Below are 281,026 nucleotides of genomic sequence, written 5' to 3' on the forward strand. Positions count from 1 at the left end.
CACCCTACCTTCGCTGATACTATTCTGCATCATCATAGTGTAGAATGGGAAAGGTTTAACCTAAGAGGTTAAACCCTGAACCACAATCACCTAGATACTTAGTGATAGAGCTGACACTCAAACTCTGTTTATCTGTTGCCCTTTATTTATTGCACATAATTCTGTACTGAAATCATTTCAAGGTGAGTGTATTTCAACCCAATGTTCTGCTAGTCATGCCTTAAAACAGTGTGATTATTTCCTTTCCTCATAGTCTTGTTGAAACAGGTTTCTATGTTAAAGTAAAAATGCAATAAATATTAATTAAAGTGATTTACATTAATTTTCATTTATCGATATAATAACATATATTACTAATAAAATACAACTTACTTTTATATAATTTTATAATTAAATTTTATATGTCATTCCATTTACTGATCAAAATAACCTATTGAGTTTCTTTTACATAGAACAAATTAAGCATTAAAACATTTTCATCATTTTTCCAACGATACAAAACATGTGAAAATAGTAATTTCTTTTTGATGAACATCTAATGGTCTCTCATTGTCAAAATTTTGTTTGATTTGCCTCGTATTATATTATTAATAAAAGTGAAACATCTATAAAAATACTTAATCATAGTTGGCAATCACAAATATCAAGAGATTTATATCTTTATTTTGCTAATCATCTAAGTTCACTTTTTAACTTACATTTGCCTTAATTCTCAATTGATGATTCTCTATCATGTGCTCATTTTAGGAAATAAGGAATATCTGTAAGATTTAACTTTTAATATTAAAAGCTAAGGAAGAATTTAAGAATTCATCACAACCACGTTTGAAAATAAACACAGATTTTTTTAAATTTTTAACTTTTATGGATATGTAATAGTTTTGCATACGTATGGAGTACATATATTTTGATACAAGAATGTGTAATTATGAATCAGGGTAATTGGGATATCTATCACCTCAAGCAATGATCATTTCCTTGTTTGGGAACATTCCAATTTCACTCTTAGTTATTTTGAAATATGCAACCAATTATTGTTAACTATAGTCACTGTATTGTATTATCAAACATTAGACCTTATTCCTGCTTTCTCATTTTATTTTTGCCCCCATTAACTAATCCTTCTTCCTTTCTTTATCCCTCCCTCCCCACTACTCTTTCCAACCCTCTGGTAGCCATCATTCTAAAGTTTTTTAGCTCCCACATGTAAGTAAAAGCACATGCGGTATTTCTCTTTTTGTGCCTGGCTTGTTTCACTTAGCATGGGTAAACTGTTTTCCAGTTTACCCATGTTGCATCCTAATTATTTCTTTATATTATTAGGGTTTTTAATCTGTCAGTTACTCTCAGGATTAAACAAAAGAAGAATATTGGAGAAAAGTATATTTCATTGCTTGCTTATTACAATTTTACTGTATAACTTTTATCAGTTGAAAGGCGGAAAAATAATGTCTTCTTGTGAATGCTAAATGGTAAGTATATGGGTAGAAAATTCATAAAATTGTATAGTTTTGAACACAAGAATAATTATTATCTAATTCAATAGCAAAGGGAACTGTTTATGTGGCAGTTATGACTTCCTTGAGTGAAATCTCCATGAGGGCAGCTGTTGGTGTCAATTGTGTTCTTTTGATGTATCTCAAGTGCCAGGAACAATGCCTAGCACATGAGAGAAATTCAATAAATATTTGTTAAATTAATGAAAATATATAGTTTTAAATTGTTTTATTAACTATAATATATGAAGAATATGTTATGTTATGAACTTGGGGCACTTACATATATATAAGCTTGCTGCGTGAGTCACCTGCATGTGTAAACTTTCTTTTCCACTTTGGGGAAATGAAACAACATATTGTTGATTCATTCAATAAAAAAGGTACAAGCTAGGAAATTAAATAGTAAAACAGATTAGAATAAGAGAATACTGACATGGGACAATCTCTTTTTAAACTAATTTAAAGTGTTATAAAGTAATTACCTAATGTGAGTGTAATGTGTCTTAAATTGTTGTCTTTCTTTAGTTAGTGATATTGATATTAGCATCTAATTGACAAATCACATTTCTGTAACATGCAGGTCAATTTCTCTCATCAAGCATGTTTTATTAGAACATACTCCAAAAATAATAAAAAATATAGGCAGGAACAATATTTTACATATCTCATTATTTTCCTAGTTTATTACCAAAGTTATTAATATATAGCATGACAGTCTATCCTTTGATTGAACTGGAGTTTCTTATTTGATATACTGAGTCTCATACACACCACTTGAGATTACCAATTAATTCAGGGATTAAAAATAAAGAATGTAGACAGAGTGACAATGTGATGTACTCTGTGGACCCTCTCTCCAGAGAAACTGGTGTACATTTTAAAAATATTTTTAAGCCTATAGAATTTGTCCTAAGGACAAACGGTAAATGAAGAAATATCTAGTAAGAAAATCTATGAAAATTCCTTAGGAAAGTTAAATGTCATTGGTATTTGAACCAAGACCACTCCTCACCCTCTCCTGCTCAATTCTGCAAGGCAGAGACTCTTGCTCAATTTGGCAAGGCAGAGACTCCACTCCAGAAGACTTCTCTGTACCCGGGCCCCATTTGGAGTTTTCCTTCTGGAAACAGAAGGACATCAGTGCTTCTATCTTGTCCCGACTACTAGTTGCTGAGACTGTCTCAGGGGAGTTCAGTTTAAGGGTAGAGGTGCCCTTTCTCCCTCCAGCCATCAATGACTTCAGAAACGATCCCTTCCAAGGAGCCAGAATTTGATTGGATGAGTTTATCGATCAGTTTATACCCAGGGGCATTGTTGAAAAGGATAGAGAAATCAGCTGGCAATTAGTGGAGTTTCACAGCTGCACATGGGGAGGAAAAGGGAGGAAGAGAGACCTACCAAACCACTGTTATCCCTGGGTGACTGTGGGCATATTCAACCCTGTGCCTTCCAGAGGAACAACCAGAGGCCCAGTACTTTGTGTGGGTGTGAGTATGTGTGTGTGGCAGGTTGGGTGGAGAGGTGGGGAATGTACTTCACTAAAATAATTTGGTCTGTCACTGAACAAATAAGCAAGCAAATAACAATAAAAATATCTGGAATATATGGGGAACCAGCAGCCGGAGTTACTACATTGTATTATCTTAAGTGTCCATTTCCCAACAAACAACTACAACAAGAAGATACAAATCAAGCAAAGAAACAGAAAAGCAAAATTCACACACTGAATAAAAGGCAGGCAATAGACATTGTCTGTGAGTGTTCAAATGTCAAATTTAGCAGAAAAATACTTGCCATTATAATCATATTTACAGAACTATAGGAAATAAGCAATACCAATAAAACTAATAGCTGATTTCTAAGTAAAAACAGTGAAAGTCAGAAAACAGTGGGATAGCATATTTAAAGTACTTAACAAAAAAACCTTGTCAAACAAGAATACTGTATCTAGTACAACTATGTTTCAAAAAAGGAAGACAAATTAATGACCTATCAAGATAAAAAAAAAAACGAAAGAATGTGTTACTAGAAGTCTCACCTTAAAGAAGTATTAAAGGAAATTTTTTTTAGGCTAAGAGCAAGTGACCACAGATGATAATTCAAATACACACTGGTAAAGATCATTACGCAATTATCTAAGTCAGTAAGAATAAATATTGTTCTCCTTTCTTTTTTAAACTGATTTAAAAAGCTTTGTATAAAATTATAACTAGAATACACAGATATTCATTATATATACAATGCTAATATATAGTATGCATTAGGTTTGATATATAATTCTTTTAAACAAAATAAATAATATATAATTTACGTATAATTTATTGTTAGGCTCATAACATATAGAAATGCAAGACATATGCAATATATTTATCAATAACAACACAATAGGGGCACATGGGAGCAGAGCTGCCTTGGGTTAGGAAAATGACTAGAGATAGTAAAGTAATAATTGTAACAATACTAATACCAGACAATGTAGACTTTAAGAAATGCAACTATTGATAAAGAGGGATGGTTTCTAATGATAAAAGGGGAAATATGTCAAGAAACTGTAACAATTAAAGACATATATAACACTAAAAAACAGAGCCCCAAAAAACATGAAGCAAAGGCTGACAGAAAGAGAAAAATAGATAATTCAACATTAATACCTGAAGACTTGAATACTCTGCTTTCAATAATGGTTAGAACAACTAGACACATGTCAACAAGGAGGTGGAAAACTTAAAAATGCTATAAAGCAATCATACCTAACAGACAGCTATAGAGCATTCCACCAGATAACAACTGAATATATGTCCTTCTTAACGGTACATGGAATTATTCTTTAGGACAGACAATTTACAAGGCTACAAAACAAACCTCAATAAATGTAAAAGGATTAAAATAATACAAAGTACTTTTTGACAGTAATGGAATGATATTAGAAATCGGTAACAGGAGAAAATTTGGGAAAATTACAAATATGTGTAAGTAAAACCAGACACTCCTAAATAACCAACGAATCAAAGAAGAAATGAGAAGTAATCAGAAAACCACTTAAGGTGAATGGAAATAGGGACACAGCATACCAAAACTTAGGGATGCAGTAGAAGCAGTGCTTAGCAGGAATTTTATAATTGTAAATGCCTGTACTAAGAAATTTAAAAACATTTCAACTCATTAACCCAGTTAAAAATGGGCAAATGATCTGATAGATACTTCTCCAGAGAAGATATGCAAATGTCCAATAAGCACATAAAAAATGTTCAACATCATTATCATGAAGGAAATGCAAATCAAAACCATAATTATATACCACTTCATAACCACTAGGGTGGCTATAATTTTAAAAGACAGATATTAGCAGTGTTGACAAGGATGTAGAGACATTAGAACCCTCATACTTGGCTATGGGAATGTAGAACAGTACAGCTGTTTTGGAAAACAGGAATATCCAGGCAGATAAAAGTTTGATTATTTTGAGAATAATAGTTATAATTCTCTAAATGAGTATAGATCTTAAGCTTTTATTCATGAAATATTATTGTATTTCTAGGGTAATATTTTCAATTAAGTATATACAACAATGAAAGTCTGTTAAGGGTGCTCATCATGCCTTTTCATTTTACATTTTGTCCAAATCTTTCCTTTTTTTTTTTTTTTTAATAGAGACAGTCTTGCTCTGTTGCCCAGGCCGGAGTGGAGTGGCACAGTCATAATTCCCTGTACCCTTGAAATCCTGAGCTCAAGCCATCTCCATACCTTAGCCTCCCAAGTGGCTACTACAGGTGAGTGCCATCATGCCTGGCTGAATTTTAAAAAACAATCTTTTTGTAGAGACAGGGTATCACTGTGTTACCCAGGCTAGTCTCGAACTCCTGGCCTCAAGCAATCCTTCCACCTCAGCTTTCCAAAGTGCTGTGATTACAGGTGTGAGCCAGTATGCCCGGCCCTCTACTTCATAGATTATAATAGTACTAGTGAAACTAATAACTATTTTATATGACAAAAATCCAGAATTTTCTTATTAATTCTTCATAGAAAAATTATCAGTGGAAGTGTTAATTGTTTGGAAAGGTTATAATGCTTCATATACTTTCAACCATTTTTAGTATATATCTGCTAAAATGTATATTTAAAAATAATGAATAAAACATTGAAAATATGTAGGAAAAGATGAAATTGCGATAATTTAAAAAATTACATTCACTTCAATATGTAGGCATTTTTATATAATTTTAATTCATACTAGTGAAATATACACGTGACACATTTAAGCCAGAATGCATGGACATCTGAGTGTTGGGATGGACCACAGGACTAGACTAGACTTGACACTTACCTATTATTCCTGTCTCCAGTTAGACCAAGAAATAGGTCAGTTGAACATTTACCCAGGACATCAATACATAAAAGACTACAAAATATCACTGTGGTACTAGAGTATAAGTAAATAAAGGATAAGGAAAAAAAGTTTCTATATGATTTTCCTATATTCTGTGTGGATCTCCAGAAAGGAAGAAGAATTAAAAATAGAGGAGAAGAAATAACCAAGAGCTACAAAAGACAATTCCTAAAACAGAAAAAATTACAAATTTTTCAAATGAAAAGACTTAATATGGGTTGAATTAATTTTAAAAAGGCCCTGACCTGGCCAATTATGTTGAACACGTAGAAGTTTAGGGTGAAGAAAAAAAAAAACAAACATTTCCAGGACTTTAACAAGAAAAATACACTGATATCTGCAAATAAAGTTTAATTTAATTGCCTAACTCTCATAATTAATAAAGTAGGCTAGAAATCAGTAGATTAATATTTTAGGAAGATTTTATAGTTGTAAATGCCTATATTAAGAAATAAGAATTAAGAAATAAGAAATGTAATAAAAATAAAGAATGTAATTTTTGTTTTAATATTAAATTTTAATTTAGAACGTATTAAATTAGAATTTAATATTAAAATATTATTCAAATTTAAGGTATTTTTTAAATGTATTATGCGGTGATATACAACATTTATTACTTATAATTAATATTTGAAAGAATCCTTCTAGCACAATAGCTAAATAAAAGTAGTCAACCAACTAAATATAGAAAAAGAATGCAAAGGGTATAGGTAAAATAAAGACTGGCATGCAAAAACTATTAAAATACACATTTATGTGAATAACATTTTATCTACAATGAAAATTAAACAGAAACGGGAACTAAAATAAACGAAAAGAAAAAAACAGGAAAAACAAGGAGTGATTGTATGCTAAAGTTAATGTCTTTTATTTGGTAAACTGTAAATGCTGGTTGACAAACTATTATAAATATGTGTATTTATAATACAAGTGTATCTTAGGAATATGAATATACCTATTATATTTCTGGTAGTAAAATAGCAATTAGGAAAATAAAATTTAATTAATTTAATAATAATAATAATTAAAAGGCAATTACAAATAATAATAGCATACCAGTAGGCTAAGAGTCCTGACTTGTAAAAGCATTGGAAGTCCTCACCCCTGTCCTTATAAGAATACCTGAACAACATAAAAATCACAAGCCAGAGATAAAGCATGGCGTATATTTGAGCTCCTGGAGAAAAGAAAGGGATAATAAACAAGAGGGACAGGATTGCCGCCCACCTTAAAGTGAGATGTAGCAACATCTCACAAGGAGTGTAAGCCAACACCTGGCATGCTGATTTTATATATAAAATTGAAGTTCGGAGTTGAAATTGTTGCATTTGAAGTTCAGAGTTGAAATTGTTGACTGTGGGTACATGGTTTTGGAAATGTTCATTTTGGCTATCAATCATATTCTCTAGTTAATATGTAGATTAAAATGAGACTATTCCCATAACCCCTAATAAAATGCCTGGTACAGAGTAGGTTTTCAGTAAATTTTAGTGCCCCTGTTTGAGTGAGTTTGAGTTTTTTTGTGCTGTGAAGGGTAAATAAATTGACCAGAAATTTTTCAAAAATATATTGAAATCTCTTGTAACTCTGGACTGTAATTTATCACTGTAATGTCACTGTTCTGTGATTCTGTGGCATGCTTGTTCATACTGTTGATTTTCTGATTTACTGATTTTTCTGAACTGGTTTTGGAGGGGTCTTGTGGAATAGGAAGATATGGGGGGTGGATTTTGAAGACAGTCAGCTCTTCAAGAGGAATTATGGTGAGTGAGGTTTAGGAAATGTCACTGGGGATGGAGAATTAGTCTGCTACTGGCTAAAATGGGTTTTTAGAGGTGGAATGGAACCTTAGAGGTGGTTTAATCTAACCCCTCATTTTACAGCTATGGAGATAAGTTTAGAGAAGTGAGTTGTGCACTTTTCTTGGATCCTTGAGTAAACTGTGGTTGTATAGCAAACTACACCCCTAATATCTGGAGAGATGGGTGCACTCTGAAAGATACAGTATTGGAGATTTGCTTATCTAGAGCAAAATCCACTAAACACCACAAACTGGTATGAATCTTTCAATGGTAATTTTGACAAATTGCTGGAGTCTAAGTGCTGAGAAACTCCTGGGGGTTATAGTCATGTGGAAACCCCAATATTTTCATAGCTTTCTCTCTTGGAACAAAAACAGTTCTTCTGGTGAGGATCTGGGAAAAATATCTGTCTAGTCCTGAAAGGAGGAGGTGTACAGTAGCCACCATGAAAATCTCAGCCTCTTCTCCCAAACAAAGGTTCAGTTTCTAGGAGTAATGAATTCTCAGAGGGCAATTCTGAACCTTCATTGCAACTAGAAAAATGATTTCTGCCCAACTCCAGGCAGTTTCAATCTTCATGTCTTCTGTAAGTCAGCGAATGGTGGGGGCCATATCATAGCAACCGAGGGACAGAAATTCAAGAAATTAAATGAGGAGAGCTGCACCTGAGAAGGAACTAGAGAATATGGCTGTGGGAGCTACATCCTTGAAGAAGAGACAGAAACTTGTGGAGACAAACACCTGAGACACAGGCCCTGTTAAAGACTTAGGCATGATCCAAAGATTATAGACTGCTCCCCTCCCACATATTCTATCCCTACTCCGTAAGTGTCCAGTATAACAACAAGAGATTACATTGAAAGAACTGCAATACACAGACTCTCTTGAGTGGCAATAAAAAGGGAATTCTAAGTGCCGAGAAGTGAGGCAAAAACAGGAACTGTAGACAAATTTGAAGCCTCTGGTATCTGCAGGTACGACAAAAGTTTAACATAGCGCAAACTCAGATTATCATAAATCCTCATACTAAAAGCCAGTTACTTTAATATCTATTAGCTCATGCAACATAACATGACCTGCTTTCAACAACAGCAACAACAACAAACAAAATTACCTCATACCACAAGCAAAAAAAACCCCAAAAAACAAAAACAAAAAACTGAAGAGACAAGGAAAACAGACAGAACAGAATGCAAAATGCAGTTATGCCATATATGTTGGAATTACTGGCACAGGCATTTAAAATAAGAATAAGACTTATTAACGTGTTATAGGATCTAATGTAGGAAGTAGAAAACATGCAAGAACTGATGAGCAATGAAAGTCATCAGAGATATGAAAATCCTATGAAAGAATCAAAATGAAATGCTAGAAATCAATAACACAGTAACAGAAATGAAGAATGACTTCCTGAGCCCATCAAGTAAGGCAAGAATTAAGGAATTTGAAGAAAAGTCAATAGAAAATTCACCAGCAGAAATACAAAATGAAATAGGAATAAAAATATCAAAAGGGGTAATATGCTTTTAATTGAAATAACAGAAGAAGAACAAGAGTAGAACAAAACAACATTTAAAGTAGTAATGGCTAGAAGACCCACATTACCTGACTCCAAATCATACTATAAAGCTACTGTAATCAATATAGTATTATTTTGGCTAAATAGTAGACACAGCGATCAATATTATAGAAAGTCCAGAATAGATGGATATAAATATAGTCAACTTATTTTTTACAAGAGCAATTCAATTGAGAAAAGGTAGTCATTTGTAAATTGTTCTGAAACAATTTGATGTCCATATGCAAAAGAAGAAAAAAGAACTTAGACTATACAACTCACACAAAAGTTAACTAAAAGGATCAAAGATACAAGATAAAATGTAAAACTAAAACTTCCAGTATAAAATATTGAGAAAATCTGTTTAAATATATGTTTGGGGATACATTTTTATATACAGTGACAACCCAGACTTGAAAGAAAATTTGGATACATTTTATTTTATTATTTTCTTTGTTTTTGTCTTTTTCTTCTCTTTCTTTTTCTTTCTTTCTTTCTTTTTCTTTCTTTTATCTTTCTCTCTTTCCTTCCTTCCTTCCCTTCCTTCCTTCCTCCTTCCTTTTTCCTTTCTTCCTTCCTTTCTTTTTCCTTCCTTCCTTTTTTCCTTCCTTTTTTTCTTCCTTCCTTCTTTTTTCCTTCCTTCTTTTTTCCTTCCTTCCTTCCTTCCTTCCTTCTTACCCTTCTTTCTTTTTTTTCTCTTTAAGAGAAACTTTTAAGACAATAGAGAGCATATCATAAACTGGGAGAAATGCTTGTAAAATGCACATCTAATAAAGAATTTGTATCAAGAATATACAAAAACCTTTGAAATATCACCAATAAGCAACAAAAGCCCAAATTAAAAATGGGGCAAAATATCTAAACAGACAACTCATCAGTGAAGTTATGCAGATAGCAAGGAAGCATTTGAAAAGATGTTCAACTGTATTTGTCACTAGGGAAGCAAAGATTTAATAATTAGATATCACCATACATCTGTTAGAATGGCTAAAATAATTTTTAAATAATTCAAAATACTAATTTTAAGAGGAGGGGTATAAGACACTGTAATGTATTGCTTGTGGAAGTGAAAAAAAGCACAGTCACATTGACAGACAACTTGGCAGTTTGTCACAAAGCTAAGTATAATCTTACCACATAGCACATCAATTGCATACCTGGGAATTTAACCAACTCATATGAAAACCCTCATGTATAAGTTCATAGCCATTTTATTATTATGATTTTTTGATACAGGATCTTACTTTGTTACCCAGGCTGGAGTGCAGTGACACAATCATAACTCATTGCAATATTGAGCCCCTGGGCTCAAGTGATCCTCCCACCTCAGCCTCTAGCGAAAACTACAGATGCACATGACCATATCTGTCTAATATACTTTATTTTTTAAAAATATATAGTGATGAGGTCTATGTTGTCCAGTCTGGTCTCAAACTTCTTAGCTCAAGTAATCCTGATGCTTTGGCCTTACAAATTGCTGGGATTACAGGATTGGGCCACCATGCCCAGCCCAGTTTTATTCTTCATTGTCAAAAATCAAACTAGCCAGGATGCCTTTCAATAGTGAATGGATATACAAATGATGGCATTTCTCTACAATGGAATTACCATTTAGAGATAAAAATTAATGAACTATCATTCTACAGATCAACATAGATAAATCTTAATTGCATATGGCTAAGCGAAACAAGCCAGCTGCTAAGTGAAACAAGCCAGTCTGAAACAGATGCATAACTCTATGAGCCTACTTACCTGACATTCTGGGAAAAACAAACAAACAAACAAAACCCTATAGATATAGAAAGCAGACCAGCTATTGGTATGTGCTTAGTGAGGGAAGGATGTTAAATAGATGAAGCATATGGGAAATTTTTAGTGTGGGGAAATTATTTCATACAATATCGTAGTGGTAGATACATGACACTATCCTGTTAAAACTCATAGAAACTTATGGTACAAATAATAAACCTTAATGTATATGAACAAAATCAACTAGGGTATTGAATAACCTCAGGATGAAATTAAGGAGCTAAAGACAAATTTAAATGTATTACAAATGTATGACATAATCTAACTTACTAGAGTTTGTGGAAAATGTTTTTTACCTAAGTAATTTTGAAAATAAATGGAAACTTGTATTAATTCGTTCTCACTCTGCTAATAAAGACATACCCGAGACCCAGTAATTTATAAAGGACAGAGGTTTAATTCACTTATAGTTCACCATGGCTGAGGAGGCCCCAGTAAACTTACAATCATGGCAGAAGGGGAAGCAAACACATCCTTCTTCACATGGCAGCAGCAAGGAAAAGTGCCAAGCAAAAGAGAGAGAAGTCCTTGTAAATCCATTGGGTCTCGTGAGAACTCACTATCATGAGTTAACTGCCCCCATAATTAAATTGACTCCCACTGGGTCCCTTCCACTACACTTGGTGATTATTAAAATTCAAGATGAAATTTGAGTGCGGACACAGCCAAACCATATCAAAACTCTAAGGACAAAAGGAACTATATGTAGCACCGAACTCTAGATGGTAAAATTGTTTCCCATCGAGGTGTGTGTTAACATGATACATGTATGCTGAGGCTGAGCAAATAGGTAAATGGATGGAGAATGGTAGGAGCCAGCTTTCAGACTCATGACATGAGAGGGCATAGGTAAACCATGTTGGAAAGTTAAATGAACCATGTGGCACCAATTTGGGTTGGATACTTCAGTATGAGTTCATTGTAATTTAATATTAATTCAGATATACGTATCACATATAGGAAGAGAGAAACAGTAAGCACATATAGTGTCCAGATGATGGTTTCTAATGAGTATGGAATGGAGGAAAAGGGTCACTTGATACTGGAGTAACCAGACAAACACTACCTAGGCCAGGTGATCAAGGTTAACGTCATCAGAACCCACACCTCAGTCTAATCATGAGGTAAACATCAGACAGACTTGTAATGAAGGATGGTCTAAACATACCTGACCGGTACTCCTCAAAATGATCAAAGTCATCAAAACAAGGAAAGTCTTCAAAACTGTGACTGCCAAGAGGAGCCTAAGGAGACCTAATGACGACATGTAATGTGGTATCCTGTATGGATCCCAGAACAGAAAAAATGATATTAAGTAAAAATTAGAAAATCTGAATAAACTATGGAGTTTGGTTAATAATTTTGTATTAATATCAGTTTACTAGAGTGGTACATGCAGTATACTAACAATGTAAGTTATTAACAATAGGCAAAACAGGATATGGTTAGAAGAGAATTCTCCATATTATATCTTTGTAAATTTTTTGTAAATGTAAAAGTTATTCTATAATTAGATGTTTATTTTTGAAAGTAAAGATAGAAGGATTTTAAAGAATGAATTAAGTAAAGAGTTTAAAACTTTACCATGTAACTATTAAGACAAATTGGAATTTCTCCTAAAAATCCATGGCAAATAACAGACATAAACTTAGTAAGAAAACACTCAAGCCATGTTAGCAGTAAGAGTAATAGTAAACTTTTGAAATAACGTCTTAACATGAACACTTTGCAGATTGACTTTAAAAAAATCAATTTATTTAGGATAAATTCTAAGTAATTTTGTACATTCCTTATCACAATCGTATGCCAAAATGTGTCATTCCCATTTAAAATTGAGTATATAATGGTTTAAAAATTTAAGCAATGTGTATGAGGTTGTACAGGTCACAGGATAAAAAGTAATTGGCTTGAAGATTTCAAGGACTACATTGTTCTATTTTACTATACTTCATTATATTTTAAAAAATTCATTATATTATATATACTATACTTCATTATATTTTTTAAAAATTCATTAGGTTTGTTATCACCATAAAATTACCATCAACATAAACTAATATGTAATGGACAATTATTTTTGAATTTAGACTGTAGAATGCATTAATGCTGTTGATATTGCTAATGGGATTGAATTAGATTTTTAGACATTTAATTAGTTATAATATGTTTTGCTTCTTTATGATCAAGTATAAAGAAGCTGAGAAAGCGTTGTTGGGCTGCTAAGGGTGGTGTCATAAACTCTAGTACTCCATGGTACTGCCAATAATAAGCTAAAGTAAAATTATAATGCATATTAGGCAGCAAATTGAAAACTTGGATAGCTGCTCTGGCACCTTTTAGAGTTATTTGCACATATTTTGTGAAAAAATGTTTTTCAGATTAGGTCAGACAGCCAGGTAATGTTTTCTGTTGTCATTCATTAATTAGGATAGCCATATGAGACAACATGACTTCCTCCAGAGGTCCTTTTCATGAGAAAAAAAAAGAAAAGTAACAAACATATATAATGAAAGCATACATATATAATGAAAGCATACATATATAATGAAAGCATACATATATAATGAAAGCATACATATATAATGAAAGCAAACATATATAATGAAAACATATATAATGAAACATATATAAAAGAAGTAACAAACATATATAATGACATATTCTTCTCAGGAATGGGGGCACACTGGGTGATAAGTTTTAATCTCAGCTGTTGGCAGGCTTGGCACTCAGTAGTGGCTGTAACCAGATAATGTGTGGTAAATAGAAGTCCATGGTATTGAGCCCATTCATAACCTTCATGCCTGCTCCAGTGACCACATTATTCATGAGCTATCAGGCAAGGTGGATGGCTTAGTGAGAGGCTGACTCACATTCAACAAGCCATTTATCTTGTCCACTTGATTATTAAGGTTCTCTTCTGCTTCTGCTGTTTGTTTTGAAACATTGGCAGGAGATGCAGACACTTTTATTAGGAATGTCTGTCTACATACCTCTTACCTGTCATTTTTGTCAAGAGCTTTCTAATTATGTTTTCTCCAAGCTCCTAATGCTCAGTCCAAACTGTTAGCCTCTGCCTGAAGGTCAATGTAGATCTGAAATTCTGGTCATTTCTCCTTCCAGGTTAAATTAACAAGGTTGTCTGGGTGATATGAGGATTTTCCCTAAAAACTTTGATTAAGAGATATCCTTGAGTGGGGTGCTAATACTGCAGATGCCTACTACTGGTTGGCACTAGAATATTATGTGGAATTATTATAAACCAGGACAAATTTCTGTCCCCTAGAAAAGGGGGAAAAACCTGTAAGAAACTCTCTACAGACCATAAATATCTATTGCGAAAAGGACGGCAATATACTGGTATTAGAAGTCTTGGAGACATGAGCAATTTATCATGCAACTTACTTGTTCTTTCAGTAATTGCTTGAGTCTTATTTGTTTACACTACCTCAATTTGAATATCTGGTGCTGCTATGCACACCCAACTTTATGGTTTCATACGTCAGACAATACCCGGTTGATGATGAACAACTCAAATTTCATGATAAATTGGTGAAAAAATCACCAATTTGATCAAATGTTTAACATTTTCCAGGGCCCAAAAGCAAGCACAGAGTTGTTTCTGAACATGTGAATAATAATCTGCAGAGTATGGCATAGCTTTGCCTCTAAATTATAAAGGTATATATTGTTATTCACCCATGAGACCTACCAAACATTTCAAGCATCATTCCTAACTTTGTTAACTTTAAATCTGGGTAACATGGACAAGTGGCACAGCAGCCTACATGGCAGCCTATACTTGGTAAATCACCTGTTTTCTACAGCCCACTCATAACTGGCATTGGAATTACATGCCCAAATGAAATGTAGTTGACTCTTGAACAATGCAAGAATTAGGAGTGCCAATCCCCACGCAGCTGAAAATTTGTGTATAAAATTTACTCCCCTAAAATATAACTATTAAGAGCCTGCTGTTGACCGGAAGCCTTACTGATAACATAAACAGTTAATTAACACCATTTTTTAATGTTATAGTTATTATATGCTGTATTTTTAATTAAAAATTATGTTTATTGATAGATAATAATTGTACATATTTATGGATTACATGGTATATTGTGACACATGCTCACAATATGTAATCACTAAATCAGGGTAGTTAGCCATCACCTCAAAAATTTATCATTTCTTTGAATTGGGAGCATTTCATATCTTCTAGCTATTTTGAAATATCAAATATATTATTAACTATAGTCACTGTACCATGCTAATGAACATTAGAACTTATTTCTTCTATCTATCTGTATATTTGTACTGATTAATTAACTTCTTTATTCCCTTCCTCCAGCATCCTTCCCAGCTTCTGGTAGCTATCATTCTACTCTCTATTGTCTTTTTTTTTTTTTCTGAGACAGAGTCTCACTCTGTCACCCAGGCTGGAGTGCACTGGAGTGATCTCGGCTCACTGCAACCTCCATCTCCCGGGTTCAAGGGATTCTCCTGCCTCAGCCTCCCGAGTAACTGGGAATACAGGTGCCCGCCACCACACCCGACTAATTTTTGTTTTTAGTAGAGATGGGGTTTCACCGTGTTGGTCAGGCTGGTCTCAAACTCCTGACCTTAGGTGATGGGCCTTCCTTGGCTTCCCAAGGTGCTAGGATTACAGGGGTGAGCCACCGCATCTGGCCATACTCTCTATTTTCATAAACTCAACTTTTCTAGCTTACGTATATTATATGTGTGTTTCTATATATATTTATATATAAATAATTATACATAAATTATAAATATAAAATTTAATTATAAATTGTATATATTTATATTTATATACACACATACTGTATTATAATAAAGTAAGCTAGAGAAAATAAAATGTTATTAAGAAAATCATAAGAGAAAATATATTTACTATTGATTAATTGAAAGTGGAATATCATAAAGGTTTCAACTTTATTCTCTTCACTTTGAATAGCCTGAGGAGAAGAAGGGAAGGAGAGGTTGGTTTTACTGTCTCAGGAATAGCAGAGGCAGAAAAAAAATCACTATATAAATGCAGTTTAAACATGTGTTGTTCAAGGGTCAACTGTATATATTATTTCCAAATTTCAAAGAGGCTCTCTAGGAGTTATTTCTCTCTTAAAGGTAGGAAATATTATTGGTCAGACCTACAAATTCAATGATACATTTTTCTTTTATTTTTTGCATTTTGCAGGGACTACTGCTGTCAAAAATTCATAACACAATCTGCTTTTTTCTCTAGCCTCTAATAACAATTTCTTCTTTTCCCTTTCATCCTTTATTAATATCCTCCTCAAGACCCTTCCAGCTCATACCTGAAAGCTGGTTCCAAAGCTGATGCCACATGTTTTAGCTTTTTGTCACAACAGCAACCTACTTCTGGTACCAATATCTGTTTAGGCTGTCTATACCGTATGACAAATTCATTCTAAAACTTACTGGATTAAATAACAATCATTTTATTATTTCTCATGATTCTGTTTGTTGATTGGGGCTCAACTGGATGGTTGTTTTGCTCCATGTCATTGTCGTCTTGTGCTACGGCTATCTGTAGTCTCTACTGGGCTGGAATGTTCAAGACATTTCACCCATTTGATTCGAATTAATGCTGGCTGTTGGCTTGGAGTCCTTCCATGGATGTTGGTGATAACAACACAGTTTTTCTTAATGTAGCCTTTTTATGTGACTTAGATGTCTAACGGTGTGATGACTGGTTTTTAAGAAGAAGTGTTTTAAAAGATGAAAGTAGAAACTTTAGTTCTTCTAAGGACTATTTTTTGGAAATTAAAGAGTCACTTCAGCTGCACTTTATTGATCAAAGAATCATAGGGCAAGCTCAGATTAAATGTCATGGGAGATGACACTAGGCATGAATAGTAAAAGGTCTCATTCATTAGAGGTGCTATCTGTGGACCAGCAATAACAGTAAGACTTCATAATATTTGTGTCAAATATACACAGTATTAGGAACTCATACTCCCTTATCTTGAATATTATAATATGCACTGCTTATTCATTTTTCTTTATTTTTTTACTCTCATATCCTATTACTCACTGCTCCCAAATTGTTCTATATAAACACAAATAAACGCATCTTTCCACTGCTCAATACTATTTAAAGACTTAATTGGATTTCATAATAGAACTTATGCTCCATAGTTTATATTTATATGTTTAGCTCTTAGCACAAGGGGTTAGCCTGTGGTTAGTGCTTAATACAAGTTTATAAATGAATGAATGAATGATGAATGAAGTACTGTGTAGTGTGAACTTCTCTAATGACAATTCCACTTTTCTAAACCACAGAGACATATTTAATTCATCTATTCTGTTTAGACTAAGGTACAGTGAGCATCCTCAAAAAGTTCAGAGTTTAGTAAGAAAGATGAATATATAAAGTAATAAGAAAAGAAGTACAGAAAATAATTAAAAAACAGTTTAAAAGAATTTTAAGAGAGAGAAGAAGAGTAGTTTAAAAATATAAAAAGTACACGTATGCATGAACACTTTAAAAAAACTCAAAATTATAACTCTTCCTTTAAGAATATGTTTTTTTAAAAAAACAAAATAAGAACAGATGCACAGGCAAGAATGATTTATTTTTATATTATACATTAACACACATGGTCATATGTAATATAGAAATTGATTATTTATTTTGTTTTGTTAAATGTGTAAATAATAGAGTAAGCCATATACATGTGTTGGATTCTGTTGGTAAAATAAGAATACTAAATCTTTTGTCCTCTCTAATGTACATGTTTTGTTCTCCAAATTATTTCTACATGAATTCAAAAAATAAATTGTCAATTTACCTGATTTTAAGTATTATGAATATATAATAACAGCATATTCCTAAAACTCCTGATTTCAACAAACTCATTCCTTGTATAAATGATTATTTTTAGGAAGCACATTTAAAATAATTTTTATTTGCTTTTATTATGCACGTTTGGAATTATTTGTTACTGCCTTTACTTATCGCTTGAAAATGATGTAACTTCTTGGATTAGGCATGCCCATATAAATATTATTTTGGACAGTAAATTAGAATTAATTTCCTCTGCATCCTTCTAGATTGATTATAAAAAGCTTCACTCCAAGACAAACTTCAGATATTTTATATACATTAAATGCTAAGATTAGAGAGTTAAGACCATGTTTTTCATCTAGATTTTGCAAATGTTGTCATAAGATGTAGTTGTGGGTTTGTGTGTGTGTACATTCTTACAAACATGATTGCAACATGGTTAACTTCTATATAACCAAATGAAATGGACTTAATGTAGCAATTTTACTGTACCATACATTAGATTTGAGTTATTTTAAGTTATAGTTTACTTAATTTCTACACATACATTTATTATGATCATGTGCATGCTTAATTTTGGTATTTTTTTCTAGTCATTTTCCCCACAAACACTTTCCCATATAACCTCCAAATCCCACATTAGCCCCATTGTCTATACAGGGATCCTTATTGACAATTGAATATTCAGTTTCTCATAGTTTTTTCTTCATCATAGACTCAGGAAAGGAAGACAGACAATAAAGGGCATTTTATCAAGCAAATTAACATAGTAAGTAACTGAAGATTAACACCTTTGCGGAATTGAAGTGTCACTGTGGAACATACGCCCGCAAAAAGGGACAAAAGAAATTGGGTACTTAGTTACCTGCTCTCATCAATCATTGGTTGAGCACTGCTACTGAAGATATGCATTACTGGGCAATACTTCCAGCCTGCTTCTTGCAGGCAGGGTGGATTCATATTGTCAAAGAAAGCTCTGAGGCAATGATATGGATGCTGATGAGGGAAGTCAGGGTGAAATGTACAGCACTGGTAAGCTCCATGAGGCTGTGGACATGGTAATGTCATTAACTGCCAACAGGGAAACCTTGAAAGGTACTTGTTGAAGATGGTAGAGCCTTCATCAGCCTGTATTTCTACATGACTCTGTGAAACTCCCACCCAACACTGCAGATTGGATTTTAATAGACCAAGGAAAAAAAATCATATTTTAAACAATGAAAATTAGGGGATTTATGTGTTAAAACAACAAATGTAAATGAATGTCTCACATTTTCTGATTTTAAAGGACTCTAAAAAGGAAGAATTACATTTTAAAAATACCCAAAATCTTTCACTGGAATTTGGGATCCTAACACCTCTGTTTCAAATACCTTATTTAAAATTTGTCAAAAGACATATTGAATATTCTTTGTGATTCTCATTCTACATTGCTATAGAGCAATGCATATGACATTATCATATAATTTGTTTTCAATATGAAAATATCTTGTCTACTAGTGTGTAATCAAAATTACCACAAATTTTGTATCTGACTATACCCTCATTAATCACTAAGATATCTATATGTGTCATCAGCAATCAGTTACACAAAAACTATTTTTAATGCCTCTGTCCTTTTAAAATCAATTTAAGAATTTTTGAGCACCATCTTTTAGACTTTGTGATAAGAACAAACATGAACATAGAGATCTTTTTTTTAAGAGAAAAACTTTTATTTTTGTTTCAGGAGTACATATGCACGTTTGTTATATATGTAAACCTGTGTCATGGGGGTTTGTTGTCAAGGTTATTTCATCACCCAGGTACTAGGTCTAGTACTCAGTAGTTGTTTTTCCTGATCCTCTCCTCCCCCAGCCCACCCTCAAGTAGGCAGGCCTCAGTGTCTGTTGTTCCCCCTTTGTGTCCATATGTTCTCATAATTTAGCTTTCACATATAGTAAGTGAGAACATGTAGTATTTGGTTTTCTGTTCCTGCATTAGTTTGCTAAAAATAATGACCTCCAGATCTATCCATGTTCCTGCAGAGGACATGATCTTGTCCTTTTTTAGGGCTGCATAGTATTCCATGGTGTATATGTACCAAAGTATCTTAAAATATTAAGACAACTCCTTAGTGACTTTTTCTCATCTGGATATATAGTGATAATACATTCTCTGATTGGTTGACTTCCCAGCTTGTCTTATGGTTTACCATGGCTAGGTCATTCTCCCAAGACGATTTTTTGCTCTTGGGCTCTCTGATTTTTCTATAAATAAATTCAAATCCAATATATTTTATTTTTCTATTATTGACTGCCTTTAGTTTTCTATTATTAACTATCTTATCTCATATAATCTTTGTAAGAATTGACCGGCTGTTAAACATAGAAATCTCAGACTAACAGTTAACGTGTATTGTATACTTTATTAATCATTAACACCCCATAGATACTAATATTTTTATTAATAGATGAAAATACAAGACCTGGAGATACCTGGTGTCAAAGATTTCAGAGCTAGTAAGTGGCAAGGCTACATTTAACTCAAATCTGACTAAGCCAATATATCCCTGCCATCTGCCCCCTTCTTCGTTGGATTGATTATGCAATGCATATGATGCCCAATGTTCTAGTTACAGAAAAAAATAGATTAAGAATCCATAATGTAAATCATAATTTGAGATATTTATCATTTACTTCAAAGATTAAGAACATTTTCTCATATCCAAATATTCATTTGTGGAAATCCTCATTCACTTGTAATGCTTATCTTAGGTTACTTGACAACAATAACAAACTGGGCACACACACAAACACACAAAATATTATCATGTACATTGTTCCTAAGTTATAAAAAGATAAATCAGTTGCTATTACTAATTTATTCTAGGTATATGACTCTTGTTCAGACAAACCACATATATATTGATAGATTCCTCTATTTGTTGTTATCTGAAGAAATCTATTAATTTTAAATGTGTGGATATTTGAGTAAAGTAAGAACAAAAATTAATATGGTACAGCAACATTGTGTGGGATTTACTCATGTTACTGCCAAGATTTGAGCAGAATGTAGGAAATTAGCATCAATGATCAATGTCTCACAATTTCTTTCATCAAGCTAAATCACAGTCACATCTGGAGTCTTTAATTGTGCCTCACAATTAGTTTAGCATACTGTAAGTGCCAATTTAAAAAGTTGGAAAAGGCAACCTGAAGGTAAGCAATTTCATGAAATAATATATTTTTCTTAAGCTACTACTAGCATACACAATTAGTTTTAGAATTACACTTTCATTTCCATTTCCTTGTAGTTAGAAACTTCAACGTAATGAAGTACTCTACTAAATAGGCATGTTCTTGTTCTTCCATTTCTCACTGCTACTGGGTTATTTGCTATCAAACTCTTATTCCTGAAGTTTATAATCTTTATGGACACTGCACATTTTACATTATTTTTTATCCTAATTCAGAATGAAGTAGCCGTTTGTTTTCTAGGAGGTATCTATACAGTTTTTGAGAAAAAGTTTAGCTTCTCTTAGGAGTCGCCACAAATAAGCTCTCCAGGAAAGAATCCTTTGTGCAGTAGAACATAGCAGAGTAGTTTCCAAATTTAGTATGTATGTGTCACCTGGGGTGTTTTTAAACATTGCAGAGTTTAGGACTCCACCATAAATATTTGAAGTCCATATTTGGGGAGGGGAATCAAGAATTTGAATTTTAATAGGTAACTTGGTGAATCTGATCCCAGTAGTTTGATACTGGTAAATCATTTGTGTAGATTCTAAGAATAAGAAATCTGAAATCAAAATGATTGAGGAGGCCCTTGTTTGTCAATTTATATTGATTCCTGTTGGGGAGACATCTAATGCTTAAGCCCACATGTTTCCTTCAGTTCCAATGGCTCTGTTAGTGCATGCAACTCTGGCTAGGAAATCTTTCCTATTGCTGGTACCTCAGAACAGATAGCATATGTATTCATCCATCGCTTATCAGTAATTGCAGTCATCTTCTAACTGGTCTCCCAGCCTATCTCATCTGCTCTTATATCCAGTGCTGATATCTGGAATGTCCAAAGGATATGGGGCTGGCCTGCTTGCCTAAAGTACGACAACTCAACTGTCTAGCACCTCCTCAGAGTGGCAGTGAGCACACTCATTTTAAAGGTTCAAGTATGTTGGAAGCAGAGGTGAAAATTAGTTTCTCTGCTTACCACCAAATAATATATATAGTATTATTCTGGTTGTGTTTTTAACTATAATCATGATTGAAATTGTAGCCTTGAATTTAGTTATGTTACAAACTTCTTGTCTATTACCTGGCATACTTTTATTTCCTTGAAGTGGAATTTTGTTTTTAAGAGAAAGAAATGAATACTTTTCTTAAGCAGTCACTATCAGAATTTATTCAGTATACCTTAGATATGGGCTTTGCATATGTTGAGAGAGCTTTACCTCTTCACTTGATTGTCTACATTTTATACTTCCTTTACTTAGTCATGATTCACTCACTGATCAGAAGAATCATCTAGTGAGCACACTGTGAACTCTCATTAAGTTTCCTGTTAGATCGATAGACCACAGTTGCTTCAAAATTTCTTCTGTGCATCCTTAATGTAAAACCATGTGTTTTGCAAATATGAGAAAACATTATGAATACTGACTCTGAGATTTTAGAAGTTATAATTTGAAAAGTATTTTATCTAAAATGTTGCACAAAAAGTGACATTTAGACAAGGTCTTGGGACAAATAAGGCTTAAATAAAACAGTATAAATAGTTAAATTGTTAGATGTACCACTTTGTATTCAATTGATCTGATTTAAGATTAGCATGTTCTTTTCAGTCTACTTTATTATTTATAGCATACACTAGGCAACAGTTAGGAAGAAAAACTACTTTTTAAAAGTGTTTGCTATTCTCCTCAAAAATTAAAATTTATCTACTCCAAAAGAGGTGATGGGTATTTGTCTCCTCAGCATCAGTAGTGAGCAGAAAAATCCCACTCTGTGTTTCTGATTTTCAGCCTAAATCTTTTTCATGTTCATATTCTATATAACTTCAAATTCATAGGGGAGTTTCAAGAAAAGTGCAAAGATCACTCATATAAGCTGCATCCAGATTTAGACAAGTTAACATTTTACTTCCTTATCCCCAAATGCTTTAGCATAAATATTTTAATACTAAGGATGTTTGTTTATATAGAAGTCAGATGATCAAATTAGGGACACTTAAAAATGGCACACTATTATTATTTAGTACAAAGTCCATAATCAAATTTTGTTTATTGTCTTAAGAATGGATGGTCCTGATAGAATCTATCACCATTCTTGATTCAATCTACCATCACAAAATTCATTTTGTTTTCTTGTCTCTTTAGTTTCCTTTAACTTGAACCAATTCTTCTCTCTTTCTTTTTCTTTTATGATACTGATATATTTTTTATTATGGTTTTTTACAGTGTGGAAGATACTGATATATATTGAAGAGTACAGTCCAGTTGTTTGTAAAATGAATCTCACTTTGAATTGTCTAATGTTAATGCATGATTATATTCAGCTTACATATTTTTGACAGAATAAATATCTGAGATTTTATTTTCTTAGTTCACTATTGTGGGTGAAATTTGATCATCTGATTATATTGGTATCCACCAGATTTTTCCTTGGTAAAATAAGCATTCCTCCTTTTTTAAGTAATGTGTGAGGCAATTTTTGATACTTATTTACGTTCTATTTTTCATTTATCCAGTGATCATTGTCTCCATTGATAAATATTACCTGAATCATTTATTACTCTGATGTTTGAAAAATGATTTTCTAAATCTATTATTTCTTCTCTATTCATTATACTGCATTCCATTGTTAAAAATAAACTTTTTGCCTTCTCTTTTACCAATCCATCTATTTATTTCGATTTATCATCTACCTATCACATATGTATAAGTATAGTTTGATAGATTAGTAATTTATTCAATGGCTTATATAGTATTGCTACCATTATTCATGATTTGAAGTTCAAATCATGCCTGATTGGACAGTAGTAGCCCCTTCCCTTTGACTCCCATATTCCTTTCACATGATCCTAAATTCTTTTTTTAGTGTTTCCTTACTTTCTGGCTCAAGAATTTTGAGGGTCATATTGTATATATATATATATATATATATGTATATATGTAGTCCTAGCCCTGGGGTCACAAATTTATCTGAGGCCAAGGAAACTCAGGTTTACTTTACTGATGAATGATATTTATAAACCAATATCTCTGTCCCAGCTGTGGTTATTGCTACTTAAATAGCATGGTTCCTAGGTCCCTTCAGCAAGCAGAGAACAGAAAAATTAAATCATTGGCTCAGCCCAATATATGGGAAAATTTCTAATTCAGCGCAACAGTTTCTTTTCTTTTCTATTTTTTTTTTTTTTTGGTATTTCCCAATTCTGTGTTGTACCTTCTTTCTCCAATAGGGAGGGCCCTGACTGCCAACATCTCAATATTTACTTAATTAGCTTAATTCTACAAAACAAATAAAATAGCTTCAGAATGGCAACACTCATCTATCAAAAAAAAAGTTCCAAACTAGTTAGAGTTTTAGATTAGTTTGCATTTATTTTTACTTGTGAATGACAATATATAATGAAATTAAGGTTTTCAAGAGTTCCTGTAACACTTTTTTTTCCTTGAATGTGGTTGTAATTAATCATTTGAAGTAAAGCTAAATCCAATATTAGTTTTTCCCACATATTTGTTGATTTAATCTTATTTTTTGAATATATAAAACATTAATATCTTGCCAAAACTCAATAGCATGCAAAATTATGCTAATCATGTAATATTATCTTATCTTTTATACTCTAGTTTTATGTAGACCCTGTAGCTAACCAAATTCATTAATTTCTTCCTTATCCTTCTTGAGTCTCTTTGCAAAGTAAATGCTATCTTTCTTACTTTTTAAATCTTCACAAAAAAACATTATATATATTATTGTATATTAATATCATATATACTTTGCTGGGCTTTTTCAGTGTAAAAATAAATCCTGGTAATCTGTCCATTTCACTTCATGCAGATCTTTCTCATTTTTTCTACAAAGCCATAGTACTTAATTGTACGTCAAACCAAAGTTTTTCAAACAGTTCCTTATGAATGGGCATTTAGATCACTTTCAATATTTTTCCATTAAAAATATCAATTGCCATGGATAACTTATGTATATGTACTTTTGTATAGTTGAAAGCATAGCTTAGGGGTAAATACCTAGAATGGGAATTCCTCAATTAACAAAGAAATACCTATGTGATTTTATAGTTTGTCATATATCAAATTCTCTTACATGGGTTGAATTTGAACTTCTCCTATTATTAGTAAAGATGAGTAACTTTTCACCAGGTCATTTTTACAGATATTTTTAAATGAATGCACTGTTTATGTCTTTTGCCCATGTTCATTTTCCGCAAAATTTTTACTTTATATTGTTTCTTTATTTTAAAGGTTTGTTATATGTTAGGCATATGGCCCTTTCTATAGTATGTCTTATAAATATTTTCTCTCAGATATACCTAAAGATATTTTCACCAGGCAAATATTTTAATCATTATTTTTAATCAAGCTAAGAGTATCAATCTTTTGTTGCATATGGTTTCAAGTTGTATGTATAAAGCCTATTTTCATACTCAATTTATAGAGTAATTAGTCCTAGATTTTTTCCAAATATTTGTATGACTTTATGCTTAACATTTAGATTTCTTATCTTTTTGTAAATGTTCTTGTGTACAATCCAATCTTATCCATTTTTCCCATATGGCTTTCCATTTTCTGAACCTATATTTTTAAAAGTTTGCCTTTGCCTATTGATGCAAAATGCCACATTTATCATATATGAAACTTCCTTATGGACTAGATTAATTCTATATGTTCAATTAGGTTCTACTGATATTTCTATGTATGCATGTGCCAATATATCACTGTTTTAATTATAGTAGTTCTTTACTATGACTTAATATTAATAGGACTAAACTTCCCTTTGGAAATCTATGTTTTTTATTTTACTATTTTCTAAAGTTTTTTTATAATGGCAATTTAAGTTTCAATTAATCTGGCTTTAGTAAAATACATTGCTGATACTGTTTTTAGGATAATGTTAGATTTAGAAATCAAATTAGAAAAACTTGTGCTCTTTTTTGTAAGTTTGGAATTGGCCAAAAATAAGAGATGCATTACTGTTTTTCTTTTCTCAAGTGTAATGTTGCATCTGTTAGGATTATTTTAAAATTTTCCTCATTTGGGTTTTGCAAAATTCTTAAATTTATAGCTAAGAATTGTATCTTTTTTGCTGTTTTTAATAAATGTTCCTCTCGTAATTTTAGCTTTATAATGTGAATCTTCTGCTGTATTATTCACAAAAATTCATAACTGCTTTATAGTCTTTGAGAATCGTCTTTAAAATTGTTATATTTAATGCTTTTTAACATATATTTTATTTTATCTAATTTTAGAATTTGAATCTTTTTACTTATTATTTCCACCGGTTGGTATATCTTAATCCCTCTCCCCCACTCCCCCTGCCCCCGTTTTGACTCAGGTCAGCCAATTGCACTTTATTTAAAGCATAGAATAAGGTCTCCTTTTTATGAGTCAATAGGAATTTTGCTCTTTTTGTTGTTATGCAAGGGAAGCCTATTCACATTTTTAAATAAACCATATGTTTGGGTCTCAAATAAGTTTTATTTTTGTTTCAGTTCTCTAAGGATTTACATATATATAAATATGTACAGTTTAAGATTAATGAACAGTCATGCAAACACCAATACTAGGTCAAGAAATTAAATAACAAAAACACTCATAAGTTCCCTGTGTGCCCTTCCTTGATGACAATTTTATTATCTCTTCCCAAATGAACCACAGCCCTGAATTTTGTGATACTCATTTTTCATAGTTTCCTTACTCCTAAATGCATTCTGAACCAATAGTTTAGATTTTTTATTTTAATGTTTGTAAACTTTACTTTCCCAATAATATACTTTGAAAGTTTTAGAAATACAGAGTAGTTTTATGAATAGCAGTGAGTATCTCTGTATATTTCACCTAAACTAGTTGTTGAGAGTTGGCATCATTGTGTTATCAGATCCCCTTCTTTCTCTTTCTTTCTCATTCTCTATTTATTTTTGTTAAATTTTGTCCCTGGCTTCTTTGGCTTAAAGTTATAAACTACAACTTCTGAAACCACCTTTGCAAAATTATCACAGTAAGAGAACTCTGACATAGTTGGCCCATCTTGCTTCTAACTTCCAAGCTGTCGTTTGTCATCCTTGGCACAAGCCAAACTAACTTGGGGAGAAATTTAGTTAATGCTTTAACCTTAAAGACAGGTTTATATTAGCCCTTCCCAAAACTAAACTGCCTTTGTAAAACTCATGAAAGTCCACAAAGTTAGGATTATGAAAGGGGCCTAAATTCTACTAAGATGTAGGCATAGTTACATGAGAAGATAATCAGCCATTTTTCTGGAGATCACCAGATTTGAAACTTCCCCAACTACTCCCGTAGATAATATCACTACTATAGAACCTAAGATTGCCTTTTTGAGATGTCTTTTTAGACTTTTTATTTGTGACAATTGACTAACTCCACCTGGACTTGTGATTTGTAACTCAACCAGTCTTGTGGCACCCCATCACACACCTGTGATGGCATCCCCAATGGATCAGCAGCACTAATTCCCTACCCACTTGTCTACCAAACTCTAATTGAAAACCCTTAACCTCTGAGCCTTCAGGGAGACTGATGTGAGAAATAAGTTCAGTTCTTTCTCATGGGCCAGACTCACATCAATTAAACTCGTTCTTTATTGCAATGCCATGATCATAGTGAATTGGTTTTGTCTGTTCAGGCAGGAAGAACCCATCTGGTGATTATACTTCTTCAGTAATTAAGAGATTACTTCTGTAGTTGGTCTCTCAAATAAGTATAGTACATATGGCATTTTTTCCTTCTACAGTGTAGTCTACACTTGTAAAACCATATGCTGTGAAACCAAAAATTATCACATTGGAATTGATTTCATTATATTAATACATTTGTTTTATTCAGGATATGTATTTTTTTCCTTTGATAACTGTTGACATTATGCATGACCTACAGCATTTACACGGATAGATTTTGTGATCTAGACCATAATATTTCTCTTTGTTAATCATATGTCCATATTGTTCCTAATATTGGCTTATGGATGTGAAAGGAAGATGTCTGAAAGAGAAATTTTAGTAAAACATGAATTAACTTGTTTCTGTCATATTTCTGAAAGGATTCTAGAGTAGCAAAGTAGAGAAAAACCTTCATCAAAATATCATTCCAAATTGAGATGGAACAATACACCCATATCAAGGAATCTTATTAATTTGCTCTAAAGTTCTAGGAGTATTCAAAATTTATTGTCATTTCACTAGAATTCAGGTATCCAACATATGGTCTGAAACTAATCAGCAGCCTAGTTGAAAATTCTACTGTATAACATGTGTGAAACTGTAAACAAATATAAAACTTACCTAGTTAGTTAGCACAGGGTCCCCAAAGCTACCTGCTACCAACTGCTCAGAAATTTTGGGCTAAATTTATCTGAATTAGATTAACTATTAATTAAGTTTAAATGTGCGTGTAACTCATTATGTAATGAAAAGGTTTACACATTTTCTTTCAGTAACACATTAGCACAAAAAGGCTTTTAAGGATTAGTGACAAAAATACATTTGAATATATTGGTCATGCATTCTTTCAGTACCTTAACCGGTACTCTCAAAAGATCAAACTCAATTATTTTACCACTATTACCAATTAAAAATTTCACGAAGTCCATTCATTATGGTTATTAATTATACAATACTTCTTAGAAAAAAGAAAACTAAGATATATCAAAAGCATATACTTATGTAATTCACTCAAGGAGGATAATGTCTATCAAGACCTCTTCTTTGCACATTCAATCACATGCTAACTATGCTGAAGACTTAAAATGTGAGAAAAGAGAATCAGAAAAATATACAATGGATGAGGGCCAGGACATGCTATCCCCAAATGTGGCATCTGTTTGAGAAAACAGCAGATGCAAGGAAGTCACTCTTACCTTCCCCTGTTCTCCCCTGATACAGGTTAAAAAAAATCTAAGGAAGGTCACTCTCAGGCCTCCTGTCCTTTTCCCCTAAACCAAATCATAAGATTGTCATTCAAGAGGTTCACTCTATATGCCCAGTAGAAAGGGGCCAAAGACACAGAGACTCAAGGACATTCTGAATAAACAGGCTTTGCTGTTTCCCCTGGTTTATTACTAGTATTACTAGTATATTGTACTCTTTTGTTCTCCAATAATATTTCTTCATGCCTGCCCACTTTTCATCAAACCTATACATAAAAATACACAAATTTCTCTGTTTCTTTGAGTCTTCATTTCCTGTTGAAGGCTCCTTTGCCACATAAAGCTTATATTAAATACATTTGTATGTTTTCATATTATTATTCATCTGTCTTATGTTACAGGGGCCTTAGACCTGCCCCTAGTGATAGGTAAAGAAAGAAATTTCTTTTTGACCTATACAATGTTATGGAAATTAGAATAAAATATCTTACTAAGACAGCTATTTCAATTTGTGAATATAAATCTATCATAAAGTCTAAAGAAATATTAAGGCCATTGTCTATATTAAATAGCAGTAAAAAAAATGGCTTAATCTTGGTAACCCAAATAAATAACCTCATGGATTTTAAATACTTGTTAACTGAAATTGAACAACTCAGCAAGTCTTAAGTTCTCAGTCTTCAAATCCAGGTGAAGGGAATTTAATATAAAGTGCTTACAATGTATTAGGCACTTTTCTTGATAGTTTATAAAGTTTTACAAATTTTAATAATCACAAAATATCTGTTATAATTTTATGGCTTATGGATATAAGTACAAAATTCTACCACTGGCAGCGTTGCAAAATGAGTAATCCAAAAATCCCATGCAAAATATCTAGAAATGCTGAATTAAATTGATGATTTTTTAAATTCTGTAGCTGAATTACCAAGGAATAAAGATCACAAAAGCTGGACACAAAGAGGAAATCTGAAGCAGGAACAGTAAAAAGAGTTAAGTCCTGGCGGATTTGAGGTGAGGTTGCCTATTACAATGTCGCAGGGGCAACTATTTCCCATTATCTTGTAATTACAGGAGAGGAAGTCTTGAGTGGAAGGTAGTTAGAAAATAGAAAATGAGTTTTCCACTTAGGACAGGGGCTTTGTTTCTGAATAAAGGGTACACATATTTATTAAAAACAGGCTACCACAGACAAATAGATGTCTCTCAGTGGCAAAAAAATGTGGACAAAGCAGACTGATCTGATTTTTACTAGGAATTCAAAAGCCTCCTTTGAGAATTTCTAACCATAGATTTTCCTTAGGTGTTTTTGGAGCTTAAATTGATAGCCCAATATAATGAATTAACGTGGAATATTTCCCTGAACTACGATATCCACCCAGGTGATAGGAAGATGGAAACACAAACTTGTTGAGAAAGGACAGACCCTTAAATCTTAAGGAAACATCTGATTTCCATATTAAAATGAATTCAAACTCTAAAATGACAAATTTCAAATAAAAATAACCTACCGTGAGTAGAATTAGCAGAAATAAATGTATCAGAATTTGGCTTCTAAATATAATCTACATCTAATAAAATTTTTATACAGAGATAATAGGGAGCAAATAATTAATGAAGATAATTTATAATTATAAAACATTCATTTCTTCATGAAGACACAATAATTCTAGATACATAAATACTTACTAGTGTTGTTTTCAAAATATATTAGGGAATAATGACTACCAGAAAAAATAACAAATCCATAGACATAGTTGGATATCATAACCAAGACTTGGCTAAAACAGTGATACGACAAGAAAAAAGATAAAGAGAAGGTACGTCCGTGAATAATTGCAGCAATAATATCAGATATCAAAAAGAAAATGCAGTTATCCAAAAATTAAAGAGGATGTTATTGAAAACTTTAAGCCTCTACATTCAAAACTTTATATGAGAAGGAATAATTCTTAAAAACATAAGCCATAAAAACTGATTAAAAGAGAAATAGAAAACCAAATTATTCCTGCAACCATTGAAAATACAGAACAATTTAATAAAAATAGCTTTCTACGAAGAAAACTCTAGGACTTGAAGCAGGCCTGCAAGGCTTTATTTGAAATTGTTGTACCATAACGAAAGAAGACATGTTATTACTCATATACAAACTATTCCAGAAAATTAAAAATGAGAAATTTTTTTATCTCATTGTGTAATACAAGAGCATCCTTGATATCAAAACTCAACATAAGAATTATAGATACAATATTTCTAAAAACCAAAATAAAAGTTTACAAACTGTATCTTGATACTAATAAAAATGACAAAAAGCAATAGAGTTGATTTAAGTGATACTAAAAATTTTTCCTATGAAAGTGTATATTGCTTCATAATGTGCTATTGGTAAACTACAGAAAAATGGCATAGAGATTATTTTGAAATAAGGTCTGGTTGAAAGACAATATAGGAGATTTCAATAATTGCAAAGTATGAAGAAAGGCTTAGTAAAATTGTAACTGAATTTGTAAGTGGAAAAAATAGTTTAATTTTTGTTCTAGCTATAACTAAAGGACAATGTGCCTTTAAATAAATGTTAAATTTGTGTAAATATTAATGCTTTTTAAATATAATTTTGATATTTCACTTTCCAAGTGTGTGTTGTGTGTTTATGTCAAGGTTTAATTTCTGTCCTTTTTAGAGTTTACATCTTATAAAGCAAGGAGGGTTCAGATTTGCAGTCATATTGTGGTGAACTTGAGGAAAAAAATGACTAAAAAATAATTTTAAGCTTTCTTCCTATTTCTTGTGTGAATTATTGCCCATCAGAAGAAATAGAAAAAAATAACTCACAATACTGCTAATATAAAATAGAAACATTCTGCACTTTATACTATTATTGTAAATGTAATTTTGTGTTGAATTATTTTTATTTTTACTACAAAATTATAAAATCTCAACTGGATACTATAACTACAGTTTAATTTTAATTTTTGGTTGCTGAATTTTCACGAGAATAAGACAATGTGATTGTAATGTTTTATATACTCTGCAAATTGTAGCAGGTTATTATGCTGATATTTTCAATTATATCTAAATTTGATTGTTCAGCAAATTTGCACCTTTCATTTGCAATGCTAATATCCTAAAAATTTGCAATCAGAAAATCCTGAAAATAACATGACAATGTGTATATTCTTTCTCAATCTACCTGGCTGTCAGTAACTATTTATGTTTAAACATAGCTAACATACATAAAAAAGAAAACAAAACACAGACCTCTGAAAGCTTGCTTGGTTTTGAAAAAATATATGGAAGTTATTAAATTACACTATATTGGGGACATAAAATCTATTCTTCTAGTGCTGGGTTCAGTCACAATGACTTTGAATACAAACATACCAGGTGACAGTATGTGTGTGTTTGTGTCTCTGTTTGAGTGTGTACTTTATTATACAATAATCAATAGCATCAATCATATCTAGTCATTGTTAAAACATATGTCTATTTTTATAATTTTAAATCAATTAATGAACTCTCAGCATATAAACAGAAGACATTTAAAGTTGGTATTTTAAAAATCTAAAGTATAATATACACTTGGTAATATATCCAAATAGCACAAAAGCATATAATAAATGTTATTCAGCCCATCTAAAGACTAAGAGTTCAGAGAATTTTTTCCTTACATTTTTTCAGAATTGTTGTATTCATGTGAAATAAATCTTTTAGAATTTCTTTGTAATTCTTTTGTAGTCTCAATATTTTATTTCTTATATTTCATGACAATATTGGTATTGAATTAAAATATAGAAACATAAAAAGTGCACAGTTTCAATTCAATTTTCACAGTGTGTGAACATACTTGGGTAACCCTACTTTGTTAAAGACACAGAATACTGCTATCATTTAGAAGATTGCTGTCCTAAAGCTCTGAGACAACAACCCATTTCTTTTATTTCACATTGAATATGTAATTTTTTCATTTTTCTTTAAATTATTAGTTCTTGACATTAGTCAATCTGTATGTTTTCAGCATTGTGTATTTTAGTATTTAATGTTATGTTTACATTTACCTGTGGTATTCAATAGTACCAATAGAAATAATAATGAAAGATTATTAAAATTTTTATATAAATTGGCTACTGAATGGTAACCATTTCTTCTGGCAATTATTGTAAGACTTTCGTATGTGTGCGGTTTTTTTTCCCATAAGTTATTGGGGTAAAGGTGGTATTTGGTTACTTGAGTACATTTTTTAGTGGTGACTTGTGAGATTGTGGTGCACTCATCACTCAAGCAGTATACACTGCACCATATTTGCAGTCTTTTATTCCTTGCCCCCCTCCCACTCTTCTCCCCAAGTCCCCAAAGTCCACTGTATCATTCTTATGCCTTTGTGTCCGCAAAGTTTAGCTCCCACGTATCAGTGAGAACATACGATGTTTGGTTTCCCATTCCTGAGTTACTTCACTTGGAATAATAGTCTCCAATCTCATCCAGGTCACTGCAAATGCTGTTAATTCATTCCTTTTTATGGCTGCGTAGTATTCCATTGTATATATACGTATATATAACACAGTTTCTTTAATCACTTGTTGATTGATGGGCATTTGAGTTGGTTCCAGGATTTTGCAATTGTAAATTGTCCTGCTATAAACATGTGTATGCAAGTATCTTTTTTTGAATAATGACTTCTTTCTCTCTGGGTAAATCCCAGTAGTGGGATTGCTGGATTAAATGGTAGTTCTACTTTTAGTTCTTTAAGGAATCTCCACACTGTTTTCCTTAGCAGCTGTACGAGATTACATTCCCACCAGCAGTGTAGAGGTGTTTCCTGTTCACCACATCCTTGCCAACATCTACTGTTTTTTCATTTTTCGATTATGGTCATTCTTGCAGGAGAGAGGTAGTATCGCATTGTGGTTTTGATTTGTGTTTCCCTGATCATTAGTGGTGCTGAGCATTTTTTCATATGTTCGTTGGCCATTTGTGTATCTTCGTTTGAGAATTGTTTATTCATGTCCTTCGCCCACTTTTTGATAATATCACCATCATTTTTCACAGAATTAGAAAAAAAACAATTCTAAAATTCATATGGAACCAAAAAAGAGCCCACATAGTCAAAGCAAGACTAAACAAAAAGAACAAATCTGGAGACATCACACTACCTGATTTCAAACTATACTATATGCCCATAGTCACTAGAACAACATGTTACTGGTACAAAAATAGGCACATAGACCAGTCGAACAGAATAGAGAACCCAGAAATAAACCCAAATACTTCCAGCCAACTGATCTTCAACAAAGCAAAAACAAAAAAACAAAAAACAAAAACAAAAAACAAACAAACAAAAAAAACATAAAGTGGGGAAAGGACACCCTTTTCAACAAATGGTGCCGGGATAATTGGCTAGCCACATGTAGGAGAATGAAACTGGATCCTCAACTCTCACCTTATACAAAAATCAACTCGAGATGGATTAAGGACTTAAATCTAAGACCTGAAACTATAAAAATTCTAGAAGTTAACATTGGAAAAACCCTTCTAGTCATTGGTTTAGGCAAGGACTTCATGACCAAGAACCCAAAAGCAAATGCAATAAAAATACAGATAAATAGTTGGGACCTAATTAAACTAAAGAGCTTTTGCATAGCAAAAGGAACAGTCAGCAGAGTAAACAGACAACCCACAGAGTGGGAGAAAATCTTCACAATCTGTACATCTGACAAAAGACTAATATCCAGAATCTACAATGAACTCAAACAAATCAGTAAGAAGAAAACAAACAATCCTGTGTGTGTGATTTTAAGAAAAATGTATTACCTAATTTGTAAACAGACTATAACCATGCAACTATATAAGAGTTTATTTTTAGGTGAATATCAGAAAAGAAATGAGTACTTGGAAAACATTAACTTTGCTTTATTTTATCTTTCTTGTATAATACATATGATGTTTAATCAAGACTCTTTACCAACTTGTGAATACAAGTTTTGATACTCATCATAAATATATCTTTTCTCAGCATTTCAACACCTGGGGTGAATTATGATAATTAAGTACTATATTGTTATGTTTTTACTTTTCCTTTCCAGCCCCTACTGTGAAAATTCAATTTCCAGATGCTTTTTATGTTTATAGTTTAAAGGTGTAAAAGAGATCTGCTTTTTCTAAGCTTTCAGGTTTGTCATATTAGAAATTCCTTTTACAGCACTCTTTCATTACTTTCTTATTTATCTAGCCAAATTAGGATGCGTATTTTTCAGGGAAAAGAAGAGGTTCTGCATTTATAGGTTGGGTTTAAATAAATACATTTTAATACTTTAATTCATTATCATTAATATTTTTATGAGAAGATAAGCAAATAAAGTGTAATTTAAATAATATTAAATGTTGTCTGAAGACATAAAATTCAAATCTGTCATATGTACCCATAAAAATTAAAGATAAAAAAATCGGATCAAATTTTTATTTGATCAAATGAAGATAATTCCTTTCTAACATAAATATGGTACACATTAAATGAGATAAACAATGTAATGTGTTCTAAAAACTATATAGCTCTATATCAATATTATGTTTATATTGCTATTGCTGCAACGTTATTTTCTCTAGATACATATTCTTAGACTTGATTTTAAAATTTTTTTTTTTTGAATTTTAATAGCTTTCAGTGTAAAACTGGTTTTTGGTTACTTGGATGAATTTTACAGCAGTGAAGTCTGGGTTTTTGGTGCACCTGTCACTCAAGTAATACATGTTGTACTCAGTAGGTAGTTTTTCCCTCACTCCCCCTTCCATCTTTCCCCTTCTGAGTCTCCACAGTCCTTTATATCTGTCTGTATGACTTTGTGTGCCCATAGCTTAGATCCCACTTATAAGTGAGAACATACGGTATTTGATTTTTTATTCCTGAGTTATTTCACTTAGAATAATGGCCTCCAGTTCCATCAAAGTTGCTACAAAATACATTATTTCATTCCTTTTTAAGTCTGAGTAGTTTTCCATGGTGTATATATATCACATTTATTTTATCCACTCATTGTTCAATGGACACTTAGTTTGGTTCCATATCTTGGCAATTGTGAATTGTGCTGTAATTAAACGTATGCATGCAGGTATTTTTCTGATATAATGACTTATTTTCCTCTGAGTAGATACCCAGTAGTGAAATTGCTGGATTGAATGGTAGATCTACCTTCACTTCAAGAAATCTCCGGCCGGGCGAGGTGGCTCATGCCTGTAATCCCAGCAGTTGGGAGGCTGAGGCTGGTGGATCCGAGGTCAGGAGGTTGAGATCAGCTTGACCAGCATGGTGAAACCCCATCTCTACTAAAAATACCAAAATTAGCTGGACATGGTGGTGCACACCTGTAATCCCAGCTACTCAGGAGGCTGAGGCAGGAGAATGGCTTGAACCCAGGAGGCAGAGGTTGCAGTAAGCCGAGATCGCGCCATTGCACTCTAGCTTGGGCGACAGAGAGAGACTCCATCTCAAAGAAAAAAAAAAAAGAAAAGAAAAAAAAAGTCTCCACACTGTTTTCCATAGAGGTTGCACTAATTTACATTCCTACAAGCGGTGTATAAGCATTGCCTCTTCACCACATCCACGCCAACATTTGTTATTTTTTTTTTTTTACTTTATTAAGACATTCTTTCAGAAGTAAGGTGGTATCTCATTGTGGTTTTGATTTGCATCTCCCTGATGATTAGTGATGTTGAACATTTTTTCATATGTTTCTTGGCCATTTGTATATCTTCTTTTGAGAAATGTGTACTCACGTTATTTGTCCACTTTTTGATGGAGTTTATTTGTTTTTTTTTTCTTGTTTTGTTTAAGCTTCTTGTATATTCTGGATATTTCTTTTGTTGGATGCATAATTTGCAAACATTTTTTCCTATTCTGAGGGTTGTCTGTTTACTCTGATGGTTATGTATTTTGCTCTACAGAAGCTTTTTAGTTTAATTAGTTTACATTTGTTAATTTTTGTTTTTATTGCATTTGCTTTTGGGGTCCTAGTTATGAATTATTTGCCTAGGTTAATGTCCAGAAGAGTTTTTCCTAGGTTATCTTCTAGAGTTTTTGTGATGTCAGGTCTTAGATTTAAGTCTTTGGTCCATCTCGGGTTGATTTCTGTATAAGGTGAGAGATAAGGATCAAGTTTCATACTTCCACATGTGGCTATCCAGTTTTCCCAGCACCATTTGTTAAATAGGGAGTCCTTTCCGCAATTTATATTTTCGTATGCTTGGTTGAAGTTCAGGAGGTTGTAAGTAACTGGTTTTATTTCTGAGTTCTCTATTCTGCTTCATCCGTTTGTGTGTCTGTTTTTATACCAGTACCATCCTGTTTTGGTGTCTATAGCATTGTAGTATAATTTGAAGTCAGGTAATGTGATGCCTCCAGATTTGTTCTTTTTGCTTAGTCTTGCTTTAGCTATTTGGATTTGTTTTTAGTTTCATATAAATGTTAGGATGTTTTTTAATTCTATGAAAAAATGATGTTGGCATTATGATAGGAATTGCATTGTATCTGTGGGTTGCTTTGGGCAAAATGGTCATTTTCATGCTACTGATTCTTCCAATCTGTAACCACAGGATGTGTTTCCATTTGATTGTGTTATCTATTATTTCTTTCAGCAGTGTTTTGTAGTCTTCCTTATCAAGATCTTTCACCCCCTTGGATAAGTATATTCCTAGGTATTTTTATATATATTTTTTTTAGTTGGCATTTAAAAAAAATACTGATTCAATCTCACTGCTCCTTATTGGTTTGTTCAGTGTTTCTATTTCTTCCTGATATAATCTGAGAGGACTGTATGTTTCCAAGCACTTACTCATTTCCTCTAGATTTTCTAGTTTGTGTGCATAGATGAGTTCATAGCAGTCTCGAATAATCTTGTATTTCTGTGGTGTCAGTTGTAATGTCTTCAGTTTCATTTCTAATTAAGCTTATTTGAATATTCTCTCTCCTTTTCTAGGTTAATTTAGTTAATGGTCTGTCAATTTTGTTTATCTTTTCAAAAAGCAGCTTTTTGTTTTATTGATCTTTTGTATCTCCTTTGTTTCAATTTCATTTAGTTCTGCTGTGATATTTGTTAATTCTTTTCTTCTGCTAGTTTGGGGTTTGATTTGTTCTTGTTTCTCTAGTTCCTTGAGGTGTGACATTAGGTTGTAAATTTGTGATCTTTCAGACTTTTTGTTGTAGGCATTTAGTGCCACAAACTTTCCTCTTACCGCTACTTTTGTTGTTTCCCAGAGGTTTTGATAACTTGTGTCACTATTATCATTCATTTCAAAGAATTTTTTAATTTCCATTTTGATGTCATTGTTAAACCAAATATCAATCAAGAGCAGATTGTTTAATTTACGTGTATGTTTATAGTTTTGATGGTTTATTAGTTGATTTCTAGTTTTAGTCCCCTGCGGTCTGAGAATACACTTGATATGATTTCTTTATTTTATTTTTTGAGATGGAGTCACTCTGTCACCCAGGGTGGAGTGCAGTGGTGTGCTCTCAGCTCACTGCAAACTCGGCCTCCAGGATTCAAGTGATTCTCCTGCCTCAGCCTCCTGAGTGGCTGGGACTACAGGCCCCCACGACCATGCCCGGCTAATTTTTTGTTTTTTTTGTATTTTTAGTAGAGACGGGGTTTCACCTTGTTAGCCAGGTTGGTTTCAATCTCCTGACCACCCGCCTCGGCCTCCCAAAGTGTTGGTATTACAGGCATGAGCTGCTACATCATTTAAAAAAAAAATTATTGAAACTTGTTTTGTGGCCTATTATATGGTCTGTCTTGGAGAATGTTCCATGTGCTGATGAGAAGGATGTGTATTCTGCAGTTCTTGGGTAGAAAGTTCTGTAAATATCTGTTATGTCAATTTGTTGTAGAATGTAGTTTAAGTTCATTGTTTCTTTGTTGGCAATTCTTCCTGGATTGATGATCTGTTAGGTCCTGTCAATGGAGTGTTTAAGTCCCCCACTATTATTGTGTTGCTGTATTTCTCATTTTTAACCTAGTAGTAAATTTTTTATAAATGTGGGAGCTCCAATGTTAGGTATATAATACATTTAGGTATGGAATATCTTCCTGTTGGGTTGATCCTTTTATTATTACATAATGACCTTACTGTTGTTGCAGTAACGTCTGTTTTATCTGATATGAGAATAGCTACTCTGGCTCTTTTTTGGTTTCCATTTATGTAGAAAATTTTTTTCCACCCTTTTACCTTGAGTTCGTATGAATTATTACTTGTTAGGTGAATCTCTTGAAGGCAGTGGATATTTGGTTTGTGATTTTTTATTTATTCTTCCAATCTGTATCTTTTAAGTGGGGGCATTTAGGTCACTTACATCCAATGTTAATATTGAATTTTGACACACTATTCCAGCCATTATATTAATTGTTACCTAGATATTTAGTTTTCTTCATTGTATTATTGTTTTATAGGTCCTATGAGTTATATGATTTCAAGAGGTTCTATTCCGGTGCATAACAACCTTTTGTTTCAGGATTTGGAACTGTTTTTAGTATTTCTCATAGAGCATCTGGTAGTGACAAATTCCCTCAGCATTTGTTTTTGTGAAAATGATTTTATTTCTCCTTCATTTATTAAAGTTAGTTTTTCAGGTCTTTCCCCCCCAGTAGTTCACTAGCAACAGCTAGCTAAATTCCAGGCAGTGAACACTCAGAACTCAAAACTGCCCCAGGCCATAAGCCTTTGCTGCAGAGACAGGAACCGTGGCTTTCAGGCCATGTCCCTCTCAGTCAACCTGCAAACCCTGGGCAACCAGCTCCTGCATCCCTGGCTGCAGCACACTTCCTACACACCCCGTAGTTTTGGCCAAGGGTGTTCATCCCCACTGGAGATTATATTACAAATTTCAGTTCGGACCTTCTCTCCACCTGTGACTGCTGCCTAAGTTAGTTGGCAGACTTCTGCTAGGTCTCCTGTGATGTAGAATCAGGAATGGCTTCCTTCTGTCTGGCACTACAGACTGGGAATGTGCACTGTTGCTTCTACTTTATATTCCCCACCACTCTCTATATCACTTCCAGTGCTGGGAAAGCTTAAGGCCTTTCCCTGTAGGCTGGATTGCCAGGTTCCTGGTGGGGGTGTATATCCTGGAGGCAGTCTCTCACACTCTGGGGACTTCAAGTTTTTTTCCTGGTGTACAGTGTAGGCTGCAGCCTGCTGCTTCTTTCAAAGGGTCTGTCATTTCTTTCTATTTTCCAGTTAAGTTCCTGCATTACTTCTTCAAAAAAAGTTCATGGTGTGAACCTTTATATACTATTTTGTCTTTCCAAGTGGGAGAAGCATGCTAACACTCCCTCCAGTCTGCCATCATGAAGAAAAAAAAAAAACAAAAAACCTAGACTTGATTCTTTTGATTCTTAATGTATAAAAAAAACTATGTAGTATGTTTAATTGTTGTAAAATAGATGAAGGTAATTACGTGTAGATTATTATGGAGAAACCAAGTGTAAACCATTCTAAGATTTTTAATTAGCTTAAAAGAGTTACCTAATTTTTAAAAATCTGTTCTTTAATAGACAGGCCAAATTTAGATGGCAAATATTTAATATTACTTTGACTTAATAGTCTATAAATTATTTGGACATTTTAAAATGACCATTTGAGTATAAGTGCATAATAAATGCTTGAATCATTGTGTGTGTACATGTGTATACACATAAATGTAGATATAATTGGTATTTTCTTATCTGTGTAAGAATTAATACATATGAGGATTGAAAATATCTCAACTCAGTATTGGCAAGTACCATTTCAAAAAAACAGAAAAAAGATAATGAGAAATTAAAAAATGAGAGTTGTAAAAAGTTAGTGATTTGATGCAAGTATTAGATATATTCAGAAATGTCTTAAAATATTGAAAATGAGATTCACTGACAGGAAACAGGACATTAGAATATTCCATTATTAATTTGCTGTTTTTAAGCTTGTTTAAGCAGCTATCAGGCAGTACATCATGTTGTGTTTTACAATTTCAGCTATTAAACATAATCAAAAACAAAAAAGGATACCAAGTAACAGATTCTCTGTCCTTAAAAATGCCATTTTGTCGATTATGTATAATTTGCCTCCAAGCTGAAGTGTGTGTGAGATAGCTGTCAAATTTTTCTTTTCTTAAATGTTGAAACATAATTTGGCAATTTTATTACAAAAGAGAGAGCAGTGTTGAGACATAGAAGAGAATTATAGTTATTCTTTAGTGTGGGAATTTAGAAAAATTTCTAAAGGAAGAGAGGACTAGAGCAAACGTTAATGTCACTATTCCACACAAATATTTAAATGAGAAAAGTAGCAGAGTGTGGTGGATAAAACTGTGGAGCCAGACTGGTGTTAAAATTTTAGCTTTACAAGTTTCTGATTGGGGAATGGGCAAGTAACCTCTCTGTGTATTAGTTTCTGGTCAGAAAATGGGGATTAATTTAGATTAATTGAAATAAACCTTGTACAAATAAATTATGTTTTCAGTCTTTCAGACTTTAACTCATTGTGATTCTAAAATAAATAGAAATAATTTTAGGTACCTATCAAACTATCATAATCTATATCCTAAATGGATTGGTTATAAAAATGTTATCTAGGCCCTATGCCTGTAGACTTCCAATAAACATTGGGACCTAAACCATAATGCCACAAATGTCAATCATGTCATGTTTTGAGCAAGGTGTATGAGATGACTTATATCGGTAGAGCTTGAGGAAGTTGCAACCTTACAACCTTATCCCTTCATTTTAAAGTTTGTTGTTGTTGTTGTTTTTTAATGATGACAACATAAGCAGTGACTAGCATTTGGCACATCATGATCACAAAATCCTCCATTTCTTTGTCAGCCAAGGGTTTCATTGTCTATTGATGATCATTGACTTTAACAGTTAAATAGTTTGTAAAACAGCACTGTCATCAAATCAATAGAAGAAAATATCATTGAATGTGAAGATATATCAGCTTTAAACTGCATGTTTCTAATAACACAGTCAGAAAACATACATCGTGATAAATGCAAGGAGAAAATGAAAATATGAAACTTGTTTGGAGATTTTTACATACTTTCTCTGCAACTCATAGAGCTGGAAACAAACAAAAAACAGCTTTGTAAGATCTGGAGAGCAAAAATCCGAGCTTGACCATGGACATTAATGAAACATTTGAATGAATAACTTAAGAACACTTATTCTTTTCCAGCACATGTGGAATATTTACATGTATTGACCATAGTTTTGGTTATCAAAATGCTCTTAAGAAATTCAAAGAATTGACATCATATGGTCACATTCTTTGACCAAAGTGCAATTGTTCAATATTAATAACAGAAGTGTAAATTATGTGAATCACATACATTTAAAACTTTAAAAAATGTACTTCTCTAAACTCATTGGCCTGGCAAAAAAAAATATGGTTAAACAACAAAAAAAGTTAGTTTTAACTATAATTCAGAAAACTTCACTTCTCTTCCTCTGCTTCTTATGGTGGGTAGAGTTTTTTTCACTTGTATTCTTTCCACTCAGCCTTAGGACTTGCTTTGGCCAGTGGGAGGTTTCATGCATGGAAGTGGGAAATGGAAAAGCATTGTGCAGTTGGGGTTGCCTCTTAAACTTCATGCCATCGTCATGAGAAGAGATTCCCCTCGCCAGTACCCCTGTCTTATTCAAGGCCCCAGGATAAATATATGTGGAGTAGACCTGAGTTCAAACCACAATGAAGATCCATGCCATGCTTGGCCCATGGATTTTAACACAGCCACCCAGCTCAGCTGAATCTAGGTTACCTGAACCAGCTCAGCTGCAATTACCAAGCTTCCTCAGAGGTCCCAGAGATACACGACAATTTAATATTTATTGTTTTATGCCACTGACATGTTTTGCTTTTTTGATATTCAGTATTATTTTAGCAATAGATAAGCAATATATAACTAATACACATTTGAAAAAAAGTAATTCATCTGAGAATCTGGAAGAGCAATATTAAGTAGCGATTTTAGTAATAAATAATTGAACTAGAAAGGAAAAAAATGTTTTAAATAGTTAACAATCCAACATAAAAATAATTAGAAAAACAGAATAAAACCAAAGAAAGTAGGGCATGATTAGAAAATGTAGTACAGAAATTAAAAAATCAGAAAACAAATAGAATTGTGATGGTTAATTTTATGTGTCACCTTGACTGGTTTATGATATACCCAGACATTTCGTCAAACATTGTTCTGGATATGTCTGTGAGGTGTTTCTGGATGAAATTAACATTTGAATTGGTAGACTGTGTAAAGTAGATTGTCCTCTCTAATTTGAGTGAGTATAATCAGTTGAAGGTCTGAATAGAGCAAAAAGCTGTTCCTCCTGTGAGTAGAAGGGAATTCCACCTGTTGACTGTCTTTGAGCTGAGACATTGTTTTTCTTTTTTTGTTTGTGTTGCTGGCCTTTGGACTGGAACTATACTATCTGCTTTTTTTGTGTCTCCCATTTGCCAACTGCAAATCTTAGGACTTAGAAGACTTTATAATTGCATGAGCCAATTCCTTACAATAAATCTATATTTATGTCTATATATTTACATATATGTATGTACATCCTATTGATTCTGTTTCTCTGGAGAACTCTAATAAAAGAATATAACCAAAAAATTTCCTGTATAAAAATGTATAAAATAACAATAAAAAAATACATCTGGCTGAAGTAATAAATAAAAAAGCTACACATAAATAATTATAAAAATAATACATATAGGTTATATCAATATATTAATATATTAGATTACATCAGTGTATCCAGAGACACTAAAAATATAAAATAAGAATTTTAGAATAATCTTTTGTAAATCATTTTAATACAATTGGCTAATAATTTGCAATTTCCTAGAAAAGTGTAAATGACAAAATTGTATAACAGAAAACTAAATGGTACTATTATTATAATTTACATGAGTAATTAAGTGTCTTCCAACAACAACAACAAAACAGCAGCCCACATAGATAGGGAGATTAATTTTACTAGATACCCTAGAAATAGATTATTTCCATTTTATAGTATTTCGTTAAGATATGAGACAAAGAATACTTACCACTCAAATTATTTTATGAGTTTGGTATAAATTAAATATCAAAACCAGATAAGGACAAAATTAAAAACAAAAATGTGTTTCAAATTTTAACTCAGATGACAAAATGCTAATGAAATATTTATCACCTCATTCCACGAGTGAAGTTGATAAACCATTACCACATTTAGTTTATTTCAGGAATTTGAGATCATTTCAACGTTAGTTATCCTATTAACTGATATATCATATTAACTGATTGAAAGATAAATACAAATTATTATTTCATTGGGTACAAAAAATATTTTAGGAAATTCAAAAACTTTTCACGGAATAAAAACACAATTAAGGATTGAATAAAACTTGCTTACTTTGAAAAAATATTAGCAAGCACAAAACCTAGAGGGTTCAATGAAAAAAAACATTAAAAGCATACTCATAATCAGTAATAAAATAAGGTTACTCAAAATTACTCTTTAAAATTTTTGAAGCCTCTGTCTACTGAAATAAAATAGAAAAGTACACAACTTTTTAAGTGTAGAGAGATACAACAATTGGACAGGGAAATGTGTTTTGATAGAAACAGCCTTACACACACATATCAATACACACCAAAAACAAAGAAACAACACAAAATATCTATTACTTGACTTACTATTAGAATTATCAAAAGAGATAGGCAAGGTGTTAGAATTTAAAAATCAGTATATAAAAGTTGGTTAATTTTTAACAAACAGTAGAAAATGTAACTTAAAGGAAATAAACTTAAATAACAAGGGAAGAAAATTAAGGTTTCTAAAAATATATCATAGAAAATATACAAGAGATATATGTCTGGAGAAAACTATGAAAATCAATTGACAAGTATAAAGGAAGACAAATAAGGAATATCACATTTTATGATAGAAAAAAACCCAATGTTTTAAAAAACATTGAACTGTAAATTCCACACATTTTTGTTAAAATTCCTACCCTTTCTTTTGTTTTTCATGGAATTTGACAAAAACTTTCCAAGAGATATTTCAAATAGCAAAAAGCAAGAAATATCTAAGTCATTAGTTTCAGGGAGTATCCTCTTCCATTTGAGAGACAGATTTATTATAAATATAGTTTAAGAGAAAACAGCTAATGTTTTAATACATTTCTCCAGAGTTTAAAACGATTAATAAAAATATTTCTCTTTTTAATATGATTTTATACCAAAGTAAAATATTAATTAGTTAATATTTTAAAACTCAATTTTTAAGATTTTGTTTACATTATTTGGAGTTTTAAACAAATTGTCTCATAATTCAAATTACATTAAGTTTCACAGGCATAACATAATGATGAAAGGTATTGGCACAAACACTCATGGTGAAAACAACCTAAGTGACTGAAACTTAAAAAATTACAAGTCTGAAATATCAAAAATTGTTACTTTGAAGTCAGTAAGTAACATATAAAAGTTTGAAAATTTGCATTACACATATTTGAATATTTACATTGTTCTGTGTAAACCTAAAATCTTTTTTATATATTTCAGAGTCTAAGACTAAAAGGAATGTTAATGTCCTTAAGAAATTACTAGTAAGCTGACCACAGTTTATGGAATTCAGCAGTGTTATAGGATTACTATATTTAGATCAAAATGAACTAGTATTTTTTATTGTTTCCTCCTCTAATTACATTTAGTTTGTATGAAAATTGAATTAAAATTGTTTACTTTGAAAGCATGTGTTCTCAAGTTTACTGTAAGTAGAAGATAGCAGAATGAAACCTTATTTTTTATTTTGAAAAGTAAATCGCACCAAGAAATAAAATTACTGGCACTAATTTAGAAGTTAGAGATCAAGGGAGGTCTTCTCAATAGGATGTGACACACTACCTACTTAACTTAAAATCAAATCCCTGCTATTAATCGTGTGATATACAATTATGAAAGCACCATAGAAATTACCCAGTGTCTTTGAGACACCTTTACTTCATGCATAAAATGGGGTAAAAATAATATTACCATTATTGAACCTCACTAATTACTTTTTGGATTAATCTTCTATGAAAATTAATCTGAGCATTGAACATAAATGCCCATTTCTGATGCTAAGGAGCTCTACAGAGTAATCACTATTCACATGTGTTTATGCAACTTTCTTTCATCACGATAGTTTTTTATCACATCACAACTAAGATGTTTAACTCTTTTAAAGTCAATTAAGCCCATTGTTTGTGAGTGAACTGAGACCTTAAAATTGAAGTTTTTTTTCAATGCCAACACTCTAAGCATTAGACTTTGCATCGATAATATATATAAAATATATTTAATAAATTTGAATTTCTATAAACTCATACCTAAGCTCATTGTGTGTGGGTCTGTGTGCATCATATTTTATTCCTCAATCAGTGTCACTTATTAGAAGTCATTGTAAATGCACAGCATTACAATAAAATGGGCTCATCATCAAAGACAATTTTGTCTTCAGCTGTGTGTACAAATAAGTTTTGGTCAGAGCAATTATATAAATTTATGTAGTGAATTTGTTATATTAAGTGATTTAGTCATCGAAACACTCATTTTTATTATCACAATATAAATATAATATTAATTACAAATCAAGATAAAGCTATTTGCAATTGAAATGTAATTGAGAGATGAGAAAATTAATGTTGAAATACTTGAGACTAAAACACTTTAAGTTGTGATTGCATTATTTTAAATTTCATTTTGATTTAAGAAATTTAAAGAAGCAAAAAGATGATCCATAAGATATGTGATTTTGATATTTTGTGATATTTCTACAATTTTAAATAAACTTTGTCTCTAATCAACTTCCTTTTAAGACACATATCAATGTCTCAATTGGCAAAAAAAAAAAAAAAAGGATTTATGAGATTTGTTGCTACAGCATTCCTTCTTTCATATTGCCTTCATAGAAACCTTGAAAAAAATGTAAGCACTTTCTTGATCACAACTCAACAATTCTTACTATAGGATAAAACCAAAGTAATATGGCCTATAAGAAACTTCATAAATTAACATTTTCTTACCTGTTTTACTTGATTAATTTCCCCTCCCCAGGTTCCATTAATTTATGTGCTCATTTATTCATTCATTCATTATATATTTATTAATGATCTACTCTTTGCTTGAAACTGCTTTGGTGCTATAGATACTTGAAGAAATGTATTTATTGTTATTTTGAAGCACACATCTTATCACCACTATACTCCCTCAATATATCATGCTGTTTCTTACCTTAATGCATTTGTTCAATTTTCCTACTCTTTAGTAGCATACTCTTTACCGCCATGTTCTCTTGGCAAACATACTATAAATTATTCAGAACTCCAGCCAGGCATAATTACTGTGAATCTTTCTCTAACAAAAGTCATCTTTCACAGGCATGCTCTGTTTCTTTAATTTTACATATACATCCAATATGAATGGCTCCATTTGTCATATAAAATGTACTTAAAAGAGAAAAATAAACCTATTATAAGGCTGAGTTTCTACTGCTTATGAACATTTACAGTCCAAACAATGCCTCAAATTTTTAGGACAAAGAAAGAAAATTTCTATTGTTTATCATCCTACTGCCTTTGCTGCAGCTATTGCTTCTTACTGGCACACAGTATTGCTATTATATGTGGTCCTCAAACATTTGGCCAACAAATCAGAGCCATACTAGACCTAAATCTTGCAGATCCAACTGCCAGCACAGATCAATTTTGTGATTTAAAAGATAGAAACACCATTAAAGATTCTTCTTTCTCAGTATTGCACTCAACATAGTGTGCTCAGACGTGAGTTTTCAGTTCATAGCTCTTAAGGCTCATAATATTGTACATCAAGGCTGCAACACCACGGTACAGTCTCTAAAGTAATTCAAATGTCTACATGAATTAGAACAACCAAAACCTTTTCCTGGTTCTAGGCCCTGGATTGCACCACGATTTGGGGCAGTTTCCTTTCCAGCCTTCCTTGTAGCTTATTCTACTCCATCCCTCTATCCCTTAACACACAATCTACAAATTGGGGAAACTTCTATAAATTTATATTATATACAGATTTATAAGAGGTCTGACCTTTTATAGGTAACTAAGTTGACAGCTTTGCCAGAGCAGAGGGCAATAGAAGGCAAACTTCATGGACATTTAATCTATGATACTCCATTATGCTAAATATATTTTTAATTTTACCTAATATTTTTAATAATGTATTTATGCACCTGACTACCCATCTCCTGCATGAAGCTTTCCAAACTGGGACCAATATCATCATCCTATCTCAATTTTCTGATTTGTGTTATTAGGACTTAACTTTTTTTTCTATTAATATTTTATTTAATTTATGGTTAGTCTATTTTTGTAGTTGCCTTGGGCATATTGTCCTATAACTCATGATAGAGGTTTAGGTTTGAAATATACATTTCAGAATCATAGTAATACACATATTAGTTGAATCTACGACTGTATGACATAATACATGGGGATGCGTAGTACAAAAAAGAGATGAAATATAGACCCTTGAAAATTTTCAAAATCAGTATAGTAAGCAAAGGAAGAAGATACTATGAAGCAACATAGGCAGAAAGAGATTAGGAACCAGGAGAAAATGCTGACAGAGTAATCTGGGGAAAATCAAGTTTTAAAATATTTCAGTAGTGGAAAATATTGTAAGTTTTTAAGTTAAATGGACAAAGATGCAAAATTTGGTACTTAAGATGGTATTTTAAATATTCAGATGTATATGAGAAGAAGCTTGGAAAACATAGGAAGAAGTTAAAGAATTATGAAAAATAGCAAAATGGAATAAGCAAAGAGGAGCACCAAAAATTTTAAAAAATGAAAATAAAATAAAAATACATGTATCTCAAGAAGTGGGCAGAACAATAAAACAGTATTCTGAGAATTCCTGTGAAGCCGAGTTCCACATTTATTGGAACCAAAATTCTTACCAATATAGAGCAATGTTTTACACATTTCATTAACCATTCCCAGGCTATGCCTGATTTTATCACAGGTAGGAATCTGACACAAGGAATCCAGTTATTTTAGTTCTGCAAAAAGTGTGTGCTTGGCCAGATTCACAAAACAGTTCAAACAAGTACAATCATACTTCTAGATTAAGTATTTCTCCCGAACTTTTGTAGTAAAATTTAAAAGGATATAGAATTCTTGGTTTTGGCATCTTTTTGTTGTTTGTTCTTTGGTTTTTTTCAACATTTAAAATATTTCACTCCACTCCCTTCTAGCATAGTTTCAGACAAAAAGTTGCTATAATTCTTATACTTGTTCTTCTATAAGTAAAGTTTTCTTTTTTATTTCTTTGACTTTTTATTCATATTTTCGCTTTGGTTTTCTGAAGTTTATATATTATATGCATAAGTGTAGTGTATGGTTTTTTTTTGGTTTTGTTTCTATTTATACTACTTAAAGTTCTCTGAGTTTCTGGGATATGTAGTTTGTCAGTTCTGAACTTTGGATTTTTGCCATTATGATATCAAATAACTCGTGTTTAATTCTTCTATTTCCTATTTTCCAATTAATTTTGTTATACAATCAGAAATTGTTCCAGAGCTCTTAGATGTTTTGCTCCTTTTCTTTGCCTTTTATTTTCTGTGCATTTTAACTTGGGAAGTTTCTACTGAGATATCATCAAGTCCTCTGCCCCATCCCTTGGCTGTGTTTAGTCTACTCGTGACCCTATCAAAGACTTTGTTTCTATTACATTGTTTTAGAGCCATCATTTTCTTATGATAATTTCTAATGTTTTTATATATCTGGTTACATTATTAATTCTCTTTCGGCATGTTATCTACTTTTTTTCTATTACAGCGTTTAACATGCTAAACATAATTGTTTTATATTCTGTAATAATTCTCACATGAGCTATATCTGAGTCTGGTCTTGATGTTTGTGTTACCTCTTCAGCCTGTGTTCATGTGTTTTTGTTTTTTTCCTCCTCAACTTTGGCATGTATACACCTCCCAACACACACACACACACACACACACACACACACACACACACACACACACGTATATGCCAGATATCCTGTAGTGGGTAATAGCAAATTGGTTAGATAGGTATTTAGTTTGAGATTAAATGTTAATCTGGCTAGGTATTATACTGTGTTCAATGTTTGTTGTAGTCATTAGTGCTAGACACTTCACATTTCATTAGTGTTTTTGCTTTTTGTCATTCTTATTTTGAGCTTCTCTAACTACTCTTCATAAGGAGTCCATTGTGGAGCACTTTCAGCTATAATCTATTGTTCTTATATTAAAGCACAGGTGTTAGGATAAGGTTTTAGAGAGGAGAAACTTTCTGAAATATTGTGATTAAAACTCCTTTTTGTTATTCCAGCATCTCTTCGGTGTGATTTTCTTTCTATTTTTTTTTTGAAGTAGACTCTTGGATGTGACTTTTGAAAGTGTTTTTCCTGTAGCATTGTTTTTATTTCCCCTTGTAAGACTAAGAAGGCTAGCAAGAGCTGTAGTGGAAAGAATACCCTTCTCTCAGAGGGGATGAGGTTCTGATAATGCCTTTTGTCCTAAAGAGTAGACCTTTTTTAGGCAACATACTTGGATTATTTTAAAATGATTACTCTTCCCTCCCTTGCCAGAGTTTCAAAAGTATTTTTCTCAGATCTTCCTTGTGAGAAATGGTGAGGGTCCTACTGGTTAAAACTCATGAAATGTGGAAACTCCTTTCCCAAGACTGAGGTCCCCAGCAGTTTCTCACTGTCATGGTCATCCATACTCAGGCTCCTGTTTTCTTTTTCAACATAAACGATCCATGAATTATATTTCTGATTTTAATATTATGATTTTCTGAATTTAATCCAGTTGTATATATCTTTTTGTTAACTTAAATATTTCAACTGTAAACATTGATATTTGCAGGTACTAACTCATTCCAATATTTACAGTAAAAATGAAATTAACTTGCTCAATTTCCAAAAGTACCAAAGACACCTGTTTTATATCCTATTGAAATTTCTTGCTTCCTGTGTTCAACTAATTAAAATCCCATACTTTCTGATGAGCTTTATAAATGTAAAATATAGCAACTTCTATCTTAAATAATCACCTTAGTATTCTTGACAATTTCACTGAATCAAAATAACTGCATTTAGATCTCACTTTTTTTTCTACTACTTTGTTATTGACGCTATTTTCTGGTTAGTCCATATCTATTTCTATTGTGGTCTTCCTGCTTCTTAGTTCAGCTAAGTCTGAGTTCTTGTCCCATCACCAGGAAAAATGAGGCATGTGGACACTGGAGAGTGAGTAGGGCAGAGTATAATTTATTAAGCAAAATGAAAGCTTTCAGCAAAGAGGGGGTCCTGAAAGCAGGTTGCCATTTCACAGTTGAATACAAGGGCTTTTACAGAAAAGCTGATGGGGCAGGGTTCCTTATTTGCATAAGGTGAAAATTCCTGCAGGCTTCTCCCCATCCTTTCAGTGCGCATGCGTGCTCTTAGCCTGTGTTACTCCATATTGATTTATTTCCCTTACTGTGAATGTGTCAAAAGATGGAATTTTCCACTGCAGGCATGTTTAGGGAAGCCCCATGTGCAAGTCCCCTCATCTGCACAAAACATCTGGTGAAAGCATTTGTGGTATGTGTGGATTAGGCAATGACCTGGGTGGGTTGGAGCTTCTCCAGGGACTCTTCCCTTATTGTCTGCTTAAAGCCATATGGCTAACTCCTCTAATTTCCATATGTTGCCGGGGGTCCTTGCTCCCAGAGCTCCCAAGATGGTGGTGGGCTACTTCCAAAATGGCGTGGGTCACTTCCAAGATGGTGGCAAGCCTCGTGTTCTCTGACCTGGGGTTCTTGGCCTCACGGATTCCAAGGAATGGAATCTTGGGCCATGTGGTGAGTGTTATAGCTCTATTAGAAGTCATGGGTCACAGAAGAGAACCGTGGAACCCAGTGACTAGTGTTCAGCTCGATTAGGACAAACCCAGGCACTTAGCCGTGCAGGAACAATGGCAAGCCTTTAGCCAGATTGAGAGTGGCAATGGGCACCTCGCTGGATCAGGAGAACAGAGGACACCCTGCTGGATCCGGAGGGATGGGAGTCAGCGGCGGGTCTGTAATGGCGCCAAACAGCAGTGGTGGATGGGGAGCAAAAGCTCAGCTCCAGCGGTAACAAACATGGACCAGAAGAGTGCAGTTGCAAGATTTAATAGAGTGAAATACAGTGAAAACAGAGCTCCCATACAAAGGGAGGGGACCCAAAGGGGGTTGCAGTTGCCGGCTCCAATGCCTGGGTTTATATGCCGATCCTTGTCCCTCCCGCTGTGCTCTCAGGCAATAGATGATTGGCTATTTCTTTACCTCCTGTTTTTGCCTAATTAGTATTTTAGTGAGCTCTCTGATTGGTTGGGTGTGAGCTAAGTTGCAAGTCCCGTGTTTAAAGGTGGATGCGTTCACCTTCCCAGCTAGGCTTAGGGATTCTTAGTCGGCCTAGGAAATCCAGCTAGTCCTGTCTCTCACGTATACTACTGCTAATGAAAACAGCCAAAGTCTGTAAACTATTTGTAGAAGTTTATGCTGAGCCAAATGTGAGGAACATGACTCCTGACACAGCCTTAGGAGGTCCTGATAACATATGCCAAAGGTGGTTGGGTTACTGCTTGATTTTATACATTTTAGGGAGACAGAAGTTACAAGTAGAAACTAAAGCAATACATGTAAGATTTATGTTGTTTCAGTGCAGAAACATGGCCCATCTCAAATCAGAGGCTTTCAGGTCACAGGCAGATTCAAAGATTTCCTGATTGGTAACTGGTTAAAAGAGTTAAGGTATTATCTACATAACTAGAATCAATAGCAAAGCTGTCTGGGTTAACATAAGGGGTTGCAGAGACAAAAGTTCTTATGGTGTATGTGATGCCTCAGATGGCTGCACTTAGAGACAATAGATGGTAAATGTGTCCTATTCAGATCTTTAAAAGGTGCTAGGCTCTCAGCTAATCTCTTCAGGATTAGAAACATACCTGGAAAAAGAAGGTGATTCTCTAGAGAATGTAAATTTTCCCTATAAGAGACACATTTGCAGAGACATTTCAAAATATGTCAAATAAATATTTTTTGGAGTAAATTGCTTTGATTTCTTTCAGGCCTGCTATCTTATCATTTGTTGCTATACTAGAGTCAGATTGGAATTTGGCATCTTACTGCTACAAACAGTCTGTTTTGTAAGTCTTAAGATCTCTGTTTTAATGTTATTGCTGGTCAATTGTGCTTGAATTCCAAAGAGTGGAGGGTATAATGAATCCTGTCCACTCCCTCTTCTCATAATGGCAACTATTTTTCAGGTTTGTTTGGAATGCCGTTGGCTGAAAGGAGGGGTTCATTTAGTCCGTTGGCGGGCTTAGAATTTTATTTTTGGTTTACATTGCTGTAATATTGCAGAGAGTTGGACCAACAGCTAAGTTAGGAGGCAAAAATTCCCAAGTCTGACATTCCTTTTAACACTAATTGCAATACTAATGGGGAAGGGAAGGCCCCCAAACAGGTCTAATTTAAAATCGTTTACTAGAAAGACTTATAGACTCCCTGAAAGCTGTTACACTTATGGTTACAGTTTATTATAGAAAGTATACAGGTTAAGATCAGGCAACCCCAAAGCATACAACCATTATGTGTGTGTGTGTTTGTATACACAACTATATGTGTATATGTGTGTGTGTATATATATCATATATATTTATATACATATCATATGTTATATATATCATATATTACGTATCACATATTATATATACACATATGTATGTGTATATATACACATGTTTATATATATATGTGTATATATACACACATATATTTTAAATCAGGCAAAGGAAAAGACACATAGGACAGAGTTCAGAAAACTACCAAACACAGAGCTACTTCTTTCTTCTTTCAATGGATTTGGTATGTGTGGATTTCTCTGCATTGATATGTGACAACTGTGAAAATAAGCAATTCATAATCTATGCTGTTAAAGGAATATGATTATGGAATGTGATTAGGAGTCACATAACAAGCAGCTGTAACCTTGGCAGCTGTAACCTTTGTTTTTCTGATTATAGATTAGTTTACTTTTTACTTGCATTGTTTTATAAAATGCTGTAAATTACTGAAGGGAAACAGGGAAGACCCCTTCCATCTTCACCATTGATTTTCATTATAGATTAACTTTCCTCTTACCCTTCTCACACAAAGACTTCATGGCTCTCACATTGTCTTAAGATCAAATGCTAAATATATTCTTTTAAGTTGAAAAGAAAATGAACAAGCCATGCAGAAGAGAAAACAAACTGTAACTAATTGTTGTAACTCATAACCCAGTTTTGTATAAAAAAAGTTTTAATCTTGTTAAATTTCTTTCTTTTCTGCCTATATAAACTGGAACTTAACTTTTAATTTCAAAATACTGATCTCATTTTCTGAAGTTGGTGTCTTCCAAATGGTTATTTCCAGCTTTTTACTTCAATAAACTCTTTAAAACTAGATCGATCCTTTCCATTATTTCAGGTTGACACAACATGCAGAACATGCAGAATTTAGCCAACCAGAAAAGTATGCTGAAGTCTTAGTGTTCAGAGATTTCTTTGGGGCTCCAATCAATTATATAAGCATAATTGATTGACTGATGTTTCGTGTAATAAATCTCAACTTCTAGACTACTTGATGTATGACTCAAAACCCCATCTCTAAGTCACATTTTTGGTCTTTCTGTAGTGAGCAGGCTAAGCATCACTTAGTGCATGCTGTAGTGAGTCACTCTGTAGTGAGCATGCTTCACTAAGAATATATGGGTGTGGCCTGCACTTTCCTAAATCACTTTGTTAAGACTACATATTATGGCCCATGGCTCCCAGTCAAACAAAGATATATCTATCAGGCATGACATTCCAAGGACCCAGAGATTATTTCTCAGATGCCAAGGAAAATGCTAGAACTTTCTTCAGGCAAGGCCAAATATTTTACTGCACAGACAGCACAGACATTTGCAGAATGCCTACTATCATTTTTCTGCCACAAGTAACTATAATATGACAGATAATAAATTCCCCCCAAACTAGTAAACATAGAGTAACATAAAATATTAAGAAATCTTTTCTATTTTCTTTCCATAAAAAAAATGGATAAACTCTAATCCCATTAGTCTATTTCAAATTCATGGACAAAGAACCTTTCAAATAAGTTTAATGTAATCCCATATAATTCTTTAGAATTGTTTTTTCCTGTTTTTACAGAAGTTTAATGTAATCCCATGTAATTCTTTAGAATTGTTTTTTCCTGTTTTTACAGAATAGGTAAATATGGCCATAGTTGATAAATGCTTTGTTTTTTACATTATAGAACCTTTTCTCTTCCACAAATGAAAAAAAAAATTCAAGTAATGTAAATATAATATTTGGAGATACAGCAACAACTACCAGAAGTGACATCTAAAATAATTAAATATGAGGAGTTAGCTGTGGGGAGTAAGGCTAGAGAGTGGGGAAGAATGAGGGAAGAGTTAGATAGGGACTATTGTTCTTTTTTATGTCTTGTTAAAAGAAAATCTTTAAACAAATTAAATTGGACAGGGTGTAATTGAAACAAGGATGATTCACAAATCAAGCAGCCCTCAGAACCAGAAAGGTTCAGAGAGCTCCCTTCCACCACACGGGCAGGCAGCATTTATAGACAGAAAATGAAAAGTAAGATGCAGAAACTACTTGTTAGGTTACAGATTGAAGTTTGCCTTATTTGAACATGCTCAGATTATTTGACAGCCTGTAAATGGTGGAAGCTCAGCTGCTGTGATTGGCTGAGACTCAGCTGGTTGTTAAACACGTTTGCTCCTAAGTTAGGCTTTTGGTTTCTTTACGTATTCAGTTAGGTTGCAGTTTTTTTTTTTTTTTTGGTGGGGACTTAAGGTACAGAGGCATCCTCAGTCAAAATTGAGTTTAATAGTCATTTGATATAATATATTTTTTTGCCATTAGCATTATTTTGATTTAACAGTCTGACGTCCTAAGTTGCAAATATTACCTTTGTAGTTCATAAAGCAGGTTTTGTATATAACGGTAAGAGAGTCCCATATGTATAAAGGTTCAAAACAGTTAAAAAATCAGTGGGCTTTTAAAAAAATGTTTTCTCAAATACTTTATGCACACCTACTTACTTATTATACAAATCTATTAGAACAAGTGTATTCAGCTCAAATAATGTCTAAACTTTTATATATAGTAGTTAAAGAAGATAACTATTTTCAGTTATAGTTTAGTATAGCTAATTATAGTAATTAGGTTATACTACTTTATTTGGATAATGAATTCAAATATATTATAAATGATACATAAATACTGAATTAAAATGCTCTGTCAAAATTTATTAAAACTCAACTCGATGGTACCATGGTATTTGAAAGCTTCTGCCAAAGAGTCTATGATGACAGCCAAGTTAAATGAAAATCACGTTTGACCTTTTGTTGCAAACATAAAAGCATTTTCTCTTTGAAAATGTAATAGCATTTAAATACGTTAGTATTGACATACGTTTGGTTTATTTTCCATTTATTTTCTAGGACTGACTGATAGTATTTTCCTTTGGAAGATCCTTTTATATTCTGTCTCTATGAAAGAAGTGTTTTCAATGAAATAAGGTAATATATAAATTTTTTACATTTTTTCGTACAGTAACTATAGATTTCTTTAGATTCTTACATTATATATTTTTCCCAGATTGTATTCATTTAATGCTCGTAAAAATCACATAGAATCAAATGGTTATTTGTGAATATAATAATTGTTCTAAATTGTAGTTAGTAATTGAGCTTCTATTGGTTATAAGTCATTATGTAAGATACCACAAAAACTCAACTACAAAGTATATGGCATCTCCAGTGTCACAGAGGAGATTTCAGTTGAGTAAGGATGATGAAAGTAATAGTAATGACTACAAGAGAATATATCATAGGAGAAATACTAACAGTGATATCGGAATGAAAACAGCATTGCAAAATTCTAACTGTGTCAGTGAAAGAGATATGATGTAACCAACTCCATCTTGCTTCTAACCTCCAAGCTGTCCTCGTTCATTCCTGGGTGTAAGCTAAAATAACTTTAGGAGTGACTTCTTTTATAGTTTAAAACAAAGATAACAACAGCCCTCTCCCAAAACAAACCTAGCCATTTGCCTGGAGACTAGACTGCCTTTGTAGGACTAACAAATTATCCACAAGATTAGAAATTAGGGTTTAGGAATCATGCAGCTGGAGGCTCCAAGATTCCGACCCTCCCTAAACTGCTCCAAAGATCACTGCTTGAGATACTTTGTAGACCCCGCACTTGGTGGATCAGCTGGCACCAGCCAGAAAGATTAACTGGCTCATCTTATCTTATGGCTTCCACTCAGGAACTGACTCCGCACAGGAGGACAACTTCAATTTCCTATGATTTCATCTCCTACCTAACAAATCAGGACTCCTGGCTCATTGGCTTCCCCCCACGCACCAAGTTGTCCTTGAAAACGCTGATCCCGAATCCTTGGGGAGACTGATTTGAGTAATAATAAAACTCTGGTCTCCTGCACAGCCAGATTTATGTGAATTACTCTTTCTCTATTGCAATTTCTTTATCTTGATAAATTGACTCTGTCTAGACAGCAGGCAAAATGAATCCATTGGGCGATTACAGGAAGACAGAAGGAAATTGTATTATCTATAGCAAGAGAATTAAGACATGTCTTTTCAAAGCTGACTGCAACATTTTGGTTTCTTAAAAACTGAGAATTGTGGTAGAAAATTTTATTTCTGCCAAATTTAAAGTTTAGTGGTGGGTTGTTAAGTACTGGGGTAGGTAGAGATGTTATCTTACAGTATTAAAGTCTCAGCAGAATAAGAATTGTGTCCACACAGGGGTTTTGTTTACAGAGAGATTGCAAGGCCAGTGAAATTTCTGAGAAGAGTGGTGGCCTTTCTAGAGGCTGGAGGAGGAGAAAATGTCTTCTCCCTGGTCGTTCAGCCTAGTGTTGGATACGGGAGTCAGACTGGGGTGAGAAGAGCATTTATGTAGTGGAGGAGGGTCAAAGTGAAGCTAAGAAATTTGTTACGTATGAAAAATTGGCTAAATGAGTAAATAAGTTGATGTGAACTAAATGTCTCATTATCAGAGCCTGTATTTACAACTACAGAAACTGGAAGAATAAAATGTACCCTTTGGGATTGAATTAGAATTGGGAATATTAGTATGAACTTGTGGTTTTCAAGTTATGGTCCAATGAACAGATAGATAGAGAAATAGGTATAGACCTAAAGATGTGCACTTCTATTTATTCATACAGTACATAAAAATTTTCTAGCTTTGTGCACTAAAACAGTCTAGGAGCAGTAACATCCCAAGAGTAGTAAGCACACTACCACATATAGCACATGTATCTTCTCTTCTAAATATATTTTTCCATAAACAAACCAGGGCATCTTGGACAAAATGTCTGGTTGGAGGACTGAAGCAGTAAAAATACAAGATGAGTCTGAGGCATCTTGTTTCTCCAGGACAGAAGAAAGTTCCCAGGAAAGTTTTCCATGTCAGAAAGACATAGAAACCAGCTGTCATTATCCAAATCTTGGACAATTTAACCTGAAAATGAGGAAATTTTATAAAATATAAAATCATAAATTAATTAAAAATTGATATATTTAAAAATAATAAAGGATGCAATATTATATAATTTCACAGTGTTTTTCCATAAAGTAAGAAATTACAAATGAGAAATAAGAATAACTCTCTAAAGAAAAAGCATGTCAGAATCCATCTTAATGAAGTAATCATAATGAACTTCATCAGTACTGGGACAGTTTGAAACTTAACATCTGTTAGGATGCAATAGGAAGGCAGCATAACTGCTGTGATATTCCTGCCAAATAAACACACTGTGAATCAAATTAGAAAAAGCATCAAACACGTTTAAATGGATTAGCACTCTACAAAATAAACGGCCTGTAATCTTAAAAAGGTCATGAAAGTCAAGAAAAGAATGGGGAATGTTCCAGGTTGACGGGAACTAAAAGACATGATAACTAAATGCAATATGGAATTATGAATTTAATTATTTTAGACTTCTGAAAATTTGTGATATTTGTAAGAGGTCTGTGGATTACATATAATAATGTCTCATTCCTACCTTAATTTTAAATGACTGTGATAAGGGTAAGAATGTGAATGTCTTATATAGAGAAAATAAAAAGTAATATATTCGGAAGGTGACAGAACATCAGGGCAGCAACGAAATTGAAAATGTTTTATTCTCATGACCACAGTATAAATTTGAGCTTGCTTCAACATTTAATAAATAAATAGAAATTTAATACATAAAACATAATGTCCCAAGTCTTGGAGGTGAGAAAAATATGTATCTTAGCAATTTTATTAAAATTCCTAATACAATATACTAGAAATGTAAAATCAATCTCACGTTGAAGAGTAAAAAAACATAGCCAACCATGCTCAATATTTATTCTGGTCTTGTTGCTGAAACAGGTCTGAACTGGTTCTCAAGTATAGTCAATTCTATCTATCCAGAATACCTTACTTCCACTTCTCAATTTCCAATATCATCACTCTTATTCAGGATCTTATTAGTGCACTTTATATAGTAGTATTATAGCTAACGATATTTTAAATATCTCTCTTTATTTAATCTTTTTGTTATAAAATTTATAATTTTATGAAATAAATCTAGCAATAGCTTGGCTCTTTTCATACTACCAGAAAAAAATATAAAATTTTCCACAATTGCTTTATATCATCATAGTCTGGAACCTCACTATCTAGACTAGTTTTTACTTCCTACTTACAAGAAAATTATTTCTACTTGAATTATTTGCTGATTACCAAATGTGGATCTATTTTATTTCATTACATATTTTTTTCTGTCAAAATCTACTTAATTTTCATAACTAGTTCATCTTTAATATTCTTCACTAAAATATTTTTCAAGTCAGGTGAATATGGTTTCTTATTTCTCCAAACTCATCAACCAAATCACTTCTCTGATACTTAAATAAATAAGCCTTGCATATTAGATGTATGTATACAGGTATTTTCTTCTTGTTATATCTATATTCCTCATGAAGAAGGATTCTAGTTTATCCTCTTCAGTATTTAGCAAAAACAACAACATCAAAACGTGCTCATAATCTGAGCCCACCACTCCTGGCATCCAACCCACTCCAGCAGCTGAGCCCCTACCTGCACTGATGAAACACCCCAGAGACTGAGGATCATTCCACTTGCATTTTTTTCTTCAACAAATCCATGCCACAGCTTTCACAAGCAACCACAGCATAGGCCGCTGAAGTACTTGCAGATAGTACTGACATTGACAATAGCTAAAGAAATCATATGTAGAGTACACTCTGGTACCCACCCGCAACCAAAGCCAAAGTAACCTACCCAACTGACACTATTGGACATATCTACAGAAAAATGTATTTCCCTATGAAAGCTAAGTTATTCTATAAAATTAAAAGAAGCACCTGTTCCATCAGGTGTACAGCTATCAATTTAGAAACAAAAGAAACATAAAAAGGCATGGAAATGTGATGCCTCCAAAGGAATACAATAATTATCTAGTAACAGACCCGAAGATAAGAAAATCTATAAAATACCTGAAAAGGAATCCAAAATAATGTTTTAAGTAAGCTCAGTGAGATACAAGAGAACACAGATAAAAAAACAATATCTGTAAAACAGTATATGATGTGAATGAAAAATCCAACACAGGTTGATATTATAAAAAAGAACCAAACAAAAATCTGGGAATTAATATTCCCCTTCTTATAACTCCACTAGGCAGTGCCCCACTGGGGACTCTATATGGGGGCTCCAAGCTTTTATGCTCTGCTTCCTGTTTAAATATAAATTCCAACTTTACATTATTTCTTTGCTTCCATATCGGAGTGTAGGTTGTTAGAAGCAACCAGAACACATGTTGATGTGTTTGATGCTTAGAAATTTTTTCTGCCAGACACTCTGTATTATCACTCTGAGATTCAAACTTCCACAGATCCCTAGGTCATGAACATAATGCAGCCAAGTTCTTTGCTAAGGCATAACCCATGTGGCCTTTGTTCCAGTTCCATATAAGTTCCTCATTTCCATCTGAGACCTTTTCAGACTGGACTTCACTGTCTGTATCACTATTGCCATTTTGGTCCCATCAATTTAACCATTCTTTAAGATCTAAACTTTCCCTTATCTTCCTGTCTTCTTCGGAGCCCTCCAAATTCTTTCAAAATCTGCCTATTATCCACTTCCAAAGCTGCTTCCACATTTTCAGGTGTCCTTATGGTAAGACCCTGTTCCTGTTAATAATTTTCTATATTAGGCTGTTCTAATATCGCATCAAAGTAATACCTGAGGCCGGATAATGTATAAAAAAAGAGGTTTAATTGGCTCACAGTTCTGCAGGCAGTATAAGCCTGGCACCAGCATCAGCTCAGCTTCTGGGAAGGCCTCAGGGTGCTTTTACTCATGGCAGAAGATGTAAAAGGAGCAGACATGTCACATGGTAAAAGCAGGAACAAGAGCTAGTGTGGCATGGTGCCACACACTTAAACAACCAGATCTTATAAGACTCACTCACTATTGTGAGGAAAGCACCAAGCTCCATGAGGATTCTGTCCCCATGACTCAAACACCTCCCATTAAGACACCCCACCTCCAACATTGGGGACTACATTTCAACATGAGATTTGGATGATGCCAGATATCCAAACTATATCAATAATGTTTTTCTCTTCATTACAAATTGAACTAAATTTTAATGAGTCAATAATTAGATCTAATCCAGACATTTTTTGTGGAAGTAATTGACATCTATTGAAAACTGTCCTTAAAATTAAAGTTTTATACCTGCCTTAAAAACGTGGCTTGAACATGGGTTATACTTCTCATTTTATGATTAGCTGTGACATTTATCAACTTAATATGATATTAAAAATTGTGATACAATACAAATGAGAACATATTTTAACTCTTGAAAACATCAATTATTTTTACAATAAAAACTGATGCTATTATTAACTTTTACACAGAATTTAAAATTAATTGCTGAACACTACAAATTAGCTTCAAAACACTATTTATTTTTGTAAAAGATGCTTCAAAATAGTATTGAATTAATAAATGTACAATATAAGGAATGTGAAAAATTATTGTAGCATATATAACAGTACCATCCAACAGTAATACAATGCAAACCAGATTTGTAATTTCAAGTTTTATAGTAGCCACAGTTTAATAAAATTAAAGTGAAATTAATTTTAATATTATATTTTATTTAAATAACTATACCCCAAATATTTTCATTTTCACATTTAATCAATATAGAATCATTGTTGTGATGTTATTCTCATAAAGCCTTTAAAAACATGTGTACACTTTACAATTGTAGCACATCTCAATTTGGACTAGTTCTATTTTGAGTATTCAATAATGACATGTGGCCAATACCACTGCATTGAATAATTCAGATATAAAATGCAGATCCCTAAAGTCTCAGCTACAAAGCTTGGAAATTCTAAGTAGTAAAATTTAGATCCAATGCTGGATTAGTTTATTTTCTCACTGTTATAAAGATACTACCTAAGAATGGGTAATTCATAAAGAAAAGGGGTTTAATTGACTCACAGTTCCACTTGGCTGGGGAGGCCTCAGGAAAGTTACAGTCATGGAGGAAGCTGAAGGAGATGCAAATACCTTCTTAACAAGGTGGCAGGAGTGAGAGAAACAGAGGAAACTGCCACTTCTAAAACCATCAGATCTTGTGAGAAGTCAATCACTGTCACAAAAACAGCATGGGGGAAACCACCCCCAAGATCCAATCACCTTCCCCCAGGTCTCTCTTTGGACACATGGGGATTGCAATTTGGATTACAAATTGAGATTTGGATGGGGACACAGAGACAAACCATATCATTCTTCCCCTGGTTCTTCCCAACTCTCATGTCCTTTTCACATTTAATAGCCAATCATGTCTCCCAACAGCCCCCTAAAGTATTAACTCATTCTTGCATCAACCCAAAAGTCCAATTCAAAAGTCTCATCTGAGACAAGTCAAGTCTCTTCCACTTATGAGCCTGTAAAATCAAAAGCAAGTTAATTACTTTCAATATACAATGAGGGTACAAGCATTGGATAAATGCTCCCATTTCAAATGTGAAATTGGCCAAAACAAAGGGGCCACAGGCCTTATGCCAGTCCAAAACCCAACAGGGCAGTCATTAAATCTTAAAATTCCAAATTCTCCTTTGAATCCATGTCTCACATTCAGGACACACTGAAGCAAGGGGGCACCCCCACAGCCCTGGGCAGCCCTGCCCCTGTGACTCTGCAGGGTACAGCCCCTGTGGTTGCTTTCATGGGCTCGTGTTGAGTGCTTATGGCTTTCTCAAGTGCATGGTGCAAGCTGTCAGTGGATCTACATTACTGGGCTCTGGAAGATGGTGGTCTTCTTCTTACAGCTCCACTAAGCAGTGCCCCAGTGGGGACTCTGTGTAGAGGCTCCAACCCCACATTTCCTTTACACACTACCCTAGCAGAGGTTTTCCATAAGGGCTCCACCACTGCAGCAGACTTCTGCCTGAACATCAAGACATTTTCATACATCCTCCAAAATCTAGGGAGAGGTTCCCAAACTTCAACTCTTAACTCCTGTGCACCTGCAGGCACAAAGCCATGTGGAAGCTGCCAAGGCTTGGGGCTTGAACCCTCTGAAACAAGCCACAGCTTTAGCTGGAGTGGCTGAAATGCAGGGTGCTATGCCCTCGGGCTGCACAGAGCAGCGGAGCCTTGGGCTCAGCCTATGACATCATTTTTTTTTCCTAGGCCTCTGCACTTGTGATAGGAGGGACTGTCTTAAAGAACTTTGACATGCCCTGGAGCCATTTTCCCCATTTTCTTGGCTAGTAAGATTTGGCTTCATATATATATATATATATATATAAAGCTTATATATGAAGCCATCTATATCTATGAAGAAAGCTTTTATTGGGGAAAATATTTTATTTTCCTGTGATGTTGATAAATTTACATACAAATCTGAAAATCCTCTGAACTAAGAAAGCATCACTGACTTTGACACTGCTGGACAAAACTTATTTGACATTATATACATGGTATAGATTGTCTTCTTACTACTAAAAATATTCAGTCATTTTACATATTTTTATATTTAATTTATTAAAAATTTTTCCCAAAACTCCATATGAAATGGCTTTTAAGTCTCCCCAAGTGACTTCTGTTGAAATAGAAGAAAACTACTTTTTTTAAATTCTTTCGATTATGGAAAGAACTCATTCAATTTCTCAGCCTCTCAACCTTGTTAATGCACATATGGTAAGTGGAATTAGAGAATTATGTGGTTTTGCAGTTTATTTATATATGAAGAATATATATGAAGGGTTTATATATATAAAGAATAAATATACACACACATTTATGTACACACACGTGTGGATGTGTATAACAACACTAATAAGATTTTTAGATGCATATTATTTCTGAGACTATTGAATTAAATACTTTATAAACACATATTATTGCATTTAAGCCTTATACCTTCCTATGATGGAGATGATATCACTATTCATATTTCACAGAGGAAACACCTTGCTACAAAAATTATCATGCAGAGAGGAAAAGATAGAAGTTTAGTTTGAATCCCTTCATTATTATACCAAACACTTTACTTTTATCACTAACAGTGAATCTTTCAGCAGAAATCTTATAAGCCAGAAGAGATTGGGGGACTAAATCCAGTATAAATAAAGGAAAGAAATTTCAATCAAGAATTTTATATTCAGCCAAACTAAACTTCATAAGCCCAGGAGAAATAAGATCCTTTTCAGACAAACAAATGCTAAGGTAATTTATTATCAACAGACTTGCATTATGAGAAGCCCTTAAGAGACTAAACAAGAAAACAATAAGCCTATTACCAGCCACCACAAAAACACACTTAAGTACACAGACCATTGACACTATAAAACAACTACACAACCAAGTCTGCATAACAATCAGCTAGCAACATGATACCAGAATCAAATCCACACATATCAATATTAACCTTGAATGTAAATGGACTAAACACTACAAATAAAAGTCACAGAGTGGCAAGGTGGATACAGAAACAACACCCAACTATATGCTGTCTTGAAGAGACCAATCTAATGTGTAATGACACCCATAGACTCAAAATAAAGGAATGGAGAATAACCTGTCAACCACACAGAAAACAAACTATAGCAGGTGTTGCTGTTCTAATTTAAGATGAAACAGACTTTAAATCAACAACAGTCAAAGAAGACAAAGATGGGCATTACATAAGGGTTCAATGCAAGAAGACTTAACTATCCTAAATATATATGCACTGAACATTGGAGCATCCAGATTCATAAAACAAATTCTTCAAGACCTAAGAAGAGACTTAGATAACCACGCAATAACAGTGAGACACTTCAGCACCCCACTGACATTATTGGACAGATAATCGAGGAAGAAAACAATGACATTTAGGACTTGGGAACATTCAGGAATTTGACACTTGAACAAATGGACCTAACGGACATCTAGAGAACACTCCACCCTACTGCAACACAATATACATTCTTCTTATCTGCATATGGCAAATACTCTAAAATTGACCAGATGATCAGGAATAAAGCTATTCCCAACAAATTCAAAAAAATGAAATTATACAAACCACTCTCTTAGACTACATACAATGAAAGTAGAAATCAATACTAAGAAGGTCTCTCAAAACCATATGATTACATGATGATTAAAAAAACTGCTTCTGAAGGACTTTTGGGTAAGCAATAAAATCAAGGCAGAAATCAAGAAATTATTTGAAGTGAATTAAAGCAAAGATATAACATAACCAGAATCTTTGGGACACAGTGAAATCATTGTTGAAAGTTTATAGTGCTAAACACCCACATCAAAAAGAAAGATCTGAAATTAACAAGGTAGCATCACACCTAGAGGTACTAGAAAAAAAAGAGCAAACTGACTGAAAAGCTAGTAGAAGAAAAGATATAACCAATATAAGAGTTGAACTGCTTGAAATGGAGACATGAAAAATCATACAAAATATCAATGAAACCCAAAGCTGTTTCTTGAAAAGAATATATAAGATTGATAGAGCACTACCTAGATTAACAGAAAAGAGAAGGAATCCAAATAATAATAATCAGAAATGACAAAGGGAACATTACCACTGATCCCACAGGAAAAAAAAAACCCTCAGAGACTACTGTAAACATTTCTATTCACACAAATGAAAAAAATTTTCAAGAAATAGACAAATTCCTGAAAATGTTCAACTTGCCAAGACTGAACCATGAAGAAATTGAATTCATGAATAGATCAATAATGAGATTCAAAATTGAATTAGTTAAAAGAAACCTACTTATAAAAAATAGCCCTGGAGCAGATGGATTCACAGCTGAATTCTACCAGGTGTACAAAGAAGAGTTAGTACTAATCTTCCTGAAATTATTCCCAAAAATTGAGGAAGAGGGACTCCTCCCTAACTCATTCTAGGAAGCCAGCATTACTCTGATATCAAGCCTGGAAGAGACATAACAAAAATAAAAAATAAAATTTCAGGTGGATAAAGAAACAAGACCCAACTTATACTGTCTTCAAGAGACCAGTCTAACAATATTGATGATAAACATAGGTGCAAAAATTCTCACAAAATACAAGCAAATCAAATTTATCAGCAGATCAGAAACTAATCCACTATAATCACATAAGGTTTATTCCTGAGATGCAAGGTTGGCTCAACATATGATAATCAATAAATGTGATTTATCACATAAACAGGACTAAAAAAAATCACATGAACATCTCAATAGCTGATAAAATGTGACATCCCTTGATGTTAAAAAACTATCAACAAGTTAACATCAAACCAACATAAGTTAAATCAATAAGAGCCATCTATCTCACACCTAAAACCAACATTGTATAGAACAGGCAAAAGCTTGAAGCATTCCCCTTGAGAATTAGAATAAGACAAGGATGCTGACTCTCACAACTCCTATTCAAGTACTGGAAGGGTAGAACTTGAAGTCCCAGGCATAGCAATAAGGCAAGAGAAAGAAATTAAAGTCATCCAAATAAGAAGAGAATAAGTCAAACTACTTGTCTTCACAGACACTATGATTTCATACCTAGGAAACCCCATAGTCTATACCCAAAATCTCCTAGGTCTAATAAATAACTTCAGCAAAGTTTTAGAATACAAAATCAATGTGCAAAAATTGGTAGCATTTCTATATACCAACAAAGTTCAAGATGAGAGCAAAATCAAGAATATTATCCTATTCACAATACACACACACCCACACACACATACACAAAAACACACACAAATACCTAGGAACACAGCTAACCAAGGAAGTGAAAGATGTCTGCAATGATAATTACAAAACAGAAAACAGTGCAGAAATAAATCAGAGATGACACAAACAAATGGAAAAACATTTCCTGCTCATGGATGGAAATGATCTACATTATTACAATGTCCATACTGCACAAAACAATTTAAAGATTAAATGTTATTTCTATCAAACTACCAAGGACATTTTTTATAGAGTTAGAAAAAACTATTCTAAAATGTCTTTGGAAGCTAAAAAGTATCTAAATAGCCAAAACAATTTGAAGCAAAAATAACAAAGCTGAAGGCATCACATTACTGACTATAAACTATACTACAAGGCTACAGTAACCAACACAGGACAGTCTGGTATAAAAACAGACACAGACCAATGAAACAGAATAGAGAACCCAGAAGTACAGCCACATACCTACAACCATCTGATCTGCAACAAGGTCGACAAAAACAAGCAACAGGGAAAGGACTCCCTATCCAATAAATGGTGGCAAGATAACTGGATAGCCATATGCAAAAGATTGAAACTGGACTCCTTCCTTTCACCATAGAAAAAGTCAAGCCAAGATGGATTAAAGACTTAAATGTAAAATGTAAAACTATAAAAACCCTACAAGTAAACTAATATGGTTTGGATTTATGTCCCTGCCCAAATCTCATGTTGAATTGTAATCCCCAGTGTTGGAGGAGGGACCTGGTGGGAGGTCTTTGGATCATAGGGGTGGATTTTACCTTTGTGCTTATGATAGTGAGTGAGTTGTCATGAGATCTGGTTGCTTGAAAGTGTTTAACACCTGTTATTTCACTCTTTCTCCTTCTCTGGCCGTGTAAGACATGCCTGCTTCCCCTTTGCCTTCTGCCATGATTTTAAGTTTTCTGAGGCCTCCCTAGCCATGCTTCCTGTGCAGTCTGTGAAACTGTGAGTCAATTAAACCTCACTTTTATTTAAATAAATTACCCTGTCATGGTTAGTTCTTTATAGCAATGTTGAGAATGGACTAATACAAAAACCTGGGAAATACAATTCTGGAGATTGGCCCTGGCAAAGATTTCATGATATAAGTGCCAAATGTAACTGCAGCACAAGCAAAAATTGACAAATGGAACCTAATTAAGCTAAAAGGATGGCTGGACACAGTGGCTCACGCCTGTCATCCCAGCACTTTGGGAGGCTGAGGCAGGTGGATCACAAAGTCAGGAGATCAAGACCATCCTGGCTAACACAGTGAAACCCCATGTCTACTAAAAATACAAAAAATTAGCCAGGCGTGGTGGCGGGCACCTGTAGTCCTAGCTACTCGGGAGGCTGAGGCAGGAGAATGGCAAGAACCCAGGAGGCAGAGCTTGCAGTGAGCTGAGATCACACCACTGCACTCCAGCCTGGGCGACAGAGCGACACTCGGTCTCAAAAAACAACAACAACAACACAAAGAAAAAAGTCTTCTGCACAGCAAATAAGGCTATCACTTGAGTAAACAGAAAACCTACAGAATGAGAAAACATATTTTCAAACTATGTATCCAACAAAAATCTAATATCCAGAATCTATGAAGAACTTAATCAAATCAGCAATTGAAAAAACATACATTCCTATTAAAAAATGAGCAAACGATATGAACAGACCCTTGTGCAAAGAGTAAATGCACATGGCAAAGAAACATACAAAAAAATGCTTAACATCACTGATCATTAGAGAAATGGAAATAAAAAACCATAGTGAGATACTATTTCACACCAGTCTAAATGGCTAATATTAAGAAGTCAAAAAATAATAGATGCAGGCGAGGTTGTGGGGAAAAAGAATGCTTATGCATTGCTGGTGGGAATGGAAATTAGTTAAGGCACTTTGGGAAGCAGTTTGGAGTTTCTCAAAGAACTTAAAACAGAACTACCATTTGACCAAGCAATCCCATTACCTGGTTTTCACTCAATAAATAGAAATATTTTTGCCATAAATACACGTGTATGCATATGTTCATTTCAGCACTATTCACAATAGCAAAGACATGGAATCAACCTAAATGCCCATGAATGGTGGGCTGGTTAAAGAAAATTTTGTACACATACACCATGGAATACAACGTAGCCATAAAAAATGAATGGGATCATGTCCCCTGGAGCAAAGTTGATACAGTTGTAGTACATTATCATAAGCAAATTAACAAAGAAATCAAAAACCAAATACCGCATGCTCTCACATAAGGGGAGCTAAACATTCAGTACACATGAGCACAATGAAGGGTACAATAGACACTGGAGCCTACTTGAGGGTGGAGGATGGGAGGAGAGTGAGGATTGAAAAACTACCTATCAGGTACTATGCTTATTACCTTGGTGATGAAATAATCTGTAAACCGAACCCCCATGACCTGCTATTTATTCATATCACAAACCGGTACATGTATCCCCAAACCTAAAATGAAAGTTTAAAAATAAAAAATAGAAAATTAAAATAATAAAAAATAAAAACATCAAAATAGTTGCTTATATCTGGCAAGACTGAGACAAATGAAATCGCTAATGTTTGTCATTTTTAAGCAATACTAATGCCAATTTTTGTTAATTACTGAATATTATATGCAAATGATCCACTTCAACTTTGGATAGTGTTCATTGCTAGAAAAAGAAAAGTTAAAGGAGAAAAGTTCGCTGGGCATGGTGGATCACTTGAGCCCAGGAGTTTGAGACCTGCCTGGCCAACATAGTGACATCCTGTCTCTAGGAAAAATACAAAAATTAGCCAGGCATGGTGGCGCATGCCTGTAGTCCCAGCTACTCAGGAGGCTGAAGTTAATGGATTGCTTGAGCCCGGGAGGCAGGGGTTGCTGTGAGTCTAGATTGCACCACTGCATTCCAGTCAAGGTGACAGAGTGAGAGCCTATCTCAATAAAAAAAGAAAAAGAAAGTTTAGGGCTTTGGCTGTTGAGCTGTATTTTTAAAGATTTATTTACTTAAAAGAAAGAGATGAGGGAAAATATTCTAGTAACAGCAAATAACTTACCTAGAAATATATAGTTGGAAATACAAGTAACTATGTGAAAAAAACTAATACTTTCTAAGGGAACTAACACAAGACCTCACTAAATGAAGAGATAAACATATTGTAAGATTAAAATTTTGAAGTGCTATAAAGAGGTTAAAATTAGTTTTTATTTTGTAATAAAGGTATAACTGTTAACATTTTAATGAGAGTATTTTTATTTGAAAATTGAAAATATTTTATGTTTACTCAAAAAAGTTAATATAATAACAAATTTCATAACTTAAGGATGCTATGTTCATACTTCGTGTATTAGCCAGGGTTCTACAGTGAAACAAAACCAATGGGTGTGTATATATATCTATATGAAGCCATTTATTATAAGGAATTAACTCACACAATTACGAGGCTGGCAAGTCTCAATATCTGTGGGATGAGCTGGCAAGCTAGAGACCCAGAAGAGTTGATGATGTGGCTACTGTCTGGGTCCAAAGGCCTGCGCACTAGGAAAGGCAATGGCATACTTCGAGTCTGAAGGCTGGTTGGCTTGACAGCCAGGAATGTTCACGGCTTCAGTTTCAGTCCAAAGGCAAGAAAAAAGTTAATGTTGCAGCTTGAAGGCAGTGAGGCAGGAGGAATTCTTTCTCATTTGGGGGAAGATCAGCCTTTTAGCCTATTCAGACCTTCAGCTGATTTGATGAGGCCCACTCGCATTAGGAAGGGCAACCTGCTTTATTCAGTCTATTGATTTAAATGTTAATCCAATCTAAAAATACCCCTGATGACACAGCAAGGATAATGTTTGACTAAAGGTCTAGGCACTACACATCCTATACAAGTTGACACACAAAATTAACTATTGCACTGCAAAAATAAGTTTATAATATAAATTGTATATTACACAATATATTAAAACAGTAAAATAATTAATAGTGTTGTATTTATCTCAAAGTTGAATGATAATTGAAAGACTAAATAAATCACAAAAATACATATTGCATACATGTCTGTGTGTATGTTCACATATAGATGTGTTTCTTTCTGTATTTACAGTCATGTACCATATAACAATATTTCAAACCACATATACAACAATTGTCCCATAAGATTATAACATCATAGTTTTACTGCATCTTTTTTATGTTTATATACACAACTGCTTACTATTGTGTTACAATTGCCTACAGAATTCCATGAAATAACATACTGTATGGGTTTGTAGCTCAGAAGCAATAGGCTATACCTTATAGCCTAAGTATGTAGCAAGCATACCATTTAGGTTTATGTAAGCACACTATTATGTTTGCACAACAAAGTCACCTAATGATTCCTTACTCAGAACATATCTCCATCATTATGTGATGCGTGACTGTATATAAAATGTTTGATAATTAAATATACATACCAATACATGCAAATAAAATTTTGGGAGCAGCGTACTTTAATTAAAAAAAGAAAAGTTTGAACTGGGTTGGTGTTTTTTGTTCTACCATTGATCCCTTGAAAATGGTTTGCTTATCCACTGGAAAAAGGGTCATAAAACTAGTGAAACTATTTAAGAGAGCTATTACACACTCTGAGCCCAATAAGAGCATACTCAGGGCACAAAACTGACAAAATAACAAATATTGATATATAACATCTGGCTTCAAATACTCCCCTTGCTTAACATGCAGAATATTGGAAAGCTGAGGAATTTTAGAAAGAACACCTATTATATCCATTTGTGTTCTTTTGAGAGTTATTGGGCATAGGAAGTTGGTGGATGGTTTAATAAGCAGCAAAGGCAGGCAAATGCAAGCCAAGATGAGAGAGCAAGAACATCTGGGTTATCAGTATCTCCCAGATGCATTTTATGCAGAAATGTAAAGCAAAGAATTAGTGCCCCCTATTGTTTTAACTTCTACTGACAATCTTTATTAATAAATTATTATAGAACCTGGGAATTTTTAATCTATGCATCCGAAGAGAACCATTTATAAATTTTTAAACATAAAAAGAATAATAGTAAATAAGTCATTTATTAATATAAAATATTTTGTTGCTATTGAAGTTTTTAAGTGGAAGTTAAGATATCTAAAAGTATAATATTTAATACATGAGAAAATAAATTCTAAGACAATCTTACTGTATAATTTACCTAGTAAGTAATTACTAGATACTTAGGTTGTCATCAATTTTCTCTATAATAAATGTAATAAATAAGTGGTGGAGTATATAGACATGCACACACACATATACTTACATGTGTATAAATATAAAATTATTTGTATCTGTGAATTTCCTAAGTTAACTACCTGAACGTGGAACTAATGAGTAAAATTATATCACCAATTAATACATTTAAAAATTTTTCTTCATAAAAATAACACAAATTACAATGGGTTGTTAGCTGAAATGAAATTTATTTTGATTAGTTGCTATTGCCTATTACTTCTTCTGTGCTAATTATTTATTTGAGTTTTTTTCTTAATTTGGTTTTCTTATGCTTTACAAATACTCATGCCTATAAATGATTCTGAGCCTTTTTCCCCTAACTCATGTTTAATCACAGGCAATTGAATGTACTTTAATCCCACTCAGTATTATATCTAAGAAGAAATTTTAGTATTCCTAATAAAATAAATTTATTCAAAGTTTCTTATAAAGTTTTAAATATTATAATTATTATCTTAAAAATTTGTAATTATTATTATCTTAATTAAAAAACAGAACCAACAAAGACTTGCTCCATGCAATGTCAACAAATGTTATCTCATTAAAAATAACCCTTGGGCATCCCAATCCTTTTTGTCATACATTCTGTAAAAACACCTGTTTCACTCAGCATTTAAAAGAGAAGGCATGAATAACAAATTGAATTAATCTCAAATGCTTTAAAATGTAATTTTAAAGATACAGCTTAACATTTTTCATGTTATAAGTGACATTCTTTCACATTCCATGAAATAGGAAAACTAACCCCAAACACTCACAATGTTAAAATGGCTTTTAAGATTATTAATATTTGACACTTAGTGAGAATTTTTGGTTCATATACATATATAGTTTAAATTATATTGTGTTAATAAGTATAACAAAATAATTATAAATTTTACTATGTTTTATGTTTTATAGTAAATGTTATGATGGCACACTATTTCAAGTCTGAATAGAAAGCAAAATAAGAGTATCATTAATATAGCTTAGCTGTGTCCCCACCCAAATCTCATCTTGAATTCCCACATATTGTGGGAGGGACCCAATAAGAGGTCATTGAATCATAGGGGTGGATCTCCTCTGTGCTATTCTCATTATAGTAAATAAGTCTCATGAGATCTGATGGTTTTAAAAATAAGTAGCTTTCCAGCACAAGTTCTCTTCTCTTGTCTTCTGCCATGTGAGTGAGATGTGCCTTTCACCTTCTGCCATCATTGTGAGGCCTCCGTAGCCATGTGGAACTGTAAGTCCAATAAACCTCTTACTTTTGTAAATAGCCTAGTATTGGGTATTTCTTTATGAAGCAGCATGAAAATGGACTAATACATTTAATTGGTACCAGTGGAGTGGGGCATTAGGGAAAAGATGAAAAGATATCTGAAAATGTGAAAATAACTTTGAAACTGGGTAACAAGGAGTGGTTGGAACAGTTTGGAGGGCTCAGAAGACAACAGGAAAGTGTGGGAATGGTTGGAACTCCCTAGAGACTTGTGGAATGGCTTTGACCAAAATGCTGATAATCATATGGACAATGAAATTCAGGTTGAGTTGGTCTCAGATGGAGATAAAAGACTTGTTGGGAACTGGAGCAAAGGTGACTCTTGTTATGTTTTAGCAAAGAGACTGGCAGCATTTTGCCTCTGCCCTAGGCATTTGTGGAACTTTGAACTTGAGAGAGGTGATTTGGGGTATCTGGCAGAAGAAATTTCTAAGTAGCAAAGCATTCAAGAGGTGACTTGGTGCTATTAAAAACATTCCATTCGATAAGTGAAGCAGAGGATAAAAGTTCAGAAAATTTGCAGCCTGACAATGCAATAAAAAAGAAAAACCCATTTTCTGAGAAGAAATTCAAGCTGGGTGCAGATATTTGAACAAGTAATGAGAAGCTGAATGTTAATCACAAAGACGACTGGGAAAATGTCTCTAGGATATGCCAGAGACCTTTGTGGCAAACCCTCCGATTACAGACCCAGAGGTGTAGGAGGAGAAAATGGTTTCATGGGCCTGCCCTAGGGTCCCCATGCTGTGTGCAGCCTAGGGACTTGGAGCCCTGCATCCCAGTTGCTCCAGCCATGGCTGAAATGGACGAAAATAGAGCTTGGGTAGTGGCTTCAGAGGGTGCAAGCCCCAAGTCTTGGCAGCTTCCACATGATGTTGAGCCTGCAAGTGCACAGAAGACATGAGCTGTGGTTTGGAAACCTCCGCCTAGATTTCAGAAGATGTATGGAAATGCCTGGATACCCAGGCAGAAGTTTGCTGCAGGGTTGGGGCCCTCATAGAGAATCTTTGCTAGGGAAGTGCATAAGGGAGATATGGGGTCAGAGCCCCCCACACAGAATCCTTACTGGGGCACTGCCTAGTGGAGCTGTGAGAAGAGGACCACCGTCCTGCAGACCCCAGAATGGTAGATCCATCCACAGCTTGGACTGTGTGCCTGGAAAAGGTACAGACATTCAATGCCAGCCCACAAAGGCAGTTAGGAGGGAGGCTGTGCCCTTCAAAGCCACAAGGGCAGAGCTGTCCAAGACCATGGGAACCCACCTCTTGCATCAGCGTGACCTGCATGTGAGACCTGGAGTCAAAGGCGATCATTTTGGAAATTTAAGATTTGACCACCCTGCTGGATTTCAGACTTGCATGGGACCTCTAGTCCCTTTGTTTTGGCCGATTTCTCCCATTTGGAACAGCTGTATTTACCCAATGCCTCCACCCTCATTGTATCTAGGAGGTAACTAATTTGCTTTTGATTTTACAGTCTCATAGGTGGAAGGGAATTTCCCTGTCTCAGATGAGACTTTGGACTGTGGACTTTTGAGTTAATGTTGAAATGAGTTAAGACTTTGGGGGGCTATTGGGAGGGCATAATTGGCTTTGAAATATGAGGATATGAGATTTGAGGGGCCCCAGGGGCAGAATGATATGGTATGGCTTTTTCCCACCCAAATCTCATCTTCAATTCCCATATGTTGTGGGAAGGGTCCATGGGAGGTAATTGAATTATAGGGGCGGGTCTTTCCTGTGCTGTTCTTGTGATAGTGAATAAGTCTCATGAGATCTTATGGTTTTAAAAAGGGGAGTTTTCCTGCATCAGCTCTCTTCTCTTGTCTGCCACCATGTGAGATGTGCCTTTCACCTTCCACCATCATTGTGAGGCCTCCCAGCCACGTGGAACTGTAAGTCCAATAAATCTCTTCTTTTTGTAAATTGCCCAGTCTCAAGTACGGCTTTATCAGCAGCATGAAAATGGACTAACACAATCACAATAAAAATTGAACCATAAATTTGGTAAATTTTAACATCCCTAGAAGTATAATTATTTAAAAACTGAGCAAGCTTCAATAGTCAAAATTTTAATATTTGATATAACTTCAGTCAAAATTAATATTTATTGTGATTGTATTATAGCCTGTAAAATCACAGTCTTTTTAAACATATATTCTTGCAAGGACTTTGAGATAAACATCATCTTAGCTTTTCCATTTGTTTCACTACAATATTTTAATTAAATATAACTTTTTTGTGTTTAAAATTCTAAATAATTTCTGTTCTTTTACATTTGCTGAGGAGAGCTTTACTTCCAACTATGTGGTGAATTTTGGAATAGGTGTGGTGTGGTGCTGAAAAAAATGTATATTCTGTTGATTTGGGGTGGAGAGTTCTGTAGATGTCTATTAGGTCCGCTTGGTGCAGAGCTGAGTTCAATTCCTGGGTATCCTTGTTGACTTTCTGTCTCGTTGATCTGTCTAATGTTGACAGTGGGGTGTTAAAGTCTCCCATTATTAATGTGTGGGAGTCTAAGTCTCTTTGTAGGTCACTCAGTACTTGCTTTATGAATCTGGGTGCTCCTGTATTGGGTGCATATATATTTAGGATAGTTAGCTCTTCTTGTTGAATTGATCCCTTTACCATTATGTAATGGCCTTCTTTGTCTCTTTTGATCTTTGTTGGTTTAAAGTCTGTTTTATCAGAGACTAGGATTGCAACCCCTGCCTTTTTTTGTTTTCCATTGGCTTGGTAGATCTTCCTCCATCCTTTTATTTTGAGCCTATGTGTGTCTCTGCACGTGAGATGGGTTTCCTGAATACAGCACACTGATGGGTCTTGACTCTTTATCCAATTTGCCAGTCTGTGTCTTTTAATTGGAGCATTTAGTCCATTTACATTTAAAGTTAATATTGTTATGTGTGAATTTGATCCTGTCATGATGATGTTAGCTGGTTATTTTGCTCGTTAGTTGATGCAGTTTCTTCCTAGTCTCGATGGTCTTTACATTTTGGCATGATTTTGCAGTGGCTGGTACCGGTTGTTCCTTTCCATGTTTAGTGCTTCCTTCAGGAGCTCTTGTAAGGCAGGCCTGGTGGTGACAAAATCTCTCAGCATTTGCTTGTCTGTAAAGGATTTTATTTCTCCTTCACTTATGAAGCTTAGTGTGGCTGGATATGAAATTCTGGGTTGAAAATTCTTTTCTTTAAGAATGTTGAATATTGGCCCCCACTCTCTTCTGGCTTGTAGGGTTTCTGCCGAGAGATCTGCTGTTAGTCTGATGGGCTTCCCTTTGAGGGTAACCCGACCTTTCTCTCTGGCTGCCCTTAACATTTTTTCCTTCATTTCAACTTTGGTGAATCTGACAATTATGTGTCTTGGAGTTGCTCTTCTCGAGGAGTATCTTTGTGGCGTTCTCTGTATTTCCTGAATCTGAACGTTGGCCTGCCTTGCTAGATTGGGGAAGTTCTCCTGGATAATATCCTGCAGAGTGTTTTCCAACTTGGTTCCATTCTCCCCGTCACTTTCAGGTACACCAATCAGACGTAGATTTGGTCTTTTCACATAGTCCCATATTTCTTGGAGGCTTTGCTCATTTCTTTTTATTCTTTTTTCTCTAAACTTCCCTTCTCGCTTCATTTCATTCATTTCATCTTCCATTGCTGATACCCTTTCTTCCAGTTGATCGCATCGGCTCCTGAGGCTTCTGCATTCTTCACGTAGTTCTCGAGCCTTGGTTTTCAGCTCCATCAGCTCCTTTAAGCACTTCTCTGTATTGGTTATTCTAGTTATACATTCTTCTAAATTTTTTTCAACATTTTCAACTTCTTCGCCTTTGGTTTGAATGTCCTCCCATAGCTCAGAGTAATTTGATCGTCTGAAGCCTTCTTCTCTCAGCTCGTCAAAGTCACTCTCCATCCAGCTTTGTTCCGTTGCTGGTGAGGAACTGCGTTCCTTTGGAGGAGGAGAGGTGCTCTGCTTTTTAGCAGAGCTCTTGGGCTAGCCCACACTTAGTCTACAGCAATTGTTCAATATTTACATCTAAGTATTTTTTTCCAGTTTATGACTTTAGCAGCTTCTGCTCTATGCAAATTTCAGTCGTGGCTATCAGATACAATTGTTTCTTCAAATCCATACATTAATCCAGTATTTATTGTTTGTTAAAAATACTATAACAACTTTGGATTTTCAGTTTTATTTACTTTCAATATTGTTATTCCTGAAATTATACCATATAACATTTAATGACATATAGAATATGTACATTTAATATTATAACTTTCACTTCTATAAGTGGTTGACAATAGTAAACATTTCCAAAGTTTTTGACAACATTATCTGGTACTTCAGTTTGTAGATAAAATTACTAACTTTTTTTTTATTGAAGACTTAATTCTGACTTAGTTTCTGCTCCTATATGTAAAGAACCTGGTAACTGTCACTACCATACTTACACAAGAAAAACCTGGGCAATTTGAAAATCAATGACATTTTTTAGACCCATCAAAAAATTTAGGTTGCAGAATGAACCCCTACTGCAAAATCTGAAGAAACAATTGTATCTGATAGCCACGGCTGAAATTTGCATAGAGCAGAAGCTGCTAAAGTCATAAACTGGAAAAAAATACTTAGATGTAAATATTGAACAATTGCTGTAGACTAAGTGTGGGCTAGCCCAAGAGTGAGAATCAGTTAGATTCTACAGGTTTAGTAGACCACTATACTTTCATCAATTTTCCCTCCAGCAGTCTTACCGGGTTTTCTTGGTGAAGATGGAGAAAGATAGCCCCTGGTCTCTGGCAAGTTGAGGAAGGAGTAACCATTGTGAAATACATCTAGAGCCTTAGATTTAATAAAGACTCTTTCTCCAAGTGAAAAGACTTTGATAGGTCCTATCCCACATGGGGCAGAGTATTCCCACACCATCTTACTTTAACCTTCCTGATCATCGAAGACAGGAAAAAACAGGAAAAAAAGGAGCTTCAAGAAACTATACTGGGGAAGCTGATGCAGGAAGACAGTAGAGGGGTTTAGAGACAAAGAGCTGTTGCCCTGGTAAAACACATGTGAAGGCTCATCATTGTGATTCACTGGCCACTAAAATTTTGGGTAAGATTTAATTAGATAATTATAGAATGTTCCCTTTCTTTCACAACTTACCACCATATCAACAGTGCCTCAGTGTAATGATGGTGTATTATAGATAAAAGTGTGGAAAGGTCCAGAATCTACATGAGTAGTACTGTTGAGTAAAGCTTATATTCAGCAGGTGAGACAAAAACAAGGACATTAGAGTAACTTGAAGTCTCTAATGTCTGTAGCTACAGCAACATGAAAGAGCTGAAATATCACTCAGGTTAACATAAAAATTCTCTTAAAAAAACACATTTCCTTCAGTTCCTTCTATCCGAATGCAACATGTCTGGCATCCAACAGAAAATTACAAGGTAAGTCATAATTCAAAAAAAAAGTAGAGTATGAAGACACAATGCTTATATCAGAACTAGATTAACATATGAAAAATGTCAGACAGAATTTAAAACAACAATAACTAATATGGTAAGGGCTCTATCTGTGTTGCTATGAAGGAATATCTGAGGTTGGGTAATTTATAAAGAGGGTTATTTGATTTAGAGTTCTGAAGGATGTACAGGAAGCATGGTGCAAGCATCTGCCTCTGGTGTGAGCTTCAGGCTGCTTTCACTCATGGTGTCAGAGGCATTTGAACCAGAGCAACTCCATGCTGAATAGGGGCTGGGTAAAATAAGACTGAGACCTACTGGGCTGCATTCCCAGATGGTTAGGCATTCCAAGTCACAGGATGAGTTAGGAGGTGAGCACAAGATATGGGTTATAAAGACATTACTGACACAACAGATTGCGGTAAAGAAGCTGGCCAAATCCCTCCAAAACCAAGATGGTGACAAAAGTGACCTTTGGTCACCCTCACTGCTACACTCCCACCAGCACTATGACCATTTAGAAATGTCATGGCAACATCAGGAAGTTACCCTGCATGATCTAAAAATGGGAGGCATGAATAATCCACCCCTTGTTTAGCATATCATCAAGAAATAACCATAAAAATGGGCAACCAGCAGCCCTCAGGGCTGCTCTGCCTATGGAGTAGCCATTTTCTTGTTTCTTTACTTTTTAAATAAACTCACTTTCACTTTATGGGCTTGCTTCAAATTCTTTCTTGTGCAATATCCAAAAACCCTTGCTTGGGGTCTGAATTGGGACCCTTTTCTAGTAACAGTGTCAGGAGGGGCAGGGAAACCAGTGAGACAGGGGAACTCACTTGACCCCTTCACGAGACTAGTGACAAGGGTGTGGATCCCTTACTAGGCTACCACCACACTCAAACCCCTTGCAGGAGGGGGAGCATGCAGGATAGTAGGTGCGGGCACCAGGACAAGCACTTTTGGGCTTTGGCCCCATGGAAACATCTAGGGGTGTGTTACAGTTAATGCTTTTTTAGCAGTTGCCATCCATGGACAGCTAAGTGTTCACCAGCTCAGTGGAGAGTCAGGGTGACAGTCTTTAACACCTTGGCCTCTTGGTACCTGGGTTTTTGCACAGTGTCCAGGAAGAATTAGGTCACGTGGACTTGAAGGACGGTGAATGCAGAGATTTTGTTGGGTGATGGTGATGGTTGTCAGTGGTATGGGGAGCTAAAAAGGGGATGGAACAGGAAGAATAATCTTCCCCTGGAGGGGGAAGATAATCATAAGCCTTTCAATTATGCCTGGCAGAACTTCTTTGCAACTGTCCCTCGCCAGACTCCTCTCAATGTTCAGATGCTTCTTCTCTTCTCTCCTTCTCTGGCATGCTACTCCACTTCTCTGTCAGTGGAGTTTGGGGTTGTAATGGGTATAGGATGTAGGGGCATGGTGGGCCTGGGTAGTTTTGGAAAAAGCAACATTTAGGAAAACAGGGATAACTGTTTTTATTTAAGGTCATGGTTTCCAGGCTTGAGGATGGGACCTTTGCTGGGAAACCACCCTGTTCGAGCCAGTATTTCCCTGCCTTCAGTCCATATGGTTTGCCCACTCTGGAAAGGTACAGCTAACTGCCATTAGAATAGGGACAATGACCAATCTCAGCTATTTCTAGCTGAAAGGAGGCATTGTTTTGGGGAAAACAGAAGTCAGATTCTTCTCAGATGTTTACCTAAGGGTCCATGGCAAAGGGTCATTACCTTAATCATACCTAAGGGTCCATTATCCCAGGCTCTGGTTGCCTGACTGTTTGGAGTTTGATGGCTTCTAGGCAACAGAAAAAACAAAAACAAACAAACAAAAAAAAACACAAGTTTTATAAAGTTAAGTATGCATGGGTTAAATACATGTATTATGCAAGGAAAGAATCTAGTGGCAAAGATTACAAAAATAAGAAGTGAAATATAGTAACAACATTTTACCCCAAGCTGTTTCATCCCGGTGAAAGAAATTAAACCTTGTCTGAGAGTGGTTAAACTTTATGACAGAGATAACTGTTCTTGCCACATCTGTGTCAGTTAACAGATGCATCTTGGGAATTCTGGAGTTTGTGGGTTTGCACAGTGGCCATTAAACCTTCTGCTTCTTTCTTGTGTCTCCCTATTTCTATTGTAAAAGGCCGAGGTGGCCACTTTCAGGAGGTTCTCTAAAGTACTATATAGCCCCAGTGTCCATTTCTGCAACTTCCTCCTGATATCAGGGGCTGCCTGAATAATAAATTTATCCTTTAGGATTAGTTATCCCTTGATAGAATTAGGAGATAGAGAGGTGTGCTTTACCAAGGCCTCTCTTAGCCTTTCCAGGAAGGCAGCGGGATTCTCATCAAATTCCTGGTATATCATGGATTGCTTGGTGTAATTGAGAAGCTTGGTTCTAGTTTTACCTAAGCCTTCCATTATGCACACCTGAAAGTGTCTCCTCTTCCATTCTCCGATCTCAAATTTGGGATCCAATTTAGGGTCATTCACTGCTACTGCTTCTCTTCCAGTTGGATGCAGTTTAGCCTCTTCCCTGATGCTATATGTTATACAAAGCTCATCCCCAAATCTCTCTGCTGCTTGCAGAGTGGCCTGCTTCACAGTGTTAATCAGTGTCTGCTTCGAAAGTAACATAACATCTTTCCAGGAGAGTTAAGATACTTGAGTTAAATTTCTAGAAAGCCTCTATATATCTGTCAGGGTCATCTGAAAACATGCCAGGATCCCCCTTAATTTGCCTTAAGTCCTACAGAGAGAAGGGGACCTGGACCTTACTAGGGCCAAATTCACCAAGCATCTATTTACATTAAATCCCAGACAGACCTTGCCAAGTTTGCAGTAATCAGCCAGCAGGGGCCACTCCTCTGTTGCTTCCCTATTATAAGCAGAGTGCTGAGATACAAAAAGAACCTTCTCACTTAAAACAAAACAAAAAAAATAGCTTAAAATACATAATGGGGGGAACTGGGGGAAGAGCCTCTTGCTCTGTCGAAATGGGTTTCTTTAATTACTGTATCCCCCAGTTCAGACCTAGGAGGACCCTTTGGCATTGGGAGGAAAAGCTTCATTGGTGAGGGTGCATGACAGGAGGGGATGGCAAAAGGGAGGTGCCTGCCAGCCAGAGATGGAGCCCTTAGCCCCCAAGACAGCCCTGGCACCTGGGCAGTGTGCGCAGCACATTCTTGCCGTGCTTGGCCCTTGGGCATGGCACACGCCTCTGCCAGAGAATCACCCTTTTCTACCCAGTATTTCTCTACCTCCTCTTTGTATCACTAGCATGTGCAAGGCAAGAGAGAAGGCAAGGCCAGGGTTTGTGTGGACAGTTGCGGGGTAAGTATCAGGCTCTTTTAACAGCCAGTTCTCATGGAAACTAAGAGTGAGAACTGCCAGGCGCGGTGGGTCACACCTATAATCTCAGTACTTTGGGAGGCCAAGGCGGGTGGATCACGAGATCAAGAGATGGAGACCATTTTGGCAAACATTGTGAAACGTTATCTCTACTAAAAATACAAAAATTAGCTGGGCGTGGTGGCACGCACCTGTAGTCGCAGCTACTCGGGAGGCTGAGGCGGGAGAATGCTTGAACCTGGGAGGCAGAGGTTGCAGTGAACCAAGATCCCGCCACTACACTCCAGCCTGGTGACAGAGTGAGACTCATTTCAAAAGAAAAAAGAAAAAAAAGAGTGAGAACTTACTCACTGCTGAGAGAATAGCATCCAGCCATTCACAGGGGATCTGCTCCCATGATATGAACATATCCCACCAAGCCCCACCTCTAACACTGGGGATCAAATTTCCACATGAGACTCAGTGGAGTCAAACCACATCCAAACCACAGAAGGCTCCAATGGAAAAAGACAATATGCAAGCACAAATGCACAATGTGAACAGAGAGGTAGAAACACTAAAAAAAAATTTAACGTTAGAAATTTTAAAAAATGCAAAACTGTAAAAGAAGTGAAGAAAATATTTGATGGGTCCATCAGTAGAATAGTCATGGCTGGGGAAAAAAAATGAGTGAGCTTGAAGATAAATCAATCAAAACTTCCAAAATAAAATGCAAATAGAAAATGAATTTAAAAAGAAAAATAACATAACATACAAAGACTGTGGGATAATTTCAAAAAGGTATAAGATAAGCCAGGCTTATTTCACTTAAAACAATGATCTCCAATTCCATCCATGTTGCTGCAAATGAAAGGATGTCATTTCTTTGTGTCCAAATAGTATTCCACTGTGTAAATGTACCACATTTTCTTTATCCAGTCGTGTGTTGATGGACACTTAGCTTGCTTCCAAATCTTGGCTATTGTGAAAAGTGCTGCAACAAACATGAGAGAACAGGTATCTTTTTGATATACTGATTTCCTTTCTTTTGGGTATCTACCCAGGAGTGGGATTGCCACGTCATATGGTAGCTCCATTTTTAGTTTTTTCAGGAATGTCCAAACTGTTGTTTATTATAGTTGTACTATTTTACATTCTCTCCAATACTGTGTGAAGGTTCTTTTTTCTTTGATTTACATTTCTCTGATGATCAATGATGTTGAGCACCTTTTTATATGCCTGTTTGCCATTTGTATGTCTTCTTTTGAGAAATATCTATTCAAATCTTTTGCCCATTTTTTTGATGAGATCATTATATTATTATTTTCTGTGCAGTTGTTTGAGCTCCTTATATACTCTGGTTATTAATCCTTTGTCAGATGGGCAGTTTGCAAATATTTTCTCCCACTCTGTTTGTTGTCCCTTCACTTTGTTGACTGTTTTGTCTCTTAACTTTGTTAATTGTTTCCTTTGCTTGCAGAAACTTTTTAATTTGGTGTAATCCCATTTGTCCATTTTTGCTTTGACTGCCTGTGCTGTGTGTGCTCAAGAAATCTTTGCTGAGAGCAATGTCATGGAAATTTTCCCCAAAAATTCCTTGTAGCATTTTTATGGTTTGAGGTCTTAGATTTAATTTTTTCATCCATTTTGATTTGATTTTTTATATGGCCAGAGATAATGGTCTAGATTTATTCTTCTTCATATGAATATCCAGTTTTCCCAGTACCATTTATTGAACAGACTGTCTTTTCCCCAGTGTATGTACTTGGCAGCTTTGTTGAAAATGAGTTTACTGTAGGTGTCTGGACTTGTTTCTCGTTATTGATCTTTAGTTTATTCCCTTGTGTTCACAGAAAATGCTTCATATGATTTCAATTTTTTGAATGTTTTAAGACTTGTTTTGTGATGTAACATATTGTCTGTCCTTGAGAATGATCCATATGCTGAGAAAAAGAATGTGTATTGTGCAACAATTAGGTGCAATGTTCTTCAAATATCTATTAGATCCATTAGATCTATAAGCACAGACTAAGTCTGAGGTTTCTTTGTAGATTTTCTGTCTTGATATGTTTAATGCTGAAAGTGGGGTGTTGACGTCTCCAACTGTTATTATATTGGGGCCTATCTCTTGCTTTAGCTCTAATATTATTGCCTTTATATACCTGAGTAGTCCAGGGTTGTGTGCATATATATTTAGAATTGTTGTGTCCTCTTCCTGATTGATGTCTTTATTATTACATAGTAGCCTTCTTTGCCTCTTCTTATAGTTTTTGTCTTGAAATAAAATATTTTTTGTCTGATATAAATATAGCTATTCCTGCTGGGTTTTTTTCCATTGGCATGGAACATCTTTTTCCATCCCTTTATTTTTAGTCTATATGTGTATTTATAGGTGAATTGTGTTTCTTGTAGTCAACAGATCAATGAATCTTGTTTTTTAATCCATTTAGCTATTCTACGTCTTTTGATCAGAGAGTTTTGTTCATTTACATTCAATGTCATTATTGATAATTAAGGACTTACTCCTGCCATTTTTTTATTTGTTTTCTGGTTGTTTTGTGGTCTTCCCTTTCCTATTTTGTTTCTTCCCATCTTCCATTAGTAAAGGTGATTTTCTCTGGTGATACGATTTAGTCTCTTGCTTTTTACTTTTCCTCTATCTGTTGCATGATATTTAGTTTGAGGATTATCATGGTGCTTGCAACTACTATCATATAATTCATTATTTTAACATGATAACCACTTAACACTGGTTTTAACAAGCAAACAAGCAAAAATAAAACTAATGAAAAGCCTGTATTTTAACTTTCTCTCCCTGCTTTGTAACTTTTTTTCTATTTATATCTGATTTTACTGTCTCTTTCTTGAAAAGTTGTTGTAGTTCTTATTTTTGATAAGTTCATCATTTAGTCTTTCTACTTAGTAGAAAAGTAGTTTACACACCACAGTTACAGTGTTAAAGTATTATGGATTTTTTTGTGGTGTACATACTATTACCAGTGAGTTGTGTACCTTCAGGTGATTACTTATTAGTCATTAATGCCCCTTTCTTTTCTATTGAATTACTCCCTTTAGTATTTCTTGTAGGACAGGTCTGATGCTGATGAAACTCCTCAGTTTTTGTTTGTCTTGGAAAGTCTTTATTTCTCCTTCATGTTTGAAGAATATTTTCAGTAGATATACTATTCTAGGTTAAAAAAGTTTTTTTTTTTTCTTTCGGCACTTTAAATATGTCATGCCACAGTCTCCTGGCCTGAAAGGTGTCTTCTGAAAAGTCTGCTGTCTGATGTATTGAAGCTCCATTGTATTTTATGTTTCCTTTTTCTCTTGCTGCTTTTAGGGTTCTTTTTTTTTTTTTTTTTTTTTAATTATACTCTAAGTTTTAGGGTACATGTGCACATTGTGCAGGTTAGTTACATATGTATACATGTGCCATGCTGGTGCGCTGCACCCACTAATGTGTCATCTAGCATTAGGTATATCTCCCAATGCTATCCCTCCCCCTTCCCCCGACCCCACCACAGTCCCCAGAGTGTGATATTCCCCTTCCTGTGTCCATGTGATCTCATTGTTCAATTCCCACCTATGAGTGAGAATATGCGGTGTTTGGTTTTTTGTTCTTGCGATAGTTTACTGAGAATGATGGTTTCCAATTTCATCCATGTCCCTACAAAGGATATGAACTCATCATTTTTTATGGCTGCATAGTATTCCATGGTGTATATGTGCCACATTTTCTTAATCCAGTCTATCATTGTTGGACATTTGGGTTGGTTCCAAGTCTTTGCTATTGTGAATAGTGCCGCAATAAACATACGTGTGCATGTGTCTTTATAGCAGCATGATTTATACTCATTTGGGTATATACCCAGTAATGGGATGGCTGGGTCAAATGGTATTTCTAGTTCTAGATCCCTGAGGAATCGCCACACTGACTTCCACAATGGTTGAACTAGTTTACAGTCCCACCAACAGTGTAAAAGTGTTCCTATTTCTCCACATCCTCTCCAGCACCTGTTGTTTCCTGACTTTTTAATGATTGCCATTCTAACTGGTGTGAGATGATATCTCATAGTGGTTTTGATTTGCATTTCTCTGATGGCCAGTGATGATGAGCATTTCTTCATGAGTTTTTTGGCTGCATAAATGTCTTCTTTTGAGAAGTGTCTGTTCATGTCCTTCGCCCACTTTTTGATGGGGTTGTTTGTTTTTTTCTTGTAAATTTGTTTGAGTTCATTGTAGATTCTGGATATTAGCCCTTTGTCAGATGAGTAGGTTGCAAAAATTTTCTCCCATGTTGTAGGGTGCCTGTTCACTCTGATGGTAGTTTCTTTTGCTGTGCAGAAGCTCTTTAGTTTAATTAGATCCCATTTGTCAATTTTGTCTTTTGTTGCCATTGCTTTTGGTGTTTTGGACATGAAGTCCTTGCCCACGCCTATGTCCTGAATGGTAATGCCTAGGTTTTCTTCTAGGGTTTTTATGGTTTTAGGTTTAACGTTTAAATCTTTAATCCATCTTGAACTGATTTTTGTATAAGGTGTAAGGAAGGGATCCAGTTTCAGCTTTCTACATATGGCTAGCCAGTTTTCCCAGCACCATTTATTAAATAGGGAATCCTTTCCCCATTGCTTGTTTTCTTATACACCAATAACAGACAAACAGAGAGCCAAATCATGAGTGAACTCCCATTCACAATTGCTTCAAAGAGAATAAAATACCTAGGAATCCAACTTACAAGGGATGTGAAGGACCTCTTCAAGGAGAACTACAAACCACTGCTCAAGGAAATAAAAGAGGACACAAACAAATGGAAGAACATTCCATGCTCATGGGTAGGAAGAATCAATATCGTGAAAATGGCCATACTGCCCAAGGTAATTTACAGATTCAATGCCATCCCCATCAAGCTACCAATGACTTTCTTCACAGAATTGGAAAAAACTACTTTAAAGTTCATATGGAACCAAAAAAGAGCCCGCATTGCCAAGTCAATCCTAAGCCAAAAGAACAAAGCTGGAGGCATCACACTACCTGACTTCAAACTATACTACAAGGCTACAGTAACCAAAACAGCATGGTACTGGTACCAAAACAGAGATATAGATCAATGGAACAGAACAGAGCCCTCAGAAATAATGCCACATATCTACAACTATCTGAGCTTTTAGAGTTCTTAAAAAAAAATGTGAACTTTAAGAGTTTATTAAACTCCTTGAGGTAGTCTTATTTGTCTTAAATCTGCTTGCTGCTTCATAACCTTCTGGTACTTGGATGTTGATATTTTTCCTAGGTTTGAGAAGTTCTATGTATTTAAATAAACTTTAAATAAATAAGCCTTATCCATTTCTCTACTCTCACTTTAATGCCAATAACTTTTAGATTTGCCTTTTTAAGGCTATTTTCTGAATCTTGCAGGCATGCTTTTTTTTTGTTTGTGTGTGTGTGTTTTTTTGTTTTGTTTTTTTTTTTTTTTTGAGACGGAGTCTCACTCTGTCACCCAGGCTGGAGTGCACTGGCACGATCCTGGCTCACTGCAAGCTCCGCCTCCTGGGTTCATGCCATTCTCCTGGTAGGCATGCTTTTTAAAAAATTCTTTTTTCTTTTGTCTCCTGCATGTATTTTCAAATAGTTTAATAGTATTTTAATAGTATTTTTAATTATTCAAGCTCAATAATTCTTCTGCTTAACCAATTCTGCTATTAAAGGACACTGATGCATTCTTCAGTGTGCCAATTGCATTTTTTCAGCTATAGAATTTCTACTTGATTATTTTTAATTATTTCAATCTGTTTGTTAAATATATCTGTTAGAATTCTGAACCTTTTCTGTTTTCCTGAATTTCTTTTAATTTCCTCAAAACAGCTATTTCGAATTCTGTGTCTGAAAGATCACATATCTCTGTTTCTCCAGGATTGGTACCAGATGTCTTATTTAGATTATTTGGTGAGGTCATGTTTTCCTGGATGGTGTTGATGCTAGTAGATGTTCTTCAGTGTCTAGGCATTGAAAAGTTAAATATTTATTGTAGTCTTCACTGTCTGCTCTTATTTGTACCCATCCTTCTTGGGAAAGCTTACCAGATATTTCAAAAAACTTGAGTGTTGTGATCTAAATTGTATCTGCTTTAGGAGGCACCCCAAGAGCACTGTGGTTCTTTCAATCTCATACAGTTACCACCTAGATGGCCTTGAATAAGATCTCAAATAATACTCTAGATTATCAGGCAGACTCTTATTCTCTTCCCTTATTTTGTCCTAAAGAAATAGAGTCTCTCTCTGTTCTGAGCCACTTGGAATTGAGGGTGGAGTGATACAAGCACCCCTATTGTTACCAACACTATGACTGCACTGGGTCAGACCTGAAGCCAGAACAGCAATGGGTCTTGGCCAAGTCCTGCTGTAGCCACTCCCTGGATACTGCCTACATTCTCTCAAGATCCTGGGGCTTTACACTCAGCAGGTTGCAAAGCCAGCCAGGCATGTGTTCTTTTTAGGGTGGCAAGTTTCCCAGTCCCCAGGTGAGTCCAGAGGTGCCTAGGAGCCTGGGACTAGAGTCAAAAAATCTTAGAAGTCTATCTGGTATTCTACTGTACTCCAGCAAATCTGATACTCAAACCACAAGACACATCTTTCTCACTTTTTCCTCCCCTTTCCAAAGGCAAAGGAGCCTCAGCCCATGGCCATAAAGGAGCCTTAACCCATGGCCACCACCACCGTAGGCCCATGAAGAATACTGCCAGGCTCATTGGTATTCCTTAAAGACCACGGGCACTTTACTCGACCTATGGTACGTGCTTTCTGGCCTGAGATTCATCCTTTAGGCCAATTGACTCCACTCTTGCCCAGGGCAGGTCCAGATATGCTTTCTAAGAGTCACATTCTGGAATCAGGGACAATAAGATCCCACTCGGTTTTCTACTCCCCTGTAGCTAAGTTGTTAGTCAAGGTACAAGACAATATCCTGTATTATATATCATTACATATATGTATGTATACATATGTGCATGTATATATGTATGTGTGTGTGTGTATATATATATACATATATATATATATAAAATACTGACCATATGTCAAGAATTATGCCAAATCTAGAAATGAAATTAATTTATAATCTAATGGAGGCTACAAAAAAAAAAGGATTGTGGCAATAAAGATGGATACAAGTTCACTAGGCTATAAATCAATTTCTTTTTTTTTTTTTTTTTTTGAGACAGAGTCTTGCGCTGTTGCCCGGGCTGGAGTGTGGTGGTGCAATCTCGGCTTACTGCAACCTCTGCATCCTGGGTTCACACCATCCTCCTGCCTCAGCCTCCCGAGTATCTGGGACTACAGTTGCCTACCACCAAGCCCAGCTAATTTTTTGTATTTTTAGTAGAGACAGGGTTTCACTATGTTGGCCAAGCTGGTCTCAAACTCCTGACCTCGTGATCCGCCAGCCTCGGCCTCCCAAAGTGCTGGGATTACAGGCATGAGCCCCCGCACCTGGCCTAAATCAATTTCTTAATAGTGAATGGCAATGGACATTTATATTTTAACTTACCTCTCACAGTTCAAATGAAATTCAAATTTATCCTTAGTGCATGTTAAGAGCTGTAGAGTGGCAGAAGTACATTAATCTCCTCAAGATTATGTGTACAAAATTACTTAATATCCACATTGAGTACATTGAAAAAAAATCACAGAATTTGAATTTCTGTTATAACTAATCTGAAGATACTTTTTGGCCTCACAAAATATTACAAGCATTTGACACAACAGAAATTTCACAGTGTAAACATAGATACTTCTCCTAGTCTATTAATTTACTGGGATGTGCAAATTGTTCTGCTATCTGGGTGAGGCTGTAGAAAACAAGTGCTATAAAATTGATTGTTTCTTATTCCTAGAATTGTGCTTTTCCTGATTCATGTTGTCAATTATTTAACTCTTCATGGCTACAGGAGCCCTTTCAACAAGATGGACTTTCATAAAGGAAAAATACTATATGAAGCATCACTATCATAAAGATGCTTTTCCACTTTCTCCAAATGTAATTTATATATCATAATGCTTTATCAGCAATATTTTCAAGAAAATTTATTTTTTGTTTTTCTGTACTACAAATAATATCTATAGCTTCAAAATATGTTATGATTACCATCGTGAATCTGAATTTAGCATTATTTTTATAGATGCTTGCTTTTTAATTTATATATTTCAAGTCATGCCCCAAAATGATCAACAAATTAATAAATTTATATAATGCTTTTATTCTTAAATTAATAATTTGAAACACATACCTAAAAACTTGATTAGAGTTTTGACTCCTGTGTCAAAGGATTTTACATGCTTTCATATGAGTATGTAGATGCAACATTTTGAACCCAGAGGGAAAATGTTGTTTATGTATTTTCTTATTCCAAAGTTATTTATTAATTTTAGTAAATTTTTTGCTTGTTTGTTTTGTTTCTGGCACTGATAATATGTAATGTGAGAGTGGGGGCCCTCACATAGTCACACAATTGGTTTTATATAGAATGTTACCATCACCTGAATCTAAATAATGTCAGTTTGATTTACTGTATAAAGTTAAGATAATTTTATGGTTTTTTTCTAGGATAGAATTTAGGCCAAAGAAAATTTACAGCTTTAAAAATATCTTCATTAATTTTTTTCCTTGAGTTGGTTAGTCTTGTGAATAACTTTTTTCCAAAAATTTTAAAATTAAAAAAATGATAAACTGTTTTATCTACTTGTAATCGGCTAGCAGTGAGATACAGTCACTCAAAATACTTCAATCCAGATTAAGGGTTACCAGGATATAAAAGATTGGAGGATAATTTAATTATTTAAAGTGATAAAACATGGAACATCTCCAGGTTAAACATATTGAAGAGGAAGATCTTCATTTCTAAAATAATAATAATATTAATCAGATGAAAGTTTAAAAATCACCAGAGCATCTAGTTAGAAAAGGAGCCAACTACTTAGTCTTAGATGATGCAAAATGGAGAAAAAAGTTTGAGTTGATTCGGTGACCAGAGCTTAGTATTGAAGAATCACATGGTCCAAGTGAAGCAGGTTGTTCATGACAGATCAGCTAGCATAATGAACTAGATAAAAGCTGCTGCAAAGTCATTTAACTCTGAGAAGGGAAATCGTCCTTCTCTCTTACATGCCAAGAGGAGCTCTCCAGAGGAATTTGCTTATATGCCACAATACAAGCCATGGTGGATTAGCTTTATGATGATTAAGATGTTTATCAACTTATTATATTTCCTACTCAGGTCATTGTAAATGTTGTGATTAAGTGGGCATGTGTTGCACGGGTGTCTCATGTAAACTTATTGTTATAAAATCAAACAACAGTCCAACAGCCGTATCAGCTCCTTTGTTTCAGCATTCTCTTATGGGTTTTTCAGATGTTAAGAAAATTAGAGTGATTAGCACAAGAAAGGGCAAAGACTGCAGCTAGAAATACTTAAATGATAATTAAGGAAAGAATGAAAATGAAGTGGATGTTGATGAATTTCAAGCAAAGTCTTAAGTCAGAGGTTAGATGGACTGGTAGGAGACCTTTGTGATCCCCCAACATTTAATGGTTGAAACAAATCTATTCTGTTCAAACAGGTTGGGATATTTTTAAAGCCAGAAGGCAAAGATGGCAGTGAGAAATCTGAACTGGAATCAACAGGGGCAAATTAATCAGGTTGAAGATTAACAGAGTCTTGGTTTCCTTAGCCTGAGCCCTTGCTGGGTACTAAAATTCATATGTACATGTGTGGTTAAAATGGCCAGGAATGGAGAAGAAATCTCTCTGATGCTTCTTCACATGGAGCCCAATGCACTGTGATTTCAAACCTCTTGATGAAGCCCTAATATAGGACTATAATTAGATGGGCAATATACTCTCTCTCTCTCTCTCTGTGTATATATATGTATATATATAAAATACATATATATTACATATGTAATATGTATATCATATATATATAAAACAATTGATGGAATTAAGGTGAAAATTTGCATGAAAATTGCATTTATGGACTATTGGTACATGTCTAGACATCATGGGAAAAGCTGAACTTACTTTTATTAAGGAGTGATACTTAGTGGAAAATAATTTGTTTTCCAGAATAAGCGGATTTGAAGAAATTCTTATTCAAGAGGAAGTCAAGGGATATAAGTCAGCATGGAAAGATGAAGATTAATGAAGTGAGCCAGATAGACTTGATAAATAATGCTGGATAATGTTAGGACCCAATGTCATGGAATAACTTGTACTCTGACCCAATAGAGCCTCTTGACTATTTTAGTACAGGTGGAGGCTGGAAGTAGCCATTGGGCTGTAGCTCTGTCTTCCAGGCGATGAAACTCAAGGGGCACATTAAAAGGAATCTCATAGGCCTCTAAACTTACAAAAGTCTCGAAAGCATTTGCAATATACATTGATAAACTATGACTGTCCTTACCTTAAGACTATATAAGACACAAAATGTTTCAGTCTCAGATTTTTAAAGACATCAAGTACCACTATAAATGTTTTTAAGTATAAAGGGCTGGTTGTGGTGGTTTATGATTGCAATCCCAGCACTTTTGGAGGACAACGCTGGAAGATTGCTTGAGGCCAGGAGTTTAAGACCTGTCTTGATAACATAGTGAGACCCCTTCTCTACAAAAATGTGAAAATTAGCTGGCTGTGATGGCACATGCTCACAACCTTAGCTACTCAGGAGGCTGAGGCAGGAGGATCACTTGAACTCAGGATTTAAGACCCCAATGACCCATGATTGCATGACTGTACTCCAGCTTGGATGACAGAGTGAGTCACTGTCTCAAATTATAAGGCTCATAATGAGAAGGATTGCTACATTTTTTGAGAAAGCGTTGATATGGTTTGGCCATATCTCCATCCAAATCTCATATTCAATTGTAGTTCCCATAATACCCATGTGTTGTGAAAGAGAACCAGTGGGAGGTAATTGCATCATGGGGGTGGTTACTTCTATGCAGTTCTTGAAACAGTAAGCGAGCTCTTATGAGATCTTATGGTTTTATAAGGGGATTCCCCCACCACTTTGCTCTGCACTTCTCCTTGCTATTGCCAGGTGATGAAGGACATGTTTGCTTCCCCTTCCACCATAATAGTAAGTTTCCTGAGGCCTCCACAGCCCTGCTGAACTGTGAGTAAATTAAATCTCTCTTTTTAAATAAATTACCCAGTCTAGGGTATGTCTTTATTAGCAGTGTTAAAACAGACTAATACAGTAAATTGGTACTGGTAGTGGGGCACTACTGTAAATAAACCCAAAAATGTGAAAGCAACTTTGGAATTGGGTAACAGACAGAGATTGAAACAGATTGGAGTGGTCAGAGGAAGACAGGAAAATGTGCGAAAGTTTGGAACTTCCTAGAGACTTGGATGGCTCAGAAGACAGGACAATGTAATCAAGTTTGGAACTTCCTAGAGACTTGTTGAATGGCTTGGATCAACATGCTGATAGTAAAATGGACAACAAAGACCAGGCTGAAGTGATCTCAGATGGAGATAAGGAACTTATTGGGAACTGGAGTAAATGTCACTCTTGTTAAGTAAAGAGACTAGCAGCATTTAGCCCCTGCCCTACAGATCTGTGAAACTTTGAACTTGAGAGAGATGATTTAGTGCATCTGGCAGAAGAAATTTCTAAGCAGTAAAGCATTCAAGAGGAAGCAGAGCATAAAAGTTTGGAAAATTTGCAGCCTGATGATGCAATAGAATAGAAAAACCCATCTTCTGGGGAGAAATTCAAGCCAGCTCCAGAAATTTGCACAAGTAATAAGGAGTCAAATGTTAATCACCAAGACAGTGGGGAAAATGTCTCCAGGGTATGTCAGAGACAATCACAGTAGCCCCTCCCATCATAGGCCCAGAGGCCTAGGAGGAAAAAATGGTTTTGTGGGCCAGGCACAGACCCCACCGTTCTCCGTACAGCTTAGGGACTCGGTGCCCTGCATTCCAGCTGCTCTAGCCTTGGCTAAAAGGGGCCAAGGTACGGCTCAGGCCATGGCTTCAGAGAGCACAAGCCACAAGCCTTGGCAACTTCCACGTGGTGTTGAGCCTGTGGGTGTATAGAAATCAAGAATTGAGGTTTGGGAACCTCTACCTAGATTTCAAAGGATGTATAGAAACACCTGGGTGTCCAGGCAGAAGTTTGTGGCAGGGTGGGGCCCTCACGAAGAACCTCTGCTAGGGCAGTGCAGAAGGAAAATGTGGTGTCGTAGCCTCCATACAGAGTCCCTACTGGGGCACTGACTAGTGGAGCTGTGAAGAGGACCACCGTCCTCCAGACCCCAGAATGGTAGATCCACTGACAGCATGCACTGTGCACCTGGAAAAGCCACAGACACTCAATGTTGGCCTGTGAAAGCAGCCAGTAGGGGTCTTTAACCTGCAAAGCCACAGGGACAAAGTTGTCCAAGAGCATGGGAGACTACCTCTTGCATCAGTGTGACCAGGATGTGAGACACGGAGACAAAGGAGATTATTTTGGAACTTTAAGGTTTAATGGCTGCCCTACTGGACTTCAGACTTGCATGGGGCATGTACCCCAATTTCTCCCATTTGAAATGGGTGTATTTCCCCAATGCCTATATGCCCATTTATCTAAGACATAACAAAATTGGTTTTGATTTTACAGGTCCATAGGCAGAATGGACTTGCCTTGTCTCAGATGAGACTTTGCTGATAGAGAAAATCTATAGTATAATGCAAAACATTGGAACAGTGTCATCAGTTGTCAGTCTTTCTTGTCTAATAATGACATGTCAAATGACTACTGATTATCTGATCTGAATGTTAAAAACAAAAATCTGTATTCTTAGATATTAAAGTAACTGTTTATTCCACTCATTTTTTCCCACTGCCTCATTAGTTTTCATCTATTCAACCTATATTACATAAAATTTGTCATCAAATTAACATTAATTACATCCCCCCAATACTCCCCTTTATTATTCCTCTACTCAATTTCCTGTTACTTGTTCAAAACTATAGTTGAATTGACATTTCTAGAGTACCAAGTATTTAAGGAACACTTAATTTTAGTGGCCAGAAGACATGTCAGAAAGAGCTGCTTACAAGAGTAAATAATTATAATAAATGTCAAGACTTTGAAACCTTCATTCTAAATCAAGTGAGTAAACCTTGAATCTTTATTACAGTGAGATTAAAACACTAATTTTACTTTGTAGAAGTATTACCTATGAAGTTCCCAGGTTTAGGAATAGTTGGCATTAACATATTAATCATAGTAATTAATTACAAAATAATTGGTGCGGTGAAAATGGAATGAATTTTAGAACCAGACATATAATGGGTTCCTTTATATATCTACTGTTCACTTTTTGGTGATTTGGCAAAATTAGTATAATCTTTCTGAGTTTTCTTTTCCGTACAATGGAATTAACAAATAATACCAAAAGTTCTAGAGGATTCTTGAAATAATAGATATAACCACCCAGGTACAACTTAGATAATCAAAACAAGTTTATTTCTGCCAGTTTCATTATCAGCCTTCTATTAATTTTTATATGCAAAATTCTGGATACTGGACTTAAATTGCCTTTAGCATTTTGCAATTTCTCTTTGTTCAATTGTAACATAAACTAACTTGAGAGAAGTAATACAGTATGTTATTTTAACTCAGTTCATTCCCTTTAAAAGCTCCTATAGTACATCATTCTCCATGATAAAATTAACACAGTCAGATAATTGCCCATCAGGCCTACTTTATTAGACATTTTTCATACTGCTATAAAGTCTATACCTGAGACTTGGTAATTTATTTTAAAAAGAGATTTAATTGACTCACTGTTTTGCATGGCTTGGGAGACCTCAGGAAATTTACAATCATGGCAGAAGAAGAAAGGGAAGCAAAAACCATCTTCACATAGCAGCAGGAGAGAGAAGGGAAAGTGAAAGGGAAAGAGCCCCTCATAAAACTATCAGATCTCGTGAGAACTCACTCACTATTATGAGATCACCATGGGGAAAACTTCACCCATGACCCAATCGCTTCCCATCTCCCACCCTTGATACGTGGAGTTTACAATTTGAAATGAGATTTGGGTGCAGACACAGAGCCAAACCCTATCACCTGCAGTTTCAGAAAATATATTATTTCAGATCAAACAATGGGTATATGAAGTCCTGCAAACTTGATCCATACAAAACATATCAGTGTATTCTTTCATAAAAGTCAAAATGCTGTTGAGAAAACTGATTTTCAGGATTGGCAAATCAATATATATCTTTCTAAGAGTTAGACTTATAGTTAAACCACATAATAATAAAAAATGTCCGTGTGTCAAAAGCCAGAATAAGTGTTGATATATGATTCATGTTTTTTATGTATCTGCCACATGGATGGAAGAACTTCAATCTGTGGAGAGTTTTTAAATGGATATTTACAACTACTTTCATTTTGCCATTATGTTGATGTGATTTTCTTAAATGATTTTTCTCTAAGCAAGGTAGAATTTGATGAAGTTTCTGCTTTGCAAATTAAAGTCATGTCTATTTTTATCTTGTTGCCATTATACTGATGATTACGTGAGTATAATATTTCAAAATTTTCCAAAATGTTTAGTGATATCCTTTTCCACAATTTCTTGATTTATTTTTAAGCAACTAAATTTATATGAGGATTCTATTTTTTAAACTAATTCTTAGAATGACATCTTACTATTATAATTTTTAATCACAAATTACACTAGTGGATTGGTAAGAGATGAAGAAATATTTCAAAAGCTGGTTGGTAAAAGATATTTCCAATAAAAATGGTTTTCCTTAGATTTATCGTAAGAATGTTTCGATTAGAAAGTATTATACAGTATTGCTTTAAAATGACTTTAATGCAATATAGTCATTCTTCTATCTGATTTTATGCTACACTATTTGGAAATAATTATAATGTTAATTAAATTTAACTGGATTTTCTTGAATTCGTGGCTATACTAGTCTAATATTTTATGCTCATAGAAAGTATTTCTGTTCATTTATCATTGATATTTATTATTACCTTTAAATTTATTATTTATTATTACAGCTACCCTAAATTACAGGGTTATTTAAAAGCAAATTAAAATTATAAAACACTATTTAAAATAGCAAAATGACTTTGGCAAATATGTACTGTTCTACACATTTTAATTGTAGAATTGTAATGTTAAAAAATCAATGAATTTTCCAAAATAGAACTACATTATGTTAAAAAATGAAGTTTTAATCTAAAAAACCTACTCACTGGTTCTTCAGAAGATTAAACAATATTGATAGAATGCTAGCTAGATTAATAAAGGAAAAGAAAGAGAGAAGATACAAACACAGCCAAAATAGAACTACAATGTGTTAAAAATGAAGTTTTAATCTAAAAACCCTACTTACTGGTTCTTCAAAAGATTAAACAATATTGATAGACTGCTATCAAGGTGAAGTCCCACAATAGGCCATCTGCAAGCTGAGGAGTAAGGAAGCCAGTCCAAGTCCCAAAACCTCAAAAATATAAAAGCCAACAGTGCAGTCCTCAGTCCGTGGCCAAAGGCCTGAGAGCCCTTGGCAAATCATTGATATAAGTCCAAGAGTCCAAAAACTGAAGAACTTGGAGTTTGATGATGGAAGGCAGGAAGCATCCCGCATGGGAGAAAGATGAAGGCTGGAGGACTCAGCAAGTCTGCTCATTCCACTTTCTTCAGCCTGCTTTGTTCTAGCCAAGCTGGCAGCTGATTAGATGGTGCCCACCCAGATTAGGGGTGGGTCTGCCACTCCCAGTCCACTGACTCAAACGTTAATCTCCTTTGGCAACACCCTCACAGACACACCCGAGAACAATACTCTGCATCCTTCAATTCAATAAAGTTAACACTCAATGTTAACCATTACACCACAGAAGCTCTTTGGCTTTACGAGTTAATACAATAAGCCCGAGAATGTTGAAAACTGTTATACTACATAGTAAAGAACAGCTTATGAGGATTTAATTAGAGAGGAAGGGAACAAAGTTAGGTGAGAAACAGTGAGGGTTTAAACTAGTGACATTGGTAAAGAAGGAAGATGGACAGATTCAGTGACATTTAAATATACCTGAGACAGAAAATTTTCGTTGATTCATTTTGAAATATGAAAGATTTAAGGATGACCCAGGGTTACTTAGCATGAAGAAATTGATGGACAATGATCCAATTTACTGAAGGGTGAGAAAAAGTAGGTTTCTTTTTTGTGGAAGTGGGGAAATGTGGGCTTGTGTTGTGAGGAATTATGAGTTTAGATTCAAATATACTAATTTTTTTTTGTTGGTTCCTATTTTTCAATGCCTTTTCATGAACTATCATTCACATGTATTTCTCAAAATTTAAAACTACTTTTAATAGGAGTCTTTGTACTAATCCCTTATTCTTAAACCCAATTTATCTCTTGTTCCTCAAAACTTGCACCCTCTTAGACATTCAACTTACCTAATTATCCTCCTCTTCCCATATGTTAATTGTTGGCTGTTTTCACGGCTTTGAGTTAACTTTGTGCTTGACATCAAAGCACACAACGTAGCTGCCTATTCAAGAGAAGATTTGCTGGCCGGCTGTGAAGAAATGAGGTCGGCAGACAGCCTTCAGCTCTCAGCTCCCTTAGTGTATGCCTCAGCTGCAGAGAGCTACCTGCCTAGAGGACATGCTCTTCTCAGGAGCAGCCTACTTCTGATGACTGAGGAAGACAAGGGTATAAATGTCCAGTGCTTTCAGTTCAATATAAGACAATGCAGGTGAGCAACTCCTGACAGATTGACTGTGGTTTGCTTGGACTGCATTATGTTTTAACTTGTCCCTCTGCTCTAACCTATTTCCTCCGCCTTCTTTTGCAGATATTTATTCCAAATCAATCCTGCACCAGAAGCTCCATTTCTGCATTCGCTTCCAGAAAACACAGCAGCCGTATGTGAATTTGGGAGTGGTCCCACGAACCGGTTATGAGACGAGGTTTTGGAGCTGGATCACACCTGACACAACTGGCATTGAAAACCTTATTACCAAGAGCCTCTGGCACAAGGTAGAAGTCCAGTTGTAAAAACATTCATTGCTGATGAATTGGGACAGTAGAAGTTGATGGAAAAACAGAATTAAGAAGTGTGGTATATCTGGCACTTCAAACTTTTTGGGAAAAAAAGATAACTGCAAATGCAAAGACAATGGAATTGGATGCTTTTTGCTAAACTGCGCTAATACTCAACAAAAAATAATGAAAAACTGAGGAAAATTTAAAAGTAATTAAAAACCAACAGTGAATGCCAGAGGGTTTCTTTGTAAGGCAAATAAAGACCTTACTGCCTTCTTCAGAAAGGCAAAAAATCTGAGGCCCATGGTGAAGACACAATAATGGCTAAGTGGTTGAACTTTACCAAAGGGCACTGGTAGGGAACACTAGTAACTGTGACACATGAGATGAAGTTATATGGGTAAATGTTTCCAAAGATTTTGATTCCTCAGGCACTGAAACTACAACTTCTGAGCCTGCAGAAATAATCTACCTTTCCCTTCAAGAACTAGAATTATCCATTTGTTGAGGAAACAAAATGCAAAGGGTTTTTCACAAAAGTTGAGTGGCCTCCTTGGGCCACCTTCCCCCCTGTCCATTACGCCTATAATAAGGGTTAATTCACAGTATGACATAAATAGGATGCAAAAAGTCTGATGAGAGAGGAAAAGGCTCTATTTCAAAGGAGCTAGAAAACCTAGGTAGGGGGAATATGTGTATGAGTAGATTCTAAGCGTGCTTGTTCAGTGACACCAGCATATAAAATTGAAAAGGGGGGAGTTGATTGATTTCAAACACTCTCCCAAGATTACAGAATTTAATTCCCTAGGAAGGATCCAAGGAAATGGTATGAATTCACTGCTAGGATGGCTCCTAAAAGAATGAAAAATGTAACAACTAGTTTTGATTAAAGTTGAAATACCAAAGTTGTAATATGAAATGGTGAAGGGAGGAAATAAAAGGCTCAAGGAATTGGACGTGCTGGAATGAATACACTATCTACAGCTGAAAGATGCGGTAAAATATTATGTTCCATCAGAATGCTCAGAGGACAAATTATTCCTAAAAGCGTACGGTTTTCATGGAGAGATGCACCCATAACACTAAAAAGATCAGAGATGTTCTCCTTTGTAGGAAAGGGCTGATTCCATTGGAAAGTTACCACAGAACTTGACTTGAAGATAGCAGAAGATATGATAAAACCCCAAAACAGTAGGGGTCAGCTGACAGTGCTTAACCAACAGAAGGCAAAAGTATGCAATAATCATAATGAGAGTGAAGGTTAAGTGGTTGATAAGGAGGCCTTGCCACATGGGCATGCTTCATGGAGCACAGTCACATTAGGAAGAAAATAAATGGATCTCCAAAAAGAATTTTAAATTTATGTCAAAATCTGTAAGCATCTTGAGTCCCAGTATAAAGACAGGGGCTTAATTCTATAATGTAATTATCCAAAATATTTGTTGGTTGTCTGATTGAGAGTTGCATGGCAAATTTCATATGTTTGGGATATTAGGTAGAGAAGAGTTGTCAATATTTGGAAATTACCTTGTTCAGGAAGCATACAGTAATGAAGATACAAGGAAAAATGAGCTTAAATCAGGACTGGCAAAGGAAATGCAAAGAAGTAAAAATACACAAAAATTTTACCAAAAAATTCTTGGTTATTTTACATTTTGAAAGTAGAAATGAATGAAAAATAATGAAGAGTAATGAAAAATCAAATATAAAGCTAGTTATTTCAAATTACACTAAACACAATAAAACGCTTTGAGTGGAAATTAGGTTTTTCAAAAAATATTTATTGTATGACTTTTCTGCACCTGTCACTGTACTAAAATGTCAACACTGAAATTGCACTCTCTACTGATGATGACAGAAGTAAAATAAGAAAGAAATGTTAAGGGAAAGTAGCAGGAAAAGAATGTTTGCACCTGTCTTTGAGCAGTTAGAAAATTACTCTTTTTAGGAAAAAAAAATAACATTTTTAAATAATGCAGGTACGATGAATGTCACTGAATAATACTATAGCATTGCAAATTAGACATATTAAGAACTTGAAAGATAACAAAAAGCAAACGTAAATTCCTGCCCATATCTTACTTAGTTCATACACTATGTATGTTTAAATATTGTCCTGATTTTAGGTAATGCTACCTACTTCACTGATTTATTAAATAATGCCCTGAATTATCTTTCATATGTTTTATATGAATTTATTTCTTTATTCCACATGAGATATGTTTTTCATAAAGGGTTGGCCTGTATTTTATGATTTATATTCAACTTATCTTCTATAGATCTAGGTCTACTTGAAGCATACATTTTACACATATCTTAATAAATGATCTGGTTACAAACTATAATAAGAGGATTCCTGTTGTAAAAGTCAATGTATGAAAATAAATTGTATTAAATACTTAAAATGTAACCAATGTGATGTCACATTGTGGCTTTTTAAAGTTAGATATATAGTTTTCATATTTATGGATATATATATATGGTGATTTACAATATTACATATAGTAGTTATACAGTGAGTGGCACTATATTATAGAAAGCTTAGTGAAATATCAATTGTGTTACAGAACAAAGAAGCAATTCTGAGTGCCCTCTATGTCTAATAAAATAAATTTTAACTACATGAATAGTAGGGATAGTGTATATGATGTGGGTTTGTAAACCACTTGGATAGTAAATAAAATCAAACAGCAATGATATAGACTGAGTCGTTCTGATTATAAGGAAGTAGAGAAGGAACACATGATTACATTTTCACAACTCCAAAGTAAACTATGTATGTACTCCCTCCAGCAATATTTTCTGCAGATGATAAAATCAAAAGACTGAGAATACTGGGTACTGGCCTTTGAAAGGGCAATTCAAATACCAGGTAGCTTTTGGGGTCAGTGACTGTATTAAACATGACTTGTACATCATTATTTTAATAATTCCAGCAAAGTATATTAAGCATAATTTTAACTTTGAAATTATTTTATAAATCTGGAAATTGTTGGTAGAAATATTTTTTATTTGTAACTCATGGTAATGTGTTTTTCTGTTTTTGCCTCATTATAGAGAAATACTTGAGGCTGGGTAATTTATAAAGAAAAGAGGTTTAATTGGCTGACATTTCTGTAGGCTATACAGGAAATGTGGTCCTGGCATCTGCTTCTGGTAGCCCTCAGGAAACTTACAATCATGGCAGAAGGCAAAGTGGGAGCAGGCACATTACATGGCAAGACAAAGAGAAAGACAGAGAGAGAAGGGGGAGGTCCTAGACTCTTTCAAACAACCAGATCTCATGTGAACTAACTGTACAAGAACTCACTTATCAAGAGGTTGGTGCTAAACCATTCATGGGAGCTTTGCCTCCATAATCCAATCACCTTCTACCAGGCCCTACTTCCAACACTGGAAATTACAATTCAACCTGATATTTGGAGGGGAAAATATCCATAGGACACCAGGTACTCATCAAAGATATTGTGGTGACTTCAAAATACTATATTATAAAGATAAAATAAAATTTAAAAAGAATAGCTTTGTTTTACCTTGAATTATATAGCTTCAATTAAATTTAATTAGACATTTTAAATTTTAATACTACTTCATTTTCTGTTAAATTTTAAAATGTTGTTACTTCATAAGAAAAACAGATTTCATTGCCTGACATATAATTCTATTTCATTTAACATGATTTTTTAGAAAGGTCATACAATCCTAGAATTCAGAATTGAAGAGATTTTCCACTTTATCTATATTTGCTATTTCATTATGTAGTTAAAAAAAATAGAATCTTAGATAAAGTTGATTGTGTAAGCTTGCAAAATTAACATCAGACCACATCTGCTGATGGAAATAAGAACATGATACCCCACAATTACGGTGTCCTGATGTTTGAGAAAACAGCAGATGCAGGAAGAGCTGTCTTACCTTCTCTTCATCCCTTCTCCTTTAAAGCAGGCCATAAAACCTAGCTGACCTACTTCTAAAGTTGGTCATAAGACCTTCATTTCAGAGGTGCCCATCCCATGCAAGAACAAGAGGAATGTTCTTATTTTTGAAGACACAGGAATACGAAGAAGAATCTAGATGAGAAGGCCCTGTTAAGTTTCCACCAGTTTATTACTATTAAGCCACTTTCTTTCGTCCTTGAATAATATTTCTCCACAACTATTCACTTCATCAGACTTAGCACACAAATACACAGATTTCCACATTTCTTTGGGTTTTCATTTATTAAGTGTCCCATGTTACATAAAACTTATGTTACATAAACGTTTATGTTTTTTCTTGTTAATCTATCTTTTGAGTGAGAAAAAAATCTCTTCTCCTCTCCCCACTTCCAAATATTTAGCCCAATCACTGTGTTTCGTATACTTAAAATGTTCTCAAATATCATTGAAAACATTGCATATACATATTTTTCTAATACTTTTAACACCATAAAAGTTAATATAATTCTCATTTGACAGGCCTAGATAATGAAGCCCAGAGCATTATGTAACTTGATCACATGAAAAACTTCATAAGTAGCAGAGATGCCTTTTTAAAAAGTCCATGTATTACATTTTTAATAATTTATATTTAAATTAAACCAAACATTTATTTATTATTTTAGCAATTATTATTCAAGAATTTACTATGGGGAAAGCATTTCACTAAATTTGACAGTTACAAAATACCATAAGGAAGGATGCAAGCACTCAAAGTCTCTGAGCTCTAATTCCATTTTAACTTGGTCCCTGGGTCATTTGTATCTGAATTAACTTGTGTGTGTGTGATAAATGGAGAATCTAGCTCCAAAAAAGAGGATCTCACATGTAAGATTTACACTGTTTTCTTAAACTTCAGGTAAGTTGAATGTACATGAAGTTTTGACTTTTGGGCTTTTGAAAACATTAGTATTGACTGAAATTCATAAGAATTTAGTCATGAAGAACTCTTGTTTAGAAAGCTGACACAGGGCATGAGCTAGCATTTTTTCATATAGGCCTGTTCGTTTTGAATATTGTTACAAAGGCTGCTAATTATTTTAAAATATCTCTTTCCTTTTCTTCTGTGAACCAACTAGACCACATTTTCTCACGACTCTTGTAACTGATGTTGTCCTGAAATTGAGTTCTAATTAATGAAATAGAAGAGACAGGATGTTTCATATTTCCAGGCAGAACTCTCGAAACAGCCCCCATGCTCCTTCATTCATTTTTCCTCTTCTAGCTGAACAGTATAAAACCCCCCAGAACTAACTTCTAAGGCATGTTTTGAAGATCGCTTACGTTACTGCCACCAAACATTCTTCTGTTCTGTAAACATAAAAACAAATCTTTTGGATTTGAGCCTTTACAAATTTAGGGAGCTTTTAATGCATCCTGACCTGAAGTAATACACATTAGGAAACTAAGTTAAGTTAGTATTTAGTGATGACATCTAAATTTAACCACCGGTATTTGTGGCAAGGAAATTAGTAAGAAATAATTAAATTATATTTACAAATATTAAGAAAGCTCTCTGATTTTACTATCCTGAGTCACTTGGTCTATTTATGCAGAAATGATCAATATATTAAACAGAACCTCTTATGGATTCAAATTCTCTTTTGCTGAATTGTTTGGACAATTTCAAGATGGGAAATTATAACATTTTGTGAAATCAGTCTTCCTGATTTTAACTCCTTTACTAAATCATACAGCACAGGCCTGATGTGAATATTTGCTAAAGCTGAATTGCTGTATTGAGCTCTCAGATGTCTGAACATACTTTTCAAATGTCCCTTGAGTCCCTTGACTTAAGAATATTTTTATCTCTGTGCATCAACTTTTAAAAACAGATTCATCTCTTCCCTTGACACCTGTGGTTGTTAATAATTCATCCTGGTCCCCATCTGAAGGAATAATGGGCTAGATGGCTTTCTTTAGTATTTCTGAAATAACCTTTCTATAGAATCACGTTGCACTTATTGTGACTATGCTTATCTATTGAACAGATAAAACACTATTTTAAAGAGCAAAATAAGCTTTAGCTTTTCAAAAAATGAGGTTCAACATAAGTTAAAAATAAAGTCCTTAAGATGGTTACCTTAACTAGCCATCTTTCTTTACCTCATTAATATCAAGAAACATATACTTTCCTTATGTAAGTAAGCTTATTTAGTCACATGCAAACACCATGGAAGAAATATTGCAGCAAATAAGAAATCACCAGAGTACTGGAAAAAAGATCATGTATTATTGGGGAAGAAGACATTTTAAGATTATTTTTTAAAAATATGTATTGGGTTAAAAAATTATGGTAGGCCAGGCGCAGTGGCTCACCTGTAATCCTGGCACTTTGGGAGGCCAAGGCGGGCAGATCACTTGAGGTTAGGAGTTTGAAACCAGCCTGGCCCACATGGTGAAACCCCGTCTCTACTAAAAATACAAAAAAAAAAATGAGCCAAACGTGTTGGCAGGTGCCTCTAATCCCAGCTATTTGGGAGGCTGAGGCAGGAGAATTGCTGGAACCCAGGAGACAGAGGTTGCAGTAAGCGGAGATTGCGCCGCTGCACTCCAGCCTGGGCAACAAGAGCGAGATTCCATCTCCAAACAAACAAACAAACAAACAAACAAAAATTATGGTATATTTGTATGTCTAAAATAACATGCAGATATTAATAACCGTGTTTCAGAGGAACATTTACTGTCATTATAAGGAGCTCAGAGTCTAGTGGTGGGAAAAATAGGATTTAAAACAAAGTTAACTTACATAAAAAAAAGGAAAATAACATGCAGAAAAAATGATAGAAACAAAATAAATATTTATTATCTGCTATTTGAGGGGTTATGGGCATATTTATTTCTCCTATCTAATCTTTTTAATGTTTAAATGTTATTAGTTTGTTGTTTTTATAATCAATATAGTGTTTGAAACATAGGCATTTACTTTTGATAACTTAAAAACACTTGCTCAAAATAAAGTGTTTTCTTGTTAACTTATATATTTTTTCTATTAATTGTCATTTTAGAAAAATGGCATAATATTTATTGAAAACCTGAATTGACATTGTTCTCACTGACAAGAAAAAACTTTGTAAAATTTTGTAAGGCAGGTTAATTTTAATTAACCAAATGATTTAAATTACCTGATTTTTAAAAATAATTTAAAGTTACATAATTCTAATGTAGAATTAGAGGCAAGTCATGGTTACTGGTAGGAAAATTATCAACATTGTTTTCTCCTCCAAATGCCATTGGATTGAATTAATTTATGATCTTTTAATAATAATTTAATGTATAATTTGATAATTTACTTGAAAAATAAATTTTCATTGCTCCTTAATGATCAGAATGAATGCCACTGGTTTGGAATTTTCATTTGCTGCATAGTATATGGGTTATGTTTCATACATTAGCCATTTTTCAGAAAATCTGTAGGAGTTTTACCTCTGATTCTCACAGGCTAGAGACTGTAAAATAGTGGGGCATATGTACCATGGGACTGTGCTTCAATGTGGCACTGCATTGAGGTAGTTCCACAGCTGTGAGGAGTAATGTTTTGCTACAGCTTGCCTGGTATGCCAAAGCTTACTCTGCTTTGTCAAATTGCCCAGTGTAAAAGCAGATGGAGTCCATGAAGTAACCCAAGGAAATGAAGATACTTAATTAAAATAAAGGTGATAATGGGGCCGTGTATCCCAGATGCATCTTTAGAACAGACAATTATGAGGATGCCTTTAGGAAAAGAGAAAGTACAATAACCATTTCCTGGGAAACACAGTTGTATATTCAAGGTATTACTGAGACATCTATGCTCAAGCCATGGAAACATGGGGGCAGGATGAGGCGATTGTGTATGGAGCATTAAATGGATATCACCAAGTTGGTGGAAAAATATGCCTCAGGGCAACTTCAAAAAAAATTATGAGCCCACATCAGAAATCAAAAATACACTATGTTAATAACTGTAGAATAAGATGTGTTCTTAGGACAATGATTGATTGATTAAAAAAAATAAAACAGAGTAGCACTCTTAAGGGAACACCGAGAGCTGATCATATTTCTACAGCATAGCACTAGAAAATGTGTTGTTTACTGTTCTTTCCTTATAGTTGGCCCATGGAGCTAGTTATCCTAATGATGCAATCAGAGTAGATAGAACAGACAGAAGACATGTACCTTGTCATTTCAGAGGTATGCAAGGATACTTGGAAACTTGAAAAACAATATTGATGAAATATTATCTTTGTAACTGCAATATTGCTGTTTCTCCAGACTCATTGTAATACAATATTAAATCATCAATGGCTTTTCATATCTATTTCTACTTATGTAAATATATGGTAAATGTGATAAGACCCCTTTTCCTGAGACAAAAGATGTTTGGTAAACTGTTTATTTAATGTTTGATTAATTACACTTAATTAATTTAATGTAATATCCTTAGACGTTTTGTGTAGTGAACATTTCTGTAATATGTTATCTAGTGCTATCTGTGTGATAAAGAAGTTTTTCTCAGTTTCATGGAAGTTAAGGAGCTCAATATGTTTGTTGAAAGCATACATTAGGTAAAAATATTGGGGAAAATTAGGGGACCTAATTGGGGTATATTATTTCTATTCTGGATGTTATAAACCATTTTAGACATTACTATAATTTTAGCATTGACATATTGTAAATTTCTCCATCATAAGAGATTCGACACAGGGAGAGAAATTCAATACAACTCCTTGGTTGGGGATGAGTCCACCAGATCTACTGATCCACCCCCTAATTCAGGATTAATGCCATTATAATGGCATTAATTAATCCAGAATTAATGCCATTATAATGGCATTAATTAATCCAGAATTAATGCCACTAATCACTGTTACATTTTTCCATTTCCTTAAAAAGAGAAGGCCATGATGACTTGTTTAATGCTCAGATAATGTAAATATTTTACTTTCAAATACATGTGATAATCATGCATCTGTCAACTCAACTTCATCTAAGAGAGATATCCTTTATTTTTACTAATATTAAACTAATCAAATTGTACTCTGATTTTTAAAAAACAAAACAGTAGTAATTAATTTCTAAGCAAGAAATATGTGTCTGAAAAGTATGTGTACACTACTGATGTTACAGCTTAGTGATAGTGAGATCTCCTGTGTGCCAGTTCTGCTTTGATAGGCAGGAGCCCAACAGAGAGTAATATAAGGAGTCTGAGGCCCAGTTAGAAGTTACGGCTGCTGTGGTGCATGTATAAATGTAGATGATAAGTGGAGAACGAGCTAAATCTAGCTCTTTTATCTATTTTAAACAGAATCAGTAAACAATAAGGAGCTGTGGAAGGATGTCATTCATTGAGTTTTTTTTTTTTTTTTTTTTTTGAGATAGAGGATACGCAGTTGTTAGGGTATGGCCAAGCAGTGACGTTTTGCAACTTCTGTCAAATAGGTTGAGTTAACATATGATCTAATGCCTACCACATTCCTGTCAACAAAATGTGTCCTAAGAATACAATGTTTGCAAAATCAACCCTTGTGGACCTTACAGAATAGAACACGATAAATAATGAAAAAGACCACACAAGTGATAGCAAAATTTAAACTAAAATAATTGCTACAGATAAAGGTTTTCAGTCGTATAAAAATGTATAAGAGAGGGCTCAAACCAATCAGGGGGTTCAGTGTTTATTTCTAAGGACATGGTTTTTGAAGTGAGTTTGGAAGGATGTGTGGGCACTGACTACAGGAAGAAAGTCAATGTGGGGAGAGCTCAAGGAGAGAGCACAGCTTCTACAAATCCCCCAAAGAAGGATTGTATAGTTGAAATGTAGAGACTCCAAATCAATGATGATAGTGGCAGAGGATGAAGCCAGAGAAGTAAGCCTGGACAAGACAAGGAGATTTATAAAAAAAAAAATTAAGTTTTTTTCTTCAATTTTTATTTTAAGTTCAGGGGTACATGTGTAGGATGTGCAGGTCTGTTACATAGGTAAATGAGTGCCATGCTGGTTTGCTGCACAGATCATCCCATCACCTAAGTATTAAGCCCAGCATCTATGAGCTATTCTTCTTGATGCTTTCCCTCACCCAACCCCTGCCTGACAGGCCCCAGTGTGTGCTGTGTTCCCCCATGTGTTCATGTATTCTCGCCATTCAGCTCCCACTTATAAGTGAGAATATGTGGTATTTGGTTTCTGTTCCTGTGTTAGTTTGCTGAGGATAATGGCTTACAACTCCAACCATGTCTCTGCAAAGGACATTATTTCGTTTCTTTTTATGACTGCATAGTATTTCATGGTGTATATGTACCATGTTTTCTTTATCCAGTCTATCATTGAAGGGCATTTACGGTGACTCCATGTCTTTGCTATTGTGCATAGTGTTGCAATGAACATACATGTGCATATATCTTTAGAATGATTTATATTTTTATGGGTATATATGCAATAATGGAATTGCTGAGTCAAATAGTATTTCTGCCTCTAGGTCTTTGAGGAATCACCACCCTGTCTTCCACAATGGTTGAACTAGTTTACACTTCCACCAACAGTGTAAAAGTATTCCTTTTTCTCTGCAACCTCGCCAAGATCTGTGGTTTTTTGACTTTTTAATAATAGTTATTCTGATTGGTATGAGATGGTACCTCCTTGTGGTTTTGATTTAAATTTCTCTAATGATCAGTGATGTTGAGTTTTTTTAATATGTTTTTTGGCCACATGTATGTCTTCTTTTGATAAGTTTCTGTTAATATCCTTTTCCTACTTTTTAATGGGGTTATTTGTTTTGTTCTTATAAATTTAAGTTTCTTATAGAATCTGGATATTAGACATTTGTCAGATGGATAGATTGCAAAACTTGCAATGGATAGATTGCAATCCTATTCTGTAGGTTGTCTCTTCACTCTGATGATAGCTTCCTCTGCGGTGCAGAAGCTGTTTAGCTTAATTAGATCACATTGATCAATTTTCGCTTCTGTTGCGATTGCTTTTGGCACTTTCATCATGAAGTCTTTGCCTTTGCCTATGTCCTGAATGGTATTGCCTAGATTTTCTTCCAGGGTTTTTATAGTTTTGGGTTTTACATTTTAATTATTTAATCTATCTTGAGTTAATTTTTGTATGAGGTGTAAGAAAGGGGTCCAGTTTCAATTTGCTGCATATGGCTAGCCAGTTATCCCAGCACCATTTATTAAATAGAGAATCCTTTCCCCATTGCTTATTTTTGTTGGGTTTGTTGAAGATCAAATGGTTCTAGGTGTGTGGTATTATTCTGAGTTTTCTATTCTGTTCCATTGGTCTGTGTGTCTGTTCTTGTACCAGTGCCATGCTGTTTTGGTTACTGTAGCCTTGTAGTACAATTCGAAGTCAGGTAGTGTGATGTTACAGCTTTGCTCTTTTTGATTAAGATTGTCTTGGCCATTCAGGCTCTTTTTTGTTTCCATATAAATTTTAAAATAGTTTATTCTAATTATGTGAAGAATGTCAATGGTAGTTTAATAGGAATGACACTGAATTTATAAATTACTTTGGGCAGTATGGCCATTTTCATGATATTGATTCTTTCTATTCATGAGCATGGAATTTTATTTTTCTTTTTTCATTTGTTTACTCTCTGATTTCCTTGAGCAGTGGTTTGTAGTTCTCCTTGAACAGATTGTTCACTTCGCTTGTTTGGTGTATTCCTAGGTATTTTATTCTTTTTGTAGCAATTCAGAATGGGAGTTCATTAATGGTTTGGTTCTCTGCTTGCCTGTGGTTGGTGAATAGAAATTCCAGTGATTTTTGCACACTGATTTTGTATCCTGAGACTTTGCTGAAGTTGCTTATCAGCTTAAGAAGCTTTTGGGCTGAGACAATGGGGTTTTCTAGATATAGGATAATGTCATCTGCAAACAAAGATAATTTGACTTTCTCTCTTCCTCTTTAAATACCCATTGTTTCTTTCTCTTACTTGATTGCCCTGACCAGAACTTTCAATATTATGTTGAATAAGAGTGGTAAGAGAGTGCATTCTTGCCTTGTGCTGGTTTTCAAGGGGAGTGCTTATAGCTTTTGTGCATTCAGTATTATATTGGCTGTGGTTCTGTCATATGTGACTCTTATTATTTCAAAGTATGTTCCTTCAATACTTAGTTTATTGAAAGTTTTTAACATGAATGGATGTTGAATTTTATCAAAAGCCTTTTCTGCATCTATTGAGATAATCCTGTGGTTTTTGTCTTTAGTTATGTTTATGTGATGAACCATATTTATTGATTCGCATATGTTGAACCAACCTTGCATCCCAGGGATGAAGCCAACTTGATTGTGTTGAATAAAATTTTGTATGTGCTGCTGGATTCAGTTTGCCAGTATTGTATTGAGGATTTTTGCATCATTGTTCATCAAGGTTATTGGCCTGAAGCTTTCTTTTTTGTTGTGTCTCTGCCAGGTTTTGGTATCAGGATAATGCTGGTCTCATAGAATGAGTTAGGGAGAAGTCTCTCCTTTTCAAATGTTTGAAATAGTTTCAGTGGAAATGATACCAGCTCTTCTTTCTACCTCTGGTAAAATTTGGCTGTGAATCCAACTGGTCTTGGGCTTTTTTGATTGGTAGGCTATTTATTACCGCCTCAATTTCCAAACTTGTTGTTGGTCTATTTAGGGATTCAATTTCTTCCTGGTTCAGTCTTGGGGGACATTCTGTCTTTTTAAAAAACCTTTGTTAGCTTAATGTTTGTTTTGTTAGAAACTGGGATTGTGATCCCTCCTTTTTTCTGTTTTCCATTTGCTTGGTAGATTTTCCTCCATGCGTTTATTTTGAGCCTTTGTGTGTCTTTGCATGTGAGATTGGTCTCTTGAAGACAGCATACCAGTAGGTCTTGGCTCTTTATCTAGCTTGCCATTGTGTGTCTTTTTAATGGGCATTTAGCTCATTTGCATTTCAGGTTAATATTGTTACGTACAAATTTGATTCTGTCATCTCGATGCTAGCTGGTTATTTTGCAGACTTGTTTATGTGGTTGCTTCATGGTGTCACCAGTCTGTGTACTTCAGTGAGTGTTTTGTAGTGGCTGGTAAAGGTTTTTCCTTTCCATATTTAGTGCTTTCTTCAGGAGCTCTTGGAAGGCAGGCCTGGTGGTGATGAATACCCTCAGCATTTGCTTCTCTTAAAAGAATCTTATTTCTCCTTCACTTATGAAGCCTTGTTTAGCCAGCTATGAAATTCTGCATTGGAAATTATTTCCTTTAAGAATGTTGAATATTGGTCCCCAGTCCCTTCTGGTTTGTAAGGTTTCCACTGAGAGGTGTGCTGTTAGTCTGATGGGCTTCCCTTTGTAGGTGACCTGGCCTTTCTCCAAGGCTGCGCTTAACATGTTTCATTTCATTTCAGTCTTGGAGAATCTGAGGATTATTTGTCTTGGGGTTGATCTTTTCATGGAATATCTTACTGGGATTCTCTGCATCCCCTGAATTTGGAAGTTGGCCTGTCTTTTGGAGTTGGGGAATTTCTCCTGGATGATATCCTGAAGTATGTTTTCCAACTTGTTTCCATTCTCCCTGTCTCTGTCAGTTACCTTAATCAGTGGTAGGTTTGGTTTCTTTATAAATTCTGTATTTCTCAAAGGTTTTCTTCATTTCTCTTCATTCTTTATTCTCTATTCTTGTCTGCCTGTTTTATTTCAAAAAGAGTCTTCAAGCTGTGAGATTCTCTCCTCCACTTGATCATACTATTATTGATACCTGTGATTGCATTGTGAAATTCTCCTATTGTGTTTTTCAGCTCCATCAGGTCAGTTATGTTTCCTCTTTAAACTGGGTATTCTGGCTATCAGCTCCTGTACTGTTTTATTTCAAAAAGAGTCTTCAAGCTGTGAGATTCTTTCCTCCACTTGGTCTTTCTGCTATTGATACCTATGACTGCATTGTGAAGTTCTCATACTGTATTTTCCAGCTCCATCAGGTCAGTTATGTTTCCTCTCTAAATTGGCTATTCTGGCTATCAGTTCCTGTATTGTTTTATCATGATTCTTAGGATCTTTCCATTGAGTTACAACATGCTCCTTTAGCTCAGCAAATCCCTTATTACCCACTGTCTGAAGCCTACTTCTGTCAATTCAACCACCTCAGTCTTAGCCCAGTTCTGTGCCCTTGCTGAAGAGGTATTGTGGTCATTTGGAGGAGAAGACCCTCTCTGGCTTTTTGAGTTTTCAGCGTTTTTATGTTGATTCTTTCTCATCCTTGTGGGCTTATCTACCTTCAGTCTTTGAGGTTGCTGACCTTTGAATGGGATTTTCATTGATTTCTGTTTGTTTGTTTTTCTTTAAGAACTCAGCCCACATTTCCTGGGCTGCTGTCATTTGCTAGAGGTCTTCTCCAGACCATAGTTGCCTCTTTCTCTTTCCCCCATACCTGGAGCTGTCACCAGTGAAATCTGAAAAACAGCAAAAATGTCAGCCTGCTCCTTCCCCTGGAAGATCCATTCCAGGGGTATACTGACCTGTTGCCAGCCAGAACTTGCCTGTAGGAGGTGGCTGGAGACCCAACTGCTTCTTTAAGCAGGTCCCTGCTTACAAGTGAGAAGGTTAAGTCATCTGCCAAAGATTGCCAAGATTTGCTCAGCACAAAAGTTTCAGAGCAAATAATTCAAATCTAGATAGAATAAGCTCAAGCCCATGGTTTTGTCATTAAGTAGTATCCATCACATTTAGTGTCTGGATATTTTCATATATTACCTGGAGAGAGGCCAAAAAATATAGCTTCTACATTTCCTGTAAATGATCTGAGTTTTCTTATATGCATCTATCAACTGATTGATGACAGGAGGATAGTTGAGCTGAAAGAGGTGTTGGAAGGTAGTACCTTATCAAATGCAGCTTCTAGCTACTTAATTTCACTTTCAACATTTTGCCAGGAATTTTGTTACCTAGTGCCTGATCAAGATGGCATTAACAGTCTCTCAACCTGACTAACCTTTAGACAGTTGTCTTCCTTACTATCAACCACTGATTTCTTTCCCTAGGATTTACTTGGTATTTTCTCTTTTTTTAGGATTTACTTTACAAGATTTGTTATTGTAAATTCTTCCTTTTTCTCTTTGAAATGTATGTAACTCTCCCAGCCTGTTGCGAATTTTGCAACCTAAAAAATGTCTTTCTCAATGACCTGAAAACCATCTCTTTGAAGTGAAAACATCAAAGTAGATAGCATCCCCTATCTCCCAATCTCTGTGGGAGGGAAGGAGCCTAACTTTGATAGGCACAATCAGCAAACACAGATAGCATAATCAAAGAGAAAAACATTGCATACTCAGAAACAAGTCTATTTTCTGTACACATTCATTCGTCAACCTCCCTGCAACTTCTGAACATCCTCCAGTACTTTTCCAGGAGCTCACCCTAGAGGATAAAAACCCTCCCTCTTTTTGATTTAGTAGAGTTGAGTTCAATCTGTCTCTCCCATTATAATGATGTCGAAGAAGATCCTTCTTGCCTGTTTAACTTTGGTGCAATTTTTGCTTTGACATACTGAATGTTTCTTAGATACTTTTTTGTCCTTTTAGTCATTGCAGATGACATTTTACCCAATTTTTTTTCATCACAACATAATATGTGTTATAATTTTCCCAACTTTTCTAACAGTTTTCTTACTGCCCACTGCCTGTTTCCACAACAAATGCTACATATTTCAGATTTCTTTCTTTCTTTGACAATATCCCATTTCTGGTACCAATTTCTATATCAATCAGCTATATTCATATAATGCTGTGTATCAACTACCTCCAATTCAGTGACATATTCTTACATTGTTTTATTTTTCCTATTACAGGTTTGCAAGTCAGTTGGAGAGGCTCATTTTTTGGCTGTGGGTCTGAAGTTCAGCTTGTGTGACTTTGTTTCAGGATGCAGTTCGGTTAGGCTTGGCTCCAACTTCTAAATCTGTTCCATGTGTGTCATTGGTCTATTGCCTCTGTGGTTTAGCCCAAATGATAGCAATGACCCAGTATATGTTTTTCTCATGGAAACGCTAGGAGCTCAAAAAGAAAGACCAAATCACCTTCCAAGTTTCTGCCTACATTGCATCTATTAATATTATAGCAACCAAAGCAAGTCACAGAGCCATGTCTAAAATTGAAGTGTGGGGAAGCACACTCTGCCTACCATAAAAGCATGAGCAGTGTGGGAGTATTTAAGGCTCTTCCAAGGGCCACATTCTATTTCCTACAAAATTGTATTAATATTCACACTGCCACATCCCACTGTCCAAAGCTATAGAAACACGGCTTCAGTAAACGAAGTTATGTTTATTTAATTTTTAATTTGTTGCAGTGAGGTGGAGCTGAATGACTGTTGGCATCTCAGAAAGAAAGAGTAGAGAGGTGTTCATTACAGGATTTGGATATGTTCTGGTTAATTCCAAAGAGAATAAGGGAAATCAGAGACAGATTTAGAGTGAATTCTATAGCAAAAAGGAACAATTAAGAGATAACTTTCACTCGCGTCCTTGTGAAGAGACCAACAAACAGGCTTTGTGTGAGCAACGAGGCTATTTATTACACCTGGGTGCAGGTGGGCTGAGTACAAAAAGAGAGTCAGGGAAGGGAGACAGGAGTGGGGCCGTTTTATAGGATTTGGGTAGGTAAAGGAAAATTAGTCAAAGGGGGTTGTTCTTTGGTGGGCAGGGGCAGGGGTCACAAGGTGCTCAGTGGGGGAGCTTTTGAGCCAGGATGAACCAGGAGAAGGAATTTCACAAGGTAATGTCATCAGTTAAGGCAGGAACAGGCCATTTTCACTTCTTTCATGATTCTTCAGTTACTTCAGGCCATCTGGATGTATACTTGCTGGTCACAGGGGATATGATGGCTTAGCTTGGGCTCAGAGGCCTGACAATAACATAGATTGGTAACCTACTAAGTTAGTACAACAGGATCAGCATTTTCATTAATAAATGTAGTCACTTACGTTATCTGAAAGTGAAAGACATTTAGTTATTTTTGTAGTTACATTGGATTTTATGCCCTAGCCTCAGAGGAAAGAAGGCTTTTACTTCTTTTGATAGGATTGAAAAGGTTCTGGAATTAGTTAGGGTTTTGTGTCTATACCCCAGCAAGGGGGCTGCGCTTTAGCAAGGGGGCTGCACATTTATGTCTTCTGCCCGTCCTTTCTTTGAGTACCAGGTAAAGACTTACAAATAATTCATAAATGAGGACGTCAGTTATATCTGAGACTCCCAGTGATTCCAAACTGTTACTCAAGATCAAATTAGTTGTTTAAAAGTTTATTACAATTTTACTTGCTTTTTCATACCCATTTTTCTTGCAATCACCTCTTTCTCTGATGCTTTTCTAAAGGTGAAAGAGTGTCTCTTAAGAAAGGCGTTTTTACACCTTTAGAATTTGGTTCAACTAGTTGCCTTGAAACCTCAACTCTCTCATGAGCTCAAAAAAAACTTATCATTTTGGAGATTAGATAGCTTTTTTCTCATTGTGGGAGTTCATTCTCTTTGACTTTCTACATCCTAAGCCTCTAATCTACAAAGTATTATTTTCAGAATATAAAAAGTGTTTTAACATTCAGTATGTTTATTATCTCTATCACAATCCAATGAATTAGTTCTAATTTTCTCTTTTAAAAATGAGAAGTTTGAGTCTCAGGAATGTTAAGCAATTTGCATTAGGTCAAGCCATTAATATTTGTTATAGCTGGAATGCAAATCTTGTTGAAATGTTAATGTAAATTGCACCATACAGTGCTGGCCCTAAATGATCTTTCCAAGCCCTGCTTCCTCCTTTCTTAAGTACCAGGCTAATCTTTTGCCCACATAAATTTCATTCTCTCAGGTCTTTTACATATTGTTCTTTCTGCCATAGAATGGTCTCTAAATTAAAAAGTTTAATATGTACTAAACATGTGTTATATTGTAATTGTGCATTCTTTTACTTAAACAATTTGCCCCAAACTTGATAAGCAGTAGTCTTCACAAAACCTTTATCCATCTTTACCAGGAGGTGTTAATTGAAAATTTAATCTGTTAAATTGGTAATACTCATGTAGTTCCTGTTATATAACCATAGCAGGATTATATTCAATAGCATAAGTATACATGAAATAAGGAGCTAGTTAAGAGGAGCAATGATAACAGATATTTTTGGTATTCATTTTAGAAGAAAATATATTTTTATTTTAACGTGTACTGTAATTTACACTCACAGAATGGAATCACTGAAGGACAAAATCACTTTGACATCAAAATATGTCTTGAATATTGTTTTAACTATGTTAGGATTATGTTTTAAATGATGGATGTTTTAATACTTTTAGTCTAATTTACTCAATGGAGCAGTCACAGCCTAGTTTAAAAAATATCAAGTGTGGCACTATAGATGTTATGAGAATATTTTGTAAAAGAGGAATTGAAGTAAAGTGATCCATCTTGGATCTCTCTTTCAGCTAGGTGATGCTATTATAGTCCTGTCTCTTTATAATAGTGATGCTTTCTATAAATGAGAAATAGCATCACAGAGAAGTAAGAGGTTCTTCAGGATCCCTACCAATGACTGCCTCATTGTATGTGTTTAATGATGCCTGCAGGAAAGCTTACTTACTCTGACAGGATATTTCCATCAGCATCCTTGAGTTGAGAAGAATAAAAGCAAAATGAAGATTATGCTGGCTTTACATTTGGGTGAAGACCATCTCCTTAGGTACTTGCTTTTTATGTGATATTTTAAAATATAAGTTTTCATGTTATAATTTTCAGTAGGTAGTATATACACATACAAAGGTGGTAAAAAAAATTCCTTTGAAACCACAAATTAAATATAACCTCTCAGTAAACAATTGTTTTATTTTAAATCCACATTTTTATGATACTTATAGGTTGTCATATCAATAGCATTAAGTCATCAGATACTGAAAATACCTAAAATGTCCTCCAAGAATAGTAAAAACTTTGTTCTATTTCTCTTTGTGAATTTATTGACTTAAAGTTTTTGGACAAAAATGTTTTTATTTTATTTCATTTTATTTATTTTATTTTATTTTTTTGAGATGGAATCTCGCTGTGTCCCCCATGCTGGAGTGCAGTGGCATGATCTTGGCTCACTGCAAGCTCCGCCTCCCGGGTTCACGCCATTCTCCTGCCTCAGCCTCCTGAATAGCTGGGATTACAGGTGCCCGCTACCACGCCCAGCTAATTTTTTGTATTTTTAGTACAGACGGGTTTCATCGTGTTAGCCAGGATGGTCTCCATCTCCTGACCTTGTGATCCGCCCATCTCAGCCTCCCAAAGTGCTAGGATTACAGGCATGAGCCACCACGCCCGGCCCAAAAAATGTTCTTAAATAGGGAACTTAGCTATAAATACAGCATCAACATCATTTTTATTATCAAGAATATCAGCTGAGTTCTGAACATATTATCTTTACTCTTATAATGATAATAACAATCTATACATGATGATTCAGAACAGAATTAGACACTCTCAAAAATGTATTGTTTATTAACAAATTCAACCTTATAAAAATATCAGTTATTTTTATAATCTTAGAAATTCTCAATATGTGCCTTATATGGCACAAGGCATACAGCAAAGCTGTATTGTAATTCTACGCAGACATTTGGAAAAGTACATTATTGAGTTTGACATGGAAGCCACTAACAGTAGCTTCATTTTTGTAATGTTGGGAATTAAACGTGGTACAAAGATGAAGATTTTTGCCATATCCTATGTACTTACTTCATTGTTACATGTAAGTCTGGAGCACAGTGATTTCCACTATATCCTTCAAGCAGATTCTCTACTTTTTAACGTTGTAGAATATTTGCTCTTTATCTCTCTCTTTCTCTCTTTATTTTTTTTGTCCTCTTCTTTTACCTTTTTTGAACTTTTTGAGAAAAAGGCGCAGACATAATGCTTCACTATTTCTAATGTTTCAGCATGTATATCATAAGATTAAGGAAACTATCCTGCAGAACAACCATCTCTGTTATGAAATTAGTATTGACTCTTTCCACAAGTACAAAACTACTTAGATCAGGTCACGTGATTAAAAGACTTTCTCTAATCTAAAGTTACTAAATTGACCTTTTAAATAATAAATACTATAAATATTAAGATACACTTTTCTCAGTAATTTCCATTCACTCATACTAGCATCAGTTGATCATTTTTGCTAGAATGAGTTTTGGCTGAATTAATTATTTCTGTTTTAATTGACAATTGGTGAATATTTAATTGTAGCATTTCTTCTACATTTTTTAGTTTGCAGTCTATTTTAGGAAATGACTTTTCTTTCTTCCTCGTTCATATTGCTGTTGTCTCTTGGATTGCTATTTTATTCATTGGTGTCTTAATTTGTTGCTAACATGATTTATTTGAGAACATTTGGTAAAGAATATCTTCTTAATGGTTGTTGCAAATTTGAGCAATAGGAAGCCTATTTATCTGCTTACCTTTTCCTCTTAGCATGCTCCTATCCTTTGAGCACTTTATTACTTTCTGTCAAAACATGTTGTTCAGTCTCCCTTGTGCTTCCCTTCTCTGAGACCTGGAATGAGTCATTTCTCTATAAAATCCTGGTTTGTTTACGTGGGGAATAACATTTACACATGAATTCTGGATCCTAGATGTGCTAATTCAAAATGAGATGTCACTACATAGCACAATTTAGAGGATGGAACCAGAAAAAATATTTTTTGACAAAACATTGTAAGTTCATACTCACATGGCATATTAAGTCCAGCACCATATTATTTTCCTTACTTTTACTTACATTTCACATCTGCATCATCCTTCTCCTACAACGAAAACTCTATGTCCATAACACAATAGAGTTACTCATTTGTCCTTTGCTACAAAGCACACAAGAGGACTTTTAATTACTACACAAATGCCTTTTTAATAACACATCTATAAAGAACAGTTTAAAAATTCATCAATGTTCCCACTGAGAATGACTATAGTAGTTTTTATAATATTTAAATTGGTTGATGTTTAAAAATTCATAAAGTTGTACAATTAAGATTTGTATAGTTTACTATATACAAATTGCTTTGATAAAATATTTTAATAATTTTATTTTAATATTTTTTGAGAGATATTATGTTGACAACTTAATATTCAATTAAATCCATGTTTGTGTTTGTTCTTTCAAATTTTTGATCATACAAAATATCAACATATTTTCCTAGTCAAAATTATATAAAGGCTATATTTAAAGAAGTCACATTTCTGTCTTTATTCCATTTATGAATCATTTAACTGTTGTTGGGAAGCAATATAATTACTTTTTAATTATCATTCTGATTTATTTAAAATAAGCTTCCATGTATATGTGCATATTATTATTCTTTTCTCTCTTATTCACACATATGTAATATCAATATGCATCCTTCCTTTTTTCTTTCTTGTATGTATACGTGTGTACATGTTTATAGCTAAAAATATAAATATAATATGTATATAGCTTAGATACATTTATTTTGTAGTAATAAACCCTGTTTTATATGTTGCAAATATTTATCCATTTTATTGAATTTTGCCAATGTTATAATCTTCCTCTTCTTCTTCATCATAAGTTTAATGTAATTGAATTTTTTATTGTATTTTTACCTCAGAAGACTTTTCTTCATAGTTATAAATAAATTCTTCAGTATTTCCTTCTAGTTCTTGAATCAATCAGTCCTTCTTCCTCCTTTATTTGCTTCCTTCCTTTATATTTAGATTACATCTGCATTTTGAGTTTGGTTATATAGCTGCATGTGTGGAACAAATTCTCCAAAATTTACCTAGATCCTCCAACACCATTTAATAATATGTCTATTATTTGCACAATGACTTGATATGCCAATTTTACCAAACCCAAACATCCTCATACATTGATATCTGTTTCTGCACTTTTGATTCAGTTTCTTTAGTTTATGTATGCATGCACCATAAACAGTGTTTTAATTATAGAGAATTTGAAGTACGTTTTGATATCAGACAGAAATAACTCCTATTATTTCGTTTTTTCCACCAATTCCTGCAATGTTCATGTTTTGATAGAAATATAGAAATATATTTGTTTCCCTCAAGAATAAAACTTGTTACTGTTATTGTGAAATATATTCAATTCACTTAGGAAAAATTGACATCTTTACAGTGTTAATGCATTCCATCCAAGAACAAAGAATGACTTTTGATTTTTGTGTTTTATGAATGTTTTAACATTTTCTTTATTATAGATTTAAATATTTATAAACCTGATTGCAAAGTGTTTTGTCTTTGTTATTTTAAATGTTTTTTTGCTTATAATATTTAATGTTATATTTGTATGATGAACATGGAAATGGGTGAAAAGAAATCCAAAGCTGTATTGTTGAGTGAGTCACTGTCTGATATCAAGAGCAACTTGAGATTGATATTGTGATATTTTCTTCCAAGCAGTCTACAACAATTGTATTTCATGGTGGAGAAGGGAAAACACTTATCTACTATCTTCTGTTTTCTTGGTCAAAATTTCACCCCTCTATGAAAACCCATCTGGCTGCATTTAAATGTGATGAGTATCATTGTGTTAGTTGAGGTCAACATAGAAGTTCTGGGACTGTAGGCTAAAGGTAAGATACTATCTGGTTGTGCCTAGGTGAAGTTACTTAGAATCCATGTAGAACTGGTAACAGGAACGGGAGGTTACCAAAGCTGGAAAATACTGTCAAGGCCCTTGTGAAAAGTGAAGGGAAGATGACATGAAGAAAGAAATTTCTGATAGAGTTCACTTCCTTTATCACACAAACTCATTTTCAATTATATCTAGTTCCCATATTACAACAGAGTGCCTGTATATTAATGGAAACAAGATGCCTACTTCCTGTACAAGAGAAAGGTAAAAGTACAAGTAATTATTTTAAAAATGCTAGTTGGCCTCAACTTATTGAAAAACAAAACAAACAAAACAAAAACTAGAAACAGATTCGGTAGTTATAGTTTATGCCGTGGCAGCTGGTCCCAAGATTATACCTAACATTTGTCACCTTTCTCTTCCATTGTTCTTTCTAGTTTTACTCATCTTTGGTCAGCAGTTTGACTATTCTTGACTGCTTGTGTAGTAGTAGAACATGACAATTTGCAATTGCCTGTTTACCGTTATCATGGTGCATAGAAATACCAAGAGTCCTACCCATTAATCCCTAGGTTCAAGAAGAGTCCTTCCTGTCTGTTGGTCTACTAATACCTTTGTTAGGTGAGATAAAAAGCTCAATGGATCTAGTACACAGCCTCATCTTCAAGTTTAGTCAAATATTTATTAAGTGTTGGAAAGAATGTTTTACTTTGTAGAAATCATAAACACAAGCTGCTAGAATGTAAGGTTGTGGGCTTAAGAATTTCAAATCCAAGAAATGTGTCAGTGGGAATAATGATGGGCAGTCAGTACTATCTTTCCGTCCTGATTCCCGTACCTACATATTCTAGCACCATATGTAGAACCATTTGCAAGTGTTCAGCAAATATCCAACATCTTGTAATGTGAAAGCCCAACAATTCAGGTTGTTGTGCCTGAATTGGCATCTTATCTGGGCCTTTATTAGGCCATTCCATCATAATCAAGTGCATTTGAATTCAAGGTTCATGGTAATATGACATGATATCATGTCAATAACCTATTGTCCCAACTGTTCTTTGGTGTGAGTTAATATTGCATGGAATTGCACAGTGATAGAGGAATCATGTTGTAAGTAAAGAGGTGATGTTACAGGAGGCCTCTGTGTAAGGAAGGTAAACCCATATCCAGAGGAGATATCTGTTAATGATTAATCATTGTCCCTCAAAGGGCTGCAGTATAATCTCCATGCCACTAAATGGCTGACTAGCCTCCTCAAACAAGTAGCCACATGAAAGGCTCAGCATGCACTCTTCCACCAGCAGGTTGGGCACTTACAGCAGCAGTAGCTAAATAGTTTATTGATGATAAGTAGTCCATATTTTTAGTTCCACATATAGTCTCATCATTAGTTCATTTTGCCAGCACTGGAAAGCTGAAGAGAGTGGCCTCCTTACATCCAAAGGATGCAAGATGTCTCCCTCATTTTTAAGAACTTGTACTCATTTTTTGCAGTGTCTGTGATAAATTACCACAAACTTGGTGGTTTAAAACAAAAATTTATTTTCTCACTTTTTTGAAGGACAATTTAGGGAAGGATTCTTCCCTGACTCCTATAGCTTCTGATGGCTGTTGGCATTCCTTGGCTTCCTTGGTTTCTTGTCACATTGTTAGAATCTCTGTCTTAATCTTCAGGTTGCCTTTCTCTTCGATGTCTCTTCTCTGTGTTTCCTTCAAAAGTGAATCTGGGCCAATATAGATAATCTAGAATTATTTCATCTCAACATCCTTAATTTATTTTTCATCTACAAATACCTTTTTCCAAAATAAGGTAGCACTCACAGCCTTCATGAATTTGTCATGTACTTATCATTTTTGAGGCCACCATTCAACCCACTGTATCTGACAAGGGCAAAACATTTCTGGATGAAAACATTGATTTTACCCACATGTCATTCATCTTTTAACAAATCTGAATTAATTGCTTACCAATAATGTCTACTTAATTAATTGCTTACTAATAATGTACTAAAATGTTATTTCAGTTTTTTAAATCAATAACATCAAAGAAACATGTACCATATCATAGTCTCAATTATACATCTTCATTACTATATATTCTAAAATGATTATTATAAGATTTGCCATATTTTATTTATGGTATAAATGCAATGTGTTTTAAAGCTCTTATCAATGCTAAGCTGAAAACTATTGTATTTTATAGTTACAGAGACTTTCTTTTCCTTATTTAGAAATAGCATTATTTTACAAACAGAAATTAGTAAAACCAAACTTCAGTATAATTTACTATCCAATGATAGAAATCACTACAAGATTTACAGGGAAATAATTTTAGTGACAATATCACAAATATCTCATATCCTTAATATACATGTCCAAATAGAATTTACTTATAAAAAGTCTTTAAATTTCCATCATGTAGAGCTATGTCCTGGTTTTCAATCGTCATTATTATTAAATGTAATTACCTGCTTACATTACATTATAATTTGTTAACCTGCCTCAGACTAGAACACATTTTGTTCATCCATGAACAGATACTCATGTTTCCAACGTATTGAAAAAATTTGCATTTTAAAATGACTGCTTTTGAAATAGACCTGGAGGTGATATGGTTTGGCTGTGTCCTCACCCAAAATTTCATTTTGAATTGTAATCTCCGTAATCCCCACCTGTCCAGAGTGTCACCAGGTGGTGGTAATTGGATCATGGGGGTGGTTTCCCCCATGCTGTTCAGAACTTTCCCCCCATGCTTTTTTTATTATTATTATTTCTATACTAGGAGGATTTAATTATTGATTAAGAAATTTTAGTTGAAGTCATATGTGTTGTATTGTTATTTACCCCCTGTATTATTTCTTTCTCAGGCTGCTATGAAGAAATACCCAAGACTGGGTACTTTCTCAACTTTCAAATTGAGCTGTTCAGAATGTGTGAAACAATTTTAAGGTAAGGATAAGTTGTCTCATTTTACAGCCTTTGCTTTTGCTCCTAATTGTCACAGGTAAAAAAAGCAAAGAACATTATAATGGGAAGCAGAAAGAGGACAAATTTTGAGTTTCATAAGTTGTTTGCGTTTTTGTTTTTACGAGGTAGTACAGTAACTCACAAGAAGTATAAAGCAAAAGAAAATGCAAGGCAGACCTGAGTAAAGGCTGTGTGTTTCTGAAATAGAGAATGTTACATCCACTGAAAATACTTAGATTGCTTTTTAATTTTTCAGTGTTTATAAAAAAAGGCTCCATGGATGGAAATGTTGAGGAAGTTCATAATGTTTAAGTCTTATCCACTTACATAATAAGTGCACTGTTGTTATTAGGTGCATAGACTCTGGTTCAATAATCCTAGGTTCAAACTGTTCACTCCACAAAAGACTACAAGTTCTGTGACTGTGGGCAATTAATTAATTCTATAAAGACTCAGTTTTCTAATTTGTAAAAGTGAAATTTCTGTAAACATTAACTAAAGATATACCTGTAACTTGCATACATACCACAATACATAGTATATAGAAACTATTCAATAAATTGCTAATGCAGCTAAAGATAATCTTTCCAGGTCTTTGCTCAATTGCCACCTCTCAGTGAGAACATCCTGATCTCCTTATTTGTATTTATAAGAGCTGTCCCTTTCTAACTATTTTTCTGTTCCCTTTTACCTGACATCATTTATCTTCATCAGAGATACTATATTTTATTGCTCAATTGATTAATTAACTAATTTTCTATCTCCCTCTACTAAAATTTAATTTCCTTGAGAAAAGAGTTTTGTCCGTGTTGCTAATTACACCTTTCCCAATAACTAGATTCTAGACCTTTAAAACAATGCCTAGTTAGGAATGAATTAATCAGTATTATTAAACTGTTGTGAACTTTAGACTATAAGAAGAGTTTTAAAGCTCAAGAGAACACTTTTGTCACATATAAAACTTAAATCTTAGGGCTCATCTGAGTAAGTGGCTTATGCAATATCCAAACTCAGTTTAGTACTAGAACATAGCCTATTCCTGCAATTACCTGCAATATTTTGTTTACTTAATAATCATAATTTTTTATAGTTATTGCTTTTTGAGGATCTATTACATGACCATTACTGTCCTTAATGTCTTATATAGTGGGGATAATTTTAATTTCTTATAGTTATGTTAAAAGACAGGTATTACGTTCCTCATTTAAATAATTTTAGAGGTCCACTGTCTATGGAGTGCCTTTCTCCTTGCCTCCAACTTTTTTCCTACTACTATGTTGGGACAGTTCTTCAATTTTCTTGGCTATCGGCCTTGAATGTTTTAAAGAGCTATTGTGATTTATTTACAGAACCTGCTAGTATGTCTTCCTTCAAGTTCTCACAGCTTACAATAAACTAAAAATTGCCAAATGAGACATAGCTTTCTGATTTGCTAAAACATATTTTATCATTGAAACATTCTCCAAAATATACTCTAGTAAATGCAGAATTTGACTATTACTCTGTAGATGGTCATACATAAACATAAACATAAACATAAACATAAACATAATGACCACTTCGTTACCACAGTCCTTTGAGGACTTTGGAAATCTTTTCCCTTATTAAATAAGACTCTGCTTAATGTTAGACTGAGCATTTCTAAGTTGACCAGTGAAATTGTTCAAATTATGCCAAACATTCCCTTTTGGTTTTAACTACTCTTTAATGTTTTCTTCAACTTAATTTCCACTGATAAGCTATCTGAAGAAATGCTTTATTTAAAAAAGGAAATCCTCATTTTCTTAAAAAAAACCTATTATTTATTATGTACCAAAACTCTGATATTGCTTTACATAAACATTTTCTGAAAGGTAGTATCCTTCCATTTCTTCATGAGAGAACAAGATATTGCTCAGGATGTCAAAGTAATTTGGAAAATTCAAATGACTGACCATTCAGATCTTCTTACATGAAAAGTCAATGCTTTTTCATATCTGCTACAGTATTGCTTCACCACTGCAGACAATAGTAGAAATAAACATATACGGAGCGTTACTGCTATTACTTCACCTTACCTCCCATCCACCCCCCTTTACTGGATAGTTAAAAAAAAAGTTTGATGGATTATTTGTTCTATCTTTTGTGTCTACTGGCATTATAAGACTAGGAAATACTGTGTCTCTAGCACAACTCAAATCAATAAACTTTTACAAAGATTTATGGAAGTTACAAGGTATTAAACAGCATTCTTCTTTGTTAATATCTCTCCAATGATCATAAAAACCCACATACAATGTGATTGCTATGGAAGCATTGTCACAGAAAGCGTAGAGGGCCTCAAGGATGATTTAGAGACAGTTTTTCCTGACATTTATCCTACAATCCTAATTCTTCCTTGTGTATATTTGGTAGTTTATATTAAATTGTATTCAATACATTATATACAGAAAACTATAATGCATTATCTCAAATTAATACAGATAAACTCAGCATAAGACATGTTCCTCACAGACTAAATAAAAATACAATATGTAGTTATTCCCAATTTTTTTCTCACTTATATTGCTTATATCAAAGTATACCCATGTCAAGCATCCATAAATATGTCAAATGCCAAAACTAAGTAAATCTTAGACATTGGAAACAGAGAAAGTTTCAGCTTACCTCTACTTTTACTAGCATTGTAATATGTGAGTAAAGACAGATGATCAGCTGCATAATAATAATCCTGGTACATGGAAACCTGGGATATTACAGATTTAAAGGAATTCTGTAATATTTACTCAGTATAATTTATGCTGTATTTACTCAGAAATACAAGGATACAGGGCAATGAGGACTAAATGAAAATATCTGCTTAATTGGGGTGAACATATTTTAGTGAAATTGTATTTATATGGAGAGAGAGAGTGAGAGAGAGATTTTTGCAAGAGATTTACCTCTTTGTTTAGAGGGCATGAATAGGCAAATCTGAAATTCTTAGGCTGAAACCTCTCAGGTAGGAGTTGACACTGTAATAAACACATGAAATTTCTTTTTTTCTGGGAAACTTCAGTTTTGCTCATAAGGCTTTTCAACTGATTGCATCTAATCCAACCAAATTAATCTTCATTACATAAAGTCAACTGATAGCGGATGTTACTCTTATGAATAAAATGCTTTCACAGAAACATCTAGAATCATTCTTGATGGAATAACTGGATACTGTAATCTAGCTGAGCTGACACATAAAACAGATCACCATAGTTTTTCCTTGCCAAATTGGCACCCATGCATACCTAACCTCCAAAGAAAGATGATAGCAAAGTCATACTTCCACTGAACATGACCCCACTGTCCCACACATAACCAAACCATGCTCAACTTTTCCCTAAATATTAAAATTCCTTACGTGATATTCACTTTAATATTCTGCAACTTAAATAACATAATATATACTATTATTAATATATCTGTGTTAGATAATAAACAGGTAAGAAAAGAAAGAAACAAAAATATTACACACACATACACACAGTTAAGTCCTTATTTCTGCAACTTGTCGGGTTTCTATATTTGATATGCATAACTATTTTTTTCCATTATGCATTCCGTATTCCCTTTACCCTTGGGAAGTGCTTTAGCTGGTGTGGTTTTTTGCCGGTGGGGTGACATAAACCTTCATTTCTAAAAGGTCTCCATCATTAGCACATTAGCAGTCTTGCCTGAACTGAGTTATAATTTTCCATTGACATTAATCACAGGATATAGTAGTACTAAGAAACACCTTAGGGATCTTCTGTGTTTCAGACATATACTTATGTATTTTCAGTGTGTAGTAGCAGTCTAATTTCTTCTTGGTAAACGGAATTAAACACCACATTCAGTAAATTAACTCCCCCTTTTGCCTTTTTATTTAGAGGCATGAGAAGTCCCAAGTGACAGGGGGCAGTCATGACTTCCAGCTTAATAGAAACAATGTTGTGTCTCCAGATGGAAACTTTTCTCCTTTTGGAATTAAGACATTTACACCAGCACAACCTAAGGTTATCGGGGAAAGGAAACCAAGACTGTGCTCATAGATTACTAGAGGTAATAGTTAGTGGTACTATTTTGCCTCTTGATACCTTGACTAGTGAATCTTAACTATGAGAGGAACGGCACCACATATTAGACATTGATTTAGAGCACATATAGCCTCCTAGAGGCTACTGTGCTAGCCCTGCTACGTACTGAGATATAACTGGGTTTATAAATGAGTTTTCAAAAGGCCATTTTAAAGCCAGGCACGGTGGCTCATGCCTGTACTCACAGCACTTTGGGAGGCCGAGGCGGGCTGATTATCTGAGGTCGGGAGTTCAAGATCAGCCTGGCCAACATTATGAAACCACGTTTCTACTAAAAATACAAAAATTAGCCGGGCATGGTGGTGGGTGCCTGTAATCCCAGTTACTCAGGAGGCTGAGGCAGGAGAATCACTTGAACCCAGGAGATGAAGGTTGCAGTGAGCCAAGATGGCGCCACTGCACTTCAGCCTGGGCAACAGAGCAAGACTCTGTCTCAAAAATAAAATAAAATAAAATAACATAAAATAAAATAAAATACCATTTTATCATCCTATCAAGCCACCTGCTTAAATGTAATGGAGAATCTGATGAGATCAGTGAATTTCATGAGCATCAGTCCATTGCCGTATTTCCTTTCTATGTAATGAGTTCCTTGATCAGAAACAGTAGGTTGTAGAATACAGTGACTGTGGATAAGGCTTTCTGTAAGTCCACAGATTGTAGTTTGACAAAGCATTGTGTTCAGGGAAAGCAAATTCATATCTAGAGCAATAATTCTAGTAAGAGCAAAGCACAACCCCTTCTACAATGGAAGTGGTCCAATGTTATCAACCTGCCATCAGGTTGATTACTCTGGGAATGGTGCCGTATTGAGAATCCAGTGTTGGTTTCCATTTTTGAGCACTCAGCAGTGGCTATAACCATGTTCATTTTGGTGAGTAAAAGTCCATATTGCTGAGCCCATGCTTCATCTCTATCCTCACTACCATGGCCACTATCTTCACAAGCCCATTGTACATGATACATGAAAGAGACTGACTGGTGTCCACAGAATGTGTCATCCTACCTACTTCATTATTAAAATACTCCTTTGGTGAGGATTTGTACAAGACATAAATATTTTCATGTCCATTTCCAATTCAAAGAGGTTTAACTGTGTACCTCTTCCTCAGAATTCTTTGTCATTGGTTTACCAATTATGTTTCTTCCAATTTCTTGAGAATCCATTCAAATAATTGGCTGCAGCTCATAAATTGAAATATGCTCATACCTCTGGTTATTCCTCCTTCCAAGCAAAATGAACAATCAGGTACAAAACTCAAAGTTCTGACAACTTGGAGGACTTCCCATCACAAATATCCTAGAGAGGTGTCATAGTGTTACCACTGTCCGCTTTTGGCTGACGCCAGTAGATCATGCAGAGCCATTTAGAAACCAGGTCTAAGATTTTTCTCCCACAGTTTACTGGTTATAGGGAGCCATCCATGAGGTTATAGTTGTTGCTTGGAGAAAGAAGTAGGGTAGTAGGAGTAGGGACCATGGGCAATGTGTACTGATGACCTATTCAGCTTAAAGAGTACTGCTTCTGGTGATTTCTACTAACAGGTATCAAGAAAAAAAATCATTTACCAGATTAATAGATGCATGCCACATATGAAGGGATGTATTAATTTGCAAGAGCAATGAAGTAACATCGAGCACAGCATCTGCAAATGAAATCACCCACCTGATAAAATTTATGATTATCCACTCTCATTCTCCATGATCCATTTGTTTGTTGCATTTGTCAAATAGGAGAGCTGAATACAGATTTGGTGGGACTCACAACATCGGAATCTTTCAAATCCTTGCAATCCCTCTGGAATCCATTATTACTTCTTTTAGTTAACCACATATATATAGTACAACAAAACAGCCCTAACTCCACAGGTCAGGGGAACAATGTACCTATTCTTTTAGTTGCTGAGTATTTCTACTCCAGCTAAACATTCCAGAACTTAGGAAATAACTACAGGGTGGGTTTAGAGACCCACTGTGAGATGTACCTGAGCTAAAACTCCATTGATAACTTGATCTACATAATGTAACACAGTAGCCTCTTGGACCTAAATTTTTTTCCCCTGAAATTTGAATAATCTCTGAAAAGTCATATTAGTTTGCTTTCTCAAATGAAGTCACTCTGGTAAATGGCAATAGATATGTTTGGAGAAGGATGGGAGAAAAATGAGCAGTATAAATTTTGGAATGCATAGCATGATTTCCTCAAAATTATCTGGATTTCCTTTAATTCAAGAAATTCTGAGTCTGTAAAGTGCCTCATGTCTGAAAACTTATTCGGAGTTCATGACATTGTTTTGGTGATTCAAGTTAGACTTCTGTTCATTCAACCTGGAAATTTTCTGCTTAAAAAGATCAAAAAATAGTTTAGTAGACTGGTTATCTATTTCCTTTCAAGGGACACCATACTTAACTTGTCAATTCCATGGTTTTCTCTGAGTCAGACTATTTTAATCACTGCTTTGACTCTGCTGTCCATTACTGCTTTGACACTACTGTCCACATTGATGCCACTTTGTCTTTGGTGATCAATTGACAATATTTTCTTCCTGCCATTCCAGGTTCAATGATCTCCATTGCATTTATAGAGTCCAGTGTGGTGGCTAGAGTTCCCATTGTAATTTGGCACCTAAAAAAAAGAGTAACCACAAAGCTCTTTAAGGATGCTTGTCAGCTCAGGTGGTCATTATAATATACCATAGCCCAGGTGGCTAAAACAACAGAAATGTATTCTCTCACAGTTCTGCAGGCTAGAAGTCTATGATTATGATGCCAGCATGGCAGCATGGTCATGTTATAGTGAGTATTCTCCTCCTGGTTAGTAAATGGGCTGGCCACAATCTCACTGTGTGTTCAAATAACTTCTTTGTGCCTGCTTGGAGAAAGAGAGAGAGAGTGAGCCAGCTCATTGGTGCCTCTTCTTATAAGGGCACTCATTCCACTATGACAGCCCCACGATCATGACCTTGTCTAAACATCATTATCTTCCAAAGGCCCCATTTCCAAATACCGTCATATTGGGCGTTAAGATTTCAACATATAAATTTTGGAGGGGGAGCATAATCCAGCCCATAACACTGAGGCTCTATCACAAATTTGTTTCCTGAAGTCATGGTGAAAGGAGGTATTTCCTCTGGACTTTCCTGGATGGGTGAGCAGGTCTTACATGATAAGTCCACTCTAACATGCCAGTCTCCCTAATCTTTTGAATACTTCCCTGAAACAGTATACTGAGGCAATGTTGGGTTTTTAATTCATTGAATATAGGTCACCTTTAGATTCATGTTTCAGTCAATCAAATTACCAAACCGTTAAAGCTCTTTCAAATCCCTTTAGCTAAAACAATGAATCTAGAATTTCTGATTAGTCGACCTATATCAATAAATTCAACCTGAGCCATCTTGATTTATTTTTCTATCAATATTTCAAAGCTTTAATATTCATTCCTGTACACATTCCTCAGAGTTCTTTCTGTATAACTTGGTAAAAAATAATGCAGTTCTTTTGACATGTAGTATAACTCGTCATGGGTTATCCTTTGTATCTCACCATTTGAGGCATTCTCAGACTTGAATATAGTTATAGATCTAGAAACAAAGAGAGGTGGTGAGAGTAAATCCTATGGACAGTCAGCAATATCTTGCAAAGCAATTACCACAGGGAAGGCCATTATAGGTTCTATAGTAAAAACAGAATAAACGTCTCCAAACATTGGTGAACAGTCTGCTTCTACTGGCCAAGAAAACTCAGCAGAACTGGCTTCAATATCCCCAGTGTCAATGGCATTTTTTCCGATTTTCCTATTCTACTTTTCAGATCTCATTCCCTTCATTCCTTTCACCTTGTGAAGTTGGGGGATTGCTGTGGTTTCGATGTGTCCACTAAAGTTAATGGATTGACAACGTAAATATATATATATTATATTAATATATAACATTATATAGCCTATATTATTATATAATATATAATGCATTATATAATTATATATAATAAAATGTTATATAATTATATATTATAAATATATAAATATTTATATATATATCACTTGTATATATAGGGTACGAGTGCAATTTTGTTACATGCATAGATTGCATATATATACATATATATATATATATATGTATATATATGCACACCACAATTTCTTTTTCCACTCATTGATTTATGAGCATTTGGGTTGATATTTTTGAAATTGCAAATTGTGATGCTATAAAAATGCCTGTGCAAGCACCTTTTTTGTGTAATGACTTATCTTCCTCTGGGTAGATACCCAGTTGTGAGATTGCTGGATCAAATGGTAGTTCTACTTTTAGTTATTTAAGGAAACTTCACACTGTTTTCCATAGCTGTTGTAATAGTTTATTACCTTCCCACCAGCAGTGTAAAAGTGTTCTCTTTCCAGCACATCCCTGCCACATCTATTATTTTTTGATTAATGGTCATTCTTGCAGGAGTAAGGTGGTATTGCATAGTGGTTTTGATTTGCATTTCTCCAATCATTGGTAGTCTCGAGCATTTTTTTCATATGTTTGTTGACCATTTGTCTATCTTCTTTTGAGAATTGTCTATTCATGTCCTTAGCCCATTTTTTGATGGGATCTTTTTTTTTCTTGTTAATTTGTTTGAGTTCCCAGTAGATTCTGGACAATAGTCCTTTGCCGGATGTATAGATTGTGAAGATTTTCTCCCACTCTGTGGGTTGTCTGTTTACTCTGCTGATTTTTGTTTTGTTTTGTTTTGCTGGGCAGAAACTTTTTAGTTTAATTAAACTCTACCTACTTATTATTGTTTTTGTTGCATTTGCTTTTGGGTTCTTTGTCATGAAGTATTTGCCTAAGCCAATGTCTAGAAGGGTTTTTCAGTGCCATTATCTAGAATTTTTATAGTTTCAAGTTTTAGATTAAATCCTTGATCCTTCTTGAGTTGATATTTTATTAAGTGAGAGATGAGGGTCCAGTTTCATTCTTTTACATGTGGCTTGTTAATTACCCCAGTACTATTTGTTAAATAGGGTGTCCTTTCTCCATTTTATGTTTTTTTTCTCTTTGTCAAAGATCAGTTGGCTGTAAGTATTTGGCTTTATTTCTGGGTTCTCTATTCTGTTCTATGGTCTATGTGCCTATTTTTATACCAGGATCATGCTGTTTTGGTGACTATGGCCTTATATTATAGTTTGAGGTCATGTAATCTGATGCCTCCAGATTTGTTCTTTTTGCTTAATCTTGCTTTGACTGTGTGGGCTCTTTTATGGATAATATGAAAAGATAAAGAAAATCCGTATTAATTTTAGGATTGTCTTTTCTAGTTCTGTGAAGAATGATGGTGGTAGTTTGCATTGAATTGGTAGATTTTCACAATATTGATTCTACCCATTGATGAGTATGGGATGTGTTTCCATTTTTTTGGCATCTCTAATTTCTTTCAGCAGTTTTGTAGTTTTCCTTGTAGAGGTCTTTCACCTCCTTGGTTAGGTATATTCCTAAGTATTTTTTTTTCAGCTATTGTAAATGGGGTTAAGTCCAGAATGAAAAACCAAACATTATATGTTTTCACTCATGAGTGGGAGCTAAGCTATGAGGATATAAAGGCATAAGAATGGTACAATGGACCTTGGGGACTTGGGGGAAAGGGTGGAAGTGGGGTGAGGGATAAAAGACCACAAATTGGATATAGCATATATTGCTTGGGTGATAAATGCACCATAATCTCACAAATCACCACTAAAGAACTTACTCATGTAAGCAAACACTACCTTTTCCACAAAAACCTACGGAATTAAAAAATAAAACAAAAACAAATAACTAACTCTTTAAATGGCATTGAATGCTATTCTCAATATCTATGTCACCTGCATGTCTGCTTTTATTGACTACTTATTCTCATTCACTTTTTTATAGTACTTCTCATCTTTCATAATCTTTTTGTAATATATGAGGTGTTGTCTGTAAAATAACAATAATGCATGAAGTAAATTTTTTTGTTTTATTTCATTTTTTTCTATAGAGTGAAAAGCTAAAAAGCTTGCTTCTGTAAGGCAGCAACATTTTAGAGTTGTATTTTCCTACTAGTGGAACTCAACTTGTGCTAACCCTGTTTTAATTAGATTGACTTCTCCTTTGCTTTAAATGTATTTAATCTGTTTGTTAAAGTTAATATAGTTAAATTTAAAATATGTGCCACCTGAGAAAATGTCCAACTTTTCATTAAACCTCTTAATAACAAAGCTTATTAATATTCTCTTGACTTAAGCTGGTATTGTTTTGGTTCACAATTTATATTACTTATGTTTTGTGTTTCTTTTCAACTATAGAAGGGTTGCCTAATAAAAGTACTGGTAAATCACATGAAATTGTGGGAACTCTCTATGTTTGCCAGTTGTGCCTCTTCAGGCAATTTTTCTTGAAATTTCCCAGAGTTAGTGGGGTGGAAACGTTTCACATTCTTTTGCATTTATTGGTCTTTCAGATTTCAATCCACCATGTGGGCTTACAGTATCATTAGTGGCTCACCTACTTTCTTCTCATCCTTGCAAAGTCTCTCCATCTTTGATAGACACTGCTTCTTTGCCCACTTGCCCACTTGTATCCAGACCAGGCACTTGTCACCTGATAAAAAAGAAACTTTTGCTCTTTGCTCTCCTTTATAGGAGGGCTATAGTATGTGTGTGTGTGTATATATATATATAGTATAGGGCTATTTTTCTCTGTAGAATTTAGTTCAAATAAGGTTTCTTTGCATTCAACACTCTTCAATATCTTGAAGTAGGAGTACATTTTTAATTTTATCTAATTATTGTATTGTTATGAATTGCATAATGTTTTATATTTTGCTTTCTAGCTAGAAGTAAAACTACTCTTACATGTAATTGTTTGTCATTCAACTTAGTGGAAAATACTGTGGGCTAGGCATTAATATGTACACTATAAAATTGAACACATTATTTTATACTGCTGAAACTTTATCTTCTCTTCTCTAAGAAGGTCTATTAATCTGATCAGACTGCCATAACAAAATACTAGACCGAGTGGCTTAAACAAATGTTATTTATTTTCTAATAGTTTTGAAGGCCAGATCCTTGATTAATGTGCCCATACATTCAGTTTCTAGTACTGGCTCTCTTCCTTGCTTGCAGAAAGCTGCCTTCTCAATGTGGCTTCATTTGACCTTTATTTTGTGAATGCATAGTAAGAAGGAGAGCTCTGGTCTCTCTTCATATTCTTCAAAGGACATCAGTCTTATAGGACTAGGACCTCATTTATGGCCCTGTTTAATTTCAGTTACTTCCCTCAAGGCCCTATCTCCAAGCACTATCATGTTGGGAGATAGGAAGTTAATATATGAATTTTGGGAGGACACAATGCAGTCCACAACAGAAGAAGAACAAATTTTTATTTTCCTCAGGGTCTAATAATTACAGGCTGTGCTTATGCCTGTAATTATGCCTGTAATCCCAGTGCTTTGGAAGGCCATGGTGGGAGGGTCACTGAAGCCCAGAAATTTGAGACCAGTTTTAGCAACATAGGAAGACCCCTTCTCTACAAAAAATAAAAAATGTAAATAAAACATACATGAAAGAAACTAATTGGTGTCAATGTGATTTGGGGATTGTACAGTATTACAGAAATTGATGTTAATACTGACTTATGAGGAAAAACACCTTATCACCTTTAGAAAAACATAGGACTTGTCTGACACTTTCCACAGTTTTCCTATCTTTCCATTTATACTTGCTTCTGATTCATTAGATATTTAATTTATCCTTTTATCTAGCCAGTGTCATGTGTTTAACTTTTCTATAGGATTCTGCACCTTCCTCTGAAGAGAATCAAATTTCTATTATTCTTTACTATAACCTCGCAATTTATAGGGTAACTTCCTTCAGGTAATGGAAGTAATTACTTAAGAGGACTATTATTAAGGGAACAAATGTTTTTCCTGGTGAAAGCAGATGAGTCTCAAATGAAAGTTTTCCTTTATTTTTTTCTTATGCTAAAAATAATCACTTTGGATGAATTTGTATTCTCATGCTCAGAAGCAAATGTTAGATTAGAATCTTATTCAATAATTAAAGAGCAAGGAGAACATTGTGGCATAGTAGAAAATGAATACAACTTAGTTTAAACCCATCTTTAAAGTCTAAATCTGCCTGTAACTGGATGTATAATATTAATTAAAATCTATGAGTCCCAATTAGCTTACATTTGAAGAATCTAAAACAAGCCTGACAAGATTTTGTGATATGGTAAGTATTACCTGTAAATAATATAGAATGATATGCCTGTATATTAGTACACATAAAATAACATAGGGGGATAGTGGCAGCATCTGCCTCATTAGATTCCTGTGAAGTTTTAAAAATTTGAATAGACATATATATGTGTTGAGTATCCTGAATCTAGTTTGATACAGTAAAGATTTATGCTGACTCAAAATATAAAATGACACTAATTTACCCATGGTTTTCCAGAGTGTGAATTAGTAAACTAGCATAGAGCAATTTTTAAATAACCATTAGCTTGCTTTCTCTTAGGATGACCTTAAGCATATCAAATATCCAGAAGTTTTTTAAGGGTAAAGAAGAAAACTTTACAAGATGAAAAAAAATTTAGACTCATAACACACATGCATAAAAAACTTTTAAAACAAAATTATTTTTCTCGATGTAATACAGATTTTATCACAATGCTAAAATAGAAATATTAGGTGAAGAGCTAAGAAATGATGATTTATACATCACTGAATACAATGAAATTCCATCAGTCTGTCACTAATATTATCTTTTTCCATTTACTGATACATTTTCCTGAGGTACCATATTAGAAACTTTAGAATTAAAATGGGAAGCATTTTATCCTCCTGAATTAAATCCTAATATATTAGTTGTCCTTAGCAATTTTTTAAGCTATTGGGAAATAACTTTTAGAAAAACTAATACATCAAATGGATACACAAATCCTTTAAAGTAGTACCATGAAAAACCTATTTTATTACACCCAGAGACTTAACAAAACTACAATCTATTTTTTAATCTAATTTTGAAAAGTTGGAAATTTTAATTACAAAAATTATTTCACCTTTTTAAATCAAATAACCTTATGCCCATTGACAGAATATCAAAATAGTTAATTTCATCCCTGTGTTAGTCTGTTCTCACACTGCTAATAAAGACATACCCGAGACTGAGTAATTTTTAAAGGAAAGAGGTTTAATTGACTCACAGTTCAGCATGGCTGCGTAGGCCTCAGGAAATTTACAATCATGGTGGAAGGGGAAGAAAACATTCTTTTTCACATGGCAGCAGGAAGAGAAGTGAGTACTGAGCAAAGGGGGAAACAACTTATAAAACCATCAGCTCTCATAAAACTCACTATCATCAGAACAGCATGGCAGAAACTGCCCCCATGATTCAATTATCTCCACTTGGTCCCTCTTACAACACATGGGAATTATGGGAACTACAGTTCAAGATGAGATCTGGGTGAGGACACAGACAAACCATATAAATCCTTTGATTTCACTTGCATCAGATCAGGATTAAAGGGTGACAAGTGATTAAATTCAACTGAAATGTTGAGAATTTAACCTGACTTCCAAGTTCTGCAGTGAAAGTTGAAACAACCAATCCACTCTATTATATTCCTTATTACAGTGAAACTCTTCTATAAAAGCAGCTACTTTATTGTGTATATCCTTGGTTTCTCTAGGGTTTTTTTTTTTGAGACGGATTCTCGTTCTGTCGCCCAGGCTGGAGTGCTGTGGTGAGATCTCAGTTCACTGCAACTTTTGCCTCCCTTGCTTCAAGTGATTCTCCTGTCTCAGCCTCTTGAGTAGCTGGGGACTATAGGCACGCGCCACCGTGCCCTGTTATTTTTGTATTTTTAGTAGAGACGGGGTTTCACCATTTTGGTCAGGTTGGTCTTGAACTCCTGACCTCATGATTCACCCGCCTTGGCCTCCCAAAGTGCTGGGATTACAGGCATGAGCCACCACGCCTGGCCTAGGCTTTTTATTATCATTATTAATTTAAGTCACTCTTTTGTCATTTTATGCTATATATTATCAGTGTTCTCCTTACCCCAGGTAACCTGTCATTTATAGGGTACTTTAAACAATAATATATGTTATTGATATTCATAGACAAATTCTAAGCAAGGGTTGGGAACTCCTGGTGAAGAGGAGTAAATGTCTAAATAAGCATGTACGTGGTTTTACAAGATCAATAATTTCATATTCTGATGGCAATCTGATTATTTTGATAAAATCTAATCAGATCTGAGAACCAATTTTAGATTCCCATTTTTCATGTCTGCCTCAAGATTGAACCTTGACTGATGCTTGAATTGTTAAGTGACTGAGATCCAGTAGAACATTTTTGGGATCCAGAGCCAAGAATCTGCTATAAGATTTTGAGTCACTGTCAGTAGTGCAACAGTTGAGAAAATTAGAAACAAAGTGGAGACTAAAGTCAGTCTTCAATTTACCCAATAACTCTGCATCTACTTGACCCCTTTTCTAACCTCCGAGATTCTGAAAGTAATGACCACTGTTTTATTTCCAAATCTTATGTAGGTTCCTTCTTTGGTCAGCTCTAACTAGAAACAATTCCAAGAATAACCAAGTTAACAATGGAATAATCTAGCATACAATAAATTAAAGAGTAACCTATTAACAATCATATAGTACTTTAAAACATTATCTTAAAGTGTGACTATAAGCATGATGGAAGTGAATGTAAGAGTGTTGAGGCTAGTAATTAAAGCGAACACGTGGTGTATGCATATGTGATGGATCTGCATGTTTTTATGGTAAAGAAAATGATATCTCTATTAATATTTACTACCTATATCTATGAGGAAAAGAGAGAAACTTTTACTTTCAATATTTTTTTCTTTATAAACTTCTTTAAAATGTGAAAATCAGGGAGAAATGGGTGTCAACTTTAGTATTAAAAGTAAAAATATAAAAATATAAAGTTTAGTTTAACATGACATATACAATAAAATAAACTTTAGGGAGCATGTGTTTAAGGTTTTATTAGTAGGAAAATAATTCGTTATTTTAATAACAACTTTATTAAGTCCAAATTCACATAAGATAAACTGAATACATTCACCATCTACAATTCAAATGTTTCCACCTTGTACTCTATCTTAAACAGTACTGAGTCTTTTCCTTAGAGTATGTTAGCTGTGGGTTTTCCATGTATGCCCTTTATCAAGTTGGGAAAGCTCCACTTTATTTCTAGTTTGATAAAAGTTTTTTTAAGTGAATAGTGTCTAAATTTTGTCAACTTCCTTTCTGTACCTCAAAATGACACTATTTTTTAATGACCATTTAGATAATATTCAAAATGTTAGTGATTTTCAAATGATAAGCTATTGTTGTATTCCTGTGGTGTCTTACTTGTATAAAACATATTACCGTTTTTTTATAATACTGGACTCTAGACACCAGTATTTTGTGAATAATTCACATCCATGCTCATGAGGTATATATTTTTATCTTTGTTTAGATTTGATATCAATGTAATATTACCCTCATAAAATGAATTATAAGTATTCTATCTGCCCCTATTTTCTGAGATAATTTGTGTAAAATTGCTAGTATTTCTTTTTTGAATTTTTAAAATTTTAGATTCAATGAGTATATGTGCAGGTTGTTACATGGGTATACTGCATGATACTGAAGTTTGGGATACAGATGGTCCCATCACCCAGGTGGCATAGTATGCAATGGGTAGGTGGGAATTGGTGAAAATGCAACAGTGTAGAAGTATTGCCTTTTCTCCACAGATTCACCAGAATTTATTGTTTGTTTGGCTTTTTATTAATAGCCATTCTGACTGGTATGAGATCATATATCACTGTGCTTTTGATTTGCAATTCTCTGATGATTAATGATGATGAGCATTTTCTTATGTTTGTTGGCCACTTGTATGCCTTCTTTTGAGATGTGTCTGTTCATGTCCTTTGCCCATTTTTTGAATTGGATTGATTTTTGCTTGTTCATTTGTTTATGTTCCTTACAGATTTTGGACATTAGACCTTTGTCAGATGCATAGCTTGTAAATATTTTCTCCTATTCTGTAGGCTGTCTGTTTACTCTGTTGGTAATTTCTTTTGGTGTGAAGAAGCTCTTTAGTTTAATTAGCTTCTTCACACCAAAAGAAATTACCAACAGAGTAAACAGACAGCCTACAGAATGGGAGAAATAGGTGAACAAGCTATTTTTCATTTTTCATTGCAAATGCTTTAGGGGACTTACCAAAAATTTTTTGCCAAAGCCAAGGTTGAAACAGCTATTTCCTAGGTGCTTCTTGGATATTTATAGTTTGAGGTTTTACATTTAAAACTTTAATTCACCTTGAGTAAATTTTTGTATATTGTAAGAGGCAGGGGTCCAGTTTCATTCTTCGGCATGTGGCTAGCCAGTGATCCCAGCACCATTTACTGAATAGAGAGTCCTTTACCTTTGCTTATTTTTGTCAGTATATGTCAAAGATCAGATGGTTGTAGGTGTGTGTTTTTTTCTGGGTGCTCTATTCTGTTCTATTGGTCTATGTGTCTGTTTTTTGTACTAGTAACATCCTGTTTCAGTTACTGAGGACTTATAGTATAGTTTGAAGTATAGGTAGTATGATGCCTCTGGCTTTGTTCTTTTTGCATAAAATTGCTTTGACTATTCAAGCTCTCCTTTGTTTCCAAATGAATTTTAAGAGCGATTTTTCTAATTCAGTAAAAAATGACATTGGCATTTTGATAAAGGTAGTATTGATTCTATAAATTGCTTTGTGCAGTATGGCCATTTTAGCAATATTGATTCTTCCAATTGATGCAGGATATTTCCTTGAACCCCTCATGGGACTCATGACAGGGATGCCCAGTTTACTCATCCCACCCCACTTAACCCCTCAGGGAGGGAGCATGCAAGTGAACAAGCATGAGGACTGGAGCGAAAGAGCGTGGGAACTGGCCGGCCACTTTGGCATCAGCAGGAGCAAACTCTGCTCCCTCGGGTCCCATGCTCTCCATCTCTCATGGACAGGAGTATGCAGGTGAGCGAGTGCAGGAACTGACGTCACCCTTAGCACCATTAGGAGCAAACTCCATGCTGTTCCCACTGCAGTGTCCAGGTGGGGGTTTCTATGACCCTAAGGCCCCAGAGGGCATGTCGCAATGCTCTCTTAGATCTGCTATCTACAGACAGTAGTGCATTATCAGCTCAGTGGCCCTTTGCTTCATTGCGTAGCGTGACTGCCCTCTGCCAGTGAGGGCAAAGGGTCAGTGTGACATCCTTTTTGGGTACCTGCACTTGGTGCATCCTGAATTCTTGTCCAGTGCCCAAGAGGAATGAGGTCACATGGACAAACTAAAGGATGGTGAATGTGAAGAATTTTATTGAATGTTGAAAGCAGCTCTCAGTAGAGAGGGGAGCTGGAAAAGGAGCAGGAAGGGCAGGTCACTCTCCCATGAAGTTAAGTCACCTCTTTGCCTCCCTCTTCCGATGTCAAGTTGCCTCTCTCCAATGTACAGCCACTTCTTCTCTTTGCCGGCTGAGTCCAGGGTCTTCATAGGCACAGGATGGGGGTGGGGCGAGCCACAGGTAGTTTTGGAAAAGGCAACATTTGATTGGTAAAATAACATTATTCAGAAAAAAACAACTGGGAGAGAGCAGGCACGTAGGGATGGAAGTTCTCATTTTGGGCCATGGGTTTCAGGCTTTTCGGCTTGAAGATGGAGTTTTGCCAGGGACTCTCCCCTGTCTGCCTAGAATTTCTCTCCCTCCTGCCTCTATCATTCTATGGCATCAATGGGCATGGAATATTTTCTCATATATTTGTGTCATATCTGATTTCCTTCAGCAATGCTTTGTAGTTCTCCTTGCAGAAATCTTTAACCTACTTGGTTAGATATATTCCTAGGTATTTCATTTTTATTGTGTCTATTGAAAATGGGATTGTATTATTGATTTGGCTCTAAGCTAAAGTGTTATTGGTGTATAGAAAAATTACTGATTTTGTTCATTGATTTTGCATTCTAAAATTTTACTGAAGTCATTTATCAGTTCCAGGATCTTTTAGGTGGAGTCCTCAGGGGATTCTACGTATAGAATTAGGCCATTAGGCAAGAGAGATAGTTTGTCTTCTTTTCCTATTTGAGTGCCTTTTCTTTCTTTCTCTTGCCTGGTTGCTCTGGCTAGCAATTCCATTTAGTTGACTAGAAGTGGTGAGTGAACTGGATAAATAAATATTTTTGTAATTTTCCTGACTACAAATACAGGTAGTTCCCAATTTATAATAGTATTGTGTTTATAATATTGTCATCACATTGCATAAGAAATATTTTTATTGTCCTGTTAACAAATTTTACTTACCCTCCTAAAATTGTGTTTAGTCTTCAACAACTCCTGGTTCTTTAAAAAATCTCTTCTGTTGATTTTTATGATGCAACAATGTCCTGTGGTTTTTTTTTTGTTTTTTTTTTCTCCCTCTTGATCCTCCATATTAGCCTCGTTCTCTCTCTGCAATGTCTAAATCTTGGAGTGCTCTATTTTGGGACCTCTTCTGATTCTGCACTTTAAGCACAGAATCATATATCCAAATGTCTATTTATCATGAATGCTTGTGAGATTAACCTATACATATTTTATACATATTTTTTTCAAGTTAATTCACTTCTCTTTCTCTCCACTACCACCATTCTGATTCAATCCACTGTTATCTCTGAAACTTATTGCTTCAGTTTCTAGTCTCCCACATTCACTGATGCCTTCTGCTAATGCATTATAAAACTAAACTGTAATATCAGGATTAGTAACCTAAATATGAAGCACCAAAGCATAGGATCATAAGAATGAAAGTAGAATAGGAGGCAGGAAGCAAAATAGAGTTTCCCATACTATTCTGGTATTAGAGCCACTCCTAAGTGTACTTTTGGTTAAGCTTACATTTATCATTTAGAATTTAATCATTAGATTATATGGCAAGAGACAGAACATAATTTAAGTTAGAATCACAATAACATGTATAGTTATATTAAGGATAGAGGCTTAAAAATCTCTAAGACAGGGATGCATTTGCATTTCACAAAGGAATTAGTAAACTATGCTTGTGTGTGTGTGTGTATGTCTGGCTATGTCATTTATGCCCTCCTTGAAGATTACATTGCTTTTTTTGTTAGTCATAATGAGAGCTGGATAAGCTTCATAATATAATCCATGAAAACATGTTTCCACAACTCTTCATACATCTCCTTAGTCTTACCACTGGGAAATTTGATTTACGTCTGCTCTACAGAAATTTGTCTCAGTTAATTTTTAAAGAAAAATGAATATGATAAATAATAAGATCTAAATAGAGTGAAATATTTCAGGTCATAGAAGTTGATATAAATAGACTGAATTACAATTAAATGTGTGTTTTTTATTACAAAGTAGAGGTTGTAATAATTTAGTTTAAGTGCAGCAAGTTTTTAATTCACTCCAAGCTTCTAAAAAATGAGTTTAATTTTTTTAGACTGTATCATTTGAAGTATAGACTCCAAAACAATACTATGTTATTATCCCTACCCTATTCAGTTTAATATAATATTGTTTTGGAGGATAATATCAATTTCTATTTCATATACTATAAGAGGAAATTACAAACTATTGAATATCTAGGAGCATTTGATGAATTTTATGATGAAAAGATTTAAAAATATATGATAAAATGCAGATATTTTTGCTCTGGGTTTCTGTTTTGTTTTTGTTTCTTTTTATCTTTTTCTGTAGGGCTCAGGGTGTCTGCAGCATAGACTTTTTTACATATTTAAGTGTGCTAAGAAAAAATAACTTGAATTATTGTCTCTTGATTGAGCAGTAGATCATTAGAGCCATAAAAATTTGTTTAAGAAACAATGGTAAAATGTGAATCATAACTACATTATTAATGTTTCCACATGGGTAGAAATACAGATACCACATAAGACCTTAAAAATTTGTTAGTCGTAAATGTCAATAAATAAACTGAAATCACTGAGAACTACAAATACCTCACTGAGCTTACTAGGAAAAGAATCAGAATACCCATTTATTTAACACTCATTAGAACCATTTTTATTTCTTCTGGTACTGTTTAGTGCAAACCTAATTGTTCCTACTGCCTTGACATTTTTACTACTTTGTATGCCTCATCAGTTTAAAACATTTACTTCTGTGACTGGTGAACCATTGAGCAAATTGGTTCGTGAGATCAATATTCTTGTTCTAAAGAGGAAGAAGTCATGGCTTACATACACAGGTGTCTGGTAATGTTTATTCACTGAAAGAAGTTCATTTTCTACTGTTGATAGTTGGCAAAGTGACACTCCACTTTAGGTCTTTAATCATTTATACCATTTCCTAAGAAAGCTACAACTTAAAAAAAGAAAGAAAGCTCAATATACTATCAAATAAAAATGTCCAATCAGTCAACACAGACACTCACTTCACAGCAATCAGCAACAGCTGTATCCCAATTAAGGCTATGATTTTGCAGGTGCTCACAGAAGACTATTTCAAAATAAATCCACTTATTTAAAGTGTTTGGAAGCTTTATAAAGTCTTTATAGATAAGTTCAGCCAAAAAAAATTGGTTGAGGTTTTCAAACAACTTATTTATAAATGTCAAGATTCTTAGGTAAAAGAAAAGTAGGAGATCAAAACAAGAAGTCTTTCAAAAATATTCTCTTATTATCTATAAAGATAGACAAGGAAGGAGAGTTTGAACAGTATCACATATATTTGGTGGAAACAGATGCTATCCTATTCAATATATTTCTCAACTGCTTACGGGAAAGTATTCATTTGTGATTATATAGTTCGATCTATGTGTTATGCCATAGTATATATACATTTAATGTTGTTCCTCTTGAATATTTTAAAATAAATTTTAATAAATATAATTTAAATATAAATGCAAAAACAGTAATTTAAAATTTTACTTTGCATAAAAATTGAAGGAAAATTATAAATTCAAATTCCTTTATACTACTTCTAGAGATTCTGATTTTGTAAGCATAGTGTTAATTTTGCCAAGTAATGTATATCTTTTTCAAGCAAGTTTAGTAATTCTAATATAGATAGCCCACTCAGATATCAATTTGAGGAAACCTGCTCTAAATGTGTGCAAATAAAAGTAGTCAGAGCTTTTACATTTCTTTCTTACATTTGTATTTTAAAAAGGATGATTTCCAAGCAAAGACATACTTATTTACCTACATACTCCAAGTGGTTTTTGTGAATGAATAGCTTTTGTCTTTCTGAATCCACTTATCTGTATTAATGATGTGTTTGTTATTAAACAAATTTCATCATGAATGTTTACTTACCTATGGCAATAAAAACCTGTAAAGTGTAATTATTTAATGTTTGCCTGATGTTTTGAATGTTATGTATTTTGTGTAAGAGTTAAGTATTATTGTACTTATTAAACATTGGGGTTGGTAACATTTGACCACAGCTTATGACATAATTCCCCTAGGATATAATAAATTGTCTGAATTTAACACATCTCTCAGGATGACAAAATGTAATGATCTTTCAGACAAGAGTTTTAGTTGTCCTACTACTTTTTCAGTGGTATTCAGATAAATTTTAAATGAGCTTGATGAAAAATCAGAGGAGTAGCAGTTGGGCTGACAGCTGATGTGTCAACAGAAGTGATGAAAGACAGAAGAAAATAGAATTATTTTATTAAAGTGCTTAGAGAAAATAACTGCCAATCTAGAGGTCACTACCTAAAGAAGAGTTCATCAAGAATAAAGGTTAGGAACAAGAAACCTCAGCTTTTTCAGGTGGAAATGTAAATCACTATAGCTATTTACTTATTTTTATTAAATACATTTTAATTGAAATATAATTTTTTGAAGTGTAAAGTGCACCAATTGTAGTATAAAGCCTGATGACATTTTACAAACACATCTGTATTAGTCTCTTCTCATGCTGCTAATAAAGACATACCTGAGACTGCATAATTTATAAAGGAAAGATTTAATTAACTGACAGTTTAGCATGGCCTGGGGAGGCCTCAGGAAACCTGCAATCATGGCGGAAGGGTAAGCAAGCATGTCCTTCTTCACATGGCAGCAGCAAAAGAAAGTGCAGAGCAAAGTGGGGAAAAAGCCCTTTATAAAACTATCAGATCTCATGAGAACTCACTCACTATCACAAGAACAGCATGGAGGTAACTGGTCCCGCCCCATAATTTAATTACTTCCTACCAGGTCCCTCCCACAACACATGGGAATTATAGGAACTATGATTCAAGATGAGATTTGAGTGGGGCCCAGCCAAACCATATCAACATCTATGTAAGCAAAATCCAGATGAAGGTCTATAATATATTCAGTACCTCAGAATCCTTCTTCATACCCTCTCCTGTTTATTACCTTCCTTGTAGGTAGCTGTTTTTATGACTTTGAGCACTTTGATCTTAGATTAGATTTCCTTGCTCTTGAAATTTATAGAAATGAAATCATACATTATTCATTCTTTCATTAAGCATTTTCTTTTTCTGATGAGATTCATTCATGTATTGTGTGTAGTAGACAATTCATTATTTTTTACTCTTTTGTAGTGTTCCTTTTTACCAATAATCCTACAACTTATCTATCCTACAATTCTATTACTGTTGATCGCCACTTTGGTTACTTCCAGATCAGGATTATGAATAATGTTACGTGCTACTTTTATATGCCATTTATCTGACTGTCTCATAGGAGTGGACTTCCTAGGTTAATAGCATAAGCATTTTGATATGACATTTTTGTTATTAGTCAATTTGAAATATTTTCTAATGTACAGTCTGATTAATAATTTATATTTTTATTTCTCTTAAAATAACTCCTAAATTATTTAAAATTTTAAAGTATATTGCTTCATTTCAAAACATTCATGATTTCAAATTATCTTTCTGTTATTGATTTCCACTGTGTATGGAAAGCATAATCAATACTATATCTAGTCTCTGAACATTTTTGAGACTTGCTTCATAGCCCATCATATGACATCCTCTGATAAGTGTCACATGTGTACCTAAAAAGAATGTATATTTTTATGGTTGATGAGGTAATGTGTATATGTGTGTATTTATTTATATACATATTCAAATCTATAATTTACTAAATTTTAAGGTGTGTTCAGTTACTGTAAGAGTTGTATCAAAATCTTCCATTATTATATATATTTGTTTATTTCATTTTTAGTCATGTCATATTTTACTTTATGTATTATGAAACTACATTATATTTTACTGTTGGATTGACATATTAACATTATGAAATGACATATCCTTCTTTGTTTTAGTACATTTCTATCTTGAAATTCTAATTCATCTGATATAATTTTTAATCTTTTAGTAATCAACACTTATGTATTCTTAAATTTGATGTATCTTACAAGTAGTTCAGTGTTGTTCTGTTAAATTTTTGTATCAATATACGTTTATTGCTAGAATATTTAATCCACTTTATTTTTAATGTAATTATGGGTATATTTTTCTTCAAATTGAACCTTTCAGATTTGTTTTTCCTTTATATTATCTGTTCCTAGTTTCTTATTTTTTCATTATATTTTTATAATTAAATGATATTTGGTAATATTTAGTATTTTCCCTTTAAAATTTATTTTAATACATGTGTTTATTATTTGCCACATTAATTATGATGCTGATCTTTAATATTATGTATTAAAGTATCAATAGTTGAATTAACATCTGCCTATAACTTTTGTCTCTAAACTGTACAAGAAACTTGTACATATTTTTATTATCTTCTGCCTTTGTAGTTATCATAAAATTTAGTTTTATGTATTTTAAATCTTGCATGCCATTTTTTCATGCCTTGAAAATGTTTTCATATATTTCAAATATCACAATAATTATTTTCAATAATCAATATTGTTTTAGATCTAATTTCACATACACACAGCTTTCTGTGCTCTGCATTAACTACAGAATTATTCTCCATCCATCTGGTATCATTTTCATTGACTCTGAAAAACAATCCTTTTGTTATATTTTTTGATGTGACTCTCTACAATTGATTTTTTTTAGTATTTTTTAAATACTGTCTTCTTTCCCACTTTTCTGTGAAAGATATTTCCTTTGTATATACAATTTCCTACGATACTTATTTTTCTTCTGCATTTTAAATATCTTGGGCCTCATGGTTTCCTCAGTTACATATGCTTGAAAGTCAGCTTTAAGTCTTGTTTTACTTCTTTAAAGTGAGGGCATATTTCCCTCTGGCTTTCTTAAACATAGTCTGTCTTTCATTTTCAGCAATTTTATTATAATTTTAGGTGCTTGTTTCCTTTTGTTTTTGACCATTTTTGTAATTTATAAAGCTTCTTAGATCCATAGATTATTTTTTTTAATTTTTGAAATTCTTGGATAGATTTTATTCAATTCAGCTGCCTCATACTTTTTCTCCTTGCCATTTGAAACTATCAGTGTGTGTGTGTGTCTGTGTGTGTGTGTGTGTGTGTAAAGTTATATATCCCTTTAGGAGGAGATATATAATTTAATGTTTATATCCTCAGGATTTAACATTTGGGCACATAGCTATTGAATTCAAATATTGAAAGTATTTTTTTTGCAATTTTTAACACTTAAATGGCATGATGATGATTTCCCTGTGTACTTTATTTGATTATTTAAAAGGAATTGCATACAAGTACATGTAATTTAGCCCTTCAGCAAATGATAATGCAATATTGTATTTTTTTGATATCTTTTTTAAAATACAACCAAGATTACTACCATGCTTACAAATACTTTATTGGCTTTTGCAGACAAAAAATTCATATTTACACAATATTTAGATTATACTCGAGTAGTCTATTTTGAAAATAATTGTATGTCTTTTAGTAGATTTTCTCTTAATATTTAAATACCTTTAATGACTCTCACTGTCAAACGTCTGCCCTAGAGAAATTAGAACAGATGGCAACTCCAAGTAATGAAATGAACTGTTGGCTACCAGAGTACCATTATTGTTAAAGATGCCCTATACAACTTGAAATTTGGCAGTAATCCAAAGGACTTCCAGCAAGTCTTGATATTTTGGAGATTTATCAGAAACTTTCTATATTATCCAATAAATCTTAGTGTAATGTAAGAGCTACATAGAGGAGCAGCTGACATGACACAGTATTTTAACAACACTTACTGAAAGATAAATATTTTCTATCTCTCTGCTAATGTGTTTCTGAAAGACTAAATGTAGATACGCATATTTTTGTGGCAAAATCATAAGTATACTATTGATTTCAAGAGGAGAGAATATCAACAGAAATAACAATAACAGGAAATAATGTGTTTCAATATAGAAAAACATCTTATCACTGGTTCAGAAGCATGTATATACTTACAAGGGAAAATAATCAGAAAGGAATAACACAAGTAGGTAGACTGTAAAGAGGAAATTGAGCCAAATATTTGTGCCAGAAAAAGCCATGCCTTACATTCATTATAAATATATATTACAGATGAGCTTATTTTTTAATACTGAAAAGTTGCAGATTTTCAAAGTTTTATTTTTCTAATATGTCAGCCCCCATGAAAGGATTATAGTTTTGTTCTGTGATTTTTCTAAAAATTAATTTTACATAATATTCTATTTTCTGGGTTTTAGAACATTTTATTGTTGTTCTGAAATAAATTGATTAAAAAACACCAATTCACTTACAATAACATTATGACTTTGATAAACATTATTACAAAAAATTATTTTCAATTCCAAACATTTTGAATTTATCTGACACTTAATTTTTAAATCCTTTATTTACTAGCAATGTCTTTTCTGAGCTCCCTAAATATATGCATAAAGTTAGTGTAATGGATATGAATGGTTACAATAACAATATTGATAACAATAAAGAGTAAGATAATAAAAGTGACTAAGTTGGAGCTTTTATAATTTAGCAGAAATATGAGAATACAATTAAATAATTCATTAAAAATATTTAGCATTGTGCCTAACAGAGTAAGCACTCAATATGTTATGTTATTGTTTTTAGGACAATATATTACTTTTAAAAACTTTAATATCTCTTTTTTGTTGTTGTTCAACATAATTACCTTGGCAAAAAAAAACAAGAAGGATATAATGTAAGATGGCTTTAAACATTTACTTAATTAAAATAAAACATATTATTTAATACTTTATATTTTAAAAAGTATTTTTATACTAAACACTATCCATGGTTATAGATAATTCATTTCTGTTTTTTTTTTCTACTAAGACAAAACTTTGAATCTTTTCATCAAAATTGACCAGTTATGTGACCTTATGGAAATTGTGATCTTCTGTTTCTTGAGCTGTGTCTTTAACATATTTGCTATTTAAATAACAATATGATAGAATTTTCCCATGTTTTTATTTCAATAATTTTGTTTTATTTCCAACAATAGACATTTTAAATTAAAATTATTTTTCAAAGTTCATGAAGAATTTTATAATTTATTTGTATATATCTGAATTGTTTTTTCAAAAGAATCATGTTACCATACAGTTCCACCAATAATATACAAGAACATTTATTTCATTGAATTATAATGGAATTTAGGTTTTTATTTGTTATTAACTTTTCTCCTTTGATGAACAAAAGTTTTTTAAAACCTGTTTTTCATGTATATTCCATTATTAAGAAAATTTAAAATATTCCCATAAAGTTGTGGTATTTTTGTCTTTTTGTGAAAATTGTCTATATAATATGTATTCATTTTGAATGAATATATCTTCCTACAGGTATAATTTTATTCATCCAGCCAGTATTGATTAGCATCTATTTTATGTAGAATGCACTATTTTATGAGTTGTAAATAAAGCAGTGCACAAAATAGATATAAATGTCTACCCACGTAGAACATATAAACAATACATAAACTGAACTAGCAGAGTGTTAGTTATGTTAGATGTTATTAAGTTCTGTGGAACATAAAGCTTTGGTAAGGAAACCTTGCCTCAGAAGGTGATTTTAAATATAAGAGAATGAGCCATGCAGATATCCAGGGAAATAAATTTCTGGACAGACTTGAAAGCATGTGCAAATAACCTTAGTTAGTGTAACATATGGGGAGTGAGAATTCCAATGAATTGGAGTTGCATGAATGAAGTCTACAGCAAAAAGAAATGAGATCAGAGAAATAATGTGTGAATAAGCATTATAGTTACCCCATCTAGGAGGGATAGGTGTCATACTCAAATTTTGGTTCAGATATTAAACTAATGATTACACACACACACACACACACACACACACACACACACAAAACAGGTATGAACTCATTGTTCACATAGCATAGTTTTTGGGGGAGAGCAGGGAATATTCCCAATGGGGTCTGAAAATGGCTTGTAGGAGGAAAATGCAACTGCCTCGGGTTTTATAGTGATTAAGGGGTGAGGTTGGGGCAAGTGTTCCTGTGCACTTGAAAGTGGTGTTTGCATGGTTTTAACATTTTGCCAGTGCCAGAGAGAGAACATGTGTCTTATCCACTTGCCTAAAAGTGGAACAAGTGGGTAAGAAGGAGGAGTGGGGATTGAAGTTTGTCAGCAGTCAAATATCAAAAATGAAGTCAAACTATATATAACATCAGACCACATTGGTTATCAATAATAGTTATAAGGGAAGCCATTTGTAGGTATTGAGCAAGCAGAGCATGATATAATCTGATTTAGCTCTACCTGAAACACTGTGAGCCTTTTGTTGAGAACTGAAAGAAAGTGAGTAAAGGAAGATGCATGGAACCCAGAAATAGGCTCTTGCTTTAATCTTGTGAAAGATGGTAGCGACTCATCACAAGAAGTTTGCAGTTAGAGATGTTGGAAAGAAACTGGGTTAAGAGACTTGATTATTTTGAAATTAGAAATATCAGGATTTGTTGATGAAATGGATATGCTATTAGAAAGAAAAAAGTTTGGGTCTGAAAACTTAGAAGAAGAATTTGGGATCAACTGATAGAGGGTATGCTCTGACAGAAAAATGTTTAAGGAAAGGTAAATAAAAAAGCTCCATTTGCCTCCCAACTCAGTTAAGAGATAGGATATATAAATCTGGAGGTTAGAGCTAAGGTGGGTTAGATATATACAACTGAAATATATTAGTGAAGAGATGACATTCAAAGCCATGGAATTGCATGAGAACCTTGGTAATGACTGGAAATAGGGTGGAAATGTAGTACAAGGTCTCATCTTAGGGGCACTCCAAAGTTCAAAGTTCGGAGAGATACTTATGAATCAGCAAAGTAGTTGACTGAGAAGAAGGAGCAGTGTTAGAAGCCAAGAAGGAGTGTTAGAAGCAAAGAATTTTCTATCTAGGAAGAGAAATTGGGTCATAGAAGTAATGATTAACTTTATTATAGTAGGTTAAGTCAAACAAGGACAGAGAATTGATGAGCTTGACAAGAATGGTTTCTGGCACAAATATTTGGCTCAATTTCCTCTTTAGATTCTACCTACTTGTGTTATTCCTTTCTTATTTTTTTCCCTTGTAGGTATGTGCACCCTCTGAACCACAGCCTGAGCTGCACTTTGACCCCTTTAAGCCATGGCTGGAGTAGCTGTGACGCAGGTCACCATGTCCCTTGGCTGCACAAAGCAGGGGGGATATAGACCTGGTCCAGCAAACAATTTTCCCCTTCTAGGCCTCTGGGCCTGTGATGGAAGGTGCTGCTGTGAAGGTCTTTGACGTGCCTTGGAGACATTTTTTCCATTGTCTTGGTGATTAACATTTGACTCCTTGTGACTTATGCAAATTTCTGGAGGAGGCTTGAATTTCTTTCCAAAGAATGAGTTTTTCTTTTCTATTGCATCGTCAGGCTACGAATGTTCCAAATTTTTATGCTCTGCTTTCTCTTGAATGCCTTGCTGCTCAGAAATTTCTTCTGCCAGATACCCTAAATCATCTCTCTCAAGTTCAAAGTTCCAAAGATCTCTAGGACAGGAGCAAAATGCCACCAGTCTCTCTGCTAAAGCATAACAAGAGTCACCTTTGCTCCAGTTCCCAACAAGTTCCTTATCTCCATCAGAGAGCACCTTAGCCTGGACTTCATTGTTCATATCACTATGAGTATTTTGGTCAAAGCCATTCAGCAAGTCTCTAAGAAGTTCCAAACTTTCCCATATCTTCCTGTTTTCTGTGTCCTCCAAGTCTCTAGGAAGCTCCAAACTTTCCCACATTTCCCTATCTTTTTCTAAGCCCTCCAAACTGTTCCAACCTCTGCCTGTTACCCAGTTCCAAAGGTGCTTCCAGATTTTTTGGGTATCGTGAGAGCAGTACCCCACTCTACAGGTAGCAATTTACTGCATTAGTCTGTTCTCATGCTGCTAATAAAGACATACCTGAGTCTGTGTAATTTATAAAGAAAATATGTTTAATTGACTCACAGTTCATCAGGGCTGGGTAGGCCTCAAGAAACTTACAATCATGGCAGAAGGGCAAGCAAACATATCCTTCTTCACATGGTGGCAGCACGGAGAAATGCAGGACAAAGTGGGGGAAAGTCCCTTATAAAACCATCAGATCTTGTGAGAACTCACTATCACAAGAACAGCATGGAAAAAACCCACCCCATGATTGAATTACCTCCCACCAGGTCCCTTCCATGACATGTGGGGATAAGGAGTGCTACAATTAAAGATGATATTTGGGTGGGGACACAGCCAAACCATATTACAGGATTTGTTTCTTTTTCAAACAGCTAAGGGCAAGCTAGAGAAAAGATAGAAAGTTAGACATATATTGAAGGGAATAACTAAAATAATTAATCGTGTTATTTAAGGTGGATTGAAGGAAAATGGGAATGTGTGGTAAGTGGAGTACAGTCACAGGATAGAAAAGATCTAAGACCCCATTGATGTCCAGGAGTTGTATTCAGTACATGACAGAGAATTGAAAGGAGATCATTGAGTGCTTGACATTATCTGTTACCAACAGTTTTAAGGTATGTGTATGTAAATAAATATTTTAGGCAGAGTGAAGGACAAAAATAGTTTTAGTGGATGTTAAATGACTAAAGTGGGTTCAAGAGCAAGTAGGAGTATAAAATTGGAAACTGCAAGTGTAAACAACTGTTTCAAGAAAAATATTCTAAAGGGAAGGAAAGAGAAGATCATAGGAAGACAGAAAGTCAATGATATAAAAAACCTCTTTCCATTACTGCCATCTTCAAAGTAGTTGCATTTTGAATTTGAACACTTATTACAGTTCTAAAAAAACACATTTTATAAATGAAGACATAAGTAATGGAATTTTTCTGCTAATCATATTTGTGGCTATAAAGAAGGGCAATCTGCCAGGTGTGGTGGCTCATACCTATAATCTCAGTAATTTAAGAGGCCATGGTGGGAACATCACTTGAGGTGCAGTTCAAGACCAGCCTGTGTAACATAATGAGACCTCATCTTTACAAAAATTCTAAAAAATTTTCCAGGCATGGTGGAGCATGTATTTACTCCCAGATAATTGGGGCGATAGGGTAACAGAATTGCTTGAGCCCAGGAGTTTGAGGCTGCAGTGAGTTAGTTCACACCACTGCACTTCAGCCTGGGCAACAGAGTGAGACTCTCCCAAAAAAAAAAAAAAGAAAAGGGCAATCATCAGAATAAATACCTTCTAGTAGATTATTATTAAAATTTCATCATGATGTGCATAATTTAATAGTATCAGGAAATCTGGCAGGGCACATTGGCTCACACCTATAATCCAAGTACTTTGGAAGGCCAGGGCATGAGAATTTCATGAGTCCAGGAGTTCAACACCAGCTTCAGCAACATAGTGATAACTCGTCTTTAGAAAAAATTAAAAAGAAAAATTAGGTGAGCATGGTGGTGCCTGCCTGTAGTCCCTGATATTCAGGAGTCTGAGGCAGGAGGATCCCTTGAGTGTAAGAGCTCAAGACTGTAGTGAGCCATGATTGCACCAATGCACTTCAGCCTGGGTGACAGAGCCAGACCCTGTCTCAGGAAAAAACATCTTTATATAAGTTAAGGGCTATTTTTGTCCTAACCAAAGGAGTCCATTGGAGTCAATATTTTTTAAATAAGAAAAAATATGAAAAGGGGGAAAAAAACTCTTCTATGTTTTTCTTGGATATAGTATCCTTTTTAGTATATTTTAATTGTAGTGTTAATATTTAGCTTACTTGAATAATATGATACTTGTCAAATGGAAAGTATGACCTGTTTGAATATTCTTAGGGTTTTGAAGTGTGTGCAAGAATAATGTTAGAGTACTAAATTTAACATTCGGGAAGAGTCACTCTGCTTCAATACAGATTATTTTATCTCTAGGTGTTTAAAGATTTTTCAATTTCAAAATTACCAATATCCTTTGTAAAATTAGTAATTGTCCATAGCTATAATTATGTACCTATCAACTGGTTCATGCACTTGGAAATATACAAATTAATTCAATTTCTGTTTAACTTTAATAAAACTAAATTATGATATACATAGGCACACATAAATTTTTGTTATGATTTGCAATTTGTAAAATAATATCTACAATCACTATTATTTTCCAAATGTCATCTTTTAAGTAAAATCTAACACAACTTCAACATTTTTCTTCTTTTGGACTCTTTCATGGAGTTTTATGCTATTATTAATTTTCACACCTAAGTGACCTATTTATAATTTTATTTGTAAAAATATTATTTTAATTGATTAAATTAAGATTTTTTCACTTTTAGAAAAAGTGAAAAAGTAGAGGTTTATTTTCATTATTTTACTTTTCCTTCTAGCTAAATAATTAATTCCTTTTCCTTCTAGCTAAATAATTAAAATGTAAAAAGATATTTGTACATCTTTTCTCTTCTTATAAGAGAAAAACCTAGTAAAATAAATTTCATCCTCAATTTAAAAATTACACTGTACGAACTCATATATTAGCAGCTGAAGCCATAGTATGAACAGAAGACACTCTGAAATAAAGTATCGAAATATCAGGATTTGGCTCTTTAACTGATTGTATTAGTTCATTTTCATGCTGCTGATAAAGACATACTAGAGACTGGGAAGAAAAAGAGGTTTAATTGGACTTACATTTCCACATGGCTGAGGCGGCCTCATAATCATGGCGTGAGGTGAAAGGCACTTCTTACACAGTGGCAGGAAGAGAAAATGAGAAAGATGCAAAAGCGGAAACCCCTAATACAACCATCAGATCTCGAGAGACTTATTCACTACCATAAGAACAGTATGGGGAAAGCTGCCCACATGATTCAAATTATCTCCCACTGGGTCCATCCCACAACACATGGGAATTATGGGAGTACAATTCAAGATGAAATTTGGGTGGAGACACAGAGCCAAACCATATCATTCCACCCCTGGACCCTCCAAGTTTCATGTCCTCACACTTCAAAACCAATTATGCCTTCCCAACTGTCCCCCAAAGTCTTAACTCATTTCAGCATTAACCCAAAAGTCCACAGGCCAAAGTTTCATCAGAGACAAGGCAAGTCCCTTCCACCTGTGAGCCTGTAAAATCAAAAGCAAGGTAGTTACTTCCTAGATACAATGGGGGTACAGGTATTGGGTAAATACAGCTGTTCCAAATGGGAGACATTGGCCAAAACAAAGAGGTTACAGGCCCCACGTGAGTCTGAAATCCAGTGGGGCGGTCAAATTTTAAGCTCCAAAATGATCATCTTAGACTCCATGTCTCACACCCAGGTCATGCTGATGCAAGATGTGGGTTCCCCTGGTTTTGGGCAGCTCTGCCTCTGTGGCTTTGCAGGGTACAGCCTTCCTCCCAGTTGCTTTCACCGTCTGGCATTGAGTGTCTGTGGCTTTTCCAGGTGCACGGTGCAAGCTGTAGGTGGATCTACCATTGCGGGGTCTGGAGGATGGTGGCATCTCCTCACAGCTCCACTAGGCAGTGCCCCGGTAGGGACTCTGTGTGGGTGCTCTAACCCCACATTTCCCTTCTGCAGTGCCCTAGGAGAGGTTCTCCATGAGGGCGCCCACCCCTGCAGCAAATTTTTGCCTGGGCATCCAGGCATTTCCATACATCTCCTGAAATCTAGGTGGAGGTTCCCAAACTTCAATTCTTGACTTCTGTGCACCTGTAGGCTGAACACAATGGTGAAGCTGCCATGGCTTGGGACTTCCACATTCTGAAGCCACAGCTTGAGTTCTACATTGGCCCCTTTCAGCTGTGGCTGGAGCAGCTGGGATACAAGGCACCAAGTCCCTAGGCTGCATACAGCACGGGGATCCTTGGCCTGACCCATGAAACTACTTTTTCCTCCTGGGCCTGTGATGGGAGGGGCTGCCATGAAGGTCTCTGACATGCCCTGTAGACATTTTTCCCATGGTCTTGGGGATTAACATTAGACTCCATGCCACCTATACAAATTTCTGTAGCTGGCTTGAATTTCTTCTCAGAAAATGGATTTTTCTTTTCTACTGCATTGTTAGGCTGCAAATTTTCTGAACTTTTATGCTGTTTCCCTTTTGAAACTGAATGCTTTTAACAGCACCCAAGTCACATTCTGAATGCTTTGCTGCTTAGAAATTTCTTCTGTCAAATACCCTAAATCATCTCTCTCAAGTTCAAAGTTCCACAAATCTCTAGGGCAGGGGCAAAATGCTGTCAGTCTGTTTGCTAAAACATAACAAGAGTCACTTTTGCTCCAGTTCCCAACAAGTTCCTCATCTCCATCTGAGACCACCTCAGCCTAGACCTTATTGTTCATATCACTGTCAGCATTTTTGTCAAAGCCATTCAACAAGACTTTGAGAGGTTCCAAACTTTCCTACATTTTCTTGTCTTCTTTTGAGTCCTCCAAACTGTTCCAACCTCTGCCTGTTACCCAGTTCCGAAGTCACTTCCACATTTTTTGTATCTTTTCAGCAATGCCCCACTCCTGGTATCAATTTACCATATTATTCCATTTTTATGCTGCTGATAAAGACATACTCAAGACTAGGAAGAAAAAGAGGTTTAATTGGACTTACAGTTCCACATGGCTGGGGAGCCCTTAGAATCATGGCAGGAGTCAAGGGCACCTCTTACATGGTGGCAGCAAGAGAAAATGAGGAAGATGCAAAAGCAGAAACCACTGATAAAACTATCAGATCTCGCGAGACTTATTCACTACCATGAGAAAAATATGGGGGAAACCAGCCCCATGATTCCTGTTATCTCCCACCAGGTCCCTCCCACTACACGTGGGAATTATGGGAGTACAATTCAAGATGAGATTTGGCTGGGGACACAGAGCCAAGCCATATCACTGGTATTTTTAAAGATTAATAGAACAGAAACTACTATATTGACTGAGGTGAATGAAATTATGTGAGTAAATGACATAAATAGGGAAATCCAATAGAGTTAATGTCAATGTGGGAAAATCCTGGACACTAAACTAGCATAGAGAATAAAGTTCATTTTTAATAATTTATTTAATGTGTAAATTGAACAAAAAATATATATGATACATTTTTTTTTCTTTTTGAGACGGCATTTCACTCTTGTTACCTGGTTGGAGTGCGGTGGCACGATCTTGGCTCACTGCAACCTCTGCCTCCCGGGTTCAAGCAATTCTCCTGCCTCAGGCTCCCGAGTAGCTGGAATTTTATAGGCCACCATGCCCAGCTAACTTTTTGTGTTTTTAGTAGAGACAGGGTTTCACCATGTTGGCTAGGCTGCATTTGAACTCCTGACCTCAGTTGATCCATCCATCTCAGCCTCCCAAAGTCCTGGGATTACGTGATACATATTTTTAAGGTTCTTCTGTTAAGGTAGACTTCACAGGATTTTATTATCCCACGACCATATCCCTGATTACAGGCATTTCAGTATGACATTTAATTTAAGAATCTTTCAGAAATATTAACATATTTGAACACAAATACCTTATTAGGAGGATTTGTGAATTATTTTTTGCATCAAAATCTGATTTTTGTAATTGTTAAATACACTGAATACAGTCTGAGTGAATATTTGAGCAGCTGGGAAAAACTACCAGGGTAGGTCAGAGTGTTTAGGGTTTAATGTGTGACAAGAAAAAGTACCTTTAGATAATTATTGAAATTGAACAGATATAGTTTCTGAAATAGAAACATATGGACACTAGACTCAGGACAGAGTGGCAATAAATACACAAATAAAAAGAAAAGATGAAGTTAAAAATGAATTGTTCTAATTCACAGTCTTGCCTGAGCACAGGAGTACACTAATTTCTTGCAAGATCTAGCTATCTTTTCTTTTTGTAAAAATCACTTATCACAATATGTCTATTTTTGGAACTTTTCGATTTTGATCAGGTCTCTGGATTTAGAATACTTTTAAATTGTCAAAATGATTTGACCATTCTATTTTTAAAAAAGCATATCATAAATTCCAAGGTTATGTTTGTGATTATGTAATAATTAAGGATTTAAATTTTACAATGAGAAGAACATATATAAATCACAGACTAAATGAAAACAGACTAAATGGTATTATTGTATCAATAATATCTTGAGTGAATTATTCATATTATCTTGTAATGAGTAAAGGATAACATATTGTTTTCTTTTACTGATGACAATGTTAGATAATTTCTTTTGTAGCACTGTTTCATGTGTATTATAGAATGCTAGGAAAAATAAATTTTTTTATTTAATTCTCCATTTCTTAGGAAAGGAAATGGAAAGAATTTGTATCTTTTTGCTTTGAAAAGCCAATATACATAAGCATTTAAAATTTTTTAACTTTTTAAATATGTGTATAATGTTTCACTCACCCATAAATGTAACATTGAACATAAGTAGCCTTTAATTTTATCATTTTTAGGTAAATTTGTCAATTATGATTTACTAAATTTCACTAATGCTAAAATATTAAAACTGAAGATGTTAGACACCTTTTATTACGCTATATGCTCACATGATTTTAATACTAACACATCTAAAATTTATTTACGCAAATTTCTATTGATTAAAGAGAAAGTATAGGAGAGATGTTATTGATACTTATTTCACAGTCTATTTAATACTTTAGTGCATATGTCCAAAAGATGAAAAGTAGCATAAACAGCATTTTTCCTTTCATGTATTTTACCATAAAATTCTGTATCTGACACGTTTCCGGAGAACCTATGAATTATTTTAATTCTTCCCCAAATCTGAAATTATTTTATGCAATTATTTCATGAAATTATTATATGTGAGAATTTCTTTCTATATATCCTTATCACAGATTTGAGATTTTTCAATTTCAGTTAGCGAGACAATGAGGAAAATATTTCCTCATTATCTGTTTTGTAAAGAAAGAGATTGGAACTAGCTAGAGAAAAAGATTCAAAATGGTAATCTAACTGTACTTAAAATTTTTGCAGTGAAGCCCTGGAAATGTAAAGGAACTTGGCAAAAATTAATGTTGAATTTTGGGATGGAATTTTCTATCGTTTTTATTTGGGTATCTGTGATACATGTGGACAAGAGGGTCGCTACGTGGTGTAGTAATATTCTAAGGTGTTCTGACAAAAGTTATTATTACAAATGTTATTGCTATAGAAAAGTAATTTGTTAAAACATTTGCATTTGCAAGTGAGATATTTTTCTGTTTATAAGTAACAAAATTAAATCATATTTCCACAATAACAACTATTTTTTTTTATTCTGTGGACCATACAAGTAAATACAGCATGTGAAACCCTCCAATATTGTTCAGTGAACAAGCTATATACATCTGTGGTGGCTCCAAATATAGAATATTTATATGAAAGTATAAACCAAATGGATACATTAGTAAGGAAGCAAAATCTATTTACAAATTTATATTTTAAAAATACATTTACGTATTATGAAGAAACATCAGACAAACAAAATGAGGGACATTCTACAAAAGACCTAACCGGTACTCTTCAAAAACGACAAAGTCATTGTGAGCAATGAAAGACTAAGAAATGTCAGATCACAGAAGATCTATATGGTATGATTAAATGCAACATGATAGCATGGATTGTATTATAAAACAGAAACAGGATTATTTGGAACATTTGGTGCAATCAAATCAAATCTATAGTATAGTTATGGCATCAAAGTTAAGTTTTTTGTTCTGATAAATATATCATGGTTATGTAAGATTTTCAAGATGAAGGGAAACTAATTGAAGGGCATAATTCTCAGTATTATCTATGCAACTCTTCTAAAAATCTGAAATTATTTAAAACACTATAGACAATGCTTTTGAAATGATTGCTTGTATTTAAATTTACTATCTAATACTTTGTTTACAGCATGTGGAGTAGGCTCCAAAGCCCTATTTTGAGACATGCCTAATCTGGGAAAACCACATTTATCTATCGTAACAAGCTGTTCAGCGCCATGTGATGGCTGCAGGAAAGAGTGATCTTATGATAATCTACTATTTACTGACAAACCAAAATATGTCCTTGAGAAAATGGTCATTATTTTATTTATTTACTTCACAGATGAAGTCAAAGATACTTGAAGCAGAAGCTGTATCTGAGGAAGCTGTATATAAACCCAATTTAAAGCAAGTAAGTAGGTCAATATGATTCCAGAAAACAGGCATTGCCATTAGAAGACAATTATTTAGTATTCACAACCTTTTTCTTGGGACATTTAAAATTAGAAACAGATTGGAGCGGTATGTCTGCATGTATCATCCAACTAACAAAACAACAAATGCCTTAGGTAAGATGGCTCATTTCAGAAAGATATTTTTAAATGAGATTGAGTAGGACTGGGGCAAAATATCTTATAGGTAAGAAAAAAAGAGTACGGATTCAATGGCTAAAAGAAAGAACAAACAAACAAAAACAAAATAGAAACAGAAAAAAAACCTGCCAGAAAAGAGAAAACAATCCTAGGAATAGAGTATTCATTAGAATATAAGAGACTAGTAAAATTAAATTGTAGAGATTAGGTAGAAACTTAAATACAGAAAATTATAGTGCTGAATTAAAAATGAACTTTTATGAATCCTGAGTGCCCAGTCATTCCCACAACTCTACATGTCAGTGGAACTTGGATATAACAGAGAACTGGACATTGTGACTGCCACATGATTATACTTAAAGGCATGGTTAAATAATCTTAATGAAAAATACCCTGAATAGAGATGTACTCAGAATGTTGAAAAGAAAAAAAAGACTAGGGAAAACAATTAATAATCTGGCTTTTAATTATCTGTATGTGTGTGTGGAACTAAGATAGAATAAAACCCTAAATGTCCCACTGACTAAATTGAGAGTAGTGTCCCAGAAGTAGCCTTTCCTATATCCCACTCTCTGGATAGCAAATCGGTGAAGGAGGATTTTATTTCCAATGTAAGCAGTAACTAGCATCAAGTGAATAAAGCTAGCCTAAATTTTTACCCTACATTCAAAGCAGATTTTTTTCCAAAGGAAACAACAATAAATATGGACTGAAATGCAAATTTAAGAAATTATTTGTCTTTAATTTTATATGTTAATGTACTTGACACATTTTGAACATGAGAAATAACTTATACTAATCATTTTTATTTAAATGCACTACTTGCTTGATTGTTCTTTATAAATGTGTAAGAAACTGTATAATGCACTTGATAAAAAAATACAAACAAGTACAGTACAAATCAGAACAAATGAGCTCCCTAAGGCCAAAAGACTCTTTAAACACAAAAATATTCAGCATGGAAATATTGCTTCTGGCAGACATGATGGAGCAAAAGTATGTTTTCAATTAGATTTAATAATCTGGTTACTATATTTTGTATATGATACAGAGAGCATTTTTCCATTTTATGTATTAATATGGATATATTAAATAAAAGCTTCTAATCTTATTCTTTATTTTAAAAATATTTTGCTTTTGGTACTAGGAACTATCATATTAAACTACTTTTTCTCCTAGAGTTTTTCTCAGTAATGTAGCTTTGGCTACATTAATTGAAAAGTACTTGGTATATTTTATAGCAATCTTGCTTTATTGGATAATTTCCACTATTCTTTCTCTACAGTTGCATCTTAAGACTGTTTATATTAAAATTATAATACATGAAACCTGATGGCAATAACTTTTCCTACACATATGTGAAACAGCTGAAGAGACTATAAAACTTACAGTTTTTAAATTGTGTTTCAGCAGTGAATAGAAGTTTAGAGTGGGAGATAGACAACTACCTATTTTGATGAGTGTAGGATGGGGGCAAGTACAACAAATATGGCCCATGGAACAAATATGGTCTCTGGTGAATACCAAGATGGATAAAAAAGGAGCCTTTGCCTGGGCAACGTGAGAAACCCCATCTCTACAAAAAAAAAAAAAAAAAAAAAAAAAAAATTCCGTGATGGTGCAGGCCTCTAGTCCCAGCTACTGGGGAGGCTGCGGTGGGAGGGCCACTTGAGCCGGGGAGGTCTAGGTTGCAGTGAACCACAATTGCACCACTGCATTCCAGCCTGGGTGACAGCTGAGACCTTGTCTCCAAAAGATCAAAAATAAAGAATGAGCCTTGAGATGGTCCCCAGGCCGGGTGTGGTGGCTCACGCCTGTAATCCCAGCAATTTGGGAGGCCAAGGCGGGCGGATCACGAGGACAAGAGACTGAGGCCATCCTGGCCAACTTGGTGAAACCCCGTCTCTACTAAAACTTCAAACATTAGCCGGGCGTGGTGGCGGGGGCCTGTAATCCCAGCTACTCAGGAGGCTGAGGCAGGAGAATCACTTGAACCCGGGAGGCAGAGGTTGCAGTGAGCCGAGATCACGCCACTGCACCCCAGCCTGGCGACAGAGCGAGCCTCCGTCTAAAAACAAACAAAACAATGACAAAAAAGACTCTCCAGTATCTCCTAGAAAGCTGATAGTTAAACGTCAATTACCTTTGGGAAAATTTTGGCTTGTTTTTATGGGACCTAATTTCATCCCCACTTCTCTTCTAGGAAAAGTGTTGCACCCATGTAAACTATAGGAAGCAAAATAAAACGTAACGAGAAAAATAATTTCACCCATCCCTTTCTTCCACGCTGCTCATTTCCTTCCACAGTTTCTTTATTATATCATAAGCCAATTTTAAGAAATATGCTATATGGCATAACATTACAAATGTTACTGCAGCTTTTCATGTGTGCTACAAATGGATGAGAAGAGAGACCCCACCCACGCACAGTGTATGTTTTGATTAGTGCAAGAACACAGACACTTACAGAAGAGTGGAGCAGATGGAGTCTGTCTTTGCAAAGCTTTCTCTGACTCTGGAATCCATAATGGTCACCCGGATGCAAATTGACCTGTCGTTCTAGGGTAGGGTTATGCAAGTTCAGGAGAAGTTTGGTGGTTGCAGGCTCACAACTCTTTTACATTCAAGGTTTAACCTGCTGATTGGGAAGAATTTTTATGAAAAGCTGTGTGCTTCCTGATAAGAAAAAAGGCTTTCCTGTTTCGATCAAACCAGAACCAGTAAGTACATATTGTTACTTAGGGAAGAAAAGGGCATTCTCAAGATCAGGGATCCCTTGATATCTCTTCCACCAGGTTTTAATCAATCTCAAAGTGCCATTTACTTTTAGTTTTTTATGGAACCCGTTGTATAGATTTATTTGCAGCTAAATATATAAATCCAACTTCTCTAGTGATTTTCCTTGTGCAAGTTTGGTGAATGGTATCATTTGATATGCAAAATCTGTTCTATCTAGGGGCAAGTTCCCCAAGGCTCTTTGTTGCATAAAGACGTCACCTTGTTTCTGGATTGAACAGCCAAAGTCTGTGCTGGGGATCTTGGCTTCAGGAGAACTAAAGCAGGGATTTCTCAAAGGGGTTTTATGTCCTTCTAATCATATAGTCACATCAGCCTATCTAACCAGTCATGCCAGATGAAAACCGTTAATAAACAACATGATCCTAAGGGTTGCCAGAGGAATTTCAAATTTCAAACAGCACATCATGAGTCCCACTGACCTTAAGTTTACCAAAAGTCAAAGCTGGACATCCTAGCTTCCTCAGTGACAGAGACTGAGCTTTTTTGAGTCTGGCCATAAATCAGCTTTATCCTTTGCAAATGTATGTTAGTTTTTAAGTTAAAGTTATACCAAGTACATGTATAATTTTTTAGAAAATCTTAATGTTCTACCTTATACTATCAATTTGACAGGCTACAATTACTGTTATAAGAGATTATAAACAATATTTACCATACATTCTTACCCTGAGAAAACCAATGTCATATATGTGTACAATATAGTAATATCTTACATATAAAAGTTTCTTTAGGTTTTGAAGTGTTTTCATCGGCTTTTATTTCCTGCTAAATTTTCTGAGTTCATAACATAAGGTTAATAATTGCCATGATCTGAACGTTTGTGTTGCCCCAAAATTCATATGTTGAAATCTTAACGCTCAAGGTGATGATATTAGAAGGTGGGGCCTTTGGGAGTTGATTAGGTCACAAGAGCAGAACCCTCAGGGATGGGATTAGTGCCCTTATAAAAGAGGCTCTAGGGAGACTCCTCACCCTTTCTATTAATACCATGTGAGGACACAGCTAGAAGATAATTAGTCAAATTAGTTCTGTGTTAATTGAAAAGTGCCAAATATACAATAATTATATTTGTGATAGTTTATTTTAAACATAACATCAATCACTCACTCCCAATTTTTTTAGTGGAAAGATGTCGAGCTAGATTTAAGTGTCATCATGACTATTTAATTACATTTAAATTCTCAGTTTTCTCTGGCCGCATTATTTTTGTCTTTGTCTTTGAACAATTAAAACACTTATCACAAAATGTCATTGGCAAACCCAAAACTAAATGAACTGAAGTAAATTAACTACACATGCATATCAAATACTTCTTTGATTCAAATATGAGGTTAACTCAATTGGTATGGTGGAATGTCAGAAGTAAAAGTGAAATTTTGGCTGCATTGCCCAAAACACCTGAATGCTGTTATTACTGATGAAATGTGACAAGAGACAACTAGACTTACTCTTATTAAATTGAAAAGCTTTAGAGATGAGTTCCTTTAAAAGCAAACTGATTACACGAAAAACTTTCCAGTCTTTGGAATTGATTATTTGAAGTTTATCTGAAAAATATGAAGTTGGCATGGGTCACGTTCTACTTTTTGTTGTGACAGATGATTTTATGAAAAAACTCTTACTATTTGGTTTAAAATGTTTGAAATTTTTTTATTGTAAAAATATATTGTAACTCGTTGCAGTGATCATAAAATATAACAATGAAAAAATGAAATTTAAATTGAACTTCTTTATAAAAATAAATTTACTAAATTCCATCAATCTGAGATATTACACATTAACATGCAGTGTATTTTATATCTTCCTAATAAGACACTTAAATGTTTTATAAATTCTAAAAAATACACATTATACTCAATGACATATAATTACTCAATCTCCAAAGAAGGCTTTGGAATACATATTTTTAAAATGATGCTTAATGCTAACCAATTTATTTCCTTTTTATAACAAGTTGAAAGATTCAAATCTCAGAAGAGTTTTGGATCATTCAGAATGGTTTCATTCCATTTATACTTTATTCTTGCTATGTCAATTAAAATGTATTTCAACTTTATGTAATAACTCACATGAATGAGTCAGATGCTAAGTGAGGATTAGGGTATGCTGTGATAGTATTTTAACCTAACAGGAAACAGTATCTCTAAAGGAAATATATGAAAAAACAAGAGTAGGGGATTTAAACTCATTATTCTACCAATTTGTTTTTTGATATTCAATAAATCTATTAATCTGTTTTAAAAGATTTTATGTGGTAAAATTGTAATACAAGATACTAATTGATTTAATGTACATTGGTGTGTGAAAATTACAGTTATGTTATTCTTTTAAGAGGAGATTTTAATTTGCTTTTTTGGAAACTGAAATTATTATCCCCAAAAAGGAAGACAGAGAATAATATTTTTTAAAAGTGCACTAAAGTAAGAAAGAAATGAGTAACCCTTTTTAATACAAGTATCCTCATAAACATCTACTATCGTGACACACATGGAATGGGGTCTCAGAACTGTGGAGAGAACACTCAACACAATAAATAAAATAGACTTGTACTCAATAAGTAGTAATAGCATCATTCACATTGCAACCAAAACATTATTGTAGTCTTCACAACAACCTTGTTTTTAAAAACCAAACTAAATAATGCAGAACAGTTGATTTTTGAATCTGCATTTCAAATTTCAATGAACTTATATTTAGAGAAGTTTAGAGGCATTTCTCAATAAAATGAATGATGTTGTATTAGTTCAGACACCTATTTCAGTTTAAGCTCATATGCGTACATGTGTATACATATATTAGTTTGGGTTAATATATATGAACTATATGAACTATAACTAAAATATATATTTTTATATTTTATAAATATGAAATAGCGTAGGGAAGAGGATTGGGGCTAATAAGACATTTTTGTTACATATACATTCAATAAAATGGTTTATTTTTAAAATGAATGTTTAAAGTTGAAAAATTAGAAGCTAAGTTTATCATTGCTATAAAACTCATCTTTCACACAAGTCTGCCACAATTTTCAAGACTGTGTATTTTCCTGAAAATTTTGCACATATAAACTATGAGAAAAATTGTTATAAATGCTACAGAGAAAACAAAACTACTTAATGTAAGAAAGAATGACAAGAATAGTTTGCTATTTTAGGGAGGGTGTTCAGCAAAAACCTTTCTAATGTGAATTGTGTCAAGACCTGAGGGCAGTGATTGAGCAAGTTGTAACAAATATTTTAAAAATAATTCTAGGAACATGCTGGATATAGCAAGAAAAAGTAAGACAGCCATGTGGCTAGGCATAGTAAACAAGGAGTAAAGTAGTAAGAGTGAGAATTGGAGGCCCATGGGAACAATATATATCAAGGTAAGAAATTTGGCTAATATTCTCACTGTGATAAAAGTCTTTGTAAGACTTTTGAGCTGAAAAGAAAATAATAGCAGCACAATTTTTAAAGGATTACTCCAATGATTGTGAAAAATAGGTTCTAGTAGAATGAAAGTGGAAACTTGAAGGGGAGTTTGGAGGCTCTGGCAGTGATCCAGTCCAGAGATGATGGTGGCCTAGTGATGATATGGTGGTACATCATCAGATTCAGGATACTTTTCATGAGTAATGCTAAAGGAAACTTCTGAATGATATTTGAGGTGTAGAACGTGGTAGGAAGAATGAATTTAAGAATGATTACAAAATGTTTAGGTTGAGCAATTGGCATCTTTTATTGACTTGGTAAAGCCAGCAGAGCCACTGTTTGATGTGGGGCTTAAAATGAAAGATGCTGATTATTTGTCTTTTGTGCCTGGCTTATTTAACTTAACATAATGTCCTCCAGGTTCATCCATGTTGTCTCAGCTGACAGTAGTTTATTCTTTATTCTTTATTTATTTATTAACTTTTAAAACCCAAACCAGAAATGGTCAATGAGGATTTCCTTCTTTTTATGGCTAGTTTGTTTTGTGAACATATATCACATTTTAAAAATTTATTCATCCTTTGATGAATGCTTAGATTTATTCCATATCTTGGCTATTGTGCACTGCTGAAATAAACATGGGCATGCAGATATCTCTGACATAGTAATTTTATGGAAACTATGTTAGGTAATGCATGTTGTAATTAGCTAGATTTAACCATCCCATAATGTTTGCATACTTTTAAATGTGATTTTGTACCTGATAAGTACATACAATTTTATCTGTCAATTTTAAATAACTAGCTAACTAACTAAATTTGAAAATATTGAATGTTTATTAGACATACAAATAAAGATGCTTTGTAGCCAATCAGTTGGATATACATACTTTTTGAGTTAAAGAGATATAAATTTGGATTCCTCAATATAGATGGTGTATTGGTCAGGGTTTTCCAGAGGGACAGAACTAATAGGATATATGTATAAATTAAAGGGAATTGATTAGGGAGAATTGACTCACATGATCACACAAGTCCCACAATAGGCCATCTGCAAGCTGAGGAGCAAGGAAGCCAGTAGTGACTCAGTCTGAGTCCCAAAACGTTAAAGATAGGGAAGCCGGCAGTGCAGCCTCAGTCTGTGGCTGAAGGCCTGAAAGCCCCTGGCAAACCACTGGTGTAAGTCCAAGAGTCCAAAAGAGAGACTTGGAGATGTTTGAGGGCAGGAAGCATCCAGCACAGGAGAAAGATGAAAGCCAAAGACTCAGCAAGCCAGATTCTTCCACTTTCTTCCATCTGCTTTTTCTATCCACGCTGGCAGATGATGGAATGGTTCCCACCCACGTTGAGGGTGGGTTTCTTCCATCTGCTTTTTCTATCCACGCTGGCAGATGATGGAATGGTTCCCACCCACGTTGAGGGTGGGTCTGCCTCTCACAGTCCACTGACTCAAATGTTAGTCTCTTCTGGCAACACCCTCACAGACACACCCAGAAACAATACTTTGCATCCTTCAATCCAATCAAGTTGACACTTAATATTAACCATCACAGGTAGTATTGAAGCCCTTTGTATAGATTAGAGAAAGGAAAGTATAGGCAAACAGAGGAGGCCATAACATTGAACCCTCAGATACTTCAATAATTCAAGATGAAGAAAATAAAATAAATCAACCCAAAGACAATGAAAAGCAGGAAACCAGTGAGGTATCAAGAAAGTCAGGGTAATGTGTTGAATCTGAAGCCAAGTGAATAAAAGGTTTCAAAAAACAGGGTAATACACCATGTCAAATGATGGTACTACTGGAACGAGATTACAGCTTAGTAAACCATTGGTTTAGTGTTTTACTTTTGCTATCAGAGTTGCTGAAATAATTACATAAAATGTAAAAAAAAATTAGAAAAACGTTTAAATCTACTTTTTAAAATGTGAGGGTGCAAGGTATGTATGGGGTCATCATGTAAAATTCCATGTGTGAGATAGTTACTGAAATGGTCCTTGAGAGAAAATATGATACTTAGCACATAGAGTTACTGTGGAGGCATGAGTGAATGAAACAGGAATAATGAACAGCTTCTGTGAAGTAAAATATAGGAGATGGTGGTTGTGGTAGATTGGCTACAAAGACAGTAACCAGTAATTCCTTCGTCTCTGAATCCACTTGCTATCCTCCCATCAAGAGATGGAGTCTCTTACCCCTCTCCAAACTTGCTTTGTTAGCCTTATGTCTTAAGTAATGGAATGGAGTAATTCCCTTAAAATTGTGAGTCACCATGTAAAAAAAAGTCTGACTCTCCTTGCTACAGAGAGAAGACACATGGACATATCTTGAAGGATATAAGTTTGCAAAGAGCTAGAGGGCCAGCAAGTCTGTAATTTTTAGTCACCCCATAACAATAACCACACACATGGGTAAAGCCATCTTATATCCCCATTAAGCTGCCCTGGCTAACACCACAAGAAGAACCAAACCAACTCTGACGAGACCTGCTCTGTTCCTCATACACAGAATCATGATTAGTAAAATGGTTTAAACTACTAACTTCTGAGTGCTTTGTTAAGTAAAAGGAGATAACTGATCTAGTGGTTGATTCTGAATCATATTAAAAGAGAAACTGAATAATAAGAAGCTTTGAAGATATTTTTCATAAAAAATGAAAGAGTATAGGGAATTACCCTATACTCTATATATCTTTAAACATATCCTGAAAATTTGGGAAGATAGAAAGGAGGAAAAATTACAATAAAATGTAAATAAAGGTGGGGATGCCCAATTATTTGAAATTAGTTGTAAGGTGTAATAATGCCTAATTAGTACAATCTCTACATAGCTTGAGAAAAGAAAACAATTGAAATTTTCAGTACCTGTAAGGTGTTTTATGTTTCTCAGATAAACTCATTGTATTATGATCAAATACAGAATTGCTCTCTTTATGTTAATAGAAAAGCTATTGGAGATGATTACCTATATAAGTAACATAAAAATAAGACATAAAAATTTTAGAATATAAAAAGCAGAGTTTTTTTTAATAACTAAGGCATATTTTATTGAACTGACTTTGTCAAATGTCACTCTGGAAGTTAATTTCTGAGATTTCTCTCATCTTTACTTTCCTTCATACAAGATGGCTCTTCTCCAAAACAATATTGTTTTCCTACACAGCATGTTGGACTGATATCCAGCCCTTGCTTCCTGAAAGTATGGTATATGCTACGATTGTACTACTCTTAATTCTGAATTTTTCATGCTATTAATTCATACATCTTATGAAACAGCAAGATTAAACATAATCACGACTTAGACTTTTGTTATTTTTGTATAGAATCTCAGTATGTTATTTCAAAAAAGCTTTAAAAAAATAATGTGGAAACTTACATTGAAGTGATCATCTAACCATGGGGAAGAAATCAATGAGAAATGATAAAAACATCATGTTTTATCTTTCCCCCAGACTCAATGTTTCCAACATGTTGTGACAATTGGATTTTTATTTTGAACAAATAACTCAAAGTCTTCATACAGCAAACAACTCAACTGAAAAAGAATGAAAGTTAACTTTAGTACAATTTTTTAAAATCAATCGGATCCTTCTGGGAATGAAGGAACAACTGACTCACTTCTATGAGAGGTGAATTAAACTAGGCCACCACTTAATAAATTGCCATTTTCACTAAGGAAATGTCAACAAAATGATGTCAGGATTTGCGGATACGTGGTATCTGCAAGGAGAACAAAATTAGTAGGTTTTATTTTTATCATCTGTAAATGCGCTGAGAGCTAGGGAAATGTGGGACATTTCAGAGTACAGGAAAGAGCTGAGGTGCTCTGTCCCCTTTATCACATCTTTTATTTTCCATAACAAGGATATTTCACGTAGAATATAATCAGTGAATATACTTTATATCTGAACTTTTCTGTTGGCCAGTAAGTACTTATTTTTCAGATGGCTGCACCTTTCTAGAGTCCAGGCCAAAGGCAAACAGCTTCCAATAATCCACAGATCTTTTCCGTAATGGACAACTTTGCTCTCATCGTGACAGAGGATATCTTGAAATGAAAACTTGGAGTTGTAGTACCAATGACGATGATATATGTGTCTAAGTGGTCAGTGAAAATGTGTCTCTCAATTATCAACATTTGGCATCAAATGCTATGAAAGAATGTTGTGGGGTGGGTTGCTTAGAGTTGACAACAGGACCTGTAACTCACATCCTAGCAATCATTTGACTCCTAAGTATATTCTCTAAAATGAAACAACCTGCCAAACATGCATTTTAGATGACAAATTTATGATGTTAAAATTATTTGCTCATCAAATGAGCTCAGTTTTGTAATCTATAACAATATCAATTTGGACATTTGCCTTTTGTGAATAGCTCATTTACTGCTCTAAAAGGAGAGAGAAAGAGAGAGAAAGAAAGAGAATAAATCATGTAATTGTGTAGCACCTGCTATTTGTAGGGACTATGATAAATTTATAATCAGTTAGTCATTTTTCGTAATCCCAAGAAGGAATTTTTGGGTAGCAGTAATTCCCCTATTCCCTTTCAGATGTGAAAGCTGATGATAATGAATGACAGATTATCTAAATTTAAAAAATCCATGTCATCTTCAATACTACACTGCCTATTTACTTTCTCACAATATGCTCTCAGCCTTCCAGCACTGTTTGGTTTTCCAAAAAAAGGTCATAATGACCTTGAAGTTTAGAACATGTCTCACTGCATTATTGTTTAGGGCAGTCCTGACCCTGATTTCTTACACTAAGCTTTCTCTATTGATTTCTACAGAAGTCATTATGTCCTGAGAGCATATTTTGATGTTTAACTTCCACCCCTATGTAATATTATCTATTGACTAGCCTTCAGTCCCTTTTCTCTGAGACTCTGCTATTTCCTTTTTCTCTGTCATATTCAGGTCTACTTTTACAATTGATTCTTCAAACTGATATCACATATTATCTCAACAGAGTCATTGACATACTACAAGTAATTTCCTTGAGATTTTCATCTGACTTGTACCATCCTGATAATTGTTACCCTGAGATACTGAAATTAAAGTGATGTTTGAAAAGTATCCTCTATTTAAGCTACTATTATTCTTCATTGACTTTCAATGATTCCAAAAGTCTAGAGCTTTCATGTCCAGTGTATGAGCCCCTAGCTATCAAATCCAGAGCTATTAAGGCCACTGAATAATAGTACAATAGAGAACAACATAATTCGATCAATATTTTACAAAGAAAATTAAGAATGTAGCCTAGAAAATGTTAAGAAGGAGAAAGAAATGGAATCAGAACTGTCAAAATAAAACTACAGTAGTCTGGTTAAGATATAAATCACACATGTGCCCTACACACACATATTTAAAGACATCCATTTTTGTTATCAACCTGAATAAAGATGCCCACCTGAGAAAAAAGCACTGTTACCAAGGCATCTGATTCAGATTTTAGCCAATATAGAGTTATGATGAATGGGGTATTGGGGATACTAGGTAGAGAGAGAGTTTAAAGGGCAATGAAATTTGTTGCCAACACAGGAACCTCCTTCTTCAGGGTGTTCTACATTCAGTTTCATTACATTTTCTTCATCTTTTTTTCTACTGTGTTGTAGCCTGAGAAATCTGGATACTCATATTATCCTTGTATTCCTCACCTTGAAATGTTTTATCCAAGTTTCATTGGTCTGCATGTGTTATGCTGAGTGAGACATTGTATCAGCATAAAATATTGGGCTATATTTGTTGTTGCCTTTATTATTGCCATCAATAACCTTGTTCAAGGAAGATTTAGAAAAGACTTAGAATCCTTTCTGTGTAATTTAAGATGCTGTATTGGGTTCATCCTGTAATACAGACTCAATAAGTGTTTGTTGAAGTGTTGAGTAAACAAATTTTGCTTAAGAAGAAAAGAACAGATTAATATGTTTCATTTGTTTAATGCATATAATTGCAGTGCAAAAATCAAACTATTTAGGCAGATATTTTATTTGCTAATAATCACTCTTTTTAGCTTATTTATAATTATAATTTGTTAATTGTAATTATATTATTATTTTTTGTATTCACATATTAAGTCCAGCATATTGGTTCATTCACCCATTTATTTATTTTACTTTTTTTTTATTATACTTTAAGTTCTAGGGTACATGTGCACAACGTGCAGGTTTGTTACATAGGTGTACATGTGCCTTGTTGGTTTGCTGCACCTATTAACTCATCATTTACATTAGATATATCTCCTAATGCTATCCCTCCCCCATTCCCCCACCCCATGACAGGCCCGTGTGTGATGTTCCCTGCCCTGTGTCCAAGTGTTTTCATTGTTCAGTTCCCACCTATGAGTGAGAACATATGGTGTTTGGTTTTCTGTCCTTGCAATAGTTTGCTCAGAATGATGGTTTCCAACTTCATCCATGTCTCTACAAAGGACATGAACTCATCCTTTTTTATGGCTGCATAGTATTCCATGGTGTATATGTGCCACATTTTCTTAATCCAGTCTATCATTGATGGACATTTGGGTTGTTCCAAGTCTCTGCTATTGTGAATAGTGCTGCAATAAACATACGTGTGCATATGTCTTTAAAAGTAGCATGATTTATAATCCTTTGGGTATATATCCAGTAATGGGATCGCTGGGTCAAATGGTATTTCTAGTTCTAGATCCCTGAGGAATCACCACACTGTCTTCCACAATGGTTGAACTAATTTACACTCCCACCAACAGTGTAAAAGCGTTCCTATTTCTCCACATCCTCTCCAGCATCTGTTGTTTCCTGACTTTTTAATGATCGCCATTCTAACTGGCATGAGATGGTATCTCATTGTGGTTTTGATTTGCGTTTCTCTGATGACAAGTGATGATGAGCATTTTTTCATGTGTCTGTTGGCTGCATAAATGTCTTCTTTTGAAAAGTGTCTGTTCATATCTTTTGCCCACTTTTTGATCGGGTTGTTTTTTTTTTTCTTATAAATTTTTTTAAGTTCTTTGTAGATTCTGGATATCAGTCCTTTGTCAGATGGGTAGATTGCAAAAATTTTCTCCCATTCTGTAGGTTGCCTCTTCACTCTGATGGTAGTTTCTTTTGCTGTGACAAAATTTGTTCTTCATTCTGGAAATAAAAAATTGAAAAACATAAAACATAATATGCAACCATAAATATATAAAATAAAAATGAATATACAACCTGAACGTGTCTATATCTAGTAAATAAATTGAATCAATAATTAATAACCTAAAATAGAAATTACCAACCCCAGAAACCAATGTGAAAATACTACATAATATATGATTTCAACTCTTTGAAATTCTGGAAAAGGTTGAAAATATGGAGACAGTAAAATGATCAGTGGTTGCCTTTGGTTAAGCAGGAGATAAGGATGAGTAGGAGGCACACAGAGAATTTTTAGGGAAATGAAGCTATTCAGTGTGATACTGTAATGGTGAACACATGCTGTTGTGCATTTGTCCAAAGCCATAGAATGTGCAATACCAGGAGTTATTCCTAATGTAAACTATGGGCTTTAGGTGACAACGATGAGTCAATGTAGGTTCATCAACTTTAACAAATTGCACCACACTGGCGCAGGATTTTGATGGTCAGGGAGGCTATGCATGTGTGGGGATATAGGAACTCTGTACTTTCTGCCCGATTTTGCCATAAGCCTAAAATTGTTCTAAAAAAAAAAAGTGTATTTTAAAAGTGAGTAAATCAAGAAAAAATAAAAATTATAAATGTACATTTCGAATGGATGCTGTTTATTTTATATAAATTATACTGCAATAAATGTTATGTTTTAAAGGAAAAAGTTAAATGTAATAAAATGGCATGGGCAGTGCTGTGGTTTGAATGCCTCCTCCAAAGTTTTGTGTTGGAAACTTAATCCCCAATGCAACAGCCTTGAAAGGTGAAAGCTTTTAAAGTGATTAGGCCATAAGGGCTTTTGTCAACATGAATGGATTAATGCAATTATTGCAGAGTGGCATCATTTTTATGAGTGGGATCCTTATAAAGGGTGAGTTTGGTTCCTTCTCTAGCTCACGCTCTCTCACCCATGAAATCCCTTCCACCATGCTATAATACAGCAAGAAAACCCTCACTAGACATGACCCTTCAATCTCAGACTTCCGTCAGACTCATGAGCCAAATTAGTTTCTGTTCATTACAAATTACCAAGTCTGTGGCATTTTGTTATAGCAGCATAAAACAGTCTAAGACAGGAAGTATGAAGATAAAAAATAATGAAATAATAATTTCCACTGGATAATATATCAAGAATGTCTTCAATAATAATAGGGAATTCTAACAAAGAGCTAACAATATATTTGTGGAGAAAGATTAGAGGCATAGACTTAGATAAAGTGAATGGTAAGTGCAAAGTAAGTGTCCATCAATGATATACAAATTCAAACAATGTAATTATTAGTGATAATTGAGACAGTTGGGAAACACTGTGATGATGAAATGATTTTAACTGGAGATAAAAATAAAAGTGTATTATTTCAACAAGTAAAGATACTCAAGAGATTATTAGGAGGCAGAAGCAAGTGAGCAGACACAAGAAAATTCATCTAGCATGTTCATGAGTGCTATGTTATACACTGGATATCTAAAGATTAAACAACTCTGATCTCTGCCCTCAGAAATCCAGTGGAGGAAACTGGTATTAAAACTGTGTGGAGATGAAAGTAAGAGACATTTTCACTGTAACTACATCTGCAGGACTTCTACATCTGCATGCTTATGGTGTTTGAACCCATGTAATGAAGATGGTAATATTTATCTGACTTAAAAAGAAATGGATGATGAAATAGTCATGATATAGATAAAATAATCCTCAATAGTTAAGGCCATTTTAGAGATGATTAATGAAAGAAAAATGTTTCACTTGTATTTGTTTGACTAGAGGAATAACAAGAATCCTCCAAGCAGGCAAAGATCTAAACATCATTTGCTAACATTTATCTGAAGATTACTATGAGGATAAATAAACCTACTACTTTTGGACTAATGGACTTCCATTAGTTAGTACTTTTGTAACTAATGAAGTTCCATTTATCCATTCATTTAGATTCCATTTAAAATCTACTTCAAGTATTTTACCAATTTAAAAAGTGATGGAAGAATATTTCTGCTGATATTCGTTTGCTAGAACTGACATAACAAAGACAACAGACTGAGTAGTTTAAAAACAACAGAAATTTGTTTTCTTACATTTCTGGAAGGTAAAAGTCTGAGATCAAGATGTGAGCAGGGTCAATTATTTCTAAGGTCCTCTTCTTGGGTTGTAGATGGTTATCTTCTCGTGTCTTACCTGGTCTTTCCTCTGCTTGTGTCTGCTTGTGCCCCTAATCTCTTAATTTAGGGGCACTACAGTCATATTGGATTAGGACCTACCCTAATTACCTCATTTAATCTTAACGACTTCTTGGAAGACTTATCCTTAAATACAGTCACATTATAAAGTATTGGGAGTTAAGACTTCTACATATAAATGTTGGGTATGGAGCAGGACTAAGCTCAGAGCTGGATGAGAACCAACAGATCTTTTTGCCACACCAGAACTTCAATCTAAATAAATAAAGGCAGAAAGCTAGTTTATTTGTTAGTTTGAGAGGCCTATACTTTCTGTAAGTGGAGAAAGAAATAAAGAAAGCTGCTGGTTCAATTAAAGTGAATAACGACTGTTCTGAATAGTAACTTTTGTTTTTCACATTGTTGTTTACTATCTCTACTTAGGGAACGAGCTCTGAAGAATAGTATTATTAAGTAGGTTCACTATAAAAATATAGATGAGAAATCAGTACATATCATTAATTTTTAAAAATAAAAGACCGTGAAAAGAATCGTACTGTAGAGGTAGATTGTTTATTGAGTAACTGTTATAACTTCCAACTCCACAGGGTTTATCTGAGAAGCTTTCATTTTCTTGTAAAAAAGTATAAGCAAAAGCATCATGTGTTTTAGTGTTTTGCTATTTCATAAGGGTAATAGTTATCAAACTAATCATTGTTTTAAGATTGTAATATTAAATTATTTGTAAGTGATCAATCTTATTACAGAGTTGCATTTTAATTGTGTAAATGCACTATAACTGCTGTGTTTAGTTATGATACATGTTCTATTATTTAAGATATCCTAATTTTGTATGAAGAAGAATACATGGGTATGTAAAAAAGAGATACATACACCAGCTTGAAAAACAGCAAATTAGGATAATTTAAACCTTTTTTTTTTTTAAGAGCCAAGCAAATAATAGATATGCTTCAGCATTGGCCGTTTGTTTGGTTTGTATCTTCAGGGAAAAACTAAATCTGTAGAGAGTTACAAACTAACTGTAAAATTAAGATACAACAAAAAAAATCACTCATATTTAAACAAAATATGGTAAGCATGGATAAGGATGATTGTTCCATAAACCTTATGGTGTCATAATTGATGAGAGGATTGTCACCACAATAAAAGGTTACTTGAGCAGTGAATTGTGAGGAATATTCATATGACAATAAATTTAAAGTCTATGGGATATATTTGGCAACTGCAGATTTATGATAATGTCTTATACCCATCATAAGATGGGTAAAGTTACTGAGCTGTTATAGTTTGCTCTTCAGTCCACTGTGTTGATATTATTAATAAAGATCTGGTTGTATGACTATAAAGGCTTTTTTTGACAGTTTGAAAGTATTTTCAAACTAGTATATAGTCACTTGCATTAAATAATGCAGGCTTTTTTTTCTGCTTTAAGCCAAAGGTTATACTGAGAAAAATTGTCTAATATTTTGTAATGTCATTTAGTAGAAAATCATAGCACACTACTTAGAAACTTTTAAGAATAAACTTACAGGTTTATCTGTATTACAGGGAATAATGTGATATTGGAGTTACTATGTCCATTATGTTTTAAAGCTTTTTCTCAGTTTTAGTACTTTAAGATGACATAAGTTGTGTCATCCTTGAATGTGTTGGCTATTGCATGAAAAGACCCTATATTTACTTTTGGATAACTAAGGGCATTAACTTGAATCATCACAGAAATTTATAATAATAAAAACTGTAAATAAATAAACCCCAGTTAAACATTTTTCATGTTTATTTGTGAGACAACTTAGCTATAAAATAATAATTGTTCTCTATTCAAATATAACTTACATATAATAATTTATATATACAATATTTATTTTGTATATTGCCTGATATATCCCCATACATCTCTAATAATTATCATTTATTTAGCAAAAAATGTATGGATACATTTCATTTATAGAATACATTCATATTAAATCACTCTGGATTATGAGGTTTTTTTATTAAAATGATACTTCAAATATGACATCATTACATACTGGAAGGTTATAGAATAACTATGCTTATTATTTCAAATTTATTTTTTAAAAGTTAGTAAATAATATCAGTGGGCAAAAGCCATTTTACCTGTTAAGTTTGAAGAACTTTTTGTCTTTTGAAAAATATTTGAATATTATTAAGTGCTGATGCTGCTAAACCTGACTCTATCTGATTCTAGATCTTTTTCATCTTATTGTGTTCTGAGACACAATTTATAATGTTTGGCTTTATAATCTACACTCTCAAAAGTGCTCAGTTCATTAAAAAGCCCCTTACACAGTTTTCTTCCAAAACTGCTTTTATATGCTCAGTTGCCGTATAGTATAATCCTACCACATCCTTTCATCACTGATTGAAATATTAAAATTATTTTTTTAGAATCAGCTAATGTGGCAACTCCTCTGAATTGTCTACAGCTCTTGTGTATCTCCAATACAACATGTATTAATCACTTGCACTTCTACTTGGGTTTTCTTTAAATTACCCCAATCACCGAGAAGCTCACTTTCTAATTCAATCCAGCCACCAATCAGTTCTAGTAAGGATCTGCACAGATGCTCACCAAGCAGAAAAAAGTTCTTGCCTCTTTCCTTATTGCCAGCCTGCTCTTCTCAGAACATTTATTTGCTCATCCACATATGCCTACTTACTTAACTAAGGAAAAAATGCAACCCATAGCTCCATTCAGCAACCTATTCCTCTTACATAGACACTGCAGAAAACATAAACAACCAATCAACATTATTGATGCTACTGGTAGCTTAAAATATAGATTAATAGTAACCATAAATAATCAATGAGCAAAACTAATAAATATAATAATTTGTTAAAAATTAACCACACAGGATAAATAGAAACAATCATTTTAGTTACACAAGAAAAAATAACAGATCAAAATGGATGAACTTTATTAAATAAATACTACAGTTACAACTTGGGATACATGGGATTAGAGATACATAATTAATATTATCACCTATATGTAAGAAGATGAAATATCTCTAAAATAAGAAAGGCTTTAATTATAAAAGTACAGAAATGCAACCTCCAAGGGATTTATAATATTTATCTCTGAAAGTGATGGTATAAAAGAGTCAAAGTATTCATTTCAGCAAGACTCAATTATATACTGTCTTCAAGAGACTCATATCACATGCTATGGCACTCCTAAGCTCAAAATAAAGGGATGGAGAAAAATCTACCCAGCAAATGGAAAATAGATAAAATGTAGGTGGTGCAATCTTAATTTCAGACAAAACAGACATTAAACTAATGAAGATAAAAAAGACAAAGGAGGGGATTATATAATGGCAAATGATTCAATTCAACAAGAAAACCTAGCTTAAATATATATGCACCCAACACAGGAGTACTCAGATTCATAAAGTAAATTCTTAGAGACCCTTAAATAAACTTTAAGACTCTCACACAATAATAATGGGAGAATTCAACACCCCACTGATGGTATTAGACAGATTACTGAAGCAGAAAATTAACAGATATTCAGGACCTGAAGTCAACACTGGACCAAATGGACCTAATAGACTTTTACAGAACTCCTTACCAAAAAACAACAGAATATACATTCTTGTCACTACAGAGCACATACTCTAAAATTAACCACACCATCAGATAATTATTTGACCACACCATAAGATCAGCAAATGAAAAAGAAATGAAGTACACCAGTCAAGGCTACATGTCTTTGTACTGGTACCAAAACAGATGTATAGACCAATGGAACAGAACAGAGGCCTCAGAAATAACACCACACATCTACAACCATCTGATCTTTGACAAACCTGAGAAAAACAAGCAATGGGGAAAGGATTCCCTATTTAATAAATGGTGCTGGGAAAACTGGCTAGCCATATGTAGAAAGCTGAAACTGGATCCCTTCCTTACACCTTATACAAAAATTAATTTGAGATGGATTAAAGACTTAAATGTTAGACCTAAAACCATAAAAGCTCTAGAAGAAAACCTAGGCAATATATCATTCAGGACATAGGCATGGGCAAGGACTTCATGACTAAAACACCAAAAGCAATGGCAACAAAAGCCAAAATTGACAAATGGGATCTAATTCAACTAAAGAGCTTCTGCATGGCAAAAGAAACTGACATCAGAGTGAACAGGCAATCTACAGATGGGAGAAAATTTTTGCAATCTACCCATCTGACAAAGGACTAATATCCAGAATCTACAAAGAACTTAAAAAAAATTTACAAGAAAAAATCAAACTACTCCATCAAAAACTGGGGAAAGGATATGAACACTTTTCAAAGAAGACATTTATGCAGCCAACAGACACATGAAAAAATGCTCATCTTCACTGGTCATCAGAGAAATGCAAATCAAAAGCACAATGAGATACCATCTCATGCCAGTTAGAATGGTGATCATTAAAAAGTCAGGAAACAACAGATGCTGGAGAGGATGTGGAGAAATAGGAACACTTTTATGCTGTTGGTGGGAGTGTAAATTAGTTCAACCATTGTGGAAGACAGTGTGGCAATTCTTCAAGTATCTAGAACTAGAAATACCATTTGACCCAGCTATCCTATTACTGGATATATACCCAAAGGATTATAAATCATGCTACTTTTAAACACACATGCACACGTATGTTTATTGCGGCACTATTCACAATAGCAAAGACTTGGAACAACCCAAATGTCCATCAATGATAGACTGGATAAAGAAAATGTGGCACATATACACCATGGAATACTATGCAGCCATAAAAAGGGATGAGTTCATGTCCTTTGTGGTGACATGGATGAAGTTGGAAACCATCATTCTCAGCAAATTATCACAAGGACAGAAAACCACATGTTCTCACTCATAGGAGGGAATTGAACAATGAGAACACTTGGACACAGGGCAGAGAATATCACACACTGGGACCTCTCGGGGGGTGGAGGCCTGGGAGAGGGATAGCATTAGGAGAAATACCTAATGTAAATGACGAGTTGACGGGTGCAGCAAACCAACTTGGCACATGTATACCTATGTATCAAACCTACATGTTGTGCACATGTACCCTAGTACTTAAAGTATAATTTAAAAACTTTGTTTAATAAACTTTTTGGGATTTATTTTGTGTCCCAATGTATAGTCCATCCTGGAGAACATTCCATATGATGATGCAAAGAATGTGTACTGTGCAGCTGTTGGATGAAATGTTCTATAAATGTCTGTTATGTCATTTGGTCTGTGATGCAGTCTAAATTCAAAGTTTCTTTGATGATTTTCTGTCTAGATGATTTGTCCAATGCTAAGAGTGGGTGTTGAAGTCCTCAGCTGTTATTGTATTGGGATCTATATTTGCCTTTAGATCTAACATTTGCTTTATAGATCTGGGTGTTCCAGTGTACACGTATATTTACAATTATTATATCTTCATGTTAAACCGATCCCTTTATAACTATAAAAAAAGAGAAATATACCAACCACTCTTTTGGACCACAGCACAATAAAAATAGAATTGAAGACTAAAAGAATCACTCAAAGTCATACAATTACATGGAATTAAACAACCTGCTTCTGAATGGCTTTTGAGTAAGTAATGAAACTAAGGCAGAAATCAAGAACTTCTTTGAAACTTATAGGACCAAAGATATAACATACCAACATCTCTTGGACCATCTAAGACAGTGTTAAGAGGGAAATTTATGGGACTAGATGTCCACATCAAAAAGTTAGATCTCAAATGAACAACCTAACATCACAACAATAACAACAACAAACTAGAGAAGCAAGAAACCAAACTCAAAGCTAGCAGAAGAAAAGAAATAACCAAAATCAAAGCTGAAATGAAATAGATTGGGACACAAAAATTACTCAAAAATTAATGAATCCAAAGTTTTGTTTTGTGAAAAAAAATAATAAGGTAGATAGACAACTAGCTAGACTGACAGAGAAGAAAAGAGAGACTATCCAAATGAACACAATTTGAAACAACAAAGAGGAGTTTATCACTAACCCCACAGGAACAAATAACCATCAAACCAGAACACCTCTATGCACACCAACTAGAAGACTTAGAAGAAATGGATAAAGTACTGGGCACATACACCCTCCCAAGACTAAATCATGAAATAATTGAATCCCTGAACAGACCAATAATGGACTCTAAAATTCAATCAGTAATAAATAGCCTACCAACTGAATAAAAGCCCAGGACCCAATGGATTCACAGCCACATTCTACCAGATGTACAAGGAAAAACAGGAAGCATTTCTACCGAAACGATTCCAAAAAACTGAGCAGAAAGACTCCTCCCTAACTCATTCTAAAAAGCCAGCATCATCCTGATACCAAAACCTGGCAGAGACACCACAAAATGAAGAAAACATCAGGCCAATATCATTGATAAACATTTGTGCAAAAACCCTCAACAAAACACTAGCAGCACATCAAAAAGCTAGTCCACCACAGTCAAGCAGTTTTTATCCTTAGAATGCAAGGTTGGTTCAATATATGCAAATCAATAAATGTGATTCATCATACAAACAGAAATGAAGACAAAAACCACATGATTATCTCAATAAATGCAGAAAAGGCTTTTATAAAATTCAAAATCCCTTTATGTTAAAAACTCAATAAACTAGATATTGAAGAAATATACCTCAAAATAATAAAGGTCATCTATGATAAACCCACGGACAAAATCACCATACTGAATGAGTAAAAGCTGGTAGCATTCTCTCTTGAAAACCAGCACAAGAAAAGGACACCCTCTCTTACCACTCCTGTTCAACACAGTATTGGAAGTCCTGGCCAGAGCAATCAGGTAAGAGAAAGAAATAAAGTGCATCCAAACAGTAAGAGATGAAGTGAAACTAACCCTCTTTGCGGATGACATGATTCTATATCTAGAAAACCCCATAGTCTCAGCCCAAAGTCTCTGTTAGCTGATAAATAACTTTGGTAAAGTTTCAGGATAAAAAACTAATGCACAAACAATCACTTGCATTCCTATATACGAGCAATATCCAAGCTGAGAGCCAAATCAGGAACACAATCTCATTCACATTTGCCACTAAAACAATAAAATATCTATCAGTACAGCCTACCAGACAGAAACATCTCTACAATGAGAATTACAAAACACTGCTCAAAAAAATCAGAGATTATCCAAACAAATGGAAAAGCATTCCATGATCATGAATAGAAAGAATCAATATCATTAAAATGGCCATACTGCCCAAAGCAATTTACAGATTCAATGCTATTCCTGTGAAACTACCAATGAATTCTTCACAGAACTAGTACAGAACTATTTTAAAATTCATACAGAACCAAAAGAGAGCAAAAAAAGCCAAAGTTATCCTAAGAGAAAAGAATGAAGCTGAAGGCATCACATTACCCTACTTCAAACTATACTACAAAGCTATAGTAACCAAAACAGCATGGTACTGGTGCAAAAACTGACACATAGTCCAAGGAAACAGGATAGAGAGCTCAGAAATAAGGCTGCAAACCTCCAACTATCTGATCTTTGACAAAGCTGACAAAAACAAGCAATGCGGAAAGGACTCCCTATTCAATAAGCGGTGCTATGTTAACTGGTTAGCCATATGTAGAAGACTGCAACTGGATTTCTTCTTTACACAATATATAAACATCAACTCAAGATGGATTAAAGACTTAAATGTAAAACCCCAAACTCCTAAAAAAAAACCTGGAAGACAACCTAGGCAATGCCATTCTGGACACAGGAACTGGCGAAGTTATCATGACAAAGATTCCAGTTGCAACAAAACCAAAAATTGACACATGATATCTAATTAAAGAGCTTCTGACAGCAAAACAAACAATCGACAGAGTAACCAGACAACCTAGAGAATGGGAGAAAATATTTGCAAACTATGCATCTGACAAAGGTCTAATATCCAGAATCTATAAAGAACTTCAACTAATTTATAAGAAAACAACTCCATTAAAAAAGGGGGGGAAATGAGCAGACACATTTGAAAAGAAGACATACATGTGGCCAAAAGGCATATGAAAAAAAACCTCAATATCACTGATGATTAGAGAAATGCAAATCAAAACCACAGTGAGATACCACCTCACACCAGTCAGATTGGCTATTACTACAAATTCAAAAAAAAAAAAAAACAGATGCTTGTGAGATTGGATAGAAAAGGGAGCACCTATACACTGCTGGTGGGAGTGTAAATTAGTTAAATTATTGTGGAAAGCAATGTGGTGATTCCTCAGAGAGCAAAAAACATAACCAGTATTTAACCCAGTAATCCCATTACTCAGTATATAGCCAACGGAATATAAGTCATTCTATTATAAAGACACATGCATGCATATGTTCATTACAGCACTATTTACAATAGCAAAGATGTGGAATCAACCTAAATGCCCATCAATGGCAGATTGGGTAACGAAAATGTGGTACATATACACTATCGAATGCTATGGAAGCATAAACAAGAATGAGATCATGTAGGAACATGGATGGAGCCAGGGGCCATTACTCTTAGCAAACTAGCGCAGGAACAGAAAACCAAATACTGTATGCTCTCACTTATAAGTGGGAGCTAAAGGATGAGAACACATGGACACAAAGAGGGGAACAACTGACACTGGGGCCTATCAGAGGGTGAAGGGTGCAAGAAGGGAGAGGATCAGGAAAAATAACTGATGGGTACTAGGCTTAGTACCCGAGAGATGAAATAATCTGTACAACAAACTCCTGTAACACAAGTTTATCTTTATAAGAAACCTTAACATGTACCCCTAAACCTAAAATAAAAGTTAAAAGAAAAAAGTAAAAGAAATTTTTTTAATTTCAACTAAATATATTTAAGTATTCACTTGATTTTTGGGGGAGTATAATTTAGGCTTATGATAAATTTGGAAATATTGCTAAAATAAGAAAATCTGTCCATCAAAAAGACATAGAAATATATATTTTATGCTCTTAACTGAAATGTGTTAGCATACTAAATGAAGCAAGAATTCCTGTAATCAACAGCAGCAACAACAAAAATAGCGAAAATGACAATTCAATGAATATGCATTTTGTTGAATAGAAAATTACATATTTCTAAATATATATGAATAAAAATAAAATACACTATATACATATTTAGTGGCAATTAGCTTATATGAATATAAACTAATACATGTATATCACATTAGTTTATATTTATATAAACTAGTTTATATAGTTTATATAAAATTAGTTTTTATATATATATATGAAACATTATGTGTATGTATAAAAATCTCAACCTCAGGCCCAAGGTAAATGGTCAACACAAATTTAAACTCAAGCACTAGTTCATTCAACTGAGAAAATAAGCAAATTAAAATTCTAATGGTACAGAAAAAGATGTACATATTCTGAGGTCCAGTAATTTTACTCTTAGAGAAACAATTGGTCAAGAGCACTTAGGTATATGTTAAAAATTAGTCATTGTTGCATTTATTAGAATAATGTGACATTGAAAACAATGCAGGTATCAATAACGAAGGGGAAGAGTTTACTAATTTAATAATATTAACTCAGTATGAACATATGTTATCAAGCAGAGAACACAAATATAATAAAGATACAGGCATGAATATACATGAATCTCACAAATTATATTAGGCAGAAAGGCAAACTTGAAGAATATGTATGGTACATTTCTATTTATATGAAACTCAAAAACAAGCAAAATCAATATTATTTATGTACATACACATATTTGGCTTAAAATCTGAAAATGTCTAATATTTAATACAAAACTCAATATTATGGTTTCCTTTAAGTTTGAGACCCCAGGATATACTGTTATAAAGGGACAGCTTGAAAAGTATGGATTATATTTTATTTCCAAAGATGAGCAGTGGATGCATGGATTTTCTTTTATTATTAATTTGTGTAATGCATATGAACTATTTTTCTATAAAAATTATAATTTTAAAATGATAAATAGATTTGTAATAAATACATAAAACACATATAAATATAAATTAATTTACCAGAGATTATTTTTCTTCAGTAACTAATCAAACATATTTTTGAAGTGATTGTAATCTACTGTATACCAATTATACATTAGAAATATCTGATATTAAGACTATCTAATAGATATGACTTTATTTCTGTATTATCTTTCATCTCTGCATAACTATCCTTAGTGATTTAAAAAATACTTTTATTTATTTGAATGCAAGGTGAAATTTGAATAAATTATTCATGCAATATCACTTGACCAGAATTTTCAAGTATTCCTAAAGAAGTTTTTATGTGAAAGTGTCATTATCTCACATACTATCCCTTTTACTAATGTCAGAGGTAGAAAATAAAGTTGAAGTATAGTCAGCTTGTATTTCCCTGATCATGTAATACTTTTTATATACATTTTTGAAACTTTGTTATCTGCAGTTATTTTTATTCTTTATTATTAAATAATTTCAACTTTTATTATAGATTAAAGGATACACATGCAGTTTTGCTACATTTCTTTATTATCTTTCATCTTTGCATAACTATCCTTAATGATTAAAGAAATGCTTCTGTTTATTTGAATGCTAAGTGAAATTTGAACAAATTATTTATGCAATATCACCTAACCAGAATTTCTAAATGTTCCTAAAATTATCATGTAAAAGTGTCTTTATCTGACATAATATCCCTTTTATTAATGTCAAAGGGAGAAAATAAAGCTGAACTATAGTCAGTTTGTATTTCCCTGATCATGTGCTACATTTTATATACATGTTTGAACCTTGTGTATTTCATATACATCTTTGAACATTTGAATTGTGTGACACTGAAACTTGAGGTCCCAGTGATTCCATCTCTCAGGCACTAAGCATAGTACCCAATAGGCAGTTTTTCAGCCCACACTCCTCTTTGTTCCTTCCCTATCCAGTGGTCCCCAGTGTCTGTTGTTCCTATCTTTACAATGATATGTATTTAATGTTTAGGTCTCACTTATAAGTGAGAACATGCAGTATTTGGCTTCCTGTTCTTGGGTTAGCTTTCTGAGGATGATGGTCTCCAGGTTCATCCATGTTGTTATAAAGGGCATGATTTCATTTTTTTTTCATGTATTTGTAGTATTACAGGGTTTATATGTACCATGTTTTATTTATCCCATCCGCTGTTCATGGGCACATAGGTTGATTGATTCCATGTCTTTGCTATTTTGAATAGCACTGCAGTGAACATATGGGTGCATGTGTCTTTTGGATAAACGAATTATTTTTCTTTGGGTATATATCCAGAAGTGGGATTCCTGGTTTAAATGGTAATTCCATTTTTAAGTTCTTTGAGAAATCTCCAGACTGTTTCCCACAGTGGATGAACTAGTTTGCGTTCCCACCAATAGCGCAAAAGCATTGTCTGTTCTCCGCAGCCTTGCCAGCATATGTTGTTTTTAAACTATGTTGAGACTAAGAAATGCATTGTTATGCCTTACTAGGAAAAAAGAAAGAAATGTAGGATTTTCCACCTGAACCTACAAACTTATGCTGTTATTGGAAAATTCAATGGTAGGAAATGATGTAATAATCAGCTTAAAGAAAACCCCAGAGGGAGAATAAACATTCAGCTTCTGAAAGGCTGAAGTAAGGTTGTGCCATGCTCAGCAGAGATTTATATGTTTTTATAATACCCTTGGCATGTCAGGGCTTTGGCAGGGACAGCACATTTGATCATGTGACACCAAGTGGCCATGCACCAAGAACTACTCATTATGATCTGGGTTCCATTGGTCCCACCAAGTCATAGTGACACATGTGCCTCGCAACAGGACATCACAAGATGGAACTGGTACATTCAGGATTGAGTCTGAGCAGGATATGCTACAGAGAAATGTTTTGTGAAAGGAAGAATCAATTGATATGGCCAATTTTGTTTTATTTTAAGAAATTGCCACAGCCTATGCAATCTTCAGCCACCACCACCCTAATCAGTCAGCAGCTATCAACATTGAAGCAAAAACCTCCACCAGGTAAAAGATTATGACTCACTGAAGGCTCAAATGATTGTTAGCTTTTTGTAGCAATAAAGTATTTTTAAACTAACTTATGTAAATATTTAGGTATAATGCTATTGTACACTTACTAGATGACAATATAGTATAAATATAACTTTTAAATGCACTGGGAAACAAACAAAAAATCTTGAGACTTGCTTTATGACAGTATTGGATTTATTACAGTGGTTTGGAACTGAACCTGCAATTCTATATATATATATATATGTATACACACACACACACACACACACACACACATATACGTGAATTATGCATGTGTGTATATATAACCTATATATATGAATATGTATATATATATGCATGTGTGTATATATATATATACACACACACACATTAGTCAGCAGCTATCAACAATGAAGAAAGTCGCTCCAGCAGCTATAGGATTATGACTCCCTGAAGGCTCAAATGATTGTTAGAATTTTTTTAGCAATAAAGTGTGCATTTTATATATGTACATACACATAAGAAATATATATAAAAATCCAAATATATGTGGTTCTTTATATTGTATATGAATGCACAAGTGTACAATATATAAATTTTATATATATGGATGTGTGTGTATATATATACACACATCTATATACATAGATGATATGTATAAAATGTGTATATATACACAGTATATATATATATATAAAGTGTATATATATACACTATCTAATCAGTTGCCAACATGTCTAGGATAAAAGCAGGCAGAGGAACATAAAAGGACTAGACTGGCCTGAGTCTTTCAGCCTTCATCTTTCTTCTGTGCTGGATGCTTCCTGTCCTTGAACATCAGACTCCAAGTTCTTAAGCTTTTGAACTCTTGGACTTACACCAGTGGTTTGCCAGGGGCTCTCAGACCTTCGATCACAGACTGAAAGCTGCACTGTTGGCTTCCCTACTTTTGGAGTTTTGGGACTCGGATTAGCTTCCTTGCTCCTCAGCTTGCAGATGGCCTATTGTGGGACTTCACCTTGTGATTACGTGATTAAATACTCCTTAGTAATCTCCCCTCTAACTATACATCTATCCTATTAGTTCCGTCCCTCTAGAGAACCCTAATTAATACAGTATGCTAAAGGTAAAACAAAGCTTAGTCTCAAAAGACAAAGCAAACATCAGAATTGGAATTACCAGACAGGCGATTCAAAATTACTATGACTAATATGTAAATGCCTCTTTTGGAAAAGCTAACAACATGGAAGAACAAAGGAGTTATATAAACAGAAAGGTTGAAATGCTAAGAAAGTATCAAAAGGAAATGCTAGAAATAATAATAAAAAAAGCAACAGAAATGAAAAGTGTCATTAATGCAATCACTGATAGACTAGGCATGGCCAAGGAAACAACCAGTGAGCTGCAAGATCCCTCAATAGAAACTTTCCTAACTAAAACAAAATGATAAACAAAAATGGAAGGTACCACAATATTCAAGAATTGAGAGACAATTTCCAAAGGTATAAAATATATGTGATCAAAAAATAAGAGGGAAAAAGAGGAAATGGAGTATATTCTATATTTCATGTCAAAATATTTCAAAAACAAGAATGTTTTTGGAGAATGTTCCAAAATTAATGAGAAGCACCAAACCACAGACTAGGGAGTTCAGAGAACATCAAGCAGGATAAATATCAACTGGAAAATAATCCTCATTTAGGCTTATCCTATTCAAACTGCAGAAAACCGAATAAAAAAAAGAAATATTGAAAGAAACCAAAGGAAAAGAAGATCTTATCTATAAAAGAACATGGATAAGAATTACACTGGTCTTCTTGTTAGAAGCCATGAAAGCTACAGGAAAGGGACATGAGATATTAATAGTTATGAAATAAAACAGACAAAAAAACTTAGAACTTTCTATCCAAAAAAAAACTGTCTTTCAAAAGTACCCATCAGGCAAACAAAGACTGAGAAATTCATTCCATTTCCAGGAGATGCAGAAAATGTCAAAATATGTTATTTGGGAAAAATAACTTTTTCTCTTTTTTTTCAATTTACTTTGCGTTACTTGAACAGTTTATATAATTCCATTTTTTCTCCTATCTTAGCATCTCAATTATGCTTCTTTTTTAAACTGGAGTTTCTAGAGTTTGCAAAGTTCAGGAAGACCATTGAAAAAATGAAAAGTATGAATGAAGAAAACGTGCAAAGAAGAAAACAATTAAAAACATGGTAGATATTAATGCAACTATATCAATAATCACTTTAATTGGCAACACTCTAAATAGACCAATTAATGAAAAAATGCTCACCATCACTGGCTATCAGAGAAATGCAAATCAAAACCACAATGAGATACCATCTCACACCAGTTAGAATGGCAATCATTAAAAAGTCAGGAAACAACAGCTGCTGGAGAGGATGTGGAGAAATAGGAACACTTTTACACTGTTGGTGGGACTGTAAACTAGTTCAACCATTGTGGAAGTCAGTGTGGCGATTCCTCAGGGATCTAGAACTAGAAATACCATTTGACCCAGCCATCTCATTACTGGGTATATACCCAAAGGACTATAAATCATGCTGCTATAAAGACACATGCACACGTATGTTTATTGTGGCACTATTCACAATAACAAAGACTTGGAACCAACCCAAATGTCCAACAATGATAGACTGGATTAAGAAAATGTGGCACATATACACCATGGAATACTATGCAGCCATAAAAAATGATGAGTTCATGTCCTTTGTAGGAACATGGATGAAATTGGAAATCATCATTCTCAGTAAACTATCGCAAGGACAAAAAAACAAACATTGCATATTCTCACTCATAGGTGGGAATTGAACAATGAGAACACATGGACACAGGAAGGGGAACATCACACTCTGGGGACTGTTGTGGGGTAGGGGGAGGGGGGAGGGATAGCTTTAGCAGATATACCTAATGCTAAATGACGAGTTAATGGGTGCAGCACACCAGCATGGCACATGTATACATGTGTAACTAACCTTCACATTGTGCACATGTACCCTAAAACTTAAAGTATAATAATAATAAAATTAAAAAAAAAAGACAGAGATTGTCAGCATAGTTTAAAAAAATCTCCACTACCTCACTATAGGTTGTGGGGAGTTTACAACCTGACTTTAAATATAAAGACAAAGATAGATTAAAAACAAAGGGATAAAGACATATCATGCTAACTTTTTTTTTAAAGGCTCTCAATATAGTAAAACAAAAAATTTGCAGGGAAAAATTAAGCAAAACTCAAGCAGTATAAAATAACCACATCTAAAGCTTTTCTCAAATTACAACTTTCTTACAAGGCCTGTATTAGGGTGTTCTTGTGTTGCTATAAAAGAAATACCTGAGGCTGGGAAATCATACAGAAAAGTGGTTTATTCATTCATGCTTCTGCATGCTTTACAAGAAGCATGGTGCTGGCATTTGCTTAGCTTCTTGGTAAGCCTTAAGAAGCTTACAGTCATAGTGGAAGATGAAATGGGAGTGAGTGTGTCACATGGCAAGAGCAAGAAAGGTGGGGAGGTGTCACACACTTTGAAGCAACCAGATCTTGTGAAAACACATTCACTATTGCAGAGACAGCACGAAGTCATGAGAGATTCACCCCCATGACTCAGTCACCCACCATCAGGCCCCACATCCAATATTGGGGATTACATTTCAACATGAGATTTGGGAAGGACAACTATCCAAACTATATCAAGGCCTTAATAAATTGTTTCTTTTAAATAAGTGGAATACAAAATAATATACAGTTGATCTTTGCACAGTACAGGTTTAAAATGCATGGGTCTATTTATACGCAGATTTTGCTTAATAAATACATTGAAATATTTTTTGAAAATTTGCAACAAATTAAACAAACTCTCATATAAACCATGTTAACCTAGAAATAATTTTTAAATTCAGAAAAATTTAAGTGTGTTATGAATACATAAAACACACAGAAATATTAGTCTCTTTTTATTTCCTACCATAAAATATATACAAATAAATTATGAAAAGCTAAAATTTTTCAAAATTTATACGTGCGCTTATAAAACATACCACACCTTTCCCAGGCACCATTCACATTTGAGAAAAATGTAAATAAATGTAACGATGCAGTATTAAGTCATAATTACATAAAATTAATTGTAGTACATATCATACTGCTGTAATAGTATTATAGCCACCTCTTATTGCTATTGTGGTTCACTCAAGTGTTGCAAGAATCAACTTAAAATGTCATTATTTTCTCTGTGTGAGCAACCTGTCCAGTAAACTGCATATTTCAATAAACATGATCTCTTAAAGTTCTTATTTTTTTTTTAATCATGTTTAGTACAATACTGTAAACCTTGAGTAACACTCTGGGACCCATGCAAAGTGCCACAGTGATGCTTGAAGTGACACCGAGAAGCAGAGAAAAGTCAAGATATTACAAGAAAAAGTTGAATTGCTTGGTATATACTGTAGATTGAGATCTGCAGCTATGGTTGCCCACCATTTCAAGATGAATGAATGTAGCATAGGGACCATTGTAAAAAAAAAAAATTCCTGAAACTGTTGTTGCATCTATGCCAGCAGGAGTGGAAACCTTGTACTTTTTGCAAAGTATATTTGTATCTTATATTGAACATGTGGCTTATATGTGAGTGCAGGATTGCTATAATAAAGACATACCTATAGACTTTAATATAATTTGAGAAAAAATGAAGTCATTATATGATAACTTAAAGCAAAAGGAAGGTGAAGGATCTAAACCTGGGGGAAATTATTGCCAGCAAAGGATGGCTTGATAACTTTATAAAGAGGTTTGGGAGTTTGGTTCAAGGCCACAGTGACTTATAACTCTGCCACTGTACGCTAGCCTCAATGGCAGAGCAAGATCCCATCTTTAAAACAAATTGGCTTAAAACGTGTCCAAATAATAAGAGAAGCAGCTTCTGCCAACCAGGGACAGCAAAAGAATTTCCAGACATCATTAAGAAAATCACTGAGGAGTCAGAGTATCTACCTGAGCGAATTTTAATGCCAATGAAAGTGCCCTATACTGTTAAAAAATGCCACAAAGGACATTTATTTGTTAGAAAATAAGTGAGCACCAGAATTTAAAGCAGAAAGAGATAGGCTGCCTCTACTGCTCTATGCAAACGCATTTGGGTTTATACTCAGGACTACCCTTATCTATAAACCTGATAACTCGTTGGCCTTAAAGAGAAAAGGTTCCAGGCATGGTGGCTCATACCTGTAATTCCAGCACATTGGGAGGCTAAAGTGGGCGAATCACTTGAGTCCAGGAGTTGGAGACCAGCCTAGGAAACATGACAAAACCCCATCTCTACTAAAAATACAAAAATGAGCCAGACATGGTGGCACACACTTGTAGTCTTAGTTACTCAGGAGACTGATGTGGGAGGATCACCTGAGTCTTGAGAGGTGAAGGAGGCTCCAGTGAGCCACGACTGCAGCACTGCACTCCAGCCTGGGCAACAGGCAACAGAGTGAGAGCCTGTCTCAAAGAAAGAAAGAGAGAAAAAATAAATACCAGCTTCCCAGCTGCTAGTTTTTTTGGTTGCGCAACAAGAAGATTTGGACAATAAGAACCTTTTACTGGATTAGTTCTATCAGTGCTTTGTTCCCAAAGTCAGAAAGGACTTGGCCAGTAAAGCACAGTCTTTAAAAGTTATTTTGATATGAGACAACACACTTGGCCACTCAGAATCCTGCAAGTTCAACACTGAAGGTGTCAAAATGGTCTACTTGCTCCCAAGCAAATGTCTCTAATTAAGCCACTAGATCGGGGGTCATGAAGATGAGTAAGGCTCATTATGCACAGTACTCTATGGAAGGAACTATCAATGCTATGGAAGAGAACTCTAATAGAGAAAAACATCATGAAAATATGAATGAATTACACAATTGAAGGTGCCATCATTTAAAAGGCAATGAAAGCTGTCAGGCCTGAAACAGTAAATTTCTGATGGAGAAAACTGGGTTCAGATCAGGATGTATGACAGAGACAATCAAGGGAATCAGAAAGAAATTGCATATATGGCCACAACAGTGGGGGAAGAAGGGTTTCAAGTTATGAATCTTGGAGAAATTCAAGAGTTAATAGACACCACATCTGAGGAATTAACCAACTGTGACTTGATGGAGATGAGTGCTTCCAAGCCAGTGCCAGAAAATGACGAAGAAGACCTCCCAAGAAGCAGTGCCAGAAAACAAATTGACATTCGACAATCTGACAGAATTGTTCCAATATTCAAGACTGCTTTTGACTTCTTTTACAAGATCGACTCTTCTATAATATGGGCACTGAAACTAAAGCAAATGGTAGAAGAAGGATTGGTACCATATATGCATATATTCAGAAAAATGAAAAATAAAAAATGTCAGACAGAAATTATGATGTAATTTATGTAAAATTATACCAAATGTGCCTGCCTCTCCTGCTTTCCCTTCCAACTCCTCCACTTCTGCCTTTGCCACCCTTGAGACTGAAAGACCAGCCCCTCCTCCTCCTTCTTCTCAGCCTACTCAAAATGAAGATAATGATGATAAAGACATTTATGATGATCCACTTACATTTAATCAATAGTAAATATATTTTCTCTTCCTTACAATTTTCTTTCTTTTTTTTTGAGATGGAGTCTCGCTCTGTCGCCCAGGCTGCAGTGCAGTGGCGCAATCTCAGCTCACTGCAAGGTCCACCTCCCGGGTTCACACCATTCTCCTGCCTCAGCCTCCCGAGTAGCTGGGACCACAGGTGCCCACCACCACGCCCGGCTAATTTTTTTTTGTATTTTTAGTAGAGATGGTGTTTCACCGTGTTAGCCAGGATGGTCTCGATCTCCTGACCTCGTGATCCGTCCACCTCAGCCTCCCAAAGTGCTGGGATTACAGGCGTGAGCCACCGTGCCCGGCCACAATTTTCTTAATACCATTTTCTTTCTCTAGCTTATTTTATTGTAAGAAAACAGTATATAATATACATAATACATATATAACTTACAAAATATATGTTAACCAACATTTTATGTTATTGGTAAGGGTTCTAGTCAATAGTAGAATATTAGTAGTTATGTTTTTGGGGGAGTCAAAAGTTACACAAGAATTTTCAAATGCATGGGAGGTTGGTGCTTCTAACTCCTAAGTTGCTCAGGGTCAGCTATATTTAAAAACTGCTATGTGACTATGTCCCGTATTTGCTTACCTCATAATTATTTGGCTGTAATGGATTACTAATTTCTTATAAATTTTTACAAAGTGTGAATATTTACAGATTATAAAGTAAGCATTCAAATTTATAAACTGTCACACAAATTAATGCTTTCCTAATCACCAATATTTAAAATGTATCCAAATGAATGATGTGATGGCAAATTGTGTCACAGCTTAACAATAATATGAAGCATGGTTTATAAAATAATTTATTTTATGTATGTATATAACAACCAGTAAGACATTCTACTTATTGCTGTTTTCAGGCACATGGGCTCCTGATTATTACCCTAAAGTCACCAGAAATAATTTTCTATTTTATAATTTGTAATTCATTTGTAAAATGCTAATATAGTCTATTGGGTTTGCCACTGTTGCCAAGTTTATTCAAAAGAGTTATCAAATTATAATTAAGTGAATAGAAATCTTCTTGGCCTATGTAAATATTATATTTAGTTCATAAATATGTAATGCTATTAATTCATGTGGAGTCCTTGGCAGTTTTGAAATAAGTATTGCTGTCTCTGATGACCATCTTATACATAAAATATTTAATTTCCCAAGAATGAAGTTTGAAAAGAAACTCGAAGTTTATTTAAATAGAACTTTCTGTAAATGTAAATACTAGGAAAGTACTAGAAATTATGAGGTATCACATGGATGAAAATTGCCATTTGTTTGATGAGTTACTCAAAATAGCATTGTCTTGTTTACCACCATATTTGGTGAGAAGTGTCTGCCACAGCTGCTTCTTCTATGAAATGACTACAATCCTTTCCAGTTAGAAATACCCATATAATAAGGCAAGTTGTACCCAATTCTCTATCAGAGCCATGTCTTTTCATTAATTTATAAAACTTCTCTTCACAACGAGAGTTGATTTGTTATAATTTAGCAACACAGAATACACATTTTTCATCTTTGAAGTAAGACTACATAAAATAAGGCCTCATATATGTCTTCTCTTATCTTGATTTTTATTAAATTAGGCTAAAATATTATAATTTTTTATTTGTCTTTTACTTTCTATATTTTCCAAAAGGATTTTTTTTAATTAACAAATTAACTTCAGGAAAAATTTTTAAATAAAGTGTTCTATTTTTTGTTTATTCTCTCTGTTCAGATCATAAAAGCTAGCTACATATTTTCTCCCACAGTGGATCACTGAGGATTTCATTATAAAATTTAATCACTTTAAATATTGTTAAAGCCATTTTCCTTTCAGTAAACCTGATCATTCATGCTTCTTCATCTATTTTTACCCAACCTTCCAATTAACACAACAAAGTAATCCAATGCTTTCAAATATGAAATATATCCTTCTTAAAATTTGGCTATAACTATAAAGTGAAGAAGGGGTGAACAAATGAATATGATAAATGCACTCATATAATAGAGGTAAAAGTTATTTGTTAGAGATTAAAGATTAATTTTTCTGTAGGAAACATATTCTGGTATTTCAGATTAAGCAAATCTATCCAGGAATCTTCTGGCATTCAGTACTGTACCTATAAATTATTCATTCACTTGCAGGTTTCATTTATGTCAAATCTTGTTAGAACAGTTAATTTTACATGAAAGTTATTCTCAGAGGAAGCTTTTAACAATTGGACATTAGCATTTTTGAGTAAGTCAGCATTTTTACCGTAACAAGAATTTTGTCTTATTCTGAGTAATACCATCTGTATAATTTAATAATTGCACAATTTAGCATAGATCTAAAAATGTCATTTCCTTAGATTATATATTAAAATTATGTGCATAGTAGGATAGTCACTTGAGTAAAGAACAGGATATTATCAAACACATATAATCTCTCTCTTATATTAGGGAGTTAACAAAAATAAGATGTATCCTTAATTAAGCTACTGCTTTGTAATAAAAAATGTTAACTTAACCTTAGAAAGTAAAAATTCTGTCTTCCAAACACACAGGTAAATACCATGAATTGTTAAAAATATAGTCATTTGACTATACTGACATTTTAATAGATAATTGTATCTGGATTAGTAAAAGCATTTATCATGTAAGATTACTTTGACATTACATTTAGATATGTGGCCACTGGAAAAATAAATATTCTCTTATTTCAACAATAGTTTATATGTAGCACTTAATACATTCATGTATCTAACAATTTCCTTTGGTTTCTTATAAAAAAGATGATGAGACTGCTGGCTGAGTGAATACTCAGGATTGTTAGCAAATGGCACTCTGAGTCTGGCTTCTATCTTCTTCATTCCTTACTACAAATATCTGCCTCTCCTTAAATGCTTATTCAATATGAGATAAGAATTTAGTCTTGACCAAGGTGGTCTCTACATTTCCCTCAGCTTGACTAAACTTTAGACAGGCTTCTTCCGTCCTCTAGACACCTGGTATCTCTAACCAAGGCTCTTACAGAATCAAGAAAATCTAACTACAGAGGTTGCTTCCCTCCCTTTCTGTAGAGCATTTACTTTAATTGAACATTCTTTCTCTGTCATCTTAAGATGTAAACCTATCTAAAAGTTTCTTATCAGTTTTACAACCCAGTGCTGCTTTCACAAGCACCTAGGAGCCATCCCTTTGAAGTGTAATCATCTACAAAGAGAGAAGAAGCCCTGTCTGTCTTCCAGTCTTTGTGGAAGAGTAGGAGGCTAACTTAAATAGGCACCTTACTCAAAGAAGTAAAATGACCTTCTGTAAAGAAGACATAAGGAATTTTAATTTTCCTTTGGGTAAATCCAAATAGCAAAAAGATGACCTACCATGGCTCACTCTAGCACTTAAATACTCTGCCCTTTGTTTCAATGAAATTCAGTTCAAATTTGTGTTCTTTTCTCTCTCCTTTGTTGCAAAAGTCTTAAAGTATTCTTTACATTTTTAACTTTGTCTGGTGCAATTTCTGCTTTGACAGTCACAAATAACTGTCTTTGATCCCCTTGGAAGCACACTTAACGGAAATAGCTGATTGGGTATGCTGAATCTTTGTTGTCACTGAATGTTGGAGAATACAGTGACTAGAGAAAATGAAGTTTACTACGAAGGCTTCAGCAAGAGACTGGAGGACTTTCCACTCTAGACAGGTGGCTCACAGTAGGGAAGACTAATCTATTTTCTCTACTTACAGGACTGCAGACATCAATGAAGATTCATCATAAAGACCTGAGTCCTGATGTATAAGTGAATACATGAATAATTAAACAAACAAAAGCTTTCTCGCAGGGCCCTGAAAAACAATAGAGAAAGATAATACAAGAAAATGTTGTACAAAATCTATAAAGTAGAGCTGCTATAAGAAGGCAGCTGACTACATGATTTCTCAAGAAAAAAACAGAATGAATAAATTGATGTTACATTTAAGGATCTAGCATTCAATGCTTTATTGCAGTTAATGATCTGAAATAGTGGAGTAGAATACTAACTGAAAGAATTTTGCTGAAATAAAAAGAAAATCTAGAAAAAGAAGACAAACATGAAGGAAATCTTAGGAATCTAATAGGAAAATATGGGAAACCTAACAAGTGTATAAGTGATGTAAATAAAAATAATATGTGAAAAATGAATTAATCGAAAAAATATTTTTGGCCCGGCACAGTGGCTCACGCCTGTCATCTCAGCACTTTGAGAGGCTGAGGCGGGGGGATCATGAGGTCAAGAGATCGTGACCATCCTGGCCAACACGGGGAAACCCCGTCTCTAGTAAAAATACAAAAATTACTTGGGCATGGGGGCGTGCGCCTATAGTCCCAGCTACTCAGGAGGCTGAGTCAGGAGAATCGCTTGAACTCGGGAGGCGGAGGTTGTAGTGAGTCAAAATTGTACCACTGCAATTTGGCCTGGTGACAGAGAGAGACTCTGTCTCAAAAAAAAAAAAAAAAAGTATATATATATACACACACGTATATATACATATATATATGTATATATACGTGTGTGTATATATATATACACATATATGTGGGTATATATATGTGTATATATAAATATTTATATTTTTATATTACTGAAAGAGATATAAAATGTCACATGCTTTTGATATGACAATATGGTACTCAATAATATGTATATATGTATATTTATCTAAAGGATTATATATATACATATAAAGAAGAATTAATATATACATACACATATAAAGAAGGATTTATATATGTGTGTGTGTATATATATTTATCTAAAGAAGGATTCATTCCTAAGTTTGAAAGTTTCATGTAGTTTTTGAAAATAAAAATAATTCCAAGGATAAAGAGAGAATATCACATTTTCTAAGTAAAAGAATAAGTTAAAAAGAAGGTAAAAGATATTAGATATCACTCCCTAATGTATTGAAACCCTTGAAGCCTGAAGACTTTTGAATATTATCTACATACTATTGTGACAGAAATTTGAGGAGAGGAACATAATAATACTATACCTGGTAAAGACATATTTTCATGGTTAGTGTGGAAAATAGATATTTTTGATTAGGCAAGACTGTGGAGAGTATATCCTAGGTTTACCAAAAGGAAATGTTCATGAAACAGTCACTGTCAACAAGAAGATATAGGAAATGAACCAAAAATACTTCAAAGTGAAAAAGATAAAAAGGGAGAAAAATAGTGTTAAATTGTAAAACTTTTTATATTACTGAAAAAAATGTAAAATGTCACATCCTTTTGATATGTCAATATGGTACTCAATAATTAAGTCTGAGTTTTTTCCTTTTAATATCAAGAACAAGGCAAGGATATCTTTTTTCACCACTGGATGACTACAGTTTTTGTTTGAACTAGGGCTTGCTTCATTCACAAGGAAGACATTGGTGTTCCAGGAATACATACAACCAAGGAACACTATAGCAAGCTTTCTTACTCATGTTACTGACATAGGTAATCAGAAACAAAGAGAAAGAGAAGGGAACCTATAATTTCTTTTCTTATAACTCCTGCCTTACTCAACAGTAAACCAAAGCCAGAGAGAACTAGTAGAATACATACACATCAGAAAGTAAAAAGAGTTGAGTTAGTTGGGTCAGTATTTCTGCTGTTCTGGTATGAAATGTACACAGATGCATGCGTGAGTTATGCAGTATAAATTTATTCTAGAATAATTTTAATAATTTGACACATGGGATATATGATCTTATGTTTGCATTTGAAATTAGTGTTGCACAAAATAGAGGTAAGGAGTAATACTCATGTTAACAATTTAGCATTTTAATTGTTCTTTACTTAGAACAACATTATAGAGCAAACATAAATGACATTGGCAAATTGAAAGAGAAAATACAGTGGAAGGAATAAAGCTTTATATTTTGGTACAGTTAAATACACTTGGTTTCTGCTTTTATTTATATATATATATTTTATTATACTTTAAGTACTAGGGTACACGTGCACAACGTGCAGGTTTTTACATATGTATACATGTGCCATGTTGGTGTGCTGCACCCATTAACTCGTCATTTACGTTAGGCGTATCTCCTAATGCTATCTCTCCCCCTCCCCCCACCCCAGAACAGTCCCCAGTGTGTGATGTTCCCCTTCCTGTGTCCAAGTGTTCTCATTGTTCAATTCCCACCTATGAGTGAGAACATGCCGTGTTTGGTTTTTTGTCCTTGCGATAGTTTGCTGAGAATGATGGTTTCCAGCTTCATCCATGTTCCTACAAAGGACATGAACTCATCATTTTTTATGGCTGCATAGTATTCCATGGTGTATATGTGCCACATTTTCTTAATCCAGTCTATCATTGTTGGACATTTGGGTTGGTTCCAAGTCTTTGCTATTGTGAGTAGTGCCGCAATAAACATACGTGTGCATGTGTCTTTATAGTAGCATGATTTACATTCCTTTGGGTATATACGCAATAATGGGATGGCTGGGTGGTTTCTGCTTTTTGAACGTAGATCACCTAACAAATTATGTAGCTGGCCCTGACCACATACAGACTCAAGGGAAACCAAATCTGCATCTGAAATACAGATTGTAACTCCACTATGTTTAACAGAATGCTGTATGTGTAGTCTATATGATTGTGCTTAATTTCCTGTCCTATGGAAAATGTTCCTACCTGACTTTAACTTTCCTAAAGTGAACTAAAATGTGAAGGTTTCTTCTCAAATTTCAACCTCCCAGTGAATTAGATTGTTTTGAACAATATATATTTAGAATTACCAATGACAGTAAGTAAAATTCCTATAATGGATCACATAAAAAATCCCCCTGTAATAGCTGGTATGTTATCATTCCCATTATTACCTTATATTACATAGCACAGTGAATGTAAATATTGGGAGTTTATGTAGGTATATTTAATTTAATCAACAGCACATCAGACTAATTTTTGTACTTTTTTGTAGAGATGGAATTTTGCCGTGTTGCCCAGGCTGGTCTCCAACTCCTGGGCTCAAGCGATCTGCTCACATCAGCCTCCCAATGTGTTGGGATTATAGGCTGAGCCACTGCTCCCAGCCATGGATACCATTAATAACACAGAGTTTTCTCTAGCTGGTAACAGTAGAAGAAATCACAAAATTCAGAGAGAAAAAGTAGATGCACCCATCCTAATTTAAAAGAAGGAGAAGAGCAGGGGAGAAAAAATTGAGAGGCCCCTGGAAGCTGAGAGCAGCCCTTTGCTGATGAGGGCCATGAAATAAGGATTTTCAATCCATAAAAGCAGATAATTGGATTCTTCCAGTAAAATGAATGAGCTTAGAATCAGATTTTTTTAAAGCCTCCAGATGAGAATTTAGCCCGACTAAAACCTTGAATTTGGCATTGAGAGACCCTTCACAGAAAAGCCAAACCTCTGATCTATGGAAATAATAACCAATGCGTGCATTAGAAAATAATAATCAGGTGTGTTTTTAGGTCGATAAGTTTCTGGCAATTTGTTATGCAGCAAAGAAAACTAATACATTGATAATCATTCTTACTTGCAGAAAAAGCAATGTCACATGGCTTAATCAAGTAGATTTGTGAGTTATTCCTAAAATATGAAAATTGAGCAAGATAATAAAGTATTTTGGGTATTCTCTCAAGATACTGTTTATGCTTTCACTGCATTGGACTACTATGTTGCTCTTTTGACAGACTGTATGCATAGCCTGACTCTTACCTACTAATTAAAATTATTTCTAGATTTTCTTGTGTCTTAGTCCAGTTTGTTTTGCTGTAATAGAATAGCATAGGCTGGGTTATTTATAGTGAGCATAAATTTATTTGGCTCACAGTTCTGAAGGCTGGGAAGCCCAAGACTGGGGCTGCATCTGTCCAGGGATTTCTTGATGAGTCATCCCCTGGCAGAAGGTGGAATTGGGAAGGGCAAGACAGGGAAACAGAGAGAGAAAAACCAAACAGGAGCCAAGTTTGATCTTTTATAAGGAAGCTACTTAAGTAATAATGCCCCCACTTTTGTGGTAATGACATTAACCCATTCATGAGGGTGGAGCCCCTCATGGCCCAACCACCTCTTAAAGGTTTCAACTCTTATTACTGTTGCAATGGCAATTAAATTTCGACATGAGTTTGAGAAGGGAAAAACAATTCAAACCAGAGCATCATGTGCCAGACTTTTAACAATTTTAAAAAATATTAGATGTCAGGCTGGGTGCGGTGGCTCACGCCTGTAATCCCAGCACTTTGGGAGGCCGAGGCAGGCGGATCACGAGGCCAGGAGATGGAGACCATCCTGGCTAACACGGTGAAACCCTGTCTCTACTAAAAATACAAAAAAAATACCCGGGCCTGGTGGCAGGCGCCTGTAGTCTCAGCTACTTAGGAGGCTGAGGCAGGAGAATGATGTGAACCCGGGAGGCAGAGCTTGCAGTGAGCCGAGATCACGCCACTGCACTCCAGCCTGGGCAACAGAGCAAGACTCCATCTCAAAAAAATAAAAAATTAGATGGCAATAGTATTGCAGAATTTTTTTGATAATTTAAGAAAAAATTCTATAAGCAGTCAGGTAGGTACATTGTCGGTAATGTTTTTGCACAGCCTACTAATGCAACATGAGTCTTGTCTAGAAAAATAGAATAAAGCTGCTCATTTAAAACGAGATAGGAATGATGAAAGAGATATAAAAAGGTAAAGCTTCTTTTCTTTATTCAGTTTATTTATTACTTTCATCAGGATAGTCACTAAAACTATCTTTTGAGACTTACTAAAGGTAAAACTGAACATATGCTTTATAATGGTAGGTGGTTTTAACTGGGTGAAAGACAAAGGAAAACCTGTTCTATTATTGAAAGGACTGAGTCCCATAGGTCCAGTATCCCAAGAAATATTTATTTAGTAGCTCTTCCAAATTTATGCTTCATTGATTGGATACTCACTGTAAAATTATGTTTTTATGTATTAATATGTGCTCTGATAACTGCTATTTATATGTTTAATAATGTTTATTATCCTGTTGTTTCTGTAAGTGTAAACAAAATGAGTGGACAGAAATGTACAATGAAACAGGTGGTGAAAATAATGTTGATACAATGAAAGACTTTATATCCACAAGAACTAGACTTTTGAAGACAGAAAAATAAGACTACTATTTCTTATAGAAAATATTTGATTTAAAAATAAACAATAAAAATAAGGCACTTACACCAACTTTTTAACTTTGTCATTCTTTCTCAGCAATATGGCTGAATTATCAATATCAAATGTCATTCTGTTTTGCAGAAGGTATAGATGGAGACAACCCCTTTGAAATAAATAAGTTTCTTTTGTTTCTGTGGTAGCATGAGTTGATTATGTATTCTGCCTTTCAATGCTGTGGGGAATGTTTGATTGTCCAGTAAGTACAACATCTTTTGTGTCCAAAATGTAATTTTTGAATAAAGCTCACAAAAATTGTGCTTCTCCATAGCTGACAAGAAAGGAGACAGACTATTAAGTGTAGACTCTTTTCCCAAGTGGATTTCAATAAAATTTAATTTAATCATGCCCTGTAGGTTTGCTCATTTATCTTGATGATCAGTATATTTGACACTTCTATTCTGGAATATCTTTTATGGTTCACTATATCTTAAAGCTTCACTCCAATTGGTAGGTAATCTATTTTGCCAAGGCAATGGATTATAAATAAAACAAATTGTGCTATATATACTTTGAAATAGTCTGAGTCTGGTTTCAGGACAAAGCAAAATAATTACATTCCTAAAGCCATAAAATATATATTTTAGATGCTCCCAATCACTATTGTTAATATAGTTTTTAGGTATTTAGTCATAGACATTTAATAAAATTCTAGGGCCAACATTAATGAGAAGAATCAAAAATAAATAAATAAAACAAGAGGAAATTGATTTTGTGGAGAGCATGGACACATTTGTTGTCCATAGGGAACTAACAATAACTTCCAGTGACATCAGTTCAAGAAAAAAAAATAGCAGCAGGGAGTGAGAATGTCATCTGTCAACCCCGAAAATGATTTTGGTTAAAATAATGACAACAACAACAAAACTAAATATCAAATAGCGTCAAAAATGATATCACATATTCCATTTCTTCATCAGAAATAAAAAGAAAATATTTTTCTTACCTGAGCAATTTATTGATGAGAGGGCAGAGTAAGTTAAAAAATTGTTGCTATACATTTTTCATTAAGTTTTTAGATAAGACAAATGCACAAACAATTGTTGAATATCTAGCATCAAAAGAAGAAAACAGAGAACAGAAGTATAACATTTTATTTTCTTAATTTCCTATTTTAAAAGATTTCAGTTACCTTTATAGTATTAAAATGAGAATATATTAAATGCCATTGAATGGTGCATTTTTAAATGGTTAATGTAATGGTTAATATTAGGTATCAATTTGATTGGATTGGAGGATGCCTAGATAGCTGGTAAAGTATTGTTTCTGGGTGTGTCTGTGAGGGTGTTTCCAGAAGAGATTGACATTTGAGTCAGTGGACTGGGAGAGGAAGTCCCACCCTCAATGTGAGTAGGCACCATCTGATCTGCTGCCACAGGGCCAGAACAAGGCAGACAGAAGGAGGTGAGATAAGCTGGCTTGTTGAACCTTCTGGTTTTCTTCTTTCTCCAGTGCTGGATGCTTCCTTCCACTCCTCCCCTTGAACCTAAGATTCCAGGTTCTTCAGCCACTGGGCCCTTGGGCTTACACCAGTGGTTTGCCAGGGGCTTTTGGGGATTCAGCCACAGAATGAACTTCCCTGCTTTTGAGGCTTTTGGACTCTGATTGAGCCACTACCGGCTTCTTTCTCCCCCAGCTTGCAGACTACCTATCCTGGGACTTCACCTTGTGATCCTGTGAGCCAATTCTCTCTAATAAACTCCCTTTCACATATGTATATATCCTATTAGTTATTTCCCTCTGGAGAACCCTGAACTAATACAGTTAAAATGGTGAATTTTATGTCATTTGTATTTTGACACAATACCAGAAAGTTAATTCACATACTCTGGATGAAAACACATTTTTCCCCAAGTTCAATAAGAAGCAACTTGTACAATTATAATTACAGGGCTATCTAAGGATCTAGGGCTGCACTAAGACGTTTCTGCCACTAGCAATATGTGGATATTAATCACTTAATATGTGGCTACTGCCACTAAGCAACTGAATTTTAAATTTTATTTTAATAAATTTGATTTCAATTAAATTTAAATTTACAACATAAAGTAATTTTTATGGCACATAATTTTTATTAAACCACATACTATTGTTCTGGTAAGATCTCATTTTACTTTAACTTGCATTATGTGATATTGCTATACTGTGGTGTACCTGTTAGATGCATACTTTATTTACAGTAATAAACAGAAAAAGGATATTTAACCATTTTGTGCCTATTGATTGATTTAATTTGTATAATATTTTCTATATGCTGATGTAAAATTGGCATGTGATGATTTTAATATTTTATTCAGATGGCATGAATTACACTGATACCTATGAAAATTATCAATGATAATTAAATTGAAATAATCATAATTAATTACATTGTAACAATTACTTTTATACTTAATTAAAATTTATGTGTGAACATATTCATAAATTAAAACAAAGACATACTGCCAATGTTTAACTGAGCATAAATACAGAAGCTAGTATAAAGACTAGAACTTGCAAGTAAAATAAAACCTGAAAAAAGATACATCAAAAACTTTATAAAAAGGCTATAGCAATGTGCTGTGACAGTACCCAACACAAAGGCTGTTGTGTAAAATGTTTTGAGATAATTATGTGTAGAACATTAGGACATATTTAATGCATTTCATAAGAAATTTCCTCCCAAAGTCAAACAAGCATTGATAAAATTAGTGAGCAAAAATTGGAAATAAATGGTTAATTAAAATGTTTGAATAATTTTAAAAGAATCTAAAATTGTAAATTAGATTAGCTACAATCTAATCATGGATTGTAATAATGGATTCCTGAATATAATAATGGATTCCTGAAGAGAAAAAGAAAAACAGTTTTAGATGAAGATACAGTAAGATTAATTATGAAAACTTTGTTTAAAAAATTATGAATAAGAGTAATAAAAATATTTTACAAAATGTAAACAATTTTAATTTGAGCATGAAACATTTGTCTGTAGAACAGAAACCTTTCTAAAAATATTCAGTACAAACTAAGCCAAAATCCAAAGATTACTGTTTTCTGTAGCTTTAGATGAGTTTTATATTATGTTCTCCAATAATACTTTGTGTATCTTTGTTTGTATTACTTTAATCAACCATGTAAATAATCAAATTCATGTCATGAATATTTTGGAATTATTTATATCTATCAATGAAGAATTTTAGTGAGATACGAGGACATTAGCTTTTATTTATTTATTTTTTCTAACTTTAGGTTCAGGGGTACATGTGCAGCTTTGTTACACAGATAAACTTGTTTTATGAGGGTTTGTTGTACAGATTATTTCATGACCCAGGTGTTAAGTTTAGTATTCACTAGTTATTTTTCCTGATCCTCTCCCTCCTCCCACTCTCCACTTTCCAATAGGCCCTAGTGTGTGTTGTTCCCCTCTATGCATCTATGTGTTCGCATGATTTAGCTGCCACTTATAAGTGAGAACGTGTGGTATTTGGTTTTCTGTTCCTGTGTTAGTTTGCTAAGTATAAAGGCTTCTAGCTCTATCCATGTCCCTGGAAAAGACATGACCTCATTTTTTATGGTTGGATGGTATTCCATGGTATATATGTACCACATTTTCTTTGCCCAGTCTATTACTTATGGGCATTTAGGTTGATTCCATGTCTTTGCTACTGTGAACAGTGTTGCAATGAACATAGGCATACATGTGTCTTCATAATGATTTACATTCCTTTGGGTAAATACCCAGTAATGGGATTGCTGGGTCAAATGGTATTTCTGTGTTTAGGTCTTTGAAGTATCACCACATACTCTTCCATATAATTATGGATAGTTCCATATAATGATAGTTAGTGGCATTAGGTCAAAAATCAGGGCTATTTGTAGTTTTAAAGTGAGAGAAAAGTAATTTCTTTATTGATGTGTTCTACTGTATAATGCATAATACAATATTTGTGATGCTATAAAAATTATGCAGTTTAAAATGTGTCTCAAATTTATAAACAAATGCTGTAAATTATTACCAATTTATGTCATTATTGATAGCAAAAGAAGACAATGACAATACTTTTTTGGCTTCTTTGTCAAAGCTCATTGGTTGAATTTTGTAAGAGTTTTATAAAGATTATTGTTACAGCTAATTTTAAATTTTCTTTTAATAAATTTTAGGAGATAGATATGAGGTGCACAACTTTATGAATGTAAGTAACGCCAGAGAATTGAATGGTTAAATGCTAAATTTTATGTTACATATATTTTACCATGGTAAAAAATTTTAAATACTCAAAATTCTCAAATAGTCAATAATCAAAGGTTGATTTTTATCATAAAATTAGTAGTTTTTGATAAATTATCAATACCAATAAAATATGGCACCGTGATTTATGTTTCTCACTGAGCTATGGCTGTATAGGAATAAAATAGATTTAAAATTCTAAGCAAAGGAAAATGTATTTGTATCCTATCCAAACAAGTACAAAAATGCATGTTGAAACCAAAACCTTTATAATAAAATTTGATAATAAGAAATAAATATGCTGAGATTTTGAAAGAAAATTTGTAGACACTTGAAAGATATCATTAATATTAATAATTACAAAGAAGGTTGCAGTTATTTCTGTCAGATGACAGTATGTTATTGATACAATGATTTTATGGAGGGTTGAAGTTTGAAGGGATGCCCTCTTTGTCTTTACTCCAAGGATTTATATATCACTATTATTCTAAGACACTATCTTTCTCATAATATCATGAACTGTCTTTGTGTTTGATACTTTCTGCATGTTGATAAATTTTGTTTTGGCCTCTTATAAATACCAATATAAAAACATTTTTATTTATTGAAATTTTGGATATATAGTATAATTCCAAATTATTTTGTTTTTTTCTAAGTACTTTTCATTATGTATTTATTTATTATTTAGATTCAGAGGGTACATGTGCAGGTTTGTTACATTATGTGATGCTGAGGTTTGGGCTTCAATTGAACCTATCATCCAAATAATGAACATAATGATGGCAGTGGCTGCAGCAAGGAGGTGTGACTGGGGCTGCACACTACTTGGAGCTGGTGGGAACCCCACCTTCCTTGGGGGTCTATAGCCACCCAAACTGTGGTTGTGGGTCCGAGCCTCCTTGTGCTTTTAGGGGATCCAGGAACAGGGAGGATCTGCCCTCTGGGTGCAGCTGCAGTGAGACCTGGGCCTCCCACTCCACAAAGCAGGAAGAAGCTGGGGACAAGCGGGAGCCCTGCGTCGTCTGAGTTGGTGGGATCGGAGCTCCTAGGTGCAGCTGTGGGTGCCCTCCCAGGTGCAGGACCTGCGCATCTCTGCCGCCTTCATGCTTGGATGCCCCATGAAGGACCCCCTCATCTGTGTAGGCCCAGGGGTGTCTGCTCCAACTGCCTGCTCTGCTCCTGGCACCCACTCCTATCTCTTAGTGGGGTTGGGGCCAAGCCCTGGGCCCATGAATGTAAGCAGGAGGTGAACAGAGTCCTATGCAGAAGGGGGCAGGGTTCCCAATAAGCCCCCACCCTCAGGCCAGAGAGGGCCTGAAGGCTGGGGGCTGGGCTGCAAGTCCTGTGGACTGGAGTGAGAACTCATGGTGCCTCTTCCACGCCCGCGCATGGCTGCCCATGGACCAATGGGTACACACTTTCCCCCATCTGAGGTCGATAAAAGCCCTGGGCTCAGCAAGAGCAGGGCAGAGGATGGCCACAGGACAAAGAGGAGCTACCTCTGCTGAGAGCTTCAGAGACCTGCAGAGATGTCCAAATGACTTGCCTGCAGAGAGGAGTCACCCTCTCCAAGGCCTCTTCTCTGCTGAGAGTTGAACACTCCATAGGAGGACCTGCCCAGAGAGTAGCTACCCACTGTGGGTCTCTGAGCTGTTCTAACACTAAATAAAACTCTTCATATTTTTCACTCTTCATTTGTCTGTCTTTGTACCTCATTTTTCCTGGATGCAGGATGAGAACTCAGCACAGGCACTGCAGCCACGGAGGTTTCCAGATAGAAAAATTGACACCCCTGAGATCCCATAACATTTTGGGGACTCATCTGGGATCTGCGGAAGGGTGAGTAAAAGCAGCTCTGCTTTCTGTCTTTTCTTTAGGAGTCCCTGAACTCCACAATAGTCAAGATGAAGGAAAAATACTGGGCCTCTGTCAGCCAGTAAAAGCGACTACTGTGGCCGGACTTAAGACACAGGACAGGCTTGCTGGGGAGAACACTGTCAATCCTCCATCACCCTCAGGTGTTGGAAATATTGGCTTTGTTCTAACCCAGTTTCCCTTCACAAAGGGAAGCTGTCACTTGGGACCAGAAGGAGGTCTTGGGGCAACCAAAGGTATCTGGCTGAGGCCACACCTTTTTGTTATGCAAAGGCCGCTGGACTAACTTCAGTCCCCAACTGCCTGTTGGGTGTTGGCACTAGGATCTTTAGTCTTTCCTGTCGTTGTTTCCTTCACAACTGTCATGGTTCCTATCTCTTTTACATACAATGTTAAATGTTAAGGGTGTTGTTGCAAACCAGAGATATTACGGTGTAGAATGAGCATTTGGCTTAGTCATCGAAAATATGAAATGGAAGGTCAAGAGTAGCACAGATGAAGCAAAGTGTGCTTTGGTATCTGCAGTAAATTTGTAAGAAAATGTTCTTGTCATTTCCAGTTTAGTGCGAAGCACCTTGAGGCACAAAAAAGCACTACCTCAGGAAGGAAGCTTTTCTGTAAACACGAAGGAAAATGGTCCAAGGTCCCTTATGAGCAGGCCTTCTTTGCCTTGCAGGGTAACCCAGACCTTCGCCAACATTGTCTGATTGATTCAATGTCGTTGTACCCACCTCAGGAGAGTCTTCAAGGGGCAATCCCAGGGAACTGAGGAAGAAAACTCCAAAGTTACATCCAGCAGGGAATCAACCCATTCTGGTCCTTCCTATCCAGGTTATTTCTCAGCTTACCCCACCTTAAGAATCCTGGTTTTAGACAGGTTCCCCTCTCAGCTGCCCCTATAACAGGTGCCTGGTGAACACGGCCCCATTAAGGTCCAGGTCCCATTTTCTCTTCAGGACTTAAGTGAAATTAAGGGGTATTTTGACTGGTTTTCAGATGGCCCTGATGAATATAAAAAGGCTTTCCAGAGCTCAACCCAAGTGTTTGAACTCTTTGTATCAAACCCTGACCAACACTGAAAAACAGGCCACTCCTGGCAAGTGGCAGAGCTTTACATCTTGTATAGGGCCAGGGAAGGGGAGGAGCCTTATCCAATTGGAAAAATAGGCAGTACTATTGGAGGACTCTAAAAGGGGCCCCAATAATGAAAAGGGACAATGAAAGAAGTAACTCTTTCAGGTGTGCATATTGGAGGGCTTGTGAAGGACTGGGACTGGACCTCTCAATTGCACTGGGCTATCCATGGTGGATCATGGACTGGATGGGAGTCCCACTGCCTTCCTGAAACAGCTAAGAGGAGTCTTGGTAAAACACACCCCTCTATCTCCTGATTCAATAGAGTGACAGCTGGTCCTAGGAGATGAGTTTATTACTCAGGCAGCCCCTGATATTAGGAGGAAGCTGAAGTGGCAGAAACAGGTCATAGGACCAGATAGTGCTTTGAAGGACCTCCTGAAAGTGGCCACCATAGTCTTTTACAATAAGGATCAGAAAGCCCAAGAGAGGAAAAGGAGCTCTAACTGATTGACTTAAAGAAAAAGGCTCTAATAGTCACCTTACAGGCTCACAAACCCCAGAGTTCCTAAGATGCACCTGTTGACTGCTGCAAACGTGGGCCATTGGAGGGCGGACTGTTCCCAAGACACAAGTTGGTGGGTCTAGGGCCGGTCTCCCTAATGGTGCAGCAGGACTGATGGGTCCTGTGTTTCCTTTCCCTGGCTTTGGTGATTCAGACTGCCATCACCATCTAGGAGCCCCAGGGATCAAGGGAAGGAGGATGGACCTCCTCCTGAAATTAAGTAGATCTGGACCTCTGTCTGTTTCTCTGTGTAGATATATATGTGTCATGTGTGTCATGTTTCTATACAAGAGCTCTGATTGGCTTAAAGAAAATAAGTGCTTAGATCAAATGTTTTGAAAGAAAAATAAAGCTGTAATGCCTTTTAATTCATGGTTATCACTCTAGTGGAACAGGAAGCATGGGAAAGCATGGACTTATAAAGCTCATAGTAGGCCATTGCCTCTGAAGGGAAAACATGAAGTGGCACTGGTGTCCACCTAAGGTCAGAGATGTCTGACAGTCCAAGATTGAATACCAAAGGGTGATGTGCTGGGGGATCCTATGGACCTCAACCTCTCTAAAGGGGATTCTGTGGCAGAGGTTCTGGGGTCTAGTACTAAACCCTCCTTAGAAATTTCACAGTTGCAATACTGTATGGCCCCAATATTGTATGGAATCTGAAGTTTACTGTTGAATGGCAAAGTGGAATGGCATTGAATGTATCCAGGCTTTTATGCTGCTGTTCTAAACACGGAGCCTGGTTAACATGTGATGTTCTCTTTGGTGCTGTTTGGCCCTACTGTTCTTTGGAGTCTGGGAAGGTGGGGCCTTAAATCAAATTGCCATGATTTAAAGCAATCTGTGAACCCAAAATTTTGGTTCACAATCTTTATTGGATTATCTACTGGGGCAAACAAAGTAAAACCGGTGAGCTTGTATTGCTATCTCATGGCTTAGGATTCCAAGCTATTGAATCTTTGTGTGTGTGTGTATACATGTCCAGATGTGTTTATTTGTACACTTATTGTTATATGTTGTGTCTATCAAATTGGCTTATAAGTAAAGGGACACTCATAAATTAAGAAGTAATTGTCAGCATATGTTTTTGACTGAATTTATATTTGTCTACCATTATAACATGTAATAGAGACTACTGAAAATAGACTTACATACAAGATGTGTAAGGAAAGTAAAATGTGTCTTTAGTAAAATAATATAAGAAGGCCTGAGAATGTAAATTTCTGCCTAGTTCGCAGGGTTTAATGATTGTTTTAAATCAGATAAGATAAACCTAAAGGCTAAAACAAGTTATGGAAGGTTTATAAAAAATTAATTTTGTAAAAGGAATCCTGTGTGTGAACATATTGACTAAATTTAAAAAAAATCATGTTTGGTTTTCCACAAACTGAACATTGGAATAAAAGCACAACAAGCATTTATTGAGGATTTCTCTGTAAGGTATTACTTAAAAAAATGGGGGTGGCATTAATAGACTAATGTAAGGGTGAAATTTGGCTCCCTCTTGAACAAAACTTTTGTGCAGTGAAAGATTTTTGTGTGCAAACTACCAAAAAATGAAGTGGAGGACAAGAGACAGGTTATTTGGAAAACTAGGTCTTCCCTCTTAATGAGTAAAGGTTTTTGCTTTTTAAAATAAATTTGAGCCATCATTGGCTAAATGAATATCTTATGATAACATGAAATTCTGTTAAGTGTTTTGAGCCTTTTCAGTCAAAATTGTCTTTCCTAACCCCTAAATTTGAATGCTACACAGGGTCCCTTGAGTGTTCAAAGGAGAAGTAAACAGGATTATTTGACATGTTTAGCTACACAAGATTGTTGAAATAAGGTAGTGTTTGATCTTCAGGTTATATTTTAGAGAAAAATGTTAATGTGTGTTCCAAAATTGACAGGGATTTCTAGAGTTCTGTTGTCTGAGTTTGTGTTATCAATCATAATTAAGGTTATTGTGTTAGGTTTTTGCATGTCACAGAGGTGACCAAATTTCTTTGTCAATTGTGTTTTTGACTGTGTCTACCCTAGGACATTTTGACATCCACAGACAAATGTTGTCTTGTTTTGAGCCCCTTCAAAGGATAGATTATAACCCTAAAGTGCAAGTTTCTGATAATTTTGAAGATTGTGAACAGGAGGTGACTGTGTGAACTGAACTATTGAAAGACTAATCTTTTTTGACTTTTTGCTTTTTGCATGGAACAATGCTGATCTTTATGTTTTGTTTTTTAGAATTGATAACATTTCTCTTTTGAGCTATTTTTAGCTTTTGACAAATCTAGGGTGAACCAACCAGTGATCTCTGACTGCAGCTCAGAAGAAACAGGGATGGGCCATCAAACTCCAAATAGTCATGCAAATCATGCTTCAGATGATGGCTCCTTTGTACTGGGGATCCTGAGACAGGCCTCTGAGAGAGAGACCTAACTGTCATTTTCCTGAAACAACACCCTTTGTTAGCAAGAAGCTGTTAAGAGCAGTCATTGTCCCTATGCTAACAGCAGTTAGGTGTACTGATCTCGGAGAGGGGTTGGAGCCAAGCCCTGAGGCAATGAATGGCAGTGGGAGGTGAACAGAGTCCTGTGCCCATGACCACCCATGGACCAGTCAGCACAGACTTCCTCCACTCTGAGGTCCATAAAAGCCCTAGACTCAGTCAGAGAAGGGCAGAGGATGGCCAGAGGACAAAGAGGGCAGAGTGATGATGGGATGGGACAACCAGCTGCAGAGAGGAGTACCCTCTCTGCTGATAGCTGGAGACATCAGCAACCGGCAGAGAGGAGCTACCTTTTTTGCTTAGAGCTTCAGAGACCTGCAGAGATGTCTGAATGACTTGCCTGTGGAGAGGAGCCTTCCACTCTAGGGCCTCCTCTCTGCTGACAGCTGAACACTCCATGGGATGACCTGCCAACAGAGTGGAGCTACCCACTGTGGATATCCTCTGAGCTGTTCTAACACTAAATAAAACTCTTCATATTCTTCACCCTTCATTTGTCTTTGTACTTCATTCTTCCTGGGTGCAAGAGAAGAACTCAGGCAAATGCACCATGGCCACAGAGGTTTCCAGCCAGAAAAATCCACACCCCTGATATCCTGTAAAAATAGCATTCAATGGTAGTTTTTCAATCCTTGGCCTCCTCCCTGCCTACCCCTTTTGAAATCCCCATGGTCTATTATTCCCACTTTTTATCTGAGTGTGTCCAACGTTTTCTTCTCATTTGTAAATGGGAATATATATTTGGTTTTCTGTTTCAGCATTAATTTACTTAGAATAACTACCTCCAGCTGCATCCATGTTGCTGCAAAGAATATTCTTTCTTTTTTATGACTGCATAATAATCCATGGTTTAAATGTAAAACATTTTCTTCATCTAATCCACCATTAATAGGGATCTACATTGATTTCATGCCTTTGCTATTGTGAATAGTGCTGTCATAAACATGTGAGTACAGATGTCTTTTTTGTAGAACAATTTATTTTCCTTTGGGTATATATCCAGTAATGGGATTTCTGGGTCAAATGATAATTGTATTTTTAGTTCTTTGAGTAATCTTCTTACAGCTTTTCAGAGAGACTGAACTAATTTACAATGCCATCAACAAAGGGCAGGCATTCCTTTTTCTTAACAATCTTGACATCATCTGTTATTTTTTGACTTTTCCTTTTTTTTTTTTTTTTTTTTGAGACAGGGTCTCATTCTGTCACCCAGACTGTCATGCAGTTGTGTGATCTTAGCTCACTGCAACCTCTGCCTCCCAGGCTCAAGTGATTCTCCTGCCTCAGCCTCCTGAATAGCTGAGATTACAGTTGCATGCCACTACTCTCTGGCTAACTTTTTGTATTTTTAGGAGAAATGGGGTTTCACCATGTTGGCCAGGCTGGTCTTGTACTCCTGACCTCACAATATCCACCTGCCTTAGCCTCCCAAAGTGCTGGGATTACAGGTGTAAGCCACCATGCCTGGCCTTTTTGGCTTTTTAATAACAGTCATTCTGACTGGTGTGAGATGGTATCTCCTTGTGGTTTTGATTTGTATTTCTCTGATGATTAGCGATGCTGAGTGTTTTTCATGTTTGTTTGAGAAGTGTCAATTCATGACCTTTCCCCACTTTAAAATGGGGTTATTTTAATCTTTCTTGTTGATTTGTTAAAGTTCCTCATAGTTTCTGGATATTAGGCCTTTGTCAGATGAATGGTTTGTTAATACTTTCTCTCATTCTGTAGGTTTCTCTCATTCTCTCATTCTGTCAAGCCTGCTGATAGTTTCTTTTGCTGTTCAGAAGCTCTTAAGTTTAATTAGATCCCAATTTTCAGTTTTTGTTTTTGTTGTGTTTCCTTTTAAGGACATAGTCAAAAATTCCTTGCCTAGGCCAACATCCAGAAGAGTATTTCCTACATTTTCTTCTGGAATATTTATAGTTTGAGGTTTTGCATTTAAGTTTGATGCATCTTGAGTTACTATTTACATGGTGATAGGTAGAAGTCCAATTCTGCACATGGTTAGCCAGTCTCCCAGCACCATTTACTGAATAGGATGTCCTTTCCCCACTGTTCATTTTTGTCAACTTGGTCAAAAATCAGTGGGTTGCAGGTATGTGGCTTTACTTCTGGCTTCTCTATTATGTTGAATTGTTCTATATGTTTATTTTTGTATTAGTATCATGCTATTTTGGGTAACGTCGCCTTATAGTGTAGTTTAAAGTCATGTAATGCAACGCCTCTAGCTTTGGTCGTTTTGCTTAAGATAGCTTTGGCTATTTTGACTATTTTTTGGTTTCATATAAATTTTAGAACAGATTTTCTCTAATTGTGTGAAGAATAACTTTGATAATTTGAGAGGAATTGCATGGAATCTTTGGATTACTTTTGAGGCAGTATGAACATTGATTCTTCTAATCCATAAGCAGGGAATTTTTTTCATTTGTGTCATCTATGATTTTTTTCAGCAATATTTTGTAGTATTACTTGTAGAGATCTTTTACTTCCATGGTTAGATGTATTCCTAGGTATTTTATTATTTTTGTGTTTTTTTGTATATAAGATTGTATTTTTAATTTGGTTCTTAGCTTGAACATTATTTATGTATAGAAATGCTATTGAGTTTTGTACATTGGTTTGGTATCCTGAAACTTTACTCAAATCGTTTATCAGGTCTAGGAGACTTTTGGCAGAACCTTAGGTTTCCTAGGTAAATAATTATGTTTTCAATGAAGAGAGATAATTTGACTTCCTCTTTTCATATTTGAGTGCATTTTACTTGTTTCTTTTGCCTGATTGCTTTTGGCTAGGATTTCCATTTCTATGTTGAATAGAAATGATGAGAGTGCCATCCTTGTCTTGTTCCAGTTCTTAGGAAGAATGATCCCAATTTTTGTCCACTTGGTATGATATTGGCTGAGGGTTTGTCATAAATGGCTCTCATAATTTTGAAGTATGTTCCGTCAATGCTTAGTTTTTGTGGATTTTTATTATGAATGGATGCTGGATTTTATCAAATTCTTTTCCTGCATTTATTGAGATAATTATATGGTTTTTGTTTTTAATTCTGTTAATGTGGGGAAAATGCATTCCTTTTTTTTTTTTTTTTTTTTTTTTTGTATAAGTTAAACCATCTTTGCATCCAAGGAATAAAGCCCACTTGATTGTGGTCAATTATTTTTTTGATGTGCTGCTGAATTTGGTTTGCCAGTATTTTGTTGAGAATTTCAGAATCTGTGTTCAGCAGAGATATAGGTCTTTGGTTTTATTGTTGTTGTCTTTACAGGAATTTGGTATGAAGATAATACTTATTTCATAGAATGAGCACACCTGTAATCCCAGCACTTTGGGAGGCTGAGGCAGGTGGATCACAAGGTCAGGAGATCGAGACCATCCTGGCTAACACAGTGAAACCCCATCTTTACTAAAAAATACAAAAAATTAGCCGGGCGTGGTGGTGGGCACCTGTAGTCCCAGGTACTCAGCAGGCTGAGGCAGGAGAATGGCATGAACCCAGGAAGCGGAGCTTGCAGTGAGCGGAGATCGTGCCACTGCACTCCAGCCTGGGTGACAGAGCGAGACTCCATCTCAAAAAAAAAAAAAAAGAATGAGTTAGGGAGAAATTGCTCCTCCTTGATATTTGGGAATAGTTTCAGTAAGATTGGTATTAGCTCCATTTTTTGTGTCTGGTAGAATTTGGCTCTGAGTCTATCTGGTCCAAGGCTTTTTTTGGTTAGTATAATTTTTATTGCTGATTTAATATTGTAACTCATTATTAATGTATTCAGAGGTTTAATTTCTTCCTTGTCCAATCTTCGGAGGTTGTTTGTTTTTCAGAATTTATCCATTTTCTTTAGATTTTCTACTTCGTGCACATAGAGATATCCCTTGTAGTCTCTAATGATTTTTTATATTTCTGTAGAGTCAGTTGTAATGTCACCTTTGTCATTTCTAATTGTGCTTGTTTGGAACTTGTCTCTTTTTTTCTTTGTATTTATTTAGTGATGGGTCTCTGGATTTTGTGTGTCTTTTTGAAAAGTAACTTTTGGTTTTGATCACCTATCTGTTGTTTCTTGGTCTCAATTGTGTTTAGTTCTGCTCTAATTTTAAATATTGACTTTCTTCTGCTAGGTTTTGGTTTCATTTGTTTTCATTTTGCTAGTTACTTTAGGTGCAATGTTAGGTTGCTATCAGAGAGCTTTCTACTTGATGTAGGCACTTAGTGCTATAAACTTTTCTCTTAACACTGCTTTTGCTGCATCCCAGAGGTTTTGATACATTGTGTCATCATTTTCATTTGTCTCAAAGAACTTTTTTTATTTCTGCCTTAATTTTCTTCAGGAGCAAGCTGCTTTGTTTTCATGTATTTGTGTGATTTTGAGCTTCTCTTGGTATTGGGTTCTATTTTTATTCCATTGTGGTCTGAGAAAATACTTGGTGTGATTTCATGTTTTTCTAATTTGTTGAGACTTGCTTTATGACTGAGCATGTTCTGTGTGGATATGAGAAGAATACATACTCTGTAGTTGTTGGGTGAAGTATTCTGTATATGTCTGGTAGATCCAACTGTCCACGAGTAGAGTTTACATTTAGCATTTCTTTGTTAGTTTTTTGCCTCAGTGATCTGGCTAATGCTGTTAAAGAGGTGTCGAAGTCTTCCACTATTATTGTATGCCTTTCTAAGTCTTTCTTAGGTATAGTAGTAATTTATTTACAAATCTAGGTGCTTCACTGGTGCTATTTATTAAGTATACTTAAATTGACTTGTTGAATTGAATCCTTTTCCATTAAGTAATTCATTTCCTTGTCCTTTTCTATTGTTGTTAATTTAAGGTCTCTTTTATCTGATACAAGAATAGCATTCCCCATTCTGTATGACAGAACTTTCTCTATCCCTTATCTTTGGGCCTATGGATGTAATTACATGTGAGATGGCTCTCTTGAAGACAGATGGTTGGATCTTTTTGTATAAATCCAATATGCCACTCTTTGTCTTTTAAGTGAAGCATTTAGACCATTTACATTCTAGGTTAATATTGATATGTGATGTTTTGTTAATTTCATGGTGTTTAGATTGTTTCTTTTAGTTTTGATTGTGTAATTTTCTTTATGTGGTTTGTAGGCTGTGTACTCACTTGTGTTTTTATGATAGTGAGGACTAAACTCTGATTTTTATCTAGCTCAAATTCTTATCTAAGGTGTCTGGGGAGTCATGCCATACAAATCATAGATTCTCATTAGATGGGTTTTATTTAACCCTATATAGTGTGATTTATTTTCCAACCTGACTCTGGCATAACATTATGAGACAAGGAAGAAAATAAAAATATTTTACCCCAAAACATGTTTCTTTGCCATATTTTGAAATGGGCCTGCAAAGATATTCTTTGTGGGGGAAAATTTGCATCTGTAAATAACCTCTGTTAATATAGCTAGATATTTGCTTCCAGACCTTCCCAATCCTAAAGAGATTAACTAAGATCTGAAAGGGAAACACTTGTTATCTATTGTCTCTAAGGGCAGCTATTATAAGACTTCAAAAGAACTTTGGTCTCCACAATCTTTATCTTAACCTGAACCTTCCCTTTCTATCAATCCCAGGTCTTCAGACAAACTCAACCAATTGTCAACCAGAAAATGTTTAAATTCACCTATATCCTGGAAGCCCCCCACTTTGAGTTGTTCTGCCTTTCTGGACCAAACCAATGTATTTTTTAAATGTATTTCATTGATGTCTCATGCCTCTCTAAAATGTATAAAACCAAGCTGCACCTCGATCACCTTGGGCATATATTCTCAGGACCTCCTGAGGACTGTATCATGAGCCGTGGTCTCTCATATTTGACTCAGAATAAATCTCTTCAAATATTTTACAGAGCTTGACTCTTTTCATTGGCAATAAATGGCGCCCCAACATGGGGACTCAGAGAAGACTCAGGAGCCCCAAGCAGTTGTCCGAAATCAGAGCTAAGGTACCAGCCAGGGTTAATTGAAGACTCACCAAGTTCAAGCTTCTCCTTTGGTGGAACTGGTAAGTCCTCCTGAGCCCTGTACCTCCCATTTTGGTTGATGGTCCTCAATTTATTCTGAGCTGGTTTTTCTCCTAGGAATTTGTTGTTTAAGGATTGTAATTTGAGTTTGTATATGCATTTCTAAAAGGTCTTCCCTATTGCTTTTTCTCTCAGACATAATCTCAATTTGGATTATCTCCATAAGGAACTGAACTTTGATAATTTACCTAGGCCACAGCTCAGTTCCTCCTTTAAAAAAAAAAAGTGTGGGGAAGAAATAATCTAAGAATAAGAAAAAAACAAGGAGAAAGAGCCCCCCTTTGGGCACTCCGTAGGTTTTATGGCACCTCTACTTCTTGCCAGAGTTTATGTAAAATGGTAATAATATGGTCTTTGTGCACATTTTACATTAAGGAAAAAGAGACCTAAGGTTGACCTGCAAACTATAGAATTTTTAAGTTTTCTTTCTCTATTTTCTTTTCTGCCTGCTTTAAATCTGCTGTGAGTTTTCTACTAGGGGAAACAAAACAAAACAAAACAAAACAAAACCACAACAACACTGTTTGGATCTAACAGGTTTTGTTTTGTTTTTTCAACTTGGGAAATTTATATTCATCTCATGGCCATAGTACTAAAGTAAAGTTATAGGATCTTTTTGTGTGTATGTTTATGTATATATATATATATGTATGTGTATATTTAAAGGCCTTTTTAAATTGTATAATTTTACATTTAATTGGCAGTTAAATTTGTTTTAATTTCCCTCTAGCACACCAAACTTTTTCTCCCCATACCTTATGATGTAAATTTTGTTACTTGATCTTAATCTGAGTTGTTTCATTTAATATGCAAATTTAGGGCTATTTAGCTGACTACTTCCTAGGGTGATGCAACATGTTATCAAGAATTTGAAAGTTCATCAATGTAATGGACTAGCTGAAGGCAAATTGCTTCTGGTGAGCCTTATGGACAGGAATGTAGAAAAAGGCATTTGTCAAACCAGTGGCTGTATATCAGGTACCAGGAGATGTGCTAATTTGTTCAATCAATGAAACCACATCTGGTAATGCAGCTGCAATTGGAGTCACCACATGGTTAAGTTTATGATAATCCACTGTCATTCTCCAAGATTCATCTCTCTTTTGCACAGACCAAAGAGGAGAGTTGAATAGGGATGTTGGGAATCATCACCTCTGCATCTTTCAAGCCCTTGATGGTGGCACTAATCTCTGTCATCCATCCAGGGATGCAATATTGTTTATTATTTACTATTTTTCTAGGTAGAGGCAGCTCTATCGGCTTCCATTTGGTCTTTCCCATCATAATAGCCCTCACCCTACCAGTTAGGGAGCCAATGTGGGGATTCTGCCAGCTGCTAAGTATGTCTATACCAACTATGCATTCTGTGGCAAATGACCACAGGATGAGTCTGGGAACACACTGGAGCCAATGTAAATCAGACCTGAGATCAAACTCCATTAATTGCCTAACCTCCATAAGCCGCTACTTTAACTGCAGGACCATAATGATGTTTTGGGTTCCTTAGAATCAATGTCAGCTCAGAGCCCGTGTCTAGTGGTTTCCAAAAGGTCTTATCATTCCCCTAACCTCAGTACACATTTACCCTGCCAAAAGGCCAAAGCATTAGTCCATTCTCATGCTGCTATGAATTAATATCTGTGTGTGTAATTTATATATATGTGCATATATAATATATATTCTCTCTATATATAATATATATGTTTTATATATATATATATATATATAAATAAGTTTAATTGACTCAGAGTTCTTCATGGATGGGGAAGCCTCACGAAACTTAGACAATCATGGCAGAAGGAGAAGCAAACACATCCTTCTTCACATGAAGGTGGGAAGGAGAATTGCCAAGCAAAGCAGGGAAAAGCCCCTTTTCATCAGATCTCGTGAGAACTCAGTCACTATCATGAGAACAACATGAGGGAACCACACCCATGATCTAATAACCTCCCCTGAGGTCCCTTTCCCAATACTTGGGGATTACATTTCAGATTACAATTCAAGATGAGATTCGGTTGGGGACACAGAGCCAGATCATATCATTGTGAACTAATGATTTAAATTTAAGACCTCAAACTATAAGAGTCCTGAAAGACAACTTAGGAAATACCTTATCGACACTGGCCTTGGCAAAAAAATTTTGGCCAAGTCCCTAAAAGCAATGACAACACAAATAGAAAAGTGGGACTTAATTAAACTAAACAGCTCCTGCAAAGCAAAAGTAATAATCAACAGAGCAAACAGACAATCTACAGAATAGGGGAAGTTATTCACAAACTGTATGTGACACAGATCTAACATCCGGAATCTTTACGGAACTTAAATCAACAAGTAAAAAACAAGCCCATTAAAACTGGGCAAAGGACATCAACAGACACTTCTCAAAAGCAGACGTAGAAAGTAGTGTCTATCTCTTCTAAGGATTTTTTTTTTAATTCGAAAACAAAAGTGTATTCAGCCAAATTGTTGGTTTAAGGTTACCTTTTGGCTGAACTATTCACATGAAGCAATTGAATTCTAGTCTACTCTATAAAAATATATGCTTCTTAAAGAAAGATAGTGTGTCAATAAAAAATGTGAAAAATTATATCAATACAAAGGCAATCCCTGTCACATGTAAAGCCTATTTTTATGTCACAAACACAATTTTTTCTGAGAATAGCTTATCATTTCTATGTTTTCCTCAATATTATTTTAAAAAAAAAGCAAGTTGTGAATGTAAGCAATGATTTGAAAGCAAGGTTAACATAATACTCTTCAACATTCCTGTCATCTTCCAATTAAAACTAATAGGATAATGTATGATGACAGTACAAGTCAATATTAATGATGCAATTAACTTTCTAAATTGAAAATATAAAACTTGTGACAAGGTGAAGCATTTTTGCTTGGTTTATTTTTGTTTTGCCTTTTACTGTTTCCATTTAAGCAACTAAATATTTGTGGATAGCAGCCAAAACAAGTTTATCTTCTATTAAATTTCATTTTTTAGAATTTCTAGGGTCATAAGTGGTTTCCAGTGTGCAGAGAAGTGATTATAAAGTTACAGAAATGTTTTAATCTATTTAGCTAAGGGTTCTTTGAAATTACAAATCATGTAAAGCAGATTACATTAGCCATCATTTGCAAAGGGTTTACTTTGTATAATGTTATTTTTTACATATGTGGCAAACTTATTCGATGATGCTTCAATTGCTTAAAATATTTTTGGGAATATAGCTTCTGAAACTTTCTCCAAAGATATGATTAAACCACAGAATATGACTATATCTTCACACCCTTTCTGGACAAAATTATTATTCCTAACATTAGTTTTATGGTTTCTAAAAAATTGAATATATCTCTAAATAATAGCAAATCCTTTCCTAAAGATAATGTAGCTATTAAAATTGAAACTATTGATTCATATTTTACCAATTGGTAGAAAAAAATTCTCAAAAATAATTTCAAATAATAATTGTATTATATGTTTCTTCCAGTTGATTTTATAAGTTGTCATATGCTAAGAAGTATTTAAAAATTGAAATATTTATGTCTTTTGTTTTTTTGTATTTAATTCAACTTCTTAAAGTAATTCTGAAAATAACTGAATAAAGTAATTCTGAAAATAACTGAAAATAACTTCTGAAAATAATTGCTTTTTCACTTTAAGTAATTTTGTCACCTTTTTTCAGAAAAACATATCAAATAATATATAACAATAGTCTGACATGTAAAAATAATTTTACAAATGGTGTCACTGATATTATTAAATTTCTTAGAAAATATATATTATTAAATAATTCTCTTTTAATAAAAAAATCACTAAGTATGTTTTTCTTCTCTCAATTGTGTATCTTTTCATCTAATTAACTAGTTGAATAAAATACACTTGACTGAACAATAAGGGTTTGAACTGCAAGGGTCCACTTACCTGCAGATTTTTTTCAGTCAATTTCTCCTACCTTCCCTTTTACTTTCTCTATTTAATTTGCCTCTGCAACCTCTGAGACAATAGGACAATAAGACCCTTCCTCTTCGTCCTCAGCCTACTCAACATGAAGATGATGAGAATGAAATCTTACAGGTGATGCAAATGATGATCTATTTTCACTAGTGAATAATGAGTTTATTTTATCTTCCTTATTTTTTTAATAACATTTTATTTTCTCTAGCTCACTTTTTTGTAAGAATACAGTACATAATACATATAAAATACAAAATATGTATTAATTGACTTTATGTTATCAATAAGGTGTCTGGTTAACAGTTAGCTTTTAGTAGTTAAAATTTGGGGGAATCATGTATTATATGTGGAGTTTTGACTACATGGTGAGGGGAGTTGGTGCTTTTCACCCCTGCATTATTCAAGGGTCTATGTACTATACAACCCTAATTCAATAACACTTTCTGGCAGAACCTTGTCCTAAAAATAACTCTGGCTTATTTAAGTATCCTTTACGCATGATAAATATTTAAAATCATGCCAAGGACATGTTCTGACTTCCTAACAATTTAAGTTCTGGAGTCAGACTACCCGCGTTTCAGTCTAATTCTAATTATTGTTACCTTAGAAACATTTTACCTGTCTCCTTCAGTAAACATCTGGGCCATGGTGATAGTAATAATGATACATATCTTATGATGTTGGTCTGGGAATTAAATTAAAAATTTCATCCAACTACTTAGCACTTTATATGTCATTTAGAAATTTTATAGCTTTTTTCATGATTTTCTGCCCAGGACCACATGTTCAGGTGATACAAATTATTTTAAACTTGGTCTTACCAAAAATGGTTATTAACAAAAGTAAATATCAAATTCCTGCAACTAAATAAGCTTTCTCAAAAGCAAATAAAAGACTTTAAATTCTCTTTTTCTTAATCTTTGTTCTATAGCTTTTGTGTATTAACTTTGAAAGATGCAAAGCATCACTTCATCTCTTTGTTTCTGCCTCATGAACACTGACTTCCTGAATACAGAAAAATAATTTAATTTGGTGCTGATTGCAGATTTTCTACCAATTTATTTTTCTGATGCATCATGCTTGTTTGATTATAAGCACATCTTTATTTTCTGTTTGCAAATTTTATAGTGTAATTTTAGAAGTAGCCTACATCAGGCATCTCAAAATTATGAATGGCTTTTAAGCTAGTACATCGAAGCCATTTCACTTTTTTTTTCTTCTATTTATTCATTTACTAAACCACTAGAGGGAAATAAAGCACATCATCCTTTTCCATAGTGAATGCCAATGATTGGGTTACTAGACCTTATCAAGGCTCTGACTTTCATATTTATTCTAGCAGCTATACTCTTCTTCTCTCACAGTCAAAGTAAAGGCAAGATAATATTCCTTCAATTACATAGTTTTCAGTATGCTAATAACCTTTAATCTCAGCTACATTGTTGAGAGCTAAAACAAGAATAAAGAAACTCTGGGCATAGACTTATTTCCAGATGTCTGTGTTGGCAAATGAAGAAGACATCTCATATAATGTGCCTTGAAATTGTTTCAAATATTTTAAGCAAAAAATAATGTATATGTCTACTAATTTACATAAATTACTCTAGAACATAAATATGAAATGTGAAATATAATAATAATAGCAAAATAATAACAATTTATATAAATGAAAGGCCAAACTGGTATTAGGTTTTACTTCCCCTTACTTATCTCTTCCTTTAAAAGAAAGATTGAAAGAGAGATGATTCAGTGCTTGTCAGATAAGGCAGGTCTTGAGAAATTACTTTTCACACTAAAATAAGATGAAAATATGTCATAATAATGGGAATCATTACATTTCTTTTTCAGTTTTGCATGTGTAACTTTTGAGTAGGGTACAATTAAAGAAATGAAAATGGTTAATAAATAAATATACCACACTGGAGTGTATTTTATAAAATTTCTTTTCTTTTTATAATATATGTTTTTTATAGAAACTTTGAATAAAGATATCACATTTTAAGAATTCCTAAGTAGCCATTGGAGGTACTTAAGCATGTTAAAAGGCTAATGGGAATTGTGTATTTGCCCTTATTTAGTACACATATACTTAAGTTAGAAACATATTAATTTAGCTTGCTGCTCCCCTTATCTAATCCCCCAACCCCCTATGTTCAACTCAATTATATATATCCCATATGCTTTATCATTTGTATTTGGAGATATATGTTGTTGTCAGTTTTGAATTATAAATGACTTTTTTTGTTGTAAATTCTACCAATACGTATTACAAGTGTTACTTAAGACAGTTGGCAAAGAGTTAGTTTTAATTTTTTTGTCCATCCATATCACTATTACCTTCCTGTAAAATTACTGTAATACAATTAACAGTGTAAGGATAATATTTCCAAAAGATTCTGGTATTCTGATCATAACCGTGATTTTGTAGTATTAAGTAAGATTGTAATTTTTTCGTGGATTTTCAAAATATTTAAATTTTTAATTCGAACACATTTCAAACATAAAATAACAAAATAATTTTACATATAATCATATGTTCTTTTTTGTAATTAAACCTCCATTATATTAACATTAGCTCATTTTATTTTTCCTTTTAGAAATAAAATCTTGCAGGCACAGGCAAAAGTCCACATACTGATTCTTTTCTCTTTCTCATTCCCCAGAGCTAATCAAATTTCTGAAATTGGCATCGTTTCTATATTTCCTACTATTTTTTGTGTATATTTTAATATGTAATATTCACACCACATATAGCATTGCTTTGCTCTGCTCCTTAAATTGTTACATAATAATGGACTCAAGAAGCTATTTATGATTTTATATGTAAATGTAGAGGAATGAATTTGGCCAGAATTATTCCAGCTAAGTATCGTCCTTTTTGATTTTACTATGAAATAAAATGACACTAAAAATATGCACTTGGGGTTCAAGTTCTGGATAAGCTATGTAGTCATATGCTACCTTTGTGTCCTAAATTGAGCATTAAGCTGAGGACTCTAATAAGTAAATAGAGTAGGTAGAATAAAGACACCAGAATTCAAAATACCATAAAAGTTTCAGTGAATTTATCATTTTTCTCCTTCCATAGTCTCCCTGGCTTGAAATCATTGCACCAGAAGAGGCACTGGGACACAGAGGTAATTTCAAGAAATATCCTCTACTTCCTGATAAAGGAATGTGAAGGGAAACTTTTAACACTTACAGACTGTGTATTCTTATATTTTTGTTTATTTTCTTTTCTCCATTCTTCTTTGTGCCAGTCCTCAAACAAATATAGAGAGACGACCCTGAGTTTGTTAAGAAGCATATACTGAAACACTACAGCTAGCATACTACTTGAAAATTAGTGGTTTTTTTCCTGAGAGTGGGAACATGTCATGGTTATCTACTCTTAGTACTCTTATTCAGCATAGTACTACAAGTTCTAGGCAATGAAATAAAGCAACAATAAATGAATGAATGAAACAAAAGTTATTCATATTAAAAAGGAAGAAATCAAACTGTTTTTATTTACAGGTGAAATGATCTTTTTATTAAGAAAATACCAAGGAATCTAAAAAAAAAAAAAAGAACAATAACAACAACAACAAAAACTGGTAGAGTTAAAAAGGAAGTTCATAATGGTCATAGAATACAAAATGAACACACAAAAATGTATTGTATTTCTACATACTAGCAACCAATATATGGACACCAAAACTTAAATGTTGCAGTATCATTTACAATTGTCCTAGATGTAATTGTAACAAAACATGTAATAGATTTGTATCTTAAGGCTAAAAAATTCTAATGAAAAAAATAAAAGATATAAACAAATAATACCATGTTTAAATAAAACATACAGTGTTCATAGATTGGAAGACAGAAAAGAAAGATTTAAATTCTAACCAAATTAAACAGATTTAATCCAATTCTTATAAGAACTCTTGAAAGATTATGTATAGAGAGATACGTGATTATTCTAAAATTTATGTGGAACAGCAAAGGAAATAGAAAACCAAATTATTCTTAAAAAAAATAATAAAATAGGGGCTGGGCGTGGTGGCTCATGCCTTTAATCCCAGCACTTTGGGAGGCCGAGATGGGCAGATAATGAGGTCAACAGATCAAGTCCACCCTGGCCAACATGTTGAAACGCCATCTCTACTAAAAATACAAAAGTTAGCTGAGTTGGGTGGTGCATACCTGTAGTCCCAGCTACTTGGGAGGCTGAGGCAGGAGAATTACTTGAAACGGGAAGTGAAGGTTGCAGTGAGCTGAGATCACACCACTGCACTCCAGCCTGGCAACAGAGCGAGACTCCATCTCAAAAAATAATAATAATAATAATAATAATAAAAAAATAGGATCATGGTACCTGAAATTAAAGTTCATCACATAATTACAGTTATCAGTTGGAATTTGTGGAAGAATAAACACCTTGATTAATAAAATAGAGGACTCAGAGATGAACTGTCAACTGAATTTGACAAAGGAACAAAATTAATGAAATGTTAAATTAAATTTGGCATAAAGCTACCTCCATACTTTGAATCTCTACCTAGAAAACTGCAACCTAACTTATTATGTAAACTGAAATGTTACTTAGAAGTATATTCTTGTAACAAATAGTTGAGTCCCAGTCAATCACAGTAACTGAGCTTCAGCCAATCACAGGCTGCCAACTGACAAGACCATGTCCATATAAGGCAAATGACTAATCATACCATGTATAAATAAGTCAGCTATAACTGATCAAGCTGTTTCTGTACAATCCTTCCTTTTTCTCTATAAATACTTACTGTCCACATTGCTGAGTGAAGCTTTCTGAACCTCTCATTATTTTGAGGGCTGCCCAATTCATGAATTATTTTTGCTCAAACACATTTTGCTAAATTTAATTTATCTAAGGTTTTACTTTTAACAGAAGGAAGGATAGACTTTTACTAGAGTAATAGGACTCCCGTAGGCAAAACAAAGGTAAAAAATAAAAAGAAAAACTAAGCTAAACATTACATCCTATACAAAAATTAGCTCACAACACATTACTATACATATAATGTTACAAATAATATGTTACAAATATACAAAACAATATTGATATGGCTTGGCTCTTTGTCCCTGCCCAAATCTCATCTTGAATTGTAATCCCCATGTGTCAAGGGAAAAAAACTGGTGAGAGGTGATTGGATTACAGCTGCAGTTTCCCCTATGCTGTTCTCGTGATAGTGAATGAATTTTCATGAGACCTGATGGTTTTATAAGTGTCTGACATTTCCCCTGCTTGCTCTTCTCTCTCCTGCCACCATGTAAAGAAAGTCCTTGCTTCACCTTCGCCTTGTTCCATGATTATTAGTTTCCAGAGGCCTCTCTAGCCATGTGGAACTGTGAGTCAATTAAACCTCTTTCCTTCATAAATTACCCAGCCTTGAGTAGTATCTTTATAGCAAGTGTGAGAATGGACTAATATAAATACTATAAACACTTTATGAAAAAAAATTGAGAAAATTGTCAGAACCTAGGGTAAGCTAAGAGTTCTTAGACTTAACACTGAACTGTGATCCCTAAAATAAATACAATCTATAATTTGGACACAATAAAAATTAAAAACTTATTCAGTTAAGTAGATGAAAAGACAAGTTACGGGCTTGGAAAAAAAATTTGCAAATCACTTATCTGACAAAATATTCATGCCCAAATTACATAATAACTCTCAATAAAACTGTTCATGTATAGACAAAATACATGAACAGATATTTTACTGAGTAGAGTGCTAAGAGGTAGAAAATAAGCACATAGAATGCTGTTTATTATCTTAGTCCATTAGGGAAATGCAAATTAAACCATAAAGAATTATAAGTACACATCTAAATATACATTATAATACCTAAAATTAAAAGTAGTGGCAGCACCAAAGTTTGGCAGAAATGTGGAGAAGTTGGAGTACTCAAACATCTCTGAAGGGAATGTAAAATGCTTCAGTCACTTTATACTTTGTGAAACAAATTGGCAGTTTGTTAAAAATCTAAAAGGAATTACTAAACACTGAGCAAGTGTAATAATCCTACTTTCAGAGAAATGAAAACTTATGTTCACCCTCAAATTTGGTAATGGTTATTTGTTCATAGCAGCTTTATATGTAATAACCCAAAGCAGTAAGCAACCAATACGTTATTTATGGGTAAATCATTAAACAAACTGTGTTATATACATATCATGGAATACTACTCAGCAATAAAAATGAATAACTATTGATTCAAGCAACAACTTCGATAGATCTCCGAGAATTATACTGAGTAAAAAATAAAAACACCCCAATCCACAGATTAATGCTTTATGATACCTTTTACGTAATACTATCACAATGGCAAAATTATAGAGATGGAGAAAAGTTAGTGGTTGTCAGGTGTTAAGAATAAGGGCACAGATTGGTCAGGAGATGGGTAGTTACAAAAGGGCAACATAAGAAATTCTTGTGGTGATAGACTTGTCCTGTATCTTGTCTGAATTAGTGCCAATATTCTGGTTGTGATATTGTACTATATTTCTGCAAGGTATTACCACTGGGGTATTGGGTAAAACGTACAAGGGATGTTTCTATATTACTTCTTACAATTTCATGTGAATCGTCAATTAAATAAAAAGTACAATTAAAAATAATTTTGATTACTTTATTCAATGAGATAAAAGTCTAAGATTTAGAATTTTAGTAGAGAAGTGGAAAGTAAAAGTAACATATGGAAAAATAGAACCCATGAAACTGAAAAATATAATATATAATATTAACAAGTAAGGTGACCTATTTAAGAACATATTAGAGAGAGATGAAGAGAGAATTAAGAAAATGTTGGGTAAAATAGTCAAAGTGAAACATAGAGAAATGACAGGATAGAAAATTCAGAAGAGCAAATAGGAGGGAAAGAAGGTAAAGTGAGAAATCTTCATATATTTAAATTGAATTTTAGAAGAAGATGTAAGGAATAATGGAAATTTCCATGAATGAGTAATTTCCAAATCTGATAAAACATATCAAGTTGTAGAATAAAAGCTCTGTGAATTAAAAGATGGAACAATGAAAATCATCTACATTATAGGCGATTACAGTGCAAGAAAAGACAGATAAAATTTTGAAAAAACAACCAAAGAAAAAAGAAAGCTTATATTCAAATTAGCAACAATTAAACCACTAAATATGTTGCTCTTCAACAACAATACAATTAATATAGCCATGAAGACACAAAAACTATCAAAATTTGGCAAATGTATTCATATTAATAATAACATTTAAAAAGTTATTTTCGGACCTAAAAACTGAGGGAATTATTACCAGAACATATGCACTAAAGAAATTCTAATGACTATTTGCCAGGCAGAATAAAAATAATACAAGCTGGAGGATCAGAGACACAAGAAGTGTCCAAAAGCAAGAACAATTTTAAGTATGTGAGTAAATTCTAAATTAACTTAAATGTGTAACATAATTTTATATAGTAATATAGTAATATTTATTGTTATATAATTATTATATTGATATACACACACATATATGAGGTTGAATTGTGTCCCCCAAAAATTCATACATTGAAATGCTCATCTCCAGTACCCCAGAAGGCTCAGAATGTGACCTTATGTGAAAATAAGGTCATTACAGGTGAAATTGGTGTAGATTAGGTCATACTGGAATAGGGGGACCCCCCTAATCCAATGTGACAGGTGCCCTTATAAATAGAATACTGTGAGATCAAAGCAGAAATCTGGGTAATATAGTTGCAACCAAGTTGCATCAAAGAGTGCCAGAAAACCATCAGAAGCTAAGAGAGAGCACAGAGCATATTCTTCCTCACAGCCCTCAGAGGAAACTAACCTTCCCAATAGCTTGATCTCAGACTTTTAACCTCTAGAACTTTAGGGCAATAAACTCTTATTCTTTAATGAAGCCAGTTTCTGGTATTTTGTTACTACAGGTTTGTTGTACCATATATATATATATACACATCATATATATATACACACACACACACACCCCATATATATATATATATATACACACACACACACCCCATATATATATACCTTGTATATATATATACTATATATATGACATATATATACATATGGTATATATATGACATATATATAGATACACACATATATACGTATATAGATTTGAAAACACTAGAGTGAGTTAACATGTATTAAGGGCCTTTTACTGTCCAAAAAGTAAACAGCAATAAGAAACAATTTTGTATGGTAGTAATCAAAGTTTCATGTTGTAGTCTGCATATTAATCAATAAAAATGTAGTAAAATAATGTTTAACAACCACGGAAATCATGAGAAAAAAGATCAACTATTAAAACAATTAATTAAAGAAGTCACAAATAGAAAATGGAACAAAGAGTAGGAAAATTATAAGATGAGGAATTGAAACATAAATATATCAGATTTCCTCAAATATAAACTTGCTGAAGTTGACACTTAATAGAAAAATTTCCTCAAATATAGACTTACTAAAGTTGACATTTAATAGAAAAATTTCCTCAAATACAATTTTGCTAAAGTTGACATTTAATAGAAAAATATAGTTAGGTTAGATTTATGGGGAGAAAACAAACAACCTCTATGTTGTTCATTGAAGCAAAAAGTATGCAAAATGTTTGAAAGAAAAAGATGGACAAAGATGTCATGCCAACCTTAACTAAATAAAAGCTGGTGCTACTATATTAATATCAGACAGGTTGTCTCTAAGACTGAAACCATGACCAGCAGTATGCTGAATGACCTTATAGGGATAAAGGGAACTTCAACTACCCAAGATGATGAAAATTCTTAATGTGAATATGCATGGCGAAATAATGAAATATAATCCACAAAAATACATATTTACAGGAAGAAGTAGGCAAGTATAAAATTTACTACAATTTTGTGACAACTTGTAGAAAATGATGAAAAATTCTGGAAAGCTTAAGTAAATATATAACAAACTGAAAGAAAATCAGAAAGTTTGACCAAATGGATATTGTATCCCTAACTGCAGGATGCATGCTTGACCAAAAGGAAACCTCAACACATTTCAAAAGATTGAAATCATAGAAATTATGTTATCTGAATAGATTGAAATTAATGTGTACATGAATAACAAAAAGATAGCTGAAAAAGTCATACCTTGAAATTAATAAATGTACTTCTATAAATTGTAGTTGAAGAAATCACAGTGTACATAAAGACAGTGACTATACAGCAAAACATAGAGAATGTAGCTACCAGTATCTCTCTATAAGGGACAAGGTATAAGAATGAATGCATATATCATAAAAGATCAAGTAATGACCATTATCTTCAGAAGACAGAAAAAGAACAATAAATGTAAAGAAGTAGCAATTCAAAAACAATATGTACATGAGTAAATTAGCAAAGTCAACACTTGTTCTTTGGAAAAAACATTAATAAACAAAATGTTCATGCAACTAATATAAAACAAAAAGTACAAATACAATGAGTAATTTTAATACATATGATATTAGGTATTAAAATAGTGACATCACTATAGAGTTTTCAGATATTAAAAATATAGTATGAAGACATTTTGAACAACTTTACCACAAGTAATTTGAAGTTTTACACAAAATGAACAAAATTAGAAGAAATGTAAAAATATTTTTGTAACTTTGGCTGATGAACTTTGACATTGTTTTTAATCCAGATTCCAATTTTTCTGTTCACCTCCTTGCCCAGGTGTGCTGTGATGTCAGTCCAGTCGAAAGGCTTACTGTTTGTGCACTTCATACTTGCATCTGATGCATCTGTTGCTACCACTCATCCTCTTGAGCTCACTTCTGATTTTAGCCTTGGCTATGGTGGGAAATCCCATGTGGAATTAGACTGAGTTTCAGTTGACAACATCTCACTTCAACTACTCTTTGTTTTTCCCCTGGGACTTCTCCGTCAGCACATATATCAGAGTTATACAGGCTGCACACAAGTGAAATTCAAAAGTGTGCAGATTTAATACCATGAGGAAACCTCTCAAGCTTTTGGAAGTTAGGGGACTAAACAAATGTATTAAATGTTCCTGGCTCTGTACACCATCCTTTAGGTAGAGAATAATGGCAGGCATTTGGGTGTTTCTCAGGAGTTCCCAGCAGAATCGACTACCTTTGCCCAGAGCAGTAATCTTAGTAATGCACACACAAGTTGTCTTTTTCTCCTCTCCTGCATCGTTAAATAAACTACAAATATATGAGTAGAAATTGAAGATAATACTAGAACCTGGAGATCGTTTCTTTCTTGAAGAAGTACATCAAATTATACAGCAGATGCTCAGATGTAGGAAGTTCTAGTTCAACATAGAGCCTCTGTGGACACAAGTGGAAAATACCTGACACTGAGCTTTTATGTAACAACATTCTTTGAAATTGAACTACATATGAAGTTATCTCACTTCCTGTAGGGAAAATTATTCTGACTAAATAACAAACCTGAATGTAATTAAATACATGTACCAAAAGTAATATAGTGGCTGCATGTATATGGACAACACAATATGATTTATAAATCATTAAAATTAGAATGCCAAGATTATTAGTAAAGTGTCTAACTAACCCTGATAATGCAAAAAGTAAAAAGCCTGTGTTTAATTTGACATCAATAAGCTACTGCACAGAATATTGTACAGACACTCTTTTTCTCCTAACCTTCACTACAACACTTCCATGTAGATATTATTATCATTTTATAGATGAAATAGCTTCAAAAGCATTAAGTAGTTTTCTTGGAAAGTGGCACATCAATTCATTTGTCACTATTCTGTCTCAGAATCCATAATCTTTCAGCTATGCATGGCCTTACTAAATCAACATCTATTTCTGTATTTCAGCTTTTGCTTCCATTTCTAATAGTCTAAGTCTTTTCCAGAATTAAAAAATTCTGCAAGCCCCAAGAATTTTCCTTCATTTATTTAATTTAGGTGCTATTCTTTCTTCTATAAGCAGTAACTCTGTTTGTGAACATACACTCTTCTCCAAGATTCTCCATAGCTGTGTGCTGGTCAGTGTTAACAAATTAAATACCATGTCTCTTGCTATGGAAAATCTTCAGGATTCTGCTCCTTAAAGCTGTTTAGTGCATACACTACCCACTTCTTCTAAACATGAGATGTTCCTTGTAATGGGCTGATTCTCTACTTCTCACCAGCTCAGTCTCTTAGGAGCACAGTATAATGAAGATACAATTATGATAACATGTGTAAAATAATTTTGTTAAAAAATTGAAAAGAGAAACAGAAATGAACCTTAAGAAAGAAAATGATCTGCCAGATTATTAACAAATTGATATTAAAAAAAACAAGAACTAAAAATGAAGTTTTTTAGCTTTTAGTTTCTTGTTGTTGTTTTTTTTTTTAAACAAAACCTTTTAAGGAAGAACTTCAAGAGGAATAAAATCAGATTTTCTGGAAACTCTAAGAAATGTGAGGTCACTCTAATCCTAATGAAAAGTGACCTCATGATTAATTAGGTGCAATTTTATAAATTGTATCTAAGCACAGCTTCTGCATTTAAAATGTTAAGTGGTAACAAACTGGTCATTTAAGTGACTAACATTTATAAAACAACATTTGCTTGACATTTAAATATAAGTTAAATATAAGTTTTGACTAGGAGTCCAATACTTATTAAGGAAAAATTATTGTGAAAATTGTTAATGATGACAAGAAATACTTTGCTCAAGAAGGAATTACTACTGCAGTGGGGATTTGTAGTAGGAAGGAGAGATTAGGCTCAACTTTGAGAAAAAGGAAAAATAGGGATTTATAGTCAAGGAAGTGGGGAAAATTTCTAAGAGGAAACATGAGGGGCAAGGGGTATTTAGTATTCTTGCTGAAATCAGGCCAGGGTGAAATCAGATGTCACCTGTGGGATGGTAAGGAATTAGATATTTGATCAAATATCAAAGATAATTAGATACCAAAGGAAAGGGTTCTGAGTAAAATGACTTAGCCAAGTTCTTGGGTAATGCAAAGACAGACAAGAAAGTCCAAAGGCCAAGGCCTTGTCTAGGTCATGGCTTGGTGGAGCCTGAGCAATGTTTGGTCAAGAATCCTTTGTTATATTTTACAGTGTACTTCCTCTGTTATTTTATAGTGCTTACCTCTGTTAGCTACAATATTAGCCTTAGAGTTTTGTTTTGTAATAATAGATAGATCATATTTTCTACATGCCCTTGTTTAGAAGTACAAAATGTTAGAATAGGAAGGGAACTTAGGGTATCACTAAACACAATATGTTCATTATATGTCACAAAAATTGTGGTGCAGGAATATGATAGATGCAACATTAGAACACACATTTCAGAGAACCAAATTTCTTCATTGTAGTTTTATACTCTTTTTGTTATATAATACTGAGATATGAAGCCACATTTTTAAATGTTCACAAAGTTTATCCCTTTTAGCAAAAGAATATTCAGTGTTCTTAAATGAAGTTATTCAATAACTGCGTCCAATGGAATAAAATTGGCTTCATTTAAAATTCACAAGTTCCTTAAATGCTAACTTTGGGGTCCTACTTACAATGTTACATAATTAGTTTTAATTTCATAAGATTTTTTATTTGATTCTAGCTCTGTAAACCATTTTCTTTTCATGAGGTTTTTAGGTACATGTGATTAATGTCAGCCAATATTTGATAATGTCATACTCTTATTTTTATAAAAAGATTTCAGCTACATTAAATGTGTCAACTTTGAAGTTTGGATGACATCAACTACATGATCAGTGGGAATTTTGAAGTAAAACTGTGGAAAATTCTTTTTGATTAACAACTACTGACTTACATCTTCTATGGTCAATAAATTATAATAACAAATTGTGACTTTATCCTTAGATTATGCAAGTTTCTTTGAATATAAAATAGTACATATTAAGACTATTCAGTTTCATATTACATGCTATATTAGGATCTGATCCAGGATTTAATTAATTTTAAATAACATATGTACAAAAATTCCCTTAACTTTTATGAAATCTAGTTATATTGTCATTGATTTACATAAGATATGTAGCAAGCACTTCATGCTTTATGAAATGTCTATTTCCCAGGTTCCACTGATAATTCTGGCAGAAGCTCTCAACCATCATTTCAAAGCCAGTATTTATATTGAAAGCTGAGTAATTTAGCATAACTTCTACATAAAATGTCATCCTATAACATATTCTACCTTTGAAATTACAAAGACATTTACAAATTGCAGTATAAGTTGCAATTTCCTCAATTTGGATTCCATTAGAATTACCAAAGGAGAATCAAAGGCAGTGAGAAAATTGCCTTGAAATATAATTGGTTTCAACACACTCTCAAGGCCCAGAATGATTATATTAACTTCTTGCAACTATTTTTTAATAGTCTACAACTTAAACTTTTTAGTATCTCAACAGAAAAAAATATATATTATCACTCACTACACATTGTATACCTCAAACAGCCTGGTTTTCAGAGTACCTACATCATTTATTTATTTAAAATTTATATTTTAGATTTATAGTTCTTGTTGCTGGCTACATAAGGGTTAACTGTTATCATTATTATTGCTATTAGCAGAACTTGTGAGAGCCATTAAAAATTAATTATTCTAATTAGGACCCAATGTAGCTATAGAAACTCACAAGCGATAATAGTACTGACAAACATTTGTTAAGCCTTTACTTAAGGAAAGTACACAGTGATTTACAAATATAATTTAATTTATAATTTCATTTATTCTTCATTTAACCATCTGAGATAACTCTTCTGTTTTCCATTTTTGAAAATGAAGCCATCTAATTAGGTCGAGGCCACACAGACATCATCTGAGTTCAGGTTATCTGACATTTTACTATTGTCTGTACCTATACCCAAATTTTGAAATCAATCATACTATTTTTTTTTTTTTTTCTTGAGAGGGAGCCTTGCTGTGTCGCTCAGGCTGGAATGCAGTGGCATGATCTTGGCTCACTGCAACCTCCACCTCCTGGGTTCCAGCAATTCTCCTGCCTCAGCCTCCCGAGTTGCTGGGATTACAGGTATGCACCACCACGTCAGGCTAATTTTTGTATTTTTAGTAGAAATGGGGTTTCACCATGTTGGCCAGGCTGGTCTCGAACTCCTGACCTCAAGTGATCCACCCACCTTGGCCTCCCAAAGTGCTGGGATTAGAGGCATGAGCCCCTGCGCCCGGCCAGAAATCTACCATACCTTCATGAAAGCGCACACACATGCAGAAACTGTATCAGCATTGTCTTACTATGTTGTTGTCTACCAGTTGGCAAAATTTTAATAACAAAGGTAAATTTTAAATATGTTTGGGAGTAATTGAGACTTGAGAAGGCATTAAATGAGAGAAGAGAGTGGAAATGTTCACATTTAGTCAATGTCATTTCAACAGCTATGAGTTAGAAATGAAAGATTATGAAATGATATTTAGGTTTTGATGATACTGATAATAGCTATTATCTTACAATGAAGGTCCAGCATGTGTAAAGCACATCACATGCATCATTTTTCCAGCTTCACTAAACTCTTAGACATTTATTATCCCTGTTGATGATGATGAATCTGAAATGTAAAGTTAGTTTATCAAAAATAACCCAAGTAGTTAATGATAGAGCCATAATTAAACCCATAGAGGGAAGATATTCACTGTAATAAGAGAGCAGGAGAAACTGCCACACAAACTTGTGGCTATTATTTTGAAAGCTGCTTTAAAAATAAAGGCTAGATGACAACGGCTAAAATTGCCGTAAGAACTAGGAAAATAATTGGATGAAAATCAATTTGTTTCAACATCCTTCTGGTCTTCCTGACCACATGAAAACCTATGTTTTTCCATATCTTAGTCTTTATATTATAATTCATAACTGACCTAAACATTCACACCACTTATTTTGATCATTTTATGACCTACTTAAGGGCTGAAAGTGTCTTACTTCTGGCTGCATATGGCAAGTTTATATGTGAAACAGTTAAAAATGTTTCAAAATAAGATTGCTAGAACATGACTTTATCGAGCCCTTAAAGCATTGTGTTCAAAGATGATAGTTTGAGTTATATTTAATTCATAATAATGAAAATCAATATCTTTATTTAAGTTAGCTCATTTATTAAAATATCTTTAAGCAGCAGTTATTATTAGTGAATTTTACTGACAAGTATATTGAGATTTAGATTGAGGCTTTTGTGTTTTAGTTAGACAAAAATAAGCAGTAACTTCGGATTCAGGAAAGCTGAAGGCAGAACTTATGTTTTTAACTATTTTCATAATTGCACATCTTTTCCTTATGTGAAGACAAAAGACCATAGGTATTGGCACCATTAACATTTGAATGCAGAGTCCATGTACCATATTCACTGGTTACTGTTGTACCAACAAGGGTAATTTCACTGCTAATTATCAAAAAGTCATTCAATATATACAGTTAAATTGTTGGATATATTAATGAATAAATAATTGAATTAATACTAATTTATATCTCTTTTACTTAATTTAGGGTATGTTGGTGTTTGTTTCCTTCTGATACATAAAATAGCCAATAGGATGAAGATTTGTTTTCTTGTTTTTATTTTCTTTTTTAATTTATCTTTAACGTTTGCGTTATTGGGGTAATTTGCAATATTGAAGTAATATTTGCTTTGGTTTTGAGAAGGTATTGAAAGTATTTACTTTTTTCCTATTTAGTTTGCTCATTAAGGTTATTTATTAACTACCATTTTAAGAAACAAAAACAAGCTCTAAGTTTGGCATGTAATAATTCCAGGCAATATATATAGTATACTTTTGAGAGGAGATGAGGAAAATAAGTCAGACTGATTTTCCTACTAACAGTTTGATAAAACTTACTATTAAAAGAGTGATAACTAATGCTTCTATGTGCCTTTCTGTAAATATCAATCAATAAGTATTGCTAGTACCCATAAATTATTCCTAATGTACAATTTCAAATGGCTGTGTCTTAGCTTGAGAGAGGTGCTGAGAGAAATGAATGCTCTACATGGTAAGATTCCCTATAAGTTATTTCAAATACATTACCTCTTCTTATTTCAACTTAGATATTGTCCACAGGAAGATTTTTAAACAAATAATTTTTAACACTTTCTTATATGCAAAAATAAAAACAGACTATATTAATTGTAGTTTGTGATCTCAACATATTTTCAATAACTTTGTTGCAATCCTGTCTCTATTCCTTATAAATGAAATATTCACATAAAATGTATTCTTAAGACCCAGAAATCAGTCAACAAAACAACCATCTCTATTGATTACTTACTAATACATATGGAAATTATAACAAACAGCAGATCACTAATGAGAGTCTAATTTAAAAGTGGTATATTTATATTTTGAAAAACATATTTATGTTATATTTTTAATTGAACCCTCTCCCTTTTTATTGCCTACCCTATATTTGAGTAAATTTGAGATAATTAATGAACAATTTTTTATTTTACTAGCTGAGATTGAAGAACACTTGAAAATTATCAAGAATGTACTGCGGAGTATTGAAATTGCAAGTTATCATCAAAGGAAGCTGTAAGCATCATGACTCAGTGATGTATTTTCTCTGTATTTACCATTTTAAACCAAATTTAGTGTTCTCTCTGAAGGACAATCTAAATAAAGTAGTTGTAAATTAATTTATAATAATGAATAAATATTCAAACAATTATTTTGATAGGTTTTATCCAGCAGAAACTGAGAAAATTTAATCTTACATGACATTGGGATGCTATATTATTTGACATGAAACAAATATTTTAAACCACACTTTTAAATGGTGTATATTGCACTACCTTTTAAAAAAAAGAAATAGAAGTTTTGAATAAGAAATATTCCTTTTGTCTATGAAATAAATTAAAATGCTTTTCAAATAATGTTTTATTGTAATATTTTTCAAACTCTTCCATGGAATAGAAACAGCAAATATTTGCCAAATTATTCTATCATTCCAGCTACCAAAAAAGGCATTGATACCAAAACAGACAAAAACATAATGAAAAAAACAACTAGAAGTACATTTCATTTTGCTCATACATTTAAATGCAAACATTTTAAACACATTATTGTTGACTCAAACACAGCAGTTGCTAAATAATGTACTACACTGTAACCAAAGTAGTTTGATGGAAGAATTGCTAAATACTGGAAAATATATAAATATAAATTACCATGTCATATGCTTTAGATGAATTCTCCCCTTCAAATTTTATGTTGAAAAGTAACCTCCAATGTTGGAACTGAGCCTAGTGGGCGGTGATTTCGTCATGTGGGCAGATTCCTCGTGAATGGATTGTGGCTGTCCTCACCTTAGTGAGTGAATTCTTACTCTGAGTTCATTTGAGATCTAGTTGTTTAAAAGTTTGGAACTTTCCCCCTTGCTCTCTCTCTCTTGCTCCTTCTCTCATCATGTGATGTGCTGCTCTCACTTCACATGTCATCATGATTCAAAGCTCCCTGACGAAGCCAAGCAGATGCTGGCCCAATGTTTCCTGTACAGCCTACAGAACTCTGAGACAATTAGACCTCTTTACTTTATAAATTATCCAGTCTCAGGTATATCTGTATTAGTGATATTTCTCATATTATTTCTTTAGTCTCTATTCATAATATTAGATAATGTTCACTTTAGGTATTCTCAACAGTGTTATTAGAATAGTTTGTTCATTTCACAGGACTTCGTGTTGTGTAAATCAAGCATTGTTTACATTTTATTGTATGTGAATACAATGAAATCTAATGGTTGAGGTAGAGTGCCAATGCACTATAAGCCCTGTGACACTAATTAATTTGCTTATGGAGATAATAAGATTTTTCTTGCTTTTCAGTCTCCGTTCTACTACAATTAAACTTTGTTTCAAGTGTTCTCTCCGTAAGTCTTTTAGGAATAATTGGGGGTGGTCATTGCATAGAAAGAGGAACTGGAGTTGGATGTGTGACAGAGAATATTATGTTTTCATTACCTTGACTGATGCCTTAAGTTGAGATTTAATTTGGAGAAGTAAAGAGAAATATAAAAGTAATACTACTACTAGTAACATACATTTATAGAATGTGTTTTAGATACTATAACTCTTCAAAATAAGTTATGTGGTAGGCATTATTATTACCCTTATCTTATAAATGTGTCACTAAGACATTAACAGGAATATCATGTGCCTCCAATTCACACAGATAGTATATAATGGAGCTGCAACACTTCAATTTATTACACATGAGATCAGCACTAAAGCATTTTAAGGCTCTTTTCCTTTCTGTTACTTATTTGCTTATATGCCTTGAAAGTAGGAATATACATTACTCATATCAGTATCCTCAGAATCTGATAGTGTCTGGCACATAAACACTCAATTCATATATCAATTTATATATTAAACAAATATGTAGTTTCTTGTCACAAAGACTCACATCCCAGGTAGCTAATGCTTAAAAAGATGAATAGCCAATAAAAAACTACAAAAAGTCTAACATATCATCGATACTGAGGTGGCATAAGCCCTGTGAGAGAAGAGCAAACAGTATAAGACTCAGTGGAGGGAGGAAGGAATGGTAGGAACAGTAATGTTGAGATAGAATAGAGACCCAGAGTCTATGTCCTGGGAAACCACTTTTTTTAGTCTCTGAAGGAATTTGAGTAAAAATGATATGATCTGACATATTTTTAGGAAGACTCTCTGACTCCTAAGTGGATAATTCACTATAAAAGATAAGAGTAAGTTTATATGGCAATGTTCATTGAGTTACATATATAGTTAAAACTAGTATGTAGTGACCAATAAAAACTTTCTTAGAAGTGGAAGGTGCCTCATACCGCTTTTAAGAAATAGCTAGCAAATGTAAACAAAATATCTGTAGTTTAGATTTCCTTGGATTCATACAAGGAAAAAAAATTTGTTCTGACATTAAAAAGTATACGTCAGCAATTAAGACTATTAACAGAAATAGATAAAACAAAAGATATTGATCAAGTTATATGTTGGTATCAATAGGGTAAAAATATTTATGAAATAATTATATTCAGTAAATATATTGAGATCTTAATAATATTAATATAAAATGATTACTTAATAGTCTGATGATTAAATTTTGCCTTATGATTATTTTAACTTTAAATCAATATTTAACTTTTCTATCACTGCTTACTAAAACAAAATGAAAGCTGTGGGGTATCTGTAGTGTCAGTTTTGCAATATTTATAAAAACATGGTAATGTTTAAATATGACATTTGTATTTCAGAAAATTTTTTTCACACTGAATTTGAATATAAATGAGATGAATAAATTTACATCATTGACTTACATTTATATGTCTAGGAAATAAGTATAACATTTTTCTTTCCTTCAGGCAAAAAGTTGATATGCCTCATGGCAGTGTTCCCCAGGCTTGCAAATGTTCTTATGCATACCAGAAGTCATTTTTGTACTGTAATTTTGCAGAGTTTAATTAAACTATATGCATACAAATATAGGCATGAATTTCATTTTTTGTCTTTTCATGACTTCTGATATATATGTATTTGCATATATATGTATATATATAAAACAATGGAATTAAAATACATTGTTTTATGTTATTTTTCATATGTTTTATATGATAACCTTAAATACTTCATAGTGACCAGAAAATGTGAGAATTGAACTTATTTTTTTAATGATGAGTTTCTGAGAAATACTTTGGTACAATTGGATCTTATTTAGATAAATTCCACAAGTAATTTTTAAAAATACAGACTACCTTAAATATTTAAAATATTGAGAGCAACTAGAACATTCTACAAACATTCTTTTAGAGTACAGTTGTATTATGTAATAGATAGGCTATGCATTTTGAAGTCAGACAGTTGGCTTTGTAACTGTGCTTTTTCACTTACTAATTGTGTGGAGTTCAGCAAGTAATTTAATTTCTCATTCACAGTACTCTTATTTGTGGAAAACAAACACAGAAAAAAGAAGAAGGAAGGAAGGAAGGTAGGAAGGAAGGAAGGAGGGGAAGAAGGAGGGAAGGAGGGAGGGAGGAAGGGAAGGAAGGAAGGAAGGAAAGAAGGGAGGGAAGAAGGAGGGAGGGAGGGAAGGAAGGAAGGAAGGAATGAAATATTTTTGTCAAAGCAAACACTGCCCAGAGTAAATTGATGTTGGTTGTATACTGCTGAGGGGAATGAAACAATATGGTCATGTTGGGATATTCCTATGGAGGAATATGTTTTTGTTTTTCTCTTCCTGAAGTTGATCTTATGGGAGCTCAATGGGAGATAACTATTAAAATTGTCTACTATTTCTTCTAATGGGAGTTTTTACCTGTAAGATACAGCTTTATTTTCTTTATGTTACTTCAAAAATTCAAACAGTCTTACTAACTAGTGGAGATTAGAGCCAAGTATAGTGACTGGGTCCCACCATCTGAAAGTATAGCAGGGCTAGTGAATTTTATCATGAAATGTATGTGCTCTACTGTGCCTGACAAAAAAAGGTATGTGTATATGGAACCAGTGTTCAGTGTACGATATATTCTTTTAATCATCTGACATGAAATTTGAGGATTTAGCTATTTTCTACCAATGAAAAAAATAGCTCCAATAATGTAGCATTTAATACATGTTTATGGGTAATGTGGAAAAACATTATTTATCACATTACCTGTGTTTATGTGATGCAAACATGAACAAGTCTTATGGGCGTTGGTTTGTGAAATCAAAATAATTTTGTGCTTCAAAATATCACATCATATCCTAAAATATCCGAGGCATCATTTCTTGATAAAGCCTGAAAATTACAGAAAAATCTCTATCACTTGTTTTTATGTATTCTGCTAATCATGATCATTACCTAACTCTCATAAACTTTGTACATATAAGAAAATGCACTTATATAATACAACTCCAATGGGGGATCCACTTTATGTCAGTTTTAATTGTTTAGATGCTGAAATAAATTAACCTGAGTTACACGGTTTTACCACCAACGTGAAAGCTACTTCTCTGAGCTATAGGCCAGAGATTGGGTTTCTGGGGGGAAAAAAAAAAAAACTGTATGAGTTGTGTATTAGTCCATTTTCATGCTGCTGATAAAGACATACCTGAGACTGGGCAATTTAGAAAATAAAGAGGTTTAATGGAGCACTCACAGTTCCATGTTGCTGGGGAAGTCTCACAATCATGGTGGAAGCCAAGGAGGTACAACTCTCATTTTTAAAACCATCAGATCTCATGAGATTCATTCACTATCACGAGAACAGTGCAGGAAAGACCTGCCCCCATAATTCAATCACCTCCCACTGGGTTTCTCCCACAACACCTGGGAATTGTGGAGTTACAATTCAAGATGAGATTTGTGTGGAGATACAGCCAAATCATATTATTCCACCTCGGCTCCTCCTAAATCTCATGTCCTTACATTTCAAAACCAAACCAATATGCCTTCCCAACAGTCCCCCAAAGTCTTAACTCATTTCAGCATTAACTCAAAAGTCCACAGTCCAACATCTCATCTGAGACAAAGCAAATTCCTTCCACCTATAAGCCTGTAAAATCCAAAGCAAGTTAGTTACTTCCTAGATACAAAGGGGGTACAGACATTAGGTAAATATAGCTGTTCCAAATGGGAGAAATTGGCCAGAACAAAGGGGCCACAGGCCCCATGAAAAGCCAAAATCCATCAGAGCAGTCAAATCTTAAAACATCAAAATGATCTCCTTTGACTCCATGTCTCACATAAGGTCACACTGATGCAAGAGGTGTGCTTCCATAGCCTTGGGCAGCTCTGTCCCTGTGGCTTTGCAGGGTATAGCCGCCCTCCTGGCTGCTTTCACTGGCTGCTGTCAAGAGTCTGTGGGTTTTACAGGCACACAGTACAAGCTGTTGGTGGATTCTATCATTCTGGTGTCTGGATGATGGTGGCCCTCTTCTCACAGCTCCACTAGGTGATGCCCTAGTAGGGACACTGTGTGGGGGATCCAACCACACATTTCCCTTCTGCACTGTCCTAGCAGAGGTTTTCCATGAGGGCCCTGTCTCTAAAGCAAACTTCTGCCTGGGCATCTAGGTGTTTCCACACAACCTCTGAAATCTAGGCAGAGGTTTCCAAACCACGATTCTTTTCTTTTTCTTTTTCTTTTTTTTTCTCTTTGAGACGGAGTCTCGCTCTGTCACCAGGCTGGAATGAAGTGGTGTGATCTCTGCTCACTGCAACCTCTGCCTCCCAGGTTCCAGCAATTCTCCTGCCTCAGCCTCCCAAGTAGCAGGGACTACAGGCCCTCACCACCACGCCCAACTAATTTTTGTATTGTTAGTAGAGATGGGTTTTCACCATGACAGCCAGGATGGTCTTGACCTTGTGATCCACTTGCCTTGGACTCTCAAAGTGCTGGGATTACAGGCATGAGCCACGGTGCTGGCCTCAATTCTCGATCTCTCTGAATCCACAGGGTGAACACCACATGAAAGCTGCCAAGGCTTGTGGCTTCCCTCCTCAGAAGCAACAGCCCAAGCTGTTACCTTGGCCCCTTTTAGTTACAGCTGGAGCAGCTGAGACACAGGGAACCATGTCCCTACACTACACACAGCAGAGGGACCCTGGGCCCAGCCCATGAAATCATTTATTCCTCTGCCACTGGGCCTTTGATGGGAGGGGCTGCCACAAATATCTCTTACATACTCTGAAGACATTTTTCTAATTGTCTTGGTGGTTAACTTTCGGCTCCTTGTTACTTATGAAAATTTCTGCAGCTGGCTTGAGTTTCTCCTCAGAAAATGAGATTTTCTTTTCTACCACATTGTCAGGCTGCAAATTTTCCAAACGTTTATGCGCTGTTTCCCTTTTAAAACTGAGTGGTTTTAACCTCACCCAAGTCACCCCTTTAATGTTTTGCTGCTTAAAAATTTCTTGCTCCAGATACTCTAAATTATCTCTCTCGAGTTCAAAGTTCCTTAAACCTCTACAGCAGGGGCAAAATGCTGCCAGTCTCTTTGCTAAAACATAACATGAGTTACCTTTGCTTCAATTCCCAATAAATTCCTCATCTCCATCTGAGACCACCTCAGCCTGGACCTTATTGTTCATATAACTATCTGCATTTTTGTCAAAGCAACTTAACAAGTCTCTAGGAAGCTCCAAACTTTCCCACATTTACCTGTTTTACTGAGCCCTTCAAACTGTTTCAACCTCTGCCTGTTACCCAGTTCCAAAGTCACTTCCACATTTTTGTTATCTTTTCAGCAACACCCTACTCCTGGGTATTACTGGGTATTTACTGTATTTGTCCATTTTCATGCTGCTAATAAAAACATACCCAAGTCTGGGCAATTTACAAAAGAAAGAGGTTTAATGGAGAACTCACAGTTCCACGTTGCTGGTCAAGCCTCACAATCATGGTGGAAGCCAAGGAGGTACAAGTCGCATCTTACATGGATGGCAGCAGGCAAAGAGAGAGCTGGTGCAGGGAAACTACCATTTGTAAAACCATCAGATCTAATGAGACTCATTCACTATCACGAGAACAGTGCAGGAAAGATCCACCCTCATAATTCAATCACCTCCCTCCAAGTTCCTCCCACAACAGGTGGGAATTGTGGGAGTTACAATTCAAGATGAGATTTGGGTGGGGACACAGCAAAACCATATCAATGTACATTCAACTATTGATACTGCAGAGGATGACTTTAGGGAAAATGCTTCTGCAGTTGGTTGACACCATGATGACACAGACAACTGAAAGATACAGAATATCTAAAAATATTTTAGTTAGGAACCTATGCCTTTAAGAGTAATTACATGGGATTGAGTGAAACTTGAAATGGAAATTGATTTGTTTATTTATCTGAGACCACTGTTGTCATTACTTTCAATGGTCTATTTTCTAGTGGTAAAAAGCCCACCTTCCTTTTTTCCGTAATTTACATTATCTTTCAACATCATTTTTCAAGGTTTACTTATGCAATCTAGAATTAACACTCTGTTGAAAACCCAAGCCTAAAAGACAGTAACTTCAGCTACTGGCTTTTTAAAATTTCTTTTTTGATTTGTGGTTTATTGTGGTAGCAGGTACCTCAGAATCCATTAAAAAATAAAATCCAGATTTCAGGTGATCTACATTGAGGAATAAAATTAGGAATAAAAAGGTATTTAGGAACTAAATTTCTCAGAATAATTTTCACATTGTTGCAGCAGCCCATCTGAATCAAGAAAATACATAGATTTTCCTGGGTGGAATATAAGAAAGGAAATTATTAAGTAATAAGCTTAAAGTGAAAAATCACTAACACAAGCAAATGTGTCTCGAGAGAACTGAAGTATGATGCTTGTAATAATTGGAATTCAGAGGAGTGTTTTACAATATACCAAGCTTAGAAAAATCATAACCATTTTTATAAAAAGACATTGTGTCAAATTTTACTCTTTTAAACCACATCACCTTTGAAAAATATTAAGCATATTTCTAGGTAATTGCTCTGTCTGAGTCTAAAATAATTGTGTAAAAATATAGGTTTATAACAAAAATAAATGCTACAAATATTATTTGAAGTACCTTTATGATTCATTTTATGCTGCATGGAAATAAAGTTATGTTTTTAATTTTTGTAGGATTCAATCCTCCTTTATCCTTGATATAAATTAACCAAGTTTGTGGGAAAAGTTACTTCTAGATATATTTTATTTTTTTATATATGAGAAAAGCCACTACTACAGAGCAAGATTTACCCTTCATATGTGGAGATATATATATATATGTATATATATATATGCCTATATATATATAAGATATATATGTGTATATATATATGCCTATATATATAAGATATATATGTGTATATATATATGCCTATATATATAAGATATATATGATATATATGCCTATATATATAAGATATATATATATGATATATATGCCTATATATATATAAGATATATATATACATATATATGATATATATGCCTATATATATATATAAGATATATATATATACATATATATGATATATATGCCTAAGATCTTCTCCCAGAATACTGGTCTAATACTTTCCTTTAGTTAGATTTCTAAAACATAGTAATATGCTTTAGATTACTAATGCTTTAGTTAGATTTCAGTTCATGTGATGATAACTCACACTAACAAACATGGAAAATCCCTGAGGAAGAAGCACTGTATTCTTAATTTCTGTCCTCTAAGCATGATGGTTGATAAGGAAGTAAAATATTATTATTATATCTGGGAAAATAGGAGTAATAAAAATATAGCACTGTTTTATTTTATTTAAGGAACTTTCTTGGCAGAAGTTAATTCTCTTGCCTATACTTGTATGCATCACTTAGAACCAAGCTAGGAGGATTATGTGTGTTAAATATCATTGCGCACACACACACACAGTTTGTGTGTATGCAGAAAGGGAAATAAAAAATAAATTTAAGCATACAAAATATAAAATTCTTGGTGTAAAGACTACATGAAATATATACCATGGAAGCTGAGTCACAAGGAGATTTTGTTTAGAAATTCTCCCTGAATGTGGTAAATTTATGTAATAGAATCATATCAATGTGTATATGGCTATTACTGTTAGTCATAACAGCATGCTTATTGTATAAATTAGACTTTGGCTGATTTTCAACATGTATATGAAATTTAAAAGACAATCAAATAAACAGCAAATTCAATTAATAATTTCCCCCCCCCCACACACACACACACAAAAACACAATTAAACGGATCTTTTGTCATTGGGATTAGAGAAAGAAAATTGTCCCAAACCTCAGTGGTACAGAACATTTTTGCATGATGTAATTCAGCCCTTTGTGGATATAATTGCTATTCCAAATTAAATACATGAGTGATATTCTTACAGACTTTAATGAGATTAAAAACTCCTGGGAAGTTAGGGTTGCGTACTCAACTGATTGACTAGTTTAATGATCTTCAGGCAGATAGTCCTGCATTGTATTATTTCTTTTAATACTATCTCCTTTCCACACTGCTCATCCTTCAAGGCCTATTTAATTCTCTCTTACTGCAAGCTTCAAATATAATTCTGACACATGGTTAAAATATTCTTTCTGATAAATTTATTCACTATCACATACATTCCAATAAAGAAGAAAGCTTACATTCCTCAATGTAAACAGTGCTATGCATTAGGGGTTTCAAAATAAAGAGCCACCACAGATGTCTTAGGTAAAATATGTGCAGCTTATGCTATATGAAAAACCCTTTTCTAACCTTTTTTATGTATTATATTAACTCATTCATCCTCAAAACAACCCTGCACATGAAAGTGTTACTATTCTCACTTAACAAGTGAAAGTCTAAAGTTCAGTGAGATTAGGAAGTGTGCACAAGTCCTCACAATAATGAGAAACGCCTGATATATGTTAAAATTTTGATTTATTGCAAGCAAGAACAAAAATACGTTCCCAGTGGGAATAATCAGAGCCATCATGCTGTACAACTTCAAAAATGACAATTTATCCAATCATTGAAGATAAATCACATGAATTTATATTTTGCATAGTCTTTGAAAAAGAAGTTTCAATGTGGTAAAATATGTATAAGTACTTTAGATAAAATATATATTTTCAGTGGGTTAATGCAGAGAAATATATTCACAGCTTCAGAATATTACACATCAGTTAAAATGTTTCATGGATCTGGTATAAATAAACTGAACTGTGCTTCAGTATTATAAAATTAATGATTTATATATTACACATAAAGAGATATATATATATATATATATATATATATATATATATATATATATATATATATATATATATATATATAGTTGGGTTTCCATATAAGCTTCTTTATTAGTATTTTACCCTTTTCCCCCAAAGCAGCATGAAATATTGGATAGTTAGAATCCACTGAAAAGCTTATATACATACACACATATATTTAAATATTGGTGGATCTTATGTTACATAAAAGGCAATAAGCATGATTGGTAAAAATGTTCTATTTCTCTAGTAAACCTCTCTAAATATGTATTAAAATTTAGTTTTGATACATAATAATTGCACATATTCATGGGGTACATGTGATATTATGATACATGCATAGAATGCGTCATGATCAAATCAGTTTGTTTAGGATGCTAATCCCCTACATTATTACTATCTCTATGTATTGGGATCATTTGAAATCTTCTCTTTTAGCTATTAAAAATATACAGGCTGGGCACGGTGGCTCACACCTGTAATCACAGCGCTTTGGGAGGCCGAGGAGGGTAGCTCTCTTGAGGTCAGGTGAAACGCTCTTTCTACCAAAAATACAAAAATTAGGACCGGGCGTGGTGGCGTGTGCCTGTAATCCTAGTTACTTGGGAGGCTGAGGCTTGAACCTGGGAGGTAGAGGTTGCAGTGAGCCAAAATCACGTCACTGAACTCCATCCTGGGTGACAGGGTGAGACTCCATCTAAAATACATGTATACACACACACACACACACACACACACACATATATATATATATACACACAATATATTGTTACCTATAATCACCCTATGATGCTGTTAAGCGCTAGAACTTATTCCTTATAACTCTATGTTTGTACCCATTAACTAACTTTTCTTCGTTTCCAAACCCCACCCTTCCCAACCTCAGGTAACTGTCATTCCACTCTCTACCTCCATGATATCAACCTGTTTTTTAGCACTCACATGAATGAGAACATGTAATATTTGTCTTTTTTTCCTGGTTTATTTCACTTAACGTAATGACTCTTAGTTCCAGGCATGTTCCTGCAAAGTATTCTTTTTTCTTTTTTTATGGCTGAATAGTATTCAATTGTGTATACATTTTCTTTATCCATTGAGCCTTTGATAAACACTTAGGTTGATTCCATATCTTAGCTATTGTGAATAGTGCTGCAATTAACCTGGTTATCCAGGTTTTCAGGTATTTAGAATACCCTGGGTATCCAGGTATTTAAGTATCCCTTTGATATACTAATTTCCTTTCCTTTGGATAAATACCACGTAGTAGGATTGCTGAATTGCACAGTAGCTCTGTTTTTAGTTTTTAAGAAATCCCCAAAATGCTTTAAATAATGGCTGTACTAATATACATCCCCACCAACGGTGTGTGCGTTCCCTTTTCTCCACATCCTTGCCAACATCTATCATTTTGACTTTTTAATAATATCCATTCTAAATGGTGTAAGATAATATCTCATTTTGGTTTTAATTTACAGTTATCTGATGATTAGCAACATTGAGTAGTTTTTCATATACCTGTAGGCCATTTGAATGTCTTCTTTTGATAAACGTATATTCAGATTTTTTGCCCAGTTTTTAACATAATTCTATTTTTTTGCTGTTGTCTGAGTTCCATGTAGTCTGTATATTAGTTTTTTGTCAGATGAATAGTTTGACAAATATATTCTCTCATTCTACAAATTGTCTTTTCACTCCGTTGATTGTTTTCTTTGCTGTGCAAAAGCTTTATAGTTTAATATAGTCCCATTTGTCTATTTTTGTTGTGGTGGTGGTGGGCATTTGAGGTCTTGGCCATAAAATCTTTGCCAGGACAAATGCCTTGAAAAACTTCTCCTATATATATATATTTTTATTTTGTGACATTACTTCTAAGAATAGTTTTATTTTACTTTATTTTTTTATTTTATATTATTATTATACTTTAAGTTTTAGGGTACATGTGCACAATGTGCAGGTTAGTTACATATGTATACATGTGCCATGCTGGTGTGCTGCACCCACTAACTCGTCATCTAGCATTAGGTATATCTCCCAATGCTATCCCTCCCCCCCTCCCCCCACCCCACAACAGTCCCCAGAGTGTGATGTTCCCCTTCCTGTGTCCATGTGTTCTCATTGTTCAATTCCCACCTATGAGTGAGAATATGCGGTGTTTGGTTTTTTGTTCTTGCGATAGCTTACAGAGAGTGATGATTTCCAATTTCATTCATGTCCCTACAAAGGACATGAACTCATCATTTTTTATGGCTGCATAGTATTCCATGGGATATATGTGCCACATTTTCTTAATCCACTCTATCATTGTTGGACATTTGGGTTTTTTACTAATAGTTTTATAGTGTCAGATCTTACATTTAAGTTTTTAATTTACTTGGAGTGGACTTTTTATAGTGCTAGATTTAGTGGTCTAATTTCATTGTTTTGTGTATGAGTATACGGCACCTTTTCCCAGCATCTTTTGTTGAAGAGGGTGTCCTTTCCCTAATGAATGTTCTTGGAGGCATTGTTGAAAACCAGTTGGCTGTAAATATGTGAATTTGTTTCTGTTCTCTACTCTGTTCCATTGGTCGAAGTGTCTATTTTTATACCAATATCATGCTGTTTGATTACTATATCTTTGTGGAGTATTTTGAAATCAGCTATGTGATGCCTCCAGCTTTATGTATTTATTTATTTTGCTCATGATTGTTTTAGCTGTTTGGGTCTGTGGGGTTCTGTATGAATTTTAGGATTTCTTTTTTCTGTTATTGTGAACTATGCCATGGGAATTTTGACAGAGACTGTATCGATTCTGGAAATTGCTTTGCGTGGCATGGTCATTTTAACAAAACTAATTCTTTCCATTCATGAGCATGAGATGTCTTTCCATTTGTTTGTGTTCTTTTTAATTTCTTTCTTCAGTGTTTTGTAGTTTACCTTGTTGAGGTCTTTCATTTCCTTGGGCAAATTAATTTCCTGGTAATTTTTTAGCTCTTGTAAATGGGATTGCTTTCTTGATATTTTGTTTTCAAACAGCTCATTATTGGTGCATAGAAACACTTCTTATTTTTGTATGTTGATTTTGTATTTTGCAACATTACTGAATTGATCAATTCCAAGAGTTTTTCAGTGGCTTTTCTATATATAAAATCAGGTCATCTGCAAAGAGAGACAAGTTGCCTTTCTCTTTTCCAAGTTGGATGCTTTTTATTTCTTTCTCTTGCTTGATTGCTCTAGCTAGAACTTCTAGTACTTTGTTGAATAAGTGTCAAAAGTAGGCATCCTTATCTTGTTTCAGCACTTAGAGGAAAGATTTTCAGCTTTTTCCCATTCAGTATTATGTTAGCTGTGGGTTTGTCATATATAGTCTTTATTGTGTTGAGAAATGTCCTTTCTATATATAATCTATTTAGAGTATTTATAATAAAGGGATGTTAAGTTTTGTTAATATTTTTAGTATCTATTGGGATGCTTCTATGGTTTTTGTCCTTTACCCTGTTAATATGATCATAGTTATTGATTTGTAGATTTGCATATTGACTTGGGTATGTTGAACTATCCTTGCATCCCTTTGATAAATCTCACTTGTTCATGGTATATTATCGTTCTGATGTGTTGTTGGATTTGGTTTGCTAGTATTTTCTTGAGGATTTTTGCATCTGTGTTCTTTGGGGGTATCGACTTGTAGTTTTCATTCTTTGTTGTGTCCTTGTCTGATTTTGGTGTCAAAGTAATGCTGACCTTGTAGAATCAGTTAGAAAGAACTCTCTCTCTTCTTCAGCTTTTTAGAGTAGTTGAGAAGAATTGGTGTTCAATCTTCTGATAAGTTTGGTAGAATTTAGCAGTAGAGCCAGCAGGTACTGGGCTCTTTGTTGAGAGGCTTTATTACTAATTCAATATGATTACTCATTATTGATCTGTTCAGGTTTTCTATTTCTTTCTTATTCAATGTTTGTAGGTTGTATATGTCCAGGAATTTATTAATTTCCTGAAGTTTTTTAAAAAATATTTTAGTATATAGTTGTTCATAATTATCTCTGATGATCCTTTCCTGGAAATATTTTAAGTATTATTTTCCTGGGTAATATACTTTTCCTCAGTCATTAAGGTGAAATATGATTGAGCTCCTAATTTTATACTTACCGTTTCTAAGGATAGAGTAGGGGACAAATCATAAAATGTCCCCGCTTTCATGCATCTTATATTTTAATGGTAGAGGTTAAAAATTAAAGAATAAATAACAAATTTATTATGTTAGATTAGGGTTTATCAACCTTAATAAAATTGACATTTTGAACCATTAATTATTGTTGTTATGGGCCATTGTCTTGTTTATTTTATGTTTAACAGCATCCCTGGCTTCTTCCCACTAGATGCTGGGACACCTGACCTAATGGTCATGGGAATCAAAAATATCTCCAAATATTTCTAAATGTTCCTGAGGTTTAAGCTGGGGGATAATATTGACCCCAGTAGAGAATGACTGGAGTAATGATACTGCAATGGAAAAATACAAATAACTAGAATAGGACTGAACTGTGTGGTAGGTGGGTTGATTAAGATCTTAAATATTGCCTTCCCAACCCTAACCCTCATGATTTGCCACCTTATAAAAAGTGCAGGAATCCCGACATGTCTTTAGAGGCAATGACCCTTGGCTGAAGGTCTTTGCCTGGCTATGTGTCTGCCTGTGTCAATTACCTTCCTGTGTCAAATCTCATCCATCCCTTGTTGAGCTGAGAACAGTCACTTCCAGGGCAATTTAAATATCTGGTTATGGCACAGCCTAATATAGGAAAATGCCTTGATGGCTTAGATTTACAGTTCTATACAAATTTGATCATGAGCATTGGTCAAGCATGAGGCTCTATGTGTCCGCCGAGCAAGTGATATTGTGCTGTATCTTTAAAATGCAGGGTCTCTCTGCCCCAAAAATGTACTTAATTGGTCAGGCGCAGTGACTCATGCCTGTAATCCCAGCACTCTGGGAGGCTAAGGAAGGTGGATCACCTGAGGTTGGGAGTTTGAGACCAGCCTGACCAACATGGAGAACTTTCATCTCTAATAAAAATACAAGATTAGCTGGGTGAGGTGGTGCATGCCTGTAAACTCAGCTACTTGGGAGGTGAGGCAGGAGAATCGGTTGAACCTGGGAGGCGGAGTTTGCGGTGAGCTGAGATTGCGCCATTGCACTTCAGCCTGGGCGACAAGAGAAAAACTCCTCCTTTACTCAGAAAAAAAACCCAAAAAAACATAAACTTAATCATAAGTATCAAGTGAATGATCAATGACATCCAGAAATGATTGTTATTTTAAGCAGCCTACATGGATTATCTCAATTAAAATCCCAATAACATTATGCTCTTACTCATTATATTAGTTTTCTGTGGCTTCCATAATAAATATTTATGAATTTGATGAAGTGAAACAAGGAAAATCTATTCTTCCACCGTTGGGTTCAGAAACCTGAAATCAAGGTTTCAGGGGGTCCACACTCCCTCAGAAGGCCCTGGATGAGAATCCATTTTTTACTTCTTCTAGATTTTGATGTCTCCAGGCATTCCTAGTTGTTCCTTGGTTTGTGGCCACATCACTTCAATTTCTGCCTCCATCTTTGCAGGACCTGTGTGTCTCATCTCCTTTCACATCTCTTTTCTAAGGACACTTAGAAATGGCACTTAGGACACGCTTGGATAATCCTAGATAATTTCCTTCTCTGAGATCTTTAGTTTGACTACATCTGTTAATTTATCTGGTAATATTCACATTGACCACTCTTTTGTCTACCTAGACCCTATTGTTTTTTCAAGACCATGGATAAACTCAATCAGCTCAAAAAGTTTCCCTCTGGGTATTGTAGACAACTTCAATATTTCGTTTAAAATTTGTTTGAAATTATAACATAATAGCTTACTATACTTTTTCCTTATTTCAGGAATCATACCTTCCCTGTTTCAAATAACAAGCATCAAGCATCGTGATAATGTGGACACTAAGGAGCAACAATTTCTCTAAAGATAAGAATAAAGATAGACTTTTAGACTACGAGATGGGCCTGAAAAAATATCTGATCAAGCTACTCAGTTTTACAGATGAAGAAGGTGAAGCCTGGGAAAACCTAAAGAACCTATATAAGGTTCTCAGATAGACACCATGTTATCTGCTTGAATGAAGAAAATTTGGTAACATGTTTGCTGATCTTAATCTACTATACATTTTTTTAGCTTGTCAACTTGAACAAGTTTCTCAATTATTTCCTCATCTATTTTTTCTGATAAACTTAACCAAATCTTGTAAAATGAATGTTTTGAAAACGTATATCTTAAAGGAGCATTTTCTAATTTAATATTGATGTTTTATTATTTATTGAATCAAGGAAGTTATGCATATTTTGCATAAATATGTGCTACCTTATGTATGATAATATTTTTCTCCACAGTCACATATTAATCTGTCCTGACATTTTTCTATAATAAACATCATTATCTGAGACAGAAATGACAGGAAAAATTTATCCATTTTAATGATATCTAATTAAAATTTGTGTCTAACCTTAATTGAAATATATATATATATTTCAGTTAGTAAAAAAGGAAAGTCAATTGATGATGCATTAAGTGTCAGCATTATTACATAGAGATTGGAAGACATTAGGTACAAATGTGAATCTGCAAGAGTACCATTTGTATATTGCTAATTACTTGATACTGTGTCTTTTTAAGAAAGCTGTTACTCTTTATTCACTCTAGAGCATTTCAGACAATTAATTAGGCATTCATTAATAGATGATTAAACATTTTGTCTCTACATTGCTTGAAAGGAGTTGTAAATTACATCTTGCCCATGTTGCTAATTTGCTGTCCAGCAAACAGACTTGCCTGTGGAAATTTTGTAAATCAAGCTTATGATATATTGGCCATAGATTGTTTGTCTTCCAATTCCTCTTAGCTGTTGATAATGCAAATCAAGCCACATGAATGATAACCTGATAGAAGACACTGCTTTGAAAAGCTATACTCACATTAATACAAACTGTTCAGAATTGTTATGTGGAACATTTCTCTCTATAATTGAGAAGATAAACATGGCAAATAATATGCTGCTTCATCAAGTTTTGCATGTGAATCATTCCCAAAGTGAACTTTGAAAAGAGCTCCATAAATTCCATCAGAAAACAATGAAATATAAAACATCACAGTCCTTTACCATAGCTAAGCCAGCAAATAAATATCAGGTATAAAAACTCATATTGATAAAAACCAAACTTTACTTAACGTTACAGAAGTCCAAATGATTTTATCAAGATAATATGTGATTTAATATGTGAATCTATAATAAAGAATTCTGAGGCTGAGTGTGGTGGCTCATGTCTGTAATCCCAGCTCTTTGGGAGACCAAGGCGGGTGGATCGCCTGACATTAGGAGTTCGAGACCAACCTGGCCAACATGGCCAGACCCCATCTCTACTAAGAATACAAAAATTAGCCAGGTTTGGTGGCTCATGCCTGTAATCCCAGTTACTCAGGAGGCTGAAGCATGAGAACTGCTGGAACCTGGAGGCTGCAGTAAGCTGAGATCGTGCCATTGCACTCCAGCCTGGGTGACAGAGCAAGACTCAGTCTCAGAAAAAATAAATAAATAAAAATAAAAAATAAAAAAATAAAATAAAATTATGGTCACACAAGTTTCTAGAAAACCAACTTATTTCTGAGATAGCCCAGAGGTGACATACACTGACTAACCCACTGAGAGTATGTTTTATTCTTTGCTGAACTACTAGAACCTAGACTAGAGCCTCACATGCAAAAAGCATTCAGTAAAAATTGTGTTTACAGAAAATTACTATAGGACAATAATTATGTCTTATAAGTGGGTTTGTTTAAAGGGTTTATCATTTATTCTAAGTCACACATTTTACTCAGAAATACTAGCTTTGTCCTGGAAAGTTCAATTAAATAGAGAAAAGGAACAAGAACATACATTCAAGCCAAAATAAGCAAAGCTTTGCCTCAAGAAGGGTTGATGGAAAAAACAGAAAACAGAAAGCACTACAGTTTAATGAGTTACAGACTGCTCAGCAGAAAAGACAACATAGACATATAATACAGGTCTTTCTGCTAATATATTCCTTTCTTTGCTTAAAACTAAGTACAGATATTACTTTGGAACCCTTTGAATGTGGGAAATTAGTTTCCTCCTCAGCATTGTCCTCTACTACTTTTCGGAGTATAATGTGTATGACATTCTCTCAGTAAAATTTTGATACACTTGATAGTTGAAGGTTAAAGAAGAGTAGAAATCATCTTAACACCTTACTAATGGGAAATTTTTTCATAGGAATACACATAATTTCCAGAAAGTTACCTTTTTATAGAGGGCATCATGCATAATAACACCTTTTGGCTCAAAATAGAAATTATTTTTAAGCTTATACTTTTGCCATACGTTAGAGCAACTACTGATTTAGATTGTTCTGTTTTACTGTTCTAGAATCATTCCACACTTGCCTCTTGGCATCCATAATCAGAAAAGTAAATCAAGAAATAAACTATAAACTGATCAATGTTTTATTATTTTCCTTATAGCCTTTTATTTTACCATGAGGAGTTTCTGTATGTAAGGCACTTTAGAATATGAATGATTTTCATGGCATACACATAAGGGACTATTAAAAACAACTGACATGTTTTTGGTAAAGTATTTGACTGTTTATTCTTCATGTAACTGAAAATATTCAGCATTGAAAGAGTTTGCATTTCATGATGGCTACAAAGTTGAAATTTACATTCTGGTTTCTTAAAGGCAGGAACTACATTCTGCAAAGGGCAAATTTCAAAAGACAAAACTTAATCCTTATACTAGCAAAAGTTTGATTAGATAAGTTCTACATACTTAGCTGCTTATATAAATACAGGTGGCTGAGGCTGAAAATGAATGCCCCAGGAAGAAGTAAATCAATTTTACAAAAATTATCAAATGGCATAATGATGGGCACACAATGCCCTCCACCCACAGCTGTTCTTGCATTTCTAACATAAAAGGCAGCACAAGACAGAAGGGAAACACTGACAAATAGATTGGTTCTGCCATTTCCTTAGCATTATGTGCCCTGTCACTTTTTGAATTTCTTAGATAAGATGCAATTTCTCTTTAGTTTTTAATGCCCTTTTAGATATTTTTTGTTACAGGATTCGTTACCATGAATCCAAGGGACTTTATTTTGGCACTTTGACAGAAAGGATTGGACTGCTTAAACAAGAACTAATAAATAGCTTCCATTTCCTACATGAAAAAAGTAATACATGTTTATGCTGTTTCCTGGATTGCACATGTAACTGGCAGCAAGAAACACCCTCGGAATAGTAATCATAAAATATCCTTGTTTATTCCAAAGCATAACTATAGAAATGTGTGACAATCTGAATTTCTTTTGTATGCCAAAATATGCTGAGAAAGTACTAATGAATGCTGTGCCATTCTAATTTTGTATTAATGAAATAATTTATTATTTTTTCAGTTTTAATTAAAATTGGCTTTGCATCAAACTGTGCTTATCACATTGATCACATGATAAAAAGGGAATTTTGTCATTTATCAATAAAAATGATTATGTGTATTATCTAACCATTAATGACACATTTTAGAGTGTGAAGATGTTGGCACACATTTTCATTATTTTTTTGTTTCCTGAAAAAATAATTTATTATTGCCATGTTTATGGTTCCATCCTGTGCAATTAATTATTACAGAACAAAGCAAGACTAACAAAAGTTTTGATAGTAATACAAGCAGTCAGATTGAAATTTCAGTCTTTTGGCTATTGACATAAGTTTCATATCAGTAATAAATTACTTGAGGTGTCAATATATGCTGAAATTAATATTATCTATTAATGCATTGTTTCAAATTATGACATGTATTGATATGTTAAAATATATTTACATAATCTGTTCTTAAAGTTTCAGTAATATTTTCCATTTTGTAATGCAATTGTCTATTCCCAGGCAAACTCCACTTCCATTTTCTCTCCAATTGTTTTCAGAAATGTGCAGTTTGTGATATCACATGTAAAAAAGAAAGAAAGTGAATTCCTTTGAAAAGACTACCCACACAGAAGAGGAATCGCTTAAGTTTCTCATTGGTACAATACTTGCATTTATAAACAAACTGATCAGAAAGTAGTGAAGAGAAAAAAAGGTACTTTGTTTAATCTCCTGAGAGCAGCCTCTTTCTGTTTTTGGTGGAAGAACATGCACAGCCATTGACAATTTCAATCCAGACCCAAAATTAAGGGTAACTCATCCTAGATTGTTGCAAATCTGTTGTCCTAGATTTTAGCAACATTGGCTGATTTAATCCTTTCTGAAGATGTTTAAATAGACATTTGTAAATGGCTTTTATTTAACCATAATCAGCTGAAATTAAGTGATTTTTAAAAAAATGATTCTCATTTAGAAGGGTATATGTTAAACTAGGTTTGGAAACTATCATAAGAATTACAAATTTCCCCCAAGTGATATTCTAATAAAAAGCAGTGTAGCAGGTATTAATTATTCGTCTGAGGGAAAAAACCCACCAGCAAACAGATCCATGATAATAAATGTAATACTTACCAGAATCAATTGAGCGTCTATTATGCAACCACTTTACACAGTGTTTTTAAGTGAATAATCTCACTCGCTGCTTACAGTAGTGATGCAAGATGGACTATCCCTGTTTTGCAGGTTAAATAACAATCACAATAATAACAATGGTTGTAGAATCATGAAGTAGATTTTTAAGGACCATATAGTTAGCAAAAAATTAACCTGACATTTTCACTTAGATTCTGAAAACATACTCTTAAAAGCTCCACCTTAAAGTAGTTAACTGTTACAGGTTAAAGAGACGTCTTAGTTGGAAAATAGCTCAGAACATCTAGAAGATAAAATTGCATTGTATATAGTCTACTATATTCTGTAGCTCATCCTCCTCCCAGCACTAGGTACCATTTCTCTATTACCAAAAATGATCAAATTCAATTATTTAAGCTGCTTACTTCCATATTTGTGTTCATATATCTAAGAAATATATATGACATTTCTTATATTTTCAGCTTCTGGCATTGATTATTGACTACCTACCTTGGGAAATTAGTATTTAGTAAACTTTTACTGCCTCTGTCCATTTACCATCGTATACATGTAAGTTTTCTGTTTCCCATAATCTATATATATATATATATATATATATATATTCATGCATATTTATGTGTAATACACACACACACACACACGCACCCCTACACATCTTTGGGTAAATCAGTATTCATTATCTTCATTTTTATAACTAGGTAAATGTGGCTCACAGATAGTCAATACATTATTTGTGATTTCTTTTTTTAACTTTTAATTTTCCTTTGGGTTAATACAATTATTTGGTGTCTTATTATTAGTTTTATTTTCTCTATTCTTATAACTAATTTATCTCCAAACAATGCCCTAATTGTCTGTATATTTCTTCTCAATACATTCAAACTAATCAAGTATTGATGATGATCAATTGATCTTATCTTTCTAAGGTCATATCTTTCTAAAGTCTAAAGTCATACCTACTATGGAGAGGTTGCTCTAAAGGTTTGCTGCATAGCTGTCATTTAGAAACTTTCCATAACCATTTTACAGAGTATTTCCTTTTCTTCTCTTGTGATTGAATTGACTGCTTTTGGATTCCAAGTCTTCCTTCTTGTTTTATTACGTCATCTTAGAGGAATATCAACTCTAGTAATTTCCTGAAAAAGGAGAGAGGTGGAGATTGAAGGCAACATCCATTTAAAATCTCTCTCTCTCTCTTTTTTTTTTCTTTTTTCTTTTTTTTTTTTTTTTTTTTTTGAGACGGAGTCTTGCTCTGTAGCTCAGGTTGGAGTGCAGTGGCGTGATCTCCACTCACTCGAACCTCTGCCTCTGGAGTCCAAGCTATTCTCCTGCCTCAGCCTCTCTAGTAGCTGGGATTACAGGTGCCTGCCACCACGCCCAGCTACTTGTTGTATTTCAGTAGAGACGGGGTTTCACCATGTTGGCCAGCCTGGTCTCTAACTCCTGACCTCAAGTGATCCACCCACCTCAGCCTCCCAAAGTGCTGGGATTACATGTGTGAGCCACCACGCCCAGCCTGTTAAAATCTTGCATGTCTGAAAAACCTTAATTTTCTTTCATACTAACATCGTAATTAGATTAGATATAGAATTCTAAGTGAAAAAATATTTTCTTCCTAAGCCTTTTGAAGTACTGTTCCATTGACTTTTGTTGCCAGTATTGTTACCAGAACACTTTTGTTCTTTTTTCATGGACATAATATATTCCTTACTTATGGAGAAATTTTGGAATTGTCCTCCCCTTACACAGTTTCTTATTCCTCCAAGTTGCTATAATTTGTATGTTTTAATCTCAGTATTTCTTCTTAGACAATTCCTTTAGATGTCTGGCTGTGCTTGATTGTCCACTTAGAAATAAAGGCAATACTAGACTCTGCTGGTAGTCTTTGTCCATTTGTGTATGGCTATCTCCTCTGGCCATCAATGTAGGATGATATGGATGGGCTATTTCATTTTAGAATTCCCTATCATTATCTACAGGTCATTTTTCCTGTGTTTATAGTTCGTAATGAAGCCACGTTCAATCTCCAGATAGAGAGGATAAACTTTGCTGCCAGTATTCTGGGAGTAAAGTTGGGAAGAGCGCTGGTGGTTTCAGAACTCATTTAATGTATGCCTAGTTTTTACTGTGGTATTTCTCTTCAAATGGGTCTTAATTTTCTAAATACTGTGTGCCTTTTGTTTTACTCCCACCAGAAGCCAATTCTGCAGTCTTCCACTGATTGTACTAAGAGTACTAAGTGTGTAATTGCTCATAAGATCTTTCAGCCTATGATTTCTTTTTGTGTCCCGCCTAAATTCTACATCTAGAGGTACCCATTGTCAAATATTCCTGAATATTTTTATGTTTTATGTTTTCTCATATTGCTTTCCAGTTTCCTCCATTGAGTAATTAGAATTCCAGCTGCCAAATAAGATACAGGACTCCCAGGTAAATTTGAATGTACTTATTATAAAAGAAGTATTCTTTATCTGAGATTAAATTTAACTGGCCATCTTGTACTGGCATTTGGTAAATATTACAATCCTTTTTAGAAATCATTTTCTGGTTCTGATCAGTAAGCTTCTACTTACCCTTTAGTTTATACATTTCAAAATTTGTGACAACCATCGTATCTCTTGGATTTTTTTGTACTTATGTATTTGTGCTTTAAAAATTCTTTTTCTGTCACTTTAGTGCAAGTTGGAAAGGAAGCTAAGGTTCTTTTGTTCTGTCCACTATGTAATTGAAAATATTTTTTAAAATGTGATCTGAAGAGAAATGAGAGTAAAAACAATTATTTTTAAGGCAATTCCCAGAATTATTTCTTAGGTACTAAAAGAGTAGCTGAATTCTTTTGATTTGTCCATGCTTAGAAATCATTAACCACCCAAAATATATATTAATTTGCTTTTAAATTGGATATTATCACTGGGATTACATTGCCTTAAAGTCCCATAGAAATATTTTATTAACTATGAATGTGAATTTTGGAAATGAAATTTGTAATATGTGTTTTTGTTTACTACCATCACTTAACTGAATAATTTCATAAAACAAGAAAGACAAAAATATAAAGGTCCTCAGGAGTTATTAATGCATTCATCTGCTTGACATTTTTACCAGAGTGAATCATAAGTTGAGCATAGTATGCAAATTATCCTTGGATTCATTACATAAAATTCATGCCATCTTGAATCTGTAGTCCAGTTCATAAAATGACATAGAAGGGTTTAAAATTTTTCTGGAACTGAATGTGAGAACTGGAGGAAGTCTTGAAGCTCATTTTGTAACGGGAACCAGGTTTGGCTGCTGGTCACTCAGATTCCAAACACAAAAGGTACGGGTTGTTAGGAAGAAAAGCAGGCTTTAATCAGAGCCAGCAAACCGAGAAAATGGTGAACTAGCATCCTAAAGTACCATCTTAAATTTTAAAATTTATTGTAGAATTTTTTAAAGGAAACAGTATGGAAAGCATGCAGCTGTGGTGCAGGATGCAGGGCTGTGTGTGTTGTTCTGATGGCTATCTTGGGTAATCGCCTGTCTGAGGATCTGATTGGCATTCTCTTGACTTCAGCCTGACGATGGCAGACAGACTGCTACTCTCCCTAACTGGGAAGATTCCACAGGGGCTCCTTGCTTGGTGTGTTTCAAGATTAGCCTCTGGAATTTCTGAAGCAAGAGCACAATTAGGTAAGCATGGATTGCTGGAGGCTAGTGTCTAGAGAGGGAAGGAGTAAAGAGCTGAGAGGGGAGGAAAGAGAGAGAAAGTGGGTGATTTTTAAAACAGATCCCTATTACAATTTTTCCTGTCTTCCGACTTTCTATATGACTCTTCTTCACAGGTTCCAACTTTTCTGCTGACTTATTAAAGCATGTACATTTTAAAATGAAGTCTTAAAAATAGTATAATGTACAACACACCAATTGGGTTCCATTTTATGCATACTAATAGCTATATTTAAGTAAATAACCTGATTTCATATATAAAACCATAATCTCTTGATTTTCTACACCACTAAGACTCATACAATTTGAAATTGGGTTTTAAATTAGTCATAATGCATTTATTTAAAAATGATATAGTGCACAGAATTTTTTATTCTCTATCCTGGGACTGTTTTAGTGAATTATGATGACTGAGAAAAGTTGTATATACTTTGGCCAGGCGCGGTGGCTCACACCTGTAATCCCAACACTTTGGGAGGCCGAGGCGGGCGGATCACGAAGTCAGGAGTTTGAGACCAGCCTGACCAACATGGTGAAACCCTGTCTCTACTAAAAATACAAAAATAGCCGGGCTTGGTGGCGCGCGCCTGTAATCTCAGCTACTCAGGTGGCTGAGGCGGGAGAATCACTTGAACCCGGGAGGCGGAGATTGCAGTGAGCCGAGATTGCTCCATTGCACTCCAGCCTGGGTGACAGAGCAAGACTCTGTTAAAAATAATAATGATGATAATAATAATAATAATAATAAATTATACATTAACAGTGTTTATAAGGTTTGTGTAAGTTTTGTGAAATTGTTGTCAGAATCATTTCTATTACCCTAAAATCATATCTTGGAGGCCATTATGAGATGTTATCTCTTTTAGGGAACATTCTGGAATATTATGTGCTAATGCCCTTTATGTCTTAGGGTGATATTTGGTTTCAATTATGTGACTTTTTATATGGAATTCAATGTAGTGTGAGTGTGCACGCAAGCGCAGCACACCCACGCAAGGGTATCTGGGTGTAAAACAGGGAACCCTGACGTGCTTGTTTCTCATTTCTACTGTTAACATTACTGCACTCTGCCAGTTGGGTCTGTGTTACCATCTGTCACTTGAGGAATGTGTCTGTCAATTAGCACTTCTACAATGCTATCTGTTGACTCACAAAAGTTACCAGGAAAATAACTTGTAAGCTACTGTCAGGAGGAAATTGAACTAGGTATCAAGTTCTTTAGAAGTACATTTATTTCAACAGCATCTGTGTGTCAAATAGTGATGAATGCCCTTTTTAACTAGGTAAGAAAGTGAAATTTGTCTCTTCAAAGAAACTTCTATAAGGTAGGCTATATTCTTTTTGCAATGCCATTAGATTTATTAAAAGATTTTCAAATTTTTACATTTATTCTTCATATACAATTTTGAAGTACATTCAGGAAAAACCTCATTATTGTTAAAGCTCCTAGATTTCAGAAATGATTCATACCTATATGTAGAAAATCACTAATATAAAAGTGTCTGATACTCCATTTATCCTGCTACAGCGTAATCCATAATATCTTCATAATATCTTGAGGTTAAACTATTGAAGGTGAACATAATTTCCAAAATCGTTTCTCTTTGTGCCATGACCAAATGCTTTTCCAAGGTTTATTTTAGAAGATGATTTCCCATGAAGTCTGTTGTCTATAATAATATGACATCTATTTAAATGGAAGAATTCTAAAACTTAACACACTGGAGTACCGTTGTGGAGATATAAATGCAAATGTCTTCTCAGTTGCCATTTGTTCTGCTTGTTTTAACTGAATACTCTGATTATACATTTTAGAGCTTAAAAATAAAGTTTATTTAGCCTAAGAGTCTCATAAGCAAGCAGTTACCTACTTTTCCTAAACTAAATAGAATGAATGAATTTATATACATTTGTACATGTACGTATGTGTGTACATATGTAAGTAAACAACATATATGGACATACACATATGTATTATGCATATGTGTGACTATGTGTGTATATATGTATGCATATGTGTGACTATGTGTGTATGTATGTATATGTGTTTATCTACACATGTGTATGTATACTTATATGCATTAATCTTCAATATAGTAGGTTAAAAATAGAAAATTCAAAAATAGATTATTTTAAAAGCACAACAACAGAGTTCATTTAGCAAGAAAATTGTATGTGTACTAGTTAATATCCAGGGATTTTGGAATTAAACAATGGCTCCGATTCAGCACATAATAGCAATGTAGTAGCAAATTTTTTTTATGTCTCTCAGTTTTAGGTCCCTAATCTATAAAATGAGAATGGGAATATTCTACAGGATATTTATTAATGTAATAAATAATAATGTGTCTAGGTAGAAGACAGTATGCAATAAGTACCCAGTAAGTGTTAGCAAAAATTGGTAAAATTATTTTATTCATTTTAAGAACCTCTAAAAAATAACCGTATTGTAATACAGTAAAATAATTCCATAATAATAGCATTAAGTCATCTGAGTCATACATATGTTTAGATTTTATCCAGGATTAGATCTTAAAGATTATCCATTCTCTTCTTTCATAGACAATGAAAACGAACTCCCAAAATCCTTGATGAAGAGAATTTTAATTATTTTCAATTTACCTAAGTTACAAAAAGGAATAACAAACACTTGAACATTCCTCTCATCATATTAAACACTTTTATTCTTGTCTAGTTTCAGGGTAACTTAGGTTGAACATTCCTCTCATCATATTAAACACTTTTATTCTTGTCTAGCTTCAGGGTAACTTAGGTTCTTGACATCAGGTCTTTAAATGACTATGATGATATGTATTGGCACACTTCATAGATGACTGGCTCTGCAAACCTACATGCCATTCATCACTATACACGTGCAAAAGCAAACTTTGTAACCGTAAAGGTCATACTTATGTTGGTATTCAGATGATGTTTGGGGAAGGAGGAAATTTTTCATAAGCCCCCACTTGGAGCCTGACACCACTGTCACCAACCCAAGTGTTTTTCTCACGAGAACCTACTGCAATCAATGAGGCAAGCTTCTAGCCAGTTACAATATATATTCTTAACTGAGAGTGTTTCTTTCAAATGTTGGAAAGTAAATTGAAGTTTCTTCAAGTTTCTTATTTTAGGGTATTCATTTTTATCAAACTTCCAATCCTGTACTGTGTGAGAATTCTTTATATGTCTACTCTATATTTAGTATCAGGGAAAACATTTATGTTTTTCAGTACAGAGTTATGTTTATATTTTGGTTAAACATAAAAGTGCTGTTGCCTTCCATGTCAGCTTGAGATTTTCCCCAATATTGCAAAAGACAACACCAAATTCTGTTCCCACAATAGACAATTTACCTACTCTGAAGCAATTTACAAAACATATATAGCTTAAATATGGACAAAATTTTTCCTGAAACAAAAGAAATGGTGAAATTGTTAGGTTCAGGTTGTATGCGTGCCATTGTTGCATGTCATGTCACCATTAGAGCAACTGACTCTAAACCTCCTTTCTTGCCTAGATAGTTTGGGAATTGAGACAATCCACTGATAAAGCCTTGATTCTGACACACATAAGGGACCAAATGAATTCATGTGGTCTGGAAGGGACAAAAAATATGGTCTGAAGGGTAAATTATTAGTTAAGTATTAATTTTTTATTTTAATTTCTCAGCTGGGCAAGTTCCTTAAACATAGATCTGTTAAATTTTTGGAAATCTAGTGTTGTTTTCACAAATCCAAGATTTAAAGATTTGGAAGCAACTAGAAATAAAAATAATAGGCTTCCCTGAATTAAGTAGGTGGGACAAATAAATGATTTATATGCATATTGATCAATACAGAAGAAATTCGTATGTTGAAATGAAAGCTTCCAAATGTTCACTATGACACTTAGTAGGATAGTCTTCTACTAACTCTAAGAGACTGAAAATGTTATGTGCTTTATCACATAAACTTGTATTTCATCATAAGAACTGTATAATTTCTATTGTTTTTTTTTTCCATTTTTTACCCTTTCCTTCTTGCTCTTAATCTTTCCCTTTCTCTCTTTCTCATTGTACATGGGAGGAACTTAAAACTCTATATAGCAAGTAGTAGATGAGCTGAGACACAACAAATAAGAGCAAGACACTATTACTCATAACACAACAGCAGAAGCACTAGTGTAAATGTGCTGATTTCCCTGCTCTGAAGTTGTATGGGCAACACAATGGAACCAGATGGAGGACATGAATCCAATAGTGTATGTCATCACCCAACTAGTGGTACTGGTGGTGGGAGTATAAAGATTCTTCACCATACTGTAGGCTACTGAGGCTGGACAGACAGAGAAGCATTAAAACAAAGTGACCAATGATACTTCGGTTATTTCTCTTTCTCCCTTATACAAGCAAAGGAGAAGTCATCGTCCTTACAATGGTGAATATGCCCTCCGTCACCACTGAAGAGGCAATTTAGTAGTGTCTGCTGAGACAAGGAAGCTCCAAATCACTGAGAAAAATTACATTTCAACACCTCTGGATGTTTCTCCTTGACCCAATCCCATAGCCATTGCTCAATAATTTCATGAGGTAGATGAATGCCACCTAGATTGGCAGTGTGAATAAACAAGGCAGGTTGGACTGAATGTGGGTAGTTACTTTAAAAACAAGAACTAGACCTGGCCAACCAGTGGCCAGGAGGCCATTCTCGGGGGACCATTAACCGTGATTGCTAGAAGTCATTCAGGGAGAATACAATTGTAAATTGTATTTTCTTTCCAGGGTCACCTATGTACCCTCAGGAACTTTGCTTTTTGTGTGAAAGCCAAGCATTAACTTGCAATGTGCCTTTCTTTCAAAAAACTTGGTGTCTTACGCCATGTGAATAATCACAAAAGACTTTCAACTATAGAAGGAAACTTCATTATAGATTATGCAGTTCTCAGATGTAGGCAAAAATGTCTCCAAAATGAGATTACCTTTGTTTATGCAGGGGAGTTAATAAATGACCTAAATGGGAATGGTCCCATTAGAAAAGGTGGTATGAAATTTATCCCTGACATTAGCTGAAGTGATCAATAAAACCACCTCAGCCCCAGAAGGCATTCAGGTCAGCCTCTGCTCGCTGGCCAAGATTATTACGGATGATAAAATTGTCCAGGCTTACAACTTTGGGGTCAAGACAGCGTCTGTGCAATAGCTAATGAAATTAATGCACCAGAATAAGTGGAAAGATCAATTAAAAAATTAAGGAGGAATGCCCTAAGGGTTCCCCTGAGCTGCTTGTGTCCAGAACCCTGGGGATACGGTTGAGTTCAATACTGCACATTGGCCTCTTCCTGCTGTTTGGAGTCTAATAGTAGCCTTAATTAGATGCCATATGAGACAAATTGAATAGATTTTTTTCAGTTTCTGTTAGTGAGATTAATCAGAGTAGCCAGCAGAATGAAGTGCTTATAGGAAAATTAGCCAGAAGCCGAGGCACTGTAGGACTGAGGAGTGGATATTGATGAAAGACCATTCTCTATAGGTCTCTCATTTCTGAATGCCTTATGAAGGGACTGTGACTGTTTTATTTATAGCTATTTTTAAAGAATGTTTATAATGCAAACAGCCTTGGAAATTAGAGGTAGTGATTCTCTGGGGAGCAAAAGTTGAGTTTCCTTGCATACAGCCATGGAATATAGAGATAGTATGTTTCTCCAAAGTAAAGGGCAGACATTCTTATTGTCCTGGATACTACAGATATCATCTCATGCTGCAGTAAGGTACAAACATAGTTACTGAATATTATAAAAACCTTGGCTTCCTAATTTCAGGTTTCTTTCCCTATAACATAGCCCATTGCATGTGGAAACCTCCATCAAGGCCCAGTTAGTTACCCCTGTAGAACTTGGGAAAAAGGAGAAATGACACAATATGCTAATGCTCATAGTGTTTGCTGTACTGCGATTAGTACAGTTCCCTGTATCTGATCTAAGAGCCTTATTTTTTTTAATCAGTTTCCGTGAAACTGTGCCAGGCTAAATGTTGCTTTGCAAAGATCTTGAATTTTGCAAATTTTAAGATCTTTCGTAGCTCGTCATACTGCTCTACATTAGGCAGGGAAATGTGTTTCTCCTTTATAAAATATTTTGTTATAGTTTTTTTTCAAATTAAGTAAGTTTCTTTTTATTTTTAGTCTAGTAAAACAATTTATTTAATGCTTTTTATACGTCACTTGAAATTTTCCTCTTAAGTCTGCTAGTGGAGTGATTTCACTGACAAATTCCTGATATTAAATCACTCTTGCATCCCAATGATATAACATACTTTAAAACAATATTTTATTTTGTAAATTGTTAATTTCATTTAAAAAATATGTTATTTTGGAACTATGCTTTTATTTTCATGTGTAAAATTTGCATCATCCACACATTGGCTCTGCAACTGATAGAGGGATGATTCTTTGGTGAGAAAGGCAAATTATTAACCTGTGGAACTTCACCCTCCTTTCAAAATTGTAAACCAAATGCAAAATCTCATTTTAGAGAAATTTCAAAAAACTGCCATCATCCATTAACTTCAAAGATAAAGAAATGAGGAGTCCTATCACTTTCTTATTTATCTCACTTGATTAAGTTTTGAATGGGCACCGATTATCATCCTTTAACCTCACAACTGCTATTCAGGACATTATCTCTCACCTGGAAAAAAATCACCCATGGAATTTGATATGCAACCATTTTTTTTCTAGAAAATAATTTTATTCTATATGTGTTGTATTAGAATCGTGCAGAGAAACAGAATCAATAGGTTATTAGACACATACACACACACGCACACATGCACAGAATTGGTGCACATGATAACGGAGGGTGAACAGCCCCATAGTCTTCAGTTGGCAAGTTGGAGACCTAGGGAAGCTGGTGGTGCAGATCAATTTTGAATTGAAAGGCCCAAAAACCAGGAAAATCAATAGTGTAAGACCCAGTCTCAGGGCATGAAAAAGTGGATAATCCAGCTCAGCCAGTCATAAGAGATAGAGCAAATTCTCCCTTCCTTTTTATTCATTTCAGGCCGGCCTTCAGTGGATTGGGTCATTCCCACACACACTGGGGAGGGCAACTTCTTTACTCCACCTATAAAGTCAAATGCTAATCTTATCCAGAAATGTCCTTACAGACACACTAAGAAATAATATTTAACCAAATATCTGGGTACCCAGTTCCTCAGTCAAATTGACATATAAAATTAACTATCATATCTGTTGACCAGTAAAACTAGAATCACTTTTATTTCACATAAGAGTGAAAGGTATGCGTTTATAATGATGTATCTTCTTAGTCTTTTCTTGAAGATAATTAAACTATTTTGGTTTTTGCCAGATGTTAGCCAAAAAGGGCATTGCCACTGTAGCACAGAACACTATGCTGTTCCTCAGAAAACATAATATTTATTAGAATTGATGAGCTGGAAGTACCAGCTATCCTAGAAGAACTTAGTAAGTCATAGGAATAAATGCTGGGTGAAAAACCTTAACAAAAATTAAAAGATCAGCCTCCTTGGTGAAGTTACCAGGGATTCAGTAGTCTGTAAGCAAAACTTTGTGCCATCTATAGCCAATCCAAATCCCAATGTCTTGTGCGAATTTGGATTTTTTTAAGTAAATATGTACATATTTACGTATGCTTTTAAAAGTTAGCTGCCAAGTAGCCTATAAAACTTGCAGTTTTGAAAGGTCAAGTGAAGGGGAACACTCTACAGCAAGTCTAGAGTTCAGCACAGCTGTCTTCTATATGGAAATCGTGACACAGTTGTTACAAATGTGTTTTAAGTGTCTATGGCAGTGGTTGAAAAATTCCAACCTGCTGGCAAAATCCAGCTCATTATCTGTTTTGGCACACAAATTTTTATTTGAACACACTCATTTGATTCTATATTGTCTATATCTACTTTTTTATTACAATGGTAGAGTTGAGTAGTTGTGACAGAAACCATATAGTCTTCAAAGTCCAAAAAATTTACTCTCTGGCTCTTTATACAAAATCTTTGCTAACCCTTGGTTTATGACATTTCGGGATTTGGAGAGAAATCATGTAATCTTCTGCAAGTAAACACTCTCCTTTGCCAATGGGCCCTGATAGAGAAGTGAATGGCTTGAATTTGGAATACCAACTGACAATGTAGGCTAAACTGCCCATTGTGAATTAGGCATTTTCTGATTCTCTTAACAAAATGTTTAGTATACAGCCGTTCTACATTATCAAATGGTGCTGAACGACATAAGAATCATGAACAGGTCAAATTCTCAAAGCATCTATTTCTACTGCTTGTATTCTCCTTTCGCTCACACCTACATCTTAAGAATATAACTTAGAAATACCCTGTGTCCAATTAGTGGAGGAAGAAAAACCTTGCTTTTGTTTGCAGATCATTTTGTACTATATACTGGCACCAAGAAGAAGGGGTCCTTTTCAGCATTAGAGTATGCTTTCAGGTGGCCTTGGCCTTGAAAGATAGAGGAAAAAGAGAACACTTGTCCTTTTCCATCTACATCCCCTCCCACGCCCTCTTCTTTACCCTCCCAGAGGAACACTTAACCATGCATTTGTTTTCCAGTTTGCCTAGATGGAGACAGAGTCAAAGGGACTGCTATTCACTGATTCATATATACTGTCAAATAATTTGGCAGGATAAGGAAGGAGTAGGTTGGAACAAGTTTGGAGGACTGGTGTTATAAAGGGTGGATAAAAAGAATAAGATGAATCTTTCAGAGTGGGCACAGATTATGTCAATATTGTATGCTATGGGAGGCACACAAAAGATTTCTCAGGACAAATAAAGTGTTCAACTTTCTGATAGAAATGGTTTTTAAAACAATTTGACTGCATTATGATTAGGAAATAGTAGTATCTCCAGATACTAATCAAGCCAACAAGGTTTTGTTTGTAAGTATAGCTGTTCAAAATTGTTGTTCAAATTTCTAATATATATAATCTGTAGTTGTCCTTCTCTTTCCTTTTATTTTTATTAGCTTTCATTTTTTCATTCATTTTTCTTTATGTTTAACAATGTTATTAGTTATTTTTTCATGGTATAGATTTTAATTCACAATTATATGTGAGTTTTAACCATCTGACGTTATTTATTTCTGATTAGAGTGTGTTAGTGTTAGAGGATAATGTTTTTTTAGATACAGATTCTTTGGATTGTGGCCTAGTTTCATTTTCATTAATGCTCACTAATTATTAATACATGTATGGCATATTAAGTTTCAACCAAAGAAGTGGTGCTGGTGGAAGATAGTTATTAATAGAATTAGTGTAAGAATTTGACTTATGCAGTCATAGAGTCTGGTTGGGCAAGTTTGCAATCTCTAGGGCAGGCCACTAGGAAGGGCAGCCTGGAACCATGGGCAAGAGCTGAAGCTGCTGTCTACAAGGAGCATTTCTCCTTCAGGAAGGCCTCATCTCTATTTTCAACTAATTGTATCAGGCCCACCCAGCTTATCTAGCATAATCCCAATTTATTATGAATTTTAATCACATATACACAATATCTCTACAGCAACACCCTTATTAATACTTAATTGAATAACTGGAGACTTGTAGCCTAAGTTAGTATATCAAAACCACCATTTCATATGCTAATAAAATGGCGTATTCTATATTATTTGTAGTCAAACTTTATTTCATACCTCTGTATTTATGTAAAAAATACATAAATTCATGCCTACCAATTTATTTTAAGACATGAATTTAGGTATAAATGTGTTATTTATACCAATTATAGCCTCCTCTTTGTGCCTATTGTTTTTCATATCAAGTCTGGATTTGTCAGATATAAATATTGCTATTTTAGATATCTTGATGTTGGTCCATGGTATCATTTTCTGCTTCTTACAACGTCAAAGAAATGAAAAACAAACCAGAAATGGACAAAAATAATGAATATTCTATTTGTTGTTATCTTAAATGTTTCTCTCATAAGCAATGTTATTTCTTTTTTAAATTTTTATTTTTAATTTTTGCTGGTACATAATAGGTGTATGTATGGGGTACATGAGATGTTTTGACACAGGCATGCAATGTGAAATAAGCACATCGTGGAGAAGGGGGTATCCATCTCCTCAAACATTTATTCTTTGAGTTACAAACAAGTCAATTACACTCTTCAAGTTATCTTAAAATGTACAGTTAAGTTTTCATTGGCCATAGTCACCCTATTGTGCTATCAGCTACTAGGTCTTATAGCAGTGTGGTTCTGGATTTTGTTATATCTAAGAATCCTAAGATTTTGTCAATAGTCATTTTAGTGAAAGTAAATACTCATGTTTTTCAGAGCATAACTCACTGAAAGGAGCCATCCCTGAGGTTAGTGAGTTTGTGGTATGTCAAACAGAGACTCAGCCCTATAAAGCCAACACCCAGTTTTCCATCAGAGCACCTACTTTACTTTATACATACTCTAAGAACTGCTTTTTACAAAAGATTGTCTCACACCAAATTATGATGCTTAAAAGGTGAAGTGGAGGAGAGTTGACAACACCAGGACAGATAACCTGTCATTACTGGTTGTTTTCTGCTCCCCCTGCCAAGCAGGTCATTATAGTCATGATATTACCACACTACCCTGCGCTGCCTTAGCTGGCATCCGCTGCTTTTGAAAGGCGAAGACGCAAACACTGATCCATGCAAGTAAAGTAGGAAAAAAGTGAGTGGACAATTAGAAGTTCTGTGTCACTCTAGCTTATCATTGTGGCCTGTAACATCTAACCCTCTCCCTCCTTAGGCTCCTCAGGTTTCCAATGGATCAGATATCTCCTAGAATCACAAGCCCGTATTTTATTTTATCATAATATGAATAAAATTAAAAATAAACCATCTAATTGTACAGACTAGAAAGTTAAAACTTCTACATACTACTCTCCAGATTTATGTTTTTAGGACTATGAGTTACTCTGTTACTCTAATATTTCAATGATATTTATATACATGTCAAAATATTACATGCAGTGACAAGATTGATTAAAGTGGCTTTTTGTTGATACATTTTTACTTGGCTGTACTGTGAAATATTGTATACTTCTAAAGGCATGCAAAAATATATTCAATTCAAAACGAATCAAACAGAAGCATTAATATTCTAAGTGCTTCTCAGGAAATTCATTTACCTTAGAAAAATAAACTATTTTAAATATGTATATACTAAATTATTATTTATGGCTCTAGACTAAGAGAATGGCTCTGCAACAGCATACGTATTAAGCTGATCATCCTCCCCTCAAAGCCCACCCACATTCTTTTTTTTTTTTTTTTTTTTGAGATGGAGTCTTACTGTGTTGCCCAGATTGGAGTGCAGTGGCGCGATCTCGGCTCACTGCAAGCTCCGCCTCCTGGGTTCACGCCATTCTCCTGCCTCAACCTCTCGAGTAGCTGGGACTACAGACGCCTGCCACCATGCCCGGCTAATTTTTTGTATCTTTAGTAGAGACAGGGTTTCACCGTGTTAGCCAGGATGGTCTCGATCTCCTGGCCTCGTGATCCACCCACCCACATTCTTTTACCCTCCTCCTCCCTCTCCTCCCATCCCCGGCCCCAGTACCACACACACTTCATTTCTTTTTCATCTTTGCCTTTGGAGTCCCTACTGTGGTTCGCCTTCCACTCTCAAACTTCTGAACTCTCTTCAGGATTTTGTCAGGGACCCGAACACACTAAAACCATCCCTTACTAACTTACAAATGGCTTTTAATATTAAATGTTGGTAAAATAATCTATATAATAGTTAAATAATTTTTGTGTTAGAATTTCTGGGATCAAAATTCTGGGAAGATTCATGTGATTCTTTCTTGGAGATGCTCTCAATTATACTGATACAGCAGCATGTAACTCTTTGTGGTCATAACTGTGAACCATATAAAATGATAAGTTAATTATAATACAAATGGGTTAGTAAAAGAGTAAGCATGTTGTACATGCCACATCACTGTTTAATGATAGTGATAAAATATGCTAATATTTCAGTGATTGCATTTAATTTTAGAGGTGCAGTTGCTTCATAGACAGCTAAAAGTAATTGCAATTTCATAGACGTTTTACAGTGGCAGTAAATTAACTCACAAGGTCAATGATTAACAATATATTGTTTACCTGTGGTATTAAAATGTGGCAAAAGTAGTTCCCTTGTTAAAACTATTTTCACTGGAGGAAATATATCATAATTCTTAATATGAATCTGTGAATATATGACAGACGTAATATTTGCTAATCAATTTTTATTGAAGTCATTCATAAATTTTAATGAGTATTAAATTTTAATAATCATTCAATTTATTAAATTTTAATTTTACAAGTAATAGATAGCTATATTCTCCCTTATAACATTTGTATATTATTAATGAAATTAAAATCACTCCAAAATCATCCCACATCCTAGTCACTTCCCTTCAAAAAAAGATCACTACTTTTTGTATCAATTATGACAGATTTTTGAACTTTTACACATATTAAATGTATCTTTAAAATTATAGACTTTATTTTGTATAACTTTCTATATGTTTTCAAATAAATGGTATCTTACTTTAATACTGCTCAGGAGCTTACTTTTTCTTTACCAACTTTTTTTTTTAGAATAGCCAGATTAAAACATGTAGAAACAACATTCTTTTATATATGCTTTTTTTAGACTGCATGGTTTAACATGGCATAATTTACCATGTTTAATCTACACTTTTTTTTAATTTTTTTTTCTTTTTTTTTTATTATACTTTAAGTTTTAGGGTACATGTGCACATTGTGCAGGTTAGTTACATATGTATACATGTGCCATGCTGGTGCACTGCACCCACTAACTCGTCATCTAGCATTAGGTATATCTCCCAATGCTATCCCTCCTCACTCCCCCCACCCCACAACAGTCCCCAGAGTGTGATGTTCCCCTTCCTGTGTCCATGTGATCTCATTGTTCAGTTCCCACCTATGAGTGAGAATATGCGGTGTTTGGTTTTCTGTTCTTGCGATAGTTTACTGAGAATGATGATTTCCAATTTCATCCATGTCCCTACAAAGGACATGAACTCATCATTTTTTATGGCTGCATAGTATTCCATGGTATATATGTGCCCCATTTTCTTAATCCAGTCTATCATTGTTGGACATTTGGGTTGGTTCCAAGTCTTTGCTATTGTGAATAATGCCACAATAAACATACGTGTGCATGTGTCTTTATAGCAGCATGATTTATAGTCCTTTGGGTATATACCCAGTAATGGGATGGCTGGGTCAAATGGTATTTCTAGTTCTAGATCCCTGAGGAATCGCCACACTGACTTTTTGAGAAAGAGTTTTGCTCTTGTCCCTCAGGCTGGAGTGCAATGGCGCCATCTCGACTCACTGCAACCTCAGCCTCCAGGGTTCAAGCAATTCTCTTGTCTCAGCCTACCGAGTAGCTGGGATTA

At 34.4% G+C, this 281,026-nt stretch overlaps 1 long non-coding RNA gene across 4 annotated transcripts, besides 1 other annotated feature; it reads left to right on the plus strand.

Annotated features, from left to right (window-relative positions):
• The first annotated feature begins 56,599 nt into the window (after positions 1–56,599).
• On the plus strand, positions 56,600–243,452 carry LOC105370467 (uncharacterized). Of its 4 annotated transcripts, XR_007064132.1 has the most exons (9): positions 56,600–56,677; positions 99,601–99,785; positions 125,190–125,271; positions 162,823–162,891; positions 165,701–165,792; positions 212,322–212,429; positions 222,457–222,611; positions 229,665–229,713; positions 243,039–243,452. It is a non-coding gene; the product is annotated as an uncharacterized LOC105370467 (long non-coding RNA). The 4 variants fall into 4 exon arrangements; XR_007064130.1 differs by lacking the exon at positions 229,665–229,713 and having other exon boundaries at positions 243,039–243,118; XR_007064133.1 differs by lacking the exon at positions 165,701–165,792 and having other exon boundaries at positions 243,039–243,117.
• Positions 216,194–216,964: an enhancer, noted in NCBI's record as "NANOG hESC enhancer chr14:41328024-41328794 (GRCh37/hg19 assembly coordinates)". NCBI's record gives its function as "activates a minimal SCP1, AML or CMV promoter by ChIP-STARR-seq in naive H9 embryonic stem cells {active_cell/tissue: H9 hESC(naive)}" and the evidence as "EXISTENCE:reporter gene assay evidence [ECO:0000049][PMID:30033119]".
• Positions 243,453–281,026: the final 37,574 nt, after the last annotated feature.

Source organism: Homo sapiens, chromosome 14 (assembly GCF_000001405.40).
Source record: "Homo sapiens chromosome 14, GRCh38.p14 Primary Assembly".
Taxonomy (NCBI): Eukaryota; Metazoa; Chordata; class Mammalia; order Primates; family Hominidae; genus Homo; species Homo sapiens.